This window comes from Heterodontus francisci, chromosome 1 (genome assembly GCF_036365525.1).
Source record: "Heterodontus francisci isolate sHetFra1 chromosome 1, sHetFra1.hap1, whole genome shotgun sequence".
Taxonomy (NCBI): domain Eukaryota; kingdom Metazoa; phylum Chordata; class Chondrichthyes; order Heterodontiformes; family Heterodontidae; genus Heterodontus; species Heterodontus francisci.
In genome coordinates, this window is record NC_090371.1 from 73,139,799 (window position 1) to 73,428,156 (window position 288,358).

At 42.7% G+C, this 288,358-nt stretch overlaps 3 protein-coding genes across 4 annotated transcripts in view; 1 reads left to right on the forward strand and 2 right to left on the reverse strand.

Annotated features, from left to right (window-relative positions):
• Positions 1-6,019: 6,019 nt before the first annotated feature.
• On the reverse strand, positions 6,020-24,773 carry LOC137369909 (aquaporin-3-like). Of its 2 annotated transcripts, none has more exons than XM_068031645.1 (6): positions 24,584-24,773; positions 23,512-23,554; positions 17,452-17,589; positions 8,748-8,866; positions 7,961-8,178; positions 6,020-6,388 (listed from the first exon to the last, which is right to left on the reverse strand). In XM_068031645.1, exons 1-6 carry the CDS (start codon positions 24,689-24,691, stop codon positions 6,256-6,258), a joined length of 759 nt encoding a protein of 252 aa, XP_067887746.1. In that variant the 5' UTR covers positions 24,692-24,773; the 3' UTR covers positions 6,020-6,255. The 2 variants fall into 2 exon arrangements, with proteins under 2 accessions (XP_067887746.1, XP_067887736.1); XM_068031635.1 differs by having other exon boundaries at positions 23,428-23,554.
• A 22,933-nt stretch (positions 24,774-47,706) lies between these two features.
• Positions 47,707-200,330, reverse strand: nol6 (nucleolar protein 6 (RNA-associated)). The gene is made up of 26 exons (XM_068031659.1): positions 199,932-200,330; positions 192,742-192,978; positions 186,410-186,526; positions 170,755-170,934; positions 168,846-169,014; positions 161,118-161,252; positions 154,858-155,021; positions 153,561-153,681; positions 149,698-149,756; positions 147,236-147,337; positions 134,020-134,135; positions 133,741-133,918; positions 128,879-129,001; positions 125,549-125,697; positions 122,621-122,696; positions 103,860-103,997; positions 95,173-95,290; positions 90,033-90,187; positions 88,203-88,366; positions 87,263-87,415; positions 86,022-86,119; positions 77,667-77,791; positions 70,679-70,768; positions 55,649-55,849; positions 52,351-52,452; positions 47,707-47,988 (listed from the first exon to the last, which is right to left on the reverse strand). The coding sequence occupies exons 1-26, from the start codon at positions 199,977-199,979 to the stop codon at positions 47,839-47,841; spliced, it is 3,468 nt and encodes a 1,155-aa protein (XP_067887760.1). The 5' UTR covers positions 199,980-200,330; the 3' UTR covers positions 47,707-47,838.
• A 27,784-nt stretch (positions 200,331-228,114) lies between these two features.
• Positions 228,115-288,358, forward strand: part of ube2r2 (ubiquitin-conjugating enzyme E2R 2) — a 161,742-nt gene continuing 101,498 nt past the window's right edge. The window contains exon 1 of the mRNA XM_068014299.1: positions 228,115-228,755. Within this exon, the coding sequence (XP_067870400.1) occupies positions 228,579-228,755 (177 nt within the window). The 5' untranslated portion in view covers positions 228,115-228,578. The remainder of the gene's footprint in view (positions 228,756-288,358) is intronic.

The window sequence follows — 288,358 nt, forward strand, 5'->3', positions numbered from 1 at the left end:
TAGATTTGTCCTTTTTTTTGTAGATAGGACATACCTGATGTCAGGATCAGGATGTTAACAAAGCCCGTATCCTTTGTTGTCCCAAGTTAATGTCACGTGGAGCAAAACAAATTAGCTTGACATTGGAACCTATGATGATGGAGACTCTAGAAGAAGGTGGAGTAGGATCATCCACTTAGCACTTTTGGATGAAGGCACTTGCAAGTTCTTACCTGTTACACTCACTTACTGTACTCCATCATGATTGAGTATGGAGATAATCAAACAGATTCTCCTCCCATTAGTCACCTGACTGTCTACCATTATTCTCAAGTGGAAGTGCGAGGGCTACAGAGCTTTGATCTGATCTATTAATTGTGTGACCTCTTATCTTTGTCTATAACCTACTGCTTTTGGTAGTTAGCACACAAGTCTCTGTGTTGTATCTTTACAAGGGTGATACCTTATTCGAAGGTATGTGTGGTGCTGTTTCCAGCAGATCCTACTGCACACCACATTGAACCATATTTGTTCCCGGTTTGATAATGGTTGAAGCATGACGCATATGCCTGGCTATTTGGTCATAAATTGTAATGGTATATGATTCTGCTATTTTTGATGACCCAGAGTGCTTCATCAATACCCAGTTTTGGGATATTAGACCTGTCCTTAGTCTGTCCATTGCTAGATAATGGAAGATATTCTCACTATGAACATAAGATTTGTCTTGAAAGGATTGTGCGGTGGCAAAGGGATGGTGTCTGAGATGTTGACTGAAGGTTATGATTATGTAAGTATTACAACATCAGGATGTTGATTGACTAGTCTGTACATCAGCTCTATCAACTTGGGCACCAGTCCCTAGACCTTGGTGAGGAGGACTTTGCAGGATGAATTGTGCTGGGATTGCTCAAGTCTTGTCCTGATCTGATGTCTAGGCCCCTATTGATAGGAATGTACAAACTTTCTCTTCTGTTTAAGCTTCCTTTTTTAGATGTTGTTTTACAACTCAGTGTCTTTCTAGGCCATATCAGAGGGCATTATGATTCAACCAGATCTTCTGGAATTCAAGTCATCATTTCAGCCAGAGGAAAATCAATCTTCACTGTCCAGACTCACAAAACGAGAGTGATCACTTCAGTAAGGTACTGGAAGGCTGCTGGTGTTCATGGAACCTAGCAGTATACAGGTCACAATTTTCTAGCGAGGAAAGAAGACAATTGGGGGAAAGAAAAGAAATGTTACAAGGTGCTCAATATGAGTATGAAGGCTTGTGCTATTCAGTGAAGCTACTAAATATAGGTGGATGCCATATTTCAGGGCCCTAGGAAATATTAAGCTAGATATAGATGTTAAACTGAACCCTCACCTGTCCTCTCAGGTGAACATGAAAGATTCCATGGCACTATTTTGAAGTGTCCTCTACAATATTTATCCCTCAATCAACATAATAAAAAACAGATTATCTGGTCATTATCACATTGCTGTTTGTGGGAGCTTGCTGTGCACAATTTGGATGCTGTGTTACATACATTACAACAGTGACTACACTTCAAACGTACTTCATTAGCTGTAAAGCTCTTTGGGACGTCCTGAGGTCATGAATGGATTATATCAACGCAAATATTTCTTCAAAAATTATTGGTCGAACTCATATTGGGTAAATCACTGGTCTCTGTTTGCTCTGAGATTCTGGCCACAAAATTTCAGTCCTTCTTAAATATAAAGATGGACTGAAGAGTAGTCAATATTGACATACTTAATCTTCAATATACATGTACTCTTAACTTAGCATTTTGAATAAAAAAAGTAGAGTTTTCAGAAAATTATCAGTCTATAGATATCAATATATGGATCATTTACTGAATCATAGAATCATAGAATGGTTTCAGCACAGAAGAAGGCCTTTCAGCCCTTCGGGTCTGTGCCAGATCTCTGCAAGACCGATTCAGCTAGTCCCACTCTCCCATCTTTTCCCTGTAACCCTAGGATTTTTTACTCTACAAATAATTATCTAATTCTCTTTTGAAAGCGACGATTGGCCTCCAGCACACACTCAGGCACTGCATGCCAGATCCTATCTACTCGCTGCATAAAAAAGTTATTCCTTATGTTGCCTTTGCTTCTTTTGCCATTCACATTAAATCAGTGTCCTCTGGTTCTTGATCCTTCCGCCAATGGGAACAATTTCTCCATATCTACTCTATCCAGGCTCCTAACAATTTTGAACCCCTCTATCAAATCTCCTCTCAAACTTTTCTTCTCTAAGGAGAACAGTCATATGTTCTCCACTCTAGCACCGTAACTGAAGTCTCTCATCTCTGGGTCCATTCTTGTGAATCTTTTTTGCACTCTCTCTAATGCCTTCACATTCTTCCTAATGTTTGGTGCCCAGAATTGGACATAATATTCCAGTTGAGGCTGAACCAGCGTTCTATAAAGCTTCACCATAACTTCCTTGCCTCTATTTTTAAGTCCAGGATCCTGAATGCCTATTAACTGCTTTCTCAATCTCCCCTGCCACCTTCAATGATTTATGTACATATACTGCCAGTTCCCTCTGTTCCTGCACCCCTTTAGAATTGTATCCTTTATTTTATATTGCCTCTCCGAGTTCCACCTACCAAAATATATCACTTCCCACTTCTCTGCACTTAATTTCATCTGCCAGGTGTCCGCCCACTCCACCAGTCTGTCTATGTCCTCTTGAAGTCTATCACTATCCTCCTCACAGTTCACAATATTTCCAAGTTTTGTGTCATCTGCAAATTTTGAAATTGTGTCTTGTACACCCAAGTCTTGGTCATTAATATATATCAAGAAAATCAGGGATCCTAACATCGACCCCGGGGGAACCCCACTATATACCTTCCTCCAGTCCAATAAAACATTCACCACTAATCTCTGTTTCCTGTCACTTCAGCCAACTTCGTATCCATGCTGCCACTGTCATTTTATTCCATGGGCTTGAACTTTGCAGACATGCCTGTTATGTGGCACTTTGTCAAACACCTTTTGGAAGTCCATGTACACCACATCAACCACATTACCCTCATCAACCCTCTTTGTTACTTCATCAAAAACTTAACCAAAGTAGTTAAACACAATTTGCCCTTAATAAATTCACACTGGCTCTCCTTAATTAATCCACATTTGTCCAAGTGACTGTTAATTTTGTCCTGGATTATCCCACCACCAATATTTCCCACTACCGAGGTTAAACTGACTGGCCTGTAGTTGCTGAGCTTATCCTTACACCCTTTCTTGATCAAGGATGTTAAATTTGCAATTCGCCAGTCCTCTGGCGCCAGCCCAGTATCTGAGGAGTATTGGAAAATTATTGCCAGTGCCTTCGCAATTTCCACCCTTATTTCTATCAGTACCCTCTGATGCATCTGATCTGGTCCTGCTTACTTATCAACTTTAAGCACAGCCAGATTTTCTCTGTCTCCTCTTTATCAATTTTTGGTCTATCAAGTCTCTCAACTATCTCCTCTTTCATTATGACTTTGGCAGCATCCTCTTCCATGGTAAAGACAGACATTTACTTCCTGTGCCATGCCCTCTGCCTCCTTGCATAATCCCCTTTTTGGTCACTAATCTTCCCCAGTCCTCCTTTTACAAACATTTTACTATTTATATTCCTTTAGAAGACTTTTGGATTCCCTTTTATGTTAGCCACGAGTCTCTTCCAGTACTCTCTACTGCATTTCTCTCGTATATGAAAAAATCTTGTCACGTATCTCTCTCCCTCTATTTTACGAATACTTCCATCTTTATTATTTTTCTGAACTTTCAGCACTTGCTGCTATACAATTCTACACTCTTCCTCCTGCCTGGATCCTCACTGTGTGAAATCAATGTCAGCACGGTGCTCATTTACTGTACATTTTCAAACATTAACAGAATTGTTGGAGATTGAAAATGGATTTTGAATGTTGATGCACTCAAGTGATGAAGAACAGGGTGAAAATGCCGCTGAAGAATTTACAGTCATTCCAGCAATGCAACAAGAAAACCCGATGCCATTTCTACAGCAGCTAAGCCACCATGTCTAAACTACACTTTCATAATCAGTTGTTCAAATACACACTATTGTCATCTACCCCTTGGCTCTAGCTATATTGTAATGAATTATAAATCAGTACCCAGCACAATGTTTAAGGCACATGCATGGGCTCTATTATGTAGTGTGTTGCATGTTGGCAGCTTGAGCTGTTGTTGTTTCTGCTTTCTGGTATGCATGGGTACACACCCAAAATGTTATAATCTGCTGTGCATTCCCATAATTTAAAGTTTTATTTCAGATTTTCAGCATGTGCAGTTTTCCGTTCTACTTTGTAGGATTTTACTGACAGTTTGCTGGGATTCCTATGGCTGCAAGCCTTCCTGCACCATGCAAACTGTGCTGGCTGACTAGTGTTTCCTTTGTTAAGGGCAAATCACGTTTAACTAACTTGATTGAGTTTTTTGATGAGGTAACAGAGAGGGTTGATTAGGGTAATGCTGTGGATGTGGTGCATGGGCTTCCAAAAGACATTTGATAAAGTGCCACATAACAGGCTTGTCAACAAAGTTAGAGCCCGTGGAATAAAAGGGCAGCATGGATATCAAGTTGGCTGAGTAACAGCAAACAGAGTAGTGGTGAACGGTTGCTTTTCGGACTGGAGGAAGGTACATCGTGGGGTTCCCCAGAGGTCGGTATTAGAACCACTGCTTTTCTTGAACTTTATTAATGACCTCAACTGGGTGTGCAGGGCACAAAACTGGAAATATTGCGAACTGTGAGAAGGATAGTGATCAACTTCAAAAGGTCATAGACAGCCTGGTGGAATGGGTGGGCGCGTGGCAGATGAAATTTAATGCAGAGAAGTGTGAAGTGATATATTTTGGGAGGAAGAAGAGAGGTAATATAAAATAAAGGTTACAATTCTAAAGGGAGTGCACGATCAGAGGGACCTGCGGATATATGTGCAAAAAGTATTGAAGGTGGCAGGGCAGATTGAGAAAGCAGTTAATAAAGCATATGGGATCCTGGGCTTTATAAATAGAGGCATAGAGTACAAAAACAAGGAAGTTATGGTGAACCTTTATAAAACACTGGTTCAGCCTCAGCTAGAGTATTATGTCCAAATTTGGGCACCAAACTTTAGGAAGGATGTGACGGCATTGGAGAGGGTGCAGAAAAGATTTATGAGGATGGTTCTAGGGTTGAGGGACATCGGTTAAGTGGATAGATCAGAGAAGCTGGGGCTGTTCTTATTAGAGATGAGATGGTCAGAGAAGATTTGATAGAGGTGTTCAAGGTTATGAGGGGTCTGGACAGAGTAGATAGGGAGAAATTGTTCCCATTGGCAGAAGGGTCAAGAACCCAATTTAAGGTGAATGGCAAAAGAACCAAAGGCGACATGAGGAATAGTTTTTTTTACGAAGCAGGTGGTTTGGATCTTGAATGCACTGCTTGAGAATGTGGTGGAGGCAGATTCAAACGTGGCTTTCAAAAGAGAATTGGATAATTATTTGAAGAGAAAATATTTTCAGGGCTATGGGGAAAAGCCAGAGGAGTGGGACCAGCTGAGTTGCTCTTACAGAGACCCGGCACAGACATAATAGTCTGAACTGCCTCCTTCTTTGCCGTAACTGTTCCATGATTCTATGATACTCCAACTCATTCTTTCTCAGGGCCTCAAAACTGAAGAACGTTCCTCAGTTTTTCCTTCTTGCTCTAATCTACAGACATTTAATGACCGAGTGTTGCACCATCGTATTACAACTTCTTCATTTAGCTCTTGTCCTATTCTTTTCAACTTTGGTGAATTTCTCTAGTATGAGCTATGACCCTAACATCAGTTTCTCAATAAAAAGAAACTCCAGCATTTTCATGTAATGGTATATGATTAGGGTAAGTGCCTGCTGGATAGTTGTTGCATCTTTTATTGTTATTGGTTAATCATTTAAATTGATGAACTACAGACGCTATCTCTTGCTAACCCTTTGAGTTCTACACTAGTTTATTTAATTCAAAATAAAAGATACAAAATAGTTTGCAATTGTTTTAAAAATTCAGAAAATGTTGAAAATTGTGAAATGATCTCATCTTACAAATTTCTCTATCTTTATCCAGTATTAGAAATTCACAAAAAATTGAATCTGTAGATAATAAAATGATAGATATCCTGAAGATTATTGAAACAAAATTCTTCAGAGAATCATAATCCAGTCGTTGTCTGATCATCGGCGTCTCCCCTTTGGTTTCTGGCTCATTAACATTACATTTTATTCTGCAATGGGTGAGCAGCTGGTCCTTGCTTCAATACGCAATCCAATAATGAACTGATACATCAGAACACCAAAAATGGCACCAATGATTGGGCTGACAATTGGGATCCAAAACCAATAGTTGCCAGTACTAAAAAAAGAGAAACATGACAAAGGTGGACTTTACAGTGAACCAATAAAATGAAACAAGAAAATGCTATCAGAATATAGTTCGGCTTATAAACACATCATTTTAGCAATTCCATTGTCAGTGGCATATCAAGAATATCAACATTGTGGCTAAAAGTACAGGGCAATGGCAGTGACTCTTTGACAAGTGGCTCACCATCTGATACCCCAAAGCCTCGCCACCATCTACAAGAATCAAGTCAGGAATGAAATACTCACCATTCATCCAGATGAGTGCATTTGAAAGAACACTCAAGAAGCTCAACACCATCCAGGACAGGGCAGTCCATTTAATTGACAACCTAGATATTATATTCAACCCCTCCAGCACCAGCTCACTATGGCTACATTATGTACTATCTACAAAATACACTGCAGCAACTCATCAAGTTTGCTTCTTCAGCACGTCCTAACCCTGCAACTTCTACCACTGAGAAGAACAAGACCACTAATGTCACAAGAACACAATTGCCAAAAGCCTCTTCAATTTATGCACCATCCGAACATGGGCATTCTTTCATTGTCTCCGGACCGCCCTACCTAATATCATCATGGGATCATCATCACAAGGATTGCAGCAGGTCAAAAAGGTGGCCCACTATCAAGCATGAACAATAAATGCGGCCATACCATGGTCAATCACCTCCCATAAACAAATAACAAGTTCCCCTAAATATATTAACACAGTCAAGACCTGCTGAACTGCTGGTCTTGCTGGGTTGTGAGAAGGAATTCAGATTTATACATGCTACATGCAATGGAATGTTGTCCAATGATGAAGTCAGGCTGAAAAAGAGCACTTTCTATTGGTAATCTATTCCTTGCACACTGAATCTTAAGCATTTTCTTCTGGAAAGGCTCCCAGCCGATCTCCAACATCGGTCAAAGTGATCTGTGGCAAGGTTTGCAACTTTAACTTGTCCTTTGGAAGAAAATTGTTCAAGATGTTCGGAGATCTAGGAGGAGCTGACAACTAAACTACAAAGTTTAGAAACAATTTTTCTGTTTAATTGGAATCTACCAAATAGCCAGAATGTAGTAAATTGATTACCTCCAAAAGCAAAGATTTTCTGATGACAGTATACGCTGACTGACCCAAGAAAATAATCCTCTAAATGAAGAGGACAACCCTCCTGAACTATGTGTCTCACCTGGGAGTTGAATATTATGTAGTCCAATGAACTTACAGAATATCAGGCTCAATCCAAATGCACGATTAATGGCAGTGCCGTCTGACAAGATGGCTGGCTTTCGGCTAATATCTCTGTCCTGTTCAGTTAAAAATAGACACATAGGAGCCCTTTAACTCAGCTTTACTATGCCTTAAAAGTCAGGAAGAAACATATTTTAGCATTTCCTCTGGGGGTGGGGGTGTTGGTGATGGCATTCAATTTTCTTCAAGAGAACATGTATAGAAAGGCCCATTATTGTTTAATTGTTAATATTAATCTTACTTTCTACTCAACAAATCGTCATTCTAATTGAAAAGGAATTAATTGCATATCTACAAATAAGAAATGATAACAAAACATACGTGAAAACCTCAGATCCCCAACCAGCAATTGCAGTAAACAAGCGAGGTCCAATATCTCTGGCAGGATTTAATGAGTACTGGGAATTTGAACCCATTGACCAACCAATTATCAGAACCACAAAGCCAATGGTAAAGGCTTCCAGTCCTGTTGGCACTGAGTTGTTCAATGGATCCACAATGATAAGGATACAAAGTATAAGAGCTGCAGTCCCAATTGCCTGTAATTAGAAAAAGAGAAATCAACTAAAGTCAAATATCAGAGCTTTACTATACTAGCTTTGCATGTTATATCTGCAACAACTTTTATTTCATTTACTACCCAAGAAAATCTCTGAATTGTGATTAATTCTGTTGAATCAAATGTCAGATTTCTAAAGCACACCTGGTAAAAGTCTGAAACCTTCAAATTAGCCTACTTGCACCTACAGACAGGGAGAATTGGAAAGCATTAAGGTTGAGAGCCAGGCACAGCATATGGCATTTTCAGTGCTGTCCAGAAATGGGGCAATTCCTAAAGGAAATCCTGCCCTTTAATTTTAGTGATAATACATTCTAGTGCAATACATCACACACAAGTAAAAATTACTGAAAATGGTAATATAATTGCAATACTTTGTGAGAAACCTGCAGTTTGGATATGATCATATTACAAATGCAGATCAGATAACTGGAATTGGACCTCACCTATTTGATAAAATAATCACATATAAACTGTCCTGTGAGATGACAAGGCTGCAGTCTCTATCGTATTAAATGCATCTAATCTATTGAAATTCTGTTCACTTACCTGATCAAAAATGCCATTTACTGCACTCAAATGTTCATGTGGATAAGTAGTAAATATTCCAGCAGTAGAGTTTGGTCCAATTACTGTTAGCTGTTTATTACCATAATGCCACAAATTATCTGCAATGATATAATTATTAATAGTACTTTTTCTTACATTCACTTTCTTGGTTTTCCAAACAGCCACTTGTAGCTTTCTCAGGACAAAGGAGAATATTATCCTTCTGCATTAAATTTTGGTCAAAAATGTAAAAGGATAACCAACTACTGACACTGAAAATAAACAATACAGTAACAAAATGGGATGGCGGGATTGTCTTATGAGGAGAGATTGCAGAATCTGGGGCTGTATTCTCTAGAGTTTCAAAGAATGAGAGGTGATCTCATTGAAACTTACAAAATTCTTACAGGCCGTGACAGGGTAGATGTGGATGGGATATTTCCTCTGGCTGGTGAATCTAGAACCAGGGAAATTTGCTGATGGCACTAAATAAGGGGAAATGACAAACTGAGGAAAATTAATAGTGACTGAAGTGGGAAGATATGCAACAAATGCAGTGTAGCATAGATGTAAAAAAGTGCACTTTAGGAAAAAGACATAGAATCGAAATATAGTATATTCTCAATGGACTGAAGAAGCAGAGAGACCACAGTCTCAGAATAAGGGGGAGGGCCATTTAAGACTGAGATGAGGAGGAATTTCTTTACTCAAAGGGTGGTGAATCTGTGGAATTCTCTATCCCAGTGGGCTGTGGAAGCTCAATCATTGAGCATGTTCAAGACAGAAATCGAATGATACTAATGACATCAAGGGATATGGGGATAGTGGGGGAAAATGGCATAGAGGTAGATGATCAGTGGAGCAGGTACAACAGGCTGAATGGTCTACTCTTGCTCCTATTTCCCGTGATCCTATGATCACCAATATACAACTTGACAGAGTTAAAAGCAGAGTCCCAAAGACCCCAAGGAAAATAATAAAAGGCTGAATTTTAACAATCTAAAAAGGATGTTCACATTAGATTCTTCCCAATAAGATAATTTTTTCATATTTTAGATTTCAATGTCAGATTGCACCAATTAGAACCCCCCTCTCCCCCCCGCCCCCCAATAGAACTTTGCATGCTGCAGATGCATAGGTCAGTGAGCCAACAGAGTTTTTCATGTATTTGACTGTATTTGACCAGGCCAGTATTTAAAGGCCCAGTGCATCTCTGAAAGGGAGGCAGACTCAGATTTGGAAGTTTTTTTGAAGTAAGGGCCCTGATACACTGCAACTCACCATGCCTCCTTCAATAGCACCTTCCAAACCTGCAACCTCTTCCATTTAGAAGAACAAGGGAACAAGTTCCCCTCCAAGCCACACACCATCCTTCACTGTCACTGGATTAAAATCATTGAACTCCCTCCCTAACAGCACTGTGGGTGTACCCGCGCCAGGTGGACTGCAGCGATTCAAGAAGGCAGCTCACCACTACCTTCTCTAAAGCAATTTGGGATGGGCAACAAATGCTGGCCTTGTCAGTGACGCCCACATCCCATGAAATGAATTAAAAGAAATTTACCAGGAGACAACAGCAGGTAGAGGGGTGGGTTTTGCAGTTGAGAAATCAGAATATCGAGGTTCCCGCAAATCTTACAGAATTGTCACGACCTGATAACCATTTTTGAAATCTGTTTCTCGGCTGCAGTCGGACAGTTTGAGAGACTGACTGGCTGTCAGGTGAATAGGCCTGTAAAAACAGGGGACATCAATGAGGGGGTTCAGGAAAGAGGGGAGGAGGAGGGGAGAAGGTCACAGAGGACCATATGAAGAGGGAAGAGGATTTTGGAAAGCCACAGAGGACATCAGGAGGCCTTTGGATTGTGGTGGGAGGGGTCTTAATGGCTGGAGAGGTTAACAGGCTTGCTTAGGGGCTGGGAGGGCAGCACTCCTGCTCCTCCTGGCTCACAAGCAGTGTTGGAAAAGTGTTTTAGCTGCCGGATTTCCCATGACCAGGGAAAACCTTCCGACGAGGGTTAAATTGGAACACAGAAAAAAATCTGAAGCATGCAGCCTCATTAAAATATGGAGAGACCCATCTTTATTAAAACAGGAAGTGGGAAGTTTTGAGGCAAGTTGGTTGGGGTTTGATTTTTTTTTCACATTTATACTTCGCACCCAATTCAACCCACCTATTTTTGACGGTTGAGATTTCCCCAAGATCACAAGAAGGTGGTTGGGGAAATGGCTGAAAAGAGAGGGAAGGTGCCTCCCCCTGCCACATTAATTCTTCTCTCACCCTGATCTGCCCGATTGCAATATTAAATTGTAGATAGCAAGAACACTCACCCCCAATTTGCCAGGGTCATCTTTAAATACATAGATGGGGCTCGGGTGGCATCATCCCGGCCTGATCTTAACCTTAGCTCTGAGTGGGGTAGAAGTGGTGGCTTTCGCACTAGATCTAACCTGTCAGCAGCAGGACCAGAAGAGACCCAGCAAGTGAGTTTTTAAAAATGGATTACAGCCTTCTTTGTGAGCTAGGGAAGCAGTGGTGCTTCCCATCTATCAATCTCCAAATTCTTATATTTCCAATAACAGGCTGCACGTTGCGACCCAAAACAGTAAGCTCTGTTCTCTGCAAAAATTGGATAACAGCCACAAAAACAGAAGGAGGGATCTGCAGTTTGAAAATCAACAATCCTGTGTCCCTGCAAGAGCTGCTCTTTAGGGGAGCACAGGTTAGAGATAGTGCTACAGCACTGCACTACCAATTCTATGACCCTTACTCCTTTTAAGCATGCCTTCCTAGTGGGAACACAGGCTTGAGGATTTTACCCAATAGAACCTCCTTTTTATCAGGATTTCTTAGCAGAAGTTGAAAAGATTTAATATTTTTTCAAAAAATCTTCACAAAATATGAGGCTCCAAGCTAAGAGTAAAGTGATTTGAAAGGATAAGAGACACCATAAAACTGATCATAGCACATATCAGTAGTAGGGGAATTGCTGGAGATGATGAGGGATAACATTAGTAGATGCTGAGAAAGACTTAATCAAGGAGCCAGCACATATTTGAAAAATAACAGGTCCTCTGTGACTAATGTAATCAAATTCGTCAAGGAATTTTCTGAGGTTATAGCAAAGTGCCACAAAAGAGCTTTACTGTAAGATTAAGATTCACGGTATTAAAGGTAAAGTGGCAGCATAGATAAAGAGATGGCTGAGGGATGGAAAGCAGAGAACAGGAGTACATTGAACTTTATCAGATTGGCAAGATACAATTAGTGTTGCACATCAAGGATTTCTGGTGTGACTACTCGATCTTACATGAATAATTGATTTTGAAGTGGGCACGGAGCAACAGACATAAAAATTTGTTGACGGCTATAAATAAGGGGAAATGACAAACTGAGGAGAATTAATAGTGACCCTGGAGTGGGAAGATATGCAATAAATGCAGTGTAGCATAGGTGTAAAGTAGTGCACGTTAGGAAAAAGATATAGAATCAAAATATAGTATATTCTCAATGGACTGAAGGAGCAGAGAGATCTAGGTACAGATCCCTAAGTGTCCAATATGGAAAGAAGTGTGCATGTGGCCACTCCATGTTGCAAATGTGCCATCTGCTGTGTTTGATCAGGTTATTAGCTTGTTTTCCCTTGAATATAGAGGAGTTATCTCTATCAAGGTTTGAAAATATTATAAGAGTTTGATAGGGTAGATACAGAAAAATTAAGAATCAAAAACAAGGGGACAAAATCTTATAATTAGAGCTAGACCACTTAGGAGGGAACACAGGAAGCACATTTTCGCACAAAGAATAGTGGAAATCTGGAACATCCCCCAAAAGACTGTGGATACTGGGTCAATTGGAGTTTTCAAGATGGAGATCAATACATTTTTGATGTGTAAGGGTTGCAAGGTATCAAGGGATAAGGAGCTAAGGCAGGGAGATGGAGTTGAGGTACTTGTTAGCTATGATCTCATGTAATGGCGGAGCAAACCTGAGAGGCTGACTAACCGGTCCTGTTCCTAATGTGCCTATGTTCCTCCATAGAGTTCCAGAGCTATGCCAAAAGTATGTTAAATGGTAATTAAAATATTTAAATAAGTGTCCTACATTTCATTTTGTGAAATTGGGCTCCCCCAGCATCTGACTCACCACCTGGGGCTGAATTTAGGGCTGCAAGTCAGGAGAGAGTAGGAGCAGCTGAAACAAAAGGGAACAGGAAAGTACTGCGCAGGTGGCCATACTCACTGGGAGTCTTCAGGGAGCAATTCTCCTACCTGAACACTGATCAGCAATGTCTCAGGCACCTTCGCTTAACAAAGGAGCTGTGTCATCTGCTGCAGCACATCACAAGCCTAGAACCAGGGCAAGGACAGCACATCCTGTGGCTGTCAAGCTCATCATGGCCTATTACTTCTATACAAAAGATCCCTCCTGTATTACTGCAATAGGTGACATTAGCAATATCTCCGTTTGCAGTCCATTGTGGTATCTGGGAGGTCACCGAGGCTACCTACGCCTAGAGGAACACTTACATCTCTTTCCCCATGGACAGAGCAAAGCAGGACAAGAGAGCACTAAGCTTCACCCGCATTGACAAGGGTGCAAGGTGTCGTACACTGCATCCACATTGGCTTGCATGCTCCCCATTACCAGCCTGGCATCTTTCTGAACAAAAAGGGATTCCAGTCCCTCAAAGTCCATCTTGTTTGCAACTACAGGTGTGCACCATGCAGGTCTATGCCCAGTTTCTTGGCAGCAGTGATGATGCATTGAGGTTGTGCCAGTCCAACTGGCCATCAGATTGAAAGATGGTCAACAAGCGCTATCTCCTTCAGATTTGGTTTATGATTCCTGTCAGGAATCTAGGCACAGATGCAGAGGTGGCCTACAAAGGGAGATACGCTGCCATTCCAAAATATTATCAAGCAGTCAGCATGCTCAAACAATCCTCCCACTGCCTAGGCCAGTTGGGAAGAACGTTGCAGTACAACCTTGAGCTGGTACTCATATCTATAGTCATCTGGTGCATAACTTAGCCGTGATGAGGGATTTAGGAATCATAGAGTCATAGAGTCGTACATCATAGAAACAGGCCCTTCGGCCCACTGCATCCATGCCGACCATAATGCCTATCTATACTAATCCCACCTGCCTGCATTAATTCCATATCCCTCTATGCCTTGCTCATTCAAGTACCTGTCCAGATGCCTCTTAACTGTTGTTAATGGTTCTCCCTTTTCCCATGGAGTGATCAGAAATAGGACAGCTGCAATATTCTGGGATATGAAGATATAAAAAGACCCAAAAATGTAAGGACACCTGAGCGAGAATTTCATTCCTGTAAGACAGAGACGTCGTGCCGTTTTGCTGGGGCGCGTTTTGGCACCAGCCACCTCCAGAACAGCACACCCTCCTGAGAAGGGCAATCGTGCCAGTGGGCCCAAAGTGTGGTGGAAGGTTGTGAAGGACCGCTATCCTGATGACACACAGCCCAACCGGTTGATGCAATGCCGGATACCTAATTTGGACCATGCAGGACCAGACAATTAATTTGGACATTAGGCTGCAAGATGGGCCTTGCACTAGAGTTCCTTAAAGGGCCATGCACCCAAATTATAGCTATGGTAATTTTGAAGAACTTCTGTTATCTGGAAGTTGTTACGACCAGGTGAGAAAGGGGTCTAGGGTTCCCTCTCAGCCTTCACCTGGTCTTACCATAACAGGGTTTAATTTTAAACACACTGTGTTTTTAGCTCCCCCTTGGTGAATCCTTTTTCACTGCTTCCCAATTATAAGGCAAAGAAACCAGCACAAACAGGTTTTCTTAGGTTTAAACTTAAACTCTAATTCGGTTAACACCTACAGATACACGACACACCCACACTAGCATGCATACGCGATACACACATGCAAATAGAGACAGAAAAGAGCAGAAGAAAAATAAAATGGAAAAGTTTGAGGCAATCTCTGAAGAGGGTTTTTGTTACGGATCTTCGAGCTCACTGTAGAGTCCTTAATTGTAGGTAGATCTTGCTTTTCGTTGGGGCCCAGTATTCTTCTTAAACCTTGTTCGCTGTAGGAGACTATTCTCCCTTGAGGTTCATGTGTCTTCTGTGGATTTGGAGTTCCGTGAGAAAGAGATGGGAGCAGACAGATGAGGCTGTGGCGAGCCAGCCAGGAGAGGTCTTTACAGTCCAGGAGTAAACAGACACTCTCAGTTCAAACTGTTTATACAATTCAGAAAAACCCAGGTTGTCAAGCAGGTTATTCATGTGACTAGCTGGTCTGACCACGTCTTGGCTCTGTGGATTATATAATTTTAGCAAGGCCTGGAATGCAATTCCCTACCTTCAATGCCTGGTGCTCAAAGTCCATTGTGGGTTAAATGGATAAGGGGAGTAAACTCTCTTGTCCCTATTGGTATGTAAATGTCTTCCAGCCAAGTGTCTGGCAGCCCTTGTAACAGGCCTTCTCTTCTTCCCAGCAACAATTTGAAATTTAATGTCCATGTGGCAAAATTAATATGCCTCATTCTTGGCAGGTGGGGGTCTAGCATGACAAAGTACTCTGGTGTGCTTTTGGAGATGTTGTGGTGAATTCCTGGATTTGCCAGAGAGTGTTGCTGCATCCTCACAGGGATAGCAGTGGAGTAGGTACCCTGTTCACACAAAGGTTGCAACAAGTATGGAGGCTGCAGTTGCAATGCCACTGGGTCAGCAGCATGACAAGGAGATGGAGCAGAGACTGTGGAGAGGTCAAACCCTGTGCGATGCCCTCTACCAACTGGGAACCAGACTCCTCCATGTTCTTTGACACTGAGAGGATGTTGTTTGGTTGGCCAGTCAATGCACCCAGCATCTCGTTGTGCATCTACCCATCAACACTCTCTAGTATGCTGCCCCATCCAGGTCCTCATCTGAGTCCCTGGCAGCAGAACCCATCTGCAACATTGCACTCCAATGAGGTGGCAAATGAACCATCCTTAACCCCTGGTCTAGCTGCAGCCCACTTGTGCCTGGATTATTCATCACATGCTGATCCCAACTCTATACTCACCTCCCAGGTACGTGCAGTGAAAGTATCTCACCTGGTGGTTGCGAGTGTCAGATCATGAGAGAGGCCTCTTCATTAGTGCTGAGCTGTTGCTCTCTCTCTTCCTCCTGGGTCTCCTGTAGTTGGGCAGGGGGGCAGTTCTTAGGTGTCTGAAAGCAGGAACACAGAAGGGGAAGATTGGTGTGAGGGAAGAGGGTTGGGGTGGGAAGCAGGAGGTCCATGCTCACACCATCAGCAGCTTGCTCATCATACCAGATAACAGGATGAGGCTGTGCTGGGAATTGAGAAGGGGCATAATACAACAACATACCATCATCCTCAATGTTTTCAATGATGCCCGATGCCAGGGGCTCCATTGCAAATGGCCCCATGATGCTGACAGCATCTCCTCCGTAGGGCGCAGGATTGCAGGCATCCTTGTCCCTGCTGGTTCTGCTTTGCTCCCTTCTTTTGTGTACCACCTTGTCCTACGAGAGAGAGAGCAGACTGTCAGTGATGGTGTAATGCTGTGTTTGGATAATGAGCTGAATAGCTGGAGGTGTGTGGAGGCAGTGAGAGGTGGTTGTGAGGTCAGCAAAAATTGGTAGGTGTGTGAGGGTGTGGTGGAAAACCTGGATGTTAGGCGTGAGCCCCGAGTGCCAGGGAGTGTTGCTGGGTGAGTGATCGGGGGCTTGGTGCACTAAGCAGCATGAGAGGCAAGTGTTGTGATGGGTAGGAGATGTCATGTGAAGATGCATTCACTGAACTTGACCACCCATGTGAGATCAAGAGACTTCTTCTGGCACTGCTGCCAGGTCCTCCGGGCCAGACCCTGAGAGTTGACCTCCCTGACCAACTGCTCCCACTCCCTTCCAAGAGTTGTCCTTATGGGCCTCCTGAGCCCTGCGGAACCATGGCATCTTTCCTCCTGCCCACTTCCACGATTAATGCCTCCAGGGCCACATTTGTCACTCTGGAACCCTCTCTCTGCCCTGGTGTTGCATTTTCCATCTTATAAACCCCAGCAATATTATTCAGTGCAACTTCTCTTTGAGACTGCTAACCTTTAAGAAGAGTGCTGGCTGAACCTCGTGCTCTCAACACAATGTTGATCAGCTCCCTGTTGAGTGCAGAGACAGCCTGCAGTGCAGAACCTGCCCGGCCCTACACTATACCTATGGTAATGAAATGGGAGCATCAAATTTGTGTGCTGCCTACCTCCAACAGAACCGATGTAGGCAAGTCACAAATCGCAACCTCCGCACCCATAAAATGGGGCAGACAAACTTCTGAATCCCTATGTCGACGCATCTCAGCCTTGTCCAAACAAAATAATCTGCTTACATCAGATCATCCCATTTATCTCAGCATTTTTGAAAGATCTCTTTTCTCAATATTCTAATTAAATAAATTCAATTGTGTTAGTCTCTCTTCATAATTTAGAGATAAATTCCAGAAATAATGTTCTAAGATTATAATAGATAAATGTAGGGAACAATATCAGAAGCAATATTTGTAGCAACCTGTGAGAATATTGTTATATATATGGGAGTCCGTATAGTCCATTGTTTTCTGCTGAACTGCAATGCTGAAATTTAAATTGTTTTAAGTTTTAATGCAGTATTAAACAATTTTACTTTATACCTTCTTGCAATAGGTGGCTTCATTACTCACCGTAATACAAACCAAACATTATTCCTGATCCAAGAAAGGCACCGAATGTTTGTGCCACAAAGAAGAAGGGGAATTTTAACCAAGGCTCACAAGCAAGCAAGCACAAAGCAAAGGTCACTGCGGGATTCAGGTGAGCTCCTGCACAAAGAAAAACAAGTTATGATTTTATATATGGTAAATGGTTGATTTTACATACAAATAGGATATTACTAGGTAGGCAGTGAAACTGAGCAATAAACAATGTGAAGATATTTGTTTATTATGTGTTTTGGCACACAAGCTCTGTTTAATCCATAGCAAAGTACTAGCTTATATGCATTGACAGAAATTACACATGGTTTAGCCATGTGCAATGGAATTGAATGAATGGAAGCTGCACTATTTGTCAGTTTTGCTGTTTCATGAATATGTACTAGGATGTATGGAATCTGAAATAAACCAAGTGCGATCAAAGTTAGGAAATGGGTGCCATGAATCAATATGACTTTTCTTTATTCTTTAAGAAGAAAAATGTATTTGGTCTCCTGCACCATGTGGAACACTATCCTAGGAAGGAATTGTCTCACTTTGAATAGAGGGAAAAGTGTTGAAGTGTTGCTAAGCGTCACCCAAGCCAAATTGTCTGCTGAACAAACACTATCTTCAAATTTACTACACTCTTCGTAAACTTCAGCTAATCCAAAACTCTGCTGCCTGTAACAGAATTTGCACCAAGTCCCTTTCACCCATTACTCCTGTTCTCACTGAACTACATTGGCTTCAGGTCCAGCAATGCGTCAAATTTAAAATCCTTATCCTTGTGTTCAAATTCCTCCAAGGCGTTGCCCCTTCCTATCATTGTATCCTCCTCCCCTTCAGCCCTACAACCCTCCAGGAACTCTGTGTTCTTCCAATTCTGGTCTCTTGTGCTTCTCTGATTCCCTTCACCCTTCCGTTTGGGGTTGTGCTTTCAGCTGTCTAGGCCCTAAGTTCCGGAATTCCCTCCCTAACCCTCTCTGCCTCTCTACCTCTCTCTTCTCTTTTAAGATGCTCCTTAAAATCTACTTCTTTGACCAGGCTTTTGGTCACATGTCCTAATGTCTTTGTAGAAAGAAACAAAGAAAGACTTGCATTTAGATAATGCTGTTACAGCCTCAGGATATCCAAAAGCGCTTTACACCCAATGTAGTACTTTTTAAAGTGCTGTCACTATTCCAATATTGGAGTGGCCTGGTTTTAAGTTTTGCCTGATAATGTTCCTGTGAAGCACCTTGGGATGTTTTACTATGTTAATGGCACTATACAAATGCAAGTTTTATTAATATTTAGCCCCTAAAAAAAAAATTACATTGCATTCCCTCAGTTATGGTCTCCTTTATCCTTTCCTTCTTTAGAATTATCCCCCAACCGTACTCTTCCATTTCAAGTGCTTGTAGCTTGATAATTTTTGCTCATCAAAGCATGAAGTTTGCTCGCTCAGTACCAGGGTTTAAAGGGTTATGAGTACAGGTTGCTTCAACGTGGCTTGCATTTCTTTGAATTTAGAAGGTTAAGGATGATATATTGAGGGCTTTAAAAATATAAAGGGATTCAATAAGGTACATACAGAGAAACTATTTCCTCTGTTGTGTGAATCAATCAGCATAAGCTTAAAATTGGAGCTAGGACATTTAGGAGTGAAATCAGGAAGCATGTTTTCCACATAGAGGAAATCTGGAACTCACTTCCCCAGAAGACTGCAGATTCCGGAATTGAAATTTTCAAGATGAGATAAATAAGATTTTGTTATGTAAGGCTCTCAAATGATATGGAGCAAAGGTGAGTAAATGAAGCTGAGGTAGAGATAGCCATGATCTGATTGAATGGGGAAATAGATGTAAGAAGCTGAAAGGCCTACAACTGTTCTTATGTGCAGAAACCAGCGACTCCTGAAAATAAGCAATTGCAATTTGCAGCTCTGTGAAGACATGGGTTCAAAAGGAGTATCCATAAATTTAAGAAAAATTAGATTGATCCCAACAAAGTTACAAATGAAACTTGATGCTCTTCAAGATCCTGGATAACAAGTGATTTTCCTATCAAAGGAAGATGATAGCAATTGTTGCAAAAAATAACTTATAAGAAACTGAGTGCAAGACCCCCAATGAGTTAAAAGGTAGATTTTCCAATCAGAACATGGAGGTAATGAAAACATTGTGGTGCAGACACTTGATTCACCCACCCACCCTTTATGAATCTTCTGAGATTAAGCCTGCATAGGAAGCTCCTAGCTGCAGCCATTAAAAGGTGAGTGTGGATTTGATCCGAAAGTTTCTCAGCACCACACAGAGTAAGAATGGAGCACTGGAATGTCAGAACACCAGAGCTGGGAATGTCCTTGGAGTTGTGCACACTCCACTGCTGTAACTTCACGGTAAGTGCAGCAGAAATTCCATTTATAAACCAGGGTTTCGCCGCGTGTCCATCAAAGTTGTATTGTCGTGCTGACAACAGCACCAAGGTAACTCTCAACCCAAAGTGTCTTGAGGCAACAGTGGAGATCTGCCTTATTTAGCAGTTGAGTGCACCCTCCCCAAAGCAAGCAAGCCAATATCCAATAAATACTCAGCAAATAAAACTAGTCAAAATTCAACCAAAAACATAGTATCAAAGAATGATGCAGCACAGAAGGAGGGATCAGCACATCATGCCTGTGCCACTTCTTTGGTAGCTCTAACCAATTAATTCCACTGTCCTCTTTCCCCATAGCCCTGTATTTTTTTCCCTTCAAGTATTTATTCAATTTTCTTTTATGTTACTTTTGAATCTGCTTCCACTACCCTTTCAGGCAGTGCATTCCAGATCACAGCAACTCACTGTTTAAAGAAAAATGTATCTTCATGTCACCTCTGGTTTTTTTGCAATCACCTTAAACCTGTGCCTTCTGGTTACCAACCCTTCCGCCACTGGAAACAGTTTCTCCTCATTTACTCTATTAAAACCATGCATGGTTTTGAACACCCTTATCAAATATCCTCTTAACCATTTCCACTCTAAGGAGAACAACCCCAGTCTCACCTCTAAGCTGAAGTCCCTCATCCCTAATACCATTCTAGTAAATTTCTTTTGCACCCTCTCCAACACCTTGACATCCTTCCTAAAATATGGTGACCAGAATTGAACACAATACTCTAGCTGAGACCTAACCAATGTTTTTATAGAAGTTTAGCATACCTTCCTTGCTTTTGTACTTTATTCCTCTTTTAACAAAGCCAAGAATTCCATAGGCTTTTTTAATAGTATTCACAACTTGTCCTGCCACCTTCAAAGATTTGCGTACATGCACCCTCTTCCTGCACCCCTTTAAAATTATACCGTTTATTTTCTATTACCTCTCCTAATTCTTCCTACCAAAATGTATCACTTCACACGTCCCTACAATAAATTTCATCTGCCTTGTGTCTGCTTATTTAATCAGTCTATGTCCTCCTGAAGTTTGTTACTATCCTCCTCACTGTTTGCTACATTTCCGAGTTTCATATCATCTGCAAATTTTGAAATTAAGATCAGTATACCTAAGTCCAGGTCATTAATATATACGAACAAGAGCAATAGTCCTAATACTGACCCCTGGGGTACACCACTGTAAACCTCCCTGCAGTCTGCAAAACAACCATTCACTATTACTACATTCTGAAGAAGGGTCACTGACCTGAAACGTTAACTCTGCTTCCAGATGCTGCCAAACCTGCTGAGTATTTCCAGCATTTCTTGTTTTTATTACAGATTTCCAGCATCCGCAATATTTTGCTTTTATTCACTACTACTCTCTGCTTTCCATCTCTTAGCCAATTTTTGTATCCATGCTATCACTGTTGCTTTAATCCCATGGGTTTTAATTTTGCTAACAAGTCTATTATGTGGTACTTTGTCAAACACCTTTTGGAAGTCAAAATACACAGCATTAACTGTACTACCCTTATTAACCCTCTCTGTTACTTCATCAAAAAAGTCTATCAAGTTAGTCAAACATGATTTTCATTTAACAAATGACTTTCATTTATTAGCCAAAAATTTACAAAATGCCAATTAATTTTCCTCCGGATTATCGTCTCTAAGAGTTTTCCCACCAAGGACGTTAGGCTGGCTGGCCTGTAGTTGGAGGGTTTTCCCTCTCCATATTTTTAAACAGAGTTGTAATATTTGCAATCCTCCAGTTCTCTGATACCGCGCCAATATCCCAAGAGGATTTGAAGATTGTGGCCGGATCCTCTGCAATTTCCACCCTTACTTCCCTCAGTAACCTAGGATGCATCCCACCTGGACCGTTTGACTTTTCTAGTTTCAGGACTACCAACCTTTTAAGTACATTCTCTTTAGCTTTCTTTGTCTGATCCGCTCTCACTATTGCCTCTTCCTTTACTGCTACATTGTCAGGATCTTCTTCTCTAGTGTGGAGAGGTGCAAAGTATTCATGCCTCTGCCTCCACAAGAAGATCCCCTATTTGATCTCTAATTAGCCCCACCTTTCCTTTGACTATCCTCTTACTATTTATGCATCTATAAAAAACTTTTGGGTTCCCTTTTACGTTAGCCGATAATCTATTCTCATACTCTCTTTTTGGCCCTCTTATTCATTTTTTAGATCCCCTTGGTAATAATGGTGTAATATCTGCCCTTTAACCTCCTCTCTCCTCACCATCCAAGGCCCCAAACACTCCTTCCAGGTAAATCAGCGATTTACTTGTACTTCTTTCCATTTAGTTTACTGCTCACAATGCGGATGCCTCTACATTGGGGAGACCAAACGCAGATTGGGTGACCGCTTTGCGGAATACCTCCATTCAGTCTGAAAGCATGACCCCAAGCTTCCGGTTACTTGCCATTTCAATTCACTCCCTCCACTGACGCACAGTGGCAGCAGTGTGTACCATCTACAAGATGCACAGCAGCACATACCAAGGCTCCTTAGACAGCACCTTCCAAACCGCAATCTCTACCATCTAGAAGGGCAAGGGCAGCAGATGCATGGGAACACCACCACCTGCAAGTTCCCCTCCAAGCCACACACCATCTTGACTTGGAAATATATATCGCCGTTCCTTCACTGTCACTGGGTCAAAATCCTGGAACTCCCTTCCTAACCATACTGTGGGTGTACCTATCCCACATAATTGCAGCGGTTCAAGAAGGCAGCACACCTTCTCAAGGGCAATTAGGGATGGGCAATAAATGCTAGCCTAGTCAGCGATGCCCACATCCCATGAATGAATTTTTTAAAAACACCCTGCTCCCATGCCCACATTCCTGTCCTTGGCCTGCTGCAGTGTTCCAGTGAACATCGATGCAAGGTTGAGGAGCAGCACCTCATTTTCCAATTAGGCACTCTACAGCCTTCCGGACTCAACATTAGTTCAATAATTTCAGAGCATGACTGGATTTTTTTACTTTTATTCATTTTTTTAACCTTGTGCCTGCCGTAAACTTGGTTTTTCATGTTTGTGCTTTTGAACAGAGCTGTTCATTATTCTGTCATTAACACTCTCTCTGGACTAATGCTTTGTCTTTCCCAATGCCATTAGCACTCCCTTTGCCTTTGTCCCGTGACATCTTTGCCATTTAATCTCTCCTGTCCTCTGCCCTATCACACACCTTCTCGTTTGTTCTCTTCACCATTGGTCCTCCCACCCCCTGCTTCACTTGCTTAAAATCTATTACATTTCTAACATTTGCCAGTTCTACTGAAATGTTAACTCTGCTTCTCTCTCCACAGATGCTGCCGGACCTGCCGAGTATTTCCAGCACTTTCTGTTTTTATTTCAGATTTCCAGCATCTGCAGTATTTTGTTTTTATTTTACCTTAAACTCAATGTGTTCTTAACTTTTTTTCACAGAAGGCACTAATCCTTGTGGTGGTATTTTTTCAACTGGAAAAGTAATTTTATGAAAGGTATTCTACCCAAAGCTATGTGCCTAATGTTCTGAAAATCCTGTAATTCCCCATGAATATTTACATACCTGACACTTTACTAGTTACCAATATACCCAGAGCTACTGCAAATCCAATGGCAAAAGTAACAGTCAAAAATTCTTTCTGTGTACCATAACTGAGAGTAAATTGTGCCACTGCTCCACAGCTAAGCATCTGCAAAGAAAAATGGCAATAATTAATAAATAATATTTGCTCCGTTTGTAGATTGACTTGCATCCCCTTTGTGCTTGAAGAGTCGAATATACTGGGATAGATCAAACTTCAAGGCATGTTTTAGATTTTTTAAGTAGTCAATTGACATGGGGTAGGGTGGACGGAGGGAAGTTGCCACTCTGGTAACTTATTGTCACTATAGTAGTAGGATTGTTCCACTCTTGGATTTTGGTTTTGTTGCTTGGCACAAAGTTTGACAGATTGCACTCACAACTAACAGTAGAGCTCAAATCCCGGCTTTAGCCAATAGCTGTACTGCAATGGCTAAGATTTGTTAGCTGCATCAATTATTCAATGCAGCATTGAGCCTGTGCACTCTACCCTAACAAGAAAGAAATAATGGCAGCTGTAGTCTAGCTCAGCTCACAGATGGGCATTTTCTATCATATGGCTTTGGGAGTAGCGCAGGTTTTCCTGCTTTTTGAATTGTAGGTGACACAGTACTTATCTCTTACTCTAATTTCCTCCTTGCTGTTAAATCTGAGAGTAATATCCCAAATAAGTTGATAAATACATTTAAAGAAAACAAAATTGTGAGAGTTCATGAATTAAAGTGGAACTGTGTAAAAACAAAAATTAAAAATCTTTAATACATGTGAAGAATTCTGATGAGATCATTTGCTTTACTTAAATATACATTTTAGCAGTTGGAGGAATAAACCAGTTGTAGGCATAAAAATAATCACAAATGTTAAGAGGACATTAACAATTTTAGAAAGCTTTTTAAGATAAATAAATGATAACTGCATAAAATTATACATTTCTACATCCACTTGAAAACTGCAAGAGGGTTCCATACTCAAGTTTATTTCTGCATTTTAAATATACATGTATCAACCTGCAATAATATTTATTTTGTGACAAATAAACTTTGCTATATAAATTTTTGAAGCTGCTGCAAAAGATTCACCAAGCATAAAAGTACATCTCAGTAATAAAATATTATTGAAGTTTAATGGAACAACTCACTGTATGAATTAAAGTTCCTAAACATTCAGCAAGACATTGTTTCAGCAGAAGGCTTCGGACTTTCAGTATAGTTGTCATTTTTCTGAGCATTTCTTTTTGTTTTTCCATTTTTAATCAGTTTCGGTGAGAAGTCATTGCTGATGCAGACCCAGGTTAAATGCAATTGCCAGTTCTTTGAGCTCTGAATTTTCCTTTAAATATGCTCAGAATGCCATTGAAACTTTCAGCAAACTTTATTTAAAGCAAGGGGACTTGGCATGTATCTGTCACAAAATCAGCTATTGGTTTGAAAAGTAAATATTTTGTCATGTTAAACAGTATGTTGTTCATAATCTACCTGTGTAATAATAACTTTTTAAACTCACCAGCTTCCCACCAGAATTAATTAAGACTTTACAGTATTAATTTTTGGTCCACAGACCAAAATTATAAGAGTGGCACAATCACAAGCAGCTTTTTACTAAAGAACAATGAATTATTCAATTTCATAACTGTATCATAATTTAAGCACAATCAGCCATAATTTTCTATGATGCAATCAGAACTCTTTAGAAGCTAGGTGATACAAAATACGGGCAGGAATTTAACGCCCCCCACCCCCTCAATAGGATCGTAAAATTGAGTGCGAGGCAGGGGCTGCCGTTCCCGATGCCTTCCTGCCCCCACTGCAATTGTACCGGGGCAGCGGTAGCGAGAAACAGCCTGCCCGCTCCAGGCCAATCAAGGCCCTTAAGTGGCCAATTAACTGCCACTCAAGAGCCTCCTCCCGCCACCCCACAGAAGGTAAAAGCTGGCGGCCCCCTTGTCGGGCACCCTGTGCTCCACGGAGGACCCTCCCTGAAGCCCCAACCAGCCCCACTGAAATAAAGTCCCAATCCGCGCCCCCCCAACCAATCCCCTTGCCTTGCTGGGACCCGGGCCGATTGTCCCCGGTGAGGCTCCAAAACTTACCTCTCTTCCGGGGCCAACGTCCACCATTCTGCTTTTGGCTGGGTGCAGTCCCAGCAGCGGCCACCACTCCCAGTAGTGCTGCTGGGACTGAGAGTCGCCAGCCTGCTGATTGGCCAGCAGCTCTTGGAGGTGGGATTTCCTGCCTCAGAGGTGGAAGTCCTGCCCAAGTCCAATTAAGGGCCTGGGGAGCGTTAAATCTTAGAATGGCTCCTCAGGCCCAGCAGGGTAGGCTTGACCCTGCCTTTTTGGCTGGTGGGCGGGGCCTCCCACTCAACATAAAATTCCTGCCATGGACTTGTCAATCCATTGTATTTTGCAAGCAATTTTGGTTTCAATTTCGACCTAATCTGCAGACTTTCTGGGGCCTAAGTGCAATATTGGTCTGACTGTTTCATGAGCATATAATGAGTGTAACAGTAACCAATTTAACAGGGCAGATGCCTGCTTCTGATCTGCACAGTGTTGGGGCTACTGCAAAATTGGTCAGGACCTTTACTTTCAACAGTCACTAACTGAGACAACCATATAAATATCGTGGCTACAAAAGTAGGTCAGAGACGAGAAATCCTGCGGCGAGTAACTCACCTCCTGACTCCCCAAAGCCTGTCCAACCATCTACAAGGCACAAGTCAGGAGTGTGAGGGAATACACATGACTTGGCTGGATGGGTGCAGCTCCATTAACTCAAGAAGCTGAACACCATTCAGGACAATGTAATCCACTTGATTGGCACCCCATTCACCACCTTAAACATTCACTCCCTCCACCACCAGTGCACACTGGTAGCTGTGCCTACCATCCACAAGATGCACTGCAACAACTCACCAGGGCTTCTTTGACAGTACCTTCCAAACCCGTGACCTCTACTGGCCAGAAGAACAAAGGCAGCAGGCGGATGGAAACACCACCACCTGCAAATTTCCCTTCAAGTCACACACCATCCTGACTTGGAACTGCAGTGGTTCAAGAAGGTGCCACTTTCTCAAGGGTAATTAGGGATGGGCAACAAATGCTGCCTGTGATGCTCATATCCCATGAACAAATGGAATAAATTAGGCTCCTTTGCCCATTTCAGACCTGGATTGCTAAATTCATTATTGCAAGCTCTGACTGGTATTTCAAAGAATTTGCACTGAAATTACTTGAATTTATATAGCATCTTTCATAACCTGAGGATCTACAAAGCGTTTTCCAAGCAGTTCTTTTCAAATGCAGTCACTGTTTCTGGAACTTGAGCTGCCTAAGCAAATCCTTAAGGGTACCATTGCTGGACGCTCAAACAAAGACCCCAAAACTTCCAACACTTTGGTTTTTCTGGAATTGGAAGGAGCAGGAGTGCTCTCCTGGGACCACATTACAACTGCAGACCACTGATAACCCCTCCTGATCACCTTCCTCACACACTGGGCTATATCTGTGGGACCCCATCGCCATCCAAAATTGGATAGGCCCTGACAGGTGAGCTGTAGCCTGAATTATGAGGACAATGCCCAAAGAATGAGTTTAGCTGTTCCTTGGGCCTCTTGGTGTTGGTGCAATGCTGCAATTGCGCCCAGTTTGGGACAGAACTGAATTTATGCCCCTCTGACTTTTCACTTTTCTCCATTTTCTCTTGGACACACCAATGACTGTCTCAGTTATTCACACATTCTTGGTTTCTTTAATGCTGTTTTCTATTGTCTTACTGCGATGAACTTTTACATCATTTAACAATCCCTTTTTTAGCATCCAATGGAATACCTAGTTGTTTATTTTCCTTCCTCCATATGGCTCTTATCTGATTCTATTAAAATGCTTACTCAAATTTCATTTTTCAGTTTTGAATAAGGGCCTGCCCTGAAAGGCTGACCCTTGTACAATCAGAGATTCTGCCATTAAAATTACCAAGTTGCTAATAATTGCCCATAGGGAAGATAATGAAATTGTTTCAAGTAAGGCATCCATAACTTGCATGCTTCTTGACACAAATCTTTGTGACCCCAGAAGTGTCAAAGAGAGCTCTTTTTACTCAGCCACACCCACCAGTTCCACCTTGGCCTTAGTTAATTTACTTGAAACTGAGAAGCTGCTGAGACATTGGTACACTGAATTACACACTAAAGCCCAGCTGGCCATTAACATTCAAAATTATCGTAGGCTTGTATTCCTTCAAGTATAAAAGATTAAGATGATTAAAGAATATAATAGGTTAGATGAAGAGAAACTGTTTTCTCTGGTGGCGGAGACCAGAACCAGGGGACATAACATTAAAATTAGAGTTAAGCACTTCAAGGATGATTGTCAAAAAGCACATCATCACACAAAGGTGGTGGAAATCTGGAACTCTCTCACAGTGGTGCAGTGGTTAGCACCGTAGCCTCACAGCTCCAGCGACCTGGGTTCAATTCTGGGCACTGCCTGTGCGGAGTTTGCAAATTCTCCCTGTGACCGCGTGGGTTTTTGCCGGGTGCTCCAGTTCCCTTCCCCAAAGACTTGCAGGTTGATAGGTAAATTGGCCATTATAAATTGCCCCTAGTATAGGTAGGTGGTAGGGGAAGGTGGGAATGTGGTAGGAATGTAGGATTAGTATAAATGGGTGGTTGATGGTCGGCACAGACTCGGTGGGCCGAAGGGCCTGTTTCAGTGCTGTATCTCTAAATAAATAAATAAATAAATAAACTGTTGAGACTGTGTGAATTGAAAATTTGAAAACTGACATTGATTGATTTTGGTTTGGTAAGGGTATTAAAGGATATGGAGCTGAGGAGGGTTAAAATAAGCAATAATTAAATGAATATTGTGAATTAAAGCCAGAAAGCTTGAAATAGCTGGTAAACTGGGATGCTGGGGGGTGGGGAGATGCAGGTAATAACAGAGTAAAACAAAAATGGATCAGTTTTAAAGATGTGTTGGAGATAGCACAAACTAAATATCTCAAGCCCAGAATTGAGATTTGTTTTTGTTGCAAAAGTAGTTCTGGCGTATTGAACCAGAATTTGGGGTTTTATGCCAGATATACCAACATTACATCTGCAGTAAAGTATATGTTAATAAGGCAAATAATATGGTTGCATTTAAGGGGAAGCTAGATAAGCATACATGGGAGAAGGGAGTAGAGGCTTATACTGATATAGTTAGATGAGAAAGGATGGGAGGAGGCTCGAGTGCAGCATAAATGCCAGCATGGACCAGTTGGGCCAAATGGCCCATGCCTGTGCTGTACATTGTATGTAATTCTATGCAATTCCACTTCTGCCTATATCAATTGTTTATGCTAGGGTCAGTGCCACTACCTGAAGGTGGGTGGAATTCCTGTTCCATCTCAGTTCTGATGGCACAACAATATTGTTAGAATTTCAGGCCCATAGCACTTAAAAGGCAAACGTCAATGCTTAAATGGAGTAAATGAAGCATTGAATAATAAAATGTGAGAAGTAAAAGTATAATTGAAAAATAAAAATGCTTTAAAAGGTGAAAAATCAGAAAAGAAGGAAAAGTGAGAAAACCTAAAACTAAATTTAATAATGAGCAAGAATTTGAGGAGTTTACAGGCAATGTTCATGAGACCACATTCATTGAAGGCAAAGCATTAGAGAACAAGGTTGGTCATTTAAAAGGTAAGGAATGAGACAGTAAGACAGACACAATAGAACAAAGAAAAAAGAACAGTACAGCAAAGAAACAGGCCATTCGGCCCTCCAAGCCTGCACCGATCTTGATGCCTGCCTAAACTAAAGCCTTCTGCACTTCCGGGAACCGTATCCCTCTATTCCCATCCTATTCATGTATTTGTCAAGATGCCTCTTAAACGTCGCTATCGTACCTGCTTCCACCACCTCCCCCGGCAGCAAGTTCCAGGCACTTACCACCCTCCGTGTAAAGAACTTGCCTCGCACATCCCCTCTAAACTTTGCCCCTCTCACCTTAAACCTATGTCCCCTAGTAACTGACTCTTCCACCCTGGGAAAAAGCTTCTGACTATCCACTCTGTCTATGCCACTCATAACTTTGTAAACCTCTATCATGTCGCCCCTCCACCTCCGTCGTTCCAGTGAAAACAATCAGAGTTTATATTACAAAAAAAAATGTTAAATGATTTATTTCACTATGGTTTTGCAGTTGGAATGGTGCATCCAAGTTATAGATAAGCCATGAAATGGTCAACAAAAATCAGGAGTGGTTTGAATATTCATAAGAAGCAACAGATGGAGGGAATCCAAGAATACTTAAGGAGATGGGGATAGAAAGGGAATGTTGGCTGATTATTTTTACACAGTTCATTAAGTGCAGGGGTAATAACAAAAGATTTTAACATAGCAACTGTTGTTTCAATTTTTAAACAAGGTCAGAAGTGTGATCTTGGGATTTATGGGCCTATTAACTTAATATTAATAGTAAAGAAACACTGAAGTCTGTTACAAAGGAAGCACTTTAAGTACATTTAACAGGTGGCAGGACTATATCTCCAACACAGAAGTCCTTGAAGCGGCCAACATCCCCAGCTTATACACACTACTGAGTCAGCGGCGCTTGAGATGGCTTGGCCATGTGAGCCGCATGGAAGATGGCAGGATCCCCAAAGACACATTGTACAGCGAGCTCGCCACTGGTATCAGACCCACCGGCCGTCCATGTCTCCGTTATAAAGACGTCTGCAAACGCGACATGAAATCGTGTGACATTGATCACAAGTCGTGGGAGTCAGTTGCCAGCATTCGCCAGAGCTGGCGGGCAGCCATAAAGACAGGGCTAAATTGTGGCGAGTCGAAGAGACTTAGTAGTTGGCAGGAAAAAAGACAGAGGCGCAAGGGGAGAGCCAACTGTGCAACAGCCCCAACAAACAAATTTCTCTGCAGCACCTGTGGAAGAGCCTGTTACTCCAGAATTGGCCTTTATAGCCACTCCAGGCGCTGCTTCACAAACCACTGACCACCTCCAGGCGCGTATCCATTGTCTCTCGAGATAAGGAGGCCCAAAAGAAAGGCAATATTTCCCAGCCAACATAAGCTTTATGAGAGGCAGGATACACCTCACAAATTTGTTGGAATCCATTGAAGATCTAACAGAGTAAGTGTGTGAAGGTACTGTAGAGAATGCCATATATGTTGACTTTCACCTTTTGATAAGGTGCCTCACAGAAACATGTGGATAGAACAAAATAAGGCAATTAAAAGCAACGAAATGATAGGAAGCGCAGGGTACTGCTAAGTAGAAGTTCTATTGGGCAGTTATGACTTGCAGAGCGTTCCAGGATGAGTCCTAGGATGCTTGTTTTTCAAAATGTTTCTAAATTATACAGGTTAAAACATTAGAAGTGTAATTTCCAATAATGGCACTCTTTGTACGATGGCTATCAGCAGGTTTTAGATGGATTAAAATAGAAGTGGAACAAAACAGATAACAGTGGAAACACACTGCAGGTTGATCAAATCTGTGAAAAGGACGTTAATATTTCACGTATGAGCCCATCTCCAGAGGTTGACAGACATGTCGACACTGGAAATTAAGAGGGTCAGTCAGTATCTGTGAAGAAAATAGACAGTAGTTGCTGACTGGCTTGTTGCCTGTTTCCAGAATTTTGTGTTTATGTTTTAGACTTCTAGCATTAAGGCAGAAATTTGTTTTTTATTTGAAATTGAAGAGGATTCCTTACGCCCAACTTTGAGGTCAGCTGCTTATCATAGTCACTAGCACAGATGTAATCAGCACACTTGCGGTGGGAATGGAAAATTGTGTGTAAGCTGAATTTAAAGGAATGAAGACAACTTGCAGATTATACAAAAATTGGTCATGTGGTTAATAGTAAAGAAGAAAGCTGTGGACTGCAAGGAAGATATCAATGAACTGGTCAGGTAGTCAGAAAAGTGGCAAATGGAATTCAATCTGGAAAAGTGTGAGCTAATGCAGTTGGGGATGGCAAACAAGGCTAGTGAATACACAATAATTTTTTTTATTTTTTCATGGGATGTGAATGTTGCTGGCAAGTCCAGCATTTGTTGCCCATCACTAATTGCCCTAGAAAAGGTAGTGTTAAGCTACCTTCTTGAACCGCTGCAGTCCACATGGTGCTGGTACACCCACAGTGCTGTTAGGGAGGGAGTTCCAGGTTTTTGACCCAGCAACAGCAAAGGAACGGTGATATAGTTCCAAATCAGAATGATGTGTGACTTGGAGGGGAACTTGCAGGTGGTGGTGTTCCCATGTGTCTGCTGCCCTTTCCTTCTAGGTAATAGAGGTCACGGGTTTGGAAGGTGCTGTCCAAGGAGGCTTGGTGAGTTGCTGCAGTGCATCTTGTAGATGGTACACACTGCTGCTACTGTGTGCCGGTGGTGGAGAAAGAATATTTAAGGTGGTTGATGGGGTGCCAAACAAGCAGTCTCCTTTGTCCTGGACGATGTCGAGCTTCTTGAGTGTTGTTGAAGCTGCACCCATCCAGGCAAGTGGAGAGTATTCCATCACACTTCTGACTTGTGCCTTGTAGATGGTGGACAGGCTTTGAGGAGTCATGAGGTGAGTTACCCGCTACTGAATTCCCAGCCTCTGACCTGCTGTTGTAGCCACAGTATTTATATGGCTGGTCCAGTTAAGTTTCTGGTCAATGGTAATCCCAGGGAAATTCAACAATGGTAATGCCATTGAATGTCAAGGGGAGATGGTTAGATTCTCTCTTTTTATTTTTATTTTGTTTTAGAGATACAGCACTGAAACAGGCCCTTCGGCCCACCGAGACTGTGCCGACCAACAACCACTCATTTATACTAATCCTACAGTAATCCCATATTCCCTACCACCTACCTACACTAGGGGCAATTTACAACGGCCAATTTACCCATCATCTGCAAGTCTTTGGCTGTGGGAGGAAACTGGAGCACCCGGCGAAAACCCACACGGTCACAGGGAGATCTTGCAAACTCCGCACAGGCAGTTCCCAGAATCGAACCCGGGTCCCTGGAGCTGTGAGGCTGCGGTGTGAACCACTGCGCCACTGTGCTGCCCTTGTTGGAGATTGTGATTGCCTGGCACTTGGGTGGCGTGAATGTTACTTGGCACTTATCAGATCAAGCCTGAATGTTGTCCAGGTCTTTTCTGACTACCTGACCAGTTCATTGATATCTACACCTTCTCCTTTGTTATCCCTTGCCCCACCTCCACCTCACTTGCTTATAACCTGTGCCATTTTTAATATTTGTCAGTTCCGAAGAAGGGTCACTGACCCGAAACGTTAACTCTGCTTCTCTTTCCACAGATGCTGCCAGACCTGCTGAGTGGTTCCAGCATTTATTGTTTTTATATCATTGATATCTCCCTTGCAGTCCACAGCTTTCTTCTTTACTATTAACCACATGACCGATTTTTGTATAATCTGCAAATTGGTGTGAATACGCACTGCTTCAGGATCTGAGGAGTCATTAAAATGATACTGAACACTGTGCAATCATCAGCGAACATCCCCACTTCTGATCTTATGATGGAGGGAAGGCCATTGATGAAGCAGCTGAAGATGGTTGGACCTAGGACACTACCCTGAGGAACTCAAAGAACAAAAGAACAAAGAACAGTACAGCACAGGAACAGGCCATTCGGCCCTCCAAGCCTGCGCCGATCTTGATGCCTGCCTAAACTAGAATCTTCTGCACTTCCGGGGACCGTATCCCTCTATTCCCATCCTATTCATGTATTTGTCAAGATGCCTCTTAAACGTCGCTATCGTACCTGCTTCCACCACTTCCCCCGGCAGCAAGTTCCAGGCACTCACCACCCTCTGTGTAAAGAACTTGCCTCGCACATCCCCTCTAAACTTTGCCCCTCTCACCTCAAACCTATGTCCCCTAGTAACTGACTCTGCCACCCTAGGAAAAAGCTTCTGACTATCCACTCTGTCCATGCCACTCATAACTTTGTAAACCTCTATCATGTCACCCCTCCACCTCCGTCGTTCCAGTGAAAACAATCCGAGTTTATCCAACCTCTCCTCATAGCTAATGCCCTCCAGACCAGGCAACATCCTGGTAAACCTCTTCTGTACCCTCTCCAAAGCCTCCACTTCCTTCTGGTAGTGTGGCGACCAGAATTGCATGCAATATTCCAAGTGTGGCCTAACCAAAGTTCTGTACAGCTACAGCATGACATGCCAATTTTTATACTCTATGCCCAGACCGATGAAGGCAAGCATGCCGTATGCCTTCTTGACTACCTTATCCACCTGCGTTGCCACTTTCAGTGACCTGTGGACCTGTGCGCCCAGATCTCTCTGCCTGTCAATACTCCTAAGGGTTCTGCCATTTACTGTATACTTCCCACATGCATTAGACCTTCCAAAATGCATTACCTCACATTTGTCCGGATTAAAGTCCATCTGCCATTTCTCCGCCCAAGTCTCCAACCGATCTATATCCTGCTGTATCCTCTGACAATCCTCATCACTATCCACAACTCCACCAACCTTTGTGTCGTCCGCAAACTTACTAATCAGACCAGCTACATTTTCCTCCAAATCATTTATAGAAACTACAAACAGCAAAGGTCCCAGCACTGATCCCTGCGGAACACCACTAGTTACATCCCTCCATTCAGAAAAGCACCCTTCCACTGCTACCCTCTGTCTTCTATGACAGAGCCAGTTCTGTATCCAACTTGCCAGCTCACCTCTGATCCCGTGTGACTCCACCTTTTGTACCAGTCTGCCATGCGGGACCTTGTCAAACGCTTTACTGAAGTCCATATAGATAACATCCACTGCCCTTCCTTCATCAATCACCTTCGTCACTTCCTCAAAAGACTCGATCAAATTAGTGAGACACGACCTCCCCTTCACAAAACCATGCTGCCTCTCGCAAATAAGTTCGTTTGTTTCCAAATGGGAGTAAATCCTGTCCCGAAGAAGCCTCTCTAATAATTTCCCTACCACTGACGTAAGGCTCACGAGCCTATAATTTCCTGGATTATCCTTGCTACCCTTCTTAAACAAAGGAACAACATTGGCTATTCTCCAGTCCTCTGGGACCTCACTTGTAGCCAATGAGGATGCAAAGATTTCTGTCAAGGCCCCAGCAATTTCTTCCCTTGCCTCCCTCAGTATTCTAGGGTAGATCCCATCAGGCCCTGGGGATTTATCTACCTTAATGCTTTGCAAGACACCCAACACCTCCTCCTTTTTGATAATGAGATGACTGAGACTATCTACACTCCCTCTCCTAGGCTCATCATCCACCAAGTCCTTCTCTTCGGTGAATACTGATGCAAAGTACTCATTTAGTACCTCGCCCATTTCCTCTGGCTCCACACATAGATTCCCTTCTCTGTCCTTGAGTGGGCCAACCATTTCCCTAGTTACCCTCTTGCTTTTTATATACAGATAAAAAGCCTTGGGATTTTCCTTAATCCTGTTTGCCAATGACTTTTCATGACCCCTTTTAGCCCTCCTGACTCCTCGCTTAAGTTCCTTCCTACTGTCTTTCTATTCCTCAAGGGATTTGTCTGTTCCTAGCTTTCCAGCCCTTACGAATGCTTCCTTTTTCTTTTTGACTAGGCTCCCGAAATTTGCCAAACTTATCCTTCTTCCTCACAGGAACATGCTAGTCCTGGATTCTAATCAACTGACGTTTGAAAGACTCCCACATATCAGATGTTGATTTACCCTCAAATAGCCGCCCCAAATCTAAATTCTTCAGTTCTTGCCTAATATTGTTATAATTAGCCTTCCCCCAATTTAGCACCTTCACCTGAGGAGTACTCTTATCCTTATCCACAAGTACCTTTAAACTCCTGCAGTGATGTCCTGTGGCTTAGATGTTTGGCCTCATAACAACCACAACCAGCTTCCTTTGTACTAGGTATGACTCCAACAGGGTACTGAGAAGTATAGAGGAACAGTGGGCCCTTGGTGTGCATGTCCACAGATCCCTGGAGGTAGCAGGAGAGGTAAGTAAGGTGATATGGGATACTTTAACTTATTAGCTGAGGCATAGAATATAAGAGCAGGGAGGTTATGCTAGAACTGTATAAAATACTAGTTTGGCCACAGCTAGGATACTGCATACAATTCTAGTCACCATATTACAGAAACGATGTGATCACACTGGAGAGGATACAGAGGAGATGTACAAAGATGTTGCCAGGCATAGAAATTTTTAGCTATGATGAAGACTGGACAGACTGAGGTTGTTTTCTATGGAAAAGCAGAGGCTGAGAGGAGTCTGAATTGAGGTGTATAAAATTGAGGCACCTAGACTGAGTGGATAGGAAGAACCTATTTCCCTTCGCAGAGAGGTCAATAACCAGGGGGCACAGAATTATAGCAATTGGTAGAAAGATTAAAGGGCAGCTGAGAATTTTTTCATGCAGAGAATGGTGGGGGTCTGGAACTCACTGCCTGAAAGGGTGGTTGAGGCAGAAGCGCTCATCATGTTTTAAAGAGTACTTGGATATGCACTTGAAGTGCCATAACCTGCAAGACTATAGACCAAACGCTGAAAAGTGGGATTAGGTTGGATAACTCATTCTTGGCTGGCACAGCCACAATAGGCCGAATGGACTCCTTCTGTGCTGTAAGTATCTATGATTCTAATTCTATTCCCAGTTTCATTTGGAAAGCAGGATCTCTACTTGCATTAATAGTCTGTCAAACCAAGTTATTTTCACCTTTGCAGAGTAGGCATGCAGGGACCAAGAGGTGGGCTCAGAGCAGCACTCCTACAGCGTTCTGTTTTTCTGTAGGTACTCTTCTTTCAAACACCTCAGATGGGAGAATTCTCATTGGGAAATGCATTGATGTTGGTAATGGCACTGGTAGGAAAGATAATTAATTTACATCCATTGCTGCAAACCTCAGACTGTCAACAAGAAAAACACATGAAAATGTTGAGAAATGGCTAAAGTTAACTTTTAATTACTGTGTCGTTTCCATGACCTGCAGAATATCTGTTCACTTACAAAAAAGGCACTTACCATCCACAATTTTATTGAGGATAAAGTTATTAACATCCTGGTACTAAACTAGGCATGGCTCACAGATAACTCTTTCACTCATACTGAAGCCTTCCTGTCACCTTTTAAAATCCTCATTGTCTACTGGCACCTCGACACCTTCATATAAAGGTGAAAATAACTTGCTTTGGCAGACCATTGCTCATACCCAGGCAACTATAGGCCCATTATTTTGACTTCAATAGTGGGAAAAATGCTAGAAGGGATCATAAAAGATATTCAGTATAAACTGAACAAAGGAGGAGTTGTCAGAGATACTCAACATGGCGTCTGGTAAAAAGGCTGTGGCTTACCAATTTGAATAAGTCTAGGTTGATGGATGAGGGGATCCTGGTAGACGTTAGAGTCAGAGAATCCTAGAAAGTTTAAAGGCACAGAAAGAGGCCACTTGGCCCATCGTGTCTGTGCTGGCCGAAAAACGATCCACCCATTCTAATCCCACCTTCCAGCATTTGGTCTGTAGCCCTGCAGATTACGGCACTTGAGGTGCATATCCTGACTCCTTCTGAATGAGTTGAGGATTTCTGCCTCAACTACAGTTTCAGGCAGCGAGTTCCAGATCCCCACAACCCTCTGGCTGAAAACGATTTTCCTCATCTCCCCTCTAATTTTTATACCAATCACTTTAGATCTACGTCCCTCGTCACTGACAACTCTGCTAAGGCAAATAGACCCTTCACCTCCACTCTATCCAGGCCCCTCAAAATTTTGTACATTTCAATCAGATCTCCCCTCAGCCCTCTCTGTTCCAAGGAGAACAACCCCAGCCTATCCAATCTTTCCTTATAGCTGCATTTTTCCAGTCCTGGAAACATCCTTGTATGTCTCCTCTGTACCCTCTCTAATGCAATTACATCCTATCTGTAATGAGGGGACCAGAACTGCACACAGTCCTCAAGTTGTGGCCTAACCAAAGAGGTATACAGTTCCAGCACAACCTCCCTGTTCATAAATTCTATACCTCGGCTAATTAAAGAAAGGATTCCATATGCCTTCTTAACCACCTTATTGACCTGTCCTGCTACCTTCAGGGATCTGTGGACATTCAGGCCAAGGTCCCTCACTTCCTCTACACTTCTCAGTATTTTCCCATTTATCGTGTATTCCATTGTCTTGTTTGACCTCCCCAAATGCATCACCTCACACTTCTCCAAGTTGAATTCCATTTGCCACTTTTCTGCCCATCTGACCAGACCATAAATATCTTCCTGCAGCCTACAGCTATCCTCCTCGCGATCTACCACACGGCCAATCTTTGTGTCGTCTGCAAACCTTTTGATTATGCCCCGTACATTTACGTCCAAATCGTTAATATATATGACAAAAAGCAGGGGACCCAGTACTGAGCCCTGCGGAATGCCACTGGAAACAGTCCTCCAGTCGCGAAAACACCCGTCAACAATTACCCTTTGTTTCCTGCCACTGAGCCAATTTTGTATCCACCTTGTTGCATTTCCCTGGATTCCATGAGATTTTATTTTTTTTAACCAGTCTGCCATGTGGGACCTTATCAAAAGCCTTACTAAAATCCATATAGACCACATCAACTGCATTACTCTCATCTATCTTCCTTGTTATTTCTTCAAAAAATTTGATCAAGTTGGTCAAACAAGATTTTCCTTTAACAAATCCATGCTGACTATCCTTGATTAACCTGTGCCCTTCCAAGTGACAGTTTATCCTGTCTTTCAGAATAGATTCCAATAATTTTCCCACTACTGAGGTTAGACTGACTGGCCTGTAATTATTCGGTCTATTCTTGGCTCTCTTTTTAAACAGAGGTACAACGTTAGCAGTCTCCAACCCTCCAGCACCACACCTGTATCCAGTGAGGACTGGAAAATGATGGTCAGCCCTTCTGCTATTTCCTCTCTTGCTTCTTTAACAGCCTGGGGTACATTTCATCTGGCCCTGGTGATTTATCAACTTTCAAGGATGCTATTGTATATTTAGATTTTCAAAAAGCTTTTGATAATGTACCTCACAATAGGTTACCACACAAATAGAATCTTGTGTAATTAATGGTAAGTTATTACAGTGGGTTTAAGAACTGGTTAAATTCCCATAGGCAGAAATACAAAAGCAAAATACTGCAGATGTTGGAAAACTGAAACAAACATAGGTAGAATGTGGTTATCAATGGTTGTGGATTTGTTTGGAGACTGGTTACCAGCATGTCATATAGTGGTCAGAGTTAGTGTGGTTGATTTTCACTATCTTCATTAATGAACTGAACATGAGGATGTGGGAATATTAATAGAGATGGTTGCTAAAATATGTTGTACACCAAATGGCACAAACCACTGTGTGACTGTAGGTGAAAATTAATTTATCTAAGGTGGCTCTTATTGCGATTTGGGACTGAACCCTTGTTTGGTAAATGGCATTTAATTTAGATAAATATAGTGCTATACGTGGGCAGGACCAACACTAAAATATACTTGTACCCCACTTAAATCCTTGTACAATAGTGTAAAACAGGTAATAGTGAGTTAGCAGCATGTTTTACATGCCTCCCCATTTTTATTTCCATTGAAGTCAATACATAGGGTTGTAAAACAAACTGCCAATTCACTATCACCTGCTCTGAATTATCACAAAGTCAAGACCTGCCCCCTTGTTGGAAAGGACAAAAATTCTTGATTCCCTTAAGGTTCATGCATGGAGTCATGAACTGATAGACAAAGCAAAAAAAATTAGGTTGCATTGCCAGTACTATTCAGTATAAAACAAAGCCATTTGGTGTACAACATGTTTTAACAGCCATCTCTATTAACATTCTTTACACAGGGTAAAGGATTTTGGAGTAATTTTCCTGCCCAGAGGGCTGATATCAGTGTGTGAATAATGCTAATAAGAACTGAGTCACATCCCCATGCAACCATTAAAAAACTAAACCACTGTGGGAGACATAAGGGAATTCAGTTCTTATTAGCATTTTTCATAGATATCTGCCCCCTGGTCAGAAACACTACTGCACATTTCCTTCTGCTGCTGAGCAGATGAGATTACTAACATTCAAATAAAAGTTGAAAACATTCTAATGTTAGTCTGTGGGCCTTAGTTAGTCATTAAATAAGTAGAAGGAAAACACTGAGGGGAGTGAATTACAATGACGGTAATGACTTTAGTGCATGGGTTTAGACTTCAACATAGTGTTCCAGCCTACAGGAATAAACAGTGGCGAGGCTAACTAAATTGACCTGCTTCAATACACTAGAGTTTGCATAATATTTTAATGTATATTGATTCAAGTTTAAAAATGAAGTATTGTTTAGAAATTTAAGCTCGTGTACATACAAAGAGCTTAAATATAAGTTCACTGTCCACACTCCAGACCATCTCTCATCTTTCATTATCCAGTTTGTCAAAGAACAAACAAACTTGCATATATAGTGCTTTTCATATCCCAAAGCAATTCACAGCCAATAAATTACTCTTCAACTGCAGTCACTGTTATTTGTAGGCAAATGCAGCAGCCACATTTGTGCACAGTGCATGGTGCAAGCTGTGGCTCAGTTGGTAGCACTCTTGCCTAAGTCACAATGTTCCAGATTCAAGTCCTACTCCAGGGCTTCAGCACAAAACTCTACGTTGACACTCCAGTGCAGTACTGAAGGAGTGCTGCACTGTCAGAGGTGCTGTCCTTCAGATCAGACATTAAACTGAGGGCCCCATCTGCTGTCTCAGATGGACGTAAAAGATCCCATGGCACCATTTCAAAGAAGAGCTGGGGAGTTAACCCTGGTGTCCTGACCAATATTTATCCACATATTAATCAATATTAATATGACCAATATTAATCATCATCACACAAAAACAGATTATTTAGTCATTACCACATTGTTTGTGGGAGCTTGCTGTGCGCATACAGGCTGTGTTTCCTGCATTACAACAGTGACTACACTTCAAAAAGTACTTCATTGGCTGTAAAGCACTTTGAGATGTCTGGTGGTCATGAAAGGTGCTATATAAATGCAAGTATTTCTTTTTCTTTTCACATCAAAGTCCCACAAACAGCAAAAGGTATGAGTAACCGGTTAATCTTTTTGTTGATATTTTTGAGTTGAGAGAGAAAAATGTTGGGCAAGACAACCTCCTGCTCTAGGAGCAGTGCCACAGGATCTTTTATATCCACCTAACCAGGCAAATAGGGCCTTAGTTTAAAACACTTGGAGGTACATTTTAGTTTAGTTTAGTTTAGAGATACAGCATTGAAACAGGCCCTTCGGCCCACCGAGCCTGTGCCAACCATCAACCACCCATTTATACTAATCCTACACTAATCCCATATTCCTACCACATCCCCACCTGTCCCTATATTTCCCTACCACCTACCTATACTAGGGGCAATTTACAATGGCCAATTTACCTACCAACCTGCAAGTCTTTTGGCTGTGGGAGGAAACCGGAGCACCCAGAGAAAACCCACGCAGACACAGGGAGAACTTGCAAACTCCACACAGGCAGTACCCAGAATTGAACCCAGGTCACTGGAGCTGTGAGGCTGCGGTGCTAACCACTGCGCCACTGTGCCGCCCCCTAGGAAGAAGAATAGGGAGGCCATATACTCTTTGGAAAATAAGTATTTAAATAGGGTAGAAGAGCAGGGGGATCTGGGGTTACAGATGCACAAATCATTAAAAGTAGCAACACAGGTTAATAAGGCCATAAAAAAAAACAAAGAACGGTGGTACATGACTAGAGGGATAGAATTGAAAAGCAGAAAAGTTAAGTCAAACTTATAAAAATATTTAGGCACTAGAGGTGTAAAAGGGATTTACTAGAATGATACCAAAGCTGAGAACGTTCCCTTTAAAATGTATGTGACCAATTTTTTCAATATGCGTTGATGGCATCCGTCCGTCTCGGGAGACGATGGACTGTGCCCAGTATGTGCATCACTTCTGGTTTGAACATCATCTGTTGTGGCTGTAGAGGCCAACTCGTGAATGGAAAATCCTTCCGCAGCTGACACAGATGATTAACGTTGGCCTGACGTCGACTGATGTTTTTTCCAGGCTCTCTTTTCATCCTGTTTTTCTTCCATGCCCTTCCTGACTGCCATTCTCCAGGAACTCCAGCCAGCAAGGACTCTGATCATGGTCAACTTGAGGTCTTGCTTGCAGACATCCTCGTATTGCAGATGTGGGCAGCTTGTTGGTCTGGTGCTGATAGCAAGCTCGCCATAAAGCATATCTTTGGTGATGCAGCCATCCTCCATTTTCTCACCTCAGCAGTTACAGAATTGCTGTGAACAATGCAGACTACTCTACATTGCCTTCATTGACCTCACCAAGGTTTTCAATCTCATCAGCAGAGACGGACTCTTCAAACTGCTGTAGAAAATAGGCTGCCCTCCTGGACATCATTTTTGCTTTCCATGAGAAATGCACAGTTCTGTCAGTTCAATGTGCAGTCCTTTTAAATTTTTCTGTGTGGGCAGAAATTTCCTCCAATTAAATATTGGGAAGTCCAAAGCCATTGTTTACAATCCCCGCCACAAACTCCATTCTCTAGCTACCAACTCCATCCCTCTCCCTGACAACCATCTGAGGCAAATATGCTGAACCAGCATATTTGACCTCAAGGTGAGTTTCTGACCACATCCTCATGCCATCTCTCAGACCACTTATTCCCATCTCTAACATCACCCAACTCTGCCCTGCCTCAGTTCATCTGCTGCTGAAACCTTCATTCATGCCTTTATTACATCCAGACTTGATTATTCCAACGCACTCTTGGCTGGATTTCCACATTTCGTAAACTAGAGGAGATCCTAAACTGCTGCCCTTGTCCTCACACCAAGTCCCATTCATCCATCACGACTGTGCTTGCTGACATACATTGGCTCCCAGTTGTTTTCAAATCCCTCTACGGTCTCACCCCTCCCTACCTCTGTAGCCTTCTCAAGCCACACAGCCCTTGGAGATATCTGCACTTCTCTAAGTCCGGCCTCTTGAGCATCCCTGATTTTAATCGCTCCACCATTGTTCAAAGTCCTAAGCTCTGGAATTTCTTCCCTAATCCTCTCCATCTTCCCTTGTATCTCCTTATGTGGTATGGTGTTAAATTTTGCTTTATAACACTCCTGTGAAGTATCTGGGGACATTTATTATGTTAAACATAAAACCATAAGAAATAGGAGAGTGGACCATACGGCCCATCGAGCCTGCTCTGCCATTCAATATGATCATGGCTGATCTTCAGCTTCAACTCCGCTTTCTCACTTACTCCCCATATCCCTTGATTTCCTGAGACATCAAAAATCTGTCTATCTCCATCTTAAATATACTCAACAATGCAGCATCCACAGCCCTCTGGGGTACAGAATTCCAAAGATACACAATCCTTTTGAGCGAAGCGGTTTCTCCTCATCTCAGTCCTAAATGATAAGCCCCTTAATGTGAGACTGTGCCTCTGTATTCTAGATTCCCCAGCCAGGGGAAACAACCTCTCAGTGTCCACTCTGTCAAGCCATTTCAGAATCTTGTATGTTTCAATGAGATCACCTTGCATTCTTCGAAATTCCAAAGAATGTAGACCCAATTACTCAACCGCTCATCATAGGACAATTCTCTCATCCCAGGGCCCAATCGCGTGAACCTTCGCTGTACTGCTTCCAATACAAGTGTATCCCTCCTTAGATATGGAGATCAAAACTGCACACACACTACTCCAGATGTTGTTTCACCAAAGCCCTGTACAATTGTAGCAAGACTTCCTTGTTTTTGGACTTAATCCCTTTGCAATAAAGACCAACATGCCATTTGCCTTCCTAATTGCTTGCCATACCTGCAAGCTGTGTTCCTTCTACAAGTACACCCACGTACCACTGAACATCAACATTTACAAGTTTCATGCCTTTTAAAAAATATTCTGCTTTTCTAGTCTTACGGCCAAAGTGAATAATCTCACAATCCCTGTTGCGCACTCACTTAACCTGTCATCTCTTTGCAGCCTCTTTGTGTACTCCTCACAGCTTGCATTCCCACCTAGCACTGTATCATCAGAAAACTTAGATACATTACTCTCTGTCTCCTCGTCTAAGTCATAAATATAGATTGTAAATAGCTGAGGCTCCAGCACTGACCCTGTGGCACTCCACTAGATACAGCCTGCCAACTTGAAAATGTCCCATTTATCCCTACTCCGCTTCCTGTCTATTAATCAATCCACTATCTATGAAGTAAAGAGATACAGACCCTTAAAAAATAGGCGTCATGTTTAGATAGAGGATCTGGATCGGCGCAGGCTTGGAGGGCCGAAGGGCCTGTTCCTGTGCTGTAATTTTCTTTGTTCTTTGTTCTAATATATTACCTCCAACTCCATGTGCCCTTAACGTGTGTATTAACTTTTGCATGGCACCCTATCGAATGCCTTTTGGAAATCCAAGTATACCACATCTACTGGTTCCCCTTAATCTACCCTACTAGCTTACATGCTCAAAAAACTCTAATAAATTTGTCAAACACGATTTTCCTTTCATAAAACTATGTTGACTTTGTCTGATCATACTATGATATTCTAAGTGCATTGTTAAGACTTCCTTAATAATAGATTCCAGCATTTTCCTGACGACTGATGTTAGGCTAACTGGCCTGTAGTTCCCTGTTTTCTCTCTCCCTCCTTTCTTGAATAGCAGTGTTACATTTGCTAACTTCCAATCCACAAGGATCATTCTAGAATCTAGGGAAATTTGAAAAATCATAACCAGTACATCCACTATCTTTTAGAACCCGAGGATGTAGGCCATCAGGTCCTAGGAATTTGCCAGATTTTAGTCCTTAAGTACTTTTTCTCTGCTGATATCAATTACCTTAATTTCTTCACTGTTATTAGTCCCTTGGTAACCCTCTATCTCTGGTATGTAACTTGTGTCTTCTACTGTGAAGACAGACACAAAATATTTGTTGACTTTCTCTGCCATTTCCTCATTTCTCACGATAATTTCTCCTGTCTGTGCCTCTAAGGGACCAACGCTACTTTAGCTACTTAATTACTTTAGTTAATGGTATTATATAATTACAAATTATTGTTGCTGTGTCAAATGACCTGGTTCTGCGTTAAAAATACTAAGTAAAAAGACACCTCCGACAACAGAGCACTCCCTCAGTACTGATAAAGTGCCATCTTACATTATGTGCTGAATTGAAGCTTAAACCCCATGATTGTCAGACACAGAGGTGGGTGTGTTACTAAGCCAAGCTGAAATTTTTGATACTGAAGATCACTAATATGACAAGACTGTTTTACAGTCTTGAAGGAATATTCAGATTCTGTTTAAATCCACTAATATTTACAGAGCTCAGCCCTCTCTAAACTCTTTATCATCTCCAAAATATTTACTGGACTACATTGCAAGTTCAGATTTATTTATTTCTGCAATTTCATTGAGATTTTGGTCATTTAATATATTAAACTCTGATTATAAAAAGATAGTTTATCACAACAGGCATTTATAAAACATCTTTAGCACAGAAAGATGTCTCAAGGTACTTCACAGAGGCGTAATAAAAAAACGAGCCAAAGAAGGAAGAGAGGACCGGAGGGGAGATTTAATTGAAATATATAAAATTATGAGGGGCCTCATTATCCCGAGGATATAGATTTATAGTAATTGGTAGATGGATTAAAGGGAGTTGAAGAAAATGTTTTTCACCCAGAGAATGATGGGATCTGGAACTCACAGCCTGAAAGGGTAGTAGAGGCAGAAACCTTCATCGCATTTTAAAAGTTCTTTGATAATCCACTTGAAGTGCCATAACCTACAAGGCTACTGACCAACAGCTGGTAAATGTGATTAGGCTGAATTGCTCTTTCTCAGCCAGCATGGACACAATGGGCCGAATGGCCTCCTCGTGCTGTTATGTTTATGATAGCGATATGAGAAGCAATAACCAAAAGGTACTCAGACTATAGGTAGACTTACTCTGACTAGTGAGATTGGTGAGAGGCGGCAGAACTGAGACTTGAAGGTTTGCCAAATTAGTTTCTCAGCTGTTTGTCGCCACTACATCTCCTTCCTGTTCTTCATGGTCATCAGCACCAGCAGTGTCATCATCAGGCTCTCTGGCATCCCCTAGAACATCCACCACCTTTCTTATCCAGATTGCAAAGTTACGAAGCACACAATATGCAGTCACAATCTGTAAGACCTTGCTAGTTCGAAGCACCCCTAGACCTATTCAGATACCAATGAATATCCAAATGGCTTGCTCAATTTTTACCTTCATGCGTGCTTCATTGGAGCCTTTCTGAAGGTCCTACGAAGCGGCATTATGAGCAATGGGAGTTAATAGGTACCCTGGTTACCCAGCAGACATGATGCCCCTTACCCTTTCTGTTGAAATTGAGCTGAAACAGTGGGCTGTCAAAACGTGAAACCATTACTACACCTTCTAATATGTTGTGAAGACATGCCTAAGCTACGTCTGCCATCGCAAACCAGCTGCACATTTAGGAAATGGAGCTTTTGTCATTTATACAAATATGCTGGTTTATATTTGGGGTGAAAATCAATAGCGTTCACAGCCCAAGGGAATCTGGAAATTTGGAAAAATTTGATAACCGTCTCAGTTATCTATTTGGGGGCATTGTTCACTTACATAAACTGAAATGCCTTGGACTGTAGAAGAGTGTATAGCAAATTGGCTAATCTAGCTAAATTCTTCTGTGGTTCCCTGGAAGAATTCTATGATGTGAAAGTATGATTCTATTGGACAGGTGATGTCTCTCCTCTGGCACTGCCCAATTAATCTGGCTTGCCTTAAAACCTCCTACTGCACTTTTACCTCTTGCATTTTTTCACGTAAAATCAGATTCCCACTGGGAAGCCCAGTGTGCAGGCCTCAGATATGAGCTTTGTAATTCTTTTGAAATACAGTGCTTTCTAAATTAGAATTTAGAGAAGGGTTTGCTGAATACAAGTGATTTTTTTCTCCAGTGCCTGCAGTGAGCCCAAAACACGGCCAAGTCTCCATAAGCAATCTCTGTTCAGCAACGCTCCTTCAATCAAGTAATTCTGCCTCTGGCAAAATGCATTTTTTAAACAATAGTGCATATTCTCAAAGGCACACAGCCAAGCCAAAGTAATGGAATTTAGAACAGGCAACCCCATCCCATCTGACCTCCTTGGGAGGCTGGCCACCTTTTCAGCATGGTCTGATATGCAAACCAATTTACGGCGGGGTGCTTCTGTAGGGGAATACATCGGCCTCCATTAAACATTCCTGGCCCAGGACAGATGCAATTTCTAACTTATGCCCTCCCACAATCCAGAAATCTCAGGGCCAATATCTGCAATCTGCTCCAGCCTTTGGGTTTACTTGATTTATCCCAAATCTGTGCCCATCTTTCCCACAACTCCATGTTTGGACCCCTCCAATCAATTTTCTGCCCCAGCCACAGCACTGAAACAGCCCTCAAAGTTAAAAATGACACCCTATGTGACTGTGACCAGAGTAGACTATTCCTTCTTATTCTTCTCGTCTTGTCTGCAGCCTATAACATAATTGGCCACACCATCCTCCTCCTTCAACTCTCCTCCGCCTTCCAGCTGGGTTGGAGATCCCTCATCTGGTTCCATTCTTATCTCTCCAATCGCAGCCAGAGAATCACCTGCAAAGGCTTCTCTTTCCACTCCCACACTTCTACCTTTGGAGTCCTTCAAGGATTTATCTTTAGCCCCGACCCACTTGTCCCTCGGCGACATCATCTGAAAACACCTCGGGTTCCATATGCACACTGGTGACACCTAGCTGTACCTCACCATCACCTCTCTCAACCCTGCTACTGTCTTTAAATTGTCACATGGCTCGTCAGGCATCCCAGCAGTAGATGAGCAGGAATTTCCTCCAATTAAATTTTGGAAAGGCCAAAGCCATTGCCTTCAATCCCTGCCACAAACTCCATTCCCTAACCACCTGTCTGGTCACTGTCTGAAGCTGTATAACATTGTTCACAACCTTGGCATCCTATTTGACTGAGATGAGTTTCTGGTCAAATATCCATGCCATTACCATGCTGTCCAAGCTTCTGTGTATCTCCAGTATTTTCTGTTTTAAGCTGCATTATTCATACTATTTTGAAACAAGGTATAATGTTTTGCCAGGTATTCTATGGGAGACACAGGTAATCAATTCTGGTCACTGAAGAACTTAATCCATCTAACACAAGACAAGAAAAATTGTTATAGATCCAATAGGTGAATATATAAAAACATTTATTATTTCCAATCAGGTAAGTCGTAATACTTATTTTACTGCACTTTTATTATTTCAAGCATGCAGACTCGACGAATTAGGGACTGAGTACCAATCTGGAATAGATTCATGTCCCTAGATTTTCCATTTCTCTGTCAGTGCTTCGACTGACTTCACTAAACCAGCTCCAAGAATTTCGAAGTCTTCCATTATAGCCTCCACATTGGGGATCATTTGAAGCCCATTTTCTTTTGTTTCCAACATTTTTGCATTTATCTGGGAAGTCTGTAATTGACAGAAAAAAGTCTTTATTTAAACGAGATTCTACTATAAAACATAATAACAGATTTAGACCAAAGCATGTGAAAAATCTCACACACACTAAATAGAAATGTCTTTAAGGTTATTATGCAGGAGAAAAGCATAGCAAGACCTAGGCCATAATGTTTAAGAAAAAGCTTAGAAGACACAACAAATTAAGCAAAGATACTTTAAAAGATGCAAGGATCAAAAAAAGAGAGGACTGGGATTCCGACAAAAGAAACAAAGGACAGCTAAAGGAAGTATTAGAAGACAAATTGTGACACAAATGAGACAGACCATCAGGAGGGACCCAAAAGGTTGAACAACTATGTTAACAGTGAAAGAATCTCAAACAACAGGTGGGATATATTGGGTAAAGATATTACAGATTATCAGAATATCTTTAAATCAGTTTTCACAAAGGAGGTGTGGCAAAATTGATTTTTGCCTGTGCTTAATTATTCAATGTGTTCTGTATTCCTTGATTCAGTATGTAAGAGATTAAAAAGCAGGATCATAGAGGATATATCTCAGACACATCAGTTCATTTCCAGATTAAATAGGATTCTTATATATATAAAAAAGGAGTCCAAGGAACTATGAACCAATTAGATGGTCAGTGGTAGGCAAGACAATGGAATCCTTACTCAAAGATGTAACAGAAAAGCATCTAGATATGGAAAATACAATAAAGAGTAGTTAGCACAAACTTGAAAAGGGAAGGTCATGCTTGACCAACCTTATTGAATTCCTTGTAGTAAGAGAAAGGGTGGATAAGGGTAATGCAGTAGATGTAACATATTTGGATTTCCAAAAAGCTTTCGATAAAGGTATCGCATAGCAGACTCACAACTAAGCTCAGAACATATGTAGTCAGGGGACAAGCAACAGAATCGATAGCAAGCTAGCTTCAAAACAGAAACCAGAGAGCAGAGGTTAAAGGTAGTCACTCAGATTAGCAAATGGCAGGAAGTGGTGCTCAACATGGATCAGTGCTGAGACCACCGCTGTTCATCATTTGCACAACTGATCTGGATTCAGCAATCGGAAGTACAATTTCAAAATTTGCGGATGACACCAAATTGGGGGGTGCACTTAATACAGAGAACTGTAACAAAATACAGGAACTTGGAAAATAGGAGCGTAATGGGAAAATGAACATCAATACAGGTATGTGTGAGGTAGCACATTTGGTAGGAAGAATGAGGAGGTCAGATACTCCTTGGAAAATAACTGTCTAAGTGGGATAGCGGAACAAAGGGATCTGGGGTTACAGATAGACCAATCACTAAAAGTAGTGATGCAGGTTAATAAGGCCATAAAAAAAAGCAAACAATGCACTGAGGTTCATTTCTAGAGGGACAGCATTGAAAAGCAGAGAAGTTATGTTAGCCTCCATATTATAAACAACATAGAGGCACTGGAGAAGGTGCAAAAAATTCATGTTCTGCAGGTGATTAAGATTGCTGGGATTGCCACTCAGCGACAGAAGGAGCTTCTGGTGAGTAAACATGCTGTTGCATACTCGACGGACCGAATGACCTTCTTCTGTGTTTAACCATTCGATGATTCATTGAAAAATCTCCAGCAGAGATGATTCAGTTAACAAAGTCATTGGGATGGCGTGTTTTAGAAACATAGAAAACAGGAGCAGGAGTAGGCCATTCGGCCTTTCAAGCCTGCTCCGCCATTCATTATGATCATGGCTGATCATCTAACTCAGTAACCTGTTCCCGCTTTTGCCCCATATCCTTTGATCCCTTTAAACCCAAGAGCTATAGCTAACTCCTTCTTGAAAACATACAATGTTTTGGCCTCAACTGCTTTCTGTGGTAGCGAATTCCACAGGTTCACCACTCTCTGGGTGAAGAAATTTCAGTCCTGGATGGTTTACCCCGTATCCTTAGACTATCACCCCTGGTTCTGGACTCCCCCACCATCGGGGACATCCTTCCTGCATCTATCCTGTCAAGTCCTGTTAGAATTTTATAGGTTTCTATGAGACTCCCCCCTCACTCTTCTGAAATCCAGCAAATATAACCCTAACTGACTCAATCTCTCCTCATACGTCAGTCCCGCCATCCCAGGAATCAGTCTGGTAAACCTTCGCTGCACTCCCTCTATAGCAAGAGCATCCTTCCTCAGAAAAGAAGACCAAAACTGCACACAATATTCCAGGTGTGGCCTCACCAAGGCCCTGCATAATTGCAGCAAGACATCCCTGCTCCTGTACTCAAATCCTCTCGCTACAAAGGCCAACATACCATTTGCCTTTTTTACCGCCTGTTGGACCTGCATGTTTACCTTCAGCGACTGGTGTACGAGAACACCCAGGTCTCGTTGCATATTCCCCTCTCTCAGTTTATAGCCAGATAATAATCTGCCTTCCTGTTTTTGCTACCCAAGTGGATAACCTCACATTTATCCACATTATACTGCATCTGCCATGCATTAGCCCGCTCACTCAACTTGTCCAAATCACCCTGAAGCCTCTCTGCATCTTCCTCACAACTCACCCTCCCACCCAGTTTTGTGTCATCTGCAAATTTGCAGATATTACATTTAGTTCCCTCATCTAAATCATTAATATATATTGTGAATAGCTGGGGTCCGAGCAACGATCCCTGCGTACCCCACTAGTCACTGCCTGCCATTCGGAAAAAGACCCATTTATCCCTACTCTTTGTTTCCTGTCTGCCAACCAATTTTCTATCCATTGCAATACACTATCCCCAATCCCATGCGCTTTAATTTTACATGCTAATCTCTTATGTTGAAAGCCTTCTGAAAGTCCAAATAATCCATATCCACTGGCTCCCCCTCATCAACTCTACTAGTTACATCTTCAAAGAATTCTAGTAGATTTGTCAAGCATGATTTCTCTTTCGTAAATCCATGCTGACTCTGCCCAATTCTACCACTGTTCTCCAAGTGCTCTGCTATAAAATCTTTGATAATGGACTCTAGAATTTTCCCCACTACCGACGTCAGGCTGACTGGTCTATAATTCCCTGCTTTCTCTCTACCTCCCTTTTTAAATAGTGGGGTTACATTAGCTACCCTCCAATCTGTAGGAACAGTTCCAGAGTCTATAGAATCTTGGAAGATGACCACCAATGCATCCACTATTTCTAGGGCCACTTCCTTAAGTACTCTGGGATGCAGACCATCAGGCCCTGGGGATTTATCGGTCTACAACACCATTTCTCTACTAATACTGATTTCCTTCAGTTCTTCTCTCTCACTAAACCCGGTGTTCCCCAACATTTCTGATATGATATCTGTGTCCTCCTTTGTGAAGACAGAACCAAAGTACGCATTTAGTTGGTCAGCCATTTCTTTGTTCCCCATAATAAATGCCCCTGTTTCCGACTGTAAGGGACCTACATTTGTCTTCACTAATCTTTTTCTCTTCACATACCTATAGAAACTTTTACAGTCAGTTTTTATGTTCCCTGCAAGCTTGCTCTCGTACTCTATTTTCCCCTTCTTAATCAATCCCTTGGTCCTCTTTTGCTTTTTAGTTAACACGGTCAGTGGGGGTGCAGTCAATAATTATCTGTTGGAGGCAGAGCTAGCAAGGACATTTTAATTGCAGGCTGTGGTCTATAAACACAATTAGTGCAGAGGGAGTACCTGACCAGTGAAGCATCAATAAGCATACTCAGTGGCGGGCCCTGCGCTGTAATGTTCTTTAAAAAAAGACTAATGCTCAACAGGAAGTAAGGAGTAAATATTACTGGGATTTATTAGACATCCATCTACAAATTAACAGACAAGTATTACAGGACAGCAGCTTTAATATGAAAAATGAAATGAACATGTCCAAAAAGTTAATTCAACACGACTGATATCAAAGGGCAGGGGGGAATATTAGTTCAGATTCTTTTACTACGTTATGAGGGACCTTTTATCTTCAGCTTCAGAGAAAGCATATTCGTGGTGCCAGTGTTACTTATTTTCTGAGAAACTCCCAATGTATTTTGCAGTTAGGCTGCCATTAAACATACTACACAGCACAAATTAAAAGTGGAATTCCAATGGTATGTTCTGACCCAGCTGCAGATCTTAACAAGTAAATATGCATGAGTTCCTGAAAAAAATGAGCACTGGTACTAAAAGGATTTGACACCATCATGTTCTGGAATAAAAACTTTGATAAATACAGAACTGTACCAATAGCAATGAAAGAAAAGAAAGGCCTGCATTTATATAGTGCCTTTCACAAGACGTCTCAAAGCCCTTTACAGCCAATGAAGTACTTTTGAAGTGTAGTCCCAGTTCTAATGTATTAACATAACTCAATATAGTTCAAATATTCCAAAATTGTTTGGTTGTTCATACCTTAAAAGGTTGAGCTGTAAAAGCCTGAGGTTTCCAAAGCACAGCAATCAAACTTCCACCATGGGTATCGCAGAAAAACAGTGCAAACTCTCCAAAAGCACTCTGTAACAGAATTGATCACTGCAATTAATCAAGAACTGTCTCTAAACAAATGGAAAACAGTAGCAGCAATGGTAGTGGAGAACCAAAAACTGCTGCTATAAATTACACACAAGAGTCTGGTGTAAAAGGCCATCAACCTGAAACATTAACTGTTTCTCTCCACAGATGCTGTCTAACCCGCTGAGTCGTTTCAGCATTTTCTGTTTTTATTTTTCAGATTTCCAGCATCCACAGTATTTTGCTTTTGAACAAAATGTCAATGCACATCTGCAGTTACAAATGACACACACACACTATATGCCAAATATTTTATCTATAATATACACATATATATATAATAAAAAATACAAGTGAATACTTGATGGCTGTGGCTTAAATTGTATAGTAGAAAATTAAGATTATGTTTTTTGACACTCAGAGAATCCTCGCAAGGAAAGATATTGAGGTACCAAGAGCCTTAGGGTTAACGACAAATTGAATCCCAAGAAAATGTTCATTGTGGCCCCAAGAACAACAATGAAGAAGGAGGAAAGTGAATGGGCAGATCAAATATAATATTTTCAACAGACTATCCAGGGAGAAAATCAAAGCTGGTAGCGGCAATAATTTTATGATGAATTTGAACAGAAATGAAAATCATTTGAGGGATATTTTGGATAGTTTTTGAACTCAGGGGCTGGGCAGATAAACCAAAATGGTCTTTTCCAATCTTATATATTATGTCGAATGGAGTCGAAGCATATTACTTCGTTTAGTTTCAATACATTTCCTCTCCATGATACATTAGCCTCTGTTAGTCTTAACCTAGATTTCCACTCCCTGTAACATTGGTAGTAAGACAGCAGTGCAAATTTCCCAAGAAAACAGAAGGGCAACAGCCTCTACATATTACCACAGAGAATCTTCTTTGGCCTCCTTGTCTCGAGAGACAATGGATAAGCGCCTGGAGGTGGTCAGTGGTGTGTGGAGCAGCGCCTGGAGTGGCTATAAAGGCCAATTCTAGAGTGACAGGCTCTTCCACAGGTGCTGCAGAAAAATTTGGTTGTCGGGGCTGCTACACAGTTGGCTCTCCCCTTGCACTTCTGTCTTTTTTCCTGCCAACTGCTAAGTCTCTTTGACTCGCCACACTTTAGTCCCGCCTTTATGGCTGCCTGCCAGTTCTGGCGAACACTGGCAACTGACTCCCACGACTTGTGATCAATGTCACAGGACTTCATGTCGCGTTTGCAGACGTCTTTAAAGCGGAGACATGGACGGCCGGTGGGTCTGATACCAGTGGCGAGCTCGCTGTACAATGTGTCTTTGGGGATCCTGTCATCTTCCATGCGGCTCACATGGCCAAGCCATCTGAAGCGCCGCTGACTCAGTAGTGTGTTTAAGCTGGGGATGTTGGCCGCCTCGAGGACTTCTGTGTTGGAGATACGGTCCTGCCACCTGATGCCAAGTATTCTCCGGAGGCAGCGAAGATGGAATGAATTGAGACGTCGCTCTTGGTTGACATACGTTGTCCAGGCCTCGCTGCCATAGAGCAAGGTACTGAGGACACAGGCTTGATACACTCGGACATTTGTGTTCCATGTCAGTGCGCCATTTTCCCACACTCTTTTGGCCAATCTGGACAAAGCAGTGGAAGCCTTTCCCATGCGCTTGTTGATTTCTGCATCTAGAGACAGGTTACTGGTGATAGTTGAGTCTAGGTAGGTGAACTCTTGAACCACTTCCAGAGCGTGGTCGCCAATATTGATGGATGGAGCATTTCTGACGTCCTGTCCCATGATGTTGGTTTTCTTGAGGCTGATGGTAAGGCCAAATTCGTTGCAGGCAGCCGCAAACCTGTCGATGAGACTCTGCAGACACCCTTCAGTGTGAGATGTTAAAGCAGCATCGTCAGCAAAGAGGAGTTCCCTGATGAGGACTTTCCGTACTTTGGTCTTCGCTCTTAGACGGGCAAGGTTGAACAACCTGCCACCTGATCTTGTGTGGAGGAAAATTCTTTCTTCTGAAGACTTGAACGCATGTGAGAGCAGCAGGGAGAAGAAAATCCCAAACAGTGTGGGTGCGAGAACACAGCCCTGTTTCACGCCACTCAGGATAGGAAAGGGGTCTGATGAGGTGCTGCTATGCTGAATTGTGCCTTTCATATTGTCATGGAATGAGCTGATGATACTTAGTAGCTTTGGTGGACATCCGATCTTTTCTAGTAGTCTGAAGAGACCACGTCTGCTGACGAGGACAAAGGCTTTGGTGAAATCAATGAAAGCAATGTAGAGGGGCATCTGTTGTTCGCGGCATTTCTCCTGTATCTGAAGAAGGGAGAACAGCATGTCAATGGTCGATCTCTTTGCACGAAAGTCACACTGTGCCTCAGGGTAGACGCGCTTGGCCAGCTTCTGGAGCCTGTTTAGAGCGACTCAAGCAAAGACTTTCCCCACTATGCTGAGCAGGGAGATTCCACGGTAGTTGTTGCAGTCACCGCGGTCACCTTTGTTTTTATAGAGGGTGATGATATTGGCATCGCGCATGTCCTGAGGTACTGCTCCCTCGTCCCAGCACAGGCAAAGCAGTTCATGTAATGCTGAGAGTATAGCAGGCTTGGCACTCTTGATTATTTCAGGGGTAATGCTGCCCTTCCCAGGGGCTTTTCCGCTGGCTAGAGAATCAATGGCATCACTGAGTTCCGATTTTGTTGGCTGTACGTCCAGCTCATCCATGACTGGTAGAGGCTGGGCTGCATTGAGGGCAGTCTCAGTGACAACATTCTCCCTGGAGTTCTAGGTAGTGCTCAACCCAGCGGTCCATTTGCTTGCATTGGTTAGTGATTGTGTGCCCTGATTTAGATTTGAGGGGGGCAATCTTCTTGATGGTTGGCCCAAAAGCTCTCTTAATGCCATCATACATTCCTCTGATGTTTCCGTTGTCTGAGGCCAGCTGAATATGACTGCATAGGTGTTGCCAGTAGTCATTTGCGCAGCGCCTGGCTGTTCTTTGTGCAATGCTTCTGGCTGCTTTAAGTGCTATGGATGTTAACCTGCTGGGGGCTTTCTTGTAGTTCAACAGTGCAATGCGCTTAGTGGCTATGACAGGTTCCAGCTCTTCAAAATGAGATTGAAACCAGTCGGCATTCCTCTTCGCACGTTTGCCGTAGGTGGTCAGAGAATAATTACTGGACATTGCACCATTAACACAAAATACTCACCCTTAGTTCACGAAGGTAACACTGTACTGGGTCGTAGTCCACCACTGGCATTTTTATAAACTTTACTGCCGCATCATTCCTTAATGTCCCTCTGCTGTACGTTACTTTCGGCCTGTCAACTGCTTCAAGATGTCTTGGAATATGCTTGGGGTTCAGGTGAATGATTACATCATAAATTTCTAAAGGTGGCCGGAATACCATCTGATGCAGAAAAGGAAGAGAAAATTGACTGATCAACCGCATTACTTTTTACTAGGATGTTATTTCTGTTTTTGTATACCAATAAAAATTGGTAAACTCTTTTACCAGTGCTGCTAAACTCTTAGCACTGTTTTCCTTTGGATAGCCGACACTGTCTTTCAGGTTTCAGGACAGGAGAGTATCCAGGAACGTATTCATGTTTGCAGGATGTCTCAACCCTGAAATCTTTGAAAAGCAATGACCTGCAATACTGTCAGAATATACTTCAACATCAAACATTTATTATTTTATAAGCAACCAATCAATAAATGCCTGTAAAAACAATTGTTCTTTCTGTACTGTTAGCTGATTTCAATTCTGGTGGAACATTAGGGGTACTGCACTCAATTCAGCTTCCTTGTGCTAGCGAAAGGGAAAATTATCCCGGTCTCCAGCTGCTGACTGATACCATGCTGAAAAGTACGCTAATATGTGGACACTTAGAACAGGGTCAGACTTCAACTCAGGTCAAATAGCCTGCTGACAGGGTCCACACGAAGAATGGCCACATGGTAGCACAGGGCACAACGTGATCACAGAATTAAACTTTGAGAGTCAGGAAAGGAAGGACGAGATCCCCATTTTGCCTTGTACCATCATCCCTTTTGTCATTTAATCCCTCCAGCCTCCACCCTATCACAGACCCTCCCTTTGGTTCTTTCCCCCTTTCCCTGCCTCTATGCTTGCTTAAAAACTATTACTTCTTTAACTTTTTCCAGTTCTGATGAAAGCTCATTGATCTGAAACATTAAATGTTTCTCTCTTAACAGATGCTGCCTGACCTGTGAGTATTTCACATTTCCAGCATCTGCAGTATTTTGCTTTTGAATTAATAACCTATGCCATCCTTGTTACACCATGTAAATAATAAATCTTCAACTTTGCCCAAAAGAGAAGTGCATTGAATAAATATCTGTGTATACACTTTGCTCGTGTAATGTGGAGCTATTTGGTTTAACTACACCACTTACTTTCAAAAGGCAATCTTGAAAGACATATATTGTGGTACGAACAGAAAACATCACCTTATGGAGAGAGATTTTAAAAAAATTTAACTTACTTACCTTGCCTCCTTTCCTTCTCTCAAAGGCATTTTCCCATGACAGGAGTCAGGTTCCACAGGCACTCTGTGCCCTCTGATACCTTGCACAAGTAATTGTTATTCATTTTATGATCCTAGACAGCAAGCATCTTGCTGCATCAATGTTCAATAGTGGTCATCAGAGCCAAGACCAACCTTGTTCTCAGTCAATGTACACAATTCTGACAGGTCATTGGATAGGAATCAAGTATGGAAATCCTGGCCTATTTTCCCCTCCATAACCTAAAACGAAGAGATCAACTAAAGTGCTGCCACAGCTCTCATAGCTCAGATCAGTTCTGGACTGCATCTGGACCTTCCTGATATGAGCAACTCAGGCATTCAATGCTAAGCCATGAGGGCCTAAACTTCTGACGAAAGCTGCCATTCCGCCAAGTAACCTCAGGTAAAAGCTGTTACTCATCTTGCAGGAAAGTGAAACCAAATGACATTTCTACTCTTCTGCAGCTATTCGGAGTCATTTTGGAGAAATAATCCTCTAACCAAAAAAAAAGGACTCTGGTGTGTTGATAAGGTAAGCTTTTTTATTTCTTCTGTATCGTGTGATTGGTTAAAAATTTACTTTCTTTTTTTACTTTCTTCTTTCTTTTTTTGATTTATCTATTAATTGGTTATTTTAAAAAGACCATAGCAGAGAAATATCAGAAAGTATTTAACTCATAAATTTATATAAAGTAATAAAGTAATTAACTAAGTAGAGATGGCTGGGCAGGTGATGTGCTGTAGCTGTATGATGTGGGAGCTGGCTGACCCCATTGTGAATGGCAGGGACCACATCTGCAGCAAGTGTTGGTTGCTGGAAGAACTCCGGCTCAGAGTTGATGATCTGGAATCTGAGCTTCAAACACTGCGGCACATCCGGGAGGAGGAGAGTTACCTGGACGTTTTGTTTCAGGAGGCAGTCACACCTGATAGATTAAGTAATTCAAATTCAGTTAGTGATCAGGGTCAACAGGGTGTGATTGCAAGTGAGGCAGGTAGGGGGATCCTGAGTTCAGGAATGGAGGAGCCTCAGCCTTTGACCTTATCCAACAGGTACGAGATACTTGCTCCCTGTGTGGATGAGGAAAAGGGCTGCGGGGAGGATGAGCCAACTGACCATGGCACCATGGTGCAGAAGGCCATTCAAGAGGGGGGAGCAAAAAGACAAGTGGTAGTTATAGGGGATTCTATAATTAGGGGGATAGATAGTATCCTTTGCAAGCGATAGTATCCTTTGGTCCACGTTGGGACTAACAACATAGGCAAGGTTAGGATGGAGGACCCGTTTGGGGATTATAAAGCACTAGGAATGAAATTAAGGAACAGGTCCTTGAGGGTCATAATCTCCGGATCACTGCCCGAGCCACATGCAAATTGGCTTAGGGATAAGAATATTAGGGAAGTAAACACGTGGCTAAGGGAGTGGTGTGGGAAAGAGGGGTTCCATTTCATGGGGCATTGGCATCAGTTTTGGAACCGGGGGGATCTGCACCTGAACCGATCTGGAACCAGTGTTCTAGCAAAACGAATAAATAGGGTGGTCTCTAGGACTTTAAACTAGTGAGTCGGGGGGAAGGGAAAGGGAAAACGACAGGGAGTATGATGGTAAATAAAAAGGTAAGCAGCAGGTTAACATGTGTGCAGGAGGGTTTAAGTTCAAGGCAGACTATGAAAGAAGCAGAAAGGAAGGATAACTCAGGAGTTATTATTAGAGATGTTGGAAATCATGAGGGTAAGAAAGCTAGCATAAAGGCACTTTACCTGAATGCTCGTAGCATTCGTAACAAGGTTGATGAGTTAACGGCACAAATCATCGCGAATGAATATGATTTGGTAGCCATTACGGAGACATGGTTACAGGTTGGTCACGACTGGGAGTTAAATATCCAGGGGTACCAGACTATTCGGAAGGAAGGTAAGGGAGGTGGTGTAGCTCTGATATTCAAGGACGACATCAGGGCGGTGCCGAGAGATGATATAGGTTCCATGGAGAATGAGGTTGAATCCATTTGGGTGGAAATTAGAAACTCTAAGAAGAAAAAGTCATTGATAGGCATAGTCTATAGGCCACCAAATAATATCGCATTGGGGCGGGCAATAAACAAAGAAATAACTAATGCCTGTAAAAATGGTACGGCAATTATCATGGGGGATTTTAATCTACATGTAGATTGGTCGAACCAGCTCAGTCAGGGTAGCCTTGAGGAGGAGTTCGTTGAGTGTATCCGTGATAGTTTTCTTGAACAGTATGTAATGGAACCGATGAGGGAGCAAGCTATCCTAGATCTAGTCCTGTGTAATGAGACAGGAATAATTAATGACCTCATAGTTAGGGATCCTCTTGGAAGGAGTGATCACAGTATGGTTGAATTTAGAATACAGATGAAGAGTGTGAAGATAAAATCCAATACCAGGGTCCTGCACTTGAACAAGGGGGACTACAATAGAATGAGGGAGGACTTGGCTAAAGTAGACTGGAAACAAAGATTTTATGGTGGGACAGTTGACGAGCAGTGGAGAACTTTCAAAGCAATTTTTCAAAGTGCTCAGCAAAAGTATATTCCAGTGAAAAGGAAGGACTGGAAGAAAAGGGGTAATCTGCCATGGGTGTCTAAAGAAATAAGGGAGGCTATCAAATTGAAAGAGAAGGCATACAAAGTGGCCAAAAACAGCATGAAACTAGAAGATTGGGAAAACTTTAAAGGTCAACAGAAAGCCACAAAAAGAGCTATAAAGAAAAGTAAGATAGAACATGAGAAAAAACTAGCACAGAATATAAAGACAGATAGCAAAAGTTTCTATAAATATATAAAACGAAAAAGAGTGGCTAAAGTAAACGTTGGTCCTTTAGAGGATGAGAAGGGGAATTTAGTTATGGGATATGATGAAATGGCCGAGGCATTGAACAGGTATTTTGTATCAGTCTTCACAGTGGAGGACATTAATAACATGTTAGTAATTGACAAAGAGACGAACGTAGGTGAGGACCTGGAAACAATCATTATTATGGAAGAGGTAGTGTTGGGCAAGCTAATGGAGCTAAGGATTGATAAGTCTCCTGGCCCTGATGGAATGCATCCCAGGGTACTAAAAGAGATGGCGGGAGAAATAGCAGGTGCACGAGCAGTAATTTTCCAAAATTCGCTGGACTCTGGGGTAGTCCCAGCAGATTGGAAAACAGCAGATGTGACACCACTGTTTAAAAAGGGAGGTAGACAAAAGATGGGGAATTATAGACCGGTTAGGTTAACCTCTGTAGTGGGGAAGATGCTTGAGTCTATTATCAAGGAAGAAATAGCAGGGCATCTCGATAGAAATTGTCCCGTTGGGCAGACGCAGCATGGGTTCATGAAGGGCAGGTCATGCTTGACAAATCTTTTGGAATTCTATGAAGACATTACGAGCAAGGTGGACAATGGGGACCCAGTGGATGTGGTGTACCTAGATTTCCAAAAGGCCTTCGACAAGGTGCCGCACAAGAGGCTGCTGCATAAGATAAGGACGCATGGCGTTAGGAGTAAAGTATTAGCATGGATAGAGGATTGGTTGACTAACAGGAAGCAGAGAGTGGGGATAAATGAGTGCTATTCTGGTTGGCAATCAGTCACTAGTGGTGTGCCTCAGGGATTGGTGTTGGGACCGCAATTATTTACAATTTATATAGATGATTTGGAGTTGGGGACCACGTGTAGGGTGTCAAAGTTTGCAGATGACACTAAGATGAGTGGCAGAGCAAAGTGTGCAGATGACTGTGAAACTTTGCAGAGGAACATAGATACATTGAGTGAGTGGGCAAAGGTCTGGCAGATGGAATACAATGTTAATAAATGTGAAGTCATTCATTTCGGTAGGAGTAACAGTAAAAAGGATTATTACTTGAATGGTAAAAAGTTGCAGCATGCTGCTATGCAGAGGGACCTGGGTGTCCTTGTGCATGAATCACAGAAGGTTGGTCTGCAGGTACAGCAAGTAATTAGGAAGGCAAATGGAATTTTGTCCTTCATTGCTAAAGGGATTGAGTTTAAAAGCAGAGAGGTTATGTTGCAGCTGTATAAGGTACTGGTGAGGCCGCACCTGGAGTACTGTGTGCAGTTTTGGTCTCCTTACTTGAGAAAGGATGTACTGGCACTGGAGGGTGCAGAGGAGGTTCACTAGGTTGATTCCGGAGTTGAGGGGGTTGGCTTATGAGCAGAGACTGAGTAGATTGGGATTATATTCATTGGAATTCAGAAGAATGAGGGGGGATCTTATAGAAACATATAAAATTATGAAGGGAATAGATAAGATACAAGTAGAGAGGATGTTTCCACTGGCAGGTGAAGCTAGGACAAGAGGGCATAGCCTCAAGATTAGAGGGAGCAGATTTAGGACTGAATTAAGAAGGAACTTCTTCACCCAGAGGGTTGTTAATCTCTGGAATTCCTTGCCCAATGAAGTAGTTGACGCTTCTTCAGTAAACGTTTTTAAAGCTAAGGTAGATATCTTTTTGAACAATAAAGGAATTAAGGGATACGGTGAGAGCGCGGGTAAGTGGATCCGAGTCCACGAAAAGATCAGCCATGATCTTATTGAATGGCGGAGCAGGCTCGAGGGGCCGGACGGCCTACTCCTGCTCCTAGTTCTTATAAAGTAAATTGCCCCTCCTACCCCTCTCAGGCATGTGCATGGAAGAATGAGGAAGTGTTAAATGAAGAGCAAGTGAGAGCAGAGCACCATGCTGGAAGGCAATCCAGCCTCAATTTTAAAAAAAAACAAACATGCTTGGACACGATTGGATTATTCAAGGATACAAAGGGAGGGAATGGTTACATTTTTCTTCAGGGGGCTTCTTTTAATAGGGCGGCAAAGTGGTTAACACCGCAGCCTCACAGCTCCAGTGACCCGGGTTCAATTCTGGGTACTGCCTGTGTGGAGTTTGCAAGTTCTCCCTGTGTCTGCGTGGGTTTTCGCCGGGTACTCCGGTTTCCTCCCACCACCAAAAGACTTGCAGGTTGATAGGTAAATTGGCCATTATAAATTGCCCCTAGTATAGGTAGGTGGCAGGGGAATATAGGGACAGGTGGGGATGTGGTAGGAATATGGGATTAGTGTAGGATCAGTATAAATGGGTGGTTGATGGTCGGCACAGACTCGGTGGGCCGAAGGGCCTGTTTCAGTGCTGTATCTCTAAATAAGTATAGATTGCCTTCCTATGAGGGTATATACCTTTGGGCTCCTAGTTTTTTGCTTCCTCTTCTCAAAAGTGGGTGACCCTCTCAATGACCAAATAAACCTTTATCCAGGTGCCCAGAGTTGGTGTAATGGTAGAGACACCAGTATAATCAAGTCCTCCTGGAGACACCTGCAAGAGATTCGGAACCCAGCAGAGCAGGGGACTGAGCTTACACTGGCTCCAAAGGCCCCCATCACATTTCTCCAAAAAGACATTTATTTCCTAGTTCAGAAGCAAATATTAAGTTTAGAAGTTAGTATTAAGTTTAGGAGCAACTAATAAAATAATTACCACTTCATGCTACATTGGGAGCCATTTGTTCATTCTTTGGTAGCATTTCTTTCATGCATAAAGAAAGGAAAATATTTTAGTCAAGAATAATCTTCCCTGTTTAAAACTTAACTTACAGGCAGTAACTATCAAAATATAGAAAACAGGAAGGGCAAGGTGACACCCGCAAGGCTGTTTGGAATAGGTAGGTCATGCCTGATGAACCTGATTGAATGTTTTGAAGAGGTGACTAAAAAGTGGACAGGGGAATGTCTATGGATGTTATTTATATGGACTTCTAGAAGGCATTTGATAAAGTCACTCATAAGAGACTTTTAGCTAAAGTTGCAGCTCACAGAATGGGTACAAATTATTGAGCAGGTTAGGAAATTGGCTGAGTGGCAGGAGACAGAAAGTAGAGATAATAGGCAGGTATTCCAATTGGTAGGATTTGACTAGTGGTGTCCCACAGGGATCTGTTTTAGGGCTTCAACTATTCACTATATTTATTAACAGCTTAGGTGATGGGAGCCATAAATCCAAGTTTGTCAATGACACAAAGACAGATAGCATTCTAAGCAGTGTAGATTGGAGCATAAAATTACAAAGAGATATTAATAGATTAAGCGAATGGGCAAAACTGTGGCAAATGGTTTTCAATATAGGCAAGTGTGACGTTACCCACTTTGGACCTAAAAAGAATGGAGCAGGGTACTTTCTGAATGGTGAAAAGCCAGAAACAGGGGAGGTCCAAAGAGATTTGGGTGTCCAGGTGCATAGCTCATTAAAACGCCATGAACATGTACAAAAGAAAAAAAATCAGAAAGGCTAATGGAATGCTGGCCTTTATATCCAGAGGATTAGAATAAAGAACTGCTTGGGTAGAAAATTGAAACCCGACCCGGGCACAACACAACCACAGCCAACCCGAACTCGACCCGGGCCCAAGTCCTTTAATCTTTTTTTGCGCCCAATCCAACCTGACAGGAATATCGCAATAAATTTAATGATATCAAACATGTTATTGTGCTCTACCTTGTCCAAATAGTAATACTTGTGAACCTGTTCATCTATTCCAGCAGCATGCTATTCCTGCAGATCAAGTTGTGGGGAATCATGGGTGAGCCTGATCCCATGGGTTTCTGGAGGCAGCACTGTCCAGCCCAACCCGACCGCAAATGCTGGACTCGGAATACAGACTCGACCCGAACCCGACACATATAGTCGGGTCTGGTCGGGTTCAGTTTGGGTAGCCAGGCTTTAGACAAGGGGGTAGAAGTCATGCTTCAGTATACAAATATCTGATTAGATCACATCTGGAGTACTGTGAGCAGTTCTGAGCACCACACCTCAGGAAGGAGATACTGGCCTTGGAGGGAGTGCAGCGTGCATTTACCAAAATGTTACTCGAAGGGTTAAATTACAAGGAGAGATTAGACAGACTGTGGTTGTATTCCCTGGAATTTAGAAGATTAAGAGGTAATTTGTTTGAAGTTTTCAAAATATTCAGGGGAACAGATAGGGTAGATAGCGAGAAAATATTTTTGCTTGTTGGGACTCGAGGACTGGGGATATAGCTTTAATCTTAGAACCAGGCTTTTCAGGAGTGAAATTAGGAAACACTTTGAAATTTGAGATTGTTAGATTTGTTAACCAAAGATATGAAGGGATGTAGGGTAAAGGCGGGTTTATGGAGTTAAGTCACAGATCAGCCATGATCTCATAGAATGGTGGAACAGACAAGGGTCTAATTGGCCTACTCCTGTTCCTATGCTGACATCAGGTGCACATTAAAACAAGAAATTTGCAGAAACGGAAGGGAAAGAAGTACACTAAATCTGATATGTCTGAATTTGACAGCATTACACCCAAGACAAAGTACAGATGGGCCCCATCCATACACGGATGTCCTAGGGTGCTGTCAAATTCAATAGATTAAACATGGAATAATGTGCAGATGGTAGCATGTTGCAAGGCAGCAGCACATTAAGTGTTTGAAAAACACTCCACAAATTTTGGATGAATTACTTTATCAAAGGCACTTGAACAATTATGTCCTCACAACAATCAAGTCAAATTATCCTTTCTAAAATATACAGGTTGCAGCTCTGGGCTGGTATTATTCAATTTTTGGCAGGAGACCAGCTTTGGTTTGTAGTAAGCATTATGGCACATAATGGTGTGAGATAGATTTTCGAGAATGAATCACACTATTTGAACTGGAGTGGTACCAGAATCAAATGATTTTTACTGAGGTGAGAACAATGATGCACGGTAGATTACAGAGGAACAGTACATCCTTTATATGTTGCAGCTACATTGAAGCCAGAAGAAAATTAGCACAAAAATTTTTTAAATAGGTAGTTATACTACATTTAAAAGTTAAATTATTGCAGAAGATGGAATATTATTGCTGCTGGATAGGTAGGGAAGCAAGGAGGCATCAAGGCTCCTGATTTGTAGAATATCCATATGCTTTTACATTAATTTTGTTTCTAACAAAGATAAAACAGTAACAGACAGGATTGGCTTAAATCATATTCTTGAAAAGCCTGTCAAGTGCCCTTAAATTGTGCTGATAACATTAGAGAAAGAGGAATTTCAGGACCAAGGCCATTGTGTACTGTATTGATAGGCACAAGTAAATAAATAAGCTAGGGGGAGAAACATTGAGCTGAAAGAATTAAGATTGAAACACATAAGCTTTTAAAATACAGGTTTTTCATCACAGCAAGGGTAATATAAAAGGCAATATGCTGCTCTGAGACTAAAACTATGGGTTGGGGAAAGCAATGATAAGAAGTGACAGTATGGTGAGAGTTTGGGGCAGTTTGGCAATTGGTTTGAACAACTGGGTGTCATAAAACATCAGATGATGTTGTGAGCAGCAGGAAGAAGACCATCAAGAAAATAACAAAGAAGCGATAATGCTTTTACTTAGATAGAAAGAGGCAATTGCCATCTTCGAGACCCAGCGGTGTGGACGGGCTTGGTAAAGCCAACTGCACAGGCCCTCATTAGATCTGCGCATTTGAGTTTTAGGTAATGTGAATTACTCTGTATGGGTGTTTATGGAATTAAGAATGTTTTGTCAAGAATAAATGAAGTGAATCATCAAACATAATACTGTCTCTAGCTGCTTGAATATGTTTAAAGAGCAAAAGGACTTATCCGACACTGATCATTATCCAATGACCTCTGTTAAAATGCATCAGCTGAAGACAAAATCAGGTTGGCCTATGAGGATCTCCACACTCGAACAGCCTCCTCACATGTGAAGGGTCAATGACTTTAAGAGTGGAGGAAAAAGTCCCATTAAGATTTACAATCAACTTGACCAGACTTTTTCCTCACCTTGGCTATTTTTGTTTAGATTTTAAAAATATATTTGTTTTAAAGGCAGAACAGCTAAGGCACAATATTTCAGAGCTGAACAAAGCTGTTCCAGCATATTAAGACAACCCTGCTTGCAAAGCAGACTGGAAGGTAGCAAATGTAACCCTGCTATTCAGGAAAAAAGGGAGAGAGAAAACAGGGAGCTATAGACCAGTTAGCCTAACATCAGTAGTTGGGGAAATACTTGAATCTATTATTAAGGACATGCTAACAGGGCACTCAGAAAATGGTATGATTGGGCAGAGTCAACATATATTTATGAAAGAAAAACCACGTTTGACATATGTATTAGTGTTTAAGGATGTGACGAGTAGAGCGGATAAGATGGAACCAGTGGATGTAGTGTATTTGGATTTCCAAAAAGCATTCAATACAGTGCCAGACAAGAGGGCATAATACAAAATATAGTCTCGGGGGATTAGGGATAACATATTACATTGAGGATTGGTTAATGGACAGAAAACAAAGTAGTAATAAACAGGACATTTTCAGGTTGGTAAGCTGTAACTAGTGGTGTACCACAAAGGATCAGTGCTTGAGCTTCAGCTATTTATAATCTAGATCAATAATTAAATGAGAGGACTGAGTATAATGTATCTAAGTTTGATGACGATACAAAGTTAGGTGGGAAAGTAATCTGTGAGAAGGATGCAAAGCGTCTGTGAAAGGGTTTAGACAGGTTAATTGAGTGGCGAAGAATGTGACAAATGGAATATAATGTGGAGAAGTGTGAAGTTATTGACTTTGGTAGTTAAAATAGAAAAGCAGAATATATTTTAAATGGTGAGAGACTGGGAAATATTGGTATTCAGAAGGATCGGGTGTCCTTCTACATGTATCACAGCAAGTTAATATGCAGCTAAAGCAAGCAATTAGGAACACAAATGGTATGTCAGCCTTTATTACAAAGGGATTAGAGCATAAAAATAAAGAAGTCTTACTGCAATTATATAGGGCCTTGGTGAAAACGCACCTGGAGTACTGTGTACTGTTGTGGTCTCCTTACCTAAGGACGTATGTACTTGCCTTAGAGGGAGTGCAACAAAGGTTCAGTAGACCGATTTCTGGGATTAGGGGATTGTCCTATAAGGAGGGATTTTGTACACTAGGCCGACATTCCCTCCTGTTTAAAAGACTAAGAGGTGATCTCATTGAAACACAAGATCCTTAACCAGATCGACAGAATAAAAATTGGGATGATGTCTCCCTTGGCTGGGGAGTCGAGAACTAGGGGGTCACAGACTCAGGTCTAAGATGAGGAGAAATTTCTTCACTCAAGGGTTGTGAATCTTTGGAATTCTCTACCACAGAGAGCTGTGGCTGCTCAGTCATGGAATATATTCAAGTCAGAGATCAATTGACTTTTGGATACGAAGAGAATCATGGGATTTGCGGATCGTGCAGGAAAGTGTAGCTGAGGTGAAAGATCAACCATGATCTTACTGAATGGCAGAGCAGACTCAAGGGGTCGAATGGTCTACTCCTGCTCCTATTATCTTATGTCTAAAGTAACTCCTCCATCCCAGATTTTTTCAAAAATGGCATCAGCACTCACTGTTTAAACAAAATACTCAAGAAACTAGCATAAGTGGGAGCAGGAGAAGAAACTAAGATCATAAAATTATTTCTTACTGTTCATTTTAAAGACTATAAAGTGTATTTTTAAAAATCTCATCTTAACATCTCCCAAAACCAGACATTTGAGGCAAACACCCTGATGAGATTCCCACTTTGAACTCCCAGCTACAAATCCACTTTATCAGTATTTTTAAGAACATAGGGAATAGGAGCAGAAAGCCACAGGCCCCTCGAACCTGCTCTGCCATTCAATACGATCATGGCTGATCTTCTGCCTCAACTCCACTAATTGGCCACTCCCCATATCCCTGAGAGACAAACAATCTGTCGATCTCAGCCTTAAATATACTCAAGGTTACAGTACCCACAAATTCCAAAAGATGCCCAACCCTTTGAGTGAAGGAATGATCGACTTCTTATCCAGAGACTGTGCCTCCATATCCTAGATTCCCCGATCAGGGGAAACCACCTCTGCATGTATCCCTTTAGATTCTTGTATATTTCAATGAGATCATCTCTCATTGTTCTAAACTCCAGACAGTGTAGGCTCAATTTACTCAGCCACTCGTCATAGGACAACCCCCTCATCCCAGGAACCAATCTTGTGAACCTTCACTGTATTGCCTCCAATGCAAGTATATCCTTCCATAAAAAAGACGACCAAAACAGCACACAGTACTCCAGGTGTGGTCTCACCAAAACCATGTACAATTGGAGCAAAACTTCCTTATTCTTTTACTCAGATCCCCTTGCATTAAAGGCCAACATGCCATTCTACAGCTCTACAGCCTTGTGGACTGAACACCGAGTTCAATAACTTCAGAGCATGACTGGCCTTTTTTATATTTTCATTTTATTTTTTTTTAACTATATGCCTGTTTTTCATGTAGACAGAGCTACCCATTATTCCCCTATTAACACTCTCTCTGGACTAATGCTTTGTCTTTCATTACAAGCATTAACACACTCTTTGCCTTTGCCCCAGGCCAGCTTAGTTATTTCATCTCTCCTGCTCACTGCCCTATCCCACACCTTCCCTTTTGTTCCCTTCCCCATGGGCCCCCCTCCAACCCTCTTCACTTGCTTAAAACCTAATACTTTTCTAACCTTTGGAGTTCTGATGAAAGGTCACAGATCTGAAACGTTAACTCTGCTTCTCTCTCCACAGATGCTGCCTGGTCTGCTGAGCATTTTCAGCACTTTCTGTTTTTATGCCATTTCCCTTCCTAATTGCTTGCTGTACCTGCATGCTAACTTTGTGGTCCTTCTACGAGTACACCCAAGTCTCTCTGAACATCAACATTTACAGGTTTCACACCTTTTAAAAAATATTGTGCTTTTCTAATCTTAATACCAAAGTGAATAACCTTACACTTTCCCACATTATATTCCATCTGCCACCTTGTCGCCTATTCACCTAAACTATCTTTATCTCTTTACAGCCTCTTTGTGTCCTTCTCACAGCTTACAATCCCACCTAGCTTTGTATCATCAGCAAACTTAGGTACAGTACTCTGTCTCTTCGCCCAAGTCATTAATATAGCTTGTAAATAGCTGAGGCTCCAGCACTGATCCTTACAGCACTCAACTAGTTACAGCCTGCCAACTTGAAAATGCCCCATTTATCCCTACCCTGCTTTCTGACTATTAACCAATCCTCTATCCAAGCTAATATATTACCCCCTACTCATTATATCCTCAAAAAACTAAAAAGTGTCAAACACGATTTCCCCTTCGCAAAGCCATGTTGACTTAGAAAATCATAATATGATCAGTGCATTGTTAATACTTCCTCAATAATAGATTCCAGCATTTTCCTGACAATTGATGTCAGGCTAACTGGCCCGTAGTTCCATGTTTTCTTCTCCCTCCTTTCTTGAGTAGCAGTGTTACATTTACTAACTTCCAATCCACTGGGACCATTCTAGAATCTAGGGAATTTTGGAAAATCATAACCAGTACATCCATTATTTCTTTTAGAACCCTAGATGTAGGCCATCAGGTCCTGGGGATTTGTCAGCTTTTAGTTCCTTAAGTTTCTCTAATACTTTTTCTCTGCTGACATTAATTACATGACGTTCTCACTCTAATTAGTCCCTTGTTACCCTCTATTTCTGGTCTGTAATTTGCATCTTTTACAAACACAAAATATGTCTTCAACGTCTCTTCCATTTCCTCACTCCCCATGATAATTTCTCCTGTCTCTGCCTCTACGAGACCAACATTTATTTCAGCTACTCTCCTTTTTATAAAAGCAATTTTTGTAAAAGCAATTATCTGTTTTTACATTCCTGGCGAGTTTACTTTCATGCTATTTTTTTCCCTTATTTAAAAAAACTTTCTGGTCGCCCTTTGCTGGTTTCTTAAACACTCCCAATCCACAGGCTTACTACTATCCTTTGCAACATTATAAACCTCTTCTTTTTATCGAATACTAATTAACTTCCTTGGTAAGCCACAGATGAATCTTTGTGGCTAAGTTTTTATTTTTTAATAGAATATATGTTTGTCCAACATTTTGAATTGTTTCTTTAAATGTTTCCCACTGTTTATTTACCCAATCAACCTTAACCAGTTCTCCCCTCACAACTATGTAATTGGCTTGAAGTTCAAAATTCTTGATTGGGACTGGAGTATATTGCTTTCAAACTTAATTTAGAATTCAATTGCATTATGATCACTTTTTCCCCAGAGGATTTTTTACGATGAGATTAAATGTGCCTCATTAGATAATACTAGATGTAAAACAGCTTTATTTTTCCCTAGTTAGTCCATAATGGATACGAAAACAGCTATAGAGGTCACATTACTGTCAGGATCTCTGTTCCTAAAAGGCAATTCAATATCTTCATGGAGCAACATGAAAGCTAAAACCAAAATAAATCAAACTGCATAAAAGTATTCAACATTTAACAATTTCAGTTATCAGTACTGATGATGGGTCTATCCTAAAACTTTAACACATCCTTCCCTTTCAGGTATGACATATCCTGCTATTCATGAGCAGAATTTTCTATTTTTTTTCACATTTTATAGCACTTTCAACTTTTCCTCTCTTTTGACATAATTCTGAGTAATGACAAAGCCAGATAATGCAAGCAACCAAAGAATGCAACAGGCTGACTACCACGGAATCTGAGATTATTGTATGCTTTGCAGTTCAAGTAATTTAGAACATCTGTATATGATTAATATAGTTTGGAAAAGTAATATAACAGATCTACTTACTGTCTACAATATCCAACATTACCTTGAGATCATGGTTATCCAATGGATCCATCAGTTGTCTTACTAGCGTTTGCAATGATTGGCTTGCAAGCTCTACCAATCGCTGAAGAATCTAAAAATTGAATGTTAATCGTCATTTTACTTCGATCAAATTCCAAAAAGGCCACAAGGAGGTGCTGAAATTGGATAACGCATTGGGTAATTCTTCATATGTACTAGAACAAAAATTACAGTTAACATTTCAGGTCTGTGACCTTTAAGAACATACGAATTAGGAGCAGGGGCAGGCCACTCAGCCCCTCGAGTCTGCTCTGCCATTCAACGAGATCATGGCTGATCTGATTGTAACCTCAACTCCATATTCTCTCGCACCCCCGATAAATTGCCACCCCTTGCTTATCAAGAATCTATCCACCTCTACCTTAAAAATATTCAAGGACTCTGCTTCCACTGCCTTTTGAGGAAGAGAGTTCCAAAGACTCACGACGCTCAGAGAAAAAAAATTCTCCTCATCTCTGTCTTAAATGGGTGACCCCTAGTTCTAGAATCTCTCACAAGCAGAAACATAATTTTCACATCCACACCGTCAAGACCCCTCAGAATCTTATATGTTTCAATCAAGTCGCCTCTTACTCTTCTCAACTACAACAGATACAAGCCTAGCATGTCCAACTTTTCCTCATAAGACAACCCACCCATTCCAAGTATTAGACTAGTAAACCTTCTTTGAACTGCTTCCATTTACATCCTTCCTGAAATAAGGAAACGAATACTGTACACAGTACTCCAGATGTAGTCTCACTAATTGCCTGTATAACTAAAGCATAACCTCCCTACTTTTGTATTCAATTCCCCTCACAATAAACAATAGCATTCTATTAGCTTTCCTAATTACTTGCTATATCTGCAGACTAACGTTTTGCGATACATGCACTCGGACACCCAGATCCCTCGGCATCTCAGAGCTCTGCAATCTCACACCATTTAGATAATATGCTTCTTTTTTATTCTTCTTGTCAAAATGGACAACTTCACATTTTCCCACATTATACTCCATTTGCCAGATCTTTGCCCACTCACTTAAGCTATCTATATCCCTTTTTAGCCTCCTTATGTCCTCTTCACAGCTTACTTTCCTACCTATCTTTGTGTCATCAGCAAATTTAGCAACCATACCTTTCGGTCCCTTCATCTAAGTCATTCATATAAATTGTAAAAAGTTGAGGCCCCAGCACTGATCCCTGTGGTACACCACTCGTTACATCTTGCCAACCAGAAAATGACCCATTTATGCCTACTCACTGTTTTCTGTTAGTTAACCAACCTTCTATCCATGCCAAAATGTTAGCCCCTACACCATGGACTTTTATTTTCCACAATAACCTTTGATTTGCCTTCTGGAAATCTAAGTACAGTAGGAGAGGCGGTGGTGTAGTGGTATTGTCACTACACTAGTCACCCAGAGAACCAGGGTATTACCTCGGGGAACATGGGTTTGAATTCCACCACAGCAGAAGGTGGAATTTGAATTCAATTAATAAAAAATCTGGAATTAAAAAGCTAGTCTAATAATGGCCATGAAACCATTGTCGATTGTTGTAAAAACCCATCTGGTTCACTAAGGTCCTTTAGGGAAGGAAATCTGCTGTCCTTACCTGGTCTGGCCTACATGTGACTCCAGACACACAGCAATGTGGTTGACTCTTACATGCCGTCTAAAATGGCCTTGCCAGCCACTCAGCTGTATCTAACTGCTACGGAGTCAATAAAAAGGAATGAAACTGGATAGACCACCTGGCATCGACCTAGGCACTGGAAACGACAATGGCAAACCCAGCCCTGTCGACCCTGCAAAGTCCTCCTTACTAACATCTGGGGGCTTAAGCCAAAGTTGGGAGAGCTGCCCCACAGACTAGTCAAGCAACAGCCTGACATAGTCATACTCACGGAATCATACCTTACATACAATGTCCCAGACGCTGCCATCATTATGCCCGGGTATGTCCCATCCTACCAGCAGGCCAGACCAAGCAGAGGTGGCAGCACAGTAGGGAGGGAGTTGCCTGGGAGTCCTCAACATCGACTCTGGACCAGATGAAGTCTCATGGCATCAGGTCAAACATGGGCAAGGAAACCTCCTAATGATTACCAACTACAGCCCTCCCTCAGTTGATGAGTCAATACTCTTCCATGTTGAACACCACTTGCAGGGAGCACTGAGGGTGGCAAGGGTGCAGAATATACTCTGGGTGGGGGACTTCAATGTCTATCACCAAGAGTGGCTCGGTAGCACCACTACTGACTGAACTGGCTGAGTCCTAAAGGACATAGCTACAAGACTGGGCCTGCAGCAGGTGGTGAGGGAATAAACATACTTGACTTTGTCCTCACCAATCGGCCGCAGATGCATCGGTCCATGACAGTATTGGTAGGAGTGACTACCACACAGTCCTTGTGGAGACGATGTCCCGCCTTCACATTGAGGATACCATCCATCGTGTTGTGTGCTAGTATCACCGTGCTAAATGGGATAGATTTCAAACAGATCTAGCAATGCAAAACTGGGCATCCATGAGGTGCTGTGGGCCATCAGCAGCAGAACAGTACTCAACCACAATCTGTGACCTCATGGCCCGGCATGTCCCCCACTCTACCATTACCATCAAGCCAGGAGACCAATCCTGGTTCAATGAAGAGTGCAGGAGGGCATGCCAGGAGCAGCACCAGGCATACCTGAAAATGAGGTGTCAACCTGGTGAAGCTACAACACAGCATGCAATAGACAGAGCTAAGCGATCCCATAACTAACGGATCAGATCTAAGCTCTGCAGTCCTGGCACATCCAGCTGTGAATGGTGGTGGAAAATTAAACAACTAAATGGAGGAGGTGGCTCCACAAATATCCCCATCCTCAATGATGGGGGAGCCCAGCACATCAGTGCGAAAGATAAGGCAGAAGCATTTGCAACAATCTTCAGCCAGAAGTGCCGAGTTGATGATCCATCTCGGCCTCCTCCTGATGTCCCCAGCATCACAGATGCCAGACTTCAGCCACTTGGATTCACCCTGCGTGATATCAAAAAACAACTGAAGGCACTGGATACTGAAAAGGCTATGGGCCCAGACAATATTTTGGCAACAGTACTGAAGACCTGTGCTCCAGAACTTGCTGCGCTTCTAGCCAAGCTGTTCCAGTGCAGCTACAACACTGGCATCTACCCGCCAACGTAGAAAATTGCCCAGGTATGTCCTGTACACAAAAAGTAGGACATGTCCAACCCGGCCAATTACCGCCTCATCAGTCTACTCTCAATCATCAGTAAAGTGATGGACAGTGCCATCAAGCAGCACTTGCTTAGCAATAACCTGCTCAGTGACGCTCAATTTGGGTTTCGCCAGGGTCACTCAGCTCCTGACCTCATTACAGCCTTGGTTCAAACATGGACAAAAGAGCTGAATTCAAGAGGTGAGGTGAGAGTGACTGCCCTTGATATCAAGGCAGCATTTGACGGACTGTGGCATCAAGGAGCCCTAGCAAAACTGAAGTTAATGGGAATCAGGGGGTAAACTCTCCGCTGGTTGGAGTCATACCTAATGCAAAGGAAGATCTTCAGCTGCTTCATCAATGACCTTCCTTCAATCATAAGGTCAGAGGTGGGGATATTCGCTGATGATTGCACAATGTTCAACACCATTTGCGTTTCCTTCAGATACTGAAGCAGTCCGTGTAGAAATGCAGCAAGACCTGGATAATATCCAGGCTTGGGCTGATATAAGTGCCAAGTAACATTCGCACCAAACAAGTGTTAGGCAATGACCATCTCCAACAAGAGAGAATCTAACCTTCTCCCCTTGACATTCAATGGCATTACCATTGCTGAATCCCCCACTATCAACATCCTGCGGCGAGTAACTCATCTCCTGACTCCCCAAAGCCTGTCCACCATCTACAAGGCACAAATAAGGAGCGTGATGGAATACTCTCCACTTGTCTGAATTGGTGCAGCCCCAACAACACTCAAGAAGCTCAACACCATCCAGGACAAAGCAGCCCACTTGATTGGCACCCCATCCACAAATATTCACTCCCTCCACCACCGACGCACAGTGGCAGCAGTGTGTACCATCTACAAGATGCACTGCAGCAATGCACCAAGGCTCCTTAGACAGCACCTTCCAAATCCGCAACCTCTACCAACTAGAAGGACAAGGGCAGCAAATGCATGGGAACACCACCACCTGCAAGTTCCCCTCCAAGTCACACACCATTCTGACTTGGAACTATATCGACGTTCCTTCCTGGAACTCACTTCTTAACAGCACTGTGGGTATACCTACCTCACATGGACTGCAGCAGTTCAAGAAAGCAGCTTACCACCACCTTCTCAAGGGCAATTAGGGATGGGTAATAAATGCTGGCCAGCCAGCGGCGCCCACATCCCATGAATGAATAAAAAAAACATCTACAGGTCCCCCTTTATCCTCAGCGCACGTTACTTCTTCAAAGATCTCCAATAAATTGGTTGAACATGATTTCCCTTTCACAAAACCAAGTTGATTCTGCCTGATTACCTTGAATTTTTCTAACTGCCCTGCTATAACGTCTTTAATAATAGCTTCTAACATTTTCCCTATGACAAGATGTTAAGCTAACTGGCCTGTAGTTTCCTGCTTTCCGTCTCCCTTCCTTTTTGAATAAAGTAGTTACATTGGGTATTTTCCAGTCAAATGGAACCTTCCCCGAATCTAGGGAAGTTTGGAAAATTAAAACCAACGCATCAACTATCTCACTAGCCACTTCGTTTAAGACCCTAGGATGAAGTCCATCAGGACCCGGGGATTTGTCAGCCCGCAGCTCCAACAGTTTGGTTCAGTACCACTTCCCTGGTGATTGTAATTTTCTTGAGTTCCTCCCTCCCTTCTATTTCTTAATTAACAGCTATTTCTGGGATGTTACTTGTATCCTCTATAGTGAAGACTGATGAAAAATACCTGTTCAGTTCATCTGCCATCTCTTTATTTTCCATTATTAATTCCCCAGACTCACTTTCTACAGGACCAATGCTCACTTTGTTCACTCATTTCACTTTTAAATATCTATAGAAACTCTTACTATCTGTCTTCATATTTCTAGCCAGCTTTCTCTCATACTCTAATTTTTCCCTCCTTATTAATCTTTTAGTCGTTCTTTGCTGCTTTTTATATTCTGTCCAATCTTCTGACCTGCCACCCATCTTTGCGCAATTATATGCTTTTGTTTGACACTATCTTTAATTTTTTTTTTACATTAACCTCAGATGGCGAGTCCTCCCATTGGAATTTTTCTTCCTCGTTGGAATGTATCTATTCTGTGTATTCTGAAATATCCCCTGAAATGTCTGCACTGCATCTCTGCCAGTTCACTTTTGCTAGCTCTGCTTTCATGCCTCATAATTGCCCTTAATTAAGTTTAAAATACTAGTCTTAGACCCACTCTACTATTCCTCAAACTGAATGCAAAATTCAATCATATTATGATTGCTGCTACTGCCTAGGGGCGCCTTCACTATGAGATCATCAATTCATCCTATCTCGTTGCACAATACCAAGTCTAGCATAGCCTGCTCTCTGGTTGGCTCCAGAATGTGCTGTTTTAAGAAACTATCCCATAAACATTGCATGAACTCCTCATCTAGGCTACCTTTGCCTATCTGATTTTTCCAGTTTATATGTAGATTAAAACCCCCCATGATTATCGCTGTTTACTTTTCTGACAAGCTCCCATTATTTCTTCCTTTATACCCCATCCTACCATGTGGTTACTGCTGGGGACCTGTACACCACTCCCAGATGGGACTTCTTGCCTTAATCATTTATCATCTCTACTTAAACTGCTTCTACATCCTGTTTTCCTGAACTTAGGTCATCCCTCTCTATGATGCTATTACCATCATTAATTAACAGAGCCACTCCTCCACCTTTTCCTAGCTTCCTGTGCTTTCTAAATGTCACGTACCCTTCAATATTCAGGTCCCAATCTACGTCATCCTATGTCATAGACCTGAAACGTTAACTCTGTTTCTCTCTCCACAGATGCTGCCAGGCCTGCTGAGTATTCTAGCACTTTGTTTTTATTTCAGATTTTCAGCATCTGCAGTATTTTGAATTCCATTTTCAGCAAGGCTACAAAATGGAGTCGTACGCCACTGTGCAGTCATTAACTCTCCATTTCAAGCGAGGGAACAAATTAATAGAAGCAGCATTGCCCCACAAAGACTTCTGTCTTAATGCACATTTCAAACAATTTTTCTTAATTCATTCTCAGATTTGGGCATAGTTGGCGGGCTAACATTTATTGCCCTGAATGTAACTGTTTGATAAAAACTGAGTGGTTGCCAAGCCATTTTGGAAAGCAGTTCAGGATTAACCACATTGGTGTGGTACAGGATTTACATACAGGTAAAATTGGTTAAGGAGAGCAGGTTTCCTTCCCTAAAGAACATTATAGACCAATGGAGTTTGTCCAATTATCCAGCAGTTTTATGGTCACTTTTACTGGTCCCAGCTTTTTTTTAAAACCAAATTCAAATTCTCAAACTGGCATGGAGTGATATAAACACTAAACTATCATACCCACATTGAATACATTCCCCAGAGTTCTGCACATCGTATTTTTCCTACATGTTTTACATATAGTTCTATTTTTGCTCTCTCCATTTTAAAATATTTTTGTCTTCTTCCCCCTATATTTTCCATGCAGGCTTTGTGCAGGACACCTCCATTTCATTATGATTGCTAGGATTGGACTAGAGCAGCGGATGCTGAATTGCCAACCGATAGCCATTGTTTGTCAGATGCCTGCCCTCAACTATTTGATATCGTAGAGTGTTAACAATGTATGTCTAAAACTCTGTAGGAAGTACAAATACATTTTAAGTTTGGCAAAAAAAAACACATTAATCACTAAACATGCACATGGATACATTTGTGTGCATCGGTACATCTGTGTGTTTTATGAAAATCTCGCTCACCGGTGCAGATGGTCGTCCTTTTGTCCATATTGAAGTCTTCCTATCATTGGGTGTAGCAATAAACATAACTGGATGCTGGGTCCTTGTGGCAACAAAATCATTCTTAACCTCAGCATATTCAGTTTCTATTAATACAAAGTAACAAAAATCATCTCAGGTGTCACATCATACCACATAATATACTGTAGACAAATCCTCCTCTCAAGAGCATGCCAAATTTGTAAACCACAGTAAAGAATGAATGACAAGTAGACTAAATCTTGGATCATGCTCCTTGCAATTTCCTTTCTGATTATGCAACACCCTCAAACAGAAAATGTCTGGTTCTCCTCTTGCTACCTTAATCCGCTGTTTCAATCTCATTAAAGCATATATATTCTGTAATAGGAAGAAACATCTACAGATTATATCGGCTGCAATCAGAAGTTGCATAGTGAAACAGAAGATGAGGGTCGGAATTGTGGGGTTTCAGAACGGGACTCAGTAAACTGGCTGTGCGCCATTTGCAATTCCCTTCTTCTGTTGCCCTGAAACACTTGCTGCTTCCTGTCCCTTGAAAGCTTCTAATCATAGCCTGACCAGTTGCATGATGTTGACACAGCTGGGTTTCAGATAGTTCAATTTCCTTTTCTTAGTGAATGCTACTAAAAGACAATTTTAATGAAATTACTTAAGCTAAAACAAAGGACAAAATGCCAGCACCCAACAGGATACATCCAAGGAATCGGAGAGAAATGGAGAGGAATCAGCAGCAAAGGCTCTAGAAATTGCAGCCGGAATTTTACCTCCCCCACCCGCCCTGCAGGAGCCAGCCAGTGTGGAGGGGGGGTGGGGGGCGTAAAGTTGTGTGGGAGGTCGGGGGGGTTAGTGGTGGGAGTAGAATAATGAGCAGTGTCACTGAGGAAGGAGATGTGGTTGTGAAAACTAGCTTTGGTAGACACTTTAATCAAACATTTTGCTATTAACACTCTCTCTGGACTAATGCTTTGTCGTTCACCACAAGCATTAACATTCTCTTTGCCTTTGTCCCAGGACAGCTTTGTTATTTAATCTCCCTCTGCCCTATCAAACACCTTCCCCTTTTTTCTCTCTCCCACCTCCCTCCCCTTCACTTTCTTAAAACCCCAATTCTTTCCTAACCTTTGCCAGTTCTGATGTAAGTTCACAGACCTGAAACGTTAACTTTGCTTCCCTCTCCACAGATGCTGCCAGACCTGCTGAGTACTTTCCAGCACTTTTTGTTTTTATTTATTTTTAAAGTGGGACCAAAACCTGGCACGAAAAGCTGTCACGGAACAATGGGTTATCTTTAAGGAGGAGATGCTTAATCAAAAACAGTGTTCCTTGATTGATAAGGAAGATATAGAATATGATGAAACAAAAATAAATGAGGGTGTATGATGCATGTAAGGTGAATTCTTCAAGTGAGAACCCGGCCAAATACAATAAGTTGAGAGGGGAGGTGAAGAGAAAAATAAGACTGGCAAAGAAAGAATATGAGAATAGAATAGCAGTCAACATAAAAGGGAACCCAAAAATCTTCGACCGTCATGCGGGACATAAGAGGTGAGTGGGGGCGATTAGGAACAAAGAGGGTAATATATATTCAGAGGGAGAGGTACTAAAAAGACTGGCAATGCTTAGGGTAGATAAGTCACCTGGTCTGGATGGTTTTCATCCCAGGTTTCTAAAGGAAGTGGGGGTGGAGATAGTGGAAGGGCTTGCCATAATATCTTCCGATCTTCTCTAGAGAATTGGAGCGTGGCAAATTTGACTCCCTTATTCAAGAAAGGGTGCAAGATCAATCCTAACAACTACAGGCCAATTAGTTTAACATCAGTGGTGGATAAGGTTTTAGGAACAATAATCAAGGAGAAAAAATCAACAGGCACTTGAGAGGTTTCAGTTAATTAAGAATAGCCAGCACAATTTGTAAAAGGCAGATCCTGCTCATTTAATCTAACTGAATTTTTTGAAGAAGTAACAGAGAAGGATGAAGAAGGGAATGCGGTAGATGCACTCTATATATCTTTGAAGAAGGCGTTTGATAAAGTACCACATATAAGGCTGGTTAACAAAATTGAGGCTCATGGAATAGGAGGGTCACTGTCCAACTGGATAAAAAATTGGCTTAAGGACAGAAAACGAGTCGTGGTAAATGGTTCTTTTTCACACTGGAGGGTAGTAGACAGTGGTATTCCCCAAGGGTCAGTGCTGGGACCACTGCTTTTTTTTTTGTTATATATAAATGTCTTGAATCTTGAAATACAGAGTAGAATTTCAAAATTTGCCAATGATACCAAACTTGGAGGAGTGGCAAACAGTGAGGATGATATGAACTGCCTGCGACAGGACATAGGTTAGCAGAATGGACAGACAGGAGGAATAGGGTGAGGCAATACAGACTAAATGGCACAGTTCGAAAGAATGTGCACAAGACCAGAGGGACCGGGGGTGCACGTGCACTGATATTTGAAGGTGGCAGGCCATATTGAGAGAGTGGTTAGCAAAGCATATAGGATCTTGGGCTTCATAAATAGAGGCAGAGTGTAAAAAAGGGAAGATATGCTGAACCTTTATAAAGCTCTGGTTAGGCCCCAACTAGAGTACTGCATCCAGTTCCAGTCACCACAATTTAGGAAAGATGCAAGAGTCCTTGTAAGGGTGCAGAGGAGATTTACCAGATTGATTCCAGGGATGAGAGATTTTAGTTACAAGGTTAGGTTTGGAAAAGCTGTGTTTGTTCTCTTTGGAGCAAATGAGATTGAGGGGAGATTTGATAGAGATGTATAAGATTATAACAGGCATAGATGAGGTACACCAGGAAAACCTGTTCCCACTGACTGATGGTACAAGGACTAGGGGGACACAGGCTGAAGGTTTTGGGCAAGAGATGCAGGGGGAATGGGGGGGGGGGGGGGTGGGGGAAAAAGAACATTCTTACGCAGCGAGTAATGATGACCTGGAACTCGCTGCCAACGAAGGTGGTGGAAGCGGAGAAAATCAGTGATTTCAAAAGGAAATTGGATGGACACTTGAAGGAGGTAGACGCTTGAAGGAAATAAACTTGCAGGGCTATGGGGATCAAGCGGGGGAGTGGGACTGACTGGATTGCTCTGCGGAGAGCCGGCATGGTCTCGAAAGCCCAAATGGCCTCCTCCTGTGCCGTAAATGACTCTATATGGTGGATGAGGAAAATGCAATGGGTGTGGTGACAGGGACTCTCAGAAAGCCTTTGACAAGATACTACACAGGACACTATTTGAGAAGATTAATGTGAATGGATTAGAGGGATCATGGAAAATTGGATTAAAAACATCTTAGAAGGTAGGAAACAGAAAGTGGGAGGCGAGGGCAATATTTCAAAATGGTTGGAAATGGTTCTGTTCCGAGGTGGTTTCTGTGCACTGTGTATATGAATGAGTTGGATATAGGGTTACAGGGAGTAGTGTCCAAATTTGTAGACAAGACTACAACAGGAGAAACAGGTGGTGGGGAAGGCAAGGATAGATCCTTGAGGGACTCTCGAGCCAAAGGCGCAGGAATGGGAAAAGGCAGCATTCCAGGAGATTTTCAGGCAATGACTGGATAGATAAGAATGGAAGCAGGTGAGGGTAGTGGCACTCAGCTGGACAAAGGAGGTGGATAACTGGAGCAGGATGGCATGGTCAACCATGTCAAAGGCTGCTACCAGGTGGAGAAGGATGCAAAGAAATAATGCACCAGTCAGTCACACAGGATGTCATTTGTGACTTTGATAAGGCCATTTCAGTGCTATTATGAGGGTGGAAATCTGATTGAAGGGATTCAAACATGGAACTGTGAGAGTAATGGACATAGATTTGGGAGGTGGCAACACGTTTAAGGACTTTGGAGAGGAAAGGGAAGTTGGAGATGGGGTGATAGTTTGCAAAGTAGGATCAAGGGTGCGTTTTGGAGGAGGGGGGTGATGAAAGCAGACTTGAAAAGGAGGTGGACAGTAGCAGAGGAGAGGGAACCATTAACAATATTAGCTGGCATGGGGGTTAGGAAGAGAGGCTGATTGTCAGAAGTTTAGGGAGAATAGGATCAAGTGGTGCTTGGTGAGGGAATGAGGGAAGATTATAAAGAGACAATAGAAAAATGCAAATTCAGGGCTAGAGCCGTCAAATGACGTGATAGAAGCAGCTGAACAGATGGTCTCAATCAAAAGAAATCTATTAGCTCTTCACACTTCTTGCTGGAGGTGAAACTGGAAAGTAACAAGAAGTGGCTTAAGACCAGTTCTGATTGCAGCAAACTTGTGTTACTCATTTAGCTGGGGAATAGATTAGATGTGTACTTTCAGAAAGAGCAGGTATTGGACTGCTTCAGAGTAACACTTAATCATGAAGGACAGGTGGTGTCGTAGTAGTAATGTCACTGGACTAGTAATCCAGAAACCCAGGCAAATGCTCGGGGGACATGGGTTTGAATCCCAACATGGCAGATGGTGAAATTTGATTTCAATTAATAAGTCTGGAAATATAAAGCTAGCCTAATTAGAATTAGAACATTACAGCGCAGTACAGGCCCTCGAAGTTGCGCCGACCTGTGAAATGGTGACCATGAAACCATTGTCGATTGTTTTATAAACCCATCTGGTTCACTAATGTCCTTGAGGGAAGGAAATCTGCTGTCCTAACCTGGTCTGGCCTACCTGTGACTCCAGACCCACAGCAATGTGGCTGATTCTTAACTGCCCTCTGAAATGACCCAGGAAGCCACTCAGTTCAAGGGCAATTACGGATGGGCAATAAACGCTGGCCTCGCCATTGATGCCCAAATCCCATGAACGAATAAAAAAAAATAAACAAAATGGAAACTTAACCTACAGAAAAACCTGGGTGTGGTATTTTTAAACAGACTGACTTCAAAATGCATTAAATGGAGCAGTCATAACCACAAACATCATGCTGCAAAAGCACCCCAGATTCTGCAGAGTAATCACTGCCTAGAAGAACAGAGAACTTTATAACTTATCAAAAACCTTCCTGAATTCAAATAAGGAAGGCACCATACAGCTCGAAAAGAAAGGTCAGAGTTAACTAGGGATGCCCTGAAGGTAATGCCTTCTAGATTCTACAAGGTATTAGATTAGATTAGATTAGAGATACAGCACTGAAACAGGCCCTTCGGCCCACCGAGTCTGTGCCGAACATCAACCACCCATTTATAGTAATCCTACACTAATCCCATATTCCAACCAAACATCCCCACCTGTCCCTATATTTCCCTACCACCTACCTATACTAGTGACAATTTATCATGGCCAATTAACCTATCAACCTGCAAGTCTTTTGGCTTGTGGGAGGAAACCGGAGCACCCGGAGAAAACCCACGCAGACACAGGGAGAACTTGCAAACTCCACACAGGCAGTACCCGGAATCGAACCTGGGTCCCTGGAGCTGTGAGGCTGCAGTGCTAACCACTGCGCCACTGTGCCGCCCCTGTTGCAGAACCTGTTACTGGATGTATCCATTAAATGCTAGGTCTGCTAAATAGAATAAAACAAATACACCCCATCACCTCCACAGTGACAGATATTTCATCATTTCATTATGCAATTGTACAGCACAGCAATTAAACAAGTGGAACCTGTCATAGCCACTAAGCGCATTGCACTGTTGAACTACAAGAAAGCCCCCAGCGATTTAACATCCGCAGCACTTAAAGCAGCCAGAAGCACTGCGCAAAGAACAGCCAGGCGCTGCGCAAACGACTACTGGCAACATCTATGCAATCATATTCAGCTGGCTTCAGACACCGGAAACATCAGAGGAATGTATGATGGCATTAAGAGAGCTCTTGGGCCAACCATCAAGAAGATCGCCCCCCCCTCAAATCTAAATCAGGGGCCATAATCACTGACCAACGCAAACAAATGGACCGCTGGGTTGAGCACTACCTAGAACTGAACTCCAGGGAGAATGTTGTCACTGAGACTGCCCTTAATGCAGCCCAGCCTCTACCAGTCATGGATGAGCTGGACATACAGCCAACCAAATCGGAACTCAGTGATGCCATTGATTCTCTAGCCAGCGGAAAAGACCCTGGGAAGGACAGCATTACCCCTGAAATAATCAAGAGTGCCAAGCCTGCTATACTCTCAGCACTACATGAACTGCTTTGCCTGTGCTGGGACGAGGGAGCAGTACCCCAGGACATGCGCGATGCCAATATCATTACCCTCTATAAAAACAAAGGTGACCGTGGTGACTGCAACAACTACCGTGGAATCTCCCTGCTCAGCATAGTGGGGAAAGTCTTTGCTCGAGTCGCTTTAAACAGGCTCCAGAAGCTGGCCGAGCGCGTCTACCCTGAGGCACAGTGTGGCTTTCGTGCAGAGAGATCGACCATTGACATGCTGTTCTCCCTTCATCAGATACAGGAGAAATGCCGTGAACATCAGATGCCCCTCTACATTGCTTTCATTGATCTCACCAAAGCCTTTGTCCTCGTCAGCAGACGTGGTCTCTTCAGACTACTAGAAAAGATCGGATGTCCACCAAAGCTACTAAGTATCATCAGCTCATTCCATGACAATATGAAAGGCACAATTCAGCATAGCAGCACCTCATCAGACCCCTTTCCTATCCTGAGTGGCGTGAAACAGGGCTGCGTTCTCGCACCCACACTTTTTGAGGTTTTCTTCTCCCTGCTGCTTTCACATGCGTTCAAGTCCTCTGAAGAAGGAATTTTCCTCCACACAAGATCAGGGGGCAGGTTGTTCAACCTTGCCCGTCTAAGAGCGAAGTCCAAAGTACGGAAAGTCCTCATCAGGGAACTCCTCTTTGCTGACGATGCTGCTTTAACATCTCACACTGGAGAGTGTCTGCAGAGTCTCATCGACAGGTTTGTGGCTGCCTGCAATGAATTTGGCCGAACCATCAGCCTCAAGAAAACGAACATCATGGGGCAGGACATCAGAAATACTCCATCCATCAATATTGGCGACCACGCTCTGGAAGTGGTTCAAGAGTTCACCTACCTAGACGCAACTATCACCAGTAACCTGTCTCTAGATGCAGAAATCAACAAGCGCATGGGAAAGGCTTCCACTGTTATGTCCAGACTGGCCAAGAGAGTGTGGGAAAATGGTGCACTGACACGGAACACAAAAGTCCGAGTGTATCAGGCCTGTGTCCTCAGTACCTTGCTCTATGGCAGCGAGGCCTGGACAACGTATGTCAGCCAAGAGCGACGTCTCAATTCATTCCATCTTCGCTGCCTTCGGGAAATACTTGGCATCAGGTGGCAGGACCGTATCTACAACACAGAAGTCCTCGAGGCGGCCAACATCCCCAGCTTAAACACACTACTGAGTCAGCGGCGCTTGAGATGGCTTGGCCATGTGAGCCGCATGGAAGATGGCAGGATCCCCAAAGACACATTATACGGCGAGCTCGCCACTGGTATCAGACCTACTGGCCGTCCATGTCTCCGCTTTAAAGATGTCTGCAAACACGACATGAAATCCTGTGACACTGATCACAAGTCGTGGGAGTCAGTTGCCAGCGTCCGCCAGAGCTGGCGGGCAACCATAAAGGCAGGGCTAAAATGTGGCGAGTCGAAGAGACTTAGTAGTTGGCAGGAAAAAAGACAGAGGCGCAAGGGGAGAGCCAACTGTGTAACAGCCCCGACAAACAAATTTCTCTGCAGCACCTGTGGAAGAGCCTGTCACTCTAGAATTGGCCTTCATAGCCACTCCAGGCGCTGCTTCACAAACCACTGACCACCCCCAGGCGTTTACCCATTGTCTCTCGAGATAAGGAGGGCAAAGAGAGATGATTGCTAAAATTATTTTTTCAAAACTTATTACATTGATAAATTTCCATAATTAATGCCTGAACCAATGCTGTTGGCTTTCCGATCCATAGTTCCAAAGTACAGTTCCGAAGAAGGGTCACTTACCCGAAACGTTAACTCTGCTTCTCTTTCCACAGATGCTGCCAGACTGCTGAGTATTTCCAGCATTTCTTGTTTTTATCCCAAAGTACACTTGCTTTACAACCAATATCAAGGTTTTTGGAGAGCAGGAAGAAGATGATAAATTAACAATGGGCTAGAGAGAGGGGAAATGGCTAAAAATTCAAAGTTGATTGAAGCTTGCCTTTGCCTAATTAAGTGGTAAAATGGTACAATTCCATTTGGGCTTTTCTTAAATCAAGTCAGGTCACCATTCTTTGAAATGGTAACAAAACTTTTTGCAGGCTTTTGTTGCATATTTAAATCTAGACTATTAACTCTAAGCTTACATGACCTATGCGGTTTCATCTGTAATGGATATCTAATAATAACTAAAAGCAGCAAAGTAATCACTCAGGTGATCTCACCTTTTATGTCACCATTCAGATTCACGATTAGTGGGCTATTCTTCCAATCAAATGTGGATAACAAATTCAGAAAGCGGAGGAAGCCCGTTTGCGGAGAACTATTAACCAACAGAAGGCAAACAAAAAAAAGTTCAAAATGACAAATGTACAAAGGTTAGCCATGTTATTACAGTCAGGTTAAGAACTTAAGGACATAAGAAACAAGAAGCAGGAATAGGCCATATGGCCCGTTGAGCCTGCTCACCATTCAGTAAGATCATGGCAGATCCTCGACCTCAATTCCACTTTCCTGCCTTAGCCCCATATCCTTTGATTCCCTCAGTGTTCAAAAATATATCATCTGAGTCTTAAATGTACTCAATGACTGAGCATCTGCAGCACTTTGGTGTAGAGAATTCCAAAGATTTACAACCCTCTAAGAAAGCCAGTACTAAATGGTCAGCCCCTTATTCCGAGACTATGATCCCTTGCTCTAGACACTCCAGCCAGGGGAAACTGACTCTCTGCACCCAACCACCCTGTCAAGCATTTTATATGTTTCAATGACATCACCTCTCATTCTTCTAAACTCCATTGTATACAGGCCCATGCTACTCCATCACTCCTCATAGACAACCCTTTCATCCCATACGCAGCCCCTGTAATGCAAGTATATCCTTCCTTAGGTAAAAAAAAAATCAAAACTGTATACAGTGTAGCTATTATTTGTAACAAGTGTTAAAATATTAATATGATACAACCTTTTAAAAACACTAACTCTTTCTTTCTCTACCTTCTTTCATAAGGAGATAAGATGAGAAGGTAAGACTCAGGAATCCAGTCTGCCCCATCACTCAACAAAGCTTCAGGGACCACTAGCTAGCACCAGTAATAGATCTGGCAGGTTTAAGCAGATGAATTCTTTCACAGAAGTAAAACTGCCATTAAATTTTACCAATACAATTACTAACTATATAACCAATAACTAGAATATTGCTGAATCTTTCAAAAATATATTTTAAAAACCCTCAAAAGCACAAATGTTATAGGATGACATCACCCCCTGATCAATCAATAAAGAGCGTATTTGATGGATAAAAACACAGAAAAGGCTGCCAAACAGATACAGTCAAATGTGAACAGACAAGTGAACTGCCTCACAACACTGGGTGGCTTAGAGATGGTAGCACAAGAGTTTTAAAATATAAAAGTACAACATTCCCTGTCTTATCTCCTCAAATAAGATATGAGCAGATCCTTACGCAGGGGGCGAATAAGGTGCAGGCTGTGTGAAGAGGTAGGCTGCAAGTAGATCGATACTCTCCTCACCAATCTCATGACTGAGTAACTGAGCGCTGATCCAGCGCTTAGCAAGTTGACATGTTCCACTGTAGGCAGAATGCTGCTGTTGAAGTCTGGAAGAGAACAAATTTAGATCTGAATTTAAACATATGAACAGTAAAGATTTTTAAATATGGGTTACCAGATAAAGCTGACAGTCTCTCAAACCAACCTGTTTGGGAGAGCTGGCTGATTATTTTTCTCTCTCCTATACATATAGGCCAGCTGCAGTGGCCTTAGTGTCAAATCCTGTTTGATAAATCTCCAGGGAAGTACCATGGGATACTATATAATGTTAAAAACGCACTATACAAATGCAAACTGTTGTTGTTGTACTGCAGCTATCTGGTGAGAGCCGATGATAGCACAAACTGGGAAAACAATCCACTGAACCTTCCTGGTTTGTATAGTTCAGTACCACACTGTGTGATGGATGTGCTAGCTATGCTAATTCTGATTTTTTTTTTAAAGTATGTTTTTCTTTTCATTTTGACATCTATTACCATTGTGAATGAAGCAAAAAAGTGTGCATAAAAACCAAGCATATTTTTCATTATGTACAAAACTTTTTTTAGATATACATTGGGATGTTTGGGAAAAATATTTGTGTTTTCTCCGTCTTATCCCACCCCATGAGCTCCTCCACAATGTAGCTGTGAGGATTGCAGCAGTTACTGGTGTAAACCTTCACCAAAAACTGCCCTAAATAAAAACAAAAGTGCTGTCATGTTCAAGTGTGATGTAAAGTGTTCTAAACAGCTTCTAATATGTACATTAAGATGTCTGAAATGTAAATTAATTTTGGATAAATAGACTAGGCAACGTGGCATATTTTATATCCTTGCAGGACATGTCACTTACCCATGCAGCGTGCTCGTTAGATAAGGTAGATGTATGGTTTCTAATTCTAGCTGCAAGGATTCTTCGGTGTCCCGATACTTCAGCATACCATCTGGTGTCTGGATTTCTTTCAGAATCAGAGGTTCTCTATGATATCCCACTTGAACTCGAAAAACATAACCATCCTAAGTAGGAACAGCAACAACTGTAAATAATCGGCAACGGTGACGTCAATTTATTCTTAGTTGCTCTACCTGCCCTAGAAAAAAGCTACTTGTGGATATTTGACATACATTATATGCACTACTGAACATTTTACCTTCACTGGATTCCCTCACTCATGAAAATATCTAAACGAGAAATCTGGCTTATGATGAAAGAAGGGGTTACGCGAGGCAAAAACTACAAAATTGCATTTAATTAACACTTTAATACAGTAAAACATTCCGAGGCAGAGGACTAAAAATGGGTGTTCAGCCCAAGTGGTGAAATTAACAGAGGTGACCAAATCGGTAGATTGGCATTTAAAGTACGGAGAGAGTATGCAGGACTGAGTTTCGCGAGGGAGTTCCAGAACGCAGAACTGAGATAGCTGACCACTGTAATTAATTAAATGGTGAAATGGAGGGAGGGGAGATGCAGGAGGGAGCTTTTGAGCAGATCAATAGTAGTGGTATGTTCTGGAGAACTAAAGGAGAGGAATGTAGGAGCTGGAGTTTGCCTGCGAGCCTGTTTCTTCAGGGATTTAAAAAAAAAAAAATTAGTTCACAGGATATGGATGTGGCTGGTGAGGCCAGCATTTACTGCCCATCCCTAACTGGCCTCAAGAAGGTGCTGGTGAGCCACCTTCTTGATCCACTGCAGTTCATGTGATGTAGCGACATCCACAGTACTGTTAGGTAGTGGTTCTAGGATTTTGACCAAGCAACAATGAAGGAACACCGATATATTTCCACGTCAGGATGGCATGTGACTCAGAGGGGAAGCTGTAGGTGGTGACACCTGCTGTCCTTGTTCTTCTAAGCAGTAGAGGTCACAGGCTTGGAAGGCGCTGTTGAAGAAGGCTTGGTGAGTTGCTGCAGTGCATCGTGTTGATGATACACGCTGCTGCCACTATACACCGGTGGTGGAAGTATAAAAGGTGAGAGGAGTGGGGCTTAAAAGTAGGCAAGTCAATTTGATAACAATGCTGCAATTAAGTACCACCAATCTTGAGTTACTTCAAACTTAAACATTCAGGGTAACATTTTTTTCCCTGTGCTCTTCAATGGAACCCTGTAATTTTTTTTTAAATCTCACAAGATGTGGGAATCACTGGCTAGGCCAGTGTTAATTGCCCATCCCTAATTGCCCTTGAAAAGGTGGTACAATAAAACACTTGAATGGACTGATTGTTGGTCAAGGATGTCGGGGTGGTAAGATTCCCAAACAGTTCGCAATTAGAGTCTTTACAAAAGATTATGGGATTCTCTCACTCCACCACCACCAGTGTCTCTTAAGTATTGGCTAAAACATGAAAATACTCAGTGTCTTGGAGAACCAGCAGCTTAGGCTCTTCACTAAGACCAGTCATCAGAAAGAATGAATCACTGTCCGACATCCCTCCACTGTTCGCTTAAATTAACTTACAAAAGAAACCCACCCAAAATTTTACCTTTCTCTTTCAGTATTTTGTGACTTTGAATGGAGAGGTTTATTTTTAAATTGACCTCTAATTTTGTTTTCCAACTTTTAGTATTTAACAATATTGCTAGACAATGTTGAAATATAAAGATGAATTAACAACAGATTAATACTAGTGTCTGGCACAAGTTATCTTGATGTCTGGCAATCACATTTATTTTGACATACCTGATACACATCAACGTGAGTGGCTGAAGGCTGGGAAGTTAGTTGATGCTGTTGGTGCAGGAGGTCAGCCAGTCGTATGTGAAATGCTGCTTTGACACGCTGAATAGCATCTTTGTTTTGAGGCCATTTTCCACTTCCTTCCATGTGACAGATTACTAAGTGATGAAGAATACTGTATTTTACACAAAATTCTGAGGGACAACTGAACACTGAAGCAGCATCTGTGAGCAAATTATCTTGGAACAATTCTCAACAGCAATACAGCATACAATGAGCCAAAGACACAAGGCACAAGGAGTGTAGGAGGAGTTAGAGGGAGACAGTGGTGTAGTGGTAATGTCGCTGAACTAGTAAATGTGAAGCCCAGGCAAACGTTCTGGACACACAGGTTCAAATCCCACCATGGCAGAACTGAAATTCAATTAATTAATTCAATTGAAAGCTAGCCTCAGTAATGGTGCCATGAAGCTATCATCGATGGTCATAAAAACCCATCTGGTTCACTAATGTCCTTTAGGGAAGGAAACCTGCTGTCTTTACCTGATCTGGCCTACATGTGACTCCAGACCCACAGAAATGTGGTTGGCTCTTAACTGTGCTCTAAAATGGCCTAGCAAGCCACTCAGTTGTCAAGGGCAATTAGGGATGGGCAACAAATGCTGGCCTTGCCAGCAATGCCCACATCCCATGAAAGAATAAAAATAGTCAGGTTCACACAAAATTTAGGAATTTTGGTCATTGAGGTATACTGTAAGTTATTACATAAAACTCACCTCAACAATTCCCAATTAGTTTGTGTTTGTTAGCTAAAACATAAGCTATTCAAAATACAAGCTAATTTGAGAACACATTTAATAATCATAAATCGTTTAAGCATTTTGGGATTTCTGACTATGCCTCAGTGAGGAGACCTTGGCTGTAAATGCCACAATTGAGTTAAACACAGCTCTCGGGGATTAAATAAACAGGATAGTGGGCTGACAAAAAAAAGTCAAACAAAAGAAAATTGTTCAACATCAAAGTGAAAGTTTTTCTTACTGTTGCTGTGACAACCCTATTTAACTGAATTCAGCAGAGATCAATGCTAAATTAGGCTGGTGGATTCTGCTTTTGGGTATGGAGAAGGCAAGTCAGTTTAATTGAAAGTGGTCCTTGAAGTCAGGCTGACGAGAGAAAGAAAAAAAGGCTGCAGGGTGAAGAAGCTGTACCCTGGACTGAAGGCCAAAATGCAAATTCTTAAAACCAGTATTTGTACAGAAAGTAAGATCATTGCGAGAATGCAAGAAAGACAGTCCACCAATGCAGAATAGTACAGAGAGTTCATTATGTTTTTTCATGCACAGGAAGCAAAGTGAAGCTGAGTGGAATTGCTGAATTTTGATTACAAATGGTATTCTGGATGTTCACATGGTGTGAAATAAAGCAGTTTAATGATTACGTTCTGGCCTAGTCTCACCAAGTGTTCATGCAGTAGACCTTGAGAAACTGAAGAAATGCACATTGTCATGCTCAGAAGGAGCTGTAATGAAATAAACGATGAACTGGAGGAGTTAAGATTAAGTTCAAAAGTTGACTTATTTCTTAAGAAAATGGTCACATTTGTACCACAGACAAAATGCAGTAAAGGTCAGGTGACCCCTCCTGTACTGCCAAGAAACAAGCCTGTCTTCAAAGACAAAACTAATTAACTGTGTCTGAATTAGCTCTGGAAAAACCCATTGAAATTGAAAGCAGCCCATTACATGTTGATGACTCCTATCTACAGGAATGAACTGACAAAGGTTCTGTAGACAGACTGACTCCACAGCCCAAACTAAGATGAATAGGTGCGAAGTAGCACCACTGTAACACAATGGTCCCCATCCAGACGTCAACAGATAGCAATGGTTTCCATATCCTGGACCATGGCGTGATCACACCAGGGGAGAGGGCCCTGTTTCACCTGACAGACACTCAAATATAATGGATTTTTACCTTAAAAGGCAGCCCTCTGGAGACAGAGAGGGTAGATCAAGCAAAGCCCACAGAAAGCCAGTTCCGGCAAAAGGCTGTGAGATCGATCCAGCTAAGGAAGAAGCCCTGCTACTGATACTATACTTCAACTTGCTGCAGCAGAGAACTTGAAAGGTGACCACCACCTCCGGACTGAGGTTTTAACCACCAGAAATCTACAACACCTCAGCATATTCATGACTGCAAACATCCAGGCCTGCACCTTTAAAAAGACTTTCCTCCTGAGAGGATTCAAGAAGTTTCTGCGAACCACAAACTCTTACATCACTTGGGACTTTAATTACACCTTATCCTTTCCATTCTACCCATCTATCTTTATGTGTGTATGTGAATGTGAGAGTGGGTGAAGGTTACAAACAATTCAGAATTTGATGTTTAAATAAAAATTTAACCTTCCTTTTTATAGGCCCACGCGATAAACTGCCATGTGTCAGTTTATTTGGCCCTTAGAAAATTCAGGGACTGGCACACCATTTTTAACAAAATACTGTCTGCTGTCAGTTGGAGGTGAAAAATGAAAGCCACCCACATCAGTTACCACTGTCCATAACATACAGAAGACACAAATATACAGCTCAGGTCACAAGGGGTTTTTTCACGGTTGCACCCCAGCAACATAGGAACAGGAGTAGGCCATTCAGCCCATCGAGCCTGATCCACCATTCAATATGATCATGGCTGATCATCCACTTCAATGCCTCTTTCCCCACACTAGCCCCATATCCCTTTATGACGTTGCTATTTAGAAATCTGTCAATCTCTACTTCAAACATACTCAATGAATGAGCTTCCACAGCCCTCTGGGGTAGAGAATTCCAAAGATTCACAACCCTTTGAGGAAAGAGTAAGTGGCTTTCCCCCTTATTTTGAAATTCTGTCCCCTGGTTCTAGACTCGCCAACCAGGGCATCTACCCTGTGTATCCCTTTCAGTATTTTGTAGGTCTCTATGAGATCACCTCTCATTCTTTGAAACTCCAGTGAGTACAAGCCCAGTATCCCCAATCTCTCTTCATAGGACAGTCCTGCCATCCCAGGAACAAGTCTGGTGCACCTTCGTTGCACTCGCTCTATGGCAATAATATCCTTCCTAAGGTAAGGGGACCGAAACGGCACACAGTACTCCAGGTGCAGTCTAACCAAGGTTCTATACAATTGAAGCAAGATTTCACTACTCCTGTACTCAAATCCTCTTGCGATAAAGGCTAACATACCATTAGCCTTCCGAATTGCTTGCCGCATCTGCATGCTAGATTTCAGTGACTTATTGACGAGGACACCCAGGTCTCTTTGTACATCTACACTTTCTAATATCTTAACATTTACGACATACTCTGCACATCCTCCTACCAAAATGGATAACCTCACATCTTTCCACATTATATTCCATCTGCCACGTTCTTGCCCACTCACTAAGTCTGTCGAAATCCCCTTGAAGCCACTTTGCATCTTCCTCACAACACATATTCCCACCTAGTTTTGTCATCGGCGAACTTGAAATATTACATTTGGTCCCCACATCCAACTCACTGATATATATTGTGAACAGCTGGGACCCAAGTAATGATCCCTGCGGTTGTCCACTAGTCACAGCCTGCCAACGTGAGAATGACTCGTTTATTCCTACTGTTTTCTGCCTGTTGACCAATCCTTAATCCATGCCAGTATATTACTTCCTATCGCAGGTGCTTTAATTTTGCTAACCAACCTCCTGTGGAGGACTTTAACAAAAGCCTTCTGAAAATCCAAGTATACTATGTCCACCGACTCCCCTTTATCAATTCTGTTAGTAACATCCTCAAAAAACTCAACAGGTTCATCAAACTTGATTTCCCATTCATAAATCCATGTTGACTATGCCCAATCAGATCATGATTATCCAAGTGTCCATTTATCACATCCTTTAGAATGGATTCTAGCATTTTCCCTACTGCTGATGTAAGGCTAATAGGTCTGTAGTTCCCGGTTTTCTCTCTCCCTCTCTTCTTAAATAGTGGGGTGACATTTGCTATCTTCCAATCTGCAGGAACCATTCCAGCATCTATAGAAATTTGGAAGATGATCGCCAATGCATCCACTATGTCCATAGCTACCTCTTTCAACATTCGGATATTTGAATATCAGGTCCTGGGGACTTATCAACCTTCAGCCCCATTAAATTCTCCAATACAACCTTCTTACTAATACTAATTTCCTTCAATTCCTTATTCTCCCTGGTCTTTTGGATCTCTAATTCTGGGATATTTCTTGTATCTTCCTCAGTGAAGACAGACACAAAGTAATCATTTAGCTTCTCTGCCATTTCTCTATTCCCCATTATAAATTCACCTGTCTCTGCCTGTAATGGACCCACATTTGTCTTTGCCAAACGTTTCCTTTTTATGTACATATAGAGGGTTAAACTACTGTTGTAAGTAGCTAACAAACGTAAGATGATCAGACCATTTGTAAGACTGGCTGACACCAATGAACCCGAGAAAGCATTTACAGTACACTTGAATTTGTAGCACCCCTCCTCAGAAAAAACGAGATACCCTTTTTGTCCTCTCCCATTTATAACTTGCCTTTTGCTTAATTTTCAAAGCAGCTTAAAAGGGCATCTCTACTTCCCTTCCTTTTGTGCTATCAACTTTCCATGTTTCATTCTTGAAAGTTTAGAAAGTTTGTGCATACAAATGAAGACTGATAAAGCAGTCATATTACTGATTCCACAGGAATACTGGTGAGGAAAGCTTAAATACTACAGCAGCATCTCTGAGACAGGACTAGTCCTGGTAGCTTCAGCTCTCCACTGGATGGAAATATTCCATCTAACTGCCTTGTTGTGAATTTAGGAAAAATGGGAGTTTTAAATTACAGCTGGGGCTAAGGTTCAAACCACAGCACCTCCAATCTAGGACAGAACGTTCAGCCACTAGAACTTTCTAGTACTGTACAAGTGTAAAACAAATTACTCTCCCTCTCTTACTTTGGAGGTCTGATAGCTGCTACAACAAAAGCAGCTCATTAAACTGCTCAGATACAGAAGGCAATTGTCAGAAAAGCACATTGCATATCAAACACATGGAACAGCAAGACAGCCAAAGAACATTTGTATCAAAGAAAGCCAATTTTTCTGAACTTCATTACCTTTCAATGCTGGAACATATACAGAGCACGGCTTGTCACTTGAAGGAAGCAAGCATTTGCTGTTCTTATCCTTCGTATAATAAGAGAAATCTGGTTTCACTGGCTCCGGCGGGAAAACCTACAAAGAGATCAAATTTAAAAACAAGCTATTGACAACTGATATTGAAATCTTATGAACTAAAAATTAATGCACACAGGTTGATGTGCTTGAGCGTAAAGACACCTGCAATGACGTTTACAGGTGAATGTAATGTTTTGGTTCTATCTTTTTTTTTGAGGGTAGGAATCCATCTGTTTGGAAGACATTTTTCTCCATTTCCCCTCTCTCACGGTCCCCCACACAAATACACTAATAACCAAAGGCAATACATATAAGTCGTCAAGGCAGATTTAATGTCACTACATTGCCTGCATTAGAGGATACAGCACAACAACCTGAATTTATAAAGTGCCTTTAACATAGTCAAACATCCCTAGGCACTTCACAGGAGCATTATCAAACAAAATTTGACACCAAACCACATAAGGAGATATTAGGACAAATGACCAAAAGCTTGGTCAAAGAGATAGATTTTAAGGAAAAAAAAAGATAGGTGGAGAGGCTGGTGAGGTTTAGGGGAGGGAATTTCAGAGCTTAGAGCCTTGCAGCTGAGAGCATGACATAAATGATGGAGGGATTAAAATCAGGGATGCACAAGAGGCCAGAATTGGAAGAGTGAAGATATTTCGGAGGATTGTAGGGCTGGTAGAGGTTACAGAGATGGGGAGGGGCAAGGCTAGGGAAGAAGTTGAAAATAAGGATGAGAATGTTAAAATTGAAGCTTTGCCAAACTGAGAGCCAATGTAGGTCGGCAAGGGGGCAATAGGTGAACAGGCTTTGATGTGAGTTAGAATGCGGGCAGCAGAGTTTTGGATCATCTCAGATTTATAGAGCTGCAAGATGGGAGGCCAACCAGAAGACTATTGGAATTACAAGAAATTAAAAACGTAGGAAATGTGGTGCAGCTTGTCAAAAAACAATTTCAGTCAAAATAGCTGTTGCAAAGTAAATTTTTATTATTAGGGTATTTATCTTTGTCCTTCTCTACTTTCCTGGTCTCCCCATGCCACACATCATTCCTAATTAATTTTGTAAGTGCATGACTTGCTACCAGTCATCTGCCAACTCCTCAGACTATTTGCAGTGACAAGAGTATGGCCTCGGATGACACTCTCTTCAATTTGCCTTTCTTGCTGTGAGAAAGTGCTTGTTACAACCGAGCTCAGAAACTCAACTTGTGGGGTTGAAATACAAACAAATATTTTGCAACTCCTTGAATAACAATGACTAGAAAAACATGCTTCAGGGCAATATAGAGGCACAACACACAATGATCTAGGGTTGGGAAGTGGATCATTTGCCAAGTTGCTGAACTCGGCCATATTGCTGCTGGATAGCTGAAATCGGCATCATTCCAACATGTGGGGGAAATCAAATGTAGAGTCCCCACCCAGTCACATTTACACATCTCCAAATGTCTTCGCTAAAGGTTTGGATATAGGTCAGTAGTTGATGCTCAACTGGAGAAAAGGGAGTACGGTAATTGCAAAAACGGTGAAAAACAGACAAGGGATTATTGATAAATACTTGGCATTTTCAGTTAACATTTTATAATTTAAGTTTGTAAAAAAGATTGGACAAGTGAGATAACACATTGAAGACCACCATTATACACAGAAATACAATATTTGCATTTATATGAGCCTGAATTTTACATTGGGACGGAGGTTACGCCCACCACCCGAAAATGTCGATGGTGAGCCCACCTCCGCTGGGCCTGGAAGCCGCGCCGTGATTTTACATGGTCCAGGCCCTTAATTGGCCTCGGGTGGAACTTCCACCCCTCTGAGACAGGAAGTCCCACCTCCAAGAGCTGCCGGCCAATCAGCAGGCAGTTGTCAGTCCCAGCAGTGCCACTGGAAGCAGTGCCCACTGCTGGGACTGCCGCCATGGAGAAAAGCAAGAAGGGCACTGGCTCCCGAATGAAGGTGAGTGCGTGGGGCCTCGCTGGGGACAATCTGCCGAGCCCTGGCGAGGCAAGGGGCCGTTGGGTGGGGAATGTAGTGCAGTGGGGGCGGCATGTGCTATGGAGGGGGGCCCTCCGTGGGGCACAGGGCACCCAATCAGGAGGGGCCCCCAGCCCGCATGGAAACCCCCAGGTTTTATTGAGTGGCCTCCTGAAGTCTTGAGCCGCCTGCCTGCCGCTGATAATATACCAGTGGCGGCAGGAGGAGGCCCTTAAGTGGCAATTAATTAGCCGAATTGCGCCACCGCTGCTCATAAAATTGCATTGGGGGCGGGAACGGTTAAATTCTGGCCATGGGTATCTGCATGTAGTACTTAATCCCATGTTCAGAACATCGCATTGCACTGCATAAGTACAGTTCAGGAATCTTCAGTTCTTTCTATGCTCTCCCGGAAAATATCCTCAAGATACAAATTTAGGAGCAACAGCCGCTCTTTGGTATCACAATCAATTGGAATGAATGAAGCATGAGGCAACGAGTGCTTGTAAGCTGTACAAATGTGTAAAACATCACGGCCGAATCTGCTCATGTCCTCAGCCAATGTCCACACATTCGCAGCTTGCAGCAGAAAGGTCACTGGACGGCCACCAAGCACAGAACCCTGGCTGTTTTTCTCCTTACCTGAATGGGGATTCTAGAAGTAGGCTGCACAGTCTCAGAGTATGGGGTCGGCCATTTAGGACTGAGATGAGGAGAAATTTCTTCACTCAGAAAAGTTTGTGAATCTTTGGAATTCTCTACCCTGGAGAGCTGTGGATGAGTATATTCAAGGCAGACCAATAGATTTTTGGATATTAAGGGAATCAAGGGATATTGGATAGTGCGGGAAGGTGGATTTGAGGTTGAAGATCAGCTATGATCTCAGTGAATGGCACAACAGCCTCAATGGGGCAAATGATCTTCACTAGCTTGTATTTCTCATGGAGAAGCAACAATATAATTGAAGGGTCACTGACCCAAAACGTTAACTCTGCTTCTCTTTCCACAGATGCTGCCAGACCATTCTGAGTGGTTCTAGCATTTCTTGTTTTTATTTCAGATTTCCAGCATCCGCAGTATTTTGCTTTTAATATAATTGTGGCACCTAGTAATTGCCCCAGCTGATATCATCCAACTCAGCACAGAGCTGAGGTCAAACTGAGGACCTTCTTGATCTGCATAGCTCACCACTACACCCAACACTGGGGAGTACAAAGTGAGGATTTTTGAACCCAGGGGGGTGGGACCCAAAGTAGTAGTCTCTCCGATGAGATAGTTGAGGCAAATGTAGAGGTTAAAGCAAGCAAGTCCAGTAGGCAGGCCGGGCAGGGGCAGGACAGGGAGCGTGGAAGGTCTGATAGACTAAAGTGCATTTACTTTAATGCAAGAAGCCTTACAGGTCAGGCAGATGAACTCAGAGCATGGATCGGTACATGGGATTGAGATATTATAGATATTACGGAAACGTGGTTGAAGGATGGGCAGAACTGGCAGCTCAATGTTCCGGGGTACCGAACCTTCCGGCGTGACAGAGATGGAGGTAACTGAGGAGGGGGAGTTGCACTATTGATTAGGGAGGACATCACGGCAGTACTTAGAGAGGATATCCCGGGGGGAATGTCCAGCGAGGCCATATGGGTAGAAATAAGAAAGGGGTGATCACTTTGATGGGATTATACTATAGGCTCCCCAATAGTCAGAGGGAATTAGAGGAGCATGTATGTAGGGAAATCACAGATAGGTGTAGGAATTATAGGGTTGTAATAGTAGATGATTTTAACTTCACTAATATTGACTGGGACTGCCTTAGTGCTAAGGGATCAGTTGGGGAAAAATTTGTTAAGTGTATCCAGGATGGTTTTCTGAAGCGGTATGTGGATGGCCCTACTAGAGAAGGGGCTACACTCGACCACCTCTGAGGAAATGAGGATGGGCAGGTGGTTGATGTGTCAGTGGGGGAGCACTTTGGGACCAGTGACCAGAACTCTATTAGCTTCAAGATAGTTATGGAAAAGGATAGGACTGGACCTCAGGTTGAAGTCCTAAATTGGGGGAAGGCCAATTTCAATGGCATAAGACAGGAACTCTCAAAAGTTGAATGGGAGAGGCTGTTTACAGGTAAAGAGACGTCTGGCAAGTGGGAGGCTTTTAAAAGTGAGATAGGAAGAGTTTAGGGCCGGCATGTTCCTGTTAGATGGAAGGGCAAGGCTGGCAAGTTTAGGGAACCTTGGGTGACGAGGGATATTGACGGTCTGGTCAGGACAAAGAAGGAGGCATATGTCAGGCATCGGCAGCTGGGGTCAAGAGAGTCTCTCGAGGAGTATACGGGATGTAGGACTACACTTAAGGAAATTAGGAGGGCGAAAAGGGATTTCCCTGGCAGATAAGATATAGGAGAATCCGAAAAGATTCTATAAGTATATTAAGAGTAAAAGGGTAGCTAGGGAGAGAGTAGGTCCCCTTAAGGATCAGTGTGGAGCCACGGGAAATGGGCGAGGTTTTAAATGAATATTTCTCGTCTGTATTTACCGTGGAGGTGGTCATGGAAGCTAGCGAGTTCAAGGAAGGGAACAGCGATATCCTGGAGCATATGAACATTACAAAGGAGGAGGTGTTGGGAGGTCTTGAAGGTGGATAAATCCCCAGGACCTGACCAGGCGTATCCTAGGATGCTATGGGAAGCAAGAGAGGAGATTGCTGGGGCCCTGGCTGAGATTTTTGTATCATCGTTAGCCACGGGTGAGGTACCGGAAGACTGGAGGATAGCTAATGTTGTGCCTTTATTTAAGAAGGGCAGCAGGGATAAGCCAGGGAACTACAGGCCAGTGAGCCTTACACTAGTGGTGGGAAAGTTATTGGAAGGGATTCTGAGAGACAGGGTTTATATGCATTTGGAAAGGCAAGGTCTGATTAGGGATAGTCAGCCTGGCTTTGTGCGTGGGAAATCATGTCTCACGAATTTGATTGAGTTTTTTGAGGAGGTGACCAAGAGGATTGACGAGGGCAGGGCAATGGACGTCGTCTGCATCGACTTCAGCAAGGCCTTTGACAAGGTCCCGCATGGTAGGCTGGTCCAGAAGGTTCGAACACATGGGATCCAGGGTGAGCTAGCAAATTGGATACAAAATTGGCTTGGTGATAGGAGGCAGAGGGTGGTAGTGGAGGATTGTTTTTCCTGATTGGAGGCCGGTGACCAGCGGTGTGCCGCAGGGAGCGGCACTGGGCCCTCTGTTGTTTGTCATATATATTAATGACTTGGATGTGAATGTAGGGGGCATGATTAGTAAGTTTGCAGATGACACCAAAATTGGTGGTATAGTGGACAATGAAGGTGGGTGTCTAAGGTTACAACAGGATAGAGATAAGCTGGGAAAGTGGGCAAGGTATTGGCAAATGGAATTTAACGCAGACAAGTGTGAAGTGATGCATTTTGGGAAGTTAAACCAGGGCAGGACATATACAATGAATGGCAGGGCCCTGGGGAGTGTTCTTCAGCAGAGAGACCTGGGGGTGCAAGTACATAGTTCCCTGAAAGTGGCAACACAGGTAGACAGGGTGAAGGTGGCGTATGGCATGCTTGCCTTCATCGGCCGAGGCATTGAGTACAAGAGTTGGGACATCATGTTACAGTTGTACATGACGTTGGTTAGGCCACATTTGGAGTACTGTGTGCAGTTCTGGTCGCCGCACTACAGGAAAGATGTGAATAAGCTAGAGAGGGTGCAGAAAAGATTCACAAAGATGTTGCCTGGTTTGGAGGGCTTGAGTTATAAAGAGAGATTGGATAGGCCGGGTCTGTTTTCCCTGGAGCAAAGGAGGCTGAGAGGGGACATGATAGAGGTATATAAAATTACGAGAGGCATAGATAGGGTAGACAGCCAGAGTCTGTTTCCCATGGTAGGGGTGACTAAAACTAGAGGGCATAGATTTAAGGTGAGAAGGAGGAGGTTTAAAGGGGATCAAAGGGGTAAATTTTTCACACAAAGAATAGTGGGTATCTGGAATGAGCTGCCAGAGGAGGTGGTGGAGGCAGGAACAGTAGCAACATTTAAGAGGCATCTGGACAGGTACTTGAATGAGCAAGGCATAGAGGGATATGGAATTAATGCAGGCAGGTGGGATTAGTATAGATAGGCATTATGGTCGGCATGGACACGGTGTCTTTGCTCAAGTCGCTTTAAACAGGCTCCAAAAGCTGGCCGAGCGCGTCTACCCTGAGGCACAGTGTGGCTTTCGAGCAGAGAGATCGACCATTGACATGCTGTTCTCCCTTCGTCAGATACAGGAGAAATGCCGCGAACAACAGATGCCCCTCTACAGACTACTAGAAAAGATTGGATGCCCACCAAAGCTATTAAGTATCATCACCTCATTCCATGACAATATGAAAGGCACAATTCAACGTAGCGGCACCTCATCAGACCTCTTTCCTATCCTGAATGGCGTGAAACAGGGATGTGTTCTCGTACCCACACGTTTTGGGATTTTTTTCTCCCTGCTGCTCTCACATGCGTTCAAGTCCTCAGAAGAAGGAATTTTCCTCCACACAAGATCAGGGCGCAGGTTGTTCAACCTTGCCCGTCTAAGAGCGAAGTCCAAAGTACAGAAAGTCCTCATCAGGGAACTCCTCTTTGCTGATGATGCTGCTTTAACATCTCACACTGGAGAGTGTCTGCAGAGTCTCATCGACAGGTTTGCGGCTGCCTGCAACGAATTTGGCCCAACCATCAGCCTCAAGAAAACGAACATCATGGGACAGGACGTCAGAAATGCTCCATCCATCAATATTGGCGACCACGCTCTGGAAGTGGTTCAAGAGTTCACCTACCTAGGCTCAACTATCACCAGTAACCTGTCTCTAGATGCAGAAATCAACAAGCGCATGGGAAAGGCTTCCACTGCTATGTACAGACTGGTCAAGAGAGTGTGGGAAAATGGCGCACTGACACGGAACACAAAAGTCCGAGTGTATCAAGCCTGTGTCCTCAGTACCTTGCTCTATGGCAGCGAGGCCTGGACAATGTATATCAGCCAAGAGCGACGTCTCAATTCATTCCATCTTCGCTGCCTCCGGAGAATACTTGGCATCAGGTGGCAGGACCGCATCTCCAACACAGAAGTACTCGAGACGGCCAACATCCCCAGCTTATACACACTACTGAGTCAGCGGCGCTTGAGATGGCTTGGCCATGTGAGCCGCATGGAAGATGGCGGGATCCCCAAAGACACGTTGTACAGTGAGCTCGCCACTGGTATCAGACCCACCGGCCATCAATGTCTCCGCTTTAAAGACATCTGCAAACGCGACATGAAGTCCTGTGACATTGATCACAAGTCGTGGGAGTCAGTTGCCAGCGTTCGCCAGAGCTGGCGGGCAGCCATAAAGGCGGGGCTAAAGTGCGGCGAGTCGAAAAGACTTAGCAGTTGGCAGGAAAAAAGACAGAAGCGCAAGGGGAGAGTCAACTGTGTAACAGCCCCGACAAACAAATTTTTCTGCAGCACCTGTGATAGAGCCTGTCACTCTAGAATTGGCCTTTATAGCCACTCCAGGCGCTGCTCCACACACCACTGACCACCTCCAGGCGCTTACCCATTGTCTCTCGAGATAAGGAGGCCAAAGAAGGTGGTCGGCATGGACACGGTGGGCCGAAGGGCCTGTTTCCTTGCTGTATGACTCTATGACTCATTTTCATAGTATTTTGCTGCCTCTGTACCATGATCTTGAGGTTTCAAACGGAATGAAACTGATGAGAGACTTCAGTTTCGTGGATTGATTGGAGAAACTCAGGTTGTTCTCCCTAGAGGAAAGCCGGCTGAGGGTAGATTTGATGGGTGTTCAAAATTATGAGGGGTCTAGACAGAGTAGAGAGATAAACCATCCCCACTGGTGGAAGGGTCGAAAACCAGAGGACACCGAATTAAGGTAATTGGCAAAAGAAGCAATGGCGACATGCGTAAAAACTTTCTTTTACGCAGTCAATGGTTAGGACTTGGAATGCACTGCCCGAGTGCACTGGAGGCAGATTCAATCGTGGCTTTCAAAGGGGAATTGGATAAGCACATCAAGAGAAACAAAATGCTGGGCTATGGGGAAAGGGTGGGGGACTGGGACTAAAAGAGTTGTTCTTGTAGAGAGCTGGCACAGGCACAGACACAATCAGCTGAAGGCCTCTTTCTATGCTGTAACCATGCTATGACTATTTAGCCTGCCACCTGAAGTCCTACGCAACCATTTTACTTATTCTGTCATGTTTTCTTTTCATTTCAAAGGGGAGCGATCATTACAATAAATTAATCAAAAACATAATAAACTTGATCAAAATTTTAGGCTTCAGACTTGTTTTCCATTTTGAAAGTCTTGATGGGTAAATAAATTGGCATGGGTGTGCAGCAGGAAGCACATGGGAACTGTACCAAAATAGATCATCACTTGGCCAAGAAGTTTCAAAATATGAACACTGCAGCAACTTGCCCAGTACATTCCATGAGCTTACACAGCTCAAATCCTAACATTGTATATAAATTGCACAATAATGAAAGGCTACATTGTTACCGATATAATGAAATCTTAACCCTGAAATCACTGAAGTCAATGTGGTACGAACATTCCTAAGTATCCAAAGTACAAAATGTCAGCTTACTGCTGTGAATCGGAACACAGGGTGTATCCCTTGGACTGATGTGACAGTCAAGGGAAGTCCAATGAGGTTCCAAAGTTTCCGACTCAGGTCATCATATGACTGCACGACACTGATGGTCTTCTCCTCGGACGCTGCACGCTGAGGCAGAAAGATACAAATTTGGTGAATCCTACATGAGGGTATTATGGCTTGAAAGAAAATGCTCATTCTTAAAAAAATATAATGGCTGATACTTACTCTTTACTGACAACACATTGTATTAATTTTAAGATAAACATTCAGAAAATCATGAGCCCCAATTACAACAACATAGAGAATACATGGGGACTTCCAGTTTTCTTCAATACCAAGCTGCATGTGATCTATACCATGTTATAGTGAAACCCAAGAGGCATTAGAATTGGCACCAAACCTGTTTATGGCACTCTTATTAAGGTAGGCTGGGCTTAGGTTATAATCTAGGGTCTAAACCTAATAGTCTGCACTGGATGCAAGGAAATCCTGTTTTCATTTTCTCCACCCAGTCCTAGCAGGGGTATGCACAGTATCTCTTTTGTGCTGGAAGGGTTGGGTTAAATGGCATTTAATTATTTGTCAAAGATACGTAAAGAGCGATTTTTTAAAAATTTGCCTTCCTTTTCCCTTACAATCGTTGTTTCAGATTTTCATTTTTAAGCATTTGTACAGGTAGATACGTTCATACATTAAGGTTTTTTTGGCCTGGTTGTTCATGCACTGGGAAAATGCAGCTTTAAAGGATTCAGCAATTTGTTTTCTCTCAGTTTCAAATCCTAATGCATGAATTATCACAAACAGCTACAGTACCGTTAAAACCCTGCCCAAAGCACTACTGAGCTGTTTGAATTTATTTTTCTCAGCCGCTACCACCATATCTCAGGGTTGCTTAACCAGCCAGTCAATCTCAATGCCATTGGCAAGAGCAGTAATTCCCAATAGCTCAGCAGTGCCACCTGGAGGATTTTTCATGTACAAAATCATAGAATGGTTAAAGCACAGAAGGAGGCCATTCAGCCAGTCATGTTCGTGCCAACTCTTTGTAAGTACTACTCAGCTAATCCCAATCTTCCATAGCCCTGCAACTGTAATGTTACAAAAAGACAACGCTTTTAAAATTCTCTCCAATTCACAATTGAACATATGACAGAAAATAAGGACATACAAAAATTCTGGGCTTAAAAGACCATCTCTACTTGCAGGCCACTTATCTAATACCAAGTCACCTGCACACAGTTGATGGCTCCATATTATAAAAAGGATGTAGAGGCACTGCAGAAGGTACAAGAAAAATCAACCAGAATTATACCAGAACAGAGAAGTTATACCTATTGGTAAAGGTTGAACAGGTTTGTGCTCTTTTCCCTAGAAGAGAGAAGGCTGAGGGGTGACTTGATAGAGATCTTTTAAGATTATGAAAGGGATTAATAGGGTAGATGTAAAGAAGATGTTTTCACTAGAGTTTTTCTCTCCCTGCTTTTAAAAGTCCCCTCAAAACATTTTCAATCATGCCTTTAGGCTTTTATCTCTCTCTCTCTCGATTAGTGCTTAGCCTCTATATTCTCCTAAGTGCAAACTGTTACTGTAGTGAAAAGGAAGGAAGTACTGGAGGATGGTAGCACTAAATTCACAAGCCTCAAACAAGACTCAAGACTAGAATGAAATTTCTCTCCATGTGGTGAACATACAGCACAATGGCCCAGATTTTGTGTTGATAATGACGGCAAACTGTCAATGTTTCAGTAATTACTCCTCTGAAACTGACATCATCATCTTGGTCTGATGCACAGAAAAAAGTGGAAGTCTGGAAGTTTCTGTCAGTGATTCTACACTTCTCCAGAGGATGTGCGATTGGGGCATCTCCCAGTGTGAAATCAGCGGGAAATCTTAAGAATTGACAAGAACTTCCCCTCTTAAGCTGTTAGTTCCGCTGTAAAAATACTTGAAAAACAATACACTTGTTGAATGAGGTGTTTCTGGGTTTTTAAACGGTGCACTAACTTCATAATTACTGCTAAACACCCTCACTGACCCGGAGAAGTTCATTTTATATTTGTGGAATGTCAAACTTTTCCATATTACAAAAATTCCACATTTAAAATTTTTTTTTTAAAGTGAGAGTTTGTTTATTTTACCCTAAAGCGATCACAATCATTTATTTCACCATCTGAAAGTCTAAATTATCAGTGTCGGCTATTAAGTGCTTTTAACTTCCTGGTTTGCAGTGTGAGAATACTTGAATGCGACAGGCTGCTCACCTACTTGCTGACATCCCTGCTGCTGGATCGCCTTGACTTGACGCCAGATTTAAACAGCCATTGGGAAATGGGAAAACTGTGCCACAGAGATTGCTAGATCTTTGTGGGCAGTTTTTTTCAAGGTCAGCATTGAACACTGTTGCTTCGCCGCTGACAGCAAAATCCAGGCCATTTAGTTAAATCAGGTAATGCGGTGTTATTTAATGTCTGTTAGAAAATATGGCAAGATAACATTCGGGAAAAAAAGGAAGCAATGATATTGGAAAACTAAAGATATTCATGTTGACATATTTTCTTTTATAACCCTTCCTATGCACTTCAACAAAAAAAAATTGCATTGAGCTCTGTCAAATTATTCCGTGAATTTATTCAGCGAGTTGCTGATCCATACTGATCAAGAAACCTTCAGCATTAAGCCTGCACTCAGCCATAGTGGAGGCAAATGTTTGCTATAACTGGCTGCCCCAAGATTACGAGGAGGAAAATTGGCCATGTGTCCCGTGAACCCATACCACAAATATTCGAGCATGGACATAGAGTGATGCTGTGATGCACCCAAGTGATTGAACTGTCATCTGCTGACGCTCACTGTGAAGGGGCAAATATGAACGGGCAATTCAGCATGGTACCAAAAAGAATTCTCTGCACTGATCTTCATTTGAAACTTGCCCGCCCATTCCACCAGCTCGTCTATGCCCTTTTGAAGTTCTACACTCCTCCTCACAGTTCACAATGCTTTTAAGTTTCTTATCATTCGCAAATTTTGAAATTGTGCCCAGTACAGCAAGGTCTAAGTCTTTAATATATATCAGGACGAGCAAGGGTCCCAACATGGACCCCTGGGAAACTCCACTACAAACCTTTCTCCAGCCCAAAAAACATTCAGTAATCACTACCCTATATCCTAAAACTCAGCCAATTTCATATCCATGTTGCTACTGTCCCTTTTATTTCATGAGCTATAACTTTGCTCACAAGTCTGTTGTGTGGCACTGTATCAAATGCCTTTTGGAAGTCTATATATATCACAACAACAGCATTGCCCTCATCAACCCTCTTGGTTACCCCTTTCAAAAAACTCAAGCAAGTTAAACATGATTTTCCCATAACAAATCCATGCTAGCTTTCCTTAATTTACCCGCATTTGTCCATGTGATTGCTAATTTTGTCCCGAATTATTGTTTCAGAAGTTTCCCCACCACCAAAGTTAAAGTGACTGGCCTGCAAGTTGCTGGGCTTATCTTTACACCCTATTTTGAACAAGGGTGTAAACATTTGCAATTCTCCAGTCCTCTGGCATCACTCCTTGTCTAAGGAGGACTCGAAAATTATGGTCAACGTCTCTGCAACTTCCACTCTCATTTCCCTCAGTATCCTTGGATGTATCTCATCCCATCCTGGTGCCTTATCAACTTTAAGTATAGACTGTCTATCTAATGAATTAGCGCTGTATCTCTGAACTAAACTAAACTGTCTTCTAGAATGGGAGGAAGAAAACTAGAACTGGGTAGCTCTGCAGAGTCAAACATCATTCTTTTATCCAAAAGGCTTCAGTTTAAACACTGTGTGGCCCACTGCAACAACAAATTCTTCTCTTTGCTGGTCATGAATAGTCTTAGGTGATATAGCCAGTCTCACTTCCGAAATACCACTCTCAAAAATACCACCAGTTTGCTCATTAGTGCCAATCTCAAGCCACAGAGAAATGAAATAAAAATTTGAATTCAAAGCAGGTACAGGAATAGAGAGAAATCTTTGAAGATGCAAGTACAAGTTCAGAAAGCTGTTAAAAGGAACAGAGGTACAGAGTACAAAAGCAAGAAAGTTACGCAAAACCTTAACTAAAAAAAAAACTGGTTAGGCTCCAGCTGGAGTGTTGTGTCCAATTCTGAACAGGCAGAGCAAGAGGACTAGGCAGGCAGTCTCCTGTGGCTATTCCTCTGCAAAACCGATATACTGCTTTGGATACTGTTGGGGGGGAATGGCCTCTCAGGGGAAAGCAGCAACAGCCCAATTCATTGCACCACGGTTGGCTCTGCTGCACAGGGAAGGAGTAAAAAGTGTGGGAATGCAATAGTTATAGGGGATTCAATTGTAAGGGAGATAGATAGGCGTTTCTGTGGCCGCAAAAGAGACTCCAGGATGGTATGTTGCCTCCCTGGTGCCAGGGTCAAGGATGTCTCAGAGCTGTTACAGGACATTCTGAAGGGGGAGGGTGAACAGCCAGTGGTCGTGGTACACATTGGTACAAACGACATAGGTTAAAAAAAAGATGAGGTCCTAAAAGCAGAATAGGGAGCGAGGAAGTAAGTTGAAAAGTAGCACCTCAAAGGTAATGATCTCAGGTTTACTACTAGTGCCATGTACTAGTCAGAGTAGAAATAGCAGGATATAGCGGATGAATACGTGGCTGAAGAGATGGTGTGAGGGGGAGGGTTTTAGATTCCTGGGACATTGGGGGAGGTGGGACCAGTACAAACTGGACGGGTTACACCTAGGCAGGACCGGGACTGATGTCCGAGGGGGAGTATTTGCTAGAGTCGTTGGGGAGAGCTTAAACTAAAATGGCAGGGCGATGGGAATCTTTGCAAGGAGTCAGAGGAGGGGGGATCAAAGGCAAGAACAAAAGACAATAAGGGGAATAAGCAAAGTGATAGGCAGAGAAATCAAGGGCCAGAATCAAACAGGACCACAGTGAAAAACAGTGCGAAGGGGCCAAGTAATGTTAAAAAGACAAGCCTTAAGACTTTGTGCCTTAATGCGCAGAGCATTCGCAATAAAGTGGATGAATTAATCGCGCAAATAGACGTAAATAGATATGATATAGTCGAGTTAACAGAAATATGGCTGCAAGGTGACCAGGGCTGGGAAATGAACATCCAGGGATATTCAGTATTTAGGAAGGACAGACAAAAAGCAAAAGGCGCTAGAGTTGCATTGCTGGTTAAAGAGGAAATTAACACAATAGTGAGAAAAGACATTGGCTCTGACGATGTGGAATCTGTATGGGTAGAACTGAGAAACACTAAGGGGCAAAAAACATTAGTGAGGGTGTATATAGACCCCCAAACTGTAGTGGTGATGTTGGGAATGGCATTAAACAGGAAATTAGAGATGCATGCGATAAAGGAGCATCTGTAATAATGGATGACTTTAATCTGCAAATAGACTGAGCAAATCAAATTACTCACAATACCATAGAGGAGGAATTCTTGGAGTGTATACGGGATGGTTTTCTGGACCAATACGTTGAACCAACTAGAGAACAGGCCATCCTAGACTGGGCACTGTGTAATGAGAGAGGAATAATTGACAATCTAGTGGTGCGAGACCCCATGGGGATGAACAACCACAATGTGATGGAATTTTTTATCAAGATGGAGAGTGACGTAGTTGATTCTGAGACGAGGGTCATGAATTTTAGTGAAGGAAACTACGAAGGTATAAGGCGCGAGTTGGCTATGACGGATTGGGAAACGTTACTTAAAGGGATAACAATGGATAGGCAATGGCAAACATTTAAAGAGCACATGGATTAACTGCAACAACTGTTTATTCCTGTCTGGCGCAAAAGTAAAATGGGACAGGTAGCTAAACAATGCCTTACAAGGGAAATTAGAGATAGCATTAGATCCAAGAAAGAGGCGTATGAATTTGCCAGGAAAAACAACAGACCTGAGGAATGGGAGCAGTTTAGAATTCAGCAAAGGAGGACCAAGGGATTGATTAAGAAGGGAGAAATAGAGTACGAGAGCAAGCTTGCGGGGAATATAAAAACTGACTGTAAATGTTTATTTAGGTATGTGAAGAGAAAAAGACTGGTGAAGACAAATGTAGGTCCCTTACAGTCAGAAACAGGGGAATTTATTATGGGGAACAAAGAAATGGCTGACCAACTAAATGCATACTTTGGTTCAGTCTTCACAAAGGAGGACATAAATATACCAGAAATGTTGGGGAACACAGGGTTTAGTGACAGAGAGGAACTGAAGGAAATCAGTATTAGTAGAGAAATGGTGTTGGGCAAATCGATGGGATTGAAGGCTGATAAACCCCCAGGGCCAGATAGTTTGCATCCCAGAGTACTTAAGGAAGTGGTCCTAGAAATAGTGGATGCATTGGTGGTCATCTTCCAAGATTCTACAGACTCTGGAACAGTTCCTACAGATTGGAGGGTAGCTAATGTAACCCCACTATTTAAATAGGGAGGTGGAGAGAAAGCAGGGAATTATAGACCAGTCAGCCTGATGTCAGTAGTGGGGAAAATTCTAGAGTCCATTATCAAAGATTTTATAGCAGAGCACTTAGTGAACAGTGGTAGAATCGGACAGAGTCAGCATGAATTTATAAATCTACTAGAATTCTTCGAGGATGTAACTAGTAGAGTTGATGAGGGGGAGCCTGTGGATGTGGTTTATTTGGACTTTCAGAAGGCTTTCCACAAAGTCCCATATAAGAGATTAGTGTGTAAAATTAAAGTGCATGGGATTGGGGGTAGTGTATTGCAATGGATAGAAAATTGGTTGGCAGACAGAAAACAAAGAGTAGGGATAAATGGGTCTTTTTGCGAATGGCAGGCAATGACTAGTGGGGTACCGCAGGGATTGTTGCTAGGACCCCAGCTATTCACAATATATATTAATGATTTAGATGAGGGAACTAAATGTAATATCTGCAAATTTGCAGATGACACAATACTGGGTGGGAGGGTGAGTTGTGAGGAGGATGCAGAGAGGCTTCAGGGTGATTTGGACAAGTTGAGTGAGTGGCCAAATGCATGGCAGATGCAAAATAATGTGGATAAATGTGAGGTTATCCACTTTGGTAGCAAAAACAGGAAGGCAGATTATCTGAATGGCTATAAACTGAGAGGGGAAATATGCAGCGAGACCTGGGTGTTCTCATACACCAGTCGCTGAAGGTAAGCATGCAGGTCCAACAAGCGGTAAAAAAGGCAAATGGTATATTAGCCTTCATAGCGAGAGGATTCAGGTAAAGGAGCAGGGATGTCTTGCTGCAATTATACAGGGCTTGGTGAGGCCACACCTGGAATATTGTGTGCAGTTTTGGTCTCCTTATCTGAGGAAGGATGTTCTTGCTATAGAGGGAGTGCAGCGAAGGTTTACCAGACTGATTCCTGGGATGGCGGGACTGACATATGAAGAGAGATTGAGTCGGTTAGGATTATATGCGCTGGAGTTCAGAAGAGTGAGGGGAGGATCTCATCGAAACCTATAAAATTTTAACAGGACTTGACATGGCAGATGCAGGAAGGATGTTGCCGATGGTGAGGGAGTCCAGAACCAGGGGTCATGGTCTAAGGATACTGGTAAACCTTTCAAGACTGAGATGAGGAGAAATTTCTTCACCCGGAGAGTGGTGAGCCTGTGCAATTCGCTACCACAGAAAGCAGTTGAAGCCAAAACATTGTATGTTTTCAAGAAGGCGTTAGATATAGCTCTTGGGTCTAAAGGGATCAAAGGGTATGGGGCGAAAGCGGGAACAGGGCGAAAGCGGGAACAGGTTACTGAGTTGGATGATCAGCCATGATCGTAATGAACGGCGGAGCAGGCGCAAAGGGCTGAATGGCCTTCTCCTGCTCCTATTTTCTATGTTTCTATGAACACAACACCTCAGGAAGAATGTTAAGGCATTAGCAAGGGTAAAGAATAGATTTACGAGAATGGTATCAGGGATGAGAGACTTCAATTCTGTGGAAATTGGAAAAGCTAGGATTGTTCTCCTTAGAACAGAGAAGGTTAAAAGGAGATAAGAACAGAAAGTGCCGTAAATACACAGCATGTCTGGGAGCATCTGTGGAGGGAGAAACAGAGTTAACGTTTCAGGTCTGTGACCTTTCTTCAGAACTCAGACCTGAAATGTTAACGTTATTAATTATAAGCCCACTGACTCCCACGGCGACCTTGAATACACCTCCTCACACCCTGTTTCCTGTAAGGACTCCATCCCATTCTCCCAGTTTCTCCATCTCCAACGCATCTGTTCTGATGATGTAACCCTCCATGACAGCGTTTCTGAAATGTCTTCAGTTTTTCTCAACCAAGGATTCCACCCCCACCACGCACCCACCCCCCCCCCCCACACTGTGGTTGACAGGACAAAGTGTCCGAACCATTTCCCGCACTTCTGCCCTTATCCCTTCCCTCCCTCCCAGAACCACGACAGGGTTCCCCTTGTCCTCACTTTCCACCCCACCAGCCTCCACATCGAAAGGATCATCCTCCGCCACTTCCGCCATCTCCAGCGTGATGCCACCACCAAACACATCATCCCTTCCCCTCTCCATCAGCATTCCGAAGGGAGCGTTCCCTCCGCGACACCCCAGTCCACTCCATTACCCCGAAAGCTCGTCCCCTTCACATGGCACCTTCCCATGCAATTGCAGGAGGTGTAATACCTGCCATTTTACCTCCTCTCTCCTCACCATCCAAGACCCGAAACACTCCTATAATAAAAGAAAAATACTGCAGATGCTGGAAATCTGAAATAAAAACTAAACCAAAAATGATGGCAATATTCAGTAGGTCTGGCAGCATCTGACAGAAGCAGAGTTAACGTTTCAGGTCAGTGACCTTTCATCAGAACTGGCAAAGGTTAGAAATGGAATAGAGTTTAGGCAAATAAAGCAGGGGTGGGGCAAAAGGTAACAAAAGGGAAGGTTTTGATAGGACAGAGGGTCACACAGAACAACTGACAAGGTGGTCATGGAACAAAGGGTGTGTTAATGGTGTGGTGAAAGACAAAGCATTCGTGCCATGTCAACATACCCCCCTGCTCTCATGCCCACATCTCTGTCCTGGGCTTGCTGCAGTGTTCCAATGAACACCAACATCCTTGCTGGTGCTGTTGGTTGGGGGTGGGGGTTAAACTAATTTGGCAAGCAGATGGGATAGAGGTACAGTAGGAGGTGATGCACAGTCAAATATAGAAGAGAAACTGAGTCAGTCTGGAAGGCAGAGCAAATACAGACCTGTTAAGGCACAAGTGAAAAATGCAAGGTTGGGCTGCATCTATTTTAATGCAAACAGTCTCACTAGTAAGGCAGATGAATTGAAGGCATTGATTAGCACATGGGATTATGATATTATTGCTATCACAGAGACATGATTGAGGGAGAGGCAGGACTGGCAGCTCAATATTCCTGGGTATAGAATCTTCAGGCGTGACAGGGGAGGGGATAAAAGAGGAGGTGGCATTGCATTGTTGATCAAGGAGTCAATTACTGCAGTAAGGAGGGATGATATCTTAGAAGGCTCCTCAAATGAGGCCACCTGGGTAGAACTTAAAAACAAAAAGGGGACAATCACTTGGCTGGGAGTGTACTACAGGCCGCCAAACAGTCAGGGAGAGATAGAGGAGCAGATATGTAGGCAAATCTCAAGAGAGGTGTAAAAATAACAGGATAAGAATAGTAGGGGATTTCAACTTCCTCAATATCAACTGGGATAGTCTTAGTGCAAAAGGCTTAAAGGGGGCAGAATTCTTAAAATGCATACAGGAGAGCTTTTTGAGCCAGTGCGTAGAAAGTCCTACAAGAAAAGGGGCGGTACTGGACCTAATCCTAGGGAATGAAGCCAGAAAAGTGGTAGAAGTGTCAGTGGGGGAACATTTCGGGGATAGTGACCAAAACGCTAAGATTTAAGGTGGTTATGGAAAAGGACAAAGATGGTCCGGAAATAAAGGTACTGAATTGGGGGAAGGCCGATTTCAATATGACAAAACAGGATCTGGCCAAAGTGGACTGGGAGCAGCTTCTTGTAGGAAAGTCTACATCAGACCAGTGGGAGCCATTCAAAAAGGAAATAGTGAGAGTTCAGAGCCAACATGTACCCATTAAGGTGAAGGGTAGGACCCACAAGTCCAGGGAATCTTGGATGTCAAGGGATATAGAGGATTTGATCAGAAAAAAAAAAAGGAGGCTTATGGCAGATTCAGAGCGCTGAAAACAGCGGAGGCACTAGAGGAGTATAGAAAGTGTAGGAGGATACTTAAAAAAGTAATTAGGAGAGCGAAGAGGGAATATGAAAAAACACTGGCGGGCAAGATAAAGGAAAATCCTAAGGCATTTTATAAGTATATTAAGGGCAAGAAGATAACCAGGGAAAGAGTAGGGTCTTTCAACACACCATTAACATAGTTTGCCTTTGCTCCGTGACCTTTTGGTCAGCTATGTGGCCTGGTCCAATCTGCACCTTCTCTTTTGTTATCTCTTGCCCAACCCCCACCTCACTTGTTTATAATCTGTGACTTTTCTAATATTTGTCAGTTCCGAAGAAGGGTCGCTGACCCGAAACGTTAACTCTGCTTGTCTTTACACAGATGCTGCCAGACCTGCTGAGTGATTCCAGCATTTCTTGTTTTTGTTTCAGATTTCCAGCATCCGCAGTATTTTGCTTTTATTAAAGAGTAGGGCCCATTAGGGACCAAAGTGGCAATCTGCGTGTGGAGCCGGAGGACATAGGTGAGGTTTTAAATGATTACTTTTCATCTGTGTTCACTGTGGAGAAGGACGATGTAGGTGTAGAGATCAGGGAGGGGGACTGTGATATACTTGAACAAATTAGCATTGAAAGGGAGGAAGTATTAGCTGTTTTAGTAGGCTTATCAGTGGATAAATCCCCAGGCCCAGATGAGATGTATCCCAGGCTGTTATGTGAGGCAAGGGAGGAGATAGCAGGGGCTCTGACACAAATTTTCAAATTCTCACTGGCCACAGGAGAGGTGCCAGAGGACTGGAGGACAGCGAATGTGGTACCATTATTCAAGAAGAGTAGCAGGGATAAACCAGGTAATTACAGGCCAGTGAGTCTAACTAGGGAAACTATTGGAAAAAATTCTGAGGGACAGGATTAATCTCCAATTGGAGAGGCAGGGATTAATTAAGGATAGTCAGCATGGCTTTGTCAGGGGGAGATCGAGTCTGACTAACTTGATTACATTTTTTGAGGTGGTGACAAAATGTGTTGATGTAGTCTACATAGACTGCAGTAAGGCTTTTGATAAGGTCCCGCATGGGAGATTGGTTAAGAAGGTAAGAGCCCATGGGATCCAAGGCAATTTGGCAAATTGGATCCAAAATTTGCTTAGTGGCAGGAGGCAGAGAGTAATGGTTGAGGGTTGTTTTTGCGAGTGGAAGCCTGTGACCAATGGTGTGCCACAGGGATCAGTGTTGGGACCCTTGCTGTTTGTACTGTAGATTAATGATTTAGACTTGAATATAGGAGATATGATCAGTAAGTTCGCAGATGACACGAAAATTGATGGTGTCGTAAATAGTGAGGAGGAAAGCCTTCGATTACAGGATGATATAGATGGGCTGGTAAGATGGGCGGAGCTGTGGCAAATGGAAATTAATCCTGAGAAGTGTGAGGTGATGCATTTTGGGAGGACTAACAAGGCAAGGGAATATACAATGGATGGTAGGACCCTAGGAAGTACAGAGGGTCATAAGGACCGTGGTGTACTTGTCCATAGATCACTGAAGGCAGCAGCACAGGTAGATAAAGGTGGTTAGGAAGGCATATGGAATATTTATTAGCCAAGGCACAGAATAGAAGAGCAGGGAGGTTATGATGGAGCTGTATAAAATGCTAGTTAGGTCACAGCTGGGATACTGCGTACAGTTCTGGGCACCACACTATAGGAAGGATGTGCTTGCACTGGAGAGGGTGCAGAGGAGATTCACCAGGATGTTGCCTGGGCTGGAGCTTTTCAGCTATGAAGAGAGACTGAAAAGGCTACGGTTGTTTTCCTTAGAGCAGAGAAGGCTGAGGGGGGGGAACATGATTGAGGTATTCAAAATTATGAGGGGCATTGATAGGTTAGATAAGAAGAGACTTTTTTCCTTAGTGGAGGGGTCAATAATCAGGGGGCATAGATTTAAGGTAAGGGGCAGGAGGTTTAGAGGGGATTTGAGGAAAAATATTTTCACTCAGAGGATGGTTGGAACCTGAAACACACTGCCTGAAGGGGTGGTAGAGGCAGGAACGCTAACAACATTTAAGAAGTATTTAGATGAGCACTCGAAACGCCATAGCATGCAAGGCTATGGGCCAAGTGCTGGAAAATGGGATTAGAATAGATAGATGCTTGATGGCCAGCACAGACACGATGGGCTGAAGGGCCTGTTTCTGTGCTGTATAATCTGTGACTCTATGACTCAATGCAAGCTCGAGGAACAGCATCTCATTTACCGATTAGGCACACTACAGTCTACTGGACTGAACCTGGAGGTCAATAATTTCATAGCATGATTGGCCCCCATTTTTAATTTTATTTATTTTATTTTAGTTTGTTTCGTCATTCATTTTTTTTAACCATGTGCCAACCCACTGCTTTTTCTCATGTTTGTGCTTTTGGCCAGGGCTGTTCATTATTGTGTCATTTAACATCCTCTCTGCACTAACATTTTGTCTTTCACCACATCGTTAACACACTTTGTCTTTGCTCCAAGACTTTCTTGTCAGTTATTCTCTGTGACCCTCTGTCCTATCAACACCTTCCCTTTTGTTATCTTTTGCCCCACCCCTGCTTTATTTGCTTAAAACGTATTACATTTCTAACCTTTGCCAGTTCTGATGAAAGGTCACTGACCTGAAACATTAACTCTGCTTCTCTCTCCACAGATGCTGCCAGACCTGCTGAGTATTTCCAGCACTTTTTGTTTTTGTTTTTATCCCAAGCACGCCTTCCAGGTGAAGCAGCGATTTACTGGTACTGGGTTACCATTGACCAGAAACTGAACTGGAGCAGCCGTATAAATACCGTGGCTACAAGAGCAGCTCAGAGGCTACGAATCTTGCAGCAAGTAACTCACTTCCTGACTCCCCAAAGCCTATTCACCATCTACAAGGCACAAGTCAGGAGTGTGATGGAATATTCTCCACTTGCCTGGATGGGTGCAGCTCCAACAACTCTCAAGAAGCTCAACACCAACCAGGACCAAGCAGCCTGCTAGATTGTTTGTAGATGGGGTGCCATTCACTCTCTCCACCACCGACACACAGTGGCAGCAGTGTGTACCACCTGCAAGTTACACTGCAGCAATGCACCAAGGCTCCTTGGACAGCACCCTCCAAACCCACAACATCTACCACCTAGAAGGACAACGGCAGCAGTTGCATGGGAACACCGCCATCTACAAGTTCCTCTCCAAGCCACACACTATCCTGACTTGGAACTAAATAGCCATGCCTTGACTGTCGCTGGGTCAAAATCCTGGAACTCCATTCCTATCAGCACTGTGGGTGTACCTATACCACATGGCCTGCAGCGGTTCAAGAAGGCAGCTCACCACCACCTTCTCAAGGGCAATTAGGGATGGACAATAAATGCTGGCCTTGTCAGCAACGCCCATATCCCACGAACGAACAAAAAAAAAATGTTCGCAGGTTGGACCTGCAAAACAGCTGTATCGGTATATTTGGTTTGAAACTGTGTTTTAATCCAATTAACGCTTGCACACTTTAGTTGCAGCTGTGCACAGCATACGCTTAATTTAATGCTGATTCTTTGAAGGAAAGGGAAATATATCATTGAGAAAAGTTCAGGTGTTTGTTCATCTCTCTTTTTCTTGCTTCAATTGTGACAATATCCTTGTTCGTATTTTCTCTATTGTAGTTGTTTCCTTGAGTTTTCTAGCTCTGGTTTTATTTCGAGCTAACCAGAACAGACACAAGAATCCGAGCCAGTCAGAGAGACGAGACTCTGATACCAAGATGGTGGATAATCTGATCAGTTGAGGAGAACTGAAGACAGCAGTTGATGACCTCACTGCACAGAGACTCATCCTTATCAGAGGATGTTTGAGGGCAGAAGGATTTTACTCAGTCACAAGACAGGACAAAACACACAAAAACTATCAGGCACAAAGAAAATAGACAAACAAATGAATCAAATGGGAACGAGTTTCAGGAATCAAATAGGATTGAGGAAACTAGGAATTCACAAAACGGCCAGGATTAAAGACTGCTTGGAGAAGATGTCAAGAAACCAGTTTAAAACTGCATGCAGCTATTCATCCTATTTTTATTCTTTTTTCTTCTCTTTGTGCTATATGACTAATACAAAATCTATAATTATATTTCTTAAAAGCATTCAGAGTCCAGCCACACAAAACAAACATATTCCTGGTTATAATTATAATTCTTTCTGCAAAGTGTGCAATTGTAATTTAAGATCAGGCTCACAGATTGGAGCACCTTTTTTAGATTAAGAATTAACAGAATAAAGCAACTGGGCAACAATTTTAAACTTAATCAGTTTCTGCGTGTTGCGGATGGGGGTAAAAATATTTTCACTAAAATGTTAAGAGCTAACAGTACAGAGGAATTGGCTCGGAGTGGCTACTTAATCCAACAATTTAAGGGTTGTGGTAACAGTGATACATGGTAACTTAGCCTCCTGTCCTTTTATTCATGTTTACCATAGAAAATATAGCAGGAGTAGGCCATTCCGCCCTTCAAAGCACAAAGAAAATTACAGCACAGGAACAGGCCCTTCGGCCCTCCAAGCCTACGCCGATCCAAATCCTCTATCTAAACCTGTCGCCTATTTTCTAAGGGTCTGTATCTCTTTACTTCCTGCCCATTCATGTATCTGTCTAGATACATCTTAAAAGACTCCATCGTGCTCGCATCTACCACCTCCGCTGGCAACGCATTCCAGGCACCCAACACCCTCTGCGTAAAGAACTTTCCACGCATATCCCCCCTAAACATTTCCCCTTTCACTTTGAACTCGTGTCCCCTAGTAATTGAATCCCCCACTCTGGGAAAAAGCTTCTTGCTATCCAACCTGTCTATACCTCTCATGATTTTGTACACCTCAATCAGGTCCCCCCTCAACCTCCGTCTTTCTAATGAAAATAATCCTAATCTACTCAACCTCTCATCATAGCTAGCGCCCTCCATACCAGGCAACATCCTGGTGAACCTCCTCTGCACCCTCTCCAAAGCATCCACATCCTTTTGATAATGTGGCGACCAGAACTGCACGCAGTATTCCAAATGTGGCCGAACCAAAGTCCTATACAACTGTAACATGACCTGCCAACTCTTGTACTCAATACCCCGTCCGATGAAGGAAAGCATGCCGTATGCCTTCTTGACCACTCTATTTACCTGCGTTGCCACCTTCAGGGAACAATGGACCTGAACACCCAAATCTCTCTCTACATCAATTTTCCCCAGGACTTTTCCATTTACTGTATAGTTCACTCTTGAATTGGATCTTCCAAAATGCATCACCTCGCATTTGCCCTGATTGAACTCCATCTGCCATTTCTCTGCCCAACTCTCCAGTCTATCTATATTCTGCTGTATTCTCTGACAGTCCCCTTCACTATCTGCTACTCCACCAATCTTAGTGTCGTCTGCAAACTTCGAGCCCCATACCCTTTGATCTCTTTAAACCCAAGAGCTATATCTAACTCCTTCTTGAAAACATACAATGTTTTGTCCTCAACTGCTTTCTGTGTTGGAGAATTCCACAGGTTCACCACTCTCTGGGTGAAGAAATTTCTCCTGAACTCAGTCCTGAATGGTTTACCCGTATCCTTAGACCATGACCCCTGGTTCTAGACTCCCCCACCATCGGCAACATCCTTCCTCAATCTACCATGTCAAGTCCTGTTAGAATTTTATAGGTTTCTATGAGATCCCCCCCTCACTCTTCTGAACTCCAGCGAATATAATCCTAACCGACTCAATCTCTCCTCATACGTCAGTCCCGCCATCCCAGGAATCAGTCTGGTAAACCTTCGCTGCACTCCCTCTGTAGCAAGAACATGCTTCCTCAGATAAGGGGACCAAAACTGCACACAATATTCCAGGTGTGGCCTCACCAAGGCCCTGTATAATTGCAGCAAGACATACCTACTTCTGTACTCGAATCCTCTCGCTATGAAGGCCAACATACCATTTGCCTTTTTTACTGCCTGTCGGACCTGCATGCTTAGGATGTACAAGGTCAGCATTTATTACCATCCAGTTATCCCACGAAGGTGGTGTTGGACATTCTTCCTGAACTGTGCTGATAGCACTTTGATAGAACAGAGTGACTTGCTAGGGCAGTTTAGTCAATCATATAGGTGCTGCACTTGAGACAAATATAGGTCAGACCAGATGAGGAGAACAGGTTTCCTTCCCTAAAGGAGATTAGTGAATCTGTTGGGTTTTTAATGACATTCCAATAGCTTCAAGGTCACTTTTCTGTTACCAGCTATTGCAAGATTCCTTTTTTTTTTAAATTACACGGTTACTGTCAAAGTGTCCCCAGTCAGTTTGCTACTTGCACAATATTTCACAGATACAAACACCTCATCCCCTTCCCAGTAGACAGTCAGTTAAGTAGTCCCAAAAAATTTTTTTTATTCATTCATGGGATGTGGGTGTCACTGGCTAAGCCAGAATTTATTGCCTATCCTTAACTCCTCTTGAGAAAGTGGTGATGAGCTGCCTTCTTGAACTGCTGCAGTCCATGTGGAGTAGGTATACCCACAGTGCTGTTAGGAAGGGAGTTCTAGTATTTTGACCCAGCGACAGTGAAGGAACAGTGATATAGTTCCAAGTCAGGATGGTGCGTGACTTGGAGAGGAACTTGCAGGTGGTGGTGTTCCCATTCAAATGCTGCCCTTGTCCTTCTAGTTGGTAGAGGTCGCAGGTTTGGAAGGTGCTGTCGAAGAAGCCTTGGTGAGTTGCTGCACTGCATCCTGTAGATGGTACACACTGCTGCCACTGTGTGTCGGTGGTGGAGGGAGTGGATGCTTATGGATGGGGTGCCAATGAAGCAGGCTGCTTTGTCCTGGATGGTGTCGAATTTCTTGAGAGTTGTTGAAGCTGCACCCATCCAGGCAAGCAGGCAAGTGGAGAATATTCCATCACACTCCTGACTTGTGCCTTGTAAATGGTGGACAGGCTTTGGGGAGTCAGGAGGCGAGTTACTCGCTGCAGAATTCCCAGCCTCCGACCTGCTCTTGTAGCTACTGTACTTATATGGCTACTCCGGTTCAGTTTCTGGTCAATGGTAATCCCCAGGATGTTGATAGTGGGGGATTCAGCGATCATAATGCCATTGAATGTCATGGTTAGATTCTCTCTAGTTGGAGACAGTCATTATCTGGCACTTGTGTGGCGCGAATGTTACTTGCCACTTATCAGCCCAGGCCTGCATATTGTCCAAGTCTTACTGAAGCAGTCCGTTTAGAAATGAAGCATCTGAGGAGTTGCGAATGGTGAACATTGTGCAATCATCAGTGAACATCCCTACTTCTGCCCTTATGATGCAGGGAAGGTCATTGATGAAGCAGCTGAAGATGGTCGGGCCTAGGACACTACCCTGAGGAACTCCTGCAGTGATGTCCTGGAGCTCAGATGATGGAGGTCCAACGACCACAACCATCTTCCTTTGCACTGGGTATGACTCCAACCAACGGAGTGTTTTCCTCCTGATTCCCATTGACTCCAGTTTTGCTAGGGCTCCTCAATGCCATACTCGGTCAAATGCTGCTGTGATGTCAAGGGCAGTCACTCTCACTTCACCTCAAGTTCAGCTCTTTTGTTAATGTTTGAACCAAGGCTGTAACGAGGTCAGGAGCTGAGCGGCCCTGGCAGAACCCAAACTGAGCATCACTGAGCAGTTTCATTTGAGATGTATAAAAGGATAAAATTTAGATTGTCACTTGGAGCAGATACTGGCAAATCTTATGTTTTGCTAGTTTGAGGTCACTGGGAAACGCTGCTTTTCTCAATGACACTATTCAATGTCAGGATAGTCCCACTGAAATAAGTCTGTCGAGTTTAGTTTAGAGATACAGCACTGAAACAGGCCCTTCGGCCCACCGAGTCTGTGCCGACCATCAACCACCCATTTATACTAATCCTACACTAATCCCATTTTCCCTACCACATCCCCACCTGTCCCTATATTTCCCTACCACCTACCTATACTAGGGGCAATTTATAATGGCCAATTTACCTACCAACCTGCAAGTCTTTTGCTTGTGGGAGGAAACCGGAGCACCCGGAGAAAACCCACGCAGACACAGGGAGAACTTGCAAACTCCACACAGGCAGTACCCAGAGTTGAACCCGGGTCACTGGAGCTGTGAGGCTGCGGTGCTAACCACTGCGCCACTGTACCGCCCCTTTTTCTGAGTTCTGCCACCTGGGCCACTGCAAAGTTCTCATTCTGAAACTTGTACTACCCCTGGATTTAGCCTAGAAACATGACAAAAAACTTAGAACCTGGTCTTCGACAAAACAAGTAAAATATGTAATTCCGGTCCTGAAAATTAGAGAATGGTCAGAGGAAAAGTTTAAATACTTCGTACCATGTAACTGGGTGCAGTAGCATAATGATTATCTTGTTCTACTAGTAAACCAGGTAAAATGTCATGTAAAAGATTGTCCCTGAATGTGGATATAGATGCAGTATTCCTTCACTAGGTGCTTTAAATTAACTCCTTACCCCTTTTTCTACCTCGATGATAGAGTCCAGTAAGCCTCCAACATAGCACAATGATGATTTTGGGAGATCCACATGTCTAGTTGAGGTCGGAAAGAGAAGGAAGAGCAGAAGGGGAGAAAAAAAAGTCAGTAAGCACTTAGGAAATTCAGTTCATCAGTTGTACACCTACCTCATATACAGCCCAAGTTCCAAAAAGTTCAGAATAATTGGGAAGACTCTTAGCTCCCTTTTTTCTGACACAAATTATGGATAAATGTCACCGTGAGTTCCGAATAATGACACAATTCTCGCTATTGGATATTATTCTGTGGAGACTTTGCCTCAGGTTTGGCCTGCTGATATTCAGTTTGGGCTCACACGTAAAGAATGGCCACTTGAACAGGGTGTCAGACAATAGTAGCTGCACCCCACCTCAGGTCAGCCTGCCAGAAGAGGAAGGGAAAAACAGCAAAAGGTGGGAAAAATTAGGGAGGGGAAATAACCAAAAATAATAATGGCAACCAACAGCATAGGAAAAAAGTGTTCTACCATCCTCGGCCTCCCAAATTTAGTGAAAAGCAGAGGATACACACTCAAACAAAATGAGCTAAATAAACATCACAATTGTTTTAACAAGAAACTCTATCCACCTTGTTATGGCCACGTGGCGAGGAGTGTGGGTGGTTCCCACTGTTCAACTCCCACCTGACCTCAGCAAGTGTTTTTTGTTATTAAGGTTTATCCCCGTTATGCACTGTCAAATAAACAAAGAGCAACAGGTTTTCTTGCAGGTTTAAAACTGAAGATTAATTATTTACTGAGCAATATGACTTATCCTGAAATTCTCACAACCGCATCCACTCTCTTGCGAGAACACACACACACACACACAGGAAAAGGGGTTTTAAGTGAGGTAGGGTTTCGGGGTTCACGGTAAAGCTGTTGAATCCTCTCAGAGGTCAAGTTCTCTTTGGTTGTAGTCTGAGGTGTTTGTGAATTTCACTGTTGGCTGAAAGCTCAGTTTGAAGACAGAGAATCACTTGCAATTCACTGCCACTCAGGCTGAAAATGTAGAATCCACAGCAGGGCGCCTCCCTCATTTTTTTTCCCCCAGCTCTTAGCAGGGCAAGCTTTTGGTAATGCTTCTTCTTGAGTTCTCTCTCTCTCTCTCCCGTCCGCCCCCCACCCCCCCTTTCAGTTACCTTTAAAGCTAAAAGTTCCTCACATCTCACCTCTGCTGGGAGAGGGGGATTTTCCTCCCTGTGGTGACTGACAATGGCCCAGGATGTGGCTACTTCACACCTTCTTTGTTTCAGAAGAACCCATTCAATTCAAAAATGTCTCTTGTTGGTTCAGGATGGATGTAATTGACACCTTTTTTTTTTAATGTATTCTTTGATCTTTGCCAGACAGTTTGAATATATCTTTTAACCTTCAACGGTCATGTTTTAGCACACAGTTCACTTTTTAAAAGCAAAGTCCATTTTAAAACTCTTCAGGGTGAGTTCTATATTTTCAATCGCTCCACTTCATGAGTGTAACAACCTTGAGAACTGACTTGTACATATGAAAATTTAAAGAGGTAGTTGGTTATAATTCATAAAATGTTTTTCACTCATTCATTTATGGGGCTGAGGGAAACCAAAAGAAAATGTAGGATGTCCAGAGCGCATAATTAAATGTTGGAATAGCTCTGCATGACTGGGAGGAGAGAAGCAACACATAAGAAATTGCTGAGCAAGACCATTTAGCCCACTTCATCCAGGTTCCATGTACAATTTTTGTAGTGTGGACTTCCCTCCCACACCATCTGTTAATTCACTATTTAAGCAACACGAGTTACCTTTCCTCTACCTTGGCTGAAGAAAATCAGTGTTCTTCGACCGACCTATAACCTTCAATCCCATCTCTCAACAGGTAATGATTTAGCACCTTTTCAAATGTGTCCATTTCTATTTCCCTATTTTCTCCATGAGTTTGTTCCAGATACCTGGTAATACTATAGGGAAAAGGTTTCTCTATTTCTTACCCGGCATTAGTTGTGATTTAAGTACTTGTGCCCTCTTGTCACAGTCCAATTTAAATAGATGGTTTACTTGGGCCTCTCCTCCACTTTTCATTATTTTGAACTCCTGTATCTTGTCTCCTCTTAGCCTTCTTTCCTCCGTTAAAAATTAACAAGTTATTTGAGCCTTCATTAATAACTTTGCCCTCAAAGGTCTGGAATCATTCTGGTTAGTCCTCTCTGAACCCTTCCCAATGCATTAATATCCTTTTTGTGACCAAAACTTAATGCCATACTCCAAAATTGGTCACATCCCTGGTAAGTACAATGTCAATGCGACTTGTTGAGAGAGAGAAAAAAAGATAGTGTGAGAGGCATGGAGTACGAGAGAGAGAGAAAAGAATGGAGCCTGATGGAAGCAGAGACACGCAAAGAAGAAAGATTTAAGACATTTTTTTTTGTTATTGTTAGAGATACAGCACTGAAACATCTAATGCAATATTGATACAAAGATGAAAACAAGAGGAAATGTGCGAGAAGCAGAGAGACAGAAAGAACGGAAGACAAACAGATAAAAAGAGGGACACAGCAAGACTAGAATGGGAAATAAGCTAAGAGAATTTTGCAGGAGATGGACAAGAATTTCTAAATTCCTCCTCACCTTCCCAGTTCAAGGAGAAAATGAGAATCAATTTGCATTAGTGGTATTAACTCCACATATAGCAGCTTGATTAAAGTAATAAAACACAGTGATGAATTAGCATATTGCATTAATACACCACCCTTTCACCTCTGGGATCTGGGTTCAAATTCAATCCAAACTGTAGGATGTAAGGTTCTATGCAGCATGGGTATAATCAACCTTAAACCAGTTTCTTGTAATCCTTTAAAAATTGTAGTAGAAGAAAAGGAGTGCATTTTAACTTGAGTTACCAATGACTTACAGTTGTAGAAGATGTTTAACTATTTGTTCAGGGATAAGGCGACGGTCACACATGTTGTCACCCTGCCACAGGACAGCCTCGCAAATAGATCCATCCTGGAAACGTCTCAGCTCAGAATTCTCTCCCCAAAAGTCCCTGAATTCTGCTGCCTGTAATATTAAAAATAGTGTACTTATTAGTCCCCAACAGTTGCTTCTTCAGTACCAGCCAGAACTGAAAATAGTTAAGACAGAAACATTCAACAGCAAAGTTACCAGAAGGCTCAGATACTAAACATACGATTGGATTTGGTGGTGTTGGTCGAGGGTGGAGTGAGGATCAGAACACCAGTAAAGCCTCTGGTTCTTCAAATAGTGCCAAGGGACACCTTACTTCCACAGGGAGACAGGACTTCTGTTTAAGTATTAACAGTAAAATACTTCCCAATATTGATCTCAAACCCAATATTTCGATTAACACCAGTGTCACTGAATGCTAGTGCTGCAAGGGACCAGCTGGCTCAGTGTCACTTCCATTGTCGAGGAACATACAGCTGAAGAGCGCTGGGCTCCAGAGATGCTCTATATAATGTTAATAGACGTTATTTGAAGCTTTTCATGGTAAGAGCAGTAAGGCTGATTAAGACAATTTATGGTTACATGTAAATTGCTCTGAAAAGTGAAGTGGTTTTCTTGAAAGACGAGTTCTTAGAAGAACTGTTAGGAATCGACGTTTCGAGCAATGTACTCTGCCTGTCTTCTGGAGAAGAGACGGGATCTGTGGAAAAGGTGGTTTATTTGTGGTAGAGGATGGGAGTGCGGACAGGATCTTGCTGCTGATTGGTCAGGCTCAGAGTGTCTGTGAAAGGTGAGTACATGTTGTTGCTCTTGCTGCTGATTAGTCAGTATATGTTATTGTTCTTGTTCCTGATTGGTTGGCTAATCTATCCTGTGGTAGGTCAGTATATGCTAATGTTGCTGCTGTGTGGATCTCGAGTGTGTGGAGGTTTGTATGCGTTAATGTTGGTTGCACTTCAGTACATTGGTGCAGAGTGGGTGGCGGTGGTATGATTCTTGAGTAGGGGTAGCCAGATGTCACTGATGAGTAGGACACTGTCTTGGCGGATGGTGTCATGTTGGTAGATCTCCATAGCCTCCCTGACATGTCTAGTATGCCGGCGCATGATGGATGAGCTTGGAGTTGGACCATTCAATGCAGCGGTTGTTAAGTTGAGTGTGCTTGATGATAGCTGACTTGTCCCATTCGTTGTGTTTGAAGCAGGCTTGGTGCTCCTGGAGTGTGATGTGTAGACTGCAGCCTGTTTCCCCGATGTAGACAAGTCCGTAGTCACATGGTATGCTGTAGAATTCTGGTTTGTTCAGATGATTTCTTGTCTTTGTGGGTATGGAGGATGGAGTGGAGCTTCTTGGGTGACTTGTGCCCGGCTTTTACGTCCTCTGACTTGAGTATATGCTGTAGTCTGTGCAAGGTGCAGCCGATGTACGGGAGGACGACTCTTGTCTTGGTTGAGGTAGAGTTGTTCCAGTGCGAGTAACAGGTGAATGTGTGCTGATTTTGTGGGAAGGAAATCCATTGAGTTGAAGTGGAGACTTGATATTGTGTAGTTCTTGCTATCTATGTTTCTTGTCGCTGATGGAGTAGGCTCTTCTGATGAGGGTGGAGGGGTGATGGAAAGAATGATAGTTCAGATATCTGTTATTGTGAGTGGGCTTACGGTAGACTTGGTGTGCGTTAGAGAGATGAGATCAAGGAATGGTATTGAAAGTTGTTGTTCTGTCTCCACGGTGAAATTGATGCTTGGGTGTTGGTTATTAAGGTTATTAAGGAAGCTGTGAAGATCTCTCCTATCATACGCCATATGATGAAAGTGTCATCAATGTATCGGAGCCAGAAGTTAGGTTGAAGAATAGCTGATTGAAGTGCTGCTTGTTCGAACTCTTCCATGAAAATGCTGGCGACGAGTGGTGACAGTGGTGATCTCATGGCAGCTCCACTAGTTACCCTACTAGTCACAGCTTGCCTCCCTAAGAATGACCTGTTTATTCCTACTGTCTGTTTTCTATCCATTAAACAATTCTCAATCCATGCCAGTATATTACTCACAAACCCCGGTGCTCTAATTTTGACCACCACATCAACTGGTTTCCCCCTTATCTATTCTGTTAGTTACATCCTCAAAAAACTACAACAGGTTTGTCAAACATGATTGCCCTTTCATAAATTCATGTTGACTCTGCCCAATCTTACCATTATTTTCTAAATGCCCAGTTATCACACCCTTATAATAGATTCTAGCATTTTCCCTACTACTGATGTCAGATTGTAGTTCATGTAGGTCTATAGTTCCCTGCTTTCACTCTCCTTCCTTTCTTAAATAGTGGGGTTACATTTGCTACCTTCCAATCTTAAGGAACAGTTCCAGAATCTATAGAATTGTGGATGACTACTGACACATCCACTATAAATTCTCCTGACTCTGCCTGTAGTGGGCCCACATTTTTCTTTACTAATCTTTTCCTTTTTACATACCTATAGAAGATTTTACGTCCATTTTTGTGTTTCTCGCTAGTTTACTTTCATATTTTATTTTCTCCATCAGTTTCTTGGTCCTCTTTTGCTGCATTCTAAAATGCTGCCAATCCTCAGACTTCCTACATTTTTTGGCAACTTTATAAACCTCTTCCTTTGATCCAATACAATCTTTAACTTCTCTTGTTAGCCATGGTTGGATTACCTTTCCTGCTGGGTTTTTGTGCCTCAAAATAATGTAAATTTGTTGTAAACCATGTATTAGTTCTTTAAATGCCTATCTACCATCATACCTTTTAATGTCGTTTTCCCAATCTACCACAACCAATTTGCCCCTCGTACCTTCGTAGTTTCTTTTGTTTAGATTTAAGACCCTAGTTTTGGAACTACAGCACTTTCAAACCTAATGTAAAATTCTATCATAGTATGGTCACTCTTCTCTAGAAGCTCCTTTACAACGAGATTATTAATTAGTCCTTTCACACTGCACAATATTAGATCTCCAATAGCCCATTCTCTAGTTGGTTCCTTGACATACTGTTCTAGTCCTAACAGTTCGTCTAAGGACTCGTCTTTCAAGAAAACAACTGTTTTTTTCAAGAGCAATTCACGTGATGTAACCGTAAATCACCTTACTCAAAAAATTAATATTCAGAAAAGTAGCCATAAACACACGCTGAAGCTACACTGACTCGACTAATAAACTCTACACTATTTCCTGAAAATGCAAACAGCATAATCTACTGGGAGGAATAGCAATTTAACAGATACACCCATTCTAAACTTTAAAAAAATCTTTACCTCAGGACTATCTGCCTGAGGTCCCTTTTCCAGAACATTGGCAGAAAACTCAGGGTTCAGTAAAATACCAAATGATAAATATCTGGCATCCTTGTGTTTTGGAGGATCTGTATTTATCAGCCACTGTATGAAAGGAACAAAAAAGGTTTGTTACTTTAATACAAACACAAATGTAATTTTACAATACTATATAAATATGTAAGTCTCCATCTTTATAGGTCAGTAATATAGTGCTTCACTTGCATTGTTCAGTACAGTGCTCATTCTCAACATTTTTTGCTGTCGCGAATGGGAGCCATTCATAAACACGAGTTATTAAAACAATGATACAGATCCTACAGTTTGAAGACCACAATCCATGTAAAATGTTTTATTCTAATCTATCTACCATTACTATAGCAGTGAACAAAATTGGTACTGTTTCAGTATCCAAGAAGAGTGCCTTCAAACTCATTTAAATTGAGTGCACATTACATTTCCGAAAATAACTGTGATGGAAGTATTTTTAAGGCTTTAATAACAATAATCTCCAAAAGGATAATGGACGAACATTTCTACAGCATCAACAGTCTTCTGGTACCTCATCCTGATGATCATTCTTCCTATGTAAGCCTCAACTATGTGGATCTGCTTGCCACTCAATCACAGGAGACACCATAGCCTATCCTCACCAACATCTACACTCCAACATTTCATAAAAGGAGTCAATTGAACAGTGAGCAGCAGTGAAAACCCTGCTCGCTTCCCCACCATCCTTATCAAAGGACATTAAGGCCAAGTGTTTCCACCAGCCCCACTCCCCCAACTGAGATCAACTAACTCAGTCGAGTGGAGATCGAGCCTGGGTCCCTCCTGGTCTGAAGTATCACCTAACCAATGCAGCAGAGCTCAATCTTGCCATCACCCTGTCTCTTCATATACATTTTGCAGAAGTTACTATAGGGCCACGTGGAACAGCAACATTGGATGCCTCTCCCTTCAAAGCCGATAGTGTAGGCTATTATATAACTAGTCTGGGGCACAGATCTGCCAACTTGTATGCTATTCCTCAGATGTTGCCAAGGAAGACTTAGCAGATTTGCCTGGGCTGAGAATGCCTGACTGAATAGGTTTGTCCAATATTTCTCTTATTGTTCTGTTCAATGGCAGTTGTTTTATATCCGAGTGGTTTGTTAGGCTACCTCAAAGAGCATTAAAAGCCAACCAAATATTGTGAAACTGGAGTGGCAAATCGGCCAGTCTGGATAGAGGCAACAGGTTCCCTTCCCTGAAGGATATTAGTGAAGCACGTGAGTTTGGACAATCTGGCAGCTTTCATGGTAATGTTTAGGTACTAGCCCACAAGATACCAGATTAATTGACTTCAATTTCAGTATTTGCCACAGTGGGATTTGAACTCATGATCTCTCATCACTAATCAGGTTAGTGCCCTCATGCTGACAGAGTAGTCTGAACAATTAAATAAGCTACAAATGAAAAACAATGGACTTAGAGAGGAGGGAGTAAATCCAATAAAAGAAATGGCAATCACAAGGGTATGAAGACAGAGTTGACTAAAGTGGACTGGGAAAATAGGTTAGAAGGTAAGATGGCAGAGAAGCAGTGGCAGACATTTAAGGAGACATTTCATATCTCTCAGAGATATATAACCATTGAGAAAGAAAGACTCTATGAGAAGGATGCACCATCCATGGCTAACTAAGGAAGTTAAGGATGGTATCAAATTGAAAGAAAAGGGGTAAAATGCTGTGAAGATTGGTGGTAGGCCAGCAGATTGGGAAAATTTTTAGAAACCAGCAAAGGATGGCTATCATGCTACGCCCCCACCTACCAAGAATGAGGCACATTAATTTTGTCATGAACAATTGATTTTAAACTGTTACTGGAGTGAGAGGAGGACTAGTTGTACAGATCAGCCGTGGCTGGAAAAGACATTTGCATATTAACAGATGGTGTTTGGAAGGACTAAGCAGCCATTCCCTGACATTCAACCCACAATGGACTTTTGATCACCAGATGCTTAAGGTGTGGGAGCTCGCATTCCAGGTTGACTGCTAAGATGGCCGAATACACAAACGGACATCGTCAAACCAGCTCATCACATGACTAACCTGCTGGGCAACCTGAGGTTTTTGAATTTGTACAAACAGTTTGGGGAGAAAGTCTGTTTGCTCCTGGACTGAGAAGATCTCTCTCCTGTCTGCTCCCATCTATTTCTCACAAGCCTCTGAATCCACTGAAGACACATGAACCCCAAGAGAGAAAAGTCTCCTACGGCGAACAAGGTTTAAGAATAATACTGGGCCCCAACGAAAAGCAAGATCTACCTACAATCAAGGACTCTACAGTGAGCTCGAAGAACCATAACAACAACTCTTCAGATATTGCCTCAAACCTTTCCACTTTATTTTTCTTCTGCTCTTTTCTGTCTCTATTTGCATGTGTGTATCGCGAATGCATGCTAACGTGAGGCGCAGCTTGTATCTGTAGGCGTTAACCGAATTAGAGTTTAAGTTTAACAAATTTCAACTTTTCTTTAAACCTAAGAAAGCTGTTTGTGCTGGTTTCTTTGCCTTATAATTGAAAAGCAGTGAACAAGGATTCACCAAGGGGGAGCTAAAAACAGTGTGTTTAAAATTAAACCCTGTTACAGTAAAACCAGGTGAAGGCTGAAAGGGAACCCTAGACCTCTTTCTCACCTGGTTATAACAATGGCTAAGAAAATAATAGATGGATAAATTAGAGAAATTAGAGTATGAGAGTAGACTAGCAAGAAATAAAAACAGATAGTAGAAGCATCTACAAATATATATATATAAATAAATAAAGGAAAAGAGTAGCTAAAGTAAGCGCTGGTTTGAGTACGAGACTGGGGAATTAATAATGGGAATCAACGAAATGGCAGAGACTTTGAACAAGTATTTTTTATCTGCCTTCACAGTAGAAGACACAAGCATCCCAAGAATAGTAGAAAATCAAGAGGCAAAAGGGAGGGAGGAACTTAAAACAATCACTATCAGTAGAGAAAAAGTACTAGGAAAACTAATGGGATTAAAGGCTGACAAGTCCCCTGGACCTGATGGCCTTCTATCTAGGCTCTTAAAAGATGCGGCTGCAGAGGTAGTGGATGCATTGACTGTAATCTTCCAAAATTCCCTACATTCTGGAAAGGTCCCAGCAGATTGGAAAAATGCAAATGTAACACCTCTATTCATGAAAGGAGGGAGACAGAAAGCAGGAAACTATAGGTCAGTTAGGTCATCATCTGTCATTGGGAAAATTATGGAACCCATTATTTAGGAAGTCATAGCAGGACATTTAGAAAATCATAATGCAATCAGGCAGAGTTAACATGGTCTTGTGAAAGGGAAATAGTGTTTGACAAATTTATTAGAGTTCTTTGAGGATGTAACAAGCAGAGTGGATAAAGGGGAACCAGTAGATGTAGTGCATTTGGATTCCAAAAGGCATTCGATAAGGTGCCACATAAAAAGATTACATAAGATAAGAGCTTATGGTTCCGGGGATAATATATTAGCATGGACAGACGATTGGCTAACTAACAGGAAACAGAGAGTCGGAATAAGTGGGGCATTTTCAGGTTAGCAATTTGTAACTAGTGGAGTGCCACAGGGATCAGTGCTCGGGCCTCAACTACTTACGCTCTACATTAATGACTTGGATGAAGGGACCGAGTGTATTGTAGCAAATTTGCAGATGATACAAAGATCAGTAGGAAAGCTTGTGAGGACAACAAGTGTCTCCAAACAGATATAGATAGGTTAAGTGAGTGGGCAAAAATTTGGCAGATGGAGCATTATGTGGGAAAATGTGAAGTTGTCCACTTTGGCGGGTAGAAAAGCAGATTATTATTTAAACAGAGACTGCAGAATGCTGCACGACAGAGGGATCGGAGTATCATTGTACTTGAGTCACAGAAAGTTAGCTTGCAGGTACAGCAAGTGATTAGGAACGCAAATAGAATCTTGGTATTTATTGCAAGTGGGATGGAGTATATAAAAGTAGGGAAGTCTTGCTACAACAGCACAGGGCACTGGTGAGACCACATCTAGAATACTGTGTACAGTTTTGGTCTCTTCACTTAAGGAGGGATATACTTGCACTGGAAGCAGATCAGAGAAGGTTCACTAGGCTGATTCCAGGGATGAAGGGGTTGCCTTATGAGGAAAGGTTGAGCAGGTTGGGTCTATATTCACTGCAGTTTAGAAGAATGAGTGATGATCTTAATGAAACATATAAGATTCTGAGGGGACTAGACAGGGTAGATGCTAAAAGGATGTTTCCCCTCGTAGGGGAATCTAAAACTAGGGGGCACAGTTTAAACATAAGGGGTCTCCCATTTAAGAGAGATGAGGAGGAATTTCTTCTCTCAGAGGGTCGTTAATCTTTGGAATTCTCTTTCCCAGAAAGCAGTGGAGGCTGGGTCATTGAATAAATTCAGGACTGAGTTAGGCAGATTGTTGATCTGCAAAGGAGCTAAGGGTTATCGGGGGCAGGCGAAAAAGTGCAGTCAAGGCCACAATCAGATCAGCCATGATCTTATTGAATGACAGAGCAGGCTCGAGGGGCCGAATGGCCTACTCTTGCTCCTATTTCTTATGATCTTATAAATGGCTGCTTGAGCTACTGGGTTTTACATTCCTTTAAAATAATGAAAAAGGATCAAATCAATAATATTTTGGGAACTAACTAATACTAATGAAACTAGCTGCAGCTCATGAGCAAGAAGTCATTATTCAGCATACTAAAATGACAGGAAAATATAATTTCCAACATATACAATTATTGCTCCACAATGCTAATGATATTAAGTTGTCAATGAGTAAGATCATTGGACTTACTTCAGAGGTTTGAAGAAGAGAATGAGAAAGAAGGTGAATCCGCTGCCCCAGTCCACGGGTTAATAGTGACAGAAGGTGCGGCAAGATTGCCGCAATGTAGTTACCCCCGTGATCAATCAATTCGTTGAGCAGTTTCATCTTTTTACAGCCTTCCTGCAGCTTGGCCAGGTTCTTGAGACTATTGAGAAATTTTTTTTTTTAAATGTGTAATTGTTCATGCACAAAATGTTCTTTTGATACGGTCAAAATACCATTTAAAGAAAAAAAAATAGTTCTTACTGGAAGACGTGGTCAAATGTTTGAATAAGATGCTTCGAAGTCATCAAAAGCATTTCAAATCCATCCACTGTCTTGTTGTCAAGAATTTCCATTGACATCTGCGCTTCATATTGAATCTAGAAGATTACCAGACAACAGAAAACCTCAACGGATAACTCCTGACTTGTTCCAAATACATACACACAGTAACAAAAATGCACACGTGGATCTGTTCCTAGTTACCAAACAATTATTTATCTCTTTGGTTCTTTCACATCTGCTTTTGGGTAAGGGTTTACTAGTTACAGTTAAGAGTCGCTGAATTTGAGCAGTATGTTATTTTCGATTTGCCCCTTGCTTCAGATACTTCCAGGCCACAGACAGCAAGCGTCAAAAGAATTGCAATATTTTTCCAGAGTTTGTCAATGATGCTGGCAAGGTGACCATGTGGAAAGCAGCAAGAGTGGTCAGCTGATAGCTCCTCTAACTTTTTTTCTCCTGCAGTTTGGTATCTGGGCCAGGAAGTGGGAGGATGAGAGGAATATTAAACATAAGGTCCAATACTCAGTGGCATTTCCAGTGATGCTCCAAGGCACCACACTATTCCACCATAGTCCCGAAATGTCTAATTTCTGAGAACCAAACAGTGACTAAACAATCTGCGATAAAATCTTTATAGTAATTTTTTTTTTTTAAATAAAAATCTTTTATTCACCTGATCTCTTTTCCTGGGGGAGGATTTCAAGCAGCTTTGCTATTCCAGTTTTCACTTGACAAAGCACTGCTCTTACCCGAATGTATTTTTTGTCTGTATTAGATTACTGATTTGAATTCCTTATTACTTGCGTCAGCTTGAGAGATGAATAACCACACAGAAAAATACCCAGTCGGTTTAATGCATGTTTAGCTTAGAAAGCAAAGTCAGTGACATCTATTTGACAAACAAAAAACAGTATTAATATGATCATGTCAATTGAGCAAAAAGAAGTGGTTTATATCTGCTTTATATATTTGGTGGCCTGTTGGGCAACGTGTTGTGTCATTTGTCAAACATTATAGAAAACAGAGCTAAAATATTTTATACCATAAATTAAATTAAATGAAGTGCTTTGTAAATGGGCTTCATATCAGGTCAGCTTTAAATTATATTTCTGTAAAGCAGTTTACCTCAGAAGGAGATAAACGCCAGCAAAGCCAAGTCCGATGCTCAGGTTCACCACTTAAGTTAAACTCATAGGGAGAAGCTTGTTTGTTTTGATAAACATCAGGAGGAGAATAGCAAAGATGGCACTTACTGTAATTTGTGTTTTCTATCAGCTAGTTTATTTAACTGTTCTTTGTGAAATAAAAAAAATTACTATAAAGATTTTATCGCAGATAAATTTGTGTCTTACTATCTTTTACCTAGGTATCAGGCAAGCAAAGGCACACTCCACATTATAGGAGATACAAGGTCCACATGGGGGATTGGCTGGTGACACCAAACCCAAGTTGAACATCAACAACTTATATTTATATAACAACTATAACATAATAAAACAGCACAAGGCACTTCACAGGAGCACTATAAAATAAAATATGACACCAAGCTACATAAGGAGATATTAGGTCAGATGACAAAATGCTTGGTCATAGAGGCAGGTGCTTTAAAGAGTAGCTTAAGCAAGGGAGAAATGCAGAGAGGTGCAGTTAGGAAATCCAGAGCTTAGGGCTCAGGCAACTGAAGGCACAGTCACCAATGATGGAGCAATTAAATCAGGGATGCTCAAGAGGCCAGAATTAGATGAGCGCAGATATCTGAGGGTTGTGGGGCTGGAGGAGATTACAGCGATAGGGAGGGACAAGGCCCCTTAAGTGTAAAACCCAACCATATATGAACCACAAAAAGTTGTTGGAAAAAAAGGGGTTACATTCCTGCACCCCTTTTAAAATAAAAACCTCAATGAGACCAAAATTAAAGCTTTGTAGCTTTATGACTAAGGAGCTCTACCTAAACAGTACAGCAATGTTAAAAGCAAAATACTGCAGATGTTGGAAGTGTGAAATTGAAACTAAAAATTGCTGGATGACCTCTTTGTAAGAACTGATAGAATTAACATTTCAGGTCTATAACCTATCAGTTCTTACAAAGAGGTCATCGACTTGAAATGTTAAGTGTTTGTCTCTCCACAGATGCTGCCAGACACGCTGAGCATTTCCAGCATTTTCTGTTTTTAGAACAGTATATTGTCCATTTTAGATTCTGCCGTGACACTTGAAACTGTCCAACAGAGTTGTGCAGTCAGGTCACCTTATACTGCAGTCATTAAATTGTCACAGAAGAGGCTTACAGAAATGCAAAGAAAACTGGAAATTCAGTGGCAATAAAAGAGCTATAAAAAGCAACAAAGGGATACAGGAAAGTATTAAGAGCTGTAAAAAGGAATATGCAAGGGATATCAAAGCCAGCAGTGAAAGTTTTCATAAGTATAGTGAGAGGGAGAAGTTAAGTGAAACGTAGGCTCATTAAAGACAGATGCTGGAAATATTATATAATCGATAATTAGACAGACTTGTGAGCATTGGTCTTCACGATAGAGGCAGCAGATAAAATTCCACCCATACAAGGGAAATTAAAACTAAACCAAGGGAGGAACTTTAATAGATTTAATCCAACTTTTTAAAAAATGGTAATAGAAAAAATAAATGGGACTGAAGCCATAAATCTCCAGGATCTGATAGTTACCACCCCAGGATTAAAGAGATAGGCGAGGAAACTTGAGATTCATTGGTTCATAATCTTTCAAAATTCTTGATATGGGAACTGTGCAGTCGGATTGCAAAATTGCAAATGTCATTCCATTATTTAAGAAGACTGGGAGAGAGAAGCCAGGTAACGACAGACCTTTCAGTCTGACATCAGTTGTGGGGAAGTTATTAAAATCTGTCTTGGATCAATTTAAGCCAATCAGAGATCAGCATGAACCTGTAAAAGGCAAATCCCAGTTGACTAATCTAGCTGCCTTTCTTCTTTGAGGAGATGACTAACATGTAAATAAGCGAGTATCTATGGATGTTATCCAAAGGGTTAAAACTGGTAACTACCTGGCCAGTTTAATATCAGTGATGGGAAAACTACTAGAGACCTTTGACAAGGACAAAATTAATTCTCACTTGGGGAAGTATCTGTTAATAAGGGGCAGCAAGCACAGATTTATTAAAGGCAAATTGTTTGTCTAACCTGCTTGAGTTCTTTGATGAAGTAACAGGGAGGTTTGATTAAGGTGGTGCAGTAAATTTTATAGATATGGACTTTCAAAAGGCATTTGACAAAGTACAGCAGACTTATTCAGAAAATAGAAGCACATGGGATTAAAGGTGGTAACTTGGGTACATAATTGGCTAAGGGACAGCAGGCAGAGAGTAGTGGTGATCAGATATAAAAACAATAAATGCTGGAAATACTCAGCAGGTCTGGCAGCATCTGTGGAGAGAGAAGCTGAGTTAACGTTTCAGGTCAGTGACCCTTCATCTGATGAAGGGTCACTGACCTGAAACGTTAACTCCACTTGTCTCTCCACAGATGCTGCCAGACCTGTTGAGTATTTCCAGCATTTATTGTTTTTATTTTAGATTTCCAACATCTGCAGTATTTTGCTTTTATTATAGTGGTGAACAGATGTTTTTCCGTCTGGACAGAAGTCTGCAGCGAGGTCTCCCAGCGTCAGTGTTGCAACCATTGCTTATCTTCTTGCTTATAAATGACCTGGACTTGGGTGCAAGAGAGTACAAGTTAGGGATTTGCAGATGGTACAAAACTTGGAAACCTAGTAAATGGTGAGCAGGATAGACTTCAGGAGGGCATAGACATACCGATGAAACGGGCAGACACGTGTCAGATGCAATTTAATGTGGAAGAGTGTAAAGTCATGCACTTTGGGAGGATCAACATGGAGAGGCAGTATAATCTAAATGGTACCATTTTGAGATGGGTGCAAGAGCAGAAGGGCCATGGGGTGCATAGTCACAAATCGTTGAAGGTGACAGGGCAAGTTGATAAGATAGTTAAGAAAAAGCATAGAATACTTGGCTTTGTAAATAGGGGCACTGAACACAAAAACAAGGAAGTCATGCTAATCCTTTACAGATCACTGGCTAAGCCTCAGCTGGAGTGTTGTGTATAGTTCTGGGCACCACATTTTCGGAACGATGTCAAGGCCTTGGAGAGGATACACAGGTGCTTTACCAGCATAATACTAGGGAAAGGGGACTTCAGTTACGTAGAGACATTGTTCTCCTTAGAGCAGAGGGGTTTGGTCAAAACTACGAGCGATTTTGATACAACGAACAGAAGGAAACGGTTTCCTTTAGCAATTTAAATAAAAATTATTCACGGGATGCGAGCATCACTGGCAAGGCCAGTATTTATTTTCCATCTCTACTTGCTCTTGTGGGTCAAGCAGGTCAGTAACCAGACGTCATGGATTTAAAATATTTGGCAGAAGAACTAGAGGGGAAAATGAAAATGATTTTCACACAGAGTTGTTAAGATCTGGAACGCACTACTTGAAAGGATGGGGGAAATCAGATTCAGATTTCACAGAAACTTTCAAAAGGCAATTGGACAAGGGAAGAGGCCTAATTTGCAGGGCTATAGGAGTTAATTGGAAAGCTCTTTCAAAGAGCCTGCACAGGGACGACAGACCAAATGATTTCCATGCTGCAAGATTTTATCTATATGGACGTCCAGAAAGTATTTGATATGGTTCCACACAAGAGGTTAGTACCAAAGGTGAAAGTGAATGGAACTTGAAGTAACCTTGTGACATTGGTTGGAAATTGTTTGGGAGGTAGGAGTCGGAGAGTAGGGATAAAGGGTACATACTGTGAGTCGCGAGATGTGACGAGTGGCATTTTCCAGAGATCTGTAGTGGAGCCCCATCTTCTCCCTATATTTATCAATGACTCAGATGAAGGAATAGAGACTTGTATTTTCAGCTAACACTGTGAAAATTACTGATCTATGCTGAGTTAGCAGATCTCACTACAGTGGCAAAAAAGGCTTGAAGTGCCTAATTGATTCCTACTCCTGTTCATTATTCAATGGTTCTCAGTGAAAAGTGCACATGGGTGAGCATTGGGTGAGGACATGTCTAGGGGACAGTAGCAGACTGGTAATGTTACTACTGGACAAGTCTGGACTAATCCTCCTCAGAGATCAGTACAAATCCTGCCATGGCAGCTGGGGAAATGTAAATTCAATTAATTAATACATCTAGAATGTAAAAAAAATGTTGGTCTCATTAATAATGATCATTAAACTACCAGATTGTTGTAAAAACCCATCTGGTTCATTAATGTCCTTCAGGAGAGGAAATCCGCCTTCCTTACCTGGTCTGTCCGACAGGCAACTTCAAACCCACAGCAATGAGTGTGGCTTTTAACTGCCTTCTGAACTGGCCCAACAAACCACTCAGTTGTATCAAACCGCTACAGGAAAGTCAAATAAGAATAAAACCAGTGACCCACCACCCAGTAAGGACCCAAGGCACCGGAAAGAACAAAGGCACACCTTGCCCAGTCGATCCTGCAAAGTCCTCCTCACTAACATTTGGGAACTTGCATCAAAATTGTGAGAACTGAACCACAGACTAGTCAAGTAACAGCCTCACATAGTCATACTCACTGAATCATACCTTACAGCCAATGTCCCATACTACTCCACCATCATTCCTGGGTATGTCCTGTTCCACTGGCAGGACAAACCCACTTGAGGTTGTGACACAGTGGTATATAGTCTGGAGGGAGTGGCCCTTCCTTCATGTTGAACACAACTTGGAAGCAACACTGAGGGTAGCAAGGGTACAGAACGTACTCTGGGTGGGGGAATTCAATGTCCATCACCGAGAGTAGTTCGATAGCACCATTACTGCCCAAACTGGCCAAGTCCTGAAGGACAAATCTGCCAGACCGGACCTGCAGCAGGTGGTGAGAACACCAACAAGAGAGAAAACACAGTTTGACCTCGTCCTCACAAACCTGTCACAGATGCATCCGTCCATAACAGTATTAGTAAGAGTGACCACCACATTGTCACTGGAGACGCAGTCCCATCTTCACACTGAGGATAACGACCATTGTGTTGTGTGACACTACCACTGTGCTAAATGGGATAGATTCGAGAACAGATCTAGCAGCTCAAAATTGGGCATCCATAAGGTGCTATGGCCGATCAGCAGCCACAGCAGAACTGTATTCAACCACAATCTGTAACCTCATGGACTGACATATCCCTCACTCGACCATCACCATCAAGCCGGGAGACCAACCCTGGTTCAATGAGCAGTGTAGGAAAGCATGCCAGGAGCAGCACCAGGCATACGTAAATATGACCTGGGGAAGCTACAACACAGAAAGCAGCACGCGATAGACAGAGCTAAGAGATGCCACAACCAACGGATCAGATCAAACCGCTGCAGTCCTGTCACATCCAGTCATGAATGATGGTATACAATTTTACAACAAACCGGAGGAGGCGGCTCCAAAAACATTGCCATCCGCAATGATGGGGGAGCCAGCACCCTCAGTGCAAAAGACAAGGCTTTGCAACCATTTTCAGCCAGAAGTGCCAAGTGGATGATCCATCTCGGACTGCTCCTGAGGTCGCCAACTTCACAGATGCCAGCCTTCAGTAAATTCAATTCACGCAATGTGATATCAAGAAATAGCTGAAGGCGCTCAACACAGCAAAGACTATCAGCCCTAACAACAACAACCGAGCTGTAAGTACTGAAGACTTGTGCTCCAGAACAAGCCACACCCTTAGCCAAGCTGTTCCAGTACAGCTACAACACTGGCATCTACCTGACAATGTGGAACACTGCCCAGGTATGTCCCATCCACAAAAAGCAGGATAAATCCAACCTGGTCAATTACCACCCTATCAGTCTACTCTCAATCAGCAAAGCGATGGAAGATGTCACTGACAGTGCCATCAAGCAGCACTTACCCGGCAATAACCCACTCACTGTTGCTTATTTTGGGTTCTGCCAATGCCACTCAGCTCCAGACCTCATTACAGCCTTGGTCCAAACATGGACAAAAGAGCTGAATTCCAGAGGTGAGGAGAGAGTGACTTTTTAAAAAATTAAAATCAGTCTGGTGGAAATGTTGCAATAAAATGTGAGATGTTAGCATGGGATGTGGGCATCGCTGGCTAGGCCAGCATTTATTGCCCATCCCTAATTGACCTCAAGAAGGTGGTGGTGAGCTGTCTTCTTGAATCGCTGCAGCACTTGGTGTGTAGGTACACCCACAGTGCTGTTAGGAAGGGAGTTCCAGGATTTTGACCCAGCAACAGTGAAGGAATGGCGATACAGTTCCAAGTCAGTATGGTGTGTGGCTTGGAGGGAATTGCACCTGCTGCCCTTGTCCTTCTAGTTGGTAGAGGTCGCAGGTTTGGAAGGTGCTGTCTAAGGAGCCTTGGTCCATTGCTGCGTGCATCTTGTAGATGGTACACACTGCTGCCACTGTGCGTCAGTAATGAAGGGAGTGAATGTTTAAGGTGGTGGATGGGGTGCCAATCGAGCGGCTGCTTTGTCCTGGATGTGTATTCCATCACACTCCTTACTTGTGCCTCATAGATGGTGGACAGGCATTCAGAAGTCAGGAGGTGAATTACTCGCCACACAATTCCCAGCCTCTGACCTGCTCTAAGAACAACGAACAAAGAACAGTACAGCACAGGAACAGGCCATTCGGCCCTCCAAGCCTGCGCCGATCTTGATGCCTGCCTAAACTAAAACCTTCTGCACTTCCGGGGACCGTATCCCTCTATTCCCACCCTATTCATGTATTTGTCAAGATGCCTCTTAAACGTCGCTATGGTACCTGCTTCCACCACCTCCCCTGGCAGCAAGTTCCAGGCACTCACCACCCTCTGTGTAAAGAACTTGCCTCGCACATCCCCTCTAAACTTTGCCCCTCTCACCTTAAACCTATGTCCCCTAGTAACTGACTCTTACACCCTGGGAAAAAGCTTCTGACTATCCACTCTGTCCATGCCACTCATAACTTTGTAAACCTCTATCATGTCACCCCTCCACCTCCGTCGTTCCAGTGAAAACAATCTGGGTTTATCCAACCTCTCCTCATAGCTAATGCCCTCCAGACCAGGCAACATCCTGGTAAACCTCTTCTGTACCCTCTCCAAAGCCTCCTCATCCTTCTGGTAGTGTGGCGACCAGAATTGCACGCAATATTCTAAGTGTGGCCTAACTAAGGTTCTGTACAGCTGCAGCATGACTTGCCAATTTTTATACTCAATGCCCCGACCGATGAAGGCAAGCATGCCGTATGCCTTCTTGACTACCTTATCCACCTGCGTTGCCACTTTCAGTGACCTGTGGACCTGTACGCCCAGATCTCTCTGCCTGTCAATACTCCTAAGGGTTCTGCTATTTATTGTATACTTCTCCCACCTGCATTAGACCTTCCAAAATGCATTACCTCACATTTGTCCGGATTAAACTCCATCTGCCATTTCTCTGCCCAAGTCTCCAACCGATCTATATCCTGCTGTATCCTCTAACAATCCTCATCACTATCCGCAACTCCACCAACCTTTGTGTCGTCCGCAAACGTATAGCCACAGTATTTATTCAGCTGGTCCAGTTCAGTTTCTGATCAATGGGTCACCCCCAGGATGTTGATAGTGAAGGATTCAGCAATGAGTAATGCCATTGAACTTCAAGGGAAGATGGTTAGATTCTCTCTGGTTGGAGATGGACATGGCCTGGCACTTGTGTGGCGCAAATGTTAAGGAGAATCCCAAGGCTTTTTATACGTATATAAAGAGCAAGAGGGTAACCAGGGAAAGGGTTGGCCCACTCAAGGACAGAGAAGGGAATCTATGTGTGGAGCCACAAGAAATGGGTGAGGTACTAATGAGTACTTTGCATCAGTATTCACCAAAGAGAAGGACTTGGTGGATGATGAGTCCAGGGAAGGGAGTGTAGATAGTCTGGGTCATGTCGTTATCAAAAAGGTGTTGGGCGTCTTGCAAAGCATTAAGGTAGATAAATCCCCAGGGCCTGATGGGATCTACCCTAGAATACTGAGGGCGGCAAAGGAAGAAATTGCTGGGGCCTTGACAGAAATCTTTGTATCCTCATTGGCTACAGGTGAGGTCCCAGAGGACTGGAGAATAGCCAATGTTGTTGCTTTGTTGAAGAAGGGTAGCAAGGATAATCCAGGAAATTATAGGCCGGTGAGCCTTACGTCAGTGGTAGGGAAATTATTAGAGAGGATTCTTCGGGACAGGATTTACTCCCATTTGGAAACAAATGAACTTATTAGCGAGAGGTAGCATGGTTTTGTGAAGGGAAGGTCGTGTCTCACTAACTTGATTGAGTTTATTGAAGAAATGACGAAGATGATTGATGAAGGAAGGGTAGTGGATGTTATCTATATGGACTTCAGTAAAGCCTTTGACAAGGTCCCTCATGGCAGACTGGTACAAAAGGTGAAGTCACACGGGATCAGAGGTGAGCTGGCAAGATGGATACAGAACTGGCTTGGTCATAGAAGACAGAGAGTAGCAGTGGAAGGGTGCTTTTCTGAATGGAGGGCTGTGACTAGTGGTGTTCCGCAGGGATTAGTGCTGGGACCTTATCTGTTTGTAGTATATATAAATGATTTGGAGGAAAATGTAGCTAGTCTGATTAGTAAGTTTGCAGATGACACAAAGGTTGGTGGAGTTGCGGATAGTGATGCGGATTGTCAGAGGATACAACAGGATATAGATCGGTTGGATACCTGGGCGGAGAAATGGCAGATGGAGTTTAATCCGGACAAATGTGAGGTGATGCATTTTGGAAGGTCTAATACAGGTGGGAAGTATACAGTACCCTTAGGAGTATTGACAGGCAGAGAGATATGGGCGTACAGGTCCACAGGTCACTGAAAGAGGCAACGCATGGGGATAAGGTAGTCAAGAAGGCATATGGCATGCTTGCCTTCATCAGTTGGGGCATAGAGTATAAAAATTGACAAGTCATGCTGCAGCTGTACAGAACCTTAGTTAGGCCACATTTAGAATATTGCGTGCAATTCTGGTCGCCACACTACCAGAAGGACGTGGAGGCTTTGGAGAGGGTACAGAAGAGGTTTACCAGGACGTTGCCTGGTCTGGAGGGCATTAGCTATGAGGAGAAGTTGGATAGACTCGGATTGTTTTCACTGGAACGACGGAGGTGGAGGGGTGACATGATAGAGGGTTACAATGTTATGAGCAGCATGGACAGAGTGGATAGTCAGAAGCTTTTTCCCAGGGTGGAAGAGTCAGTACTAGGGGACATAGGTTTAAGGTGAGAGGGGCAAAGTTTAGAGGGGATGTGCGAGGCAAGTTCTTTACACAGAGGGTGGTGAGTGCCTGGAACTTGCTGCCAGGGGAGGTGGTGGAAGCAGGTACGATAATGACGTTTAAGAGGCATATTGACAAATACATGAATAGGGTGGGAATAGAGGGATACAGTCCCCGGAAGTGCAGAAGGTTTTAGTTTAGGCAGGCATCAAGATCAGCGCAAGCCTGGAGGGCCGAATGGCCTGTTCCTGTGCTGTACTGTTCTTTGTTGTTCTTTTGTTTGCCACTTATCAGCCCAAGCTTGGATGTTGTCCAGGTCTTGCTGCATGTCGACATGGGCTGCTTCAATATCTGAGTCATCGCAAATGGTGCTGAACATCCTCACTTCTGCCCTTATGATGCAGGGAAGGTCATTGATGAAGCAGCTGAAGATGGTTGGGCCTAGGACACTACCCTGAGGAACTCCTGCAGTGACGTCCTGGGACTGAGATGATTGACCTCCAACAACCACAACCATTTTCCTTTGTGCTAGGCATGACTCCAACCAGCGGAGAGATCCCCACTCCCCCCCTTCCTCCACCATTTCCACTGACTCCAGTTTTGCTAGGGCTCCTTGATGCCGTACTCGGTCAAATGCTGCCTTGATGTCAAGGGCAGTCATTCTCACCTCACCTCTTTTGTCCATGTTTGGACCAAGGCTGTGATGAGGTCAGGAGCTGAGCGGCATTGGCAGAACCCAAACTGAGCGCCAGTGAGCAAGTTATTGCTGAGCAAGTGCTGCCTGATAGCACTGTCGACGACCCCTTCCATCATTTTGCTGATGATTAAGAGTAGATGGATGGGGCGATACTTGGCCGGGTTGGATTTGTCCCGCGTTTTGTGGACAGGACATACCTGGGCAATTTTCCACATTGCCAGGTAGATGCCAGTGTTATAGCTCTCCTTGATACCAAGGCAGCTTTGACCGAGTATGGCATCAAGGAGCCCTAACAAAACTGATGTCAATGGGAATCAGGGGGAAAACTCTCCAATGGTTGGAGTCATACCTAGCACAAAAGACGACGACAGTGGTTATTGGAGGCCAGTCATCTCAGCCCCATGACATCACTGAAGTTCCTCAAGGTAGTGTCCTTGACCCAATAATCTTTAACAATCTTCCCTCCAACATAAGGTCAGAAGTGGGGATGTTCACTGATGACTACACAGTGTTCAGTACCATTCGCAAATCCTCAGACACTGAAGCAGTCCTTGCCTGCATGCAGCAAGACCTGGACAATATTCAGGCTTGGGCTGATAAGCGGCAAGTGACATTCGTGCTACACAAGTGCCAGGCATTGACCATCTCCAAAAGGACAAAATCTAGCATCTTCCCTTGACATTCAACAGCATTACTCATCACTGAATCCCTCACTATCAATATCCTAGGGGTTACCACTGGCCAGAAATTTAACTGGACCAGCCACATAAATACTGTGGCTGCAAGAGCAGGTCAGAGGCTGGGAATCCTGGGGCGAGTAACTCATCTCCTGACTTCCCAAAGCCTGTCCACCGTATACAAGTCAGGAGTGTGATGGAATAATCTGCACTTACCTGGATGAGTGCAGCTCCAACAACACTTAAGAAGCTCGACACCATCCAGGAATAAGCAGCCTGTTTGAACAACACCCCATCCACCAGCTTAAACATTCACTCCCTCCATCACTGGCACACAGTGGCAGCAATATGTACCATCTACAAGATGCACTGCGGCAGCTCACCAAGGCTCCTTCGACAGCATCTTCCAAACCCATGACCTCAACCACCTAGAAGGACAAAAGCACCAGATGTATGGGAACACCACCATCTGCAAGTTCCCCTCCAAGCCACACACCATCCTGACTTGGAACTATATCACTATTCCTTCACCTTTGGTGGGTCAAAATCCTGTAACTCCCTCCCTAGCAGCACTGTGAGTGTACCTAAACCATATGGACTGGAGTGGTTCACCACCACCTTCTCAAGGACAATGAGGAAAGGCAATAAATGCCGGCCTTGCCAGTGACACTCAAGAACGAATAAAAAATAAGACATCGCTGCAGTCCAGCTCCCATCCTCCATGTGGTCAAATAGGGCACCATCTTCAATGATGAGAAGAAGGGCCATCTGGACAAGATATCCAAAGGATGGGCAGTGACCAGCCCTGTGTAACTACACCCTCGAATGAGTCAGCATCTTCAGGACAGGAGGAGCAAATTTGAAGGAGGGAAAACTGAAAAAAGCAGTGTATTAAAATATTAACAAATACCAAATCCAACATTTATACTCTCTCCCAACCTTGCCCTAGTATAGTTGCCTTCATAAACATTTTCAGAGCAGAAACTTTTCCTTTTAAATCTGTCACACAATGGCAAAGAATTGCCAGCTGTGGCAAACATTTTTTTTTAAATTTGGTCATGGGATGTGGGCATTGTTGGTTAGGCCAGCATTTATTGCCCATCCCCAATTGCCCCTGAGCTGCCTTCTTGAACTGCTGTAGTCCTTGGGATGTAGGTACACCAACAGTATTCCTTTTCTTAGACCTTTTAGCAGTTTGATACAACCGAGTAGCTTGCTATGCCATTTCAGAGGGCATTTAAGAGTCAACCACATTGCTGTGGGCCTGGAGTCACATATAGGCCAGACCAGGTAAGGACGGCAGATTTCATTCCCTAAAGGACATTAGTGAACCAGATGGGTTTTTGACAATGGTTTCATGGTCACCAATAGACTAGCTTTTAATTCCAGATTTATTAATTGAATTCAAATTTCACCATCTGCCATGGTGGGATTCAAACCCATGTCCCCAGAGCATTAGTCTAGGTCTCAAGATTACTAGTCCAGTGACATTACCACCACACCACTGCCTCCCTTGTATACCTGCTTGTATTTGCTTGCCGTCATCTCAGCACAGAGGTTTACAAATCCTGAGGGATCCACAAATACAACTTCAAAGGCCTGCTGAAAGTCCCCAAGTGATGGCTGTGGGAGAAAGTGGTTAACAAATTTTAATAAATTGCATTTCAATTAACAATTTTCCTTACATCATAGCCCTCGCCCTCATGCCCCACTGGCCTCAACCTTAGACACCCAATTTCCACAAAAAAACACAACAGTTCTGTTAGATAAACAAATAACCAAACTACATTCTCACTTTGAAGTACACAGTATTACTTCAAAAATGTATAAAATCCTTAATGACTGGGGGTCACTGTTTAAAAATAAGGGGTCATCCATTTATGACAGATGAGGAGAATTTTTTTCTCCAAGTGTCATGAGTCTTCTTTCTTCCTCAAAAGGCGGTGGAAGCAGAGTCTTTAAATACTTTTAAGGCAGAGGTAGATAGATTCTTGAGAAGCAAGGGGGTGAAAGGTTATTGGGGGTAGGTGGGAATGTGGAATTGAGGTTACAAATCAGATCAGCCATGACTTTGTTGAATGGTGGAGCAGGCTCAAAGGGCCGAGTGGCCTACTCCTCCTAATTCATATGTTCATAGGCTGGGACTCATAACTCTTGAAAAGAGAAGGCTGCAAGGTGATAGAGGTCTTTAAGGTTATGAACAGGATTGATAGGGTAGATGTCGGAAAGATGTTTCCACTTATGGGGGAGATCAAAACTAGAGGCTATAAATACAAAACAGTGAGTAATAAATCCAATAAAGAATTCAGGTAAAACATCTTTACCAACAGAGTTATTAGAATGTGTAACTCGCACCCACACAAAGTGGTTGAGGCAAATAGGATAGATGCATTTAAGGGGAAGCTAGATAAATACATTGAGAGAAAAGAAAACAAAGTTGTGCAATGGCATTAGATGAAGTAGGGTGGAAGGGGGCCTGTGTAGAGTATAAACACCAGCAAAGAGCAGTTGGGCTGAATGGCCTGTTTCTGTGCTGCAAATTCTCTCTGCAAAAACAGTGCCTGTCAAGATTGCCCAAATGGTTGCCTTTGATAGTCACAAAGGAAATACAAGGCAACCATCCTAGTAAAGGTGCTTAATGTTGAATAAAACGACTCTATTGTCTAATGCCTCAAAAAAGCAAATACTTTCTGCTGAAATTGATTTTCAATGGTGAGGTACTAGAAGCTGCAGAAGATCAAAGGAATTTGGGCGGCCATGCACATAGGTCACAAAGCTAGAAAAGGGCTAAGTAATTTATCTTAACAGTCTAAAATTAACAAGTGATGAAGTTATGCTTCAGTTGTACAGTGTTTTGATCAGACCCCAAATGAAATAGTACATTCAGTTTTGCAAACAAACCTCATAAAAGGGTAATGAGTTAAAGGGGGATTTCAGATGAGTCTAGTTCCTCAGTAGATAATTGCCAGGATACAGAAATCCAGCTTTCTTATAATGTTCTGACAGTCAAGGCATGCACTTCAAACATCCTCAATTTCAGCACAGCCAGCTCCCAAGCCCAACCAGGACACAAGGTTCTTATTTGAGAACCCAGGGTGGTAAGCAGTCCCACAGCTTTGAGATCCACAAAAGAATGAGCTGGGGTGCAGTCCTTTACCTAGGGATGTTAAAGCCAAGCACAGAAGGGGTTCCAATACTGTGCTATTCCTAGCCTGATACAAAAACAAAATACTGTGGATGGTGGATTTCTGAAATCAAAACAGAAAATCCTGGAAATAGTCAGCAGGTCTGGTAGCATCGATGGAGAGAAGAACAGAGTTAATGTTTCAGACTGATGACCTTTCAGTTCTGACGTAAGATTATTGACCTGAAACATTAACTCTGGTTCTCACTCTACAGATGCTGCCTGACCTGCTGAGTATTTCAAGCATTTTCTGTTTTTATCTTCCTAGCCTGCATCACTCAGCTACTCTTACACAAACTTGCTCAACTATTAAGGATGTTTTAGCTTGCAATTTAACACTGAAGAGTATTTGTGAATAGTCAGCAAAACCTCACTAACCAAAAATCTCAGACTCACCAGGTAGATTGTATACCATTATTAAAAGAAATTTGCTCTGCTGGACACTTCCACTTCACAGCAGGCAAATTGTTCAAAAAGTTGTTGAAATTGTTTTTAAATCACCAGCAGAAATTGTCAGGAGACTCAGGTGTACAAAAATTCAAAGCCTATTATACATCATACAAGTTATCAGGTTCCCAAGGTTGACAAAAAACCCTCAAATGCCAAGTAATCTTGTGAATCAAAGCACAAAGACTGAATAATTTACTGTAACCATAATGACAAATGCATCATAAAGCTCCCTTTTCCAACTTAAAGGATTAATCAGACTGCAGAGAGCAGCTTGCACTGGCTTCATCAATGCACATCTACCATTTTAGAAACCACAAAAAGATACAAACAAAAAAAGAGATCATCTTACCACTGATTCATCAGTTTCCTGGAAAAGACTGATGCCATTTTGTGTGAGGTCTGTTACAGCTGAACAAAATTAAGAGACAAATTAAAAATCACATCTTAAACTGCATCTAATCTTCATACTATATGGGGACAGAAAGTGCAGCTTTTGCTTGGCCGGGAAATCCAGAAGCCCATTCCCTCAAACATCTGACATTGATTTCAATGAGATGGATATATCCCTTGAAATAATGGTCTTAGATTTTTCTTTCCGACTTTCTCCCCTCTTCTCAACACATGAACTCATGCTAGCATGCAGTTTCTGTCAGAAACCCTCCAATATTTCAGCCAAATGGTCACTCTTCAAGTGTGAGCCTAAACAGTGAGTGCTGGTAGGCTAAAATGAAAAAAGAAAATGCTGGAAATACTCAGTAGGTCAGGCAGCTTCTATGGAGAGATTTTCAACATCCATAGTATTTTGCATTTGTTTTCATGCTAGTAGGCTATTTGACCATACTAAATATCAGGATAATCATAGTCCTGTCTTCACAAGATAAGTGTGTAAATTTTTCCAACAGTCTCTGGATAGTAAATGGAACGTGGAACCAGGACTGATCTCTAACCCAGGGGCATCAAGGCCAATTATAACTCCCCAATTACTACCCCAGCTGAGAGCAGCTAATTCAGCACTCACCAGAAATTGAATGTACTTATTTTTTCTTTCATGGAATGTGGGCATTGCTGGCTAGGTCAGTATTTGCTGTCCATCCCTAATTGCCCTTGAGAAGGTGGTGGTGAGCTCCCTTCCTGAACTGCTCCAGTCCATGTGGTGTAGGTACATCCACAGTGCTGTTAGGGAGGGAGTTCCAGGTTTTTTGACCCAACGACAGTGAAGAAACTATAATATAGTTCCAAGTCAGGATGGTGTGAGGCTTGGAGGAGAATTTGAAGGTGGTGGTGTTCCCATGCACCTGCTGCCCTTGTCCTCCTTGATCATAGAGGTCATGGATTTGGAAGATGCTATCAAAGGAGGCTTGGCAAGTTGCGGCAGTGCATCTTGTAGATGGTACACACTGCTGCCATTGCGTGCCAGTGGTGGGGGGAGGGAATGTTGAAGGCGGTGGATGTGATGCCAATCAAGCAGGATGCTTTGTCCTGGATGGTGTTGAGCCTCTTGAGTATTGTTGGAGCTGCACTCATCTAGGAAAGTGGAGAGTATACTATCACACCTCTGACTTGGGCCTTGTAGATGGTGGACATGCTTTGGGGAGTCAGGAGGCAAGTTACTTGCTGCAGAATTCCCAGCCTGTGACCTGCGCTTGTAGCCACAGTATTTATGTGGCTGGTCCAGTTAGGTTTCTGGTCAATGGTAACCCCCAGGATGTTAGTGGGGGATTCAGCGATGGTAATGCTGTTGAATGTCAAGGGGAGATGGTTAGGCTTACATCGGATATACGGCACAGAAACAGGCCATTTGGCCCAACCAGCCAAGGTTTATGCTGCACTCGAGCCTTCGCCCATCTTTCCTCATCTAAATCCATCATAACCCTCTATTCCCTTCTCCCTCACGTGCTTCTCTAGCTTCCCCTTAAATGCATCTACACTGTTTGCTTCAACCACTCCCTGTGGAAGCGAGTTCCACATTCGCACCACACTTTGGGTAAAGAATTTCAGGTCAATTCCCTATTGTATTTCTTGGTGAATATCTGATATTAATGGCCTCTAGTTATGCACTTCCCTACAAATGGAAACATTTTCTCTGTATTCACACTATCAAAGCCTTTCATAATTTTAAAGGCATATATTAGGTCACGAGAGAAAAGAAACCCAGCCTGTACATCCTTTCCTGATATATATACCCACACATTCCTTACAAATCTTGTCTGCACCCTCCAATTCCTTTTTATAAGGTGCCCAGAACTGGTCTAACCAAGATTCAATGCAGGTTTAGCATAACTTCCCTACTTCTCAATTCTCTCTTTTTGGAGATGGCCATTGCCTGGCACTATGTGGCATGACTGTTACTTGCCACTTAACAGACCAAGCCTGAATGTTGTCCAGATCTTGCTGCATGCAGGCACAGACTGCTTCAGAATCTGAGTCGTTGAGAATGGTGCTGAACACTGCACAATCATCAGTGAACATCCCCAATTCTGACTTTATGATAGAAGGAAGGTCATTGATGAAGCAGCTGAAGATGGTTGGGCCTAGGCCACTACCCTGAGGAACTCCTGCAGCGATGGCATAGTATTGCACTACATGGTAATTTTATTTTCTCTAAAAGCTCTGTATGGTGTGTTATAAAACAGCTGAAGCCATAATGTATATAAAAAATTTAAAGCGATTTTAAAACAAACTACAGAGAAATGAAAGCCAGGGTTCCAACTCCCAATTCTACTTAAGAACCCACGTCAGAACCACATTCATGCTGTCGTCTGGTAGAACGGGATTGGGGTAGCGTATGGTGGCCTCACGGTTCAAGGCTCCATCAGTATCAGTCCATTATCAACTTAGGCATGTTAGTAAAGAGTTGCTGCATCGGTGAAACCATACAACAGTGTAAATTCCTGAGAGGACTTAAAAAACATATCGTAGCATACTGCTCACAACTGTGTAAGTTTATTTGCAACAGATTGATGGTGTCCCATCTCCAAATTCCCTTTACTCTCCTAAGACTTGGAAAGTGTTGTCCCCTCCAAATTCTGTGTCCACCTTTCCTGCAACTATGTTTCAATCTTTCCTATCTAGTTCCCCCTCTATCACAACACCAAAACTTTTTTGTTTTCAGGCAGCATATCTATTATAGCCAATGGCGCTTCCGATGCAAAAACCAACGAGTTAACATAAAGAATAAGGTGTTGCTCTGAACGCTGTACCCTAAGATTTCAATAAATCTATGTCCTATCCAAACTTTCCCTTTTGTTCTCTTTTGCCCCACCCCCACTTTATTTGCTTAAAACCTATTACATTTCTAACCTTTGCCAGTTCTGATGAAAGGTTATTGATCTGAAACGTTAACTTTGCTTCTCTCTCCACAGATGCTGCCAGACCTGCTGAGTATTTTCCAGCACTTTTTGTTTTTATCACAGGAAAGATATATTGACTTTGGCAGAATCACCAGAATACCAGGGCTTAAAATGTTAAATTATGAGGACAGATTGCATAAACGTGGCCTTGAGCTTTGATGGTTAAGGGGCGATTTAAATGAGCTGTTTGAAATGATTGTATCGACCCTATCAAATTCCTCAGAGAAACTATTTGCTGGTGGGGGAATCACTACAAGAGGTCATAATCTTAAAATTAGAGCCAGGCCACTTAGCAGTGAAATCAGGACGCACTTTTCCACACTAAGGATAGTGGAAGTATAGAACTCACTCGCCCAAAAGGCCATGAATGCTGGGCAAATATAAACTTTCGACATGGGGGACATTTTGTTATGCCAGAGTATCAAGGGATATGGAGCAAAGGTAGATAAATACAGTTGAAATAAAGGTCGGCCAAGATCTAATCAACAGCGCAACAGGCACGTGGTGCTGAATGGCTTACTGTTGTTCCAATGTTCGTAACCACCAAAAGCCATTTCCAGCACTACCGGCTTGGCCAACTTAGTGTTAAGGGTGTTGGATTATTGGAAGTATGCTCATCTGTCAAAAACCATTACATTACATTTTACAGTTATCCCTTGGGTACACAGAAAAGGCTAGGTAAAAATCCAAGCACATAATGCCAAGGCATCACCAACACCAAGAAAGGTAGAATTGAACAAGGCAACTTGTTTCACAGTGGATAAGAATGAATTATAGTCAAGATATTTAGAATTTGTTCCATGTAAATTGAAGCCCAACAAATCAACTAGTTTTACCATCATATTTGCAATGTTTAACTTACCCAAGAACTGAAGGACATTACGCAGCACCTGGTACCCACTCATCATTTTGTTCAGTTTACGTTTAGAAAGCAAATATGCCACCAACATTGAAGCAAGAAACCCATTGAAACACCCATAGCCCTAAAGGAGCAGAACAATATCTTTTTATGCTTTTGAACTATTTATCAAATAAGCTACATATTATTTTTAAAACATGCATTTGGATTAAATACAGAACTATCATCCAGTGATGATAAAACAAGATGCTCAGTTTCTTTGGTACAAAATTGAAAATGGGAGAAGGCTGCAGATTTAAACTGCAGCCTCAACAAAATGTAACTTACATTGACCGGCATATTTCCCAGTCTGTTCACTGTGAAAGGTTCAAATCAATGGTGCTATTAGCAGCAATATTATATTGAAATCTCAGAGAATTTAGATGTGATTTTATTAAACATCTGGGACCTGATTTTCAAAATGCCACAGGGCCGGGAACCAGAGCAGACGGGATTTGAAATTCGTGGTCCCAGAGCTCATCTCTGGAACCCAATGCCTCTGGCACAGTCTATGATTTTCAATGTGAGGGCAGTGACAGGGGGAGGGTGCAAAATGGGGTGATGAGGGAACAGGGAAGCCAATTAAGGGCCCATTAAGCTCCTTTAGGAGCATTCAGGAAGGCAATTTTCAATTCCCATCTCAGTGATCCCAACCAGTCTGTTGCATGTTAGCATACAGCTGTTGGAATTGCCGCACGGCCAAATAAACTTCATTAGAAACGGAAATGTAACTAGTTGGAGAGGCCAACTAGTGCCAGGTCAAGCACTGTACCTTCATTTGGCCTCCATGGCCACTTTCCACCCTTGTCACCATCCTGGCCCTTTCATGAGCAGCCTGCACTCCACTGTGAGGTAGCAGCAGCCCCCAACATGGCTGCCGCAGGCCCCAGGTAGGCAGTTCTTGCCTCCTGGAAGCGCTCAGTGCCTCTAATTAGGTGCCGAGCTCGCCCCCTGCCCAATTAGAGCATTTGCATTCCAAGGTTGCATTGTGAGAATGACGCTGAAGCATGCTGTCGGGACCCCCAAATGCTCCAGGTATCAGATTCTCGACCCCATAACGAAAATCCAGCCCCTACTCTCCATTGGTAAGCAATCAATTACAGATGACAGGTCTGGAAGAAGCAAAACCTTTTCCATCAACCAATATTTTGCATTACATTTCAAAATCTATTTTAACAGTACTAAAATTTGCCATGGACAGTGAAGATTAACATCTGAAGTTCTAAAGTTTATGCAAGATCACTGAAGTGCAGCATCGTACCTTGTTCAATTCCCTCTGGTGGAGCCACACTTTAAGAATTCCAATTCCATCTTTCATTCCTGGGAAATCAACAGCAGCATTGAAGAGGAAATGAAGATGTTGTTCCATCACCAGATCAATGAGTATGGTGTTATTATAGTGAGGTGTAGGAGGCTCATCAGTTCCTGAAAATATAAATAATCTCTATAAACTCACTTCAGCATGTTTGCAAGCTCATTCTTTGGCTCAGTTTGTAAATGAAACTGAGCAATATAATCCAGAAGCAGAAAGAAGGGAAAAATGAACCAGCATCCCCAGTCCTGAGTGGTAACTTATGGCTTTTATGCTTATGAATGTCAGGTGAGGAACCATCAGGCTTTGCTATTACACTTGCCACTGTCAATGCTTGCTATTCAGGCTCACACGTGAAAGGGATCAAAGAGCAGGTGGCAACGGTGTAATTCTCATCACATCTTGACAATGTAATGGAAGAATTTGTTTTGAACAAGGCAGGAGAAATGTACCGTTAATTCAGTCCCACTTCTCCACATATCAATAAATATCAATAAATTCTCCCACCTACCGAAGAATAGCCAATTAAACATTCTAATTGTCCCCCAGAATAAAGCACACCAACCAGGTTTCCTTAAACAACAACATTAACTGTTATTTTTTTTCTAAGTCTTAACCACTAACAAGATAAATATATATATATAAAAGCTCATTTCCCTAGCCCTCATGCATACACACATACATTAAAAAAAAACGGTTAACCGGGAAAAAAAATTCTGGTTTATAGCTGTTTCATATGAATAAAAGGAATAAATAAAGTAATTCAGTTTGTCACATTCTGGTAGGATATTCTTCGGTTGGGTGAGGTGTCCCAGAGTCGAATAGTCGAATGCCACTCGAAGTCTTTCCAGGTGAGGTTGATGAACAGTCCGTGATGGATAGGCATTCCCGGCAATTTGGCTACAGCAGGCGTCATATAGATCTCTCAGCAGGGGTGTAGCAACAGGTCTGCTTAGGACTCACAGCAGCAGTATAGCAGTAGAAGCTTTTTTCAGCTTTCAGGATTTCCCAAAACACAAGAAGAAACAGGAATCACACTGGATACAGAATTCTTCAGAGACAGGAGGCAATAGGAATCTACCACCTTTCAAATACAGGGTTTCTTTTCAAGAGATGAAAGTTTCATTTACAGAGAGAGGTCTTTTCTGGGTCTTCCACTCTGATCTCTAGGCAAGTCAGAAACCGAATTTCAAATGCCTGCTCTTTGTCCAACTCACTGGTTTTTAAAAGGATCCAAAAAAAGTAAATTTTCCTGAGCCAATCACATGACCAGACACAGTGTCTTCTCTGTCATTCAAAGTGTTGCTCTGAGGAGGTCAAAAACCCGTGGCTGGCTTCCTTGAAACAGCTTGCTTTTCCTATTCTTGTACACAAAGACAACATCCAAAATATTCAGCTATTTGCAGGTGTCCATGTCCACTGAAAAATCCTGTATCAGTTTTTATACACCCTGAAAGGGTAGTTGAGGCAGAAACCCTCAACTCATTCAAAAGGAGTCTGGATATGCACCTCATAATCTGCAGGGCTACAGACCAAATGTGGGAAGGTGGAATTAGAATGGGTAGATCAATTTTCAGCCGGCACAGACACGATGGGCCAAGTGGCTTCTTTCTGTACCTTAAACTTTCCTATGATTCTATGAGTCAGGTGTTCCATAACAAACTTTTTTTCACAATTTTCTCCCTGCAATTTTCTTCCTCTCCTGAAGCTCATGCTATGGTACAGTTTAAAGGGGTATGTGGCACCTCTCATATATATTGGCCCACTAGTCAGTCTTCATGTGTGAGCCCTAACAGCAAACATTAGCAGGCATTTTAAGCTTAGAGGGCACCACAGCCAAGCCTGATCCTGTCTTCACCCAATGTGTCCATGCGCACAGGCACACTTTCCAGCAGAGATGGCAATCAGAGCAGAAATGAGCTAATCCTCCCCTTCTGAGACCAGGGAATATGGCCCAACTGGTCACTATAATAAATCTATAATAAAAGGATCAGAGAAAAGCAACAGAGCAAACCAGCGCTGGCTTCTATCATTCGTGTCAGAGAAGACAAATAACTTAGTCTCTGTGCACAAGACCTCAAATAGGTCTGTGTGGAACAGAAAGACAAGTACATTTCCAAATTACATTCGAGAAAAAGTACTTTGATGCAACATGTGGCTTGTTCAAATAGCTCATGTAATACGATTGATCTTTCTCGTACCATTTAGCGTCCTGAATTCATACACAGAGGCAGCATCAGCAGCTCTAAAACTCACCCACAGAAATCTGACAAGTATATCAATGTTAGCTACACCATTCTCTCAGATGAAAAGTAGCAGCAAATCAAATAAGAAGCCACAAATACTGGAAATCTGAAAATGGAACTTTTTTGATTAAGGATCCTGTTGAAAGTACATATCTATTTTTTCATTTCATTTGCTAAACATAGCTGCATTTTCTGTTTTTACACTTACTACCATAGTTGCAACAATACTAGGAGGGAAATGGCCTCAGATTACTATAGGGCAGGCACTTAAGGCTGAAGAATGTGAATTTGTAGTTTTAACATTCAGGAGGGGAGGAGCGAGGGTGGAGGAGGAAATTTCATGAAAATGTAAAATAAGGGGCTTTAATTTTGTAACATGAATGATAGCATGAAATACCTGATCAACTTGCTGTTAAGTCTACCAATTACACAGTCCAAAGATTATTTTTTTTCAATTTTCACACCCTTATCTCTGCTCTTGATCAACACAGGGAATCCAATGAGGCACTATAGCATCTAAATGAGCAACTGTCAGGCCATATCAATCAGGCATAAAGACAGAAATCTTCTGCACTTAAAAACTTATCGGGTGTCAGGGCCATTTCTCGATCCCAACCCCGCTTGTTTCAGCGGTGCGTCCGCCGGAGAAATCTTATGGAACGTGGCCAAATAGAAGGCTGCCTCCCCGTTAGCCATCCAATTAGGGACGGCGGACAGGTGCGGGAGGGCCAATCAGGAGCTGAAGTGTGAGGGAGGCCAGCAGCCTTCACAGTGGCTGCAGCGGGAGTGCAGCTGAAGTGACTGGACAAAAGGGAGATGAGACAGATGACGCCAGAAGGCTTTTGTTTAACCCAAGCACTCTTACTGGCAGAAGTTGCAACGGCAGGCTTCTGCCTACCATTGACCACAGGCTTCCAGTTTTCACCATAAATGTCATATGTAATGTAAACCTGAAGCCACTGGGACCTCCTGCAATGCGCTCACCTCCCGTGAACTGACAAGTTGTGCGCACTGAGAGTTCCCAGTCTCCTCTGGGAAAATTGGAATGTCTGGGGAAAATTCCTAAATGACTTCCCCAACCATCTTAATTGGCTTCCCACCACTGCCAGGCAGGCTGCCATCACTGCTGTGGAGGCACCTCCGGGAATATTACTAGGTACACATCAGCCTCATCTCCCTTTTGTTCCTTCTGTTTGGCCTCCCATAAGATTTCACCAGCGGGCACACCGCTGAAACGAGCGGGGAGCTGGCCCAATGCATTTTTTTTTGGTAATTATCTCAGCACACCCACTGCCTCAAAACCCGCCTCCAAGGGGCTGGGAAATTCTGCTCAAAGCCTCACTTGTTCATATTTACCTTGCCTCTCAACATTTTGAGAAGTATAACTGTTTTTGACATTTTCGTTTTACAAATGATCATTGATTCATTTTAGTTGGGATAGAAATTCTACGGAACAGCACTAACAATGAACAAATAGCTCATTAGTAAATAGCAAGGTGAGCAGCCATAATGTGTGGAATCGAGTCTCACAAAGCCAGATTCAGAGCTGAATCACCTCTGAAAGCCAATACAATATTATTTATTAGATATAGTGATTGGTGCCAAAATTCAAATAGTACCGTGCCTGTAGGTAGCACTGCAAGCACCATGTTATGTGGTTAATCGAGAAGATTTCAGTTCCAGCTAACGTTACATGACAGTCCCACTGCAGTAACCAGAAACCGGAGCTTGCACTCTATAATAAAAATAGAAACAGCTGTGGCACTCTGACGCACTAAATGAGGGTAAGGAAATTCAGGCAACCATGCTACGAGCGTTGTAAGCATAGCTGCCACTTAGATGGCATTCTCTTCAAAAGTAGTCAGGATGATGCCCTGTCTAAAACAGCACAGGCAAGAACAGTGACTGTATTTACATTTTTTCCTTTACTACAGGAAGAACATGGATTGACTCAATACATCTTTCGCAGGACCAGAAATAGACAATTCATGGGAAGAAAGCGTAAATGCAATGCTAGATTACCAACTCCAGAGATTATGAAGAAAATCAGCAGAACACAGAGGAAGAAAAAGCACTAGGGTACGGAGAAGTGGAAACAGAACTACAAAAAAGCAAACCTTTTGTATGCCAGTGGAGTAATGAACAACTCTTCCCCCCCACAGCACAGAGCACTAAAATTGATACATTGTCAGAGGGAAGACCAAACCAAACCCCCATAGCCATCAACGTTGAAATGAGGATCCAGACCAACAGCAACCATCATCCAGTATAAAACTGGAAGACCCCCATCCCTGTTGACCATAAAATCAATGGGCCTGTGGGGCTAGATTGAAGTGAAGCACCCCTGATGAGCAGCATTTCTGAAGGAACAAGGAGAGGTGACCCTCCGTTCTTGAACCCCTCCCACTGCTGAGCATGAAATATGGATACTGGCACAATTACTTTATTTTCCCTATTAAATTCTGAATGCTGGTTGACATGTCCCGAGATCTCCCACTTGCATACAATAAGCATAATTCCTGCAAGCACACAAAGCACAACATTGAGAACAAAACACAGCCAACTCTTCCCCAAACACACCTCCCCACCCTCCACCCCGCTATACATGGGAGGTAAATCAGACATCAACCCATTCCCCAACCACTGAGTACAATCCCACCTGCCCCATTATGCAGAATTCCTGGCTACACATCCCATTACTCCCAATCTCCCTTTCTGGCACCCAACACTCACTGAAAGTGCTTTCAACAACCTCTGCATGATTCAAACAAACTTCACAATCAATTACATTTGAAATTATATTACTGTTGATTTGTAGGCAAACATAATAGTGAATTTGGACATAGAAAAGCCCCAACAACAACTGAGATGAATGCCCAGTTAATTTGTGCAGATGGTGTTGGATGACATGTTTCCAAAGTTCCTATTAATGCTGGCCAGGACACGGTAAGAATTTGTTCTGCAAAATACATCTATCTGAACAGACAGGGCCCCAATTTAATATATCATCCAAAAGATGGCACCTTTCACACAAAGCACCACCTCAGGACTGCCCTGAAGTGCAGCTTAAAGCCACAACCATCTGACTCAGAAGTGAGAATGACATCACCAAGCACATCTTCCAAGACTGGCAAGAGCAGTCTCGATTGCTGAGGAATCCTGCAATAATTTATAATTTACATTATTATTTGCAACTCCCACATTTAAATAATCCAACACTTCAGACATTTTATGGCGAGATTTCTGCTGGAGATTCAAACTAGCTAACAGCTATCGTATCTTAGCTTTGATGGTTCAATTCATTCTTTCATCTATTGACATTTCTTAGCTTGATGTTATTTTCCATTGCTAGATCAGCCTTCAAGAAAGTGAGTCTCTCCCTTTGATGCCAAACACAACTCTTTGAAACCCACATCTGTCCAAGGTTTCAATATGGCTTTTACATTTGGGAGGTTCTTCAAACACCTTACACATAGGATAACCAAAAACATAGAAAAAAAAGATTTATGGTGCAAAAGCAGGCCATTCGGCCCATGATGGTTCTATGGTGAGCAATCTCCCTCTCACGCCAACAACTTTTCTCACTGTATTTTATCCAATAGTTCTAGGGTTATATACCATATAAAGGTCAAATGCACAACGCCCTATAGGTTTCCCTCTTTCCCCATTACATCCTCCTGTGTTCCATTAAGAATCAACAGACTAACTCCATTTTTCCCCAGGACCTCAAAACTGGGCAGCTCAATACTTCGCTTTGCTACAAGTTTCAAAACTCAAGCTTGACATCATGATAATTTTCTAAATTTATCTCTTTACTCATCAACTATGGTGACATTCTGCACTGTCCAAATCAATCATATCAGCTTTTCAACATAAACAAAACATCAGGTAGGTAAAAAGCAAACTTCAGCAATACATGAAATACTACAGTGAAAAAGGAATTATACTTGTCACAGCACAAACCTCCCTGAGCAGACTCTTGCTGCAGAAACCAGGATACACGAATGTTGTTTCTGCTTGGATGAAAACGGCTCAATTTGAAGAAAGAAGCAGGGGCACACGGATGAAGTCTTACGGTTACCAGTTTCTCATCTTTACCTAGAATCAGAGCATAAGTACTGTCAAAAATGTAATCCTCATCAAAACAGATGTCAGTGTGACTCAACTCCTGCATTTTATCTTTTAAAAAGGAGAAAGTGAGTGAAAAGGAGGGCCTGGAGTTTCTGCCAGCTTGTGCTGGGAATTGGCCAAACCAGGGAAAAGATTGTGAAATTTTAAACTTAAATTAAGTTCAGCGCAACTAGAGTTTCTGCAATCATTTGTGCTAGCTTGAAAAGAACATTACACTAGAAGTCAGCCCTTGCCATACCCCAAGATCAAATTAATCACCCATGGGAGTTTCCACTAATTGTGCTCATTTGCAGGCCTTCAAGGAGGTTCTCAAAACTAATTTGAAAAACACAAGGACACTAATGGGTTCGTTTTAAAAGCCTTTTTTTAAAAATTTACTAAGAAACTGACTACTGTACACCAATATAAATAGCAAATGGTTCTGCATAGTTTTTTTAAAGTCATTTTCAGTTATTTGCAACTGGGTTACTCACAGGTGGTGAACTGGACACACTGATTAAATTGCTTACTTGTTTGTGATAAACCCATTTTCACCTGCATTAATAAGACTGCAGCAACTTACCACTCAATTATATTATGGAATATTTTTAAAGCAACATTTTTTTACATTACATTTTAAAACTGTGCCCAATTGCACTGATTCACAGCAAATTAGGTGTTTGACAATATGCAAATGAGTGAGCAGAAACATGAGACAAAACAATACTTCTCCAAATGAGTATAATTTTGGGCACAACTTGTGTCCCGATCGCCAATTGTGCCCAAAATGAAAACTCTACCTTCTGGTATTTTAATTACTCTCCAGCCCATTTAGTTATTGGCAAGAAAAGGGTCAGAGAGAGATTTATTTTTCCAAGTCTCCGACCTTGTAAGGGATACAGAAGATAGCAAACTGGCAATAGTGAGATGCAATGTTTAGTCAACAAGTAGACTAATCACAAAACACATAAATAATTAAATCATGAGCATATCACACTGGTCAGTCCACAAGATACAAGAGATTCTCTTTCTCTGTCTTGGAAAACTTGGAAGCAAAATTGCTCAATCTTATTTTTTTATATATACACATATGATAAGTTTTGAAAGTGCAATGAAAAACAAACTTGCATTTAAATACCATCTTTCATGATATCGGGATACCCATAGTACTTCACAGCCAATAGAGTACTTTTGAACTGTCGTCACTGTTGTAATGTAGAGAACCAGAGCAGCGAATTTGCAGACAGCAATCAGATAAATGACGAGACAATCCATTACAACGGTATTGGTCGAAGGATAAATACTGGCTAAGGCATCAGGAGAACACTTCCCTGTTCTTATCGAATCGTGCCAAGGGACACAATGACTATGCTAAAGGTGCTATATAAATGCAAGTTTTTGTTGTTGTTTATAGCCAATGTTTTCAAGTATAGTCACTTATTTTGTACGCAGATATGGCAGTGAATTTACACAAACCAAGATACTACAAAGAACACTGAGGTGAATAACTAGTCCATTTGCTTTTCGTGAGATTAATGGCGTGATAAATGTTGGCCAAGACATCAGGGTAACTTCCTGTTTGTGGGGAAATTATGCTGCAGCTCTGAGGCCACCAGAAGCCTTAATTGCTACCAGTATCTTGCTTTGACTATTTTCTGTGTCTTGTCTCAATAAGAGCACCTTTTCGTCAGTCAGAAAATTGTGGGTTCAAAAGCAAAATACTGCAGGTGCTGGAAATTTAAATGGAAACAGAAAATGCTGATAATACACAGTAGGTCAGGTAGCAGTTTTGTCAGAAAGGTCATCGACTTGAAACGTTAACTCTTTCCCTCTCCTCTCCACAGATGATGCTTGGCCTGAGTATTTGCAGCATTTTCTGTTTTTATTTCAGTTGTGGGTTCAAGCCTCACTCTAGAGATTTGTGCACAATCTAGACTGACACTTCAGTATAGCAGTGATGTATTGTACAGTATGAGATGATGTCTTTTGGATGACATATTAAGCCTAGTCTGCCCCCTCAGGTTCCACCAGTGCTCTAGTATGTCACTGTTGTTGATCTGATAAAGGATTTACACCAGAAGCGTTAACTTGTCTGATATTTACTGGGTAAACAGTTCAAGCATTTTCCTTTCTTGATTCCAATTTTCAGTTCTTTGCATTTTATTGATATTATTATTCAGGAGTGCCTTGTGAGTGCAGGACTCTGCGCAGCTGCGACATTCACCACAATGGAATGGGGCTGATACTGCTTTATGTTCACACATGAAAAATGGGCACTTTAAACTGAAAGAAGAAAGAAAAAGAACTTGCATTTGTTTATTTTTTATTCTTTCATGGGATGAGAGTGTGACTGGCAAGGCCAGTACTTGTTGTCCATCCCTAAATGCCTTTGAATCACTGCAGTCCATTGGGAGTAGATATACCCACAGTGCTATTAGAGAGGGAGTTCCTTCACGGTTGCTGGGTCAAAATCTTGGAACAGAGATATAGTTCTAAGTCAGGATGGTGTGCGACTTGGAGGGGAACTTGCAGATGGTGGTGTCTACTGCCCTTGTCCTTCTACGCAGCAGAGGTCACTGCGACCAATAGTAGATTGGGTGCCGATCAAGCTGGCTGCTTTGTGCTGGATGGTGTTAAGCTTCTTGCGTGTTGGAGCTACATTCATCCAGGCAAGGAGAGTATTCCATCACACTGCTGACTTGTGCCTTGTGGACAGACATTGGGGAGTCAGGACGTGAGTTACTTGCTGCAGAATTCCTAGCCTCTGACCTGCACTTGTAGCAACAGTAATTATATGGCTGGTCCAGTTCAGTTTCTGGTCAATGGTAACCCCCAGAAGATTGATGGTGGGAGATTCAGCAATGGTAATGCCATTGAATGTCAAGGCGAGATGGTTAGATAGTCTCTTGTTGGAGATGGTCATTGCCTGGCACATGTGTGACATGAATGTCACTTTCCACTTATCAGCCCAAGCCTGAATGTTGTCCAGGTCTTGCTGCATGCAGTACTGCTTCAGTATCTGAGGAGTTAAGAATGGTATTGAACACCGTTCAATCATCAGCGAACATCCCCACTTCTGATCTTGTGACGGAAGGAAAGTCATTGATGAAGCAGCTGAAGATAATTGGGCCGAGGACACTACCCTGAGGAACTCCTGCAGCAATGTCCTGGGGCTGAGCTGATTGGCCTCCAACAACCATTTGTGCTAGGTATAACTCCAACCAGTGGAGAGATTTCCCAAATTCCCATTGACTTTAATTTTGTTCAGGCTCCTTGATGCAACACTCAGCCAAATGCTGCCTTGATGTCAAGAGCAGCCACTCTCACCTCACCTCTGAAATTCTGATCTTCTGTCCAAGTTTGGACCAAAGCTGTAACGAGGTCTGGAGCCGAGTGCCTTGGCAGAACCCAAACTGAGTAATGGTGAGCAGGTTATTGCTGAGTAAGTGCAGCATGACAGCAGAGTCAATAACACCCTCCATCACTCTGCTGACGATCGAGAGTATTTAACGGGGTGGTAATTCGTCAGATTGGATTTGTCCTGCTTTTTGTGGACAGGACATACCTGGGCAATTTTCTGCATTATCGGGTAGATCCCAGTGTTGCAGCTGTAGTTGAACAGATTGGCTAAGGGCACGGCTAGTTCTGGAGCACAAGTCTTCAGTACTACAGCTAGGATGTTATCAGGAACTATAGCCTTCAGCCGTTCCTTGCTCTCACATGGAGTGAATTGAATTGGCTGAAGACTGGCATTTGTGATGCTGGATCATCCACTCGGCACGTCTGGCTGAAGATGGTTGCAGCCTTTTGCACCGACGTGCTGGGCTCCCCCATCGTTGAGGATAGGGATTTTTGTGGAGTCTCCACCTCCAGTTAGTTGTTTCTTTGTCCACCACCATTTATGAATGGATGTGGCAGGTTTGCAGAGCTTTGACCTAATCCATTGGTTGCGGAATTGCTTAGCTGTGTTTGTCTTCCACTGTTTAGTATGCATGTAGTCCAGTGTTGTAGCTTTACCAGGTTGGCACCTCATGTATAGGTATGCCTGGTGCTGCTCCTGGCATGTTCTCCTGCAATCCTCAGTTACAGATAGTGGTTGAATACAATTCTGCTGCTGCTGCCAGAGTACATTCTGCGCCCTTGCTACCCTCAGTGCTTCTTCCAAGTGGTGTGCAACATGGAGGAGTACTGATTCATCAGCTGAGGGAGGGCAGTAGGTGGTAATCAGCAGGTGATTTCCTTGCCCATTTTTGACCTGACGCCATGAGACTTCATATGATCCAGAATCAATGTTGAAGACTCCCAGAGCCACTCCCACCTGACTGTATACCACCATGCCGCCACCTCTGGTGTCCATCCTGCCAGCATGGTGAAGCAGGCATCTGGAACATCGGCTGTAAGATTTGATTCCACCAGTATGACTATGTCAGGCTGTTGACTGACTAGTATGTGGGACAGGTCTCCCAATTTTGACACACGTTCCCAAAATTAGTGAGGAGGACTTTGCAGGGTCAACTGGGCAGTGTGCCTTTGTAGCTTCCGGTGCCTAGATCAATGCCAGGTGGTCCATCCAGTTTTATTCTTTTCCAACTTTTCTATAGCAGTTTGATACAACTGAGTGGCTTGCTAGGCCACTTCAGAGGGCAGTTAAGAGTAAACTCTCTCCACAGATGCTGCCAGAGCTGCTGAGTATTTCCAGCATTACTTGTTTTTATTTCAGATTTCCAGCATCTGCAGTATTTTGCTTTTATTATATAAGAGTAAACCATATTGCTGAGAGTCTGGAATCACATGCAGGCCAGACCAAGTAAGGACATCCTGAAAGACATTAATGAACCAGATGGGTTTTTACAGCAATCTGGTAGTTTCATGGTCACCGTTACTGAGATTAGCTTTCTATTCCACATTTGTTAATTAATTGAATTTAAATTCCACCAGCTGCCATGGTGGGATTTGAACTCGTGGCTCCAGAGGATTAATCTGAACCTCCGGATTACTAGTCCAGTTAACATTAACACGAAGTTAACATCCCCAGGTAGCACTTTACATGTCCTTGGGATGTCCGTCAGCACTTCCCAGCCAATGACATACTTTTGTAGTAGTCACTGTTGATTTAGAAGCAGACAATGAGATACTGAAGCACTGCTGAAACCCGTGAAATTGTGCCCCAGTATTAATCAGTACCTTCAGACAGAAAAAATATCAGAGAAAATAACAGCTCAGCAGAGAAGGTTGAATAAATATAAATGTGCATTAATATAACCAGAGTTCTTAGAAACAGTGCTTTATCTGCCAGGAACTTCTACTCAGCAATGACAATTATTACTGTGCATATCACCGGAGCTATGAAGTGCTCTTGCAAATTTAAAAGTCACATCCATAAACTCAATTTAACATCTCTAAAGAAACAAACTACACTTCCAAATTTGCTCCCATATATTCAGCTGAAATGTTTTGCTTCAATATATGCACTCAACTCCAGTCTGAACACTTTGTTTCATCTCACAAAGGTAAGCAGACCAGTGATGTGTTAATTTTCCAAGGAAAGGTCACATCAACTTTTATATAGTGGCATTGCCCAGGGGTCAGTATTAGGACCACTGCTTTTCTTGATATCTATTTATGACCTAGATTTGGATGTAGAGGGCACAATTTCAAAAACTGCAGATGACACAAAACGTGGAAGTACTGTGAACTGTGATAGACTTCAAGAGGACACAGAAAGGCTAGTGGAATGGGTGGACACATGGTAGATGAAATTTAATGCAAGGAAGTGTGAACTGATGCCTTTCCTCATTCTTCCTACCAAAATGTAAGATCAAATAAATATTCTGAAGGGGGGTGCAGGAGCAGTGGGACCTGGGGGTATATGTGCACAAGTCATTGAAGGTGGCAGGGAAAATTTTTTTTTATTCATTCAGGGATGTGGGTGTCGCTGGCTAGGCCAGCATTTATTGCCCATCCCTAATTGCCCTTGAGAAGGTGGTGGTGAGCTGCCTTCTTGAACCGCTGCAGTCCATGTGGGGTAGGTATACCCACAGTGCTGTTAGGAAGGGAGTTCCAGGATTTTGACCCAGCGACAATGAAGGAACGGCGATATAGTTCCAAGTCAGGATGGTGTGTGACTTGGAGGGGAACTTGCAGGTGGTGGTGTTCCCATGTATTTGCTGCCCTTGTCCTTCTAGTTGGTAGAGGTTGCAGGTTTGGAAGGTGCTGTCTAAGGAGCCTTGGAGCATTGCATCTTGTTGATGGTACACACTGCTACCACTGTGCGTCGGTGATGGAGGGAGTGAATGTTTGTAGATGGGGTGCCAATCAAGTGGGCTGCTTTGTCCCGGATGGTGTGGAGCTTCTTGAGTGTTGTCGGAGCTGCACCCATCCAGGCAAGTGGAGAGTATTCAATCACACACCTGACTTGTGCCTTGTAGATGCTGGACAGGCTTTGGGAGTCAGGAGGTGAGTTACTCGCCTCAGGATTCCTAGCCTCTGACCTGCTCTTGTAGCCACGATATTTATATGGCTACTCCAGTTCAGTTTCTGGTCAATGGTAACCCCTAGGATGTTGATAGTGGGGGATTCAGCAATGGTAATGCCGTTGAATGTCAAGGGGAGATGGTTAGATTCTCTCTTGTTGGAGATGGTCATGGCCTGGCACTTGTGTGGCGCAAATGTTACTTAAAGTTGAGAAAGCTGTTAATAAAGCAAATGGGATTATGGGCTTTATAAATAGAGGAGTAGAGCATACAAGCAAGGAAGTTATGGTGAACCTTTATAAAACACTGGTTCAGCCTCAACTGGAGTATTGTGTCTAATTCCGGACACCACACTTTAGAAGGATGTGAACGCATTTGAGAGGGTGCAGAAAAGATTTACAAGAATGTTTCCAGGGATGAGAGACTTCAGTGACATGTATAGATTGGTGACCTGGGGCTGTTGTCCTCAGAAAGGGTTGAGAGGAGATGTGATAGAGGTGTTCAAAATCATGAGGGGCCAAGACAGAGTAGATGGGGAAAAACCATTCCCATTGGTGGAAGGGTCGAGAACCAGAGGGCACTGATTTAAGGTGATTAGCAGAAGGACCAGAGGCGACATGAGGAAAAATGTTTTTTTTTAAAGACAGCGAGTGGTTAGGATCTGGAATGCACAGCCTGGGAGTGTGATAGAGGCAGGTTCAATTGTGTCCTTCATAAGGGAATTGGATAGTCGCCTGAATAGAAAAAAATTGCTGGGCTACAAGGAAAAGGGAGGGGAGTGGGACCAGCTGAGTTGCTCTTATGGTGAGATGGCACAGACATGACAGGCCGAATGGCCTCCTTCTGTGCTGTAACCAGTCTATGATTCTATTTACAAGTCTGTTCAGACGAAGTGCCCAATCCAAAATGAGACCAAGACGAGGCTTTCCAGTTATAACAGATGGTAACCCATTTATTTTAAATAGAATATGGTTAGCTTTATGATCAGAAAATCCAGGCCTCTATCTTTTTTTTTTAAATTGATAACTGACTGCTTGTGCATTTACAGCATTCTGTTTGAGTGTAACATAAATACTATTGCATTGCAACGTTTTTATAAACAACAGACCTTGTGGAGATAGATACAAGATTGGTTTCAAGTGGTTGCTATTGAAGTAGCCAAATTTTACACATCCAAAGAGCTTGTTCTTGGACAAATGATAGGCAATGTGAGCCAGGTAGAGAGCACGCTTCCTGAGGTAGCGCTGGTTAAGGTTGTCCTTTGCTTGGAGGATTTCCTGAAATAAGAAAGCTCAGGGTCAACCTTGAAAATATCTCATTCCTTGGTTTTCAATTACATCAGTCTATTTTTCTTTACTTCTTTCCCCCTTTTTATCCTTCTGGACTTCGCTCCATCATATCAAGCGTACCTGTCATAGTTGAAATAGCAGAATTTCAATAGCAATCCATAAACAAACCCAATGTCACTCCTTATATCAACAGGCCAAGAGATGCATTCATGTAGTGTCAGATACGAGTTACATTTCAACAGTTTTCGACTTCATTCCCCAACTGATAACTGTTCAAGATAAACTTCCCCAACGATGTTCAAATGTGACGGGCATTGGAGGCCAAGTCTGGAACTTCAGTCCCCAACTTGGGTCCAGTGGCTTGTCACTGCACAAGATGCCTTTCCCCATTATGAAATGTAATTTTAAAAACTGTTATTTTGCAACTTGTAAACATCACATGGTTATCTTATTTTACTGTATCACAGTTCTGTGAAAAATCATCTCATCAGCAGAGGATGCCCCAGAATGGTGAGATTAGGTTCAATTCCCTCACTTGGATCAAACCAATCAAGCACACAAACACTCTCCAAACTAGGAACTGATGTTTCCTCTTTTATCAGCTAATTCCTTATGCAGCTCTAAATTTAATCTCTAACATTGGCCCCCTTGCCAGAGGTGGGACATCTAGCCTGGAGCAATTACCCCAGGAAGAACATAGTTCAGTGACTCATACCATTTCTCTCCAAACCACTATGTTAAGACTCGAGCAGTCTACTGATGTATTGCAACATGCTGGAACACAAAGTGCCTTGAGATCCATTGAGCAAAAAGGGTCTTGTATCTGGAAACAGTGTTGACACACAAGTCTGCAAGTACAATGAGCTGGGAGGGTGACACAGTAAAACAGAAAGAAGTTTTTGGAATAAGTGCTACGCCTAGACCATGCAGAACCAAGTACTTATCAATACACACCCTAGAACGGCTCCAGTTGGAAATTTTCTTGACTAGAAACAAACTCTCTCTTCTCTAGAATATACACAACATATGGGCCTGCCATCTTTGCTAGAAGCAGTTTAAAATAAGCAAATTGACATGGTGTGAAATCAGAACGAGGCCCTGTTAACATCAACAGCTGTAGCAATAAATCATCATGTATATATTCCAAATATCCACAGCGGGTAACAATGAAGCATCCTACACCACGTGTGTCACCTTTTCAACTCGCTCCCAGTTGTCAACACCTCAAATTTTGTTCCTCTTACACTGGTTCACCTGCAGTTAGCATCACTTGCTGAATCAGAATAAGATCATGCAATATGCTATCAATTATTTAGAATTTGCAAGTTACATATGATCACTACAGAGCTAGGTCTAAGGGCCTATAGTTTCAGCTTCACAGGGACGTAAGATCCACTTATAAAGGAGGCCACTAAAAGGGAGAACAACTCATCAAAACACCCAAAACCATGATCACATTTGAGGATCCCTAAGCCTTGGCTCTTGGCAATCTAAACCCAATTCTTTGGGCTAAGGAAAGCTGAATGTGGCCCTATAGGAGAAGAGTGTGCACTCGATCAAAGAGAAACAGTACCCTAGGATTTCTTCATAAATTCAGTTTGGAGGTTGTTAAACATGGTGATGGGTGGTGGATACTGCACTGACCAAATGAAACGTAAAGTGACTTTCAAAACAAAAAAACGTATGAATTGAGCAAATTTGAATTCCCCCAACAATGAAGAAACTTACTGCTGGCATTGTAACAGCAACATCCACATTGATCTCTGGTTTGATGCAAGTACCAAGTAAATAGCTTCCAACAACTTTTACAGAGGCAGGAGGTAGAAAGTGGAACTTCCCTTTGACATTATACGGTACTTGAAGAAAAGGAACTTTAACAACTTGTGGAAGCCAGGATTGGTCTGTAACCTGTTGGAATACAAAACAGAGTTATCAAAATAAACCCATTCTATGGCAAGATACCATTTCTTGAGCATGTATTAACAATGGTGATTGGTTACCATGTTCCAATATTCCATGGGTATTGCACTTATAGGTGGCGCTTTGAAAGTCATATTAAGTGACCCATTAAATGCAGTAGAGTGCAACTAACATTATAAGTTGGACAGTTCAATCTCCAGTTCAATCAACAGATTAGGTAAAGATTAAAATATTTAAAACTAAAGTAGTACTTTTAAATGACTCCTATGCGTTACTCTCATGAAAAATGTAAGCGTAACCACAGTACAGGTATGTAAAATTTAAAAGTCGTTGGCCAGTCATTGGACAGTGATAAAAATCTTGATCACATATTTCACCATCAGCAATGTTAAGGGAAACCTCACATAAAAAAGCGTGAATGTGTAAGAAATATGGGTTTTTATATATTTTTCCTTGTACTGTGAATTTTAGGCACTGTACTGGATATCTGTGGTGTGGATTCTTTTAGAAAGCAAAGGGTTAAACTGCTGGTATGTGGAAAGCTGCATTGATTAAGTTAGGCGCAAATAAAGGATTAGATTAGATATACAGCACTGAAACAGGCCCTTCGGCCCACCGAGTCTGTGCCGACCATCAACCACCCATTTATACTAATCCTACACTAATTCCATATTCCTACCACATCCCCACCTGTCCCTATATTTCCCTACCACCTACCTATACTAGGGGCAATTGCTAATGGCCAATTTACCTATCAACCTGCAAGTCTTTGGCATGTGGGAGGAAACCGGAGCACCCGGAGGAAACCCACGCAGACACAGGGAGAACTTGCAAACTCCACACAGGCGATAGTTAAGAAAAATAGGCTGGAAGAGACTAGACGCTTATAGAAACAAAGGATGGGATGTTAGACCACCCAGAGAATTACAGGTTTATCCTCTGAAAAACAATGCAAACTATTAAGGTGTCTACATGTTAACCTCTTCTAGTGTAATCCAGGAGATGGCCATATTTATGTCTATTGGCTGCCAACAGAACGGTGAATGGGCTACTGAATATATTAATTATGGTATGAATGGTAAGAGTTGCCAAGGATGCTACCAACAAACCCAAGACCAAAAAAAGGAATGTATGAGGTCAGAGACTGAACTACCAGAATACATGATTACGACTGTATAAAAATCCCTGGAGCCTGTCTAAAGGTACGCTAGCTCCACTGAAGAAGCAGCAGAAGAGAAACAGAAGGGAGAACATCGCCTAGAGTTCGACCGTTTGGGGTATTTCCAGCACTTCGTTTTTATAGCCCATGGACAGTCATTGCTCATTGCCTATTGTTAAGTTTATCTTAACAAATTCTGTTTGATTCATCATACTTTGGCTGTTGTCTCACCAGGTCGGTTGTCTAGTCCGAACTGAAGTACAATAAAGGAATATTATCCCCACAAATGTTAGAAGCTATTATTAAAGAATTTATAGCAGGGCACTTAGAAAAATTCAAAGTAATCAGGCAGAATCAACATGGTTTTGTGAAACAGAAATCATGCTGTACCAATTTATTGGAGTTCTTTGAAGTAGTAACATGTGCTGTGGATAAAGGAGAACTGGTGGATGTACTGTACTTAAATTTCCAGAAGGCGTTTGATAAGGTGCCACATCAAAGGTTTTTGCGGAAAATTAAAGCTCATGGTATAGAGGTAAGATATTGACATGCTTGAAAGATTGGCTAGCTAACAGGAAACAGAGGGTAGGCAAAAATGGGTCATTTTCTGGTTGGCAAGATGTGGTTTGCCACAGGAATCAGTGCTGGGGCCTCAACTTTTAACAATTTATATGAATGACTTGGATGAAGGGACCGAAGGTATGCTTACTAAATTTGCTGATGTCACAAAGATAGGTAGGAAAGTAAGTTGCGAAAAGGACATAAAGAGGCGATAAAGGGATATTGATAGGTTAAGTGAGTGGGCAATGATCTGGCAAATGGAGTATAATGTGAGAAAATGTGAAATTGTCCATTTTGGCAGGAAGAATAAAAAAGAAGCATATTATCGAAATGGTGAGAGATTGCAGAGCTCCGAGATGCAGAGGGATCTGAGTGTCCTAGTGCATGAATCACAAAAGGTTAGTATGCAGGGACAGCAAGTAATTAGGAAAGCTAATAGAATGTTATCGTTTACTGTGAGGTGAATTGAATACAAAAGTAGGGAGGTTATGCTTCAGTTATATAGGGCATTGGTAAGACCACATCGGAGTACTGTGTACAGTATTGGTCTCTTTATTTAAGGAAGGATGTAAATGCATCGGAAGCAGTTCAAAGAAGGTTTACTAGACTAATACCTGGAATGGGCAGATTGTCTTATGAGGAAAGGTTGGACAGGCTAGACTTATATCCGATGGAGTTGAGAGGGGCAACTTGATTGAAACATATAAGATCCTGAGGGGTCTTGACAGGGTGGATGTGGAAAAGATGTTTCCTCTTGTGCGAGAATCTAGAACTAGGGTCACTGTTTAAAAATAAGGGGTCGCCCATTTAAGACAGAGATGAGGAGAAATTGGCAAACACCTGAAGCTCCTAATTGATCAAGAATTCTGTCTGGAAGCATTCACTTCCCCTTACAAACTAGGCCAAGTGACACCCTGTACTCTACTGAGAACAAAGTCAGGTCTAACAAATTTCCTCCATCCTTCTCCACGTGCACAACATCTGTCTCCCACCAACCCCAGCCCCAAGGCAAAATCAGCCTCGCTATCCCTCCTTTGTGCCCCTGCGGTTCCCTATTTTTAGTTCACCCATCCTCTCTCCTTCCCATACCTCACCCATCTTCTTCATCTCCCTTTCCCTCCACTCTCATTTGCCTCCTTTTCCAGTTGGGTTCAGTTATCTCCCCACCCTACAATCCTGATTTATTTCGATAATGCACTTGGTCTTGACTCGCCATATGCAATGCCACAGGAGATCAACTATGAGACTAAAATAGATAGCGAGCCGTGGTTCAATCCCTCATTTCTGATCAAAATACTGTGGATAGATGAACAGAAGCTAGATTGCTCTCTATGGGGAAAAAAGGGATAAAATTAGAGAAAAAGTGGGTCACTGAGCCATTCTTCCCCCTTCCCCCAGTCAGTTTGTAAGCAGCAGGTTGCTCAGCCTTGTAGATGCAGTAATTAGGCAGCTCAATTAGATCAACATGTTTCCAAGAGACAGGGGAGCAATTGAGGAAATGGGAATAGGGAAGAAATACAATACATTCACAATATACGTTCACAGCAAAAAACACACCCAAAGTAATAGGAAATGCACCACACAGAAGAAATAAAAATTTAGAGATGCAGAATTAGTTGGACAGATTTTGGTCTATTATAAGCAGTTATCCATTTAATCCATGTTTGGATTATCTAATATATCTGATCATTTCCCAAATGAAGATACTATAAATTAATGTCAAGCATAGGGGTCAAAACAGTAATCTTTCTTTTTGTCCAAACCATATAAAAATACCACTCAACTATATATATTTACAGAAAGTGCTGGAAATACTCAGCAGGTCTGGCAGCATCTATGGAGAGAGAAGCAAAGTTAACGTTTCAGAACTGATGAAAGGTCACAGACCTGAAACGTTAACTCTGCTTCTCTCTCCACAAATGTTGCCAGACCTGCTGAGTATTTCCAGCACTTTGTTTTTATTTCAGATTTCCAGCATCTGCAATATTTTGATTTTATATATACTTACTGTTGCCCATCCTGCAGCATGGCATGCATTATTCAACTTCAGGGCCTATACCAAAGAACAAGGCCCAAATTTTGCTGAATAACAACAGTGAGGCTATCAGCGCTATTATAGGGTAAATCTGACAGCAACTTCTGCCATTCACACAGGCGCCCTTAAACATGGAAATCCAGAATTTGCTGTCGGAAATGCCCTGCTTTTCCATAAGGTGCACTGTTGCAGTCCTTGCCGATGGATTTGCAATGGTGTGAAATTGGGATACTTACCTACTGGTGCTATAAAAAAGATGGCTGAAAAAAGTAGGGCTAGTTCATTTAGGAGTGAGTTTTTTTTTTTAAAAGTGTGATAATTACTGCTGAACAATCTCTCTGGCCCTAAAAAGGTTATTTTACAAGGGAGGAGTCTTATTCCCTCAGAAGAAAACTAATGTTGCTGTTTTTTAAAAAAACAATTATAAACTTTTTCTGTTTGTCTCTTATCTCTTTGCCTTAATCCCATCTGTTTCCACCACCCCCCCCCCCCACCCAATCTTTACTTTGCTTTCTCTACATGATTTAAATCTAATCTACAATTCCTGCTTTATCCTTCCTGGGTTGGATTCGGTGAGTCTCAATGAAGATTCTTCAATCTGATTGGTTGAAGACCTTCGCTGTTTCTTGATCTATCCCCAGACACCACAGATCCCCTGTAGAGGGCATTGCACTGGAACAGGCACCTGATGAGAGCAAGCTTCCTTGCTAAAGCTAGTCAAATCTTTGTCAGCAGCTATCAGGAAAGTTGACAGGGAGCGCCCTTCCTTCATCACTGACCACGAAATCAAGGCCAAGATGAAAATTATTCCAGTGGAAGTTATTTCAATTGTAGATGGAGATAGCCACTGGTCAGATTTCAAACAGCACAACTTATCTACTATCATGTCAGCTCCACCTGGAGCAAGTTCAATTGAGTAGCAACAATTGTTCAAATCTCGAAGAATGGGAAGCCTTTGCCAACTTTCTATTCCAATTATTGAATAAAAACGGGGCTGCTGTGTTTAACATATACTGTTCTCACCCAGTTAAACATTGCAGTGTTTTGAGTTTGAGATCATCTGTTTGGTTCTTTTTTGAAACAAGACACAGAAAAATATTTCATATTGAAACATGTCACGTATAGCACCAATACCTAGAAATCTAGACACATGGTCTCTTAGCAGTGCTCCAGGAATCTAGTTCCAATTCAAAACTTTGACCCATCACTAGACAACTTCTACAAAGGTGGCCTCTTTCTGTTTTTCAAAACCTCCTTAAAATAAACATACTTGTAATTTACAGCCACCCAACAAAAGATATACCAGACTGGGGAGGGAGTTAACATTCCCTGCATACTTTCACATATAATAAATTCAACTCACAATGCAGTCACACCACTTTTATATCTCAGCTGTGGCCAGGTGGTACGAAGACAGTCACCCCTTTTTTTTGGGGGGGGGGGGTGGGGGGAGTGGTTAAGAGAAGTCAGGGCGGAAAACAAATTGGAGAAAGAAATTTCTCAGACATCTTTCGATGATAATTTTAATCCATCCCCTATTCCCACCTACCCCCAATAATATAAAAAAACAGCATTTCCCTATCCACACTATGAAAACCAATAATTTTAAAACTTCTATTTAATCTTCCCTGTTCCAGTGGCAACAGTCCCAGCATCTCAAGATTCACCACATAACAATATTATTCCATCCTGAATTAGCCTGGTGAATCTACACGGATTATCACAGCAATGCTAGCAGCCTATATGATTTCTTCACCAAGAACTCAAAACTTTCACAAGTCATGCTGTATCTGACTTTATTTGCATAAGCCATTTTCAAGCTGCATGCAGTTGAATATAACTTTAACTTACTTTTTTTTTTAAAAGCCTCATACTCAAATTTAAACATCACGGAGTAACAAAATAACAACTCTTTGCTGCCCCCATACCCTATCAGTTATCCATATTGACATTACGAACTCCAGCAAATATCTTCCACACTATTTCCAATCCTAAGCTCATGGATTTATGGAGCTGTATGTTCCTCTGCTCTAAATTCAACTGCACACCTACCGTTTTTCACATGGAGAGACCTGTACAGTCCAGAAACTAGAAAGCCAAACTGTTAGCCTTTAGTGGACAATAATCTTTTACTTCTGAGCACAACCGTGCAATAGGGACAGAGCACCAGATTTCCCAGTATTCAAACCTCACAGCACTAATAGTCTGCTTTGATTCTGATTAATATTTCTTATAAGGAAAAAGGCTTGCTAGCGAGATGCAGATGCCAACTCAATACCTGCTGTCAATGAAACAAAAGTTTGAAACAACATAATGGAATCAAACTGCATTGGTCAGAAACCTGATTTGCCTCTCTACAATTCATCACCCACTCATATTTCTACTCTTCCCATGCTTATGAACTTAGTTAAATCACACGTTTGACTGGGAATACCGTGTGACAGTTTATAGTAAAACATGATTTGTTTAGAAATCAATTTCTCAACGTACAGGTCTTTAATTTCATTAAATTAAATTAATCGGCACTGTAATTTCAGGTCGAGATTCATATGCTAATTCAATTTTTTATTGTGCAAAACTGAATTAAAGCCACTTAATAGAAAACTTATCAATCCTTCAAACTTTTTCCAGCAAGTCAACATCAACCTTGAATTATTCATCAAAAGAAGCCATATACAGCACTGCTCAGAAAAATTATTACTGTCAGTCAATAGCTCTCCTTATTCAAAGTGTAATTAGCTTTGCTTCAGTAGATTCAGCTCCTGTACTTTCTCCTGAGTAAATGTACAATTACTATGATGCACAAATACAACACAAACCACTTGTAGTTATATAGTGCCTTAAGACATCGCAAGGTGTTTCACAAGAGCATTATAAAGCAAAATTTGACACTGTGCCACATGAGCTGATAGAAGGGCAGATGACCAAAAGCTTGACCAAAGAGTTAGGTTTTAAGGAGCACCTTAAAAAGGAGGAAAGAGTGTTAGAGGGGTTTAGGGAGGAAATTCCAATGCTCAGTTCTGGAATTCTGAAGGCGTGGCCACCAATGGTGGAGCAATTAAAATCAGGGATGCTCAAGAGGCCAGAATTAGATCAGCACAATTATCTCAAAGAGTTGTTGGGCTGGAGGAAATTACAGAGATAGGGAGGGGTGAGGCCATGGAGGGTTTTGAAAACAAGGATGAGCATTTTAAACTCAAGGCGTTGCTTAACCAGGAGCCAATGTAGGTCAGTGAGCACAGGGATAATGAGTGAATGGAACTTGGTGCAAGCATGGACAGCAGAATTTTGGATGCCCTCAAGTTTACGGCAGGTAGAAAGTGGGAGGCCAGCCAGGAATGCACTGGAATAGACAAAGCTCGAGGTACAAGGCACAGATGTGGATTTCAGCAGCAGATGAGCTGAAACAAGGGCAGAGTCAGGCAATGTTATGGAGGTGGATAGTCGGCTGTAGCGATGGAGCAAATATGTGGTCAGAAGATGTGCTCATCTCAGCTCAAATACAACACCAAAGTTGCGAACAGTCTGGTTCACCCTCAGACAGCTGCTAGAGAGGGGAATGGAATTGGTGGCTAGGGAACAAGTTGTGGTATAAAAACAAAAAGTGCTGGAAATACTCAGCAGGTCTGGCAGCATCTGTGGAGAGGGAAGCAAAGTTAACGTTTCAGGTCAGTGACCTTTCATCAGAACTGGCAAAGGTTAAAAATGTAACAGGTTTTAAGCAAATAAAGTGGGGGTGGGGCAAAAAAGAACAAAAGGGCAGGTGTTGATGGGACAGAGGGTCACAGAGAATAACTGACAAGGTCATGGGACAAAGGAAAAGAGTGCGTTAATAGTGTGGTGAAAGACAAAGTGTTGGTGGAGAGAGGGTGTTAAATGACGGAATAACGCAAGCCCTAGCCAAAAGCACAAACATGAAAATAAAACAGTGGGCAGGCACATGTTAAAAAAAAAATTGAATGACAAAACAAACTAAAATAAACTGAAAATAAAAAATAAAACTAAAAATAAAAAAAGAGGGGGGCTGTCAAGCTCTGAAATTGTCGAACTCAATGTTCAGTCCGGCAGGCTGTAGCGTGCCTAATCAGTAAATGAGATGGTGTACTTGGAACTTGCGTTGATGTTCACTGGAACACTGCAGCAAGCCCAGGACAGAGATGTGAGCATGAGAGCCGGGGGGAGGTGGAGGGGGAGGGGGGGGGGGGGGGTGGCAGGGGTGGGATGTTGAAATGGCAAGTGACAGGAAGCTCGGGGTCATGTTTTCGAACTGAGCGGAAGTGTTCCGCAAAGCAGTCACCCAATCTGCATTTGGTCTCCCCATTGTAGAGGAGACCGCATTGTGAGCAGTGAATACAGTATACTACATTGAAAGAAGTACAAGTAATCGTTGCTTCACCTGAAAGGACTGTTTGGGGCCTTGGATAGTGTGGGGAGAGGAAGTAAAAGGGCAGGTATTACACCTCCTGCGATTGCAGGGGAAAATGCCATGGGAAGGGGACAAGGTGTCGGGAGTAATGGAGGAGTGGACCAGAGTGGCGTGGAGGGAATGATCCCTTCGGAATGCTGACAGAAGAGGGGAGGGGAAGATGCATTTGGTAGCTGGAGGTGGCAGAAATGGCTGAGGATGATCCTTTGGATGTGGAGGCTGGTGGGGTGGAGAGTGAGGACAAGGGAAACCCTGTCGCAGTTCTTGGAGGGAGGGGAAAGGGTGAGGGCAGAGGTGCAGGAAATAGGGCCCTCAACTGTGTCCGACCTATCACCCACAGTGGGGGGGAGGGGGGAATCCTTGGTCAAAGAAAAAGAAAGACATATCAGAAGTGCTACTGTGGAAGGGTGCATCATCAGAGTAGATGCCTCAGAGACGGAGGAACTGGGAGAATGGGATGGAGGCCTTCCAGGAGGCAGGGCGTGAGGAAGTGTAGTCAAGGTAGCCTTGGGAGTCAGTGGGCTTATAATCAATATTAGTAGACAGCCTATCCCCAGAGATGGAGACAGACAGTTTGTGGTGCTGACCAAAGACAATGGATTCGGTATTCCCAATATTTAAGTGGAGAAAATTTCTGCTCATCCAGTACTGGCTGTTGGACAAGCCATCTGATAAATTAACAACAGTGGAGGAATCATGGTGGTGACAGCTGGGTATCATCAGTGTACTTGTGAGAACGCTGTGTTTTTGGATGATGTTGCTGAGGGGCAGCATGCAGATGAGAAATGGGCAGGGGGCCAAGGATAGAATCCTTCGGGGACACCAGAGGCTAACAGTGTGGAAATGGGAAGAGAAGCCAGTGCAAGTGATATCTATCTAATTGTAGCCAGAGTAAGAATGGAACCAGGCCAAGTGCTGTCCCACCCAGCTGAACGATGGTGGACAGCCATTGGAGGAGAATGGTGCAGCGAACTGTGTCAAAGGCTGCAGACAGGTCAAGAAGGACGAGGACGGATAGTTTACCTTTGTCACTGTCCTTTGTGACTTTGATAAGATCCGCTTCAGTACTGTGGCAGAGGCGGAAACCTAACTTGAAGGACTCAAACATGGAGCTCCAGGAAAGATGAGCAAAGATTTGGGAGACACCACCACATTCAAGGACTTGAGAGGAAAGGGAGGTGGGAGAGGGGGAGGCGATAGTTTGCAAGGATGGCGGGGTCAAGGGTTAGTTTTTGAGGAGAGGAGTGATGAATTCATCTTTGAAGGAGAAATCACAGGGAAAGCAAGGCACAAGTGTAAAGATTGAAGTAAAATTCTCACTGGCGCAGCAAGGATGCTTTTTTTGAGGTTGGTATCACAGTTGGAGGAGGAACTAATTGCTACACATGACCTGTAAGTGTTTAATGTCTGCAGAGTGCCAAAAGCATAAACATGCCACATTCTTCAACGCTAGCATTCCTCAACCAGCAAACACAAATATTCACCAACAACAATTTGATGAATCATCTATGCTAAACTATGTATCCCCACCTATGTAGGCAGAGGAAAGAAAATGAGGAAAAATTTCCCCTGCCAGCAGATTCAGACTGGTGTTGGGAATCCTCACAACCACATTGGCTACATTAGCGGATCAAAGGAGATAAAAATAGGGGAAAAGTCAGAGTGGAATGTTTTTTAAAAAATACCAAAAGAGCTCAAATTTAGGATGAGGAAAACCACTCTGCCTCTGGGTCTTTCTCCATCTCTTAACATCTCGCAGCTTTCAGTAATTAGAATGCTGCTATTCTCCAACTATGAACAAAGCACAGGTCATAATTAGAGGAAGTTTGCTTCAAAAATTTTAAATAAACTCATCTTAATACAATTTCTAAATTTATAGAATTAAAAAAAAGCTGCAATAGGCATACAAGTACATTCTGTCACTTTCTCATGGAACACACCCAATTTTAAACCGGTAAAAATACATTTTAGCTGAATAAAGCTTCCTTCCAAATAATATTTTAAAAAACTAATTTTGTTATGGGGCGAGAAAAAAGCATGTCATCATTTGGCTAACTGAAATGCTACTGTTCAATTCCAGGAAATTGTGCATACCGCATACTATTATTGCAGGATCAGCCTTAATCCATTGCCAGCACCCTGATCAAATTCCAAACCAAGGCTTTTGAGGGAGGAAAAGGCCTACTTCAATTCAGGTATTAAAAGATAATTCAAGGAATAAATTCCATTGGAATATTGTGAATCATGTAATTTTGTGAATTTTATCTTTTGTATAAAATCTTATTTTGGACAATAAAAAAGTGACATGATTGGTTCTTCAATAGACTGTGATGAAAAATTTGAACATGCAGATAGGGTTTGGCATGATAAATGCTTATATACGGATTTTCAATATTAAACGTTGACATAAAAAAGGTATGCCAAAACTGTGACACAGGAAGAATAATTTGTGAACAAGATGACAACATCTTGTATAATAACACATAGCCTAAAACTGCCAATCAGCATAAAAGATCTAGGTATTCACTCTGAAACAGAGTGTGCAGAGTAATTTAATGATCTGGAGGGACTAGGCAATGGGAAGATGGATTTCTTTTCCCTCCCACCCAGGGAGGTGAAGAAGGAAGTTAGTCATACAAGAGAAACCCCACACAACGAAATGGAGGGGGATAAAGAGAAGCCACTGCTGGAGATTACCTATCATTGGTTACCTAAAAATGAAACAAAACTAGGGTAGCCTCAGTGAACGGCACTGGAGGAAAAGCAGCGAAGGATTGTGTGGATGCTCATGTCAAAGGCCATAGAGAAGTCAAGCGGGGCGGTACATAATGCACCATGGTTACAGTGACAGAGCACATCATCTGTGACTTTGATTCAGGCCGTTTCAGTGCTGTGGCAGGGGCAAAATCCTGTTGGAAGAGATTCAACCATGGAGCTAAAAATAAAATCACTTAGATTTCTTTAAAAGGCATTTTAGAAGTGGCAGTGGGGCCGATACCTTCCTCCTTCGGATGGGGAGATAATATATAGCATCCTTTTTTTTTTAAACCCAGCAACCTCTACCAGAAGTAGAGAATCCAAATGTTAATAGGAGTTGAAGACGCACTCACTTTCATTTGTCCCAGAGTTCAAATACCTGTATCCCCATGTTTGGCAAATATCCTTATCAGACAAACCACTGTCAGTACTAATAAATATACAGAGGCTTGTGTCAGGAGAATAGAGTGAAGAGAAGGAAATCAAAGGAAATCATTTATGTGATTAAAAGTGTTATACTGGTATGTAGTGGATTTTGTTTGCATTCCGTTGTTATAGAACTGTATAGAGTACTAGGTTATCTGATATACACTCAGTACAAATTAGGGCCGGAATTTTACAACACCCACAGGTGCAGGCTGGAGGCAGGGGCAGGCGCAAAATTCAGTGGGAGTCGGGGAATGCCGTTCCCATCCCCGCTGCAATTTTACGAGGGGTGACAGAGGTGACAAACGGCCATCCCCATGCCAATTAAGGCCCTTAAGTAGCCAATTAATTGCCACTTAATGGCCTCCTCCCACCGCTGCTGATGGTATATTACCAGTGGCAGACAGACAGTTCAGTCGCTCAGAAGGCCACCCAGTAAAACCTGGTGGCCTCCTTGCGGGCTGTGGGGGGCCCTCCTGATCAGGCACCCTATGCCCGGACATTATCCCCCACGGCATAAGTCACCCCACTGGAGCACATTCCCACCACCCCCCCGCCCCTTGCCTCGGCAGAGCCCAGCCGATTGTTCCCGGTGAGGCCCAACACATTCCAGGGCCTCGTCCATGCTGCCGTCCCGGCTGGGTGCAGTCCTAGCAGTGGCCACCACTCCCGGTGATGCTCCTGGGCCTGAAAAGCTGCCAGACCACTGACTGGCCAGCAGCTCTTGGAGGTGGGACTTACTGCCTCAGAGGGGTGGAAGTCCCGCCCGAGACTAATTAAGTGCCTGGGCCATGTAAAATCACAGAGCGTCTCCTAACAGCGCAGAGTGATCGCCGATGTCATCGATGCGTCCGAAGATTTGCCAGTATGGGTCTGCGCCTGCATGCGTCAACGTCAGATGTAATGAGGTCAAGTGTTGCTTCACTGCTCAATAGCTGCTCTTGCCACCTCCATCCCCTCCAACAGCACCCCGCTCCCCAATCGCCGCTTCTCTTCTCTCCTGCGCCCACCTGTTCGCCGCGCCTTCCCGCCACTCTCGACTTTTTGCCGCTCCATCCTGCTGCTCGCTTCCCACCTTGCCGCTAGCACCCCGCTCACTACCCCACAACCCCCTGCTGCTTCGCTGGTCGGTGAGGCAGGGAGGGAACAGCGATCAGACGACACAGTAGAGAACAGCGGGATGAGGTGGTGAGCAGTCAGGAACAGCAGGACGGAGCGGGGAAGAGAAGCAGCGATCGCAGGAGGAAGCGGGAAACTGATTATGGCATTTCAGGCAGCGATCGCTAGAGGAAGTGGGTAAGAGAATGCTCATCACAAAAAAGAGAGCGAGAGGTACTGTTGTGGGGGAGGGGGGGGAAAGCAGCGATGGTGGCCATTGAGGGGTGAGGGGTTTGGGTTCAATTCTTTTGTGTCAAATTGAGCAGTGCCATCTTTATTACTTGCAGCTGCCTGAGACGTCGCAGACAGTGATGTTTCAGTCGATGAGGCTGCATTTGCACACGTGCCGCGCCACCTAGTGGTTGCACTGTCAGCAAACGCAGATGCAAAATCACGGCGCGACTTCCAGGCCGAGTGGAGGCGGGCTCACCATTGACTTTTTCTGCCGGTGGGCAGGGCCTCTGGTCCAACATAAAATTCCGGCCTAGGGATATTAGATTTATTGAGTCACGGAGTCTACATTAAGAGGGCTAAAAGGGGTCATGAAATATCTTTAGCAAACAGGGTTAAAGAAAATCCCAAAGCCTTTTATTCATATATAAGGAGAAAGAGGGTAACGAGAGAAAGGATTGGCCCACGAAAGGACAAAGGAGGAATGTTATGCTTGGACTCAGAGAAAATGGGTGAGATTCTAAACGAGTACTTTGCATCGGTATTCACCGAGGAGAGGGACATGATGGATGTTGAGGTTAGGAACAGATGTTTGATTACACTAGGTCAAGTCAGCATAAGGAAGGAGGAAGTGTTGGGTATTCTAAAGGGCATTAAGGTGGACAAGTCCCCAGGTCCGGATGGGATCTATCCCAGGTTACTGAGGGAAGCAAGAGAGGAAATAGCTGGGGCCTTAACAGATATCTTTGCAGCATCCTTAAACACGGGTGAGGTCCCGGAGGACTGGAGAATTGCTAATGTTGTCTCCTTGTTTAAGAAGGGTAGCAGGGATAATCCAGGTAATTATAGACCGGTGAGCCTGACGTCAGTGGTAGGGAAGCTGCTGGAGAAGATACTGAGGGATAGGATCTATTCCCATTTGGAAGAAAATGGGCTTATCAGTGATAGGCAACATGGTTTTGTGCAGGGAAGGTCATGTCTTACCAACTTAATAGAATTCTTTGAGGAAGTGACAAAGTTGATTGATGAGGGAAGGGCTGTCGATGTCATATACATGGACTTCAGTAAGGCGTTTGATAAGGTTCCCCATGGCAGGCTGATGGAGAAAGTGAAGGCGCATGGGGTCCAAGATGTACGAGCTAGATGGATAAAGAACTGGCTGGGCAACAGGAGACAGAGAGTAGCAGTAGAAGGGAGTTTCTCAAAATGGAGACGTGTGACCAGTGGTGTTCCACAGGGATCCGTGCTGGGACCACTGTTGTTTGTGATATACATAAATGATTTGGAGGAAAGTATAGGTGGACTGATTAGCAAGTTTGCAGACGACACTAAGATTGGTGGAGTAGCAGATAGTGAAGGGGACTGTCAGAGAATACAGCAGAATATCGATAGATTGGAGAGTTGGGCAGAGAAATGGCAGATGGAGTTCAATCAGGGCAAATGCGAGGTGATGCATTTTGGAAGATCCAATTCAAGAGTGAACTATACAGTAAATGGAAAAGTCCTGGGGAAAATTGATGTCCAGAGAGATTTGGGTGTTCAGGTCCACTGTTCCCTGAAGGTGGCAACGCAGGTAAATAGAGTGGTCAGGAAGGCATACGGCATGCTTTCCTTCATCGGACAGGGTATTGAGTACAAGAGTTGGCAGGTCATGTTACAGTTGTATAGGACTTTGGTTCGGCCACATTTGGAATACTGCATGCAGTTCTGGTCGCCACATTACCAAAAGGATGTGGATGCTTTGGAGAGGGTGCAGAGGAGGTTCACCAGGATGTTGCCTGGTATGGAGGGCGCTAGCTATGAAGAGAGGTTGAGTAGATTAGGATTATTTTCATTAGAAAGACGGAGGTTGAGGGGGGACCTGATTGAGGTGTACAAAATCATGAGAGGTATAGACAGGGTGGATAGCAAGAGGCTTTTTCCCCAGAGTGGGGGATTCAATTACTAGAGGACACGAGTTCAAAGTGAAAGGGGAAAAGTTTAGGGGGGATATGCGTGGAAAGTTCTTTACGCAGAGGGTGGTGGGTGCCTGGAACGCGTTGCCAGCGGAGGTGGTAGATGCGGGCACGATGGCGTCTTTTAAGATGTATCTAGACAGATACATGAATGGGCAGGAAGAAAAGAGATACAGAACCTTAGAAAATAGGCGACATGTTTAGAGAGAGGATCTGGATCGGCGCAGGCTTGGAGGGCCAAAGGGCCTGTTCCTGTGCTGTAATTATCTTTGTTTCTTTGTTTGTTTCTTTGTTAAGAAAGATTGAGGGAGCTAGGGCTTTTCTCATTGGAGCGAAGAAGGATGAGAGGTGACTTGATAGAGGGGTACAAGATGATGAGAGGCATAGATAGAGTGGATAGCCAGAGACTTTTTCCCAGGGTGGAAAGGGCTATCACCAGGGGGCATAATTTCAAGGTGATTGGAGGAAAGTTTCGGGGAGATGTCAGAGGTATGTTCTTTACACAGAGAGTGGTGGGTGCGTGGAATGCGCTGCCAGCGGTGGTAGTAGAAGCAGATACGTTAGCTGCATTTAAGCGACTCTTGGATAGGTACATGGATGATAGTAGAATGAAGGGTAGGTCGTTAGTTTGATCTTAGAGTGGGTTAAAGGTTCGGCACAACATCGTGGGCCGAAGGGCCTGTACTGTGCTGTACTGTTCTATGTTCTATGTTCTACATTCAACTACATAGAACTAAATTCAATTTAATTACTCTCCAATAGATAAACATATGTACAACATCACAGTACTGTGAAAAAAAATTGAATTTGCTTACATGGACTTGCTTCGTTTCTGGTATGTTGCTGAGGAGATTCTTCACTTCATGAAGGAAAGTGTCAATTGCCTTCCGTTTTATCTCCTTCAATTTCACTTCTTTCAGGAGTTCCTCAATCTGTAAAACACAAGTAATATTGAGGAATATAGAAAATAGATACACAGGTATTTTACCATGTCAACAGTAAAATATCTTATTGAAGATATTGAATTGCTTAAATGATCTTTACATCCCAAATCTTGCAATGGTTCCAATGACTCACAGGTAAATGTGCTGACAAATGTGACATTGAGCCATACTGACATGAGGGGATCCAGGTTCAATCTCTCAGAGAACAAGGATAAGAGAGAAAATTGGCAAAGAAAATATCTCAAATCTTCAAACGACTGGTTTCAATATAGCACTCAGCCATACAGAAGGAACACTATCATATCATCTGAATAATATTTAGGTGATAAGAGTGATGAATGCAAAGAGAAGCAATGTAAAAGTCAAAACACAATGAGTAAAATCTATTATCGCCCCACCCATACCACCACAGCTGAAACCAACTAGCACTGAGCTGTAAGGATCAGGAAAGCCCAAGTTTGCTCTTTGGTCTGTGCTGAGTTAGCTGGTATCATCAGAACTCAGAAGGTGGAATGTTGCAAGCGCCTTTTGTGAATACAAGTCATTTCTTAGCTCTCTCCACCAAGTTCTCCCAAAGTAATTCACCATCACCTTGACAAAACACTTTAGCAGGGGGAGATACGAAATTAAATTCAAACGGTCAGCTCAATCTGAAAAATAATTCAATTCATCAAGAAGTCACTGAACTAACATGAACTTTTACCTCCATGGCTTAATACAAACACAAAAAGTTGTTCAAATTTACTGGTCACTGTATAGAAAGAAAACTTCCTGCTGTTATTAGTTTTATTCCATATGACATCAGATAGCTCCAATGTTTAAAAAGTTTGCTATTACTAACAAGAATATGTTTATTAAATTAAAATATACAATGCTTTGAAAACAAATTACGAGTTTCATCAGATGAGTGTATTCCCCAAAGCTCGTACAAAATTAATTTAAAATGTTTACATTTGACAGTAGCACAGATTTTAGTAACAGGAGGAGGACTTTTTAGTTGGAATTAAATGAAATTTTTAATTAAAGTAACTGTGAGGATGTTCAACTCTGCAAATTGTCAGGTGGTGTGCCAGGCAGTCTGAAGAATTCAACACAGCACTTTATCCCATTTTAACAATTCTTTTATTACACACTGGCTTCCAGATTTTATGAAGTTTTTTTTTCCTGAGGAGTTTTGTGCTTTCCAAGCATTAATAACTTCCACTTACTTCCGAGTTTACTCAAAATTGATAACATCGTTTAAAAAGAATCACCTTCCTCACAAGATGTAGTTTCAGAAGTTTTAATCTAATTTCCTGCCTTTGCCCCGAAACAATAGATATCTTTCATTAGTGGCACAATTCTTTCAATATACCAATAACATACACTTAGCTCATTAACTCCCTTCATAACAAATCACTGTAGATAACAGTGGTTTCATTCACTTCAGAACATTTTTATTTTGATTGATCAATACAATATCAAGAGGCACAAGCCCACAGTACAGTGGGAAATGTCACAGTCGCAGGGTGTTTTACTCCAGAAGGTCAGTTGGTGAGGGATGATACTGGAGCCAATCTTTACTCAGTTTTATATTTATTTACAATGTGAAACATAACAAGCATACACCTCCTAACTCAACCCCACAGCAGTTTCAGTAAATGTATCTTTAGACATTCTCAAGTGAAACCCCAATTAATGCCCTCCACCTGCATATAATTAAACACAATTGATATACAATTAACACAGGGTGTCAACAGCCCTCCAATACTCTGGCCCAAGAGAACATTATTCAAGAATGAGTCTGAGTCTACGCAACATGTATTGACAGCATAATCGACTATTGATGGTCATCACAGTTAAACACAGCACTGGCCTAAAATTTCAAAAGTGCTCCTCCAGCATAGATCACTGGATAATGAATGTGAATTCAGTGTGAAGGATCACCAAAGTTACTGCAACTTCACTATATTGCGCCATCCATCAAACTATTTAACTATAATGTTTGCTCTACTGTTGAGCTAATTAACCTTGAAGTGGAGAAAAGTCCTATACTGGTGAACAATACTTTGCAACCACGACTCACAAACATATTACAGCGCACTGTCAATCAGCAAACTGTAAACACAGCTTCCTAAAAGCTTAGCAATTCATACAAGTTCAAACAACAGAAACAAGCCATTCAGCCCATCATGTCTGTGCCGGCTCTTTGAACTAGTAATCCAAAACTAATTGCCCTACCACCACCATCTCTCTATAGCCCTGCATCTTCCTCTGCCTCACACATTCACCCAATTTTCCCTTAAAAGCATGGGAGATTGGTTAAGAAGGTAAGAGCCAATGGGATCCAGGGCAATTTGGATCCAAAATTGGCTTAACGGCAGGAGGCAGAGGGTGATGGTCGAGGGTTGTTTTTGCGAGTGGAAGCCTGTGACCAGTGGTGTACTGCAGGGATCGGTGCTAGGACCCTTGCTGTTTGTAGTGAATATAGGAGGTATGATCAGTAAGTTTGCAGATGACATGAAAATTGGTGGTGTCGTAAATAGTGAGGAGGAAAGCCTTAGATTACAGGATGATATAGATGGGCTGGTAAGATGGGCGGAGCTGTGGCAAATGGAATTTAATCCTGAGAAGTATGAGGTGACACGCTTTGAGAGGACTAACAAGGCAAGGGAATATACAATGGATGGTAGGACCCTAGGAAGTACAGAGGGACCTTGGTGTACTCATCCATAGATCACTGAAGGCAGCAGCACAGGTAGATAAGGTGGTTAAGGAAGGCATATGGGATACTTGCCTTTATTAGCCGAGGCATAGAATATAAGAGCAGGGAGGTTATGATGGAGCTGTATAAAATGCTAGTTAGGCCACAGCTGGAGTACTGTGTACAGTTCTGGTCACCATGCTATAGGAAGGATGTGATTGCACTGGAGAGGGTGCAGAGGAGATTCACTAGGATGTTGCTTGGGCTGGAGCATTTCAGCTATGAAGAGAGACTGGATAGGCTAGGGTTGTTTTCCTTAAAGCAGAGAAGGCTGAGGGCGGACCTGATTGAGGTACACAAATTATGTGGGGCATAGATAGGAAGAAACATTTTCCCTTAGCGGAGGGATCAATAACCAGGGGGCATAGATCTAAGGTAAGGGGGAGGTTTAGAGGGGATTTGAGGAAAACAATTTTCACCCAGAGGGTGTTTGGTATCTGGAACACACTACCTGAAGGAGTGGTAGAGGCAGGAACCCTCACAACATTTAAGAAGTATTTAGATGTGCACTTGAAACACCATAGCATACAAGGTTACGGGCCAAGTGCTGGAAAATGGGATTAGAATAGATAGGTGCTTGATGGCCGGCACAGACATGATAGGCCGAAGGGCATGTTTCTGTGCTGTATAACTATGACTCCAATCTTTTCCTCCTCAACCATTCTCTGTGCCAAAGCAATCCATGCTCCAACACACAAAATTTCTGTGTAAAAAAATTTTCCTAACCGCTCTCTCAGCATTCTAAATGACAATTTTAGTTTGATGACCCTTTTTAATTGACTCCCCAACAGGAGTCTTTCCTTTCTCAATCTATCAAAATTCTAGAAACCTCTGTTAGATTTCCTCTGAGCCCTCCTGGCTGTTCCATTTTTTTCAGGAATCCTTCTAAGACCCTTGGGCACTACTAGACATTGTTGGTTTCAATGAGGAGAGAACAGAATTACAATTTAAAAGCTGCAATGTGCACCCCAAGCTTTGTTTTCCTTTTAAAATATTTTATCTCAAACCTGTACCAGGCACCTGGCTGTCCATGCCACGAACCTGTCTACTACCAGTACTTGTCCCCTTCCACTAATTGCCAAAACCCTACTTTTGTACTGTCAGTTAATTTCAAGATTCTATTCCTTACGCCCAAGTCTAAACCACCTATAACAACTTATATTTATATAGCGTATATCGTGTTTATATTTATACTGGGTTTACTTGGACAAACAAAGATAGACTAAGCACCAATCCCTGGGGTACCCCAATTCCAACCCTTCTCCACTGAGCTACAGCCATTTACCCTGACTGTTTCCTGAACATCTATCAATTTTTCATCCATGCTGCATTACCTTTTATGTCATAAGTCTTAATTTTCTCACAATCCTCTGATGAGAAAACTTACTGCATGTTTTCTAAAAATCCATAAATATCGCATCTAAGGCATCGCTTTTATCACTTCTTCAAAACCTCTTAAATTTTTCAAACAGTTTACCTTTAACAAGCCAGTGCCGACTGTCCTTGATTAGCTCATGCATTTCTAAATGCTCACTAACTTTTATCTTGAATTATAGATGCAAAGAGTTTGCAAACTAATGTTAGACTAAGTGGTCTAGAATTACCTGGTTCATTCTTCTCTTCTTTTCTTACACAAGGGTATTACATCAGATACTGTCCATGCTACGGCACAATTTGCATATTCAAGAAAGGCTGAAATGTGGACACAGCCTATGCTATTTCCTCTCTGACTCTTTCCCCAACAGCTGAGGGTACATGCCGTCAGGCCACTGAGAGTTATTCACCTTGAATTCTGCTGATTTTTTCAGAACCAATTCATTTTCTGGAGTCAGTTCTTAACAATTGTTCCGCATCCGCCTCTAGTACACCGCTATTCTTATTTCCACCATAATTCGTTAAAAAAATGCACAATATTTAATCTATCACACCTCCATTCACCACAGTAAGAATCCAAGTGGTTCTATCCTCTCGCTATCTATTCTACTACAATTATAAAAGTCTTTATAATTCCTTTTGCATTATCTACTAACCTTTTTACATTTTCCCTTTTAGCCCTTCTAATCTGCTTTCAACTTCCGACTACATTTTGTATAGTTCTCTTGATTTTATTTATTGTTAGTCCTAGTTTCAGCTATGTTTTTGTTGCTCCATTTATCCAGTTTCCAAGGACTGCAGCAAAAACTTGCAATGATATAGTACTTTCACGTAGTAAAACATCCCAAGGCACTTCACAGGAAGCAAAGACCACATAAGATGATATTAGGGCAGATGACCAAAAGTTTAGTCAATTATAGGTTTTAAGTAGCATCTTAAAGGAGGGAGAGGTAGAGAGAAATAGTGAGGGAATTCCAAAGCTTAGGGCCTAGGCAGCTGAAGGCACAGCCACCAACAGTGGAGCAATGAAAATCAGAGCTGCACAAGAGGCCAGAATTGGAGCGCAGAGATCTCGAGGAGTGTAGGATTGGAGATTACAGAGATAGGGAGGGACAAAGCCCTGGAGGGATTTGAAAATGAGAATGAAAATTTTAATATTGAGGCATTGCCAGACCAGGAGCCAATATAGTTCAGTGAACACAGGGGTAATGGGTGAATGGGACTTAGTGCGAGTTAGGATACAGACAGCAGAGTTCTGGAAGCTCGAGATTATGGAGGGTGCAAGGTGGGATGCCAGCCAGAAGAGCATTGGAATATTCGAGTCGAGAGCACCATTCAACAACATATTTATTTCTAATTATTACTATATCATTGGGCTAACTAATCTTAAATGGAAAAAGTTCTTCAATAAACTATATATTGCAACTGCCACGTATAATAGGCCACTACAATGTGTTTGAGCCAAAAAGCCCCAAGCTCGGTATCTGCCGTGAGGTGCTAACTGATTTCGGCAGGAAGTGGCCACAGTATCCAGGACTAAGATTCCTGATCACTGTCTAGCAACTCCAGCTCAGGAGTGTGCATTTGTCATTGGCTAACAATATAGTTGAACTGACTGCCAGCATTCACTGTTCACATTTGTGAAGAACAAGCAAGATACCAGAGCATGCTGGCATCCCATTGAACCATGCCCAAGTACAAGTCACTGCCTTCAGGAGAGGAGAGAAAATCAGAAAGTGCTGGAAATGCTCAGGTCAGGCAGCATCTGTGGAGAGAGAAGCAGAGTTAACGTTTCCGATCTATTAACATTAGCTCTGCTTCTCTCTCCACAGATGCTACCTGACTTGCTGAGTATTTCCAGCACTTCCTGATTTTATTTCAGATTTCCAGCACCTGCAGTATTTTGCTTTTATTATATATAGGAGAGAAAAATCATATGTTTTTAAACATAGACACAATTCTTCAATCATCACATTTTGTGCTTCAATGTGATAGTGATGGAGGTGCGGTAGGGAAAAGAGGTTTTATTTTTCCATAACAGAAAACATTCAAATATCAAAAGTTTATATAATTCATGGTGCAGTACCTGCATTCTAAGCAGAGTAGAATGAAAGAGATTCTCAGTTTCTTTCAGCTGATTGAGTTCTTCATTAGTTGGTGGCTTGTACAACTCTCTTTTACTTAGTTTAAGAGCTCCTATTACTCCAGCATCTGTTGTTTTATTTTTTTTCATGACATTCATCCTCTTTGCAGATTTTTTATTCTCTTCATTTTCCTCCTCGTCAACACTGTTGTTTTCATCATCTTGAAATTTTCCTAAATCCTTTAAATTAAAGCACAGAAGAATAAAAGTACAGTATAACCAGATACAAATTGTCAAATTAACAAACTATACAGGGAGGGCCAATCTCCATCTCACGAGACATATGCACCTCCCTATTTCTTTAGGTTGATTCTTGACTTAACTGCGTCTGCCTATGTGTTAAATCCTGCGGGACTGCAGCAAAGGAGAGAACAGGAGACAACACTGCTGCTAAATTTCCAGCATTCTACTCGGCCTTATGGCAATTAACAAGGAGAGTGGAGGAGTTACTGCTGTTTACCTTAAGAACATTGTGACATTAAATTTTAAGATAACGTTGGAGAGTCACAGTCCCCCACACGATCGTCTGACAACAATTAAAAGACAGACAGACTTGCATTTATATCGCACATTTCAAACCTCAGGAAGTCCCAAAGCGCCACGGTACTTTTTTAAAATGGTGTAATCGCTGCTGCAATGTCAGAAATGTGGCAGCAAATTAGCACACAGCTAGGATGTTGATTGAGGAACAAATATTGGCCAGGACACTGGGGATAACTCCCCTGCTCTTCTTTGAAATAGTATTATGGGGTCTTTTAACATCCACCTGAGTGGGTAGACTGGGCCTCGGTTTAATGTCTCATCTGAAAAATGACACCTGAAAGTGTAGCAATCCCTCAGTGCTGCATTGGAATGTCAGCTTAGATTTTTGTGCTCAAGTTTCTGGAGTGGCACTTGAGCCCACAACCTGCTGACTCAGACAAGACTGCTACCAACTGAACCATGGCTAACACTTAGGTAGAACTGACAAAGAACAGAGGAAACACCAGAAGCAAGCTTCTCAACAGCTCAGATGGGAGCCCTCCACTGTGCTGGTTCATGTTCCCTTGCGCTGAACAACAATGAACAAATTAATCATATTTCCAAACTACAACTGAATATCACATAGTAAATGGAATGTGATAAATGGAGCAAGGAAAAAGGGAATAAAATAGGGAATAAAAGAATGGAGCAGAAAGAGAATTAAGGTAGGAAGTAAAATGTGATTCAAGAACGAACAAAGTGAGCATAACAAATAGGGATGAGTGAATCCAAGAAGAGGGAATTAAAGCAATAGAGATATATTGATACAGAGGGTGAGTGGAAGAGTGAATGAGAGGTAATTGGAGAAAAGGGATTGAAACATAGGTAAAGGGAATGGGGTAAATAAGGAGCAGCTATAAGAGAGTACAATCCAGCTATCAAGTAAATAGTTGGAAACAAACTATGTCAAAAGAAAGAACTTCCATTTAGATAGTGCCTTTCAATACCGCAAGTCATCAAGTTCTGCTTCAAGGGACAGAGTGTCACTGTGGACTCAAGGTAGCAGAATTTGCTAATTACTTCCAGTGGGGTGTTATTTAGTGTGATTGGGGCAGAGATGCAACTCCTTGTCCCATGACCACGGTTTTCTTGATGCTTATAGACAAGGAAAGCAAGTTACAGGCATGGGAGAAACAGTCCAAGAGTCTTTGTAGTTGAGTTTCCGTATGAGCGACTAAATCAGCATCAGCGTAGAGGAGTTCTCTGATCAGGACGCGATGTGTTTTTGTCTTCGCTTTCAGCCTTGATAGATTGTAGAGCTTGCTGTCTGACCTAGTGTGCAAGTCGACCCCTTTCATATCTGCAGGGAAGGCAAAGGTTAGGAGCAAAGAGAAGATGGTGCCAAACAGAGTGGGGGCGAGGATACACCGCGTTTCACTCCATTCTTCACTCCAAAACTATGAGAAGTGGAGCCATCAAACTGCACACTGCATGTTGTCATGGAAGGTGCAGATGAGACTGAGAAGCTTCGGTGGACAGCCAATTTTCCCCAAAATTTTGTGCAGCCCTGCTCTGCTGACAGTGTCGCAAGCCTTGGTAAGATCTACGAAAGTTAGCTCCCTACATTTCTCTTGTAGCTGGCATATGTCTACAGTAGATCTGGCGGCACGGAAACTGCACTGTACTTCCAGGTACACTCGGCCTGCAAGTAAATGGAGTCTTTTAAGTTTGACCCAAGCAAAGGCCTTCCCCGTGAAGCTAAGGAGTGAGATGCCCCTGTAGTTGTTGCAGTCTCCTCTATCGCCTTTCTTTTTGTATAATGTGATGATTTTGGTGTCACACATCTCCTGTGGAATGGAGCCTACTTTTCAGCAGAGGACAAGGTCATAAAGGTGTGGCAATAGATAGGACTTGCTGCACTTGCGCAGCTTGGCTGGGATTTCGTCCTTACTGGATGCCCTTCTGTTCACTGGGCGGCCTATGGCCTTCTCGAGCTCCACTGATGAAGGGTTCTTCATCTAACTCATCCATGACAGGAAGTAGTGGGAGAGCATCAAGCGCAGACTGGGAGATGGGCGACTCACAGGAGTACAGCTCACAGTAGTGTTCAGCCCAGCGGGACATCTGTTTACTTTTGTCAGTGAGTACTTCACCATCTGCCGACTTCAGGGGAGCAACTTTTGTGATGGCAGAGCCAAGCCTCCTGATCCCTTCGTACAAAGCTCACAGATTTCCTTTGTCACGTGCAGTTTGGATTTCTGGACATTAATTTGAACCAGTGTTTGTTTGTGCAGTATCTCCCTGTCCTTTGTACAGCTGTCTTGGCTACTTTCAGTTTGGGCAGTGCCTTAGCTGTTGAGTTTACATTGTGCAACATGAAGGTTTTGTTTTTTGCATCAATGGCATATCATCTCAGCTGAGTATGGCTCAAATCAGTCATTGTTGCAGAATTCCCCTTACCAAATGATGCTTCTATTGCTTCATAGATGATTGAAGCTTGGAAGTCACTAAGCTAGCATCAGTGCTCCCAGTTAAGGCTTAGTTGGGTAGCAAGTGTTCTAGCGACAGTGCGATGTGCTGGTATTTGGCATCACTGCTTGTGGAAGCGATGTAGATATGTGGCGGACGGTTGCGTTTGCAGCTGTGGAACGTTCGGGTGTGCACCTTCACTCTGCTGCTGATGAGAGTGGTCAGTGTCGCAACCTGTGCTTTGGCAGTGTGGGTGTGAAGAACACTGGGCAGATCATGCCTCCTCGTGATGGCCAGGTCCAACTGGTGCCAACGACCAGAGCTTGGGTGACACCTTGATACCTTGTGTCAACGTCTGCCCTGAAAGAAGGTGTTGGTGATGTAAAGTTCATTCAGGGCACAAAGCTCAAGAAGGAGTTGTCCATTATCGTTTATCTTGCGGACCCCATAATGACCAAGGTACTTTGTCCACGAATCACTGTCTGCCCCAAAATGTGCGCTGAAGTCACGCAGGATGAATAGCCTCTTGCCCTTTGGGATGTTCCTCAGAATGTCACCTAGGGAGTCATCTCTTTATCTGAGACGCTGGTGTTCTGAATTGGTGTTTAGGCGCATATGACGTTGACTGTGCCTCCATCAGATGAAAGCCACAGGGAGATGAGGCAATCCAAGGTTGCTACTGGTGGCTCAATTGACTGTGTCAGCTGGTTGCTCACTACGAAACCTACATCGTGCTCACAGCGATCTTCAGCGCTCTTTCCATGCCAGTGGAAGGTGTATTTAGCCTCTTGAATAGAGCCTGTGTCCGCTAATTTGCTTTCTTGTAGAGCGGCAATGTCGACACCCAGCTTGTGCAGCTCATGGTCAATCAGGTCTGTCTTGTTTACATTAGCTGTGGAATGTGGGTCGTTGTTCATTTCAGGACACACAGTCCTCACATTCCAGCTTCCAAGCCAAGAGGTTACCCTTGTTTGTTTGCTGTGTAACCTAGGCATGGTTTTAGGAGGTACAGACTTGTCTAGCATGACATCCCGTCTCTCTACCTCATACGCCAGTGTCCAGAGGAAAGACAAAAGCCAATATGTCTGGGGCCTATTCAGTTGCAGGAGTAGCTGGAAGGTGCTAACTTGAGGGAAACACCAACTGCCTAATGGAACTCCAGTCCAGATTTTGTTGGGTTTACTCCCTGAGCCATTAGCTCTTGATGTTGTTGCTGTTGTTAATGTTGAAGGCACCGACTGGCAGGGCCCAGATCACAAATATAGGTGTGATCTTGTCCTCCCGGTGTGCGCCTGCTTCATGCCTCCAGATTGCCACTCCATCCAGGTCCATGCACTTCCCATCTCTCTCTCTCTCTCTCTCTCTCGTTGTTCGCTGCTGCTAGTATCTCCAGATGGATCCATCTTTCTCTGACGTCACACTAAGATTTTTTCGAACGCCGGTGGGTTCTGAACCCATGACTGCCCTCACTGGCCTGCCTCTCACTGCTGCTCCTGCTCCTTTTATCCTCCCCACTAGCATCTTCTGCTACCTTGGGTCCACAGTGACAGACAATCTGTCCCTTGATGCAGAGCTCAATACACACATAGGGAAAGCAGCTACCACCTTTGGCTGACTTGCGAAACGTGCATGGAATAACACCAAGGGACCATTAGGACCAAGCGAATGGTTTACAAGGCCTGTGTTCACAGCACCTTGCTGTATGGCGACTTACAGCTACCAGGAAAAGAAGCTCAATAATTTCCACCTTCGCTTTCTGCAGCGCATTATGGCTATATCCTGGCAGGACAAAGTCACGAGTGCTGCAGTCCTCGTAAAGGCAGAGCTCCCCAGTGTGTTGGCACTAATCAAACAGAGGCGGCTTCGGTGATCAGACACATCTGCAGGATGGAAGACGGTCGCATACCCAAGATGAGGTGGCCAGGGCCAGATGACCTGTGGGGCACCCAAAGCTCCACTTCAAGGATGCCTGCAAGTGTGACATGAAGGCCCTAAATAGCAACTATTGCACCTGGGAGTCACTAGCTAGCGAAAGAGAAAAATGGCAACACATCCCATGGACTCGTGTGCACTACCAAGACGAACAGTAGCTACAGCAGCTTGGCAACAGGTGCAAATGTCAGAAACAAAAACTCACAGCGTCACTTGGCAGCTTCACATGCAGCACTTGTGGCAGATCCTGTCTCTCAAGGATTGGCCTTCACATCCATCAGCAAAGGTGCACCAAGAGAAGACAGCCCACCTAAATGGATCGTTTGCTGCACATCCATCATTTCATAGGTGGAAAGATGCCAACAATACCACAAGTGCTTACCAGCAGTGAAGCAATGTAGGACATTTTTACCAATTTGCATTGAGTTGCTGAATCAAAGTCATTGACGTAAACTACAAAAGCACTGGCCTCAATACTGAGTCCTGTGTAGAATGGAGAAATAGGGTGAATATAGATGGCTCAGAGGGGAAGTGAAAAAGCAAATAAGAGAAGCAAAGAGAGAGTATGAACAGAGACTGGCAGCTAACATAAAAAGAAACCCCAAAGTCTTCTATCGGCATATAAATAGTAAAAGGGTGGTAAATGGAGGAGTGGAGCCAATTCAGGACCAAAAAGGAGGCAGGAGGCATAGCTGAGGTATTAAGTGAATACTTTGCGTCTGTCTTTACCAAGGAAGATGATGCTACGCAGTTCACGGTGAAACAGGAGGTAATTAATACATTTGAAGGGTTTAAAATTGATAAGGAGATGGTATTGGATAGGCTGTACTTAAAAATTGGTAAGACAACAGGACCAGATGAGATGCATCCAACGATACTGAAGAAGTGAGTGTGGAAATTGCGGAGGCACTGGCTATAATTTTCCAGTCTTCCTGAGACTCAGGTAGTGCCAGAGGAATGGAGAATTGTAAATGTTACACCCTTGTTGAAAAAAGGGTGTAAAGATTAACCCAGCAACTAAAGGCCAGTCAATTTAACTTCGGTGGTGGGGAAACTTCGTGAAACAATAAATCGGCACCAAATTAATAGTTACTTGTCAAATGCAGGTTAATTAAGGAAAGCTAGTATGGATTTGTTAAGGGAAAATCGTGTTTAACTAATTTGGAGTTTTTGAAGAGCTAACAGAGGGCTGATGAGGGTAATGCTGTTGATGTGGTGTACATGGATTTCCAAAAGGCATGATACAGTGCTGCACAACAGATTTGTGAGCAAAGTTATAGCTCATGGAATAAAAGGGACTTGGGTGTATACATGCATAAGTCATTGAAGGTGGCAGGACAGGTTAAGAGAGTCATTAATAAAGCATACAGTATCCTGGGTTTTATTAACAAGGACATAGAGTACAAGAGCAAAGAGGTTGTGTCCAGTCCCAGGCGCCACACGTTAGGAAAGATGTGAAGACATTAGAGTGAGTGCAGAAAAGATTCACGAGAATGGTTCCAGGGATGAGGAACTTCATTTATGAAGTCTCTTCTGTTTGTTAAACTCCCAGTTTTTTCAGAGATGGCCATCCAGTCACATGGTTCCCTGAAGCCCCTTTTATTTAAATGAGGTCCAAAGTCTAAAACCCAAAAGCTCTCTCAGGTGCTGTTGTCAGTGTTTAACCCCTGGAGGGACATCTCCACTTATGATTGCCTCAGGATGACTTTGAATGTCCCGCTAACAAGGATGATCTGTATAATCTACTCAGTTAGCCATAGCATTTTTCTGGCTGGGCTTCTTGTTAGACTTTTGCCTCCAGTTCGATCTCCTGGTATTTCAGATGCAAATTGCAGTGGCCATCTTGGCTGCTAGCTTTTTTTTAAAGTTAACTGCAACATTTTCTTCATTAAAAATCTAATGTAAGCTTCCAACCAATTAAATTAATATTTCTCATTTGGCATATAGGGTTTTCTTGACACAATATAACCCAACCAGCCAGCACCCAATATTTGTGATACTTCAGCCAATTTCCTATCCCTATCCAAGCATTGTCCTCAATCTCCGCTCACGCTTAATTTGTAACCTTCAGATGGAACTTTATTATCTTTTAGATGATGAGACACACTGACCGTTAAGGTTTATCTGAGCAAGATTCAGCACTCATGGATCCACACATCACTATGACTTTAACAATGAGGACAATTATTGTACATGGGGATAAAGCATCTGAAACTAGCCCACCGAATTCACTCCACAATACTTCAGATCAATAAAATTAGTGCACATACCTGTTGCTCAGCAGCTTGCAGATCAATTTCATGGATTTTTCTCTTCATCTTTCCCGTGTGCTTTAATAAAGTTTAACCCGGTTTTACCGGTAGCAGTTCCTCAGCTTCCACATGTGCTGTCCCCGGTTCCGCTCAGTCTAACCAAGAGCCCTTCCTCCACTCGACCTGATTGGTGCAATGCCTTGCTCACGTGCCACTGTCTCCGAATTCTAAGTGGTTCCGTTCGCTGTCAATCACCGTGCGTCAGCTTCCGTTCGCTGTCAATCACCGTGCGTCAGCTTCCGTTCGCTGTCAATCACCCGACGTCGAACATTTCCCGGGAATTTTCGCAGCGCTTGTGCAGTAACACTGAAGCAAAATACTGCAGATGCTGGAAATACTCGGCAGTTCTGTATCTGATGCCGCTTCGGGTATTTCCAGCATTTTCTGTTTGTATTCCAGCGCTTTACCAGATTGTTCACGACGAATTTATATAATCATTTTCCGCTTTGAATTATTTTGGGAGGGCTTTTAATTTCAGAACTGAAATCAATTGCGCGTATCCATTGTCTCTCGAGATAAGGAGGCCCAAAAGAAGAAGAAGAATTTGTTTTAATCGCGACTGCATATAACATGTCGATTGGCAACTTCTGATCCTGAATTATCAGAAGTGAATGTTTATTACCAATAAGAATGACAGTTTGCTAAACCATGTGAATATTTGAGGCTGTATTTTTAAGCGATGGGCTATATTTAAATTCAAGGCGTGAGTGTCACTTTGCTGATCAGTGACACTTGGCAAGTTTAGCAAAGATGTCTTTCTCTTCTTTCATTATGTATATACAGCTGGCTTAAATAAACTTGAAGAGAAATCACCTTTTGCAAGAATACTATGTCAATTATTCTGTCAGCAGCCATGTTGTAGCCCTACCTCCTGGTCAAGATCTTACCAAATAAACAATAACATTACCTCCAGGGATCGGCTCCCTCTGCTGGATGCGTGTAAATGTATAATATCGCATTAAACAAGTAAGTTAACATAAAATAAAAACAAAAAATGCTGGAACCACTCAGCAGGTCCGAAGAAGGGTCACTGACCCGAAACGTTAACTCTGCTTCTCTTTCCACAGATGCTGCCAGGCCTGCTGAATGGTTACAGCATTTCTTGTTTTTATTTCAGATTTCCAGCATCCGCAGTATTTTGCTTTTAAGTCAGTTAACATGTTCATGCCGAGATTGGACACGATGGGATACAAACAAAAGCTGTCTAAAAGTCAACTAAAGCAGCTTGTGGCCTCAGCTAAATCCTATGACAATGTTTGGGCCCCCATCACCCCATTTGAACCTAAATATAGGTGGTAACGGGTCCAGTGTAACAGAGTGGAATTTCCTTTCTGCGCCCAGAGACATGCATAATCGGGATTAAACCCAATGTGAAAAGTCGAGTAAACTCGATTGCAAGTGAATCACATAATTACACTATGCCCAAATTTCCTTGATCTTCCACATCCGTTAATTGATCCTTGCATATGTTCGTAACCCGGCTCAGTGGAATCCCATTGCCGCCTGGTTCAAAATGGGTGTAAAAAGTTCAGAATTTTAGGCGCCGAAGGAAACAAAGTCACTGTTCTGTTCCAACTTTTTAAGCAATTGATTAGATAGAATAAATAAGGAGAAACTGTCTCCACTGGCAGGAGGGTCGGTAACCAGAGGACACAAAACTAATATCATTAGCAATAAAGCCAGAGGGAAGATGAGAAAAAAATACACAGCTGATTGTTACAATCTGGAAGATTCAAAAGAGAATTCGATGTATACCTTAAAAGCAGAAATTTGCAGTGCTATGGGAAAAGAACAGGAGAGTGGGACTAATTGGATAGCTCTTTCAAAGAGCTGGCACAGACATGATGGGCCAAATGGCCTCCTTCTGAGCTGGATGATTCTATTAATGACATCTATTAATGACAACTCAAATTTTTTCTCAAGTTAGTAGAACTGCACGATGATTATCCCTGGAGCATTGCCCAATGTTCCATGACAGATTTTAATCTGCCATTTTTCTGTGCTCTGCTTTGTATGTTTCAATTTTCCTCCTGTTCTGAACCTTCCGAATTACAATTTTCCCTAACATAAAATTCCACTTTCATCCAGTCCATTCCTTCTAGTTGGCAAATTTCAACAGAAATCAAACTAGTGACCTTTGTACAAAAATATAGTCAGTCTTGTAGAGTTCTTGGAGAATGGCAGTCAGGAAGGGCGTGGAAAAAGCAGAGGACAAAAGAAACAACCAGATAGCAGAAAAGTGCCTGGCGGAAGGGAAAAACATCAGCCGATCTTGGAGCAACGATATTCATCCACGCCAGCTGCAGAAGGAATTGCCACTACACAAGATAAGAGCACATGGTGTTGAGGGTAACATTAGCATGGATAAAGGCCTGGCTAGCTAACAGGAAGCAAAGAGCAGGGATAAATGGGTCTTTTTCAGGTTTTTTTTAGATTAGATTAGAGATACAGCACTGAAACAGGCCCTTCGGCCCACCGAGTCTGTGCCGAACATCAACCACCCATTTATACTAATCCTACACTAATCCCATATTCCTACCAAACATCCCCACCTGTCCCTATATTTCCCTACCACCTACCTATACTAGTGACAATTTATAATGGCCAATTTACCTATCAACCTGCAAGTCTTTTGGCTTGTGGGAGGAAACCGGAGCACCCGGAGAAAACCCACGCAGACACAGGGAGAACTTGCAAACTCCACACAGGCAGTACCCGGAATCGAACGCGGGTCCCTGGAGCTGTGAGGCTGCGGTGCTAACCACTGCGCCACTGTGCCGCCCCTGTAAGCAAGCTGTAACTAGTGGAGTGCCACAGGGATCAGTGCTGGGCCTCAACTATTTACAATTTATATCAATCACTTGGATGAAGGGATCGAATGTATGGTAGCTAAATTTGCCGATTACACCAAGATAGGAAGGAAAGTAAGTTGTCAAGAGGAGGTAAAGAGTCTACAAAGGGATATAGATAGGTTAAGTGAGTGGGAAAAAATTTGGCAGATAGAGTATAATGGGGAAAAATGTGAACTTGTTCACTTTGGAGGAAGAATAGAAAATATGTATATTTGAATGGAGAGAGATTGCAGAACTCGATGGTACAGAGGGATCTGGGTGTCCTGGTACATGAATCATAAAAGGTTAGTATGCAGATACAGCAAGTGATTAGGCAGGCAAATGGAATATTAGCATTTATTGCAAGAGGAATTGAGTATAATCGAGTGCTGCAGCTGTACAGGGCGTTGGTGATACCACATCTGGAGTACTGTGTACAGTTTTGGTCTCCTTATTTGAAAAAGGATATAATTGCATTAGAAACAGTTCTGAGAAGGTTCACTTGATTAATTCTGGGATGAAGGGGTTATCTTATGAAGATCTTATGAAGGTTGGACCTACACCCAAGGTGTAGAGGTGATCTTATTGAAACATATAAGATCCTGAGGGGACTTGATAGAGTGGATACCGGGAGGATGTTTCCTCTTGTGGGGGAGACCAGAACTAAGGGACAGTTTAAGAATAAGAAGTCTCCCTTTTAAGATGGAGAGAGGAGAATTTTTTTTTCTCAAAGGGTCGTTAGTCTTTGGAATTATCTTCCCCCAGAAAGCAGTGGCGGCTGGGTCATTGAATTTATTCAAGGCTGAGTTAGAAAGATTTTTGATAGACAAGGAAGTCAAGGGTTATGGGGTGCAGACACGAAAGTGGAGTTGGGATCACAACCAGATCAGCCATGATCTTATTGAATGGCGGAACAGGCTTGAAGGGCCGAATGGCCTACTCCTGCTCCTAAGTTCTATACTCCTATGGTCCTATGCACTCACAAGTAGGCCTGCACAGCCACAACAGGTGATGTTCAACTCAGAAATGACATACAACCCGGGCACAGTTCATGTCTTCCGAGACGGATGGATACCTACCACTTCCAACATTGCCTACTTGGGTCCATTTTTATCGTAAAGGGACATCGATTTAACATCAAATCTGTCAACTTTCCAGGTATCCCGATGATCTGACAGGTTCTACTCCCTAATGATTTCATACTTTATCTTTACACCATTCCATTTCCTACCTATTTTAAGTCTTTACACAGACAGCTTTGGTATTCCCTTCATGTGGAAGATTTGTCCCAGCTATTCCTCCTGTTTTTTATGGCATTTACTGCCAGCTTTCAGCAAAGCAGTGGCCTCAGTAGAGCCTTTTTTCAGATAAAGAGCACTAATATATCAAACAATATGTTCTAGACTGTTTCAAAGTCAAATGTAGTCCTACTGTAGCTTATTGGCTGATACAGTTGACACATTTAGGACGCAAATCACTGATAGTTTATTGATTTACTTTGTAGTTGAACAAACAAGCTAAAAAAAATCTCCTGACATTCTTTCATTGGGATTGTGAGAGGTAGAAAAATATTCGAAAACAAGGTGGACTAAAGCTCAGAATTTATGTTTAATTTTACAACTGGTTCCAGCAGACTCCAAGTAAATAAACAAGCAATTATGATATTGAACCACACAAGAAGGTCTCAATTTTGACACTAGATCAGTGCTGAGATAGCTGATATAAAAACAGAAAGTGCTGGAAATACTCAGTAGGTCAGGCAGCATCTGTGGAGAGAGAAGCAGAGTTAATGTTACAGGTCTGTGACCTTTCATCAGAACTGGCAAAAGTTAGAAAAGAATTAGGTTTTAAGAAAGTTGGGGGGGGGTGGTGGTGGCGTTGGTGGGGAAGAACAAAAGGAAAGGTGTGTGATACATCAGAGGGCAGGAGAGATTAAATAATAAAACTGTCCTGGGACAAAGGCAAAGAGTGTGTTAATGCTTGTGGTGAAAGACTAAACATTAGTCCAGAGAGGGTGTTAATGGCAGAGTAATGAGTAGCTCTGTCTACATGAAAAAACAGGCACATGGGTAAAAAATAAAATAAAATAATAAAATATAAAAAAAGGCCAGTCATGCTCTGAAATTTTTGCACTCAAGGTTGAGTGCCTAATTAAAAGATCAGGTCCTGTTCCTCGAGCTTGCGTTGATGTTCACTGGAACACTGAAGCAGCGCAAGGACAGAAATGTGGGCATGAGAGCAGGGGATGTGTTGAAATGGCAAGCAACCGGAAGCTCAGGGTCATGCTTTTGGACTGAGCAGAGCTGTTCCGCAAAGCGGTCACCCAATCTGCGTTTGGTCTCCCCAATGTAGAGGCAACCGCATTGTGAGCAGCAAATACAGTCTATTAAATTGAAGGAAGTACAAGTAAATCACTGCTTCACCTGGAAGGAGTATTTGGGACCTTGGATAGTGAGGAGAGAGGAGGTAAAAGGGAAGATATTACACCTCCTGCAATTGCATGGGAAGGTGTCGTGGGAAGGGAACAAGGTGTATGGGGTGATGGAGGAGTGGACTAGGATGTCATGGAGGGAACAATCCCTTTGCAATGCTGACAGGGAAGGGGAAAGAAAGATATGTTTGGTGGTGGCATCACACTGGAGGTGGTGGAAATGGCAGAGGATAATCAATTGGATGTGAAGGCTGGTAGGGTAGAAAGTGAGGACAAGGGGAACCCTGTCATGGTTCTGGGAGGGAGGAGAAGGGGTGAGGACAGAAGTGTGGGAAATAGGTCGGACACAGTTGAAAGCCCTATCAACCACAGTGAGGGGGCATCCTCGGTTGAGGAAACAGGGTGTGAGGAAGTTTAGTCAAGGTAGCTTTGCGAGTCAGTGGGCTTATAATGAATACTAGTAGATAGCCGATCCCCAGAGATGGAGACAGAGAAGTCAAGGAAGGGAAGGGAAGTGTCAGAAATAGACCATGTGAAGGTGAGAGAAGGGTGGAAATTGGAAGCAAAGTTGATGAAGTTTTCCAGTTCCGGGCAAGAGCAGAAAACAGCATCGATACAGTCATCAATGTACTGGAGAAAGAGTTGAGGGAGAGGGCCTGAGTAGGAATGGAACAAGGAACATTCGACATATCCCACAAAAAGACAGGTATAACAAGAACCCATGCGGGTACCCATAACAACACCTTTTATTTGAAGGAATAGTGGAGTTGAAGGAGAAGTTGTTCAATGTGAGAAAAGATCAGCCAGGCGGAGGAGGATGGTGGTGGATAGGGACTGGTTGGGCCTCTGTTCAAGGAAGTAGCGGTGAGCCCTCAGACCGTCCTGGTGGGGGATGGAGGTATAGAGAGATTGGACGTCCATAGTGAAGAGGAGGTGGTTTGAGCCAGGAAACTGGAAATTGTCGAAATGATGTAGGGCGTCAGAAGAGTCACAGATTTAGGTAGGAAGAGATTGGACCAGGGGAGAAAAGATAGAGTCAAGAAATAAGTTCAGTGGGGCAGGAACAGGCTGAAATGATGGGTCTACCAGGACAGTCCTGTTTGTAGATTATGGGAAGGAGGTAGAAGTGGGCTGTGCGGGTTGCAGGACTATGAGGTTGGAAGCTGTAGAGAGAAGATCTTCGGAGGAGATGAGGTCAGTGACAGTCCTGGAGACAATGGCTTGATGTTTGGTGGTGGCGCATTGGTCCAGGAGGGGGTAGGATGAAGTGTCTGAGAGTTGACGCTCAGCCTCTGCAAGGTAGCGGTTGGTACATCAGACAACAACAGCACCACCCTTGTCGACAGGTTTGATCAACAATATTGGGGTTAGACCTGAGAGAATGGAGTGCAGCAACGTTTGTATAGAGAATTGCTTACTCATAGTAATCTTGCACTTGTCCTTTATTAATTTATACCTGTTTCTTGAAGTCATAATTTAATTTTTCTATTCCATTTAGTATCTTAGGAACTTTAAAAGGTCTTCTGTCATTGTTTTATTTTTAACAAAAAATAGTGTGAGTTTTCTAAACTTTCCCTATAATGCAGTCCTCTAGCAGGGATCAGTTTCAAACATTCGCTGAATCACTTCCAGGATTTGAATGTTTCCCTTTTACCGCAATGACACGAGCTAAGTACTGTACTCAAAGTAGTACCCAAGACAACACAGTTCAGCTTCAGCATGACTGCTTCAGAAATCCATCCATTGACTGGACAATTTAGTTCAGCATTCTGTGTACTTTGCTATTGGTGCTCAACAATAACCATGCATAGTAGAGGTTGAGTCTACTATCACTCCCAGATCTCTTTCAGCCTCTCCCCGATAAATTCAACACCATTCATTAAGTATATCCCCCAACTGTGTTGGCTGTCTTTGACGAGGCTATTTTCACTTAGATGGCTGTGAGTATACAGTTACCTCTCACAACTCATTGCCACCAGTGTAATGTAATTTTAGGATATTAAATGAGCTATTCTCTCTTCCAAGTCTTGTCACACTTCCTAAAATAGACCTTGCATCCCCTGCAATGTGGAAACTGCAGCCCTATTGTTTTCTGCCTCTGTAGAGATGTCATACCCTTTATACGTCAGACAATCCATCACTTGTGTCCACTGCACCTGATTTCCCTCCAGACCACACCTGATGGCAACATCACTTATCAACTCAAGCTAAGCTCAGATACCAAATTAGCTAACTTTATTTATATACAGGAATTTAAAAATAAGACACATAAAGCTTTGGTATGATCACAACTATATTCTGGCCTGTACAGTAGTAAAAGTGCAGAGTCCATTTACCAACAGTCTATAACACACATTAGTCCTTGCTTTTGGTTCTATCTTATTCAGAATCAAATTTATGTGGTTTAAATTTTTCCCCTATCTGTCCCTATGCCAGAAGCTCAAATGTTCTATTAGCCTTTGAAATATTGAATTGCTCAGTAAATTCTACGTAGACAAGAAATAACTAATTGTGATGTGACAGACTTCATCACAAATAGTTCATCAAACAGTCCCTTTTCTAAATTGAATGATTTACAATAACAACAACTTGTACTAATACAGTGGCTTTAAGGTAATAAAACATCCCAAAGCGCTTCACAGGAGTGTTATCAAACAAATATAAAAGCAAAATACTGCAGATGCTGGAAATATGAAATAAAAAGAAAAAGTGCTGGAAATACTCAGCAGGTCTGGCAGCATCTGTGGAGAGAGAAGCAGAGTTAACGTTTCAGGTCTGTGACCTTTCATCAGAGAGGTCACTGACCTGAAACGTTAACTCTGCTTCTCTCTCCACAGATGCTGCCAGACCTGCTGAGTATTTCCAGTACTTTTTGTTTTTATTATTACTATCAAACAAAGTTAGACACCAAGCCACAGAAAGAGCTATTAGGACAGATGAACAAAAGCTGGGTCAAAAAGGTAGGTTTTGAAGAGCATCATAAAGGAGGAAAGAGAGATAGAGAGACAGAGTGATTTAGGGAGGGAATTCCAGAGCTTAGGGCCTTGGCAGCTGAATCAATCGTGGAGTGATTAAAATCAGGGATGCTCAAGAGGCCAGGATTAGAGATGCGCAGATATCTTGGAGGGTTGTGGGGCTGGGGATTACAGAGATAGATGGAGGTGTGCCATGGAGGAATTTAAAAACAAGGAAGAAAATTTTAAAATCAAGCCATTGCTTAACTGGAAGCCAATGTCGGTCAGTGAGAACAGGGGTATGGCTGAACAGAACTTGCTGCGAGTTATAACATGGGCAGCAGAGTTTTGATTGACCTCAAATTTTGGGAGGGTAGAACATGAGAGACTATCCAGGAGTGCGATGGAATAGTCAAGTCTGGAGGTAACAAAGGCATGAATGAGGGTTTCAGCAGCAGATGAGCTAAGGCAGGGGAAGAGTCGGACAATGTTACGGAGGTGGAAATAAGTGGTCTTAGTGATGGCGTAGATATGTAGCTAGATGTAGATATTCCTAGGATATCAGCATTGCTGGCAAAGCCAGCGTTGATTGCTCATTCCTAATTACCTTTGGAAAGGTGGTGGTGAGCTGCTTTCTTGAACCGCTGCAGTCCATCTGGTATCGGTACACCCACAATGCTGTAAGGAAGGGAGTTCCATGTTTTTGACCCAGTGAAGTAATATAATTCCAAGACAGAATGGTGTGCGACTTGGAGAGGAACTTGCAGGTGGTGGTGTTCCCATACATCTGCTGCTCTTGTCCTTCTAAGTGGTAGAGGTTTAGAGGTTGCAGGTTTGGAAGATACTGTTAAAGAGGTTTGGCGAATTGCTGCAGTGCATCTTGTATATGGTACACATTGTTGCCATGGTGCGTGTGTGGTAGTGGAGGGAGTGAGTGTTTAAGGTGGTGGATGGAATGCCCATCAAGCAGGCTGTTTTGTCCTGGATGGTGTTGAGCTTCTTGAGTGTTGTTGGAGCCGCACTCATCCAGGCAAATGAAGAGTATTCCATCACACTCCCGACTTGTAGATGATGAACAGGCTTTGGGAAGTCAGGAGATGAATTACTGGTTGTAGCATTCCCAGGCTTTGACCGGCTCTTGTAGCACGGTATTTATGTGGCTGGTCCAGTTCAGTTTCTGGTCAATGGTAACCCTCAGGATGTTGATGGAAGATTTAAAGGGAAGAATGTACAGGGTTATGGGGAGAAGGCAGGGGAATGGAACTGAGGGAGTTGCTCTTTCAGAAAGCCGGTGCAGACACAATGGACCGAATGATTCTGGGTTTCAGTGATAGTAATGCCATTGAACATCAAGGGGAGATGGTTAGATTCTCTCTTGTTGGAAATGGTCATTGTCTGGCACTTGTGTGGTACGAATGTTACTTGTCACTTATCAACCCAAGCCTGAATGTTGTCCAAGTCTTGCTGCATGTGGACACGGACTGCTTCAGTATCTGAGGTGTCATGAATGGTACTGAACACTGTACAACCATCAGCAAACATCCCCACCTCTGGCCTTATGATGGAGGGAAGGTCATTACGAAGCAGCTGAAGATGGTTGGGCCTGGGACACTACCCTGAGGAACTTCTGGAGCGACATCCCAGGGCTTAGATGATTGACCTCCAACACCCACAACTATCTTCCTTTGTGCTAGGTATGATTCCCACTAGTGGACAGCTTTCCCCTTGATTTCCATTAACTTTGATTTTGCTACGGCTCGTTCATGCCACACTCAGTCAAATGCTGCCTTGATGTCAATGGCAGTCACTCTCACCTCACTCAGGAATTCAACTCTTTTGTCCATGTTTAGACCAAGGCTGTAATGAGGTCTGGAGCCAAGGAGCCTTGGTGGAACCCAAACGGAGCATCGGTGAGCAAGTGCACTGTTAACGACATCTTCTATGACTTTGCTGATGAACAAGAATAAACTGATGGGACGGTAATTGGCCGGATTGGATTTGTCCTCCTTTTTGTGGACAGGACATACCTAAGCAAATTTCCAAGTTGTTGGGTTGATGCCAGTGTTGTAGCTGTACTGGAACAGCTTGGCTAGTTCTGCAGCACAAGTCTTCAGTACTACAGCCGGGATGTTGTCAGAGCTGATAGTCTTTGCTTTATCTTTCAAAGAGCACACTCTTTGGTTCTTTCCCCATATCCCTGCAATTTTTTCTCTTTCAAGTATTCATCAAATTCTCTTTTGAAAGCTACGATTGAATGTGTTTCCACTACCCTATCTTTCTTTCTTTCTTTTGGGCCTCCTTATCTCGAGAGACAATGGATACGCGCCTGGAGGTGGTCAGTGGTTTGTGAAGCAGCGCCTGGAGTGGCTATAAAGGCCAATTCTGGAGTGACAGGCTCTTCCACAGGTGCTGCAGAGAAATTTGTTTGTTGGGGCTGTTGCACAGTTGGCTCTCCCCTTGCGCCTCTGTCTTTTTTCCTGCCAACTACTAAGTCTCTTCGACTCGCCACAATTTAGCCCTGTCTTTATGGCTGCCCGCCAGCTCTGGCGAATGCTGGCAACTGACTCCCACGACTTGTGATCAATGTCACACGATTTCATGTCGCGTTTGCAGACGTCTTTATAACGGAGACATGGACGGCCGGTGGGTCTGATACCAGTGGCGAGCTCGCTGTACAATGTGTCTTTGGGGATCCTGCCATCTTCCATGCGGCTCACATGGCCAAGCCATCTCAAGCGCCGCTGACTCAGTAGTGTGTATAAGCTGGGGATGTTGGCCGCTTCAAGGACTTCTGTGTTGGAGATATAGTCCTGCCACCTGATGCCAAGTATTCTCCGAAGGCAGCGAAGATGGAATGAATTGAGACGTCGCTCTTGGCTGGCATACGTTGTCCAGGCCTCGCTGCCGTAGAGCAAGGTACTGAGGACACAGGCCTGATACACTCGGACTTTTGTGTTCCGTGTCAGTGCGCCATTTTCCCACACTCTCTTGGCCAGTCTGAACATAGCAGTGGAAGCCTTACCCATGCGCTTGTTGATTTCTGCATCTAGAGACAGGTTACTGGTGATAGTTGAGCCTAGGTAGGTGAACTCTTGAACCACTTCCAGAGCGTGGTCGCCAATATTGATGGATGGAGCAATCAGACAGTGCATTCCAAATCTTATCTATTCATTGGTAAAAAAGGTTTTCCTCATGTCGCCTCTGGTTCTTTTCCCAGTCACCTTAAATCTGTGCCCTCTGGTTATCTAGACTTCAGCCATTGGAAACAGTTTCTCTTTATTTATTCTATCTAAATCCTTCATGATTTTAAACAATTCTATCAAATTTCCTCAAAGCCTTCGCTAAGGAAAACAACCCCAGCTTCTCCATGTAACTGCAATCCCTTATCCCTGAAAGCATTCTAGTAAATCTCTTCCACATCTTATCCAAAGCCTTCATGTTCTTTCTAAAGTGTGGTGCCCAGAATTGCACACAATAGTTCAGCTGGGCTAAACTAGTATCTTATGTAGGTTTAGCATAACTTTCTGGCTTTTGCACTCAGCCGATTTATAAAGCTCAGGATCCCATATGTTTTATTAACTGCTTTGTTAACCTGTCCTGCCATCTTCAAAGATTTGTGCACAAACACTCCTAGGCTGCTCTTTTCTTGCACCCCCTTTAAAATTTCACCATTTAGCTTGTATTATCCTTATTCTTCCAACCAAAATGTATCAGCTCACACTTTTCTGCATTGAATTTCATCTGCCACCCATTCCACCAGCCTGTCTATGTCCTCTTGAAGTTTATTACTATCTTCCTCACTGTTTGCTGCATTTCCAAGTTTTGTGTCATCTGAAAATTTCAAAATTATGCTCAGTACCCCCAAGTCAAAGTCATTAATGTATACCAAAAACAGCAGCGGTGCTAGTGCTGAACCCTGGGGAATGCCATTGTCTATCTCTCTTCAGTCTTGTTACCTCTATAAGTATGAATAATATTTCAAAACTACAAAAAAGTTTTACCTTTATTCCCTAAATTAGTGTCTTCCTTAAATTGATGCATGTGCACAAAACTCCTGAAGACCATGCTATAATATAAAAAAGGCAGCCACATGTGCAATCTGAATTGGAAACAACACAGTTAAATGAATGAGGACATTATGGTAGCATCAACAAGCTATAAATGACATCAACTCATACAGAGTGCACTACTGTAAAAACAAAAACACAGATGTATTGATAACACACAGCAGTTGTGTCATCAACTTATATTAGACTGTGCTGCCTCTCCAGAGGGTTCAGAGAGTTTATTCTGTGAGTAGCTGAGTTGTACAAATCAAGAAGGTCCCAGGTGCGAACCCTAGTCAATGTTAGTTTAGCTGATCTAAGGCTGATGGTAGGGGTGCTACAATTAGCTTTAGCTTCACTTTCTTCTGTGTAATCCAGAGATCATGGAATTTTGATGTTAAGTAGTTGTCACACATTTCAGTTCGAGACACCAAAGTCACTTCAATATAAGCAGGTAGGGATGAGGGAAGGCAAATGATGGCGGGACAACTAAGGTTGCCAACTCCAGTTGGACATATTCCGGCACGTTTCACCATATGACCTCCTGCCTCACACTTCTGCTATTGGTTGCCCAACATGTCCATCCTCGCAGCAATTGGTGAATAATGGTGGCTGCAGTACCAATAATTCTCTGCACTCCAGAAACCCTCTATCCATATCTATGGGACCAAGCCAGATTGATTTTTCTGGAAATCAGCCTGAATACAGGAGATCTGTAATAAGTTCTAATTAAATTGTACATGGTCAAGGCATTAGAAGTATCTGTAAATCTCACAACATGGGAATAACTCTTAATGACCATTCTATACTGTAATGCACGGAAGAAGCCATGATGAAATAAACAATGAAATGGAAGAATTGTGAATTTTTAAAAATCAACTGCTAAACAAAATCACAAGAATGTGGACACTTACACACTGTAAAAATGGAGTAGCAGCCATGTGACCCTCCCCTCCTGTACTGGAAATTCACAAAGCCGTCTACACGGATGAGGCTCGTTAACCTCGGATGAAATAGCTCAGGGGAGAACCCCTTTGAAAGTCAAAGGAGCTATTGTATATTAATGACTGATCGACATGAATGTTTAAATTCTTTCACGGGATGTGGGCAACACTGGCAAGACCAGCATTTGTTGCCCAATCCTAATTACCCTTGACAACTGAGTGGCTTGCTAGGCCATTTCAGAGGGCATTTAAGAATCAACCAGATTGCTGTGGGTCTGGAATCACATGTAGGCCAGACCAGGTAAGGATGGCAGATTTCCTTCCCTGAAGGACATTAGTGAACGAGGTGGGTTTTTACAACAACTTATTGAGGAGGACACTCAGGCCCCTTTGTGCATCTACACTTTCTAATCTCTTACCATTTAAGAAATACTCTGCACATCTGTTCCTCCAACCAAACTAGATAATCTCACATTTTTGCACATTATATTCCATCTGCCACGTTCTTGCCTACTCCCTAAGTCTGTCCAAATCCCCTTGAAGCCGCTTTGCGTCTTCCTCACAACACACATTTCCACCTAGTTTTGTGTCATCTGCAAACTTGAAATACTACATTTGGTCCCCACATCCAAATCATTGATATATATTGTGAACAGCTGGGGCCCAAGTACTGATCCTTGCGGTACCCCATGAGTCACAGCCTGCCAACGAAAGAATGACCCGTTTATTCCTACTGTTATGTTTTCTGCCTGTTAACCAATCCTTAATCCATGCCACTATATTACCTCCTATCCCATGTGCTTTAATTTTGCAATTCAACCTCCTGTGGGGTACTTTATCAAAAGCCTTCTGAAAATCTATACTACATCCACCAACTCCCCTTTATCAATTCTGTTAGTAACATCCTCAAAAACTCCAACTGGTTCATCAAACCATGATTTCCCATTCATAAATCCATGTTGACTATGCACAATCACTTCATTATTATCCAAGTGTCCATTTATCACATCCTTTAGAATAGAAATCTCTCATTGCAGGAGATTTTAAATTATACCATTGTAGGGAATATATTTTCAATATTACTAATTACATATACAATACTATATAGATAGCAAAAAGAATAGCTTGCTCCATTACCACATAACAGTTTGATGTTCACATGCTATGTGATATCAGTCATAGAGTGGCTTTATTCACACATTTCCCCTACTACTGATATAAGGCTAACAGGCCTGTAGTTCCTTGTTTTCTCTCTCCCTCCCTTCTTAAATAGTGAGGTGACATTTGCTACCTTCCAATCTGTAGGAACCGTTCCAGAATCTGTAGAATTTTAGAAGATGATCACCAATGCATCCACTACCTCCATAGCTACCTCTTTCAACACTCTGGGATGTTCCAGTACAGCTACAACATTGGCATATACCCAGCAATGTGGAAAATTGCTCAGGTATGTCCTGTACACAAAAAGCAGGACAAATCCAACCCAGCCAATTACTGCCCATCAGTCTACTCTTGATCAACAGTAAAGTGATGGAAGATGTCGTCGACAGTGCTATCAAGTGGCACTTGCTTAGCAATAACCTGCTTAGTGACACCAGGGCCACTCAGCTCCTGACCTCATTACAGCCTTGGTTCAAACATGGACAAAAGAGCTGGACTCGTGAGGTGAGAGTGACTGTCCTTGAAATCAAGGCAGCATTTGATCAAGTATGGCATCAAGGAGCCCTATCAAAACTGGAGTCAATGGGAATTGGGGAAAGCTCTCCGCTCCAGGGCATCACTGCAGGAGTTCCTCAGCGTACTGTCCTAGACCTAACCATCTTCAGCTGCTGCATCAATGATCTTCCTTCAATCATGAGGTCAGAAGTGGGGATGTTTGCTAATGATTGCACAATGTTCAGCACCAAACGCGACTCCTCAGATACTGAAGCAAGTCCGTGTAGAAATGCCCCAAGACCTGGACAATATCCAGGGTTGAGCTGATACGTGGCAAGTAACATTCGCGTCACACAAATACCAGGCAATGACTATATCAAACAAGAGAGAATCTAACCATCTCTCCTTGACATTCAATGATGTTACAATCGCTGAATCCCCCACTATCAACATCCTGCGGGTTACCATTGACCAGAAACTGAATTGGAGTAGCCATATAAATACCGTGGCTATAAGAGCAGGTCAGACGCTAGGAATCCTGCGGTGAGTAACTCACCTCCTGACTCCCCAAATCCTGTCCACCATCTACAAGGCACAAGTCCGGGGTGTGATGGAATACCCTCCACTTGCCTGGATGGGTGCAGCTCCAGCAACACTCAAGAAGCTCTACACCATCCAGGACAATGCAGCCCGCTTGATTGGCACCCCATCTACAAACATTCACTCCCTCCACCACCAATGTACAGTGGCAGTAGTGTGTACCATCTACAAGAACCTGCAGGGCTATACGGAAACAGGGGAGTGGGACTAATTGAATCACTCTTCCAAAGAGTTGGCACAGGCATGATGGGCCGAATGTCCCATTCACAACTGTAGGATTCTATAAATGCTTTTAAAGGATGAGAGAGAGAGATAGGTTTAAAGAGGGATTTCTGGAGAGTATATGATTTGAAAATGCTGTGACATACAGATGATCCAAAGTCAGAGGTAAAGAGTGTTTGATGGACATTCAGGACAGAGATTGTAAAAATAGGGTGTGGTAAGGATTTTAACTTCAGTGCACTGGGCACTGAGAGCTACATAGGTCAGCAAGGATAGGCAAAATGGGGCTAAATGCAGGATCAGATAGGGTTTTGGACAAGTTGGAATTTATGGAGGGTGTGAGACGGGAGGCCATGCGACTGTTTAGGTCATTGAATCTGGCGATGACAAAGGCACGTTTAGGATTTCAGTATTCAGTGGCTCTGTTAAGAATGGAAGAAGTCATCGTTGTGGAGATGGAGGACGTGGTCTTGGTGATGGAAAAGATATGGGCCATGATATTTATGGGCGTGGGGGGGTTTACGGGGAGGGTGTGGGTGAGACTGAAAATGGACAAAGATTCCAGCAAGGCATTGGATGCGATTTCCTACCAATCTTAATGGCAGGATCTCATTAACATCTTGTAGGTCTGTCTACCATCCAGCAGCTGGCCAAATGGACAGTCTGGATGGTGTGTTGGAGTAGTGTAGTGGTAGGAAGCCGCAGCGAGGGACCTCTGGGGATGATTCCTGACAATTGGATGGGAAGGGGAGAGACCTGCAATCACAATGTCCGGGGCTGAACCTGGGATCAGAAGGGCTGGGGAGAGACCTTGTGATCAACTGGGAGGACTGGGAGAAGACTTGAGAAATATAACAAAGAGCTGGGTGTCATCAGTGCTCATGCGAAATCTGACCCCATATCAATCGATGACATCATTATTGTATTCAGTTGTGAACTGGGTACTAGTACCGAAATAATCCATGTATTGTGCATGATTGTCAAAAAGACGCCTGAGTTGCAAGTGTGCATTGTCAAAATGAATGAACATTTTGTGTATCATTTCCCCTCTGCCAACATAAGTGGCATAATACAATTACATACAAAATGTAAAATGGGAATAGGAGGATGGGAATTGAATTATGCTTTTAGTTTTGTTTTCCTTAGTGATGATGAAAATTCATTGAAAATCCATAATAACTTAAAACAAAAAGAAAGATATTTGTGATAAAAATGAACTTTGTGCACTCTTGTTCTTTGATTTAAATCCTACATCCTGAGGCGGTCCTGGTGGAGGAAACAAGATCATGCTACAGAGTTAGAGATTAGTTCAGCCAGGACTTAGCTGGTTAAGACACTGAGTACTGGAGCTACACAGAGCAAGAATATCCCAGGTACAATCTTCATTACAATTTCTATTTTTTTCCAATATTTTTGTCTTGTGTTGACAGAAAAAAGTGGTTAGGTAGACAGTATTACAGTCGCTTTAAATAGGCTCCAGAAGCTGGCTGAGCATGTCTACCCGGAGGCACAGTGTGGCATTCGAGCAGAGAGATGCACCATTGACATGCTGTTCTCCCTTCGCCAACTACAGGAGAAATGCCGCAAACAACAGATGCCCCTCTACGTTGCTTTCATTGATCTCACCAAAGCCTTTGACCTCGTCAGCAGACGTGGTCTTTTCAGACTACTAGCAAAGATCGGATGTCCACCAAAGCTACTAAGTATCATCACCTCATTCAATGACAATATGAAAGGCACAATTCAGCATAGCGGTGCCTCATCAGACTCCTTTCTTATCCTGAGTGGTGTGAAACAGGGCTGTGTTCTCACACCTACACTGTTTGGGATCTTATTCTCCCTGCTGCTCCCACATGCGTTCAAGTTTTCAGAAGAAGGAATTTTCCTCCACACAAGATCAGATGGCAGGTTGTTCAACCTTGCCCGTCGAAGAGCGAAGACCAAAGTACGGAAAGTCCTCATCAGGGAACTCCTCTTTGTTGACGATGCTGCATTAACATCCCACACTGAAGAGTTTCTGCAGAGACTCATCGACAGGATTGCAGCTGCCTGCAACGAATTTGGCCTAACCATCAGCCTCAAGAAAATGAACATCATGGGACAGGACGTCAGAAATGCTCCATCCATCAATATCGGCGACCACACTCTGGAGTGGTTCAAGGGTTCACCTATCTAGGCTCAACTATCATCAGTAACCTGTCTCTAGATGCAGAAATCAACAAGCGCATGGGAAAGGCTTCCACTGCTATGTCCAGACTGGCCAAGAGAGTGTGGGAAAATGGCGCACTGACACGGAACACAAAAGTCTGAGTGCATCAAGCCTGTGTCCTCAGTACCTTGCTCTATGGCAGCGAGGCCTGGACAACGTATGTCAGCCAAGAGCGACGTCTCAATTCATTCCATCTTCGCTGCCTCCGGAGAATACTTGGCATCAGGTGGCAGGACCGTATCTCCAATGCAGAAGTTCTCGAGGCGGCCAACATCCCCAGCATATACACCCTACTGAGCCAGCGGTGCTTGAGATGGCTTGGCCATATGAGCTGCATGGAAGATGGCAGGATCCCCAAGAACACATAGTACAGCGAACTCGTCACTGGTATCAGACCCACCGGCCGTCCATGTCTCCGCTTTAAAGACGTCTGCAAATGTGACATGAAGTCCTGTGACATGGACCACAAGTCGTGGGAGTCAGTTGCCAGTGATCGCCAGAACTGGTGGACAGCCATAAAGGTGGGGCTAAAGTGTGGCAAGTTGAAGAGACTTAGCAGTTGGCAGGAAAAAAGACAGAAGCGCAAGGGGAGAGCCAACTGTGTAACAGCCCCGACAACCAATTTTATCTGCAGCACCTGTGGAAGAGTCTGTCACTCTAGAATTGGCCTTTATAGCCACTCCAGGCGCTGCTTCACAAACCACTGACCACCTCCAGGCGCTTACCCATTGTCTCTCGAGACAAGGAGGCCAAAGAAGAAGAAGAAGAAGCTTACAGAATCGTGTCTGCGCTGGCTCTCTGAAAGAGCAACTCCCTCAGTTCCATTCCCCTGCCTTCTCCCCGTAACCCTGCACATTCTTCCTTTCCATATAACTGTTTAAATTCCCTTTCGAATGCTTCAATTGAACCTGCCTCCACCATGTTCTCAGGCAACACATTCCAGACCTTAAGCACTCACTGTGAAAATGTTTCTCCTCATATCACTTTTGCTTCTCTTCCCAAATACTTTAAATCCGTGCCCTCTCATTCTTGATCCTTCCACGAGTGGGAACAGTTTCTCTCAATCTACTCTGTCCAGACCCCTCATGATTTTAATACCTCTATCAAATCACCTCACAGACTTCTCTTCTCCAAAGAAAACAGTCCTAACTTCTCCAGTCTATCTTCAGAACTGAAATTCCTCATCCCTGGAACCATTCTCGTGAATCTTTTCTGTACTCTCTCCAATGCCCCCACATCTTTCCTAAAGTGCAGCACCCAGAACTGGACACAATACTCCAGCTGAGACCGAACTAGTGTCTTATCCAAGACCAAGTCTCTTAAACCTACACCTCTGTGCATGCTCTGTCTGAGGTAGCCTCCCCAGATTTTACGTGCACAGGGTAAAACTATTAGATTTTCTTACACAGAAGTCAAATGATAGAGCAAGATCAGCACAATACTTCAAAACAATTAACTTAGAATTAGTCATAATGAATCGAAGAACCCTTTTAAGAACATGGTTTTTACATGCTTGAAAGTGACAAGACTTTTGAATTTTTTTTGTTCATGGGATGTGGGTGTCGCTGGCTAGACCAGCATTTATTGCCCATCCCTAATTGCCCTTGAGGAGGTGGAGGTGGAGGTGAGTTGCCTTCTTGAACCATTGCAGTCCATGTGGGATAGGTACACCCACAGTGCTGTTAGGGAGTTCCAGGATTTTGACCCAGCGACAGTGAAGGAACAGCGATATAGTTCCAAGTCAGGATGGTGTGTGGCTTGGAGGGAAACTTGCAGGTGGTGGTGTTTCCATGAATCTGCTGTCCTTATCCTTCCAGGTGGTAGAGGTCGCGGGTTTAGAAGATGCTGTCTAAGGAGCCTTGGTGCATTACTGCAGTATATATCCAATTGCCGTTGAAAGTTATTATTGAATCTGCTTCAACCACCCTTTCAGTGCAGTACATTCCAATTTGAAACATAGAAAAATTTACGGCACAGAAGGAGGCCACTCGGCCCATCGTGTCTGTGCCATCTGAAAAAGAGCTATCCAGCCTAATTCCACTTTCCAGCTCTTGGTGCATAGCCCTGTAGGTTACGGCACTTCAAGTGCATATCCAAGTATTTTTTAAAATACTGTTAGGAACGCGGCAGGAGCAACGCACTGTCACTCTACAGGTCGCAGCATATTATAAAGCTTTCACACCCAATCGGAAAACAGCCAAATTAAACACTCAAGTAATCCCAGAATGACAGACCAAACCAGTTTATCTTTAGACAACAACAAATTAATTATTTATTAAAAAACTAAATCTTAAACACTATTAAGATAAAGCTACGTCTAAAGACTTTATAACATCTTAATCTAACTCCCCCATTCACACATATACACTCTAATCATTTTTTAAAAAGTGGAGTTTTTAAAATTAGCTGTCTCTTAAGAATAAATAAAATAAAGTCTTTGCAGGTTACGTTCCTGATGGATGAGATTCTAATGTGGAAATAGTCAAAGGTCACTCGAAGTCTTCATGTGGATTTGATGCAAATATTCCTGCAGTAGATAGGCATTCAACTCTTCATCTGCAGCAAGCAATAAACAGTTCTTTGAACGATGAGCACAGCAATACAAACGGTTTCTTGAAAAAAAAGGCTTTTCTTCTTTACTCAGGTAATTAACTTGGCTTGTAACTCCCTGTAGAATATTTTCTGAGAGAGAATAAAACAGCTCCTTTTTCTTCAGTACGCCTCACTGGAAAGTCTCTCAGAACTAACTGGTTTCAGCCTGTTTCTGCCAGTTCCACACACACCCAAGTGGAAACATTACCATGTGATTTCTCTCCTGCTATTGCGCAGGGTAACAAAAATGCAGCTGCTGCACACTGTGTCTCAGGAATTCCAGAACCTTCTCTCCCTTAAAGGTGCACTGTTTTTAACAGAGTCTTAAAGGCACACACACTGTTTTTAATCTGAGGAGAAAAATAATTACAAGTCAGTGACCTCTACCTCTACCACCCTATCAGGCAGTGTGTTCCAGACCCTTACTGGTTGAACCTCAGGGTGAAAAGATTACTCCTCAACTCCCCTCTAATCCTTCTACCAATCACTTTAAATCTTTGTCAATAAAATAAAAACAAAATACTGCAGATGCTGGAAATCTGAAAGAAAAACAAGAAATGCTGGAAATACTCAGCAGGTCTGGCAGCATCTGTGGAGAGAGAAGCAGAGTTAACATTTCAGGTCAGTGACCCTTCATCAGAACTGGCAAAGGTTAGAAATGTAATAGGTTTTAAGCAAATAAAGCGGGGGTGGGGCAAGAGATAACAAAAGGCAAGGTGTTGATAGGACAGGGTCACAGAGAATAACTGACCAGAAGGTCACGGAGCAAAGGCGAACGATATATTAATGGTGTGTTGAAAGACAAAGTGTTAGTGCGGAGATGGTGTTAATGGACAGAAAAATGAACAGCCCTGGCCCAAAGCACAAACATGAAAAAAACAGTGGGCAGGCACATGGTAAGAAAAATGAATGATGAAACAAACTAAAGTAAAATAAAATGAAAAGAAAAAAGAACTGAAAATAAAAGGTGGTGGGGGGGTGGCTGTCATGCTCTGAAATTATTGAACTCAATGTTCAGTCTGGTAGGCTGTAGTGTGCCTAATCGGTAAATGAGATGCTGTTCCTGGAGCTTGCATTGATGTTCACTGGAACACTGCAGCAAGCCCAGGACAGAGAGGTGGGCGGCACAGTGGCGCAGTGGTTAGCACTGCAGCCTCACAGCTCCAGCGACCCGGGTTCAATTCTGGGTACTGCCTGTGTGGAGTTTGCAAGTTCTCCCTGTGTCTACGTGGGTTTCCTCCGGGTGCTCCGGTTTCCTCCCACAAGCCAAAAGACTTGCAGGTTGGTAGGTAAATTGGCCATTATAAATTGCCCCTAGTATAGGTAGGTGGTAGGGAAATATAGGGACAGGTGGGGATGTGGTAGGAATATGGGATTAGTGTAGGATTAGTATAAATGGGTGGTTGATGGTCGGCACAGACTCGGTGGGCCGCAGGGCCTGTTTCAGTGCTGTATCTCTAAACAAATATCTAAACAAATGTGGGCATGAGAGCGGAGTGGGGGGTGTTGAAATGGCAAGCAACCGGAAGAACGGGGTCATGCTTTCAGACTGAGCAGATGTGATCTGCAAAGCAATCCCCCAATTTGCGTTTGCTCTCCCCAATGTAGAGGAGACCACATTGTGAGCAGCGAGTACAGTATGCTAAATAAAAAGAAGTACAAGTAAATCACTGCTTCACCTGAAAGGAGTGTTTGGGACCTTGGATAGTGAGGAAAGAGGAGGTAAAAGTGCAGGTATTACTCCTCTTGCGATTGCATGGGAAGGTGCCGTGGGAAGGGGACAAGGTGTTGGGGGTAATGGAGGAGTGGACCAGGGTGTCACAGAGGGAACGATACCTTCGGAATGCTGGCAGGGGAGGGGAGCAGAAGATGCGTTTGGTAGTAGCATCATGCTGGAGGTGGCGGAAAAGGCAGAGGATGATCTTTTGGATGTGGCGGCTGGTGGGGGGGGGAAATTAAGGACAAGGGGAACCCTGTTGCGGTTCTGGGAGGTAGGGGAAGGGGTGAGGGTACAGGTGCGAGAAATGGGCCGGACATGGTTGAGGGCCCTGTGAACCACAGTGAGGGGGAATCCTCAGTTGAGGAAGAAGGAAGACATATCAGAAACGCTGTCGTGGAAGGTTGCATCATCAGAGCAGATGCGTCGGAGACAGTGAAACTGGGAGAATGGAATGGAGTCCTTACAGGAAACAGGGTGTGAAGAAATGCAGTTGAGGTACCTGTGGGAGTCAGCAGGCTTATAATGAATATTAGTAGACAGTCTATTCCCAGAGATGGAGACAGAGAAGTCGAGGAAGGGAAGGTAAGTGTCAGAGATGGACCATGTAAAGGTGAGAGAAGGGTAGAAATTGGAAGGAAAGTTGATAAAGTTTTCCAGTTCAGGGCAGGATCAGGAAACAGCACCGATACAGTCATCAATGTACCGGAAAAAGAGTTGGGGGAGGGGGCCTGAGTAGGACTGGAACAAGGAATGTTCAACATATCCCACAAAAAGACAGGGACTCATGCGGGTATCCTTAGCAATCCCTTTTACTTGAAGGAAGTGAGTGGAGTTGAAGGAGAAGTTGTTCAATGTGAGAACAAGTTCAGCCAAGCGGAGGAGGGTGGTGGTGGATGGGGACTGGTTGGGCCTCTGTTCAAGGAAGAAGCGGAGAGCCCTCAAACCATCCTGGTGGGGGATGGAGGTGTCAGGAGATTGGACGTCCGTAGTGGCGGTTGGGACCAGGAGACAGGAAATTGTCAAAATGAGGTAGGGCATCAGAAGAGTCACAGATGTCGGTGGGAAGAGACTGGACCAGGGAGAAAAGATTAGAGTCAAGCTCGGAAGAAATAAGCTCAGTGGGGCAGGAACAGGCTGAGACAATGGGTCTGCCGGGACACTCCTGTTTGTGGATTTTAGGAAGGAGGTAGAAGCGGGCTGTTTGGGTTGCGGGACTATGAGGTTGGAAGCTGTAGAGGAAAGATCTCCAGAGGAGATCTATGTCCCCTGGTTATTAGCAACTCTGCTAAAGGAAATTGCCTCTTCCTATCTATCTAGGTCCCTTTTAATTTTATACACCTCAAATAAATCTCCCTTCAGCCTCCTCTGTTCTAACAAAACAACCCCAGTCTATGTAATCTTTCTTTATTGCTAAAATTCTCCAGCCCTGGCAACAACCATATAAATCTACGCGGTACCGTCTCTAGAGCGATCACATCCTTCCTGCAAAGTGGTGACCATAACTGTACTCTAGCTGAGGTCTAACTAGTGTTTTATACAGTTCTAGCATAACGTCCCTGCGCTTATATTCTATACCTTGGCCAATAAAGGAAAGATTCCCATATGCCATCTTTACCACCTTATCTACCTGTCCTGCTACCTTCAGAATCTCTGGACATGCACTCCAAGGTCCCACTGTTTCTCAACATTTCTGGGAAACCTACCATTTATGGTGTATTCCCTTGCCTTGTTTTTCCTCCCTAAAGCTCACACTTCTCTGAGTTGAGTTCCATTTGCCACTTTTCTACCCACCTGACCAGTCAATTGATACCTTCCTGCATTCTACAACTTTCTTCCTCACACTCAACCACATGGCCAATTTTTATTTCATCTGCAAATTTCTTAATCATACTGCATACATTTAAGTCTAATTTTTTGATATATAGCATGAACAGCAAGGGACCCAGTACTGAGCCCTGTGTAATTTGATCCATTGTCAGCCAGGCAGGCTAGAGTTTAGAGTAAAAACAAGAAATGCTGGAATCACTCAGCAGGTCTGGCAGCATCTGTGGAAAGAGAAGCAGAGGTAACGTTTCAGGTCAGTGACCCTTCTGCTCCTCTTCCGTGATCCAGCCACTCACTGAATAAGTGGACCCCATGTCCACTCGTGCAACTCACTGCTGTGGTCTGCTCATCCCAGTGCTGCTGTGATTCCATCGTATGGCTGAACAAGATTCAAATTGTGTGCAAATGGTGATATGGTAAAATGTAGAGTACCTTTGTAAAGATCCTCTGATCCACTCTTCTGCAATAGTAATTATAGTTGTCCTTGGCTGGTAAAATAAAACTTTATATTTTAATTAGTCGGCTCGTTCATAACTTACTGTATAAAACAAATTCTACTCATCTCCCTCCTAGTTCATCCTCAAAAACCATGCTTTTGATCAAGCTTTCGGTTACTTCCTAAGCTTCTTCTCTGACTTGTGTCCAATTGTATCATGCCTAACTCTGAACTGCCTTACATGAGAATGCACAACACAGAAACAGGTCATTCGGTCCAACTGGTCCATGCCCGTGTTGATGCTTCACACAAGACCCCTCCCAACCCTCAATATCGAACCCTATCAGCACAACATTCTATCTCTTTCTACCTGATGTAACGTGGGTAAACAACCCCCACCCCCTCTTTTCACTGTTGGTTTTGTCTCGGTTTAAATCCCGTACCTTCAAATATTTTTTTAAATGTAAGTATTTGGAGCCTATTTTCCAGCTCGTCTTCGGCTGAGCATACTGGTGTATTTTCTTGACTTCAGTCACATAGACTTAAGTAATCAGCCTAAAGGTTTCTATTGTGGCTTGTAGTCAGATGTGTTAATAAAAGGCACAATGTCTTTTTATTGTTACATCCGTCTAGCTACCCACGGGGGTTCAGGTTTAATAATTTGAAACGTGGTGAAGTTTATGGGATACTTTCCTTGTAGACTTAAAGTGCATCTATATTATAACCCGCTCTTGATCTCTTCATTGAAAACTGTCGGCGAGACATTGGTCATCTCAATTTCTCTGCCCCCTCACTCACTCTAACCTGTCCCCCTCTGAACTTGAGGCACTCTGTTCTCTCAGGTCTAACCCCGACATGGTCATCAAAGCTGCAGACAAGGGTGGTGCTGTTGTTGTATGGCGTACCGACCTCTACCTTGCAGAAGCTCAACTCACAGACACTTCTTCCTACCTCCCTCTGGACCATGACCCCACCACCGAACATCAAGCCACTGTCCAAAGGACTGTCACTGACCTAATCTCCACTGGAGATCTTCCCCCTACAGCTTCCAACCTCATAGTCCCGCAACCCCGGACAGCCCGCTTCTACCTCCTTCCCAAAATCCACAAATGGGACTGTCCCGGCAGACCCATTGTGTCAGCCTGCTCCTGCCCCACTGAACTTATTTCTTCCTATCTTGACTCTATCTTTTCTCCGCTGGTCCAGTGTCTCTTCCCACCTACATCCGTGACTCTTCTGATGCCCTACGTCATTTTGACAATTTCCAGTTTCCTGGTCCCAACCACCTCCTCTTCACTATGGACGTCCAATCGCTCTACACCTCCATCCCCCACCAGGATGGTTTGAGGGCTCTCCACTTCTTCCTGGAACAGAGGCCCAACCAGTCCCCATCCACCACCACCCTCCTCCGCCTGGCTGAACTTGTTCTCACATTGAACAACTTCTGTTTCAACTCCACTAACTTCCTTCAAGTAAAAGGTGTCGCTATGGGTACCCGCATGGGTCCGAGTTATGCCTGTCTTTTTGTGGGATATGTCAAGCATTCTTTGTTCCAGTCCTACTCAGGCCCCCTCCCCCAACTCTTTTTCTGGTACATTGATGACTGTATCGGTGCCGTTTCCTGCTCCCGCCCCGAACTGGAAAACTTTATCAACTTTCCTTCCAATTTCCACCCTTCTCTCACCTTTACATGGTCCATCTCTGACACTTCCCTTCCCTTCCTCGACTTCTCTGTCTCCATCTCTGGGAATAGGTTGTCTACTAATATCCATTATAAGCACACCAACTCCCACAGCTACCTCGACTACACTTCTTCACACCCTACCTCCTGTAAGGACTCCATTCCATTCTCCCAGTTTCTCCGTCTTCGACGCATCTGTTCTGATGATGCTACCTTCCATGATGGTGCTTCTGGTATGACCTCCTTTTTCCTCAATCGAGGATTCCTCAGCACTGTTGTTGACAGGGCCCTCAACCGTGTCCGGCCCATTTCCCGTACCTCTGCACTCAACCCTTCCCCTCCCTCCCAGAACCGTGACAGGGTTCCCCTTGTCCTCACTTTCCACCCCATCAGCCTCCATATCCAAAGGATCATCCTCCGCCATTTCCGCCACCTCCAGCGTGATGCCACTACCAAACGCATCTTCCCCTCCCTTCCCCTGTCAGCATTCCGAAGGGATCGTTCCCTCCGCGACACCCTGGTCCACTCCTCCATTACCTCCACCACCTCATCCCCGTCCCATGGCACCTTCCCCTGCAATCGCAGGAGGTGTAATACCTGCCCATTTACCTCCTCTCTCCTCACTATCCCAGGCCCCAAACACTCCTTTCAGGTGAAGCAGCGATTTACTTGTACTTCTTTCAATGTAGTATACTGTATTCACTGCTCACAATGTGGTCTCCTCTACATTGGGGAGACCAAGCGCAGACTGGGTGACCGTTTTGCGGAACACCTCCGCTCGGTCCGCAAGCAGGACCCTGAGCTTCCGGTTGCTTGTCATTTCAACACTCCCCCCTGCTGTCATGCTCACATCTCTGTCCTGGGATTGTTGCAGTGTTCCAGTGAACATCAACGCAAGCTCGAGGAACAGCATCTCATCTACCGATTAGGCACACTACAACCTGCCGGACTGAACATTGAGTTCAATAATTTCAGAGCATGACAGCCCCCCCATTTTACTTTCATTTTTAGTTGTTTTTTCTTTTTTCTTTTTTTTTCTTTTTTACATTTTTTACAACCTTTTTTTTGCATTTATTTCATTTCATCTTAGTTTGTTCAGTTTGCTTACCCACTGTTTTTTTTCATGTTTGCACTTGCTGCTGTTCAATATTCAGTCCGTTAATACCTATTCTGTACGAATGCTTTGTCTTTCAACACACCATTAACATATTGTTTACTCCATGACCTTTTGGTCGGCTATGTGGCCTTGTCTAATCTGCACCTTCTCCTTTGTTATCTCTTGCCCCACCCCCACCTCACTTGCTTATAACCTGTGACATTTTTAATATTTGTCAGTTCCGAAGAAGGATCACTGACCCGAAACGTTAACTCTGCTTCTCTCTCCACAGATGCTGCCAGACCTGCTGAGTGGTTCCAGCATTTCTTGTTTTTATTTCAGATTTCCAGCATCCGCAGTATTTTGCTTTTATTCTATATTGTGATTTGTCACTCTTCTAAGAAGTTTGTGTATCAGAAGCTCGTCAAACAGGAATTGAATGCAGTCATAATCTTGTTGTATTACTCGTGAATCACCCATGACATTGCTTAATCAGTCAGAGGTAATGTTTTAAAACATTAATGCTGTTCCATACGATTCCCAATGTTATATCATTTCTTTACAGTAAAGATGCTGTAGCAAAGCAAGTTGTTGTAATGTTTTTTTGGACTCTTAAGCATATACACAAATCTTCCAAAACCTCTTCCTTTTTAAGATACTGTTGTGTAAAGTGCAGGTGCCCACAAATCAGACTCTAGTTCCAGGATGCCTTGCGCCAAACCAGTTGGGGCGGTGGGGGGTATGTGCGGGGGGATGGGGGTGAGGGGTGGGTTGGAAAGAGTGTTGGGATTTTTCTGCGCATGCTCAATACCAATTGTTAACACATGGCTGAGGGCGGAGAATGGACTCGTCACAATAGGCGTCGGTGACGCCACAGGGGGCCGGCCGCCGGCTGAAGCTGAGGCGCAGCCGCAGTAGCAGCAGCTGCTAGTGGGCCATTTTATTCCTGTCAGTGTGGAGAGCACAGAGCCAAGATAACCATTGCAAAAAAAAATCATAAATCCAAACCGTAACAATAAGCAGCGAAATAAACGTCCTTTTATTTTAAAAAAACTCATTTTCCATGAACTTTTCGTGGCCGACTTGTTTTCCCCTAATGTGTGGCGAATTGGTTTAATTTTTTTCTGGTGAAGAGATTGACGCTGTGAAGGAGGAAGAAGGACTTTTCTCTCTTCCCCCATTCCCCCTTCTCTCAACTTGCTCAAGAGTCCAGAACGCCGTTGAGTTCATCGCCTGGTGTCAACATACGGCTCTGTTTTTTAATTTTTTTTCCCCCTTTTGGTTTTTATCTTTTTTCTTCTCCCCTCCCCCTTCTTCCTCTCCCCTTTCTGTTGTTTCTCTCTCTGGTTCCTCGCCCACCACCATGGCTCAGCAGCAGATGACGAGCTCTCAGAAGGCCTTAATGTTGGAGCTGAAGAGTTTACAGGAGGAGCCGGTGGAAGGTTTCAGGATCACTCTGGTGGACGAGTCCGATCTGTACAATTGGGAAGTGGCGATCTTCGGGCCGCCCAACACGCTCTACGAGGGAGGCTACTTCAAGGTAAATGACAGAGCCAGAGGCCCTGTTTACATCTCAGCTTGTCTCAAGCCCTTTCTAAATTACTATTATTAATAAAGTAGTCACTGCTATTTGAGGTTGTTAATGCTTTGTAACGTTTTTATAGCTGTATGTTAAAAGAAACCACGAACATTGAATGCAGAGCAGCAGTCAACCGTTTTGTTAACGTGGGTAAACAACCCCCACCTCCTCTTTTCACTTGGTTTTGTCTCGGTTTAAATCCCGTACCTTCAAATATTTTTTTTAATGTAAGTACTTGGAGCCTGTTTTTAAGCTTGTCTTCGGCTGAGCACGCTGGTGTATTTTCTTGACTTAAGTCACATAGACTTAAGTAATCAGCCTAAAGGTTTCTATTGTGGCTTGTAGTCAGATGTGTTAATAAAAGGCACGATGTCTTTTTATTGTTACATCCGTTTAGTTACCCACGGGGGTTCAGGTTTAATAATTTGAAACGTGGTGAAGTTTATGGGATACTTTCCTTGTAGGCTTAAAGTTAATAAATTTTGTGGTCTTATTATTATCCTGTAAGAATAAATGCAGTAGCTTTTTAATAATTAAAAAGGAGCATCTTTGATCCTGCATGTTTTAGTAGCAAAGAATATAGAATGACCTTATTGAAGGAAGCAGAATTTTAGCACCAGATTTTTGTTGCTTGGTACTTTGAGAAGGTGACCGTTTTATCATCGGAAATTGCCGCAAAAATCAGTGGTTCTTTGTGTGCTTTCTCTTTATTTCTCTGCTCAGGTAGCGAATGAACCCTACTAGTCGTGCGATTCATATTTCATAAATTTGCTTTTATTTGTGTGTGGTATATGGGAATAGTGTATATATGTACAATTATCTTGCTATGCTCGGTGTTTTGATTTGTACAAAGCCGCTGACTGCATTGAATCGCCCATCTGCGCAGTAATAAACTGCATTAGTTTCCCAGTATCCCTTATTGCAGCAGATTCCCTTGTCTTTCACCACCTCTTATTAAAGGGGATGGGTTACTTATCCTTTTTCTAACCATGTACTCTGGAAATCGGGTACTCCGAAAGCACTTTATCGGTATGGGCCTGTTCAGCTAGTAACCTGGGAAAAATTGCTGTTGCAATTTATTAGGAAACAATTTTATTACCGATTAAAATAATTCAAAGTAGTTTCTTTACGATATAAAGTACAGAATGCATTGAGTTTGTTTCATCCTGCTAAGTTTTCTCTTGTAAACAAATGTCATATGCCGCTTTGCCATCAGCTGTAAAACAGATGCAGGCTGTGGAGAGAGGAACGATATCTCTTGTCTCCTGTCCCGTTTTTGAACATTTGGTTGTTATGGGTCTTGATCAATTTTTAGTTCACTTCATAAAATTGTGTATGGGTGTATAAAATCGGAATCAAACGAGCAGGAGCAGTCTGTCATGATTCCAAATGAGAACAGAACGTAACTTAGAAAAATGGGACATGGGTAATAATTACCTCTGCCACTGCGTTTGTTTAAAAAGTGAACAAGCATATTTTCTTCTAAACAACTCGGCCTCGGCCTAAATCTAGATAGCCTGTGCAGCCCGTCCGATTGAGGTAACCTGTATAAAGCATTAACCAATGTTTATAAGTTCATCTGTTACTAATAAATATATTGTATGGCGGTATGTTTCAAGATCCAACTCTTTGACACTTGGAATGCTGTATGTCAAGCTCCTGAAAGCTTAATGTCAGGCTTAAATTAGTGTGTAAAGTGTAGAAAATATCTATTTGGTTTTCCAATGAGAACATATTTGGGTTTAGCTATAATTTTGACAGTTGAACAGCATATTGACACCACCTGTCCAGCTCTCACTTAGCAGAATGAGCATTTGAACAAGGTACTAGAGAGCTTTCACCCATAGAACTGCACCCAACAGGGGAGGGCATGGATGTGTCCAGTGTGTAGGTTTAGCAAGTCTGCACGTTTTTAGAGCTCAGTCAAATTTTTTTTGTGTCCAACACATTGTATAAATGCAAGTAAAAGTTTACCCAGAGCAATGTATACTCATTTATTCTCATTGAATGTGTTCTAAGTTATGTGGCCACAAAGATTGAGCAAGTGTGAGTCTGTTAGATTTTTATGAAAACTACTTGTATGACTTTGCTGTCCAAGCTGCAACACAAGCTTACAGCATAGCAGCCTACAGATATCAAGAGAGAATTTATATAGTGCCTTTCACAACTTCAGGGTGTACCAAAGCACTTTACAGCTTGTGTAGTCACCATTGTAATGTAGGAAAATGCAACAGCCAATTAGCACAATCTCAAACAGTAATGAGATGATGGCCAGATAATCTGATTGTGGTGCAATATGAGAGATGAATATTGCCTTGGACATTTCAAATAGTGCCATGAGTCCTTTTACATCCATCTGAGAAGGCAGACCAGAGACCTTGGTTTAATGTATTATCCAAAAGATAGCACCTCCGGCAATGTAACACTCCCTCAGTACTGCACTGAATTGTCATGTCAGCCTACATTTAATCAGTCTCTGCAGTGGGTCTTGAATTCACAGCCACCTGACTTGGGCAAGAATGCTGCCCCTGAGCTAAGACTGATGCCTGATATGCGCAGGATATTAAAATATATTTTGTGCTGCAGCCACTGATCACATTGATATTAAATATTTTGCCCCAAACAACAAACTTGGTAACATAAAATGCTATAGGTATTCTGTAAACAAGACAGTAGTAATTTTCATTAACTTGGAGATTTGCTTGTGGTGCTTTAAGTTGTTCAGTCTGTTACCCTGATGCAGTTGCTATAGTACTTGAACTTTTATCAACTGTAATCGCTGTCTATTTGGTTTTAGTACCACACCAATGCATTGGATTGATTGGCAATGTTAAACTACAATGGCACCAGTGGGAAACTACTTGGAAAGGTTGCTCACTGTCCTAATCAGATGTGGTAGACAGTGAACATCCACACTAATACAACAGATAACAGTTTCAGACAGGAGAATACTGTTAGTCTATCTGGACTCACCTGTCCACAGTATTCCCTTTATGTATTTGTAATAACCCTGAATCCTATTTCTTGAGAACAGCTTGCTTAGTTATTTCTTGAATCCCATTAGGGTTTCTTGTTCCATATGCTTACCATCCTTATAGAAAAAGTCCTGCATTTCCTATTTTCTGTTAAATGTTCATAACACTCTGACCACGCACTGATATAACCATGGCATAGGATGCAGAAGCAAGGAAAATTCCCATCTTTTTACAAGTAAATCCAGACGCATGCAAATCCTTGCCAGACTACTTTGTGCATTTAACATAATAATTGCAACAGTTTGGCATTGTTATGGTAGTACTTGCCACTTTCTTTGCTTTTTTAAATGTTACAGCTGAAATTGAAAAATTGTCATAACAGCAATCATAATGGAACATCCCTGTTATCTGATGAATGCTTCAAAGGTATCTATCACCTTATAGCAATGTTAAAAAATTGTAATTCCACCATCATCGCCCCCCCACCCCGCCCCACAACCCCTGCCACTCTGTCCTGAAGCCATTGGTTGTTGGAGTATGGTTCTTCATGCACCAGGTGCTGTATTTTATCTTTCCCAAATTTCCTTGACTGAATAACCATATAAATGCAAAGAACAGCACAGCTAAGGCTAATCCTTTCCCTATCCAAAATTCAGCAGAGGTTGTTGAATGGCAATTAGACACAGGAACCATGGGTAGGTGATATATTTTTTACCCTCTCTAGCAGTTTTTCAATCATTGCATTGCAGCAAAGACAGGTCCTGTTCTCCGAAACAAAAATGGAAAATTCTGGAAACCCTCAGCATGTTGAACAGTATCTGTGAAGAAAACAGAGGTTAACATTTTGTGTGTAGACCTTGAGACAAAACTAGGTGGGAATGTGAGTTGTGAGGAGGATGCAAAGAGGCTTCAAGGGGATTTAGACAGGTGAAATGAGCGGGCAAGAACATGTCAGCTGGAATATAATGTGGAAAATGTGAAGTTATCCACTTTGGTAGGAAAAACAGAAATGCAGAGTATTTCTTAAATGATGAGAAATTGGGAAATATTGATGTCCAAAGAGACCCGGGTCTCCTTGTCCATAGGTCACTGAAAGCTAGCATGCAGGTACAGCAGGCAATTGGAAAGGCAAATGGTATGTTGGCCTTATTTTGCAAGATGATTTGAATACAGCAGTAAAGAAGTCTTGCTTCAATTTTATAGAGCCTTGGTGCGAACGTACCTGGCCCGAGGGGCTGAATGGCCTACTCTTGCTCCTATTTCCTATGTTCAGATAAATTTCCAGCATGTACATGTATGTAGTTCCATTCAAGTCACTGCATCGCAATCTGATGATGAGACTTTTTTCGCCTTTGACTTGCAAAAGCCTTAGAACACTTGTGGAGGTTGAATTCTATGACTGCTTAATTCAGCTAAGAGCAGGGATTAAACCTGGATCCGCACCATATAATGGTTTATGCACTGATCCATTGGGAAGTTGTGTTTCTTATGTTTGCAGTGCTGTTTCAATTTTGAAGTCAATTTTCATAACATCTGAAAAATTTCAAGAGGATTTGGGTGATGAAGTGTATTTAAACCAGCCTTTTCACTTTTGGGAGATAGTCAATTCCATTCGAGAATGATTGAATGAAAGCTATACAAGTGTCCTCTGAAATGACTTTGGGCAATCTCAATCCACTGGGCATGGGTTTATATGACAAAATTGCTTCTAATTTGGAACTAATTGACAAATTCACTCAGAGGCCACAGAATGGTAATTGGAAAAAAATGTCAGTCGTACAGTAACAGGTGATCGATCTTCTGAGGCAAGCCTTAAACATAAATGGAGAGTGTTTTACTCTGCATCTGGCTGTACTGTACCTGATCAGAGAGTGCTATATGTTGATACTGGGTACCTGAAATGGGAAAAGTTCATTCACCAGCATTAACATCCCTCAACCTGATGATCATTTAAAAAAACTTTTCCTGTTTACGCTACTCTTCATGTTTCAAGTTTTGACTGTTGAATGTCAGTGAACATGAAAAGGTTGACAGCACAGCTGAGCCTGTTGTGGTATAGGAACATAGGAGCAGAAGTAAGCCATTCAGCCTATCGAGCCTGCCTCGTCATTCAATACAGTAATGGCTGATCATCCACTTTTCCCACATTATCCCCATATCCCTTTATGTCACAGGTATTTAGAAATCTGTCAATCTCTGGGCATACTCAATGACTGAGCTTTCACGGCCCTCTGGGGTAGAGAATTCCAAAGATTCACAACCCTCTGAGTAAATAAATTTCTCCACATCTCGGTCCTAAGCGGCTTCCCCCTTATTTTGAGATTGTGTCCCCTGGTTCTTCACTCCCCAACCAGGGGAAATATCTTAGCTGCATCTACCCTGTCTATCCCTTTAAGTATTTTGTAGGTTTCAATGAGATCACCTCTCATTCTTCAAAACTCTACAGAATACAGGCCCAGTTTCTCCAATCTCTCTTCATAGGGCAGTCCCGCCATCCCAGGAACAAGACTGATGAACCTTCATTGCACTCCCTCTATGGCAATAATATCCTTCCTAAGATAAGGGGACCAAATCTGCGCGCACTACTCCAGGTGCCGTCTAACCAAGGTTCTGTACAATTGAAGGAGGACTTCACTACTCCTGTGCACATTTGCAGGTTCTAGCTGTGGCTTCTGGATAGCAATTAGGAGCTGGTTGATTATTTTCTCTCTTCCCCTCCCCTGTTAGCCTCACCCACAGAAGAAAGATCCATTGTGCTCTCTAATTCTTTCATAAAGATTAGCGTAGATTAGGAGTTGGACATGACTGGGTAGAGTTTCCACAAGGTCGTGCTGGATTTTCCAGTGCAGTTCACCCGAAATCAGCCGAACCACTGCAAAAGATCAAGGAATTTCAAATGCAAATTATGTCCAACGCAAATCGGATTTTTGTGATCAGTTGCACTGGTTTAAACAAGAAATTGAAATAAGGCTGGTCTCAAGGGAATGAGAATGAAACTTGGGAAAATAAGCTGGAAAAATGCCAGAGGACTGGTGGACAGCTAATATGATTCCTATATTTTAAAAGGGAACTAAAACCAAGGAACTAAAACCAATTAGCTTAAAGTCTGTGGTAAGAAAACTTACTGTGGTAAGAGACTAAGATCAGAATATGTGGAGTCAGGGAGTAAGTAGCAGAATGGATAGCAAGCAGGCTACAAAACATAAGATAGAGAGTACCGTATAAAGGTAGTTAATTAGACTGGAATAAAACGGCAAATAGCGTTACACAAGGATTGGTGCTGGGACCAATGTTTGACACTTACATAAATGATTTGGACTATAAAATCCAAACTGTGTAACAGCCCCGACAACCAATTTTATCTGCAGTGCCTGTGGAAGAGTCTGTCACTTTAGAAATGGCCTTTATAGCCACTCCAGGCGCTGCTTCACAAACCGCTGACCACCTCCAGGTGCTTACCCATTGTCTCTCGAGACAATCTCAAAATTTGCAGACTAAATTGGGTATAAGTTAACACAGAGGAGGACTATGACAAAATACAGGAAGGCATTAATAAACTTGCAGAATTGGCAAGTGAACTTCGATATAGAAGTGGTACATTTTAGTAGGAAGAATAAGGAAGCCGCATACTCTTTGGAAAATAAGAGTCTAAATGGGATAGAGGAGCAGATGGATCTGGGATACGGATACACAAATCATTAAGTAGCACTGCAGATTACTAAAGCCATTTATTTAAAAAAAATCAAAGCATTGGGGTTCATTTCTGGATAGAAAGAATTGAAAAGCAGACAATTTATGGTAAATAAAAGCAAAATACTGCGGATGCTGGAAATCTGAAATAAAAACAAGAAATGCTGGAAATACTCAGCAGGTCTGGCAGCATCTGTGGAAAGAGAAGCAGAGTTAACGTTTCGGGTCAGTGACCCTTCTTCGGAACTGGCAAATATTAGAAATGTCAAAGGTTATAAGCAAGTGAGGCGGGGGTGGGGCAAGAGATAACAAAGGAGAAGGTGTAGATTGGACAAGGCCACATAGCTGACCAAAAGGTCATGGAGCAAAGGCAAACAATATGTTAATGGTGTGTTGAAAGACAAAGCATTAGTACAGATAGGGTGTTAACGGACTGAAGATTGAACAGCAAGTACAAACATGAAAAAAAAAACAGTGGGTAAGCAAACTGAACAAACTAATATGAAATGAAATAAACAAAAAAAATTGTAAAAAATGTAAAGAAAAAAATTAAAAATAAAAGTAAAATGGGGGGCCCGTCATGCTCTGAAATTATTGAACTCAATGTTCAGTCTGGCAGGCTGTAGTGTGCCTAATCGGTAACTTGTACGGAACCTTGGTTGGACCATACTTGGGGTACTATGAACAGTTCTGATCTCCATTATTAAAGAAAGGATATAGAGGCACTGGAGAAGGTGCAAGAAAAGATTTATTAGATATAACCCCTCAGTTCTGGTATCATGCGATCAGGAAAGATTAAACAGGCTGGGATTTTTTTCCTCTGGAAGAGAAGACTGAAAGGTATCTGATGGAGGTCTTGACGATTATGAAAAGGATTGGTAGGATAGATGTAACGTAAACGTTTCCATGTGCATGAGAAACCAGAATTAGGGGCCATAAATATAAGCTAGTCACTAACAAATCCAGTAGGGAATTCAGGAGAAACTTATTTTCCCAGAGAGTGGTTAGAATGTGGAACTCACTACCACAAGGGGTAGCTGGGGTAACTGGCATAGAGACAATTAACGGGAAGCTGGATAAATGTGAGGGAGAAAAGGATAGGGAGGTATGTTGATGGGGTGGGACGAGTCTCATGTGGAGCTCGCAAGGACAGATTGGGCCGAATGGTCTGATTCTGTCCTGTAATACTCTGTAACATCGTGCTGGAGGTTGGCTACACCCATGAATTGAATTAATCAACATGCTGAGTTTCCACTTCCATTCCCCCATTTGCCATCTTTTGAGGAGGCACTTAAAATGAAGCTTTTTAGGCACAAGAACACTAATAGACTAAAAATTTTGAAACATTAAATATTTAATTTACATAGGAATTGACTAGTGTGCACCAATTAAACGAGTAAGTGGTTTCTACATTGTTTTTTAAAGTCATTTCCAGTTATTTGATATCGGGTTACTCAGGGCAGTGAACTAGATACTCATTAAAAATGGTTTTTTTGGTGATAAACCCACTATTAATAAAGCTGCATCAAGTTACCACTCATAAATATCAGGAGTATTTTTTTAATGCAAGGGGAAAAAAATTATGTTCTAAAATGCTGCCCGATTGTGCGGGTTCGTGGAAATTGAACCGAAACTTGAACCATAACTTCACTTATGAAAACTAGTGTAATTTTGAGCTCAATTTGCACCCATTTTGCTGATTGTCCCCTAAGCAAAAACACTTGACTTATTGCTGGACCTCGTGTTCAGTACCAAGCCAGTTACCACAGTGCACATATCCATTGAGCTATTTGCATAATTTTTAAATGATTTTCCTCGTAAAGAATTTTAGGGCTGTTTGTTAATTTCCCAATCTGAATTGCAGAGCAAAGTTAAAAAACACTCCTTTGTGTATCATGTATTCCATATTAGTATGTAGAATGCACAATCTTCTCTATATAAATGATGGTCTTTTAAATCTTGTATGAGTTTTTTTCGGACCACTTTGTCCTGTTATTGCTGCATTTGTAAAACTTGAGCTTTCACTTTTTAACTGATCTGCTTCTAAAGTTATTTTGATCCCGTGAAGGATTAAAAAATTTTTTTTTTGCCATGCGTGCAATCTGCAGCTAAGAGAATGGGCAGTGAGCTGTCTCTGCACTATAGCATATTACCGGACAATGATGAGAGAATGGTGTAACCTGGTGATTTTTCTCTCTCCTGGGAATGTATCTGGCGCCTCAGTGCCTCGTTGGCTTCGATTTGGAATTTGTATGTGGAACAGAATATTGGAAACAATCTTGTCAGTCAAGTTCAGGTTGCCAGAGAACTAGCTGCTGATATCAAGCTCCCTTGCATGTGTTACGACCTGGGGAGAAAAGAGTCTAGGGTAAAGGCCGGCCACCTGACCCGAACCCGATGGGACCCGATGATGTGTCGGGCCGCACTTCCGGGTCCGGCATTCGGGGTTGGGCTGGGCTGGATCGGACACGCTTTATCACCACCTCAGGTAATTGACTCTAATGTTAATTTACATTTTGGACTTTAAAGGTGGTTTTGTTACAGTTATTTTAAGCTTGTGCAGGTAAGGAACAAAGTGAAAAACGGACAGTCGGTTAACTGATGGTTGGGTCGAGCGCGGGAAAAAATGGAAGGACTTGGACAGAGTCGGGCTTGGGGTTGGATGGAGTTCTGTCAGGCTCGGGTCGGGTCTCATTTGCAGACCCGAGCAGGCCTTTAGTCTAGGGTTCCCTCTCAGCTTTCACCTGGTCTTATCTTAACAAGGTTTAATTTTAAACACACCGGTTTTTTTTTAGCTCCCCCTTAGTGAATCCTTGTTCACTAACTTCCAATTATAAGGCAAAGAAACTAACCAAACAGGTTTATGTTAGGCTTAAATAAAAAAGGTTTAACTTTATTGAACTTAAACTCTAATTCGGTTAACGCCCACGCTAGCATGCCTACGCGATATACACGTGCAGATAGAGACAGAAAAGAGAAGAAATAAAGTGGAAAAGTTTGAAGCATATAATTTCAAATTGTTGCTGGAAAGAAGAGAAGGCCTGTTACAAGGGCTGCCAGACACTTAGATGATAAACATTTGCATACTAACAGACAGTGCTTGTGGAGACAAAAGGACCATTCCCTGACACATTCAACCTACAATGGTTACTGTTCTTTGAGCTCGCTGTAGAGTCCTTGATTGTAGATAGGTCTTGCTTTTCGTTGGGGCCCAGTATTCTTCTTAAACCTTGTTCAATGTAGGAGACTTTTCTCTCTTGATGTTCATGTGTCCTCAGTGGGTCCAGAGGCTTGTGAGAAAGAGATGGGAGCAGACAGGAAAGGTCTTCTCATTTCAGGAGCAAACAGTCTTTTCGAGTTAAAAACTGTGTGTGGCTTGTTCAAAAAACCCTGGCCCAGCCAGTTAGTCATGTCACCAGCTGGCTTAACCAGTCCTGGCTTTTGTGGATTGCATCACCTTAGCAGTCTCTGGAATGCTCTTCCTTATACCTTCAATGTCTGGTGATCAAAATCCATTCTAAAAGGTATAATATATTAACTATTTGCAAATCCTACTTAATTAAGCCTACTATACCTATATTCCATCACATAACAAGTCTATTTAGATTTTTGAATTAGCAGTCTATCAGTAGAAACTTTACTGAGAATTCCAGAACTCCCAGAACCACGAAAGGCAACAGAAAGTCACTCCTGAGGCAGAGACTGCTTAGACACTGGAAGTAAAAAGGAATTTGCTACCTCTAATAATGCAAAGATTCTTTCCTAGGGGTCTTTTCCTGTTTAGGTGAAACATAGCCTGTAGGCCAATGTAGATTTTCTGCTGAGAGAAACTTTTCCTGCAAGGAAAGCATGCTTCACTGGTCTGCCAGATCAAATCGGTTCTAGCTAGTCTTTACACACAGTCAAACTGATACAATACGGCATTTACATATAGCAAAAAAAAAGCAGTGGTCCTTTGGGGAGCATCACTGTCTACCATCCTCCAGTCTGAAAAGCAAACATTTACTACAACTTGCTGTTTTCTGTCTTTGAGCCAATTTTTTATCCAGTTGGACACTGACCTTCCTATTCCATGAGCCTCAGTTTTGTTAACCAGCCTTTTCTGTGGTACCTCATCAAACGCTTTCTTAAAATCCATATAGACAGCATCCACCACATTCCCTTCATTAACTTTCTCTTGCTTCATCAGAAAATTCAGTTAAATTAGTCAAGCATGATTCCCCTTTTGCAACTTCGTGCTGCCTCTCCTTAATTAACTCAAACCTCTCCAAGTGTCTGTTGATTTGTTTCCCTGATTATTGTTTCGAAAACCTTAGCCACCACTCTGATAAACTAACTGGCCTGTAGTTGCTAGGACTGTCTTTACACCCTTTCTTGAGTAAAGGTGTCACATTTGCCACTTTCCAATCCTCTGACACCGCCCCCATATCCAGGGAAGATTGGAAGATTATGGCAAACCCTTCTGCTATTTCCACCCCCACTTCCCTTAAACCTGGGATGCAAGCCATCTGGACCAGGTGACTTATCTACCCCAAGCATAGCCAGCCCTTTTAGTACCTCACCCCTCCCTTCTCAATTTTTACTCTATCCATTGGTTCTACTATCTCCACTCCTACTGATGTTTTGTCCAATTCTTCCTTAGTGAACATTGATGCAAAGTACTCATTAAGTATATTATCCTTGCCCTGCGCCTCTAAGCATATATTACCCTTTTGTCCCTAATAGGCCCCACTCCACCTCTTGCTACCCGCTTACTATTTACATGCAGGTAGAAGATTTTTGGGTTCCCTTTTATGTTGACTGCCATTTTATTCTCATGTTCTCTCTTTGCCAGTCGTCTTTTCCCCTTCACCTCCCCTCTCAACCTATATTGTATGTGGCCTGGTTCTCACTTGAAGAATTCACCTGGCATGCATCAAACACCTTTATTGTTTCTTTGCCAGCAATGTTTCTGAAACAGTAAATGAGTTTGGTATTCGTTGAAGTCGAAATATATTGGCCAGGACATCAGTGGAACATACTGTTCTTGGGATAGTGCTATACAATCTTCATCATCCATTGCAACAGGCAGATGAGACTTAGTATAATGTCCCATTTGAAGGACAGCACTTTTTGACTCATTCTGTTCTGGTCTAGATTATGTATTGAAATCTTTGAACCCACAGCTTTCTGACTAAGGCAAGTATGCTCCCAATCGAACCGAACTAGTGCACAAATTTAGAATACTGTAAGTAATTAAATACACTTCGGAAAAAGGCTGCTGACAATTTTATGTTTGATCAGGCATACGGTATCAGCCGCTGTAGTACAGAATTTCTTAGTCGGTAACATTACATGAGGAGCATATGAGGTTAAACTTGTACTTTGCACAGACTGATGGGGTAAATTCACACTTCACTTGTGTTGTAATGAAAGGTCACAGTCCTGAAATATTAACTCTGCTTCTTTCACCACAGATGCTGCCAGACCTGCTAAGTATTTATAGCACTTTCTGTTTTAATTTCAGATTTCCAGCATCTGCAGGATTTTGCTTTTATTTAAATTCACACTTCATTGGTTCAATGAGGAGGGTGTAACGCTCACTATACAAGTCACAGCTTAAAGGGAATGCCATAGGATTCTCTCCTTTATTGAGTTTGATCATAATTTAAATCCAATAAACAAAAGTTAAAAATCCTGAATGAATAAGTTTCCTTCTTTACAGATCATAAAACCTTGCTCAATATGCAGAGCATTTGTGCCTGCCCTTCACTCGCTATTTTAGTTTCACAACATCTCATTTCTCTTAATTGAACTTATGTTTTTAATAATCAGTGAGGATGGTTCTCAAATTGGATAAGGCAGATGTTTCAGAATATTTGCTTTAAGACACTGAAATTGAGAGGAGTATCAACGCAGACAGCATGAGGGATAGTTAGTGATCTTCCCAGAGTGGAAGCTATAGTGGACGATCTGCTGGTTTATGGATGCGGAGACACAATGGAAGAAGCCATTGTTGACCACGATCAAAATCTAGTGCGACTGCTGGACAGAGCTCACCAGATGAACCTGAAGCTGAACAAGAAAAAATTGCAATTAAAGATGCCCGAAGTCAAGCACATAGGTCATGTACTGACAGCAAAAGGTCTTTCCCTGGATCCCGAAAAGGTGAGAGCGGTAGCAGCGATACGGCAACCAACAGAATTAAAAGCAGTGTAACAATTTGTTAGATGTGTCAACTATTCAGTAAAATCTTGCCCAATTTGTCATCAGAGTGTGAGCTATTTCACCAACTCACTGCCAAGGACGTGCAGTGATATTGGGGCACAAGAACAAGAAGTAGCATTCACTAAAATCAAGCAATTAATGATGGCAACGCCAGTGCTGAAATACTATGACGCAAATGATGAAGTTACCCTGCAGTGTGTTGCCGGCGAGACAGGACTTGGAGCAACCTTAATGCAGCAAGAACAACCGGTTCCATTTACATCCAGGGCGTTAACGCAAATGGAACGACGCTACGCTCAGATCAAGAGAAAGTGTCTGGCCGTTGTCTTTGTTTGTGAACATTCTCATCAATACCTACTTGGAAGAGACAGTCGAGTTAGACCACAAGCCACTTCAAAGCATTTTCCTCAAGCCGCTACTATCTGCTCCAAAGCGCCTACAAAGAATGTTACTCCGGTTACAGAGATATCATCCACATATCATCTAGACGTGGCATACAAGCAAGGGAAACAAATGTACATCGCTGACATGCTGTCGAGAGTAGCACTCCATATGAAGAAAGTAGAGGATGCTATGACAGAGTGTGAAATCATCCGGATCCAACGTGAAGTTGCAGCTTGACATGCTCTGGAAGTCATCAACCCAGCAGAGACATTGAATCTGACTGACAAATGCCTTGTTCAAATCAAGGGAACTACCCAACAAGATACAACTCTCCAAGTGTTGCGAGAAGTAGTGAAGAAAGGATGGCCTGAAAGCATCAAGGACACTTCTCTGGTCACAAGAGCATATTGGGCATACAGAGCTGAATTGACAGCCCAAGATGGCATCTTGGACAAAGGAAATAAAGCCATTATCCCTAAGGAGTTGAGAGGAGAGATGCTAAAGCAAGTCCATGCAAACCATTGAGTCGAGAAGTGCTCTACTGGCCAAACATGAAATATGAAATCGAGGACCACATCAGCCAATGCAGTGTGTGTAGCGATTACCAAGCTAAAGAGCTACTAATGACGCATGACATCCCAGACAGACCATGGATGAAGCTGGAAGTAGACCTCTTCACTCTCGCAGGAACTGATTATCTTGTCACCACAGACTACTGTTCTACTGGGAGGTAGACCAGCTTACCTCAACGACTACTGGTGAGACTGTAGAATGCCTGAAATTACACTTTGGTCGTTACGGCATTCCATACAGTGTGATGAGCGACAATGGCCCTCAGTTCACGAGTGAGGAATTCAGACCCTTCATAAAGGATTGGGAAATTCAACACCATACATCATCTCCACACTATACCCAGCCAAATGGAAAGGCTGAGGCGGCAGTGAAAATCGCCAAAGGAATCGTAAAGAAAGCGAGCAAATCCAGCACAGATGTATACAAGGCAATCCTCGAGTGGAGAAACACACCTGAAGGCATGGAAAATAGTTCAGTACAAAGACTAATGTCACACTGCACCCAAACTACTCTTCCAATAGCAAAAAGCTACTGAAGTCAGAAATAGTAACAGGCATGATGAGTGACAAAATCAAGGTGAAACGGCAGAAAGCCAAATTTCATTTTGACAAGACTGCCAAACCATTGCCAGAATTGAGCATTGGAGAGCCAGTCAGGATATAAACCTTTCAACAAGAGTCAGCCCAAGTGGCAACTTGGGACCTGCGCGAGCAGTTGTCACCTCAATCGTACGCGGTGGAAGTGAACGACCAACTGTACCATTGCAGGCACATACGCACAATTGGAGAAGCTGTTCCTTCGCTGCAGGCGGCCGATCAGGAAGATGTGAACTCACCATCTGCACAGACCACAGATCAACCGTCAGTCCCAGAGGTCTGCAGCACCCCAACAATGGAAATGAAACAACAACAGTTACCACAGCAACAAGTGACACAGGAATGACACTCCTCGGAGAAGGAAAATCACCCAGATGAACAGCCAACGACAACGCGCAAGCGCACCATTAAGAGACCGGCATGATTTAAAGACTATGTGCAGAGACTGATGAGAATGACGAACTGCTAATGCATGAAAACAGTTGTGTGCAAAGTGGGTAACATGGGCAATTCACAATGTAAATGATACATGCAATTTTTTTTTGTATGAAAAGGGGGATGTTTGAGATAGAAAAGAAACACTGTACTAATGTGCCTCCTGGCTTGCCAGAGTCATGTGACATCTACCATGAGGCACTCACTGCAGGCAGCCATCACAAGGCAGTTCAATAAAGACACAGTATAAGGAAGACTGTTGTCCTGTGAGCTTGTAACAATTTTATTTCTCCAAACTGCTATTCTCTATTGAAAATTGTATATTTCTGACCACTTTTGTTGGGATGTCAAATGGGGAATGAGTCATTTTAGTCCCGGTGTACAGTTTTCTTCATTGCAACTCATAGCAGTACTATAACAAGCGATTAATTATAGTGTTACGACCAGGTGAATGAAATGCAATTTGAGAAAAGTGCATTTCATTAAAAGGATCGAGAGAAAATGAGATACAGGAAAAAAAAAGCATGCATTTCTCTCATTCATTCCCATTCATTCATAAATCCAAAAACTTATTACAGCCTGTCGTTTCTTAGTGGTAGTGCTGCATTAATTGCCCCTTTTTGTCATCCCAATAAACATGGTTTTTTGGGGAAGGTTTTCTTCAGTTTGCCCATTTCCATGGCTGCTTAAGGCCCTTGTTCCTGTTGAGGTCTGAAAAGGGTGGGGGAGGGCGGGGTTAGATTTAATTAGCCCTAAACTGCAATTTTATTCTGCAGGAGAATCAGTAGTGGGTGGGTCTATCCTGAACACTCTTTCAGTGCTTTGCTGAGTCATGCAAAGGCTTTTGACTTTAGGGGGATGGGTAGTTCTCTTTTATCTGACGATGGGGGAGGATTCTTTGCTAATCTCCCCTTTGTCCTCTGGGACACTCCTGCCTGCAGGTATTTTGTGCAGACTCTACAGTACTCCCCTGTGGCATTTTGACTAGGTGAGGCATCATGCTCAGGGTTTCTGTGCCCCCTAGAGATCTTTCTTTGTCTCTGCTGTAAATGCTGTTAGCAACTCTGGTGGGGTGCTTCTAGTGTAATAAAAGCAAAATACTGCGGATGCTGGAAATCTGAAATAAAAGCAAGAAATGCTGGAACCACTCAGCAGACAAGAAATGCTTCTAGTGTCTGCATTTACATAGGAGAATGTGGGTTTTAACTTCTCACATTCTTCAGGGTTGGTTGACCAGACAGTAGGGGTTTTAATAAAAGCAAAATACTGCGGATGCTGGAAATCTAAAACAAAAACAAGAAATGCTGGAATCACTCAGCAGGTCTGGCAGCATCTGTGGAAAGAGAAGCAGAGTTAACGTTTCGGGTCAGTGACCCTTCTTCGGAAGTAGGAGTAGGGGTTTTAATCTGGGATTCCTTCCGGGCTTCCTTTAACCTGCCCTCTTGGTCACTTTTTCCCCTTCCGTGTCTAACCTTTTGCCAGCCTGTCCCCTTTTGTTCTCGGCGGAGGTCCCTTACAGTTCACCAGCCCTCTGCTGGAGCGTCGTCCTCACACTTTCTTTGGGGTGCAGGTTTCACTCTAGGTTGGAGTTTCCCCTCAACTTGGCACATGTGGCAACTCCTGCAGTACTCCACCACACCAGGAGTGGTGGAGGTTTGGCCAGTCAAACTGCTGTCTTATGTGGGCTTTGGTCTTTCGTATACTGGTGTGTACAGCCACTAGTCTCCTGGGCCCTTCTTAATATTTCTCTCTGGTACCTCTGTGGCACCACTAACTGGAGAACTACTGCCCACTCCTTGCTGTCAGGTCTGTGAGGGAGGACTCCATTTCCTCATCAGTACCCCATTCTTTAAATAGTAGCAATCACGGACTCCCTCTGCTTCGCTTTCAGACAGGGCAGCCTGTGCTAACTCTCGCAATACTGGGTTGGTCCGCTGAGCCTCAGCTAGGGAAAATTCATTCCCTGGGTCTCCTGACTTTCCAAAGAAAGTGTCAGACAGACCAACCTCATGGTCATCTGCCTGCAGTGCCAATTCACTCTCCTCTGGGGGAGCTGGTTTGATCATGGCTTGATCCACTACACATTCAGGGAAACTACAGGGGTCCGTCTCCTGCCACTGCCCTGTCTCTATGACCTCCTGCGATCTTTCTTTCACTACTGGTGGGGGCTATCACCTTCACCCCCACCAGATCATTACCTAGAAGCAGGTCAACCCCGTCCACAGGCAAACTAGGGACAATCCCTACGGTCACCAGTCCTGAAACTAGGTCGCACTCCAGGTGCACCCGGTGTACGGGTACAGGCATACACTGCTCTCCAATACCATTCACCACCATTTTGGTGTTCGCTCCACTCTCTGGGGGAAAGGTCAGGCCTTTTCCCATTAAAAGGGATCTAGTGGCCCCTGTGTCCCTGAGAATCACTATGGGCTTGCTTGCCCCACTCGAGGGGTATGGGGTTTCCCTTTGGATGCAAAACCCTGATAGCCTTCAGGAATCCTATTAAATTTTCCTGCACTTGCTGTGGTAAGCTTCCTGGGTTACACTCTTGCTGCAGTTAAAGCCACAGCTTGTTCTGCTGTGCTTTCCATCCATCCAGGTTTTCCCTTTAGTTTTCAGCAGTCAGCTTTTAAATGCCCTGCTTTATTACAATGGACGCACACAGGTCTCCGGGTCTCGCTCACAGCGCCTTCCTTTTTGGATAGAGGAGGGCCCCCTGTGTCTCCTTTTTTTTCTCTCCCAGTACAGCTTGGGTCGCTATCACCTTCCCACCCTTTGTCTTTTTCAGATTTCTGGGGTGATTAGGAAAGGTTCTCTCCGGGAAACCAACTTATAAATTAAAGCAAACTCATCAGTTAGAACGGCCGCTTTCCGGGCTTTCTGAACCTGCTGCTCTTCTTCATGGATCTTTATGGAGAGTGGGAGAGAGTGTTTAAGTTCCTCGAACAGAATTACTTCTCTGAGATTCTCATAGCTGAGCTGTACTTTGAGCCCTCAGCCACTGGTCAAAAGCTAGCTGCATACTTCTTTCAAACTCCGGCTAAGTTTGATTAGCTTCCTCCTTAAGGGTTCTAAACTTTTGGCGATAGGCTTTGGGTGCTAATTCAAAGGCCCCGAGGATAGCACTTTTTATCAGTTCATAATTTGATAAATTCTCATCTGGCAACCTCATGGGCTTTTCCAGTAGCTTGCTTTGCAGTAAAAGAGGCAGGTCTCAGCTGGCCATTTTAGCTGCCTTGTCAGTTTCTCAAGACAAAAAAAAATTTCTACATCTTCCTCATTGAATCTTGGAATTAGTTGAGCTTGTTTGAACAATTCTGTGCCCAGCCCTGAATTACACTCATCCATATTGGCCATGCTTTCACTTGGGTTACTCTGTCGCTCCCTAGTTAACTCGAGCCATTTCGGCTCTCTTCATTCCTTCCGGAATATTCTTTCTCTGTCCCTCTCCTGCCTTTCATTTTCTTCACGTTCCTTCTGGAACGCTCTCTCTTTCTCCCTCTCCTGTCTCTCTCTTTCTCTTCTAATTTAAGTTTCCTTTGTTCCTATTGTATCTTTGCTAGCAATGCCCTGTCGGAGTCTGCTTCTAGCCCTGTTTCTGCTTAAGGGAAAAATGGTTGGCCACTAGTCTTAGGAGTTCAGAGTTCCTAGCCTTGCCACGTACAGTGATCCCACATTGCTCAGCCATTTTTCTCAACTCCTCCATAGACAATGCTTTTAACTTATCCCAAGTTACTTCACCCTGGCTTGAAGAGTTACTAGCTTCTGTTGCAGACACGTTAGTATTCAAACACACACAACTACAAGAAAACCTGTATTGAAATCTTGCTCTTTTTTGGTAACAATTTGGCTTCCCACTCATTTTTCTGTGGGTCAAATCCGGACACTAGCGCCCAAATTTCTGTTACAACCAGGTGAGAAAGGTGTCTAGGAGTCCCTCTCAGCTTTCACCTGGTCTTACCATAACAGGGTTTTATTTTTAAACATTGTTTTTAGCTCCCCCTTGGTGAATCCCTTGTTCACCGCTTTTCAATGATAAGGCAAAGCAACCAGCACAAACAAGTTTTCTTAGGTTTAAAGAAGAAAAGTTGAAATTTATTAAACTTGAACTTAAACTCTAATGCAGTTGAGGCCTACAGATACACGACGCGCCCCATGCTAACATGCATACGCAATACACACATGCAAATAGAGACAGAAAAGAACAGAAGAAAAATAAAGTGGAAAAGTTTGAGGCAATATCTGAAGAGTTTGTGTTACGGTTCTTCGAGTTCACTGTAGAGTCCTTGATTGTAGGTAGATCTTGCTTTTCGTTGGGGCCCAGTATTCTTCTTGAACCTTATTCGCTGTAAGAGACTTTTCTCCCTTGGGGTTCATGTGCCTTCAGTGGATTTGGAGTTCCATGAGAAAGAGATGGAAGCAGACAGGAGAGGCTGTGGCGAGCCAGCCAGGAGAGGTCTTTTCAGTTCAGGAGTAAACAGACACTCTCAGTTCAAACTGTTTGTTTGTACAATTCAGAAAAACCCAGGTTGCCAAGCAGCTTAGTCTAACTGGTCCAACCACGTCTTGGCTCTGTGGATTGTATCATCTTGGGGCCTGGAATGTGCTTCCCTGCCTTCAATGTCTGGTGCTCAAAGTCCATTGTGGGTTAAATGGATAAGGGGCGTAACCTCTCTTGTCCCTATTGGTATGTAAATGTCTTCCAGCCAAGTCTGGCAGCCTTTGTAACAGGCCTTCTCCTCTTCCCAGCAGCAATTTGAAATTTAAGGTCCATTAATATGCCTCATTTTTGGCAGGTGGGGGCCCAGTATGGCAGTACAAATAGTCCTTTTTATTTCATTGAATTCCTTTATTGAAAAGACACAGTTCTTTTGTAATTGAAAAGTCTTCTGACATTCACTAACAACTCTAGAAGGGGGACCATATGAGCCTAGTACTGGAGGCATACTACTGCCTGTGGAACCATATTCCAGTGTGATTTGACACCTTGAGAAAGGGAGTTATAGTTTGAAAATGTTTTAAACGTGTAGAGCTAAATATTAAGGACTGTATTCGACACTCTACTTAAGTGCAGCAAACACTGAGCCAATCGACATTCCCTAGCATGGTTTGATCCATTTCTTGGAAGTACTGATGTAATTTTCCAAATGAGAGAGATCATGAGCAGTGAGGTTTTCAAGACCTTTTTCCTCAGTATCACTGTATTAATACTATCATTTGGTACCTATATTCTTTGAATCTTAATAGTGTGTCCACTCTGGATCCACAGAAAATTATATTTAAAATAAAGCAGTTATATGTTAAGCTTAATGTAATTTTTTGCATTTCTTGAGCAGGCATGCAGTGTGTTATCTCCCAGGCACATCTGCAAGAGTGTTGCAATAATCAGCAGGACTGCAGTTCCCCTACCCACCTTACACAAGTGTCTGATTTCCATTGTTGGTGCAATTGAGATGCAAGTGTACAGTGTGGGAATCGGACATAAAGCGTGTTCATCCATCCCACGCACCATCATATAACATCAACTACGTTAAGATGGAATTATGTATCTTTAAAGCCAAAAAGTCTAAATAAACTGAAGCGTTCATCTGAGTTTAATTATTCCTTCGGACTAAACTTCAAAGATTGGAATGTGCTCTCCAATTTGAACACAGCAGATAAGCCTAGGCCATTTTAAGCTTGATTCACATTTGTTGTTATGTTGTGGCACTTGGAAGCACTGAATTCTACTGCTCACAGCAGCTCAGATGATGCACTATTTTATAAGGATAGAAAATTTAAGGAATATCATGCATATTGTAGTAATCGGTCGGAAGGTTTGTTTCTTTTAAGGTCTCAAAATCTAATTGCTGTTAAGTAAACACAGTATCAGTACACTGAGTTTTTGATTTCTATTCAAGCTGCAAGCCGGAATTCTCAACATCGACACTAGAGATTTGTTCCTGGAGAATTTCACTCGACCGGGTGGAATTTCCTATTTGGAGCTCACGCCATATATTCCTTCTTTAAGTATGAAAGCTATAATTTCAATCCATCTAACCATAATTGGGCACGTTATATTTAAGAACATGCACTCATGAATGCTTTTAAACTTATAAAAATGCATTCTAAGAGACAGAAAATACAGTCCCGGTCTCAGTCAGGATAAATAAAGAAAGCTTGTAAAGTTGCAATAAAATACCAGAAAAATTACTGTTACCTGCCATGCCTAAAATTCTGGGCTTAATGTTGAGGCTTTTTAACCTGGGGGCAGAACCATTATTTTGAGTTTAAGATGAATTTGATTGGCGTAAAAGGAAATTATGGCTTAGCGTGGTTACATGCGTAACACACTTGTGACTGAGTTTGCACAATCTCTTACGCAGGTCACCTACTTGCTGCCAGTACACACACTACCAGGAATTAAAGCCTGGCTACCCGACCCGAACCCGACTACATGTGTCGGGGTCGGGTCTATATTCCAACTCCAGCATTCGGGCTCGGGTCAGGTTGGGTTGGACAGTGCTGCTTCTGGGAAGTCATGGGATCAGACTTACCCAAAATAACCCACAATTCCATCTGCAGGAATAGCATGCTCCTGGAACAGATGAACGATAGTCGGGTCGGGCGCAAAAAAAATTTAAAGGCCTTGGGCCCGGGTCGGGTTCAGGTTGGCTCTAGTCAGGTCGGGTTTCAATTTTATACCCGAGCAGGCCTTTACCAGAAGTCCCACAACTACATTGCAGATTTTTATTTTTATCTCTATTTTTAAACGTGACGAATAGAAAATGCTGATTAGATGTATCATTTTTGTTATATTAATCTTGGTACATGAGATAAAATCTAGCATATTAAAATTCTTGCATATAATCTACCTCTAAATATAACATTCCTGGTTTTTTTACTCCACGTGTCTTTTACATTACTTTAACCATATTTTAACCGTATTTCTTATATTTACATGTGGCCCATTCTTATCATATTTCTGGTCTTTCCAGATCCCAAGTTGTGTTTTCCAGGCGCTGGCGTGCTGCTGCAAATCTGTCGGAAGCCTTTAATCATCAGTTCATCCATTCAACCCAAGCTACTGTTGCTTCTTCCTTGTTACCCCTGCCCACAGGTGATGACTCCTCACTCCTTCCCTCATTTCTCTCAATTCCTGCCAAGGGATGCCATTTTTTTTATTCATTCGTGGGATGTGGGCATTGCTGGCCAGGCCAGCATTTATTGCCCATCCCTAATTGCCCTTGCGAAGGTGGTGGTGAGCTGCCGCCTTGAACCGTTGCAGTCCCTAGGGTATAGGTACACCCACAGTACTGTAAGGAAGGGAGTTCCAGGATTTTGACCCACCAACAGTAAAGGAACAGCGATTATAATTCCAAGTCAGGATGCTGTGTGGCTTGGAGAGGAACTTGTTCTGGTGGTACCCCTGTGTCTGCTGCCGTTCTCCTTGTAGGTGGTAGAGGTTGGAGGTTTGAAAGGTGCTGTGGAAGGACTCTTAGTGTGTTGCTGCAGTGCACCTTGTAGATGGTAAACACTGCTGAGACTATGTGGCGGTGGTGGAGGAAGTGAATCTTTAAGCAGGTGGGTGGGGTGTCGATCAGGCGGGCTGCTTTATCCTGAATGGTGTCGAGCTTCTTGAGTGTTATTGGAGCTGCAGTCATCTGGGCAAGTGGAAAGTATTCCATCACACTCCTGACTTGTGCCCTGTAGATGGTGGACAGGCTTTGGGGAGACAGGAGGTGAATTACTCACTGCAGAATTCCCAGCCTCTGACCTGTTCTTATAGCCACAGTATTTATGTGGCTGGTCCAGTTAAGTTTCTCGTCAATGATAACCCACCAGGATGTTGATAGTGGGGGATTCAACTATGGTAATTTTTTGAATGTCAAGGGAAGATGGTTAGATCCTCTCTTGTTGGAGATGGTTGTTGCATGCCACTTGTGTGGTGCGAATGTTACTTTCCAATTATCAGCCCAAACCTGAATGTTGTCCAGGTCTTGCTGCATGTACGTACGGACTGCTTCAGTATCTGGGGAGTTATGAATGGTACTGAACACATCAGCAAACATCCCCAGTTCTGACCTTATGATGGAGTGAAGGCCATTGATGAAACAGCTGAAGATGGATGGGCCGTGGATGCTACCTTGAATTGCTGCAACAATGGCCTGAGGCTGAGATGATTGGCCTCCAGGAACCAAAACCATCTTCCTTTGTATATGCCTCCAACCAGCAGAGAGTTTTCCTCCTGATTCCCATTGACTTCAGTTTGCTCCTTGATGCCACGTTCAGTCAAATGTTGCCCTGATATCAAGGGCAGTCACACTCATCTCACCTCTGGAATTCAGCTCCTTTATCCAACCAAGGCTGTAATGAGGTTGGAGCCATGTGACCATGGTGGAACCTAAACTGAGAATCCGCAAGCAGGTTATTGCTGAGTAAGTGCTGGTTGACAGCACTGTCACTAACACCTTCTAGATTAGGAGTGGTAATTGGCTGGATTGGCTTTCTCCTCCTGCTTTTTGTGGACAGGATATACCTGGGCAATTTTCCATGTTGTCAGGTAGATCCCAGTGTTGTAGCTGTACTGCAAGAGCTTGGCTAGGGGTGCAGCTAGTTCTGGAGCACAAGTCTTCAGTAGTACAGCCGGGATGGTGTCAAGGCCCATATCCTTTGCAGTATCCAGTGCCTTCAGCCATTTTTTGATATCACGTGGAGTGAATCAAATTGGATGAAAGCGGGCTTCTATGATGGGGACCTCGGGAGGAGGCTGGAATGGATCATCCACTTGGCACCCCTGGCTGAAGATGGTTGGAAATGCTTCAGCCTTGTCTTTTGCACTAATGTGCTGGTTTCTCCCATCATTGAGGATGTGGATGTTTGAGGAGCCTCCTCCTCCATTTAGTTGTTTAATTGTCCACCAGCATTCGTGACGTGATGTGGTTTGATAATGTTAGAGTAAGGAATATGCCAGGCCATGAGGTTATGGTTTGCGGTTGAATACAATTCTGCTGCTACTGACAGCCTTGCTTTGAGCTGCTAAATCTCTTCGGAATTGATCCCATTTAGCACAGTGGTAGTGCCACGCAACACGATGGAGATATCTTCAGTGTGAAGATGGGACATGGTGGTCACTCCTACCAATATTGCCATGGATGATGCATCTGCAGCAGGTAGATTGGTGAGGTCAAGTAGGTTTTTATCATCTCTTCTCATCAGAGTGTTAAACAAGTATTCATGGCATCAGGTGAAACAAATCAGAGAAAAAAAGCAAATTGTCTTAAAGTTACACAGACAATTTGCCCACCCTACTTGTCCATGGTTAAAAGTCTTGCTAAAAGATGCAGTTGTGGTTGGTTAAGAGTATATGAGGCTAATAAAAGATATGTGAGAATTTGAAATCGTAAATAATATTGGAGGACGCTGTCACAACCTATTGTAAACCTTCTATTAGTGACATTGACGAGGTAGTTGCCATGGATCTAAAGGTATGGAACATATTTTCATTCTAAATTTTCTAGACCTGGCGACCAGATTCTGGCATAATACATAATACAATACATAATAAGGACAAAAGGATTATTATAGACAAAATCATGAAGAAATGGGTAGGGACCACACTTGGGCACCAGCGAAGTTTCTGACTGATAATGGGGGGGAATTTGCCAATGACGTGTTCAGAGACTTGTGAAAATATGAACATCATGGTCATGAATACGGCAGCTGAAAATCCTATAAGCAGTGGACTCTGAAGGGAATAATGAGGTCATCAATCAAGTGCTGCAAATATTTTTAGCTGATCAACTGACCTGTAAGTTGACAACCACCCCTGGCATTGTTGGTTCATGCAAAAAATTCACTCCCGATGTGGCGTGTATTCTGTGATGGTCTTCCTGCTTGAGAAGGTGCTACAATTAGTGCCATTTTTTTCCTGCGCATTTGAATGCTTTACGTGCAGGGAAATGGGCTTTCATCAAAGCTAAGGTCTTGAAGAAAACTCAGAGCTCTGAGGCATTGTGTAAAACCATCTGTGAGACAATTTAATTCAGGAGATTTGGTGTATTATAATAGAGTGGGTCATAGGGAATAGAAAGTCCCTGGTAAGGTATGATCATGATGGTAAGACCGTACTCGTCAAACATGGCAATCAAACTATTATGGTTCATTCCTCATGATTAATAGGAATTAATTAAATTTTGGACTCGGAGCAGCTGATAGAAATAAGTGAGGCACCTTCTATCTCAAATGCTCATGTGTTATGTGATGAAGGTCCTGAGGAACAGAATATGGTAGATCAAGGAAAGGATAGTGATAATGTGAGTAATCATGGCACATCTGACAGAGCTATCACATGAAATTGCCCAGAGTTAGTACAAAGCTAACATTTCAGGGGGGTCTAGTGAATGGAGGGATAGAAAAATAGTGCAACTGGCAAGTTTAAATATTGGTTGAATGATGGCCAAGAAGTGAGGTCATGATCTGGCAGAATGGGGTGAAAGAGTGGATAGTAAGAAACAGAGTGCATGTACTGATAGTGGGTCTGCAAGTAACTGTTGCATTAGAAAAACGATCACATACCAGAGAAAGTCCCCAGTAGTGCAAGAGGGGGATCTCGTGATAGTCGTCCCAACCGACATAAAATTGCAGGTATAGGCTGTATCTTGAATAGATTAGGCAATAAAATAAAGGCCAGTCTTGGAACAGAATGAGAAGCAGAAGTCCTTATGATTGTGAAGTTTTGGTGGCTGCCAATAAAATTGGGGATAAATTAATGAGGGGCAAAACAAAGGGAATTAGATAGTTGGAGAGAGTTTGGAGTTTATTCTGCAGTAGCAGATAAGGGGCAACCAGCTTTGTCACATAGGTGGCTTTGTACTGAAAAAATCCATGCAGATGAGACTTATAAGGCTAAAGGGAAACTAGTTGCTAGGGGTTTTGAACAGCGACTGGGTGATACAGATGTTAAAGTGGATTCTCACAACTGGAAAAGTAATCTTAAATCCTTTGAGCAATTGTGACCACAAAAAGCGCACCAGGAGATCGGAGGCTGTGATAAAGGAGGAGGAACAAGTTGGGGATACAAAAAGTGCATCAGGAGCGAATCAAAGTAGGAGATGCTTAAAAAGTGATGTCAGAGTGACATTACAATCGGCACAGAGGGAGGAGCAGCAGAACCCAAGGCTTTTAAGACAAGTATATAGGTTAAATATCTATATACCAACTTTGTGTTTAGTGTGTTTAGCATCTGATCGGAGGTAAAGCATCAACTAGAGAGATGGAAACACCTAAAGTGATGTCAGCACAAGTGAAGAAGCTGATTGGTAAGTTGCTGGTAAGTTTTTTTTTTAGTCTCGAGTTTATTTCTGTTTGGCTATTAGGCTGCTAACTGACTTGAGGCATGGCAGGGCACTTCATTTCTGTGGAATGCACATCCTGCTCCATGTGGGAACTCCTGGATAACGATATGTGCAGCTGGAGGAGCTCAAGCTCTGTGTTTTGGAGCTTGAGTGGCAGATGGAGTCACTTGGGGTGCTTCCGCAAGTCTGGGTTTTGTGGATAGTGCTTTTCAGAGACCGACAAGGGAGGACCAGGCAGATCGTGCTGGAGTCCCCTGAGTGCATCTTGCTTTCCAATCAGTATTCAGTTCTGGTGAAGACCATGATTCCTCTGGGGGGTACAGCCAGAGCCTAGTCCATGGCACCACAGGTGGCTCAGCTGTACAGGGATCAGGAGAGGATTGGGAAAGTGATAGGTGATTGGATAGTTATGGAAATAGATTGGCATTCTGCAGCCGCAGACGTGATTTCAGGATGGTATGTTGCCTTCCTGGTTCCTGGGTCAGAGATGCCACAGAGTGGCTGCAGAACATTCTGAGGGAGGAGGGTGAACAGCCAGAGGTTGTGGTCCATATCTCTACCGCATAGGTAGAAAGAGGGATGAGGTCCTGCAGGCAGATTTAAGGGAACTGGGAAAGAGATTAATAAGCAGGACCTCAAAGGTAGCAATCTCTGGATTAATCCCAGTGCCACATGCTAATGAGTATAGAAATAGGATAGAGCAGATGAATGCATGGCTGGAGGTTGATAACACAATTAAGAATCAGTCTAAATATAGAAAGTTCAGAGAGAAAGTGTTAAAAAGAAATGAGAGGCAAAGAGAGAGTATGAGAAGAGACTGACAGCTAACATGAAAGGGAATCCAAAAGTAGTTTAAAGGCATATAAATAGAAAAAAGGTGGTTAAAGGAGGAGTGGGGCTGATTAGAGACCACGTCTTTGAAGATGGCAGGGCAGGTTGACTAAGTCATTACAAAGGCATATGGGATCCTTGCCTTTATAAATAGAGCATGTATTCCAGCTTCAGTGCAATACTCAGTGATTGCTGCCTTTTGGCTGAGGTGTTAAACTGGGGCCCAAACTGCCTGTTCAGTTGAATGCCGACGAGTCGGTGGCTCTGTTTGAAGAGCAGTTCTCCAGGCTAACATTCCTTGCTGAACCAATGCCATCAAAAAACGTTAACTATAATTTATCTTATTTGCTGTCTGTAATACTTTGCTGTTCACAATTTACTGCAACATTTACCTACGTAAGTGATTCTATTTCAAAAGCAATTGGTTATGAAATGCTTTAAGATGTTTGCAAGTTCATAATTTAAACTTGAGTATACTTTTCACATCACATCACTTCAAAAAAGATTTGGCCATTCTTGCATTGTTGTTTGTGGGACCTAGCTGTGGACAAATTGGGTGCCGAGTTTCTCGCATTACAGTCGTGACTAGACTCCAAAAATACTTAATTGGCTGTAAAGCACTTTGAGACGTCCTGAGTTTGTGAAAGGCACTATATAAATACAACTCTTTTTCTTTCTTTAATGCGTAACTTTTACTTTTTAAAAAAAGTGGCAGAAGCAAGTCAAATTATGAATATTTTTTATCATGAAACTTATTTTTGAGGTTCCTCCATTTACACAATGAAAGACAAACATTGAATTTTTAAAACTTTAAGTAAACAAACTTAGGTGAATTGTGTACACCTGTGTGTGGAATATGCTGGTTTATTATATAAACTTCTATTTCATCATACTTATGTACGCAGCTTCTCCAGTGTACGTTTCAAAGTCAGTAACAATGCACTTCCTACTTGGAAGTCAGAAAACAGGCATTTCCCACAGCTGTGAAACTGGTAAGAGGGGCTCATAAGAGCCAAAATGTGTATTACATTTGTTGGGAGCTTTGAGAATTCAATATGGGTTTTGTTCAAAAGTCTTTAGGTAAAACTTAATAAACCCTGAAATCCTCACAGGTTGAATTGAAGCATCCTTGCTTGTAAATCCCGTTGAAGCAGTTTGTATGCTGTTATTCTGTGAAATTCATGTGCTCAGAATGCCCAGACGTGTCCAAAAATTCTCCACTTTAAAATATTTCACAGAAAAATAGGCAGCATTTCAGGATAACTTTTAATTTGTTTTTGTCAACATAAATGAGTAATTCTGATGCAGCATTTTGCATTGCATGGAATAGCATCAATGTTATTAAAAAAAAAAGTGACCCCTGACTCACTGAGCAATGTCAAGGAAGATTCACTTAGAATATAACAAGATTAAGACTGAAAACAAGTAGATCCTTTATTGACAAGTTAAGAGAAACTACCACTAAAAGAAAAAAATGAACCAATTAAATTACTTTGTTAATTCAAAGAAGTTCCTACATTTTTGGTGACAGGACAAGTTGCTAAAGCTGTTTTATTAAAAAGAAACATATGGGATACTTGGCTTTAGATATAAAGGCATAAGAGTACTAAAGCAAAGAGGTTATGCTAAAGCTTTGTAAATAACTGGTTAGGCCTAAGCCAGTATATTGTGTCCCAATTCTGGGCACCACACTTCAGAAGGAATGTCAAAACCTATTGGCGGGGTGGAGAGCAGAATTACCAGAATTATACCAGGGATGATGGATTCCAATTCTGTGGAGAGTCTAGAGAAGCCGGCATTGTTCTCTTCTGAGCACAGAAGGTTGAGGGAAGATTTAATAGAGGTCTTCAAAATTGAGAGGTTTCAACAGTGTAAATCAGGAGAAACTATTTCCATTGGTGGGTGGGTTTGTAACCAGAGGACACAGATTCAAGATAATTGGCAAAAGAACTACAGAGGAATTGAGGGAAAATTTTGAAGGGCATAGGATTAATTGGGTAACAAATTTAAAAGAGTCAGCATAGACACGATGTGCAGAATGGCCTCCTGTGCTATAATCTATAGTTTACCATTTTACTATCTCATTCAAAATATCAAGAAGTCAATAAATAATGTGATTAAACTTACCGATAAAACTGTCTTGTGTCTTCAACAATTCTGCTCAGAGACCCTTACCCCTCTCAGTACACACAATTTCCCAGCATGTATCAACATGAATAAATGCAACTTGGTTGTTTCCTTGGACTTTTACAACATGGAGTTTTTCCCACCCAAATGATTTTAAAACCGTATATTTTAAAAGCTTTATTTTGAAGAATGTTTGTGATTTTAAAGGTTTTAATCATACTGGCAGCCCATGTGCCAGTATGTTCTGCTGATAAGGCCATCCCATCGCAATGTAATGGAAAAGCTCAGAAAATTGTCTAATTTTTTAAAATTCATAAACATTACAATGTAAACTCCACTCCAAAACACTTGCATATGTTTCCTTCATTAGTATACAGCAGAATGTGCTAGTAAGTTGCCAAATATAGACTACTAGAACCAAAGTGCTCATGAAGCACAGGTTACCCTTCCCCAGGTGCACAGAAATCATGATCTCATGGACCCAATTTGAAAAACTGGCTTAAGATGACTTACTTACCTGGAAGGAGTATATAGATTGAACTCATGACTGCAGGTGCAGTTGTAGCTTCAGTGTACTGCACTCTAGTTTTATTTTACCCTACAATGTTTGTATTCCATCTCAGAATAGCATCTGAAGCTGAAGCATGGGTCCATGGCTTGCAGCTTCCTCCGTTGGCACAACCTGGTAAACCTAAAAAATGTACCATTCTTTTGCTCATTCTGTCTGTCAAGTTACAGTCAGATTTCGTGCAAGTTTCGTTGGAATGCATCCAAACGTAAAGTGGTCATAAATCAGCCAAAGTGTTCACGGCACAAGGCAAGAGTGAACTTTTACCATATATTTCTTCTTTAAGTATGAAAATTAAAGTTTTAACTCATTCAACCATTATTCACGCACATTAAACACAGCATATTTTCCCCGGCAGCCATCCGTCTCATGAGATGATAGTTTGTGCCTTGGTGTCAACTTTGTGTTACATGTCGCTTGGTGTGGCTCAGGAGCCTCCCTCTGGCATAGCGGTCTCTGCCGCACTTGCTGCAGATGAAGGCAGTGGGCTGAGAAGGTGCAGGATTCACTGGCCTCCATTTTTCTGGGCCCTCTTCTCAGCCAGCTGAGCTTTCCATTTCTCCTTGCCACTTCCAATGCCCCTCCAGACAGTCAGTCTCCAGACATCTCTGCCATCAACAGCTGTCTCCCAGTTGTCTGTGTCAGTGTCTGCCATCTTCAGATCTTACTTGCAGGTGTCCTTGTAGCGGAATTATGGACGTCCAGCAGGTCGTGACCCAGTGGCCAGTTCAGAGAGAGAGCACAAAACTGGCTGAGGCCATAAAACAGCGGCGGCAGCAAGAAGGAGCGAGAGAGAGGGAGACCAGCGGAGCCCATATAAGGAGCGAAACCGGCAAGGGCAGGAAGGAGTGAGAGAGAGAGGCCAGCGGAACCCATAAAAGAATGGTTGCGGCAAGAAGGAAGGAGAGAGAGCAAGACTAGCTTGCCACAAAAGAGCAGCAGCGGTGGGAAGGAGCGAGAGAGCACGAGACCGGCAGAGGCCATAAATGAGCTATCCAGTCCAGTCCACCAGAGCGGACTGACTGTGTTCTGAGAAAAAAAGTCAAAGTGTGACAACACAAGAAAACAGGTAGTTGGTTGGTGAGAGTTTTAATCATTTATCTTTCAAAAAATTGGGTTCCTTTAGTAATTGGAAGGTTTTATTTAATACTAAAACTTAATAGATTGGCTGCTGCGTATTTTGTATCAATTAAATAAAAAAATTAAATATTTAAAACACAATCAGGATGGCAAGGCAGGTGATGTCTTGCAGCTGTAGTATGTAGGAGCTCTTGGACACCAGTGTCTGCAGTAAGTGCTTGTGGCTCGAGGAGCTTTGGCTCAGAGTTGATGAGCTGGAGGCCAAGCTACAGACGCTGCAATGCATCAGGGAGGGGGAAAGTTACCTGGGCACTTTGTTCCAGAAGGCAGTCACACCCCTTAGGATAGGGTCTTTTGATTTGGTCCGTGGTCAGGGACAGGAGGGTATGACTGCGAGTGAGGCTGGTAAGGGGATCGAGAAGGCAGAAGTGGAGGAGCCTCAATTCTTGCAATTGTCCAACAGGTTTGAGGTTCTTTCAGCTTGTTTGGATGAGAGCGAGGCCTGCAGGGTGGATCAGCAAACTGACCATGGCTTCGTGGTACAGGAAGCCATTTAAGAGGGGGGAGTAAATAGGAATGTAGTGGTAGTAGGGAACCGTACAGTCGGGGCAATAGACACGGTTCTCTGCAGCCAAGAGCGAGAGTCCAGAAGGCTGTGTTGCCAGGATTCGGGATATCTGCTCAAGGCTGGAGAGGAACTTGCAGTGGGAGGGGGAGGATCCAGTTGTCGTGGCCCACGTGGGTACCAATGACATAGATAGAACTAGGAAAAAGGTTCTGCATAGACAATATGAGCAGCTAGGGGCTAAATTGAAAAGCAGAACCTCAGAGGTAATCTCTCTCTCTCTCTTTGGCCTCCTTATCTCGAGATACAATGGGTAAGCGCCTGGAGGTGGTCAGTGGTATGTGAAGCAGTGCCTGGAGTGGCTATAAAGGCCTATATTAGAGTGACAGACTCTTCCACAGGTGCTGCAGAAGAAATTGTTTGTCGGGGCTGTTACACAGTTGGCTCTCCCCTTGCGCTTCTGTCTTTTTTCCTGCCAACTGCTAAGTCTCTTCGACTCGCCACACTTTAGCCCTGCCTTTATGGCTGCCCGCCAGCTCTGGCGATCGCTGGCAACTGACTCCCACGACTTGTGATCAATGTCACAGGACTTCATGTTGCGTTTGCAGACGTCTTTAAAGCGGAGACATGGACGGCCAGTGGGTCTGATACCAGTGGCGAACTCGCTGTACAATGTGTCTTTGGGGATCCTGCCATCTTCCATGCGGCTCACATGGCCAAGCCATCTCAAGCGCCGCTGACTCAGTAGTGTGTATAAGCTGGGGATGTTGGCCACCTCGAGGACTTCTTGTTGGAGATCATCTCTGGATTATTACCTGAGCCACGAGCAAATTGGCGTAGGGTAAATGAGATTAGACAGTTAAATGTGTGGCTCAAAGATTGGTGTCGGAGAAATGGGTTTTGATTCATGGGGCACTGGAAACAGTACTGGGGAAAGTGGGAGCTGTAGTGTTGGGGCAGTCTACACCTGAACCATGCTGGGACCAGTGTTCTGGCGAGTCATAACTAGGGCAGTAGAGAGGGTTTTAAACTAAATAGTGGGGGCGAGGGATCAAGTGAGGGGAGATGTGATAATTTAAAGAGAGAGGAGAAGGCAAGAGAACAAGATAGCAATAAGGATAACGATAAGGTGAGAGTGAATGCCCTTGACATCAAGGCCGCCTTTGACCAAGTATGGCATTAAGGAGCCCTAGCAAAACTGGAATCAATGGGAATCAGAGGGAAAACACTCTGCTGCTTGGAGTCATATCTCGCCCAAAGGAAGATGGTTGTGGTTGTCAGTCCCAGCAGATCACTGCAGGAGTTACTGAGGGTAGTGTCCTAGGCCAAACCATCTTCAGCTGCATCATCACTGACCTTCCCTCCATCATAAGGTCAGAAGTGGGAAGTTCCCTGATGATTGCACATTGTTCAGCACCATTCACGACTCCTCAGATATTGAAGCAGCCTGTGTCCAGATGCAGCAAGACCTGGACAACATCCAGGTTTGGGATGATAAGTGGCAAGTAACATTCGCGCCACACAAGTGCCAGGCAATGACCATCTCAAACAAGAGAGAATCTAACTGGCTCCCCTTGATGTTCAATGGCATTACCATTTCTGAATCCCCCACTATCAACATCCTGGGTGTTACCATTGACCAGAAAAGAAACTCGACCAGCCACATAAATACCCTGGCTACAAGAGCAGGTCAGAGGCTAGGAATTCTGTGGCGAGTAACTCACCACCTGACTCCCCAATACCTGTCCACCGTCGACAAGGCACAAGTCAGGAGTGTGATGGAATATTCTCCACTTGCCTGGATGGGTGCAGCTCCAGTAACACTCAAAAAGCTGGATACCATCCAGGACAAAGCAACCCCCTGATTGACACCCCATCTACCACCTTCAGCATTCACTCCTCCCTTCACCACCGACACACAGTGGTAGCAGTGTGTACCATCTACAAGATGCACTGTAGCAACCCACCAAGGCTCCTTCGACAGCACCTTCCAATCCTGCGACCTCTACCACCTAGAAGGACAAGGGCAGCAAATGCATGGGAACACCACCACCTCCAAGTTCCCCTCCAAGCCACACAGCATCCTGACTTGGAACCATATTGCCATTCCTTTACTATCGCTGGGTCAAAATCCTGGAACTCCCTTCCTAAAAGCACTGTGGGTGTACCTACATCCCAAGGGCTGCAGCGTTCAAGAAGGCAGCTCACTACCACCTTCTCAAGGGCAATTAGGGTTGGGCAATAAATGCTGGCCTAGCTAGCGACGCCCACATCCCATGAACGAATTAAAAACAAAGTCAAGGTGTGGCAGGAAGGGACAGTGCATACACACTCTAGAGTCGGCCAGCAGATAAGACTAGAGGTTGTGAACTAACAGAAATGGGGAGGAATGTTCGGGAGAGGTGAGATTTAGAAATCCAAAGAGAAAAGGCTAAGACGTAGGAACAGTATAGCGTAAAGCCAAGCAGAATGAGACAGGAAGGGGCAGAGAGTTTAACAAAAATTGTACAGTAAATAAGGCCATTGAAGGGAATAGAAACATCTGCAATAAAGTAGATAAACTAGTGGCACAAATAGAGGTACACGATTTAGATCCAATTGCCATTGCAGTGACATGGTTACATGGTGATCAAGGTGGGGAAATAAATATTCCAGGGTATGCAATATTTTGGAAAGGCAGACAGAATAGAAAAGGAGGAGGGGTAGCACTGATGATAAAGCATGACCTAAGGGCATTAATGATAAAGGATCTGGCCTCAGAAGATCATCAAGTAGAATCAGTATAGATGAAAATAAGGAATAGCAAGAATCAGAAAGCATTGGTGGGAGTAGTTTATAGGCCCCCCAACAGTAGTTATACCATTAAACAAGAAATTATTGGAGCTTGTAACAAAGGCAATGTAATAATTGTGGGGATCTTTAATCTTTATATAGACTGGGACAATGAAATTGGCAGGAGTGATCTAGAAGATGAGTTTGTAGAATGTTTTAAGGAAAGTTTCTTGGAGCAATACATTGTGGAACCAACTCAGGATAAAACTATCTTAGATTTAGTATTGTGCAACGAAGGAGGGTTAATTAGTAATGGCCTAGTAAAAGATCCACTGGGTAACAGTGAATACCATTGAATTCCATGTTAAGTTTGAAAGTGACATGCTCCAATCACAAACAAGCATCTTAAAGCCAATTACGCGGCATGAGGAGAGAATTGGTTAAGATAAATTGCGTAAATAGACTAAAAGGTATGGCAGTAAATGAACAGTGGGAAACTTTTAAAGCAACAATTCAAAATGTTCAACAAAAATACATTCCTTTGAAAAACAAAAACTCAAAAATAAAGACCCATCCGTGGCTCACTCAGTTAGTTAAGGATAGTATCAGATTAAAATGAAAAGGCTTACAATGTTGCAAAAATGAGTAGCAAGTCTGAGAATTGGGAGTGTTTTCGAAACCAGCAAGGGCCACCAAAAATTTGATTTAAAAGAAGGGAAAAATAGAATGAGAGTAAACTAGCCAATTATATAAAAACAGATTGTCAGAGTTTTTATAGGTATATCGAAAGGAAGAGTGCCGCTTAAGTAAACTTTGGTCCCTTTGGAGTAGAGACAGGAGAAATTATCATGGGGAATGAGGAAATGGCAGAGGCATTGAACAAATATGTTGTGTCTGTCTTCACAGTAGAAGCCGCAAGTACCATATCAGAAATGGACAGTAACCTAGGGGCTAAAAGGAGTGAGAAAATTAAGGAAACTCGTATCAGCAGAGATAAAGTATTGGAGAAACTTAAGGGACAAAAATTTGACAAATCTCCAGGACCTGATGGCCTACACCCTCGGGTTCGATAAATGATAGCTGCAGATAGAGTGGATGTGCTAGTTGTGATTTTCCAAAATTCGTTAGATTCAGGAATGGTCCCATCAGATTGGAAGCTGATAGATGCTTTTCAAGAAAAGAGGGAGGGAGAAAACAGGGAACTACTGGCCAGTTAGGCTAACATCAGTCGTTGGGAAAATGCTGGAATCTATTAGAAAAGCACTTAGAAAAGCAGAGTATGATTAGAACAAGTCGACATGGTTTTACTAGAGGGAAATCCTGTTTGACAAATTTATTAGTTTTTTGAGGATGTAACTAGTAGGGAAGATAAAGCGGAACCAGTAGATGTAGCTAGCATACCTGGATTTCCAAAAGGCATTTGATAAGGTGCCACACAAAAGGTTACTAGACAAGATAAGGGCTCATGGATTTGGGATAATATATTAGCATGAATAAATGATTGCTTCCAGTATGTTAACCAAAGAGTGGGCATAAAGGCCATTTTCAGTTTGGCAGGCAGTAAATAGTGGAGTGCCATATGGATTAGTGCTGGGGCCTCAGCTATTTATAATCTATATCAATGATGTAGATGAAGAGACAGAGAAAATAATGTATCTATGTTTGCTGATGATACAAAGGTAGGTGGAAAGGTAAGCTGTGGGGAGGACACTGAGAGGCTGCAAAGAGGTATATATAAGGTTAAGTGAGTGGGCAACAAGATGGCAGATGGAGTATAATGTAGGGAAGTGTGAAGTTGTGCACTTTGGTCGTGAGAATAGAAAAGCAGAATATTTTTTAAAAGGTGTAAAACTTGTAAGTGTCAATGTTCAAAGAGACTTGGGTGTGCTTGTACAAGGAATGCAGAAAGTTAACATGCAGGTACAGCAAGCAATTAGGAAGTCAAATGGCATGTTGGCCTTTATTGCAAGGGCATTGGAGTACAGGAGTAAGGAAGAATTGAGACAATTGTACAGGGTTTTGGTGAGACCATATCTTGAGTACTGTGTGCAGTTTTGGTCTCCACATTTAAGAAAGGATATATTTGCATTGGAGGGAGGTTCACTAGATTGGTCCTGAGGTAAGGGGTTGTCCTCTGAGAGGCTAAGTAAATTGGCCCTGTATTCTCTGAAGTTTAGAAGAATGAGAGGTGATTTGATTGAAACATATAAGATTCTAAAGGGGCTGGATAGTGTTGGATCCCATTAATTACACAAAGAGAGACGAAGTCCGACTGTAGCTTTAAGAAACTTTATTGCAGTACTTCTTGGTTACATCATCAGCAAAGCAAACAGCAACAACACCTGGGCTCTTCTCTCCTCTCCTTCTCTCTTCTGCCCTCTCCTGCCTGAGCAAGGAAAACAAGCCTTTCCTTATAGTTCTTCATACACATCAGTGACACCCCCTTTATGTTCCCAATTGGTTTACAAACTTTGCAGTTTCTTGGTGTCAGGGTCTGATTGGGGTACTGCCTTGTCGCCTTCCCTTCTAGCAGTTTCTCATCCCCCCCCCTTGGAATGTTAGGCTGATTGCTATACAATAGGCTACTATGAAGCGGCTTACAACTGTCCTGTTAGTTTTCTCTTGTTAGTCTACTCCTACTGATAAGCTGTCTGTGCAGCCCTGAAGCTATGAAGTCATTTCTGATAAGCTATCCCTCCCTGCAGCTCCGAAGTTAGTTTATTAGTAGTACATGATTGATTAATTATTTCACCTTAAATGTTCCCATATTATTCTGTTCCCACAGTCCCCCCTTTGATTCTTCAAAACACTTTTAAGAATCATTCCCTTGATCCCACCTAGGTGCCTTTAATGGTCTCTACTTGTTTAGAAACAGCCTTCAACACCCGGAGGAGTCACATTCAATACGTTGCCTGCTTGTGCCACAGGAGGGGCCCGTGGGAACTCTGTAAAATCATAAGTTTTGCAGGGGCTTCAGTTACTTGTTTACAGCAACACTTAATAAGCAAAAACATCAAATACAGAATTACAACTATTACTAGAAGTAAGACCAAACCCTGTACCACTGAAGCCCCTATCGAGCCCAGCCAACTGGTCGCCCAACCCCATAAGGTGGAAGCTGGGGGTTGCATTAGCTTTTCCACCTCCTTTCGGATGCGTGCTGCCAGATCGGAAATGTCTTCGGAGCTATCTGGAATGTAGGTACAGCACTCTGGTCCTATCAGGGCGCATGTACCCCCCTTTTCTGCTAGGACAAAATCTAAGGCCATTCGGTTCTGGAGTGCTACGGTGCGAATAGCTACCATTTCTGCATTTATTTTATCAAGGGCTTTGGCGGTGTCATTGGCCACTTTTTCTAGGACAGAAGCCATATTGATAGATTCCCTGGCTATTTTACATGTCCCGTACCATGGGAATATGATCGAGAAAAATCTCTCAGTCTCAGTGATAGCTCGTCTCCTTCTTTGTCCCTGAGGTGGCTTATACAGGGAGGTCAAATGATGGATATAAGGTGTAACATAACCTAAGTAACATGATCCTGTCCAGAATTTTGGTAACCAGGGATAGGCTTTGTTGTCGCAAATAAAGTAAGTATCGTTGTAGGCAATGGGGTTTCTAGCTGTTTCGGGGTCCACCCGCCAGGTGGCATCCCGATCCTTTAGTTCCTCAAGGTCCCGCAGGAGAATAGATTTAGCGCCTGGAGTCACATTGAAATAGTGGGAGCAGTTACTTCGTCCCACTTCTCGTCCACCCTTTTGGTCTCTAACCAGCATATGATTCCCTGTGGTCTTCCCACGCCTGAGGTGTTAGTAAGGACCAAGAACGGAGGTTCTTGGGTCCGATTGTAATGAGGCCGGTACCACCCCATGAAGGCTCGCCTGCTCCGAGACCCTTTTGCGATCCATTCCGCCGTCTCTGATGCATTAAACGGAATGGGACGTAAGGGGATGCCTCCCCTGGAGTGGACCGGCACGTGTGCACACATCCAACAGCGGGAGAGGTTAGCTTCTTTTGCATAAGTATAGGTCATGTAAAGGAAAGAGTTAACATGTAATTCTCTGGACACTCGATTAGTTTCCCCATGTGGACAGGTTTGGTTAGACAAAAATGAGCAACTACTTAAAATACATGCAAAGAAGATAATACAAATTTTAAACATGGTAGCAATGAATAACTCAGCGTTTAATCACGGGTCGCTCGTTTTACGTGAGAGGCGTGTATCCAGGCTTTCTTTCCTTCGACTTTAACTGCTGACTGGGTTGTCAGTAGCACTTGGAAAGGTCGCTCCCACTTGGCGCCCAAAGGTTCTTTGTGTATTTTCTTCACGTAGACCCAGACTCTCGGGACGATGTCGTGCCCTCCTTCTGGTGGGTCACCCCAAGCTGCCGATACCTGTGAGGAAGCAGAACTGACAGCATTTGTTAAGTTCTGGCAATATTCTAGTAAAGCGTCACTCATCAAGTGGCAATCAGCTTTACGCAGATCAATTGTTCCCGGTAAAGACATGGGTCTCCCTGTTATTACTTCAAACGTGCTGAAGCTTGTAGTTCTGTTCGGGGTCGCTCTGATACTACACAGAACTGTCGGCAACACCTGAGGCCACTTTATTCCTTCCTGGTGATACTTGGATAGTCGCTGTGTTTGCATCTGATTCGTTCGTTCCACTTGACCTGATGACTGTGGGTGATGAGGACAGTGTAAATCCCACGTAATGTTCAGTAGTCGACTGACTTCCTGACAGACCGCGCCTGTGAAATGAGTTCCTTGGTCAGAGTCAATGCTGACCGGTACTCCCCATCTGGGGATGTAATCTTTACACAGGACCTTAGCGGTGTGATTGGCCGTGGCTTTTCTGGCTGGGACAGCTTCTACCCATCTAGAAAATGACTAAAATGCCGGTGTATCCTTGGCAAGGTGGAAGAATGATATAGTCAACTTGTAAGCACTGAAATGGGCCGGCTGGAGCAGGGGCTTTTAGTTGAGGCATTATTGTAGTGGGTCCTGGATTGTTTTTCTGACAGACCACACAGCGGTCAGCTACCAGCTGTGTGTGTTCCTTAAACCCTCGGCCCCACCAGCTTTTCTGGAACCATGCTGTCATCTGTTGCGGGGCCAGGTGCCCCCAGGAGTGAATTTGTTGGGCTAAAAAGGGCATCAGCGCTTGTGGTGCGACGGGTTTCTCGGTGTCCCTTTGCCTCCATATGCCGTCGTCACATACCTTCATCCCTGCTTCCATCCAGATCCATTTTTCCTCTTTGGAACATTCACTCTGCATCACTTGTAGGTCTTGTCAGACAGGACGCATTCAGTTCACATATTTGCGTCCGGGGATCACCCTGCGAGGCGGCTTCCTTGGCTGCCTTGTCGGCTAGGGCATTCCCCTTTGCCTCCATGGTGTTTTCTTTCGTATGGGCTTTACATTTCAAAATGGTTACCTTTTGTGACAATTGCATCGCCTCCAGTAAGTCTCTGACCTCTTTCCCATTTCGAATAGGTGTACCAGCAGCAGTGAGAAATCCTCTTTTGCGCCACAGCTGACCAAAGTCGTGAGCGACTCCAAAAGCATACCGTGAGTCTGTGTAAATATTAGCTGTCTTCCCCTGTGCTATTCGACATGCTTCCGACAGGGCTCGCAGTTCGGCTTGTTGGGCCGATGTCCCTGAAGGCAGGCATACCGCTTCCACAACTTCATGTAGGGTTGTAACTGCCCATCCTGCTTTCTGTGTACCGTTGTCAACAAAGGATGAGCTGTCTGTGAAAAGGATTAAATCTGGGTTGAGCAATGCTTCCTCTGCCGCTAGGGTTACCTCCTCTGTTTCTTCCATAATCTACACACAATCATGATCTTCTTCCTTCATCTCTTCTGGCCACGGGAGCATAGTCGCCGGATTTACCGGGCTGGCCTGGATGATGTGGAGATTGGGAGCCTCTAGGACTGTTGTCCATCGGGTCCATCTGGCTCCTGTCACTTGGGATACTCTGTTCATAGATAGCAATATGTGGACAGTGTGCGGACACTTAACGGTTAACTTTTGATCTAATACCAGACCTGCAGTAGCCATTACTGCTTGGCATGTAGCTTCCATAGCTCTTAAACAACTGCCCCATCCTAGGGCGACGGTGTCCAGTCTTTTCGAATAGTATCCAATAGGTCTCTTTGTCCCCGTGCTCCTGTGTCAGTATGGCAGTCATATATCCCTCTTTTTCGTGTACAAACAGGGTAAACGGTTTCCCGTTGTCGGGGATTCCCAGGGCTGGCGCTGAGCACAAAGCCCTCTTTAAGTTTTCGAAAGCTTCTTGTTCTTTGGTTAGAGTAACTGACTCTTTAGAGGCCCGCTTTCCCTTCAAGAGATCAGTTAATGGTTGAGCCAGCTGTGTGTAGGAGTCAATCCAGTTTCTGTTGAAGTTACACAAACCCGAAAAGGACCAAAGCTCCTGGATAGTGGTGGGCAGTTTGGCAACTCGAATGGCGGCGGTCCTGTCCTGGGTGAGTTCCCTCTTTCCTTTCGAAATCTTTTGTCCCAGGTACACAACCTCTCCTTCTGCTATCTGCGCTTTGTCGATACTGGCTTTGTGTCCTCTCTGATGAAGGTGGTCCAGCAGGGTACGCAGATCTTGTTCATGCTGTTCTTCTGTCTCAGGATGTCGTCCACGTACTGAATGACCGTGGAGTACATGGAAGGTAACTCCCTCAAATGGTTTTGTAGGGGCATATGAAATACCGTGGGGCTGTTGTGGAAACCCTGCGGCAGGCGAGTCCAGGTGTACTGTTGTTGTTTTTTAAGCTCTTTAATTTCAATCTCTAGCCTTTCCTTTTCAGATTGTTTTTCGGCCTCTAGCTTTTCCTTTGCAAGCTTTTCAATTTTCAGTTGTTCGCAGACTGCCTTCAGTTGATCCTTTGCACTCGTTGGGTCGCGATCACATTGGGCTTGTCGCATAATCTCATTGCGCTGCCGAATCTGGCCCATTACGGCTAGGGACCATTGGGTCCGTTCTTTATCCTTTAAACGGGTTGTTTTTCCCCAGACTCTCTCTCTATCTTCCAGGGACCACTGTCCTGTGGAGGTGCCATATTTTTGCCCAATTTCGGTGTACGCTTTAGCCAGATTAAACTGTTGCTCTACATATTCCTTCAACTGCCGAAGTATTTCATCTTCGGGAACGTCAGGTGGGGCCCGCCCACCTTTGACAGTAGTTGGTAACTGTCGGTTGCCTTAGTCTGTCATTTTATCCATTCAGGTAGGGAAGTAGGTCTCGAGCCGTCAGGCTTTTCGCCAAATAGGTATTTCGTCGAATACCGCCAAGTTGGATGTCTGGAAAGGGGGGTCTTGAGCCGCACAAGAAAGGGTATTTCCGTCAAATACCGCCAAGTTCGGGATCGCGTGGCAGGGAACCGAAATTTAGACAACGACCAAGGACTTTTAACATAAAGAGGAGTCCTTACCTCTGGCTGCGCCGATAGGTCCAATGTCTGTGGCTTCAGTCTTTATCCTCCAGCGATCCTGCCGACTACGCCAAGTTGTTGGATCCCATTAGTTACACAAAAAGAGACGAAGTCCGACTGTAGCTTTAAGAAACTTTATTGCAGTACTTCTTGGTTACATCATCAGCAAAGCAAACAGCAACAACACCTGGGCTCTTCTCTCCTCTCCTTCTCTCTTCTGCCCTCTCCTGCCTGAGCAAGGAAAACAAGCCTTTCCTTATAGTTCTTCATACACATCAGTGACACCCCCTTTATGTTCCCAATTGGTTTACAAACTTTGCAGTTTCTTGGTGTCAGGGCCTGATTGGGGTACTGCCTTGTCGCCTTCCCTTCTAGCAGTTTCTCATCCCCCCCCTTGGAATGTTAGGCTGATTGCTATACAATAGGCTACTATGAAGCGGCTTACAACTGTCCTGTTAGTTTTCTCTTGTTAGTCTACTCCTACTGATAAGCTGTCTGTGCAGCCCTGAAGCTATGAAGTCACTTCTGATTAGCTGTCCCTCCCTGCAGCTCCGAAGTTAGTTTATTAGTAGTACATGATTGATTATTTCACCTTAAATGTTCCCATATTATTCTGTTATCGAAAATTCTGTTCCCACAGATAGGGTAGACACAGAGATTATTTCTTCTGGTTGGGGAATCTAAAACACGGGAGCAAAGTCTTGGGATAAGGGGCCGATCATTTAGGACTGAGATGAAGAGAAATTACTTCACTCAAAGGGTTGTGAATCTTTGGAATTCTCTACCCCTGAGGGTTGTGGATGCTCCATCGTTGAATACCTTTCAGGCTCGGATACATAGATTTTTGGTGTCTCAGGGAATGAAGGAATATGGCAAGCGGGCAGGAAAGTGGAGTGAATCCCAAGATCAGCCATGATCGTTTTGAATGGCGGAGCAGGCTCGGTAGGCCCTATGGTCTACTTCTGCTCCTATTTCTTGTGTTCTCCCAGCTTTGAGTTCTACTGGCAATCCATCAGTACTAGGCAATTTACCAGATGACATTTTTTGGCGCTGCTGTAACATCTTCCATGTTGAGGGGCGCATCTAGTTCATCTTGAACTGGTTGGTCAGAAAAAGCACAGTGCTTCTTCACTTACTGTATTTTGTCTGTTATACAGATCCAGATAGTGCTTTACCCAAAGGTCCACAATTCTTTCTTTGAAAGTGATCGTTTCTCCTCTGGTAATGCGTAGTGGAGTAGATCTGGTGTCAAAAGGGCCCATTCCCTCTTTAACCTGGCAAATGTTGTGCTTCACCATTTTTGGAACACATCTGGATACATTGACAGAGATCAAACCAGTATTCTTTTATATGCCTATGACACTCTTGCTGGACGTTTTGGGATTCTTCCCTCATTTACGGTTTATTTGCATTGCTAGGGGTGTCCAAGTCTGCACTCTTACCTTCCTCTTTGCATCAATCATTGAAGCAAAATCAACTTCATGAGCTTTGAATCAGTTGGCATCATTTCTTTTCCTTATACCGAAAACATCTCTTGCTTTTGCATACGCAGTATCCCAAAAGGATGTCCACTCCTCTTCTGGACTCCGAGGTTCACTTAGAATGGCTTTTCAGCAAAGACGTCAGCTAATGCTTGCTGAAATTCCCCTCTCTTTTGGCTATCCTTGGGGAGTTACACATTTATCCGTGAATGAGTTTGATGTTTGTTTTCTTTTTGAATAAAATGGAACACTTACAACAGACAAGAACATGATCGGTTCCACAATCAGCACCATCTGGAAATCCCTCACATCCTGATATCAGGCAATAATGAAATCAAGTTGAGGCCAGTGGGTGGAGCGGAGCGGAGGTGTTGCCAAGTCACTTTCCATCTGTCTTTCATCGGAAACATCCTGTTTGTAATGACTAAGTTGTGATTGCTGTGGAATTCCAGCTACAGCTGTATATTTGAATTCATAGTTCCAATACCATGGCGGTCAAGCACAGATGGCCATGAATCAAAGTCTTCCCCAATGCCTGCATTGGAGTCTCCTAAAAGAACTATTGTCACTTTCTGGTACATTAGTCAACAGTTGGTCAAGTTCATCATAAAGTCTCTCCCTTTTCTCTAACTCCTAGGACGTCGTTGGAACATAAGCACTGATGAAGGCACCAAAACCTGATGGATTTATTGGGATATGTACAAGCATGAGTGTCTGAGTGACACTCTGGTTCATCAATTCTCGCAACCAATTCGTTTCTGATGGCAAAACCCACTCTGTGGTCGCACCCTGTCCCATTAGGCTTCCAAGACCAATAGAAGGTGTAATAATTTTCACAATGAACCGGTTCCTGTGAATCATGTTGCAGTGTGACAACATCGACGTTCGTGCAGGACAGCTCAGTTGATGTGTGCCATCTTTCGAGGGAGTGAAGCATCTCTAACATTATCTGTTAGGGTTTAGACATTCCAACATGCAAAATAATACTTTTTGTTAGGAAATGTAGGGGGTGAAGCAAGGCTTTTTTAACTCTCTTTTTATTGGACCAGTCACTGCAGGGGAACATCCTCTAAATAGAGCTGCTTGATCACCTGGAGCAACTGCATGGACTGTGCAGTCGCTTCTTCTACATGTGAACGGCCATCACACCCTGGCTGCCTGAGCTAATTGGATTTCTTCAGTTTAAAAATCACAGTCAGATGAGGCTAGCAAGATGTTTGCCTGCGCAGGTGAGATAAGAGCAACAAGGTTATCACATGAGCCAAGCCCAGCAAGGACTAGCCAAGATGACTGGCAGTACATCAGTTGCATCATGATGTTGGAGAAGATGATATGTGCATTGCTGTGGGTCATGAAGCTTCATATCATAAGAGGAGCAATAAAGATGATGGGTATCCCCTTCTTGTGGCACTCAGTGGAGAGTATGGCCACAAGGGCCTACCCAAGATAATTTTGAGGGCGCTTGGGGCTCGCCCATAGCCAGAGGCCCCTTTTGCAAATACCAGCAATGACACAAGGAGCTAGGGACTTGACTTGTGGAGAAATGATTTTCAGTTGCACTGATGGGCATTATTTCACTTTTCAGTGAGACCGAGGGGTAATTCTCACATTCGAGTTGAAAATGAGACCCAACACCCTGCCAACTCAGCACTAAACCCCCTCAATAAACCCTCCACCTCAACTTTACTCCCCCACCCCCCCCCCCCAAACAATAAGACCTCCACCTCTTTTAAAGTGACATGCTTTAATCAATAAAAATGAATTTTTGCATGTTTCCTATGCTGATTGCCGTTCTCAGATTTTATTGTTTCACTTGATTCCACTACCATTAGCTTCTATTTCTTTTCTATTAATTGCTTTAACTGGATGAAATATCTGCACCCCACACTTTTTAAACTTCTTTCAAGGGATGTGGGTGATGCTGGCAGGGGCATTGCCCATCTCTAATTGCCTGTGACAACTGGCTTGCAAGGCCATTTCAGAGGGCAGTTGAGTCGAGCATTTTGTTGTGGGTCTGGAGTCACATGTAGGCCAGACCTGGTAAGGATGGCAGATTTCCCTCCCTAAAGGACATTAGTGAACCAGATGGGTTTTTGTGACAATCGTTGATAGTTTCATGGCAACATTACTTAATTACCATCAATTTCAGATTTTTATTAATCAGTTGAATTTAAATCTCACCAGCTGCTACGGTGCGATTTGAACCCATGTTTCCAAGTCATTGGCCTAGGCCTCTGGATTAATAGTTCAGTGACATTACCACGACACCATTGTCTTCCCAAGGAACATAGTGTAAATGAGTTCTATTCCCTCCATCAATCTTTCTGAATTCCAAAATAGATGCCTCGTTTACCCAGCCTCTCCCCTGTCTGCATATTTTAAATCAAATTATTTCACAGGTTTTAATTCAAGTTTCTTTTGTTCTATTCTTTTTTACATTATATCCCTGTTTCCATACTTTGCTTGATATATTTACCAATGTGCGCATACAGGGGAAAACCACATTGTTCAGTGACTTGAGTTGTGCCCTTTTGCTGACATATACTATCCTATCACTACTTAAAACCATCCATGGAATTTTAGCTGTATAGAAGAGGTATTTGAGCCAAGATTTGTAGCGTATGTAGAGATATTTCCTAGTATTTGGAATGCATTGTGTGAAGGAGAGAAGCATTCGTGCATAATGAAAAGATGCAATATTACAACTGCTGGATTTCTCTGAAAAACTGCACCACTGGTGCTCAGTGGAGCTACTCTAAGGAGTCATGCTTACCTTACATCCTTCTTTCATGTTCATTTTAGTCACTTGGGCAGAAATATTTTAATATCTACTTCTTGACATGACACAGCCTGATTTTCACACCTGGAACACCCCCATTTACAATGTGCAAAAGGGACTTGCTTAACTGCACAAAAATATGGTAACTAATGACCCTTGGCAGCATAACCTAAAGCTGCCAGATAGACATCAGCTCAAACGCAACACTGTTAGTTCCTACTGGTACTATTCCCCAGAGTATTCCTCGAGCCCTTTATAAAGCTCATGAATTATCTATCAGTATACCATGTACACAGTATATTGCAAATGTAAAGTACCAAAACATATTTTGATCAAAGAAGATTTGAGGTTTGTAAATAATTTTTTTAAATGCTTCTTTGTGGTGGATGGTGTTTGCTCATGCTTAACAGCATTTGTTTCTTGTCCAAAGTTTGTTTTTCTAACCTAATGTATGGAGAGGCAAAGAGCAGTTTGCGTTATGCAAGGCAGAAGTTGTTTAAGCTTCCTTCTATGTTCTGTGAAGCACATTAATCCTTTGAAAGTCTAGACAAAAAGGCATTTGCATTACATCTTCCTTAATCCCAACAATGATCTCCAGCTTTCTACATGCCCCACCCAAGTCTTTCTTCCATCAAATCTAACTTGCTTTGGATGGAATCATTCAGCACAGAAGGAAGTCATTCAGTTCAGTGCGTCTGTATCATTTCTTTGAAAAAGGTTTCCAATGAGTACCACTCCCTTGTTCTTTTTCCACAGCCCTGATAGCTCCTCTATTTCTCCATAACAGTGTACTCTTTCATGAGAAAAGTAGCACTTTTTTTGTAAATTACAGTTGGTGAAACCACATTGTTAAACAAATTCATGTGGTATGTCAATCTTGATGATTTTTAGCAGTACTGGCATGTGTTATGAATTAGCACACTTGAATGGGGTTAGACATGTTTTTTCTTGGATGAAATGAAATTTGGAACTTTTTGCTTATGTTCTAGCTAGCTGCTGGTAACCCAAAGCAGGGACTAGATTTTCTTTTTGAGTCTGTTTTTCACATTGACAGTTTTTTTTTAAAAACCTCAATGCAATGCATCATCTTGTGATTAGGAGCAATAGTATTGTATTGATGGAAAGAAAGAGCTTGCATTTATATGGCACCTTTTATTTTCTTAAGATGTCCCAAAATAGTTCACAGTTGATTAACTACTTTTCAAGTGTCGACACTTGTTTAGGTACAAATGTGATAGCTCATTTGTGCACAGAAAAATCCCACAAATAGCAGTGAGATAAATGACGACTTTATTTTTGGTGATAGTTGAGAGAAGAATATTGGCCAGGATACCAGGAAACATACGAATTAGGAGCAGGAGTAGGCGATTCGGCCCCTCGAGCCTGCTCCGCCATTCAGCAAGATCATGGCTGATCTGATTGTAATCTCAACTCCACATTCCTGCCTACCTCCCCCTCGTCCCCCCCCCCGATAACCTTTCACCCCCTTGCTTATCAAGTATCTATCTACCTCTGCCTTAAAGATATTCAAAGACTCTGCTTCCATCTCCTTTTGAGGAAGAGAGTTCCAAAGACACTCAATCCTCTGAGAGAAGAAATTACTCCTCACCTCTGTCTTAAATGGTTGGCCCTTTATTTTTAAACAGTGACCCCTAGTTCTAGATTCTCCCACAAGGGGAAACATCCTTTCCACATCCTCCTTGTCAAGACCCGTCAGGATCTTCCTGTGCTATGTTGAATATTGCCCTGAGATCTTTTACATCTACATGATGGGATAGACGGAGCAATGGTTTAATGTCTCATCAAAGAATGCATCTCTGACAATATAGCACTTGCTCAGTGATGCCTAGATTATATGTTCAAGTCCTAGCATAGGGATTGAACCCATAAGCTTTTTACTTGGTTGTGAGTGCTACCAGTAGAGCCAAATTGATGCGATTTTCTTTTATAAACCAGACCAAATACATCTTTTTAAAGAAAGATGTCATGACTTAGGATTAGCATTTATAGATATTGCCTTCAGTAAATAAGAGTTAGTGTTTCATAGCTGTTTGACTAAACATTTAGATTTATAACCAATCCCTTCATATCTACATTCAAGTATTTACAGTTAAACCAAGCAGTTGCAAAATTGCCACTTGGACCACTTTTTAATGTTTGTTTAAAATTTTCCTTTTACGCAGCAGTGCTTTATCAGAGAGGCAGAGTACATTCTGTGCTTTTTCTATCTGACCAGGTTGGCTCCATGTGATTTTATAAGTGCATGACTACTACAAAGCAATATGCCTACAACGAGTTTGCCCCACACTCCCACCTCATGAACTCTAGACCTTACTTCAGACTACTACGAAGAAGAAAGTGACTGCAGAGTTGGAGAGGAGATCAAGATGAGACGAAAGTAGAGATTGAACTAGGTACAGACATGGGAGATCTCAAGGGAAATTAGATATTAATGATGTACGGTAGTGCAGTTTTAAGTTTTGCAGTTGTTGTAATTTGCTGTCTCTGGCTTTTTTTAAACATGATTTTTCTCCTAAAATAACTGATTATTTTTGGCACAAGCTTATGTAGTTGAAATTAATTGCTACTGTATTCCTCTGTGTTTGTTTGAAGTAACTTCATTTCAACAAATCTGACTTATGAATTTCTAGATAGTTTTTTGGAATTGTAGACCAGAAAGGAGAACAATTAGCCAAATCACTTAATTAGTAGAAAGTCGGCTTCATATGCAAATAATAGACTGAAAACTATAATTTGAGCTGTTCAGCCATTTTTGTCTTCTTAGAATAATGCTCAGTGTACCTTATTGTGACTGAAGATGATCTACATTATCGAGCCTGGCCTAACAGTAGTCATATTTTTACCGCACGTTTTTTGTATTAAAATAGGATTCATATCCAGACCAAGGCTGGAGGAGTGCACTATCTTTTTCTAGTTCCATTTCTCCACAAGTCACAACATATATTTAACTGTTTTACCCAGTTACCGATATGGCCAATGATAGACTCTATTTTTAGTTGCAGAATAAAATCCACCAACCAAGTTTCTTTAATAAACAACAAAATTATTAATTTATTATAAAACAAGACTTGTTCAATAAAGACGCAGAGTTTATTAACACAGGTTGGCACATAGGTCGAGGATTCGTCTGGCAGGCTTTTCAGGAGAAATGTGGCATCAATTTCTTTATTTCTCACACTAGATTCTCAGGGTTTCTCAACGAGGTAGAAAAGGATGAGCAGGTAGCTTCTCTCTTAGCAGGCTTACCCCAAACTGACACTAAACAATATCCAAAAAGGAAACCAATTCTTGTCCACCATAAATCTTGACATGTCACTTCTCTGTAAACAACTCCCATAGTCATCGAGGCTCCTGCTGTTTACTTAGATTAAGACATGTGGCTTCCAGTAAGGATTTGTTTCGAACCCAAGTCCTTTCAGCGACCTTTTTAAAAAAAAAAGTCCAGCATCTATGGAATCTCCTCAGTCTTTCAAATGAATCAATTTCAACAATTTTTAAATGAGTCCTCAAATATATTTTAAAATGGAAGCACTTTCGTAACAATATATCTCTGAAAATTTTAAAGTTATTGCATTAATTATTTCCTAAAAGATAAGTCAATGATGCTCTTGCGTTTGCACACTCATGTTATGAAACTAGACATAAAATGTTGATTCACAGAGTAGGTCATTGGAAACCCATTGCATCTATTGTCTTTCAGTTGGCAGTGTAGCATAATTAATCATTGAGGGAACTGAAACTTGGTGTTAAAATTACTGTTACCAAAGAATAATGAGAGTCTGAAGTGACCATGGCATGGACCCTATCCTCTTCAAATTGCCACAGGACTGGAGAGTGGCAGATGTATCACCCTTTTCAAGAAGGGTGAGAAGGATAAATAGGGTTCTATAGATCACTGAAGTCAGTTTGTGGGCAAGCTCTTATTTGACATAAAATTGGTAAGCCTGTAAAAATTCACAGAATAATCAGTGACAGCCAGTACAGATTTGTTAAAGGCAAGTCATGTTTGAAAATTCTATAGATTCTTTTGCAGAAATGGCTGATTGCATAGATTGAACGAATATAGTAGTATATATGGGTTTTCACAATCTATTTGATGTCTTCTTAGAAAAATTCAAACATTTGGTATAAGAGATTTACATACCTTGGATAGAAAGTTGGGTAAACAGGAAACTTTGGAATATTGGAACAGCAGCAGGCTAGGGCAATGTTTGAAGATCTTTTTAATGTAGCTGACCAGTTTGTCGACTTTACCAAACTCCCTTTTTCACAGCTCACTGACCAGAAATTATATGTGCATTGCATGTAATATGGAGTGCATTACGCATTACACCTTGGAACAGAGATTTGAATGATTTTGTCATGTAAGTTGCATTGTCACTAATGAAAGCAGACACTTTGTTGAAATCTGCATCATATTTTGAAATGGTTTTGACTATCGCTTGAGAAACTCGGGTGTAATTACAAGCTTTTAAGTGGACACAGACTGCGAGCACTGTTATTAGCTTTCCTGCCTGTACATCTTGGGCCATACCAAACAAAATGCTTTATTCTCTGGAGTTTAGAAGAATGAGAGGTTATCTCATTCAAACGTACAAAACTCTTACAGGGCTCGATAGGGTAGATGCAGGAAGGATGTTTGCCCTGGCTGGGGAGTCTAGAACCAGAGGACATAGTCTCAGAATAAGGGGCAAGCCATTTAGGACTGAGATGAGGAGGAATTTCTTCACTCAGAGGGTAGTGAATCTTTGGAATTCTCTACCCCAGAAGGCTGTGGAGGGTCAGTCATTGAGTCATGTTCAAGACTGAGATCGATAGATTTCTACATATTAAAAGTATCAAGGGATATGGAGATAGTGCAGGAAAATGATGAAATAATGCAGAAAATCAGCCATAATCTCATTGAATGGCAGATTGGGCTTGAAGGGCTGAATGGTCTATTCCTGTTCCTATTTCTTATGTTCTTAGAATCAAAAACATGTAGCACATAATGGTCTTGCTCATCAGTGGACTCATCACAAATAATTGCAAAAGATTCACATGCATTAATCTGAGATTTCATCTCCTCACAATGTGTAGCAAAAACCTTCAGTCGTTAGTCCTGTTATAGTTTATTTGCACTTGGTAAGCAACCCCCATTTTGCACTTTACATTGAATGAATACCTGCAGATTTGGGTTATTAAGTCTTACCAATAATATTATGGCGCTTGCAAAAGCATCCACAAGTTCCATTGTAACCAACTGACAATTTTCTGAGCACTGGGTCGACGACTTAAAAAGAGATGAAATTGTTGCCTGTTTTTTTACGTGTTTGTTTTCCAGCAGTGTGGTGTCGGATGCTCTCTTTCTGCTGTGATGGCTTTCGAACTTTAACTGGTGTTGAACCATTGCCCACTGCATGTATCCAACAAAACATTGCAGCTTGTGCAAAATAGTATTCCACCATCGGCATGCAGCATTTGGCTTCCAAATTCTTTCACCGGATGTGCTGCAATAACGTGCAAAATTCACAAAATGTCTGATTTCACAGAAGACTCAAAATTTCACGATCCGTGATGCATTTTTCACGGCCGTGAATTTGGTAGAGTCCTACCTATAGTTTATAATAAAAAAAGACTTGCATTTATAAAGCACTTTTCATGCTTACTGGACGTCTCAAAGTGCTTTACAGCCAATGAAGTACCTTTGAAGTGTAGTCACTGTTGTAATGTTGGAAATGTGGTAGCCAAGTTGCACACAGCAAGCTCCCACAAATAACAATGTTGGAATGATCAGATAATCTGTTTCTGTGATGTTGATTGAGGACACCAGGGATAACTCTTGCTGCTGTTCAAAATAGTGCCATGGGATCTCCTGAGAGAGCAGGTGGGGCCTCAGTTTAATGTCTCATTCAAAGGTGGCACTTCCTCAGTACTGCACTGGAGTGTTAGCTTTGATTTTTGTGTTTAAATCCTGGAGTGGATTTGACTGGAACCTTGTGACTCAGATGCAAGAGTGCTACCAACTGAGCCATGGCTGACAAGTAAGAAAACCTCAGGGAAGGTTCAATATATTCCATAGTTTTTAGATCTTGTGAAATAATGACTTGGAATAAACTTAGAATCATAGAATAGTTACAATACAGAAGGAGGCCATTTGGCCCATTGTGTCTGTGCTGGCTCTCCAAGAGCAACTCACCTAGTCTGGGGCGGCGCAGTGGTTAGCACTGCAGCCTCACAGCTCCAGCGACTCGGGTTCAATTCTGGGTACTGCCTGTGTGGAGTTTGCAAGTTCTCCCTGTGTCTGCGTGGGTTTCCTCCGGGTGCTCCGGTTTCCTCCCACAAGCCAAAAGACTTGCAGGTTGGTAGGTAAATTGGCCATTATAAATTGCCCCTAGTATAGGTAGGTGGTAGGGAAATATAGGGACAGGTGGGGATGTGGTAGAAATATGGGATTAGTGTAGGATTAGTATAAATGGGTGGTTGATGGTCGGCACAGACTCGGTGGGCCGAAGGGCCTGTTTCAGTGCTGTATCTCTAAACTAAACTAAACATAGTCCCACTCCCCTTCCCTTTCCCTGTAGCCCTGCAATTTATTTTCTCTTCAGATAATTATCCAGTTCTCTTTTTTGAAGGTCTCGATTGAATAGGCCTCCACCACACTCTCAGGCAGTGCATTCCAGATCCTAACTACTCGCTGTGTAAAAAAAGTTTTTTCTTGTGTCACTGTTGCTTCTTTTGCCAATCATCTTAAATTGGTGTCCTCTGCTTCTGGATCCTTTGGCCAGTGGGAACAGTTTCTCCCTATCTACTCTGTCCAGACTCCCCATGATTTTGAACAGCTCTGTCAAATCTCCTCTTAATCTTCTCTTCGTCAAGGCGATCAGACCCAGCTTCTCCAACCTATCCATGTAATTGAAGTTCCTCATCCCTGAACCTTTCTCGTGACTCTTTTCTGCACCCTCTCTAATACCTTAACATCCTTCTGAAAGTGTGGTGCCCAGAACTGGACACAGTCCTCTAGTTGAGGCCCAACCAATGTTTTATACAGATTTTGCATAACTTCAAGTTGATTCTACAGTGGCTTTCAATTAAAGTCAAATATTGTCTTTGTGCTCTACTTTTAAAAACTGATAAATTTTCATTGACCTGTCTTAAGGAAGCCAGGGTGCTGAGTGCCCTTCAGTGCTGCACAGTTGAGACTAGCTACCTCAGCAGGTAGATGAGCAGGAGTAAATATATCATTTTCTGACAAAAATGCCCAGTAAGCGTGCAACCTTTAAAGGTGTTTAAAATTTCCAGATATGGCCCTCAGTTCAAACATGGTTTGACATCACTAATGTGGATATATGGTTAGTAGTACTTCATGTCTTCTACACAGCTAAAACCTTACTAGAAGTGGTTCTGTGGTAATTATTTTAAATGAGCAGTATGCCTTAATGACTGGTGTAAAGTTGTAAATATTCTATGTCAATATGCCAGTTTTCACATTTAATTCGGGTAGAGCAACAGTGCTGCTACTTTTGCCAAATTGATCCTTTAACAATGTATGCCAGCTAATTATATGTAAGCGCATGTTCTCAGTCACTTGCTGTCAGGCTTCAGCAAGTGAGACAGTAACCAATTTAAGAGGTTCACTTTTGTGCCTGTCACTTGTTAAGCTATCATCCTCTTGTGATTTGAATTAGGTTGTCCTTGAACAATTAATTTCTCTCATTACACTTAAGAGAAATTAAGATATGTATCACTAATCCTTTGGAATGTTTCCTACTATGTTAGCTTAGCAACAAAGTTAAGTTAGACTCAACTTGTTCAGCTATGTTATGAACTAAATGGACTAGACAGGCAGAATGTGACTACTTTACTGTTACGGCAAGTGTTCAATCAGTCCAAATGCCAACCTTATCTGTATTTTTAATACATTTTAAGCACCTGGATTGAACTGTTGCTGTCATCCATTTGTAACATGCAATTATGCTTTGCATGACTGGAGCTTAGGCACAGCTAGGTAAAAGTGTAGTGAAGGCTTGGCTGTATTTGGTTGTTGGATTTAATTGTGAGAGATTGTAACTGTAGGAAGTTGTTTAATTAATTAATACTTGTGCTTGGGCGGGTGAGGTATTCCAGTCTCCTATTATTATTTTGTCTTCTGAGCAAGGCAGTGCATTGGCACTAATTCAAGGCAGTTACGTAGTGTGTGGCCAAAAGTCAAAAGGGGAAGGTTAGGGACTTTGAAAGAAAATAATTTGTATTTATATAGTACCTTCGATCCTCTGGACATCCCAAAGCACCATAGCCACTGAAATATTTTTCAAGTATAGCCACTGTAATGTTGCCAAATACAACAGCCCAGTTTATGAAAAGCAAAATCCCATAAATAACAGATAAATGATTAAAGAATCTAGTGTTGTTGATTGAGGGATAAATGTTGACCAGGACATCAAACAAACTCCCTATCTCTTCAAATAGACCCATAGGATCTTTACGCATGCAGGCAAATAAAATTTTGGCTTAACTTCTCAACCAAAAGATGGAATCTTTACGACAGTGCTGTGTGCGCCTAGATTATGTACTCATATCTCTCGAGTGGGGCTTGAATCCACAGCCTTCAGACTGAGGTGAGGGTGCTACTCTTGAACCAAGGCTAACACTGAAAGAGAAATTCCTGACTTGCTCTCAGTAACTTGAAAAAATGCCTTTGGCTAGCATTGAATCCTGCAGGGTAGCTTGATTGCTTCATCGTAAAAACTGTTGTTTACTTGTGCAAAAACCTCATTTGAACTTGCAGAATTAATCAGTCCCAGTGTTTTGAAAGGGAATACCAGACATTCTATTATTTATTGGGTACTGTGGGGCGTGTTTTTGAGGGGTGGGTGGTGGTGATGAGGATTAAGGAGGAAGTGGATATAAATGGAAAGAATATACTGTCCAAAACCTAGATGCTGAAACTCTGTTCCCTGAGTGGTGAAAACCTGCTATGCCCTGAAAAGATTGCTATTAAGTTCATGTGCAACAAAGCCACTATAATCACAAGTGTTCACATTTTGCTTGTATTCTGGTTCTTTTTGCTGCGCATTCAAGCTAAAAGACAGTGAATTACTTGTAATCTCTTGAAGTACTTCATCTGAACAACTGAGCAGTTGTTTTTAAAAAAAAAAAGTACTTCTACCTTGCAAATTAAGTTCTTAATGGGAAGACTAGTTATCTTGGCAGCTTTATGCCCAAAAATAAATTGCAGCCTTGTTACGGCAATTCTGAAGATGTGACTGCAGAGTAACATTGTAAAATTAAACAGTGTTATGACCAGGTGCGAAATGTGTCCAGGGGTCTATTACTATCTTCACCTGGTCTTATTGTAACAAGGTTTAATTTTAAACACACTGTGTTTTGCGCTCCCCCCCCTTTGTGAATCCTTGTTCCCAACTTTCCAATTGTAAGGCAAAGAAATGAGCACAAATAGGCTTTCTTTGGTTTAAAGAAGAAAGATGAAATTTATTGAAACTTAAACTCTAATACGGTTAATGCCTATGGATATATGACGCGCCCACGCTAGCTTGCACACGCGATACAGACATGCAAATAGGGACAGAAAAGAGCAGAAGAAAAGATAAGTAGAACAGTTTGAGGCAATATCTTGTTACGGTTTCTCGAGCTCGCTGTAGTCCTTGATTGAAGATATGGTCTTGCTTTTCATTGGGGACCAGTAGTTGTCTTAAAACCTTGTTCACGTAGAAAACGTTTCTCTGAGTTTCACGTGTTTTCACAAGATTCAGTTCCGTTGTAAGGAGATGGAAGCAGGCAGGACAGAGGTCTTCTTGCTTCATTTTCAGGAGAGATCTTTACTCCATGAGCATGTGGCTTTGTCTCAGTTCAAATCCTTTGTTGGAAGTTCAAATTCAAAGAACAACTCCAGCCAGCTAGTCGTGACTAAAACTGGTTTGACCACTTCTGTGCATTGGGGAAGCACCGACTGGGTCCCTTTTGTTCGAACACTGCTAGTTACTATACAGAAATGTCTTTCCAGTCAAGGGTTTGCAATTTTAAGTTTTAATGTTCATGTGGCGAAATAACGGATGCCTCAATCTTGGCAGGTGGTGGGGTGGGGGGGGGGGGGGGATTTGCCTGACAACAGTATAAAAAATGAAAGTGTAACTCATTCCTTGGTGTAGTTGATTTACATTGTAATACCTCAATTAATTGGAGGGTGAGACAGTAAAGCCGTATGGACAAATCCTGTTAGTTCTTGGTTGTATGATGTCAAGTGAGGTGTTCTGTTTAGGGCGGGCACATTTTCTTGTCCTGCCTTCTCTACCCTCTCCATCTCCTGAGACAGAGCCCGAAGCTGGCACACGGTGCTCCAACTCAGAAGGAAAAACTGACAGAAATTCACCTACCAACTCATCGGTGTCATTGAAACCCTGTGAAGATTCATGGCTGTCCATTTGGCAACTGGGCTACAGGAGGATCCTTTTGAGTTTACTAAAATGTGTTTTGTATATTAAGTGGACTGAGATTGGAAAATCAGCTTTGAAGGAAGCTGAGAATTCTAGTCAGTCCACATTTGAGTTTAGCTATTTCACAAAATCACAGAATTATTACAGTGCAGGAGGAGGCCATTTGGTCCATCGTGTCCACACTGGCTCTCCGAAAGAGCAATTCACTCAGTTTCATTCCCCCGCCTTCTCCCTGTAACCCTGCACATTCTTCCTTTTCATATAACAGTCTAATTCCCTTTTTGAATGCTTCAGTTGAATCTGCCTCCATCACACTCTCGGGCAATGTTTTCCGGACCTTAGCCACTCTGCGTGAAAAAGCTTTTCCTCATGTCACTTTTGCTTCTCTTACCAAATACTTTAAATCTGTGCTCTCTCGTTCTCGATCCTTTCACGAGTAGGAACAGTTTCTCTTTCTCTGCTGTGTCCAGACCCCTCATGATTTTGAATACCTCTATCAAATTACCTCTGTGCCTTTTCTTCAAGGAAAACAGTCCTAACTTCTCCAGTCTATCTTCATAACTGAAATCCTTCATTCCTGAAACCATTCTTGTGAATCTTTTCTGTACTCTCTCCAATGCCCTCACGTCTTTCCTAAAGTGTGGTGCCCATAACTGGCCGCAGTGCTCCAGCTGAGGCCGAACTAGTGTCTTATACAAGTTCGACATAACTTCCTTACTCTTGTACTCTATGCTCCTATTAAAGCCCAGGATACTGTATGCTTTATTAACCACTCTCTCAACCTGTCCTGCCACCTTCAATGACTTATGCACATATACACCCAGGTCCCTCTGCTCCTGCACTCACTTTAGAGTTGTACCCTTTATTTTATGTTGTCTCTCCATGGTCTTCACACCAAAATGCATCACTTCACGTTTCTCTGCATTGAAATTCATCTGCCGCCTGTCTGCCCATTCCACCAACTTTGTCTGTCCTTTTGCAGTTCTACACTATCCTCCTCACAGTTCACAATGCTTCCAAGTTTCGTATCATCTGCAGACTTTGAAATTGTACCCTGTACACCAAGGTCTAGGTCATTAATATATATCAGGAAAATCAAGGGTCCCAACACTGACCCCTGGGGAACTCAACTACAAACCTTCCTCCAGCCTTAAAAACATCCATTAATGACTACTGTATGTTTCCTGTCACTCAGCCAATTCCGTATCCATGTTGATACCATCCCTTTTATTCCATGAGCTGCAAGTTTGCTCACAAGTGTGTTGTGTGGCACTGTATCAAATGCCTTTTGAAAGTCCATGGACACCACATCAACATCATTTGCCCTCATCACCCTCTTTGTTAACTCCTCGAAAAACTCCAAGTTAGTTCAACATAATTTTCCCTTAAGAAATCCATGCTGGCTTTCCTTAATTAACCTGCATTTGTCCAAGTGCCTATTAATTTTGTCCCAAATTATTTTTTGTAGAAGTTTCCCCACCACTGAAGTTAAACTGACTGGCCTGTAGTTGCTGGTCTTATCTTGCATTTTTTGTTTTGAACAAGGGTGTAACGTTTGCAATTTTCCAGTTCTCTGGCACCACCCCAAGTCTAAGGAAGACTGAAAAATTATGGCCAGTTAATTCGTTAATGAACTATACCCACTGCAGAACAGAGAGTTGGTAATCTGCTTGTGGGTCTGTCAATATTGCTCTAATCCAACTGCTGGAATACGTTGGAACACTTTAAAAAAAAAAACTCCTCTTTCGTCTGTGAGCAAGAGCAACATCTCTAGTCTGCAGATTGTTGCAGTGAGCTTTACAATTGGTAAATTTAGCAGCATGAGGAATTATGGATGCAAACTATCATAGATGCCCTACTTATTTTTGTTCCAGCTCTCACTTAAAATGGCTTCATTCTGGAGCAGACTCTTCTATGCAATGTGATTGAGAATTACTGATCTCAATTTTCCTTGTCATATCAGAAATGTCCACCTGTCGCAGTTGTGCTGCTGAAACTCCAGTTGGAACTGTCAGTGAGAAGCACACCACAGGGAAAGAAACCATTTCAGGGTATTAGAACGATATTGGTTCTCAGACCATGGTTCTACATGTTAGAAGTAACCAACATTAAGTTTGTTTGAGAGATAAGGAGGAGAAAGAGGTCACAAAATTCTCTGAAAGAGTACCCAAAATAAAAACAGTACATTACGGGTGGTTTAACATGAATTGCACTCTTAACAATTCTAGTCTGATCTTTCTCGCAACTGACTTAATTTGACTAAGCATTGAAAGTTGAGGTACAATGGGTGATTTTGAAGCACCATATTTTTGTTGACTTGGAACCATTATTGTTCATAGACAGGCTTGGAGAAGTTAGACAAGGAAAATCTTTTCCAGTTAACTAATAGTACAAGGACTAGCGGGCACAGATTGAAGGTTTTGGGCAAGAGATGCAGGGGAATATAAGGAATAACTTTTTTACGTAGCGAATGGTAATGACCTGGAATTCGCTGCCCACAAGAAGTGGAGACAATCTGACTTCAAAAAGAAATTGGATGGCCACTTGAAGGAAATAGACTTGCAGGGCTACGGGGATCGAGTGGGGGGGTGGGATTGACTGGATTGCTCCATGGAGAGTGACAGAGACTCGATGGGCTGAATGGCCGCCTTCTGTGCTGTAAATGTCTCTATGACTCTATTTTCATGGATAAGGTTTGAAAAATAAGAACACAGTCATCTGTGAATTTCCAGATTTTTGTGTCGTTAAATAATCTTCAGTATTCCAGGAGCAGAGGCAGTGCTGATGAAAACTGCCTGCTTTTGATGTACAGTATAATTTTCCTTGGACATCTGTTGCGATATAGCTAAAATTAATCTATTTAATGCCTTCTGTCTTAAGCCTGTGATGAACTGCTTTAGAAGAATATATTGCAATGATGCTGTGCATTGGAACAGCAATGCAGTGCCATAAAGCAGTGAAATGCTGGTTTGATATTCTAATTCCAGCTGCTTTGCTGCAGGGAAGCAGAATAGAGACAACTGTCTGCTGTGGAACAGAGGAAATAGGATGTTACTACCATATGATTGTATATCTCATGATTGGGCGGTTGGGTACCTGTGACAGAACCTGGAAGCAGGCTGCTGTTCTTTACCTATTGCATAGAGGAGATGCTGCCTTGGGGAGTTTGGGGATGAGAGTGTATGTTGTCAATTTGCTTTTGAGCTTTCCAGTTCCAATGTAGAATCAGAGTGAGAACAAACTTATTTCAGTTGTTGACCATCACAT

What these genes read in the sequence shown, in the direction of transcription:
- LOC137369909 (XM_068031635.1), bottom strand. Translation starts at nt 24,691, where the DNA reads ATGGAAAAACAAAAAGAAATGCTCAGAAAAATGACAACTATACTGAAA. An exon ending in GGTAACTAGTAAAGTGTCAG is followed by an intron (nt 17,590 to 23,427) that starts GTATGTAAATAT and finishes TTCTTTGTGCAG; the next exon opens with GAGCTCACCTGAATCCCGCA. An exon ending in TGGGGATCTGAGGTTTTCAC is followed by an intron (nt 6,389 to 7,960) that starts GTATGTTTTGTT and finishes CTCTTTTTTTAG; the next exon opens with TACTGGCAACTATTGGTTTT.
- nol6 (XM_068031659.1), bottom strand. Translation starts at nt 199,979, where the DNA reads ATGAAGAGAAAAATCCATGAAATTGATCTGCAAGCTGCTGAGCAACAG. An exon ending in GCACCTTATTCGCCCCCTGC is followed by an intron (nt 86,120 to 87,262) that starts GTAAGGATCTGC and finishes GTTGGTTAATAG; the next exon opens with TTCTCCGCAAACGGGCTTCC. An exon ending in TGGATAACCATGATCTCAAG is followed by an intron (nt 55,850 to 70,678) that starts GTAATGTTGGAT and finishes TTTCTGCATCAG; the next exon opens with ATGGTATTCCGGCCACCTTT.